Source organism: Hemicordylus capensis, chromosome 3 (genome assembly GCF_027244095.1).
Source record: "Hemicordylus capensis ecotype Gifberg chromosome 3, rHemCap1.1.pri, whole genome shotgun sequence".
NCBI classification, from domain to species: Eukaryota; Metazoa; Chordata; class Lepidosauria; order Squamata; family Cordylidae; genus Hemicordylus; species Hemicordylus capensis.
The window spans coordinates 245,010,916-245,263,754 of record NC_069659.1 but is presented as its reverse complement, the minus strand read 5'-3'; the positions used below and the strand labels follow the sequence as shown (position 1 = coordinate 245,263,754).

Sequence of the window (252,839 nt, the reverse complement as noted above, 5' to 3'; positions counted from 1 at the left end):
TAAACCCATACTGTTTTCACAGCTCCTGATTAGAGACTTGATAATAACTTGTGTTTGTCACAGGCTTCACCCCTTTGGAAGATTATGGACAATTTTCTTGATAACATTTCACCATAGAAGCCTGTTTGTTTCATGAGACACTAGGCCCCGTGAAAGAGATTTCAATCCTATTTCTACAAGGTATACTAATTTTGCCTGGAGGCAAGGACTGTTTCCTTTATATAGGTTGTTATAAGGACATTGCTGACAGAGAGTTGGAACACTACCTAAACGTGGCTTAGGTGGGGACAGTGAAGATCTCAAAAGCCAGGTGTCACTGACGAATCATCCTGTTATGGAGAATGAAGTCAGGTACACTGGAGTACACTGGATGGAGGCTGATTGCCCAAACAGAAGTCTGTAAGTATGCTGGCACAGCGTGGTGTAGTGGTTAGAGTGCTGTACTAGGACCGGGAAAACTCGAGTCCAATTCCTCATTCAACCATGACACTTGCTGGGTGACATTGAGCCAGCTACTTAAATGGCCTGGCCTGCTTTGAAGGGTTGTCGTGAGAGGAAACTTAAGTATTTACATCACTCTGGACATCTTGGAAGAAGAGCTGCAGGAGGCTACAGGAGAACAGGACTTTATCAGCAGTTCTACCCAAAAGGGCCTTTGCGAGATTCAAGTGCTGAAGTTGATGTTGTGGCCTCTCAAGTGACAAGACTATGTTTGACCTGCCAGGTTTTAAAATGTTTCTTCAAAGTCACAAACCCACGAGGGTGGGGTGAACGTGAACATTATCATCATCATTTTTTTTTTTATTTTGACTTTTATTACTTTTGCCTCCTGCTCAGGATTGCTGCTTGCAAGCTGACCCATTGGGTTGAAGCCCTTTCTACAGCCCACAAGCCATAGTGGCTATTGCAGGCCCCAGTGGAGGACATTATCCCCTGTTTTGGACTTTAGGAAGCGGGGAAGTGAGGGAAAGCAAGGAAACAAAAACATTATTGGAAAAAAATAATGATAATATTGCCAAAAGACCAATTTGAAGTGGCCTCAGGTTTTACTTATTGTGTTGCTTGCTTTGAGAACTAGACCTAAGAAATGTTATGACTTTCCTCCTTTGGAAATGTTGGTTGGCCACCCTGATCCCAGGATGCTGTCCCTTGGGGTGGGTGGGTGGAGGAACTGATGTCTTGTATGCCTATCTTTTCTCTTAGTAAGCAGGTTCCTCTCCAGGTTCTGTTGGTGACCCAAACAGTGGTCAATTGTAAGGGAAGAATCTAAAGGGAGTCTCCAGAGGATGTCAACCCTGACCCAGAAGAAGGACCAGCAGTCCACCATCAGCAACAGCTGCAACAAAGGAGAACCCAGAATGCTGGGGAGTTGAACCCCTTGACGGGTTAAAACTTTGTTCTAAAGGGAAAAAGGGAGATTGAACCATGGGGAAATCTGTTAATCATTAACTTTTAGCTTTTGGTGCTCTGATGCTTTTTGGATGTGGTTTCTCTTGCCTATAATTTGTATTCAGGTAGTTGCTTGTTGTTGAATACCATGGGTCCCGTACTGTTTCAACCGGGCGATGACACGTATAAAAAGGGAATCCGTGCCCCGGGTAAGATATGATCGCACCAGAAGGGGCTAAGGAATTAGCTTCCACAAAAGAAAAGGGTGGAATTGATATACTCAGAAAACCAATTTCATACTGAGAGGTTTAAAACACACTATATGATAAGAACTTAATTAAAGGTTATCTCTGGAATTTCCTCTCTAGCCCCAACTGTTATCTCTGAGACTTCCTCTGTAGCTCAACCGTTATCATCGGAATCTCCTCAGCAATTTCTATTGTTATTATTTACCTACAAGTGAGATAATGTAATCATTATGTAATTACTTGCCTACGTGATCTGTAAAGTATAAAAGTCTGTTGTAAATGATGCTCGGGGTTCTGGAATTTAGGCAACAGCCGACCAGAACCTTTGCTTCTGCAGAGCAAATAATAAAGCCTTTTAAACTTCTCCGCTGGTGATGTTCTTTGGCTCGCTGACCCAGTAAAAGAACCATTTGGATGGTATAGCAACAGAATAAAAACCACTAAAAACAATTAACAGAGTGAAACAATTAAAATAATTTCACAGGATAAAAACAAGCAGTTTAAAATTCATTTAAATTGAAAGCCTGAGAAAATAGGTGTGTCTTAAGGATCTTTTAAAAAAGCAATCAGAGATGAAGCTCTTATTTTGACAGGGAGTGTATTCCAAAGCCCTGGGGCAGCCACAGAGAAGGCCCAGCCCCAAGTTGCCTCTAGACGACCGGGCAACAACTGTAACCAGGCTACCCAACATAATCTTAACAGGCAGCAGGTTCCATGACAAAGAAGGGGATCTCTTAAGACCTAAGACCTGGACCTAAGCCGTTTGGGGCTTTACAGGTAATGACAGAGGTATTATTGACCCATTACCTACCCATTATAGGTAATGGGTGCTGCGTAGCAGCCGTGCACGGACTTCTGGGCACTGCAACAGGAAATGCGACGGGGTGGCGGAGGAGCAGGTAAGCACCTGCCAGAGGTGTAGCTATAATTGAGTGGATGGGTTCAATGAACCCAGGCCGCCCAGGTCCTGAGGCTCCCCAGGTCCACCCCTCCCTATTTTCTTCATTATCTCCTTCACTCCAAGGGGCCGCTGGGGAGAGGGGTGAGCATGGGCCCCCTCTCCCCTAGCACCTGCTTTTCTTGAGCTTATAGGTCCCGCCCACTTTGTGCACATCCCTACTTCAGATTGCAAGAAGACAGGGATCTTGTGACTGACTATCCCTCCATATATATATTTTAAAACCCTCCAGATAAAAACCTCAAATTTCAGGGTTAAGGGTTCTAGCCTTGCCTCCTATCTCTAACACACTAGTTTTCCATGTACAGGGTACTTTTTCTTTTCTTTGTGGAGCATTCAGTCATGTGAGCCCTCCCTTGCTGTGCTGCTCCATATTAATACATTCAGACTTGCCCTTATGTTACTTTCTGCTTCTTTGTTGCTCCCAATTTTTAAATTTAATTTAAAAGATATCTGCATATATAACTTAGATGTACATTAATTTTAATTTCAATTATATGTGTGTATATATTTAAATATATGGAAATGCCAAGGGGGCCCCCTCACCCCTCAAGAGACAGCCTTGGGCTGGGACATAAAAGGAAGACCCTGCTGCTAAGGAGCCATGTCAGCAGGAAGTGGAACAACTACACTGAGAATCAAGCTTCCTCCATTCAGAGCTGTGCAAAAAGTTCCTGGGTTTTTCTCAAATTGACATCCTGCAATCAGCAAAGAAATGTCTGCCGTTGGATGTCTTCTGTGGATAAACAGCAAACAGCATATAATATGCTTTCTCCCACGCCTTTATTAGCTAGGATTCCGACTTTCAAAAATTAACCTTAATTGATGCTTCATTCCCTCCTACCCAACTCGTGAAGGCCTTTAGCCGTAGCTTATTTATTTGAAAGCTAGTGAATCACTTCAGCTATTAGCAATCTTGTGTTTATGCACATAACGGGGACACTGAAGTGTTTGTCTATAGATGTTTACTGGAGTGGCACTTGCCCTTTCTTCTGCGGTGTCCTGGCTGGGACCGTGGGTGAATGTATCCAAACTGACATGTTCTTTCTCTGGATTGCTGAATTTGTTGGGCTGGAGCTGAAGCCTGAAATGCACCAAGATAGGCTGACTAGAGAAAGACAAAAGGAGAGGCTCCTTGTATTGATACCAGGCCTGGCTAATCCAGAGCAAATGGTATTTACAAACATCTTTACAAAACAGGAATGCTTTCCACACCTTGCGGCAGAAATTTCAGGACCCTATCTTTATTTCATGGAAGAGCTTTATTTCATGGACAATTTGCATTCTAAGAATTCAGGGGCTGTGATCTACCTTTTTCCATAGCACTCCTTTATAAATTTAACAGATACAATAAACTGCAATATTGATTGAGTGTAACACTATTATCTGAGAGTATTTTGAATGTATATATAGTATACAATACACATACACAAGCAATACAATACACAGATAGTAGCATATACATATTATATTAGAATCTTAATTGTTTTCAGATTTTCAAGGTCTGTCTTATATTTAAAAAGAAAAGAGAACCCCTCCCTCTCTGCATCCAAAAATGTATATTTCAATATCACATTCCTACATACTGAATCAGAATTTGTCTATATCAGTAAAACCCTCATTTCACATTTAAATTGTCAGAAAGTTATAATTTATTTTGACAGTACCAGAGAAATGAGTTTTATCACCCACTTCTGCTATAAAGTGATGATGAGTTATTTGCACAAATTCAGGGAAGGCAGCAGAGAAGACAGCAGCTGCAACATCTTTACTACAAGTCAAACAAAAATTGCATTTGATAAACAGTACATGTTGGGAATCAATATCAAGCTAAAATATGACACAGCTTCAGAATTTACTTAAGACTTTAACAGAATATGTTAAATATTTAGACAATTTCTCTCCCACTAACAGCAGAGACCTTTTTTTTTCCTCTGAGCACATTATTACTCAGAGTAGCTCAAATTTACATAACTTTAAAAGGAACTGTAGAAATGAAGCTGTTTTCTGTCAAAAAAAGGGGGGATTGGATAGCACTGTAAAAATGGAAACGAAAATGGGACAAAGGAGGACAGAATAGGTCACAGTCACTAAACAGGTAAGGGTTTTGAATGTATGTTTCACTATTATACTGTATAAACTACAATATGATAGTGAAACATGAATAAGACTTTCCAACTGAGGCTAGAAAGAAATCTCAGAAAACTAAAAATATTTTGCTAGTGTCTAAAAACAAATATGATGGTAAGGAGACTGCCTTCCTGCACCTATTGTAATTATTGCCGTCAGCTAGGAAGCAGCTGCAGTTACATAAGAAATGCGGTGTTCCAGAGCAATGGTGTTCAAACCTTCTACCAGGGGACCCTTTTTACACTGAGGTGTTTGCTAAAGAACTCTTGAGTACCAAATGTGAAACTCCAGTGTGTTGAAGAGGATCATGGGCATATCTGAGGATATGTAGTCAGCTCACACAGAATGGCTGGCATCCTGATGAACACAGTGTGGACATGCCAGGAAGATGTTTCTATGCTGAGGGGACTTTTCCCACTATTGCAGCACTCAGATGTGCAGTGGAAGGGAGGAATTTCACTTATCTCCTCTGTCTCTAGAAGTATCACCTGGAAATATGTCCCTGAGGGCTGCATGACCTTCAGGAATATATTTTTGGTGGTTCCGGGCACTTATGGAGGCAGGGGAGATAGGTGAAATCCCCTCCACTGCTGCACACCCAGTGTTGTGCAGCTAAGAAAGCTCTCTGCAGCATGGACATGTCTTCCTGCTGTAAACACATTGTGTTAGGATGTCAGTCAGTGCTGCCCAGGCCTTTTGGCCTCCCTATTGGCCTCCATGAACTGCACATACACCATAGAATATACTTCCCTGCATATATACTTCACTGCAATTAGAAGAGAAAGATAGGTAATAGTAGACAAGCTGTCTTTCAGTTTAGCTCATTTGCTAGTACTGATTTTCTCACAGAGAATGCTGGAAAATATAGGTGTCTGCAGGAATTTTTCAAGTGGTGGGGTATATACCTTAAAATTTACACATATAATATGTAAGTAGAAATCCAAATACATAAAATCATAGGACTAGGTCTCCTTCACCACAAACTGGGGAAAACATCATCTGAACACTGAACAAAATTGCCTATAATAGCATTCATGGTGGATAAACCTCCATCTGGAAGTACTCCTAGAAAGATCTATTTCATCAGTAACCTTGGGCTGTGATAGATAAACATATTTTTTTCCAAATTGAATTTGTATTGATTTTAACAGTAATAATATTCATTCATAACAAACATAATAAACAGAAGCGGACTTCCCGCGCATCTCTCTTCGTGAAACGTCAGCTATAAAATTTACCCTTGCTATAATAATAATTCAAAACATAAATTTAAACCCTTACAAACACAATTAGTCTACCCAACCTGCATTTTTCCCCTCTCTCTCTAAATTTCAAATCCAGCTGTAAGGTCCATAGTAGGAAAATAGTTTTTTAGATACACCAAAAATGGTTTCTAATCTTCTTTGAAACATTCTAAATTTTGGTCTCTTATCAGTGTTGTACGTTTTGCCATCTCCGCATATTCCAAAATTTTTATCAGCCAATCTTCTTTTGAAGGCAGTTCATTATTCTGCCATTTTTGTGCGTATATTATTCTGGCCGCCGTAGAAGCATACATGAAGAATGTTAAATTATTTGTAGAAATTAAACCTTGAGTTATTCCCAGTAGGAAGGATTCTGGCTTCTTAGGAAATGTCAGATAAATAAACATATTAAAAAATTTGAATCGTTTAAACATTAAAATCAGTTAAAACCCAACATTAAAAGTATTAAAACTATAAATCTAATTAAAAGCCTGGGTAAATAAATGTCTCTTCAGTGCCTTTTAAAAAGTTGCCAGAGATGGGGAGGCTCTTATTTCAAAAGGGAGAGCATTCCAAAGCCCAGGGGCACCAATGGAGAACGCCCGCCCCAAGTAGCCGGCGGTTGTTTATAACAACCAACTGCTCCCATGTTTTGCTCATGGGAAAGAAATGCTTGATTTTCACCCAAAGTGTGTTTTACCTACACTTCTTGTGTTAAGGGTGTGTGTGTGTGTATAATGTTCTCAAAGTGCTTTACATAGTGAAAGGTATGAGAAAATAGTTCCCTGCCCCCAAAGAACACACAATCTAAAATATACCCCCTGACTCCTGCCCACCACCACAGTAGAAACTAGCAACAGCCTTGGGAGAGACTTAAGCTGGGCTGAATAGGGTCAGTTGCTCTCCTCCTGCTAAGTGTAAGAGAGGTACTGTATTACCTCAGTTGGCATATGGAATGTTATTCATTTGAAAGCAACCCGTGTGTGTGTGTGGGGGGGGGAGACGGAGAGCTTACATACATTGGAAGTAAGAAACCAGGGAGTTTGATTACTCTTTTCTTTGTAGAACTGTTGAGCTAGACATTTTTTTAAAAAAAAAAAACACTCAGAAATATCAGCCAAGTAGAGCACAGCATTTCTGTCCATTTCTGAACCAACTATTGGAACTTCTTGCTGTTCTTACTGAGAAGTATTTGCAGCAAATTCTTGCCGTTTTACTAAGAAGTATCTCTATGATTGAAAGGAGTAAAATTACCCCAATATTTCACTCCAAAGTCTTAATTGTGGTCTGCATCTAGTGATTACAGTAAACAGAGCTTGGTTTTATGCTCGAGAGCATTGGAGATGCTAATGCCCTCTCTACTGGGATTTAGGCTTGGCAAAAGACAAAAAGCAGCTTTCTTGGATAACTGGGAACTTTTCCATGCTGCTAAGTCTTCTGTTCCCTTCTCTAGCATGGTAAAGTGCAGCTGAGTTTATATGCTCCAAGCCATGATAAATTGCTTGATAAATTTGCTGGAATAGTAACAAATTATTCTGCTTTAAAAGACTTGTGAAACTTAAGGTCTGCAGTGGTCCAATTATGAGAGCGAGGGGAAAACTGTTTCCTTGGAAAGAGCAATAATGCACTGTTAGTTCTTTTTAATTCAAGCTGTTACTTTGAAGCAAATGCAGCTGTAAAGATGAAGAGCACAATCCATGGGAACCTCTGGTCCAGTTCCCATTCATTTTGATAGGGCTTAAGCAAGAGAACTTTCCAGAGGAGGAGTCAAGACAGACTTGGAGTAGCTTGGGGTTACAGCAAATAACTTCTAAAAGATTTGGGACTCTGTTTTCATTATGTACATCTTGTCACTTTACCAAAATAAAACCTTTATATCTATTTCTGAAAGAGCTGGACATATTGGGATCCTTATGAACGCATAATTGGAGCTCCTACACATGAGAGAGAGGTACCTGCAGTCTCCTGGTAACCTACAGATACCTAGGTTTCACAAAAATCTGAAGAAAAAACCCTAAGGGGACAACATCCCAACTTCCCCAATGTAATGAATGGAATATTTGTGGACTCAGAGAGCACTTAAGAGACAATCCGGTGTGCTGAGCTAATGGAATTCAGCTGCAAGGAAGCGAGGGGGGGGGAGGGCTTGAACAAAAAGAATGGGAAGTTTCTCAGCTTGAAAAATCCTCCCTCAGGGCAGTCACAACCCCTTCAACTTCTGAAAGGGAAAGCTGCCTAAAACTCTTTACCTTTCTCATTAGCCATTTCACAGCAGGGAGAGAGGTTTGCCATGTTGCAAGGTAGTAGGGGCAGGTAGGAAGAGAGAGAGGAAGGAAGTTAAATCCCTAAGAGTAGCAATCTACATTTCAAAGGGATAGCATCAGAGCAGTGGAGAAGGGATGACCAATGTCTTGGCTCTCTAGCCCTCTGACTTACTAGTCTGTCCTCCACTGTCTGAGGCAAAGAGACAGCGCAAAGTCCTTTAACTTCCAACACCCCCTCTCGATGTCTCGTGACTCAGCTCACAAGATTCATTTTCTCTCTCAGCTTTTCAAAGCGGGGTCTTGGTAGTGGCTTAGTGAGTATGTCTGCAAGCATTTCATTTGTCAGGCAGTAGATCAGCTTGATTAGTCCATCCTTCGGCAGACTTCTCACTACATGGTCCTTCATATCAATATGTTTGGTACGACTCTTTACATCTTCTTGTTTGGAGAGTTGAATGCAGCTTTGGTTGTCTTCATACACTGGTATGGGCTGTGGTACCTCTGTACCTAGGTCCTTCAGTAGTTGACACAGCCATTGTATCTCGTGACTGCCCTGTGCAGCTGATACATATTCCGCTTCAGTGGTTGATGATGCTACTATGTCTTGCTTTGTGCTTGACCAGCTTATGGCTCCATCTCCATAGAAAATTATGTGACCACTGGTGGATTTCCTTTCTGTTAGATCTCCACCCCAGTCTGCATCTACCTATGCTTCTAGTTTTGGTTGACTATTAGCTGGTAGCTTGAGCTAAAAGTGTGCAGTACCCTTTAGGTACCTAACAAGCCTTTTAATTGCATTCCAGTCCTTGACTGTTGGTGATGCAGTCTTTCTGCAAAGTAAGCCAGCTGCTGTGCTAATATCTGGCCTAGTGAGTGTACTAATGTATAGAAGCCTACCCAATGCTTCACGATATCTATGGTTGTCAGATAGTGGCTCAGTTTGATCTTCTTGCTTTATGTAGTTCACTTCCATTGGAGTTGGTGTAGGATTCGCATTTTCCAGCCTGAGCAGGTTTATCAAGTCTTTAATTTTCTGTTCTTGGTTGATGAGGAAACTTCCATCTTTCTCTCTTTGTACTTGAATGCCCAAGTAGTGTGCAATGTTGCCAAGTCGCTTGACTTCCACATCTCTGTTCAGATGATGCATTATTTCCTTGCTGTCATCTGGATTTTCATAGGCAAGAATCAAATCATCAACATACGCTAAAATGTAGGTCCACTTGCCATCTATGCATCTCGTGTATAGACAGGGATCCGCGTTGCTTCTTTTGAAGTTTGCTTGAAGCAGCATATCATTTAGTTTTATGTTCCATGCTCTGGCAGCCTGTTTTAAACTGTAAATGCTCTTTTGCAGTTTGCATACATAGTCCTCTTTGCCTTTCTCTAAGAAACCTGGTGGTTGTTGCGTGTAAATATCCTCTTCTAGTTCTCCATGCAAGAATGCAGTTTTTACGTCTAGGTGTTCAACATGCATTCCTTTTCTAGCAGCAATACTTAACAGAGTCCTTACTGTGGTATGTTTAACCACTGGTGCAAAGGTTTCATCATAATCTTCTGGTTGTGGTAGCTGGGATATTTCCTCCCATGATGAAGGTTCTGGTTGTTCCACCGTTCTTGCGAGGTAGAACAGTCTCGGAGCTGGAACACCTCTGTTTGAGCGTGTTGATTGCCTCACCTCACCCTCTGTGGTCCCTTCCATTACCTCGGGTGCGTCTGGTGGATTGCTGGGGGTCTCTGTGTCGACTGTGGTTGGATCTGGATCTGCTGTCTCCTCCTCCTCAATTCTTCTGAGATCAGGAAGCATAATCCAGTCATCAGGGTGCTTGGTCTGGTTGCTTGCTTCGGTGTAGGCCCCCTCTGAAGGTGTAGCTCTTTCATTCTCATCAAAATACACCGCTCTGCTTATGGTTATCCTGTTGGTGTCAGGATCCAGAATTCTGTAGCCTTTGGATTGTGCTGAGTAGCCTACAAAAATCCCTTTTGTGGCCCTAGCCCCTAACTTAGTCCTTTTTTTCCTTTGGGATGTATGAGTAAGCCGTGCTTCCAAAGACACGCAGATGCGTCATGGATGGCTTATGACCATGCCAAAGTTCATATGGTGTTGTTCCTATAGGCTTTGTGTGCATTCTGTTTTGTATGTATGTAGCAGTCATGATGCCTTCTCCCCAGAATTTCTGTGGGAGGTGTGCGTCAGCAAGCATGCATCTTACCATGTCAAGTAGACTTCTGTTCTTTGACACTTCATTCTGTGATGCGTTGGAAGCTGCCGTGGTTTGATGCACGATTCCATGTTCTCTCAGGAACTGCTGTGTGGCATTGGACATATTTTCTCCTCCATTGTCTGTGCGTAGGATCTTTGGCTTCCAGCCAAATTTGTTGCTTGCCATCACCACATATTCTTTTAATTTCTCAAGCATCTCTGATTTTTCCTTTAGTAGAAATACACACGTGTATTGTGAGAAATCGTCTGTTATAGTTAGAAAATATTTTTGATTACCTATGGTTGCTGGTAGTAGTCCAGATATATCACTGTGGATCAGCTCCAGGGGTCTTCCGGTCTTCCTTTCACTCTGCTTAGGAAATGGCTTGTTAACTGCTTTGGACTCAAGACAACAAACACAGTTAGTTACAATGTCACATGGTACAAAATCAATGCCATTAGCTAATCCCTTTTCCTTCATGTTCTGGATTGACTCATAACTCCTGTGTCCTAGCCATCTATGCCACAGTTGCAAGCAGTTTTCATGCAGGCATGACTGAGCAAGGTTCACTTCATTAGGCTGGTATGCCTCAGGTTTGGACTGGGCTAGTCTTTCTCTGTCTGTAGATTGCTCCTCCACACAATAAAGACCTTTGGATTTAGAGCCTACAAGGCAAACTTCTCCATTCTGGGTAACAACACATTGTCCATTTTTAATATACAGTTCACAGCCTTGTTTCTCTAGCTTGGATATTGAAATCAAGGAGCTTGAGAAGTCAGGGATATACAAAACATCTTTAAGAAAAAATGGTTTAACAGATCCATCCAGCAATTTGCAATACAAAATTCCTTCGCCTTTCTTCTTGGCTTTAATTGTAGTATTATTGCCCAAATAAACAGTCTCTTCAGGAATATCAAACAGTTCAGTATAGAAAGCCAGATTATTCGAAATATGCACAGATGAACCAGAATCCAAATAAATGAACTTTTCATCGCTTTGCATCAAATTAACATTAAAGTTCCTGTTCGAATATCTTTCTGTATTAAAATCCTTTGTCTGATTCTTGGGACAGTTCGCCACCTTGTGGCCAAATTGGTTACATAGAAAACATCTAAAGGCATTAGTCCCAGTTGGTTTCATTTCAGGAGCAGTCTCCCTGCTGGCGGTCATGTGACCTCTCTCTCTGGACTGAGTTTCTTTGGCGGCAACGAAGCCAGATCTCTTCGTATGTAAATGTGGGGGGCCCATGCGATTTCCTCTTGCAGCATTCCCTCCCCACCTCGGGTTTCCTCTGGAATGATCAATTGTTGCTTTAAGAGCAAAGTTACTTGCCAATTCACTTTCATAGCGTGAATTCAAAATTTTCCTTCTGTTTGCTTCAGAGGACAACGTTTCCACTGCTTTATCAAAGCTTAGATTGGTGTGGGTTTCCAATTAGCCGATTAAACTGCTATAGCTGGGGGGCATGCTTAGGAACAGAGCTTCCAGCTTCTGACTCTCTGTAAATTGTTCCCCTGCCTCTCTAAACTGAAAAAAGAAATCTTCCAAAAATCCCACAAAAGTAGAAAACCAGTCCCCATCTTTATACTGAAGATCCTGCATTTTCTTTCTCAAGTTAAAGGTGTATGCTCACCCCTTCTTCATATGCAAGGAATCTAGCTTGCTTAACATTTCCTTTGGGGTTCCAAGATCACATATAGTGTAAAGGAGATTTTTACTCACAGAAGCTGCGATCATCGCTTGAGATTTTGCATCCTTCATGAGCCAATTTTCTTTCACCTTTTTCTCAGCAGCTGTGGTTTCATCTGCAGGGGGGTGGGGTTCTCTTCAGTAACGTTTTGGAATCCTTCTGCTTTCAGTGCAATCCTCAGTCGAGTTTTCCATTCCAAATAGTTGTCTGCATTCAGGATAGTCAGCCTGAGTTTTCCCTCTAGGTATGTAGCCGTCCTCACTGCCTCCAAAAAGCAGTTGCTGTAGATTAGCAATTCAAAGTGTCCATGCTAGATCTCACTGGATATCCTGGAACAAACCTAACTCTCTAGTTGCAGTACACGCAGCTCAAAATACTGGGCTCCCATAACCTGTTGGAAATTCTCTGTGGTGAGAGAATTCCTTTCTCATAGCAGAGTGCACAGAGGCACAACACAGCGGATTTAGTTAAGCATGCGTGTGTTCTGAGAGTAAAGTAACTTGGAGCCAATTCATAGTTTCAAATCAATATAAAAGGCATTTATTAAGGAACTCCATTCTAGATAGCAAAGTGAGGAGTTAGGATCTCTAATCTATCTATCTAGCTGGATGCAGATGGATTCTGCATCCTCTCTGCACATATGGTGCAGGGAGAGAGGCTTGCCATGTTGCAAGGTAGCAGGGCAGGTAGGGAAGAGAGAGAGGAAGGAAGTTAATCCCTAAGAGTAGCAATCTACATTTCAAAGGGATAGCATCAGAGCAGTGGAGAAGGGATGACCAATGTCTTGGCTCTCTAGCCCTCTGACTTACTAGTCTGTCCTCCACTGTCTGAGGCAAAGAGACAGCGCAAAGTCCTTTAACTTCCAACATATATATCAGATCCTGCAGATCCTTATATGTATTAGGGATGTACATGAAATGAATTGTGTGTTCCGTTTTAAGCTCAAAATGCAGAAAAACAAAACAAAAACCCATAGGATTTTGGAGAACTGTTAAAAATTTCTTTAGAATTGCCCTTGCCCATTTCTTTTGTGGGTTGGTTAGTAGATAGCACCCATCATGCTGTACCACCCAACCCACTTTGGTATCCCTAGCAGCTACCCATGGGGAACAATGGGGTGTTTCAAGTTCCCCCATTGTTCCCTATGGCCAGAACAAGCTGCACTCACAGAGTATATGCACACAAGTTTTGCACTGCAATTTGCAACCCTGCCTTGAAAAACACTGCAGAAGCACACAGTAAAAGGGAATCTGTCCCCCCCAACACAGAACACACATTTCAAACACAGTCCCAAAAATGGCCAAAAAAGAATCACTGATGCAGAATCCTCTGCTAGCTACAGTGCCTGTGCTGCAGTAATATCACTGGCACAATTTGCTCTCTCTCACACAAGTATGACTCCTTGAGGCTATTCACATGCATGTGCAAAACCAGGCTAAGGGAGCCCAGCCCAGTTTTGCATGTGCATGTGAACCAACGGGATTGGGCCAATTTAGGCAAAATAGCCACCCTATAAACTGAGATTAAGGGAGCAGGTGCTCCCTTAACCTCATTTTTTTGATTGTGTGGCAGCTGCGGCCGCTTGCAGCTGCCACAATGCAAGGAACCCAGGGAGGGGAGGGGGATCCCCATTATGCACCACACACTTGCACATGGGGTAATCATCTGGACGCGTGGCAACACTGGCTTGATCATCTGCGAGGAAGGTGTTGTGAACTACACCTGGTTTCGCACTCTGTATATGCTCGGAGGGAAAGAGGCAAAGTCACATCATACACAAACTGAATTGGTTCTTGGAGATGGTGACCATGTAGGATCTGGGCACGCAAACAGAGACAGAGAGAGAGAGAGAGACACACACACTCAGAAAGTTCAATGGGCTTTATTATAGAAAGTTGCTCATCAGGATAGAATAATCCACATTAAAAGCATGTTTCCAATTCAAAGTGTAGTGTAATGTGCCTAACTAGCATATGTGTGTGCAATCAGTAATTACAGTTATCTAATAATCTAACAAATCCTAATAAAACATTTAGAGAGAAGCAGAGAAAGAAGGAAGGAGGGAGGGCTTAGGAGAGAGGTGGCAGTAATTAGTAGGGAGGAGGGAAGAGGGATCCAAGGCTTGTGAAGCAGCATATTACCAGAGTCAGAGGCTTGAGAGCGCTGGGGCTTTCTGATGAAGGAGAGAGGCTGTAGCTGGAGACAGGAGCTTGAGAGCAATGGTCAAGCAGGCAGTTTGCTCAGAGCGAGGCAGAGAGTGAGAGCAACATGGCTGGGGAAGTCTTGACTTCTCACTGCGCAGCAGAAGTCACAGACAATTCCTGTCTATGGACAGAGTTCCTGCTTGTTGCCCCGCGGCTTAGCAGCAAACTCTGGGATTGCTCTTGAGCAAGTATGCTTGTTGGGCAAGATTGCTAATCTGCCATGTCCAGAGACTCCTTCTTATAGTGGTTCCATCCTTTGATGTCCATTTGAGTCTCCTGGACCACAAAAGGCGTCCATTCCTGTTATCCTCTGGATATTGTCTTTTAATTATCCAAAATTAGCTCAGGATATTTGGTCAGTCAGGGAACACAGGATCTCAGTTCATCTCCTGTTAGCAGAGCATTGTTCTATAGTCATTTCGAAAGTAAATTTGCCTCTTGGTCCCAAGAATGTTAGAGTTAGTGAAAGAATTAGTTCTATTTGTGTGAGACAGCAATTTAATTACTTCTTGTGTACATCTATGTAGTGTGTAATTATAACAAAAGAATATTTAAAGTAACATCAAAAGGGGTACATGTGTGAGGTGAGTTAAACAATACATTTGACTAAGACAGAAGCATCCTGTCAGTGAGGTAAGGGGATTACTGGAGAGCAAGTTAATTTCAGCAGTGTGAGACTGGCAATCAAGAAAGACCCATTGTGTCTCTTGTGAGTTCCACAAACACTGATAAACAAAGCTAGATTACCCCTGCTTCCACAAATCATTTACCAGGCAGTCATGAGATCTGGGTGTCATGTACTGGTTAGGTCATCTGAACTCAGGCATTAATCAAGCCCTTAATAAAATGGAATCAGACACAGGCCTGAATTCCATATACTTCTGGGTTGGTACCTCTGGGTCTAATGTTGGGGTACGGGTTCCCCCAACAAAGGATAAGTTTAACCTGCCTTCCCCACAGACCAACCTCTAGCCCTTTTCATGGATCGTGAGAAGAGGCTCCTTACAGGATGTTACTTCCTAGCATCGCAACAGCTGCCACAGCAGCACCCTTGCTTAGCAGCAACCATGAGCTCAACAAGAGCAACTTCAGCCACATTTTGACTGAGCACACCTTGCATTACAGATTGCAGAGCAGACCAGAGCAGTGAATGAAGCACAAGTTAGTCTCAAGGCCAGACATGAGAGCAATCACCAAGAAATAAGCCACATACACACAGACCTGCCACTGTCCATTTCTAGCCACAACATTATCTCACAAACAAACAAAATCACAACTAAAGGAAGGAAGGCACCCAAGTTCTGCCTTTGCCAATCCAGCAAAACTAGATAGTTATAACAGCAATAGCACAGCATATTATACTCAGTGCTGAGGGGGTGAAACCCACAGAATCAAGCCTACTTTCCTCCTCTCTTCAAGACAGGTACACTATAAGTGCTCTCTCTGCCTCCCAGTCCCTTTGAATAAATTTTGAAATTCCTTCCTTTTGTGTTCCTCCTTCCCTCCCCCCAGCCAATGGGGGCACAGTTTCCATGATGACATTTGATTTGTATGATAACAAGCCAACAAAGAAACAAGGAGATCACAAGCTACTTGGAAGCCAATGCCAGAAAACCAAGGGAAAAACAGGCCTCCAAAATGGTGCTCAATGGTGCTCAAAACATCAAAATGTTTTGATTGAAATGGGGTGGTTGTGCTCCAAGCTCGAAATAAGTCCTTTATTTAAAGTGTGTTCTGTTTCAAGCTTGAAACACTCCAAATGGCCCGTGTCAAGTTGAAACATTTTGATGTCAAAACTTTCTGCATATCCTTAATACATATGCACGTGTACATGTAACCCCCACCATAACTACTAGTACTATTGGTAGTTTCCTTGTACTGGCAACTAAAGGGTGTATGATCTCCCCTCCTGCTACTTAATGGATTGTGAAGCGTGATCAGAAGGTCCTTAGAATGTTTTCAAGCCCAGCAGAAAGCTCCTGAGCAGAGAAGGAAAGAGAGATTTGGAGATCTTCAATTCTTTTATGAACTTGCTTATATATTACAGGTAAAAAGGAGAGGGTCTTTCATTTCAGAAAGAGATTATGTTAAATGATGTAATTAGATTTAATTATGTTAAATGTATATTGCAATAGTTATATGCATTTGTGTAGTAAATGTAAACATTTAAGCAGAAGGTCCTTAGAATCTTCTAGAGTTTTCAAGCCAGGCAGAAAGCTCTTGAGCAGAGAAGGAAAACGAGATTTGGAGAAGATCTTCTATTCTTTTGAGGTAAAGTGTGCCGTCAAGTCGATTTTGACTCCTGGCGCTCACAAAGCCCTGTGGTTGTCATTGGTAGAATACAGATAGGGTTTACCATTGCCTCCTCCCACACAGTATTAGATGCCTTTCAGCATCTTCCTATATCACTGCTGCCCAATATAGATGTTTCCCATAGTCTGGGAAACACACCAGCGAGGGTTCGAACCGGCAACATTCTGCTTGTTAGTCAAGCATTTCCCTGCTGTGCCATTTAAGGTGGTTATGCTTGCTTATATATTGCAGTTCTTCTTTGAACAAGATTTGCATGCTGGTTTGAGCTTCTGGACAGGCCCACCTGATTTCGTTGCACCAGGTCTTTGTAATTTCGGCTGCTCATCCACGGAACTTTCAATATGGACTGTGCAGGAGTACTGTTGAGATAGTTCCTTTAGAAGAAAGAGACTGGGGTTTGGTTTGGATTTTATTTAGTGGCCCTATGATGATATTGTATATATGTTTTATGATTTTCTACTAATTTGTAATTAGGTATTTTAAGCTTACCTCTATACATGCTTGGCAAATTTGGTTCTCCAAAGGAAGAAAAATGTAAATGTTTATAAATCTATGAGTTTGGCATAAGAAATGGTTTTTTATTTTTTATTTTGGTTCTCTTTCTTGCAACCACTGGGAAATACACTGTCTCAAAGTATATAGATATATATGAGAGAGAGAGAGAGAGAGAGAGAGAGAGAGAGAGAGAGAGAGAGAGAGAGAGAGAGAACGAGCGTGTGTGTTGAACCAAAACCTCCATTTCCTGAGTAAGAGGGGTTCCATACACATAGAGCCGGGTCTCACGATCAGTGAGACCGGGTTTGGGGCAGTAAGCGGGGAGAGAGCCCTGGGCAGCTGGATCAGCCGCTCACATGATTGCCGGCTCCATGATGGAGCCAGCGGGGGCTGGGGGGAGCGGGGGCCAATCAGCTCCCGCAAGCTCCAGCATGCCCTGCACGAGCACACAGGGCATGCTGGTGAGACCCTCGGAGCCGGGAGGCAGCTTTTCGCCTCCCCTCCGGGGGTCTCCTCATGAGTAGCAGCATCACGGAGCTGCACCACGGCTACTCATGATCAGAAAGCCCGGGTTTGCAGAGTGCTTGCTCCGCAAACCCAGGCTTTAGGGAGGGTTACCAAAGCGGGTGACCAGCTTGTAAGCCACTGGGCTAGCCTGCGAGCCCGGTGGTTTACACGATCAACAAAAATCAGGCTAGGCTCTCCTAGCCCAATTTTTGTTGATTGTGAGAATAGCGTCATAGTCACACAATAAACTCACAACGTCCAATAAACTCACAAAAACCACTTTTTCACACCATACCTCTTTGACTCATTTTTAAGTATTGTGCATCCACAGTATTATGAATGTGATACCAGCATCTCATATACCATATCAATTGTACAAGATATGTGATTGTGGAATATAGGCTATTGTGTCATTATAAGGAGTCGCTTTTCATATTGCTACCACAGTGGTGGTTTACCTTTACTTGTTATTGGACTGTTGAGATAAAGAAAAAATGCTGGTCCTGGGTGGGACAATTCTCTGGGTCAGAGGAGGAAGCCCAGAGCAGACATAGTGGTGGAGCCAGGGAACAGATCCAATTTGTAGTAGTAAGTTTTATTTATGGGCTTAGACCAGCAAAACAAAAACAGTAAATACAATAAGCTCAAAACTCTCAGCTGGTACAAATACAGAGCAATTTACCATTGTTAGTATTGCTGCTACATCTACTCACTATGCCCATACCTGAATAATAATTTGCTATACCCACATTTTCAGATGTTACCAAAAATTGAGGTTATGTCACAGCAACTTCTACAAGCTGCTGTACAAAATTTAGCTACATTGTTAAGTCAGGACTGGACTCTCTGGTCAGCCAAAAGATGGCGTATGTAAAATTCATCAGAAGAGAGGACACTGAGCTGTGCCAAAGCAAACGCTGTTTGACTACAGTAAGTGTAGTAAAATAATTGGGTAGCATATTATCATTTGGCTAATAAAATTTGGGGCCAAACTTGAATTATTCTGTCTGTCAGTGTCTAGATTGCACTGCCTGAAGGTCAACCTACCTTGCTCATATTCCAGTGCAATCAAGACACTGGGAAAATCCATATGCTTGGAGTTTATGTACTACAGCCAGTTTCCAGACTATTTGGAATTCACTGACTAAGGTTGGTGTGGCAAGACCAACTGGGGAGAAGATCAGCTTCAACCAGAAATTAAAAACGATAATCCATGCCCTAGTTTCCACCTTCATTAGACTGGACTCTAACTGCAGGACCACATTTGTTACACAGCAGGGCACCTGTAAAATTGTTCCTAGAAATTTCTTCAGTGTGAATTCCATTGAATTAAATTTAGAATATGGCCCCAGCTGAATTCCATACAGAAAATGAGAAAGAGATTTAGTCTCAAATAATTTGATGGCCATGGGAACGCAATGACCTCCTCTGACTGGATTGCTGGAAGCCAAGTAAACAAGTCTCGGCTTCCAAGAATCCCTCAATGCACCATGCAATGAGCGTGGTGCATTGGCAGGTCCCCCGTGAGTCAGGCTGAGCGCACATATGATCCCGAACCTGGGGTTGAAGGTGCACTTTCAACCTCTAACCAGTGCTGGAGGATTGTGGTAAGTGAGAACCACATGGCAGGGGGGTGCCAATGTTGGGAGGGTGCCTGCTGCTCTCTTCCCCACTGCATGTGTGTGTGCGCATCTGCCGGGGATTTGCTGTCGCTGCCCCGCAAGCGAGTCATGGGCGAGGCTGAAGCGGCTGCATGCTGCTGGGTGAGGCACACCAGGTGAGGCATGCCTGAGGCAGGCTGATTGGCTGGCGGCACGTGCCTGGCAGCAGTGGCTCTGCTTTGGTCTGACCCGGGATAGAGGGAGGGAGGAAGGGAGGAGTCTGGCACGCAGGGAGGCAACAGAGCACCTGCCCGTGATAGGTCCTTCCTGGCGTGGCGAAGCAGCGCTGGCTGTGGGCGGAAGCAAGAAAGCTGTGCTGGAGGTGTGTGTGTGGGGCTCTGTGTTGGAAAGGAGGGGATCATCGGGAACAGCTCGGCAGAGTGACCTGCTGCTGCTGCTGCTGGGCAAAGGACCCGGCCTGCTCAGCTCAGTGCAGGGGTGTCTCCAGGCTCACTCTTGGCTGAGGCTGGGTGGGGGGTCCCTCTACAATAGTTCACCTGGTGACAAGAGGGTAGTGTCAGTGCATCCTCCTCCTCCAGAACTAACCAAGTTCACAACACTCTAGATTAGATAATCTCCAGAGCAGGGCCGGCTCTGGGGGATCTGGCGCCCTGATGCAACATTCTGTTGAGCGCCCCCCCCATAGTAAAAAAATAAAAATTCAAAATAATTACAATTAGTGTGTATTCAAAATTTAATACACAAAGATTTTATTTAATTATGTACATAACATTGTATATAATATAATTATGTACATAATATGTATATAATATAGTTATATTACTCCTATACTTAAAGAGCTATTTGGCTACCAATACGCTTCTGGGCAAAATACAAGGTGCTGGTTATAACCTATAAAGCCCTACACAGCTTAGGCCCTGGGTATTTAAGATAATGAAGCAGTCTTGGCTTGAATGAGAGAGAGAAAGAGAGAGAGAGAATGGAGCAGTTTTGGCGAGAAAAAGAGAGAGAGTCAGTTCTCCATTGTTCTGGAGGTCCCTGTCCACATCCTGCCAGAGGCAGCTTCCCCCGCCCCCAGCAGCGCTTTCTCTCCCCACTGGGCTCCCTCCCTCCCTGCCATTTTCGCCCGCCCTTCGCCAGGCTCCCTTATGAGGCCGCCGGCCGCTTCCTTCTCCTCCTCCCTCTTCCATCATCACTGCATCTGGGGCCATTTTCTTCTCACCACCTCCCGCCAATTCGAGCCGCCGCACAGCTGAGGGGATGGCTGAGGGGCTGCGTGTGTGTCCTTCTACCCCCCCCCTCCCGGTGGCAGAAGATATCAGAGCAATGTTGTGGCCTGCTGCTTGGCCCGGCATTGCTTCCCAACTGCGAAGCATGCCTGCTCAGTTAAGAGACTTAACTGCACAGGTGCGCCTTGCAGTTGGGAAGCGACGCCCCGACTCATTGGCTCAATGTCCTCCTGCAGACTGCGCCCCGATGCGGTGCATCATCTGCTTACTGGTAAGAGCCAGCCCTGCTCCAGAGTTTACTCCTCTTGTTAAAAAAAAGTTTGTTGTGCCAGCATATAGAGGAAGCTTCCAATATAGCTGCACGTACATATATGTGCAGATACAATTTTGTTGGATTGTTCTGCTTTGTCTGCTCTTTAGTCAACTTGAACATTTCCAGATCTTTCCTGCAGGTATGATCCAGGCAGCTCCCTTTTCCCCCAGGGGACAGCAGCAGCCAGGGCTCAGCAAGGGAAGCAGAACTGCTTCCCACACTCCTGCACCCCTCACAAGGAAGGAGCAGAGCGTGGGGATGGAGGTTTACCCCTCCGTCAGATTACTAGTAGGAAATAGGAGAGAGGAGAGCCAAATGATTAGATAATCAATAAGTATCAACAATCAAACATATTACATATAGGGACTTTAAGTCCCTACAAATATTTTCTTACTTTGATTAAGTAAATACTGTCTGGAAGGAGCACAAATTGAATAATGTTGTAAAGTTGTATGTCTCACTGAATAAACTTCCAAGTAGGAATCCAACCTCTTTCCAAAAAGAAATCATTCTTTGCAATGTATATGCTCCTTTTTAGGTTTAAATCTTTCTGCTTTGCTTCTGCCTTGCTTTAGATTCTGCCTTGTTTTTATTATACATAAAACGTGAAGTGAAAGAAAGTAAAAATCTGATTATATAAATACAATAGAATTGTAAAATACATTTCTTTCCTTTCATGTCTCTGGAGTGTGTGTGTGTTTGTGTGCACGCACATGTTTTATTATCTGTAGTGGCACATAATAATGCACATGTGCACACACTGCCTTGATACTACCACCCAGAACAAAACTTATTCCGCTCACAGTTTTTTAAAAAATTGAGGGGGGGGGCGCCGATTTATAGGTTGCATCGGGGCACCAGAGCCCTTAGCATGGGCCCTGGTTTTAACCCAGGGTTAAAAGTCGGATTAGCAGGGGCAGAAGTGCCAGGATTGGGAGTGATCCCAGCACTCCACAGGAGCAGCCAAACCTAGGCTGGGCTGCCCTTCACGTCTTCTTCACTATGAGCCCCATCCAGAGGCGTATCTAGCGAAAATAGCACCTAGGGCAAGCACTGAAATTGTGCCTCCTGTCCAAACAGCTGACACCCACCTTTCAGATAACTTTACCATAATATCAGCTCAAAAATACAAGTCAAGCTCGTTAATCTTTTAATATTTCAAAAAGTAATGGCAGGTGAGAGGGCACGCCCTCAACTCCTGTCTGTGGCTTCCAGCGGCATCTGGTGGGCCATTGTGCGAAACAGGATGCTGGACTAGATGGGCCTTGGGCCTGATCCAGCAGGGCTGTTCTTATGTTCTTAACTATTTAGCAGTGGACGTAGCCAGACCAAAAAATGCTGAAAAACTACAAATTTCAGTATGCTGGGGCTCATGAAATACCCAAATACTATGTGGAGGCGTACTTGGAAAACTAAACAGAAGTGCCTGTCTAATTCTCTACTATGCATCGTAGCATCACTATTACATAAGTTTTAAAAATCAACAGAGAATTTGACTTTTCCCAGATACTCCGAAAATAATTAAAGGATATGCAGAGTAAACTGTGTCACTGCTTGGAATATATTCTAGTATTTCAGAAAGACAGTTAAAATGAGAGAAAGAGAGCAAGAAACTCCCAGTGGGCTTTAATACAAAGGATTTCACACTGATTCAAAGACAAACTCACCATTAATAGCCATATTATTAAGACATCACATTTAACTCACTTATCACAAGAAGCAAAGTAAGAGCAAATGAATACAATCAGCTCATAAGCTTCAGCTCAGTATTCACAAGCCCTGATTCTCTGTACATAGTGCCAAACTGAATATGTGTACAGTGACTTAATTTTTTAATTTTTAATTTTTATTTTTTTAATTTTTAATGTGTACAGTGACTTTAATTTTTTTTTTTAAATGTACCTGAAGCCCCTTCAGGGGGCTTCCTAAAGGCTGTGGTGGTGGGGTCTTCAAAGGTTCATCCTCCCCCTGCTGGCCTCTAGGGCCCTGCAGGGACCATTTGAGCATGTGCAGTGGCCATTTTTAAAAAATAATTGTTTTTTTAAAAATTGCTGCTGAAAACAAAATGGCCACTGTGCATGCTCAAATGGTCTCTGTGAGGCCTGGCATGACCTAAGGCCTCACAGAGGCCATTTGAGCATGCGCGGTGGCCATTTTGTTTTTGGCAGCCATTTTTTAATTTTTTTAATTTTAGAAAATGGCTCCTCCCTTCAGTGTGTGTCCGGTGCACCACCCTAGATACTCTCCTGGCCCCATCGCCCTTTGAAATTATCTGGAGAGGTTGCTCTGCAGTTGCCACTAGCTCATCTGTTGGCTACATAGGGATGGGCCTTCTCTGTTGCCGCCCCAAGACTTTGGAATGTGCTCCCTGCTGAAATAAGAGCTTCTCCATCTCTGACAGCTTTTAAGAAGTCTTTAAAGACACATTTACCCACCCAAGCTTTTTAAGTAGTCTTCTGGTTTTAAATTGTTTTAAGGCTTTAATTTCTGTTTTAATTTGTTTTATGTTGCTGTAAACCACCCAGAGACATGGCAGTGTGCAAATAAAACAAACAAAACAACAAACAAATACATCCTTTTTTAGGGCAACAAAAATATCACAAGTAGTCATCAAACTTTCAGGTTCTCCAGAACATCAGGCTGGATAAAGGGAAGGCTGATGAGACAAATTTGGGCATAGATAATAGGAAACTGCCTTATACCGAATCAGGCCATTGTTCCATGTAACTCACTATGGTCTACCCTGTAGGGATGTGCGAACCGGTTCGGATCCAAACCGGTTCGGGTCCGAACCGGTTCCGGTTCGGAGGTTCGGATCGAACCGAACCACCCCCGGTTCGGTTCGAATCCGAACCGAACTGGGGGTGGTTCGTTTCGAACCGGTTCGGACCGGTTCGGAAAGCTGAAAATTGGACAGATGGTAGCTGGCACCCAGGGGTACCTGTCACCCAAACCTCAAAGCAATCGGACACTCGTATGATTTTTTATGAATCATAGAAAAATATTTTTATTTTTTTCTCATAGGATATAATGGGACCCGAACCAGGCCATTATTTCTTATTGTGGAGCACTCATGGGTGCCAACAACCATGCAAACCCTGAAGCAATCAGACACCCCTATGATTTTTTATGAATATTTGAAATATTTTTAATTATTTTTCTCATTGAGTATAATGGGACCCGAACCAGTCCATATACCCTGTTGTGGAGGACTTAGGAGCACAAAAGCAGGGTGGGTGGTAGACAGGCATGGGTGCCTACCACCCAAAAAATCTCAAGGCAATTGGACACTCCTCTGATTATTGGTGAATTGTTAAGTATTTTTGAATTCCTCATAGAGAATAATTAGGATTGCAGCAAATGTATAGCTTCACGTCGGGGGGAAAGGGGTGTCGTAGAGTGCAGTGTGGTGGGTGGTAGTTCCTAGGGTGGGCAAGGAATCTATCAGAATTATTTGAAAGGAATTGGGCAAAGAGGTGATTTTTAAGTGATTTTTGAAGTTTACGCGTCTTTAAGGTTTTTCCTCATAATAAGTTATAATGGAGCTTTCAGCAGCCCTATAAGTGCACATGGGGGTGCTGGGGTGGCCCAGAGCAAGTGGTGGTGTAGTGCACATAGGGTGCCAACCACCCCCATGGGTTTCTAACCCATGGGGTACAGAGATCTCTGGTAGGGGCACCCCCATGGGTGCAGGGTTCTCTTGTTTCTGAGGTATTGAGTAGGGGTGTGCAATTCAGGATTTTGGGTGATTCGGCTCGGACCCGAACCGAATCACCCCTGTTCTGTTTTGTGCCCGAATCTGGGTCACCCGAATCACCCTTGATTCGGTTCGGGTTTGGATTTAATCCGAATCTGAATCGATTCGGGGGGTAAAAAGGGGCCCAGGGGCAAAATTTTGGGGTGGGGTGGTAGTGCCCAATGGGTAGAGTCTATCACCCCAATTTCAGGGGGATTGGGCAAAATCCTGATTTTTGGTGAATTTTTAAAGTTTTAATGACTTTGGGGCAGTTCGGGGGAATAGCATGGGATCTGGGCAAAAGGAGTGGGGTGGGGTGGTAGTGCCTAATGGGTGCAGGCTAGCACCCCAATTTCAGGGGGATTGGGCCAAGGGCTGATTTTTGGTAAATTTCTGAAAATTTCATGTCTTTGGGGCAGATTGGGGCATATTGGGGCAGAAAGTGGGGCCTGGGGCAGAATATTGGGGTGGGGTGGTAGTGCCTAATGGGTGGAGGCTACCACCCCAATTTCAGGGGGTTTGGACAAAGGGCTGATTTTTTGAGAATTTTTGAAGTTTTAGTGACTTTGGGGCAGTTTGGGGGCAGAAAGTGGATCTGCCCCAAAATAGTGGGGTGGGGTGGTAGTGCCTCATGGGTGGAGGCTACCACCCCCATTTCAGGGGGATTGGGCAGAGGGCTGATTTTTTGAGAATTTTTGAAGTTTGGGTGTCTTTGGGGCAGATTGGGGGCAGAAAGTGGATCTGCCCCAAAGGAGTGGGGTGGGCTGGTAGATAGTGCCTAATGGGTGGAGGCTACCACCCATCCCCAATTTAAGAGTGATTGGGCAGAGGGCTGAATTATGGTGAATTTATTTGTATGAGGTTTGTCTTCATAAGGTGAAGTGTGCTAAATTGATTACTTCCTCATATTATTCATAGTAAAGGAAAGTGTGAAAAAGTGAAAGTGGGGTCATGAGACTTGTTTAATTGAAAAATATCTCATTTGCTATGATAGAATGAGAATTCACACCTCAGAAAAAACTGAAATGGGGGTGGTAGCCTCCACCCATGAGGCACTACCACCCCACCCCACTATTTTGGGGCAGATCCACTTTCTGCCCCCAAACTGCCCCAAAGTCACTAAAACTTCAAAAATTCTCAAAAAATCAGCCCTTTGTCCAAACCCCCTGAAATTGGGGTGGTAGCCTCCACCCATTAGGCACTACCACCCCACCCCAATATTCTTCCCCAGGCCCCACTTTCTGCCCCAATATGCCCCAATCTGCCCCAAAGACATGAAATTTTCAGAAATTTACCAAAAATCAGCCCTTGGCCCAATCCCCCTGAAATTGGGGTGCTAGCCTGCACCCATTAGGCACTACCACCCCACCCCACTCCTTTTGCCCAGATCCCATGCTATGCCCCCGAACTGTCCCAAAGTCACTAAAACTTTAAAAATTCACCAAAAATCAACCGTGAACCGAATCACCCGAATTTTTCATGCCCGAAATTCGGGTGATTCGGCTCGTGCCCGAAAAATATCGGGGGACATCGGGGGTGATTCGGTTCGGCCCCGAATCACCCGAAATTGTTCATTTCAGGCACAGATCGTTCTGTGCCCGAAATTTTTTGCACATCCCTAGTATTGAGTGTGGATTCTATGATAGCAAATGAGATTTTCAATGAGACACCATCAATCCACTCTAATATGCTATCATAGAATCCACACTCCGCCTCCTGCTTCTTCTCTGTGTGTGTGCTTAGTGTGCTGCTCCACTGCTGGCAGGCAGCAGCAGCAGTGGCCTTTTTGTTAGATCAGAGAGTTGGTGTGTTGTCTCTCTGAGTGTCATCTTGCTTGGGTAGGTGGTAGGTACTAGGTGTTAAGTGTTAGGGCGCCCAGAGAGAGGGGCAAAAAGGCTGGGGTGGCAATTGATGGGTGCCCCTAGCATTGTTGGTGGATTTCTTGAAAAGAAGAGAAAAAATCCCATTGGCTAGATTGGGGTTTTTTGGGGGGCAGCCCCGGATCCGCCTCTGTGGGGTGGCAGCACCCCCAAAGTGGGTCTGGGGCCATGGCAAAAATGGCCTCAGTCCCTCCCGGCAATCCCCGGAGAGATAGGAGTGATGGTTTTTTTATTAGGATTTCCTAAGGCATTAAATGAATAACTGTCTCTCTATGTGGCTTTTTATCACCTTTCACCCAGTGACACACATTCTATTCTTTCCAATTAGATATTATTTAATGCCTTAGAAAATCTTAATTAAAAAAACCATCACTCCTATCTCTCCGGGGATTGCTGGGAAGGACTGAGGCCATTTTTGCCATGGCCCCGGACCCACTTTGGTGGTGATGCTGCCCCACAGAGCCGGGTCTGGGGCAGCCCCAAACCCCCATTCTAGTCAATGGGAATTTTTTTTTTCAAAAATTCACCAATAATACTAGGAGCAACCAATTGCCTTGGGATTGTTGGGGTGGAGGACACCCATTGGTGGCTACCACCCACCTCAGCTTTTTGCCCCTAAGTGCTCCACATAGGGAGTTATGGGCAAAAATTGAATTTTTTTAAAAAAATTGTAAAAAATCAGAGGAAGGTCCAATCGACTTGAAATTTGGGTGGCAGGTAGAACACAAGGTCCCCTTTCAAACCAGCTATTTTTTGAGATCCGAACCGGTTCGGCAAAACCAAAACCGAACCACCCTGTTCCGGTTCGGACCCGGTTCGGATCCGAACCGAACCGGGAGAACCGGTTTTATGCACATCCCTACTACCCTGACTGGCAGCAGCTCTCTTATGGTTCCAGACAGGAAGCTTTCCGAAGATGCTAGGACTGCTAAAATCTGGGACCTTCTGCATGCAAACCAGCTGCTCTGCCCTGGAGCTACGGACTCATCCCCTTAAGAAAGGGGTACACAGGAAGCTGTCTTACACTCAATCAGAGCATTGTTCCATCCAGTTCAGTATTTGTTCTGACTGGCAGTAGCTCTCAAGAGTTTCAGGCAGAGTCCTTAGTTCTACCTGGAGATGCCAGGGACTGAACCCAGCACTCTCTGCATGCAAGGCATGTGCTCTTCTACTGAGCTACAGCCCCATCTGAAGCATGACGGAAAAGCCTCAAGATCTGTGGTTTATAATAATCCTAAAATGGTGTGCAGGAAATTTCATACTTACATAATTTGATTAGCCTCTGAGAGGCAGACAGTAGACTGCTAGGACAAAGAAACAGAAGGACTGTTTCCGCATACTTTTTTGAAAATATCTAGTTACTCAGATCTGTCTTCAGTGTCTACATTTTGGGCTTTTACTACATTTAAATCATCATTACTTTAACTGTCATTAGTTTAATGAATTAACACAAACAAATGGACAGTGGCCAATGCTTGCTGGCAAGGCTAAAAACATGCACATTAAATCAGTAAGATGATAAAGCTAAAAAAGTTGGTCTTTGTCACTGTTATCTCCTACACAGTAATTCTGATTTGGCTACGTTTGCCAACATCTATTTTTGCCCAGGAAAATGAAAAGGAAGGAAAGAGATTAAAGAAGTGCACCACTGAACCTTTTAGGAAGATCAGTAAAAAATGAATGAAAAGGAAAGAATTCAACAGCAGGTCAAATGTATTAGCCAGTATAATGCTGTGCTAGTAATATTATCAGCAGCTAGCAGCGACACTATAGGCTACAATTTACAGCGACACTACATCTACATCTGTGCTACAATTTACCAAAGCCCCACAAAGGTGCCAGTTCAAGCAGACTCGCCTATCCTTATACAGTAGTGGGCTATCCTATGCTTAAAGGACTGTCACCGCTGACAGCTATTGTTAGTATAGTTTTATTCCCCTCATTCACCTAGAACAGGGGTGTACAACTCATATGCCACAGTGGGCCAGAACCAACCATGATTTGATGTGTGAGGGCTGAGGTCAAATTTCAATGCATTAGCACTGTAAAATAAATTAACAATATTAGTGAAAGCAATTATTTGCTATCTGTGGATCTGCACCCCACCCCCCGCCCCTTCAATCACAGGATCCACGATTTTAATCAAGGAGAGTGGCCAGAAAAAAGGCTCCGGCCTTGCTCAGTTGGTGCATGCCAGCCCCAAACAAATGCCAAATCCTTTCCTCTCCCTAAATCACTTTTGCTTTCAGGCTGCAAACATAGGAATACTTACTTAGGAATAAGCCTTACTGGGTACACCATGCAACATGATATTTCCAAATAAATGTGCATGATGTTAGCCACTTTCCAGAGAGGACAGAGAATGGCCTCCCATGGAGAAAAGGGAACTGACCAAAAGAGTAACCTTCTGCCGTTCTGGGGTGCTCTTTGCCTGCCTGATACTGCTGCCGCCACTGTTCCCGCCCACTTCCTCCAATGTCACTGAGCAACTGGCTAACTTGCTTGTCAGTCCATCGCTGCCACATGCATTGCATTTGGTCTCAAGCAGCCAAGTGCATTGAGCCACTGCTGTTTACCAAGTGGGACAAGCCAAAAGCTCTTCATGGTTCCTGCTGCAGGATATTCCTACTTAGGGCCAGAAAAAAAGGCCCCATTGGCTGGATTTGGCCCCCGGGACTTCTGTGGCTGACCTAGAAGGAGTTTTGCTTATCTGTCACATACACTCATTTGCTCACAGAAGCTGGGTTCACACAATCACAAGGATCCTGGTTAAAAAGGATAAAGAATCAGGACTAGTGAACCCAGTGGAGCTGATTGTGTGAACCCACAACTTTAGAGCAATCCTGGTCAAGCGGTTCTGGTTAACCAGCATTTAACCAGGACAGATCTTGGTTATCTATCCTGGTTAAAAGCTGGTAAACTGGAGTAATTAAACCAGGATAAGAACATAAGAACAGCCCTGCTGGATCAGGCCCAAGGCACATCTAGTCCAGCATCCTGTTTCACACAGTGGCCCACCAGATGCTGCTGGAAGCCACAGGCAGGATTGCCCTGAAATACTGTGTTCACACAATCATGTGTGATTGTCCTGAAATGCTGGGTTCACACAATGGAGGTAAGTCACTGGGCTCACAATTCTGGTTAACCTTTTAACTGGGATCTCTGTGATTGTGTGAACCCAGCCGGAATATATTTTCTAAAATTAATGCTGCAGTCCTAAGTAAAATATATTTTAATAGAAAGCAAGTCTCATTGCAATAGGGCTTACCTCCAAGCAGACCCATTAAAGATTGTGCTGAAAACTGAATTTTTGGATGTCTCAAATACAATTAAAATAATGAAGAAATGCCTAGATACATATTTCCACAATATGGATGCAATATAAATGTTTCACAGTTCTATGCTGTTGATTTGTACAATTGTACAAAGAATAATCATTAACACATACACACGATCCCAATAAAGTAGGTAGAAAATAGATTAGTACATAAATCACTTTTGGGCGGGGGGCAGGCAGAATGGACAAAAGCTGGGTAGTATTTAGGAGGGCTGTAATTACTGCCCATTTCCTTTCCGCAACCACCCCCTTGCACAGATCTCTCCCCACCCTCCCACAAGAGTGTCCCACACTGTGGACAGAACACTCAGTGCAGTCCGCCCGCCCCCAATTGAGGCTACAGCATGGAAAGCCAGAATTGGCTGCCCATCGCCTTCAAAACAATATTATCCTTCTCTTAAACTCTCAGCACAGATTAAGAATGAGAAGTGTTAGATTAAATAAAAACTGGGGGGGGGAATGTTGTCAGAGAAATCGGCCTCATCAAATGCTAGGCAGAACAATTTCTATGAAGAGTTACAAACAGCACTGAAATCTATGGCTCTGTTCAAATCATCAAATGTAGTGCAAGGCTCTTGAGGCTGTGCAATCCCAGGCCTCATCCCAACTGGAGTACCTTATCATCTTACAATGGCAAATAAGTACACTTCATTTAAGTGTCTTCCATCTGCAAAATAATGTAGGAGGCACATCCTGGCTTTCCATATATCCATGTGCTTTCAGCTGTTTATTGTCTTAGATGGCTCCCCACCTCGAGTGCCTAGAAATGCCAAATATAGTGTTCAGAAAGGAACACTCCAGGAATGTGATGTCTTTGACCTGTGCAGTTTCCATATCCTAAAAAGGAAGTATTCAAGTGATGAAGACCCATATCCTACAAAAGGGATGTTTAGGTGAAGGCGTTTTCAGAGCAGTTCTAAGTCTGATCTAGAAGTGTCCTCGATGTTCCTAATAAAAGCGGCTTCTCAATATAAATGCCTTCCAGCAACCCTTCTCAGGGATGTAGCAAAGTTGAAGTGGGCCCTGGGAGAAGAGGTAAACAATGGGCCTATTCACACAACTGTTTGGAGGATGGGTGGGGAGGAAGGCTGCATAACCTTCCTTCCCCTCAGACAATCACCAAGACATTGCTGGGCGTGTGGATCGCGCACCCAGATGGTCCGCTGCTGCTCCAGGCAATGCGGAGGTGCAGGGGAAGGGAAGCATCGGAAGGTGCAGGGCCCACAATGGACTGCATGAGTGCATGGTGCATTGTGGGGGATCCTCCCAGAGCCAGCCAAGAGACTGCAGTGTCTCAGTGCCAGCTGCAAGCAGTCGGTGCTGACACATGAGCAGTTAGACAGGGTTAAGGGCTCGAGTGCAACCTTAACCTCAGCTAACTGGCGGGCTTCTTTGGCGGGTTTGCCGCTGAGGTGCTGCCGGGAGGATCCTGGCACTTCTCACAGGCATACAAGCTCAGTCTTGGCTGCCTTAGCCCAGTCTTGGCTGCTCATGAGAACAGCCTCAAGGGCTCCTGGGATCTCTGCCTTCTTCTCCCCACCCAATGCCTTTGTTGTAGCATGTACTTTGCTCCTATGCAAATAACATTTCACACTCTGATCAGGAAGCAACAGCTTGCTACTGAGTCAGAAAGAGCGGGCTGTTTCCCAGCCAGTGCCCCCCCCCCACTCCCGACCTCCCCCCAACCCATGGCTCCCTGCCCCCATTCAATTATAGCTACACCTTGTCTACTGTGCTATAGGAAATAAGATCATATCTGTAGAATCACCTGGTCATGCTTCTTATGAACATGTGAAACTGCCCTATACTGAATCTCAGCCCCTTAGTCTATACAGGATTATCTACACTGGCTGACATCCAGACGACGTTTCTCAGTAGGACTTCCTCTAGTACATTTAGTCTGGAAGTCAGTCACTGACTGGTAGCGGTTCTCCTGGGTTTCAGACAGAGGTCTTTCCCATTCCCTACTTGGATACACCAGGGATAAAACCTAGAATCTCCTGTATGCAAAGGATGTGCTATGCCACTGAGCAACAACTCCTGCCCCATACAAAACAGCAACACTTGAACTTTGATATTTAAATTGTGTACACTGCTATTGGCAATTTTGTTGGGAAAATGACCTATGTACTTACTGATGTAAGTATATAATATAATTATTTTCTAAAGTGAAAGGTGCTGGGGCCAAGGCCTGCCCTATTTTAATACTAATCTCAGGTATATGAGATGCCTGGTTGTAGTTACTCAGTCATAGGGGGAAGGCTTTATTGCTACACATGCTCAAAGGCATTTTTTCCCTCATCACTTCAGATGTTGCAGGAGGACTAAACTCTTCTTCAAGTTAAATCACTGACAATCTGTGAGTTTTCACATCTGAAGCTAATGTCATTTTGCGATGCAAATGTAAAACCTGCATTGCCTAGAATGTATCTTTTAATTACAATTACTTTCCCACTTTCTATTCCACATTACTAGAAAACGATCATCACAGTAGGGCTTCAGGACAATGTAAAACCCTCACTTGTGAAAATAACCTCCATCTATCCAGCAGATCAGGCTAAAGCCTTCCAGATCCAGCGTCTTGTGTCCACGGTGGCCACCAGATGCTTCTGGGAAGTCCACAAGCAGGAGAAGAAGGCATGCCCCCTCTGCTGCTGTTGCTCCCCTACAAATGGTACTCAGAGGCATTCCGCCTTTGAACCTGGTGGTAACACATAAACATCAGGGGCTCCTTCACATGATCCTCACCCAAGTAGGAGGAGCTTCCAGCCAAGGTAGGAGAACTGGGGTGAGCTCCTGATCAGTAGTCACATGTTTACAAACATTAAGGTAGGAGGAGGGGAGAGTGATTGTGTGGGAGGCAGGAGCTGGGTCAGACGGCTTTTCATCTATCCTCGGTAAAATGCTGGGGAGAGAATCTTGGTAGGGCACATCCACCCAACTCATCTCTATTCAATCACTCCCCGCCTCCTCCTTACTTTTGGAGTTCGCATGACCATGGATTGCAACGGTGGCGCGTGACTACCGGTGGCCCGTGTGCAGCGGCAGCGGCCTGTGTGCAGCCACAGCAGCAGCCTCGCTCACCCTGCCCCCCGTGTCTGACATCAGATGCGGGGCTAGCCACGCCCTCGCATCTGACATCAGACGCGGGCGTATGGTCTGGCTCCCGAACGGAGCCATAAGGCTCCGTTTGGCAGCAGATGGAGTCTAGCTCCTGAAGGGGCTGTGCGGCCCCTTCAGGAGCTAAATGAAGGCTAGCTCTGCATTCACAGCATAGCCAGGAGCGGCTCTCCCCTGCCTTAAATGAGTCTCCTGCCTCGCGAATGCAGCAGCCATTTAGCTCTTGAATGGGGGCCGCATGGCCCCCACTCGAGAGCTAAACCAGCCCCCCCGTGTCTGACATCAGATGCGGGGGGCATGTCAAAGCTGCAGGGAGGGTGGAGGACAAGGGAAAACTTTCCCCTTTCACCCTCTAAAGAAAGCAGCTGCCAGCAGTGGGATGGCATGGTTGTGGCTGCAGGGGTGGGGGGAAGGAGTGGAGAGTTCCCCCCTTTACTTTTGAAAATGCCATTGTGCAGCAGGATGGGGGGGCGACGACGAAATCCTTCCAGCTCCCCTCTTCCCAGGTGACTGCACAGGCCTCTCTGCTTTTCGACCTCTGGAAGGCTGAAAATGGGTTGCACAGCAGAGAGACCTGTGCAGTCACTTGGGAGGAGAGGAGTTGGAAGGAGCTTGCCGCCCCCCCCCCTCCTGCTACGAAGTGGCGTTTTCAAAGGTAAAAGAGGGAACTCTCCCCTCCTCGCCTCCCCTCCCTCCCTGCAGCTGCCGCTGTGCCCCATCCTGCCGCTGGCAGTGGCATTCTTTAGAGGGCAAAAGGGGAAACCTTCCCCTCCCCACCCTCCCCACAGGTAGTGCCACCAATGCCAGTTTGTTTTTAACAGGTGAAAGGGTGGCAGAGGCCCTTTCCCCTATGGGCAGCAAAAAGCTTAATCCACCCTGCTGATGGGTTAGGACACACAAGTAAGGCACACCCTAACCTTAGGTGGTTTGCAGCATCGGCATAACCATAATTTTATTTTTATTACTAGCTGTACTTTAAAAAAAAGAACAAATTGTTATAGTAAGAACTAAACTAATTCATTGTTTCTACAACTAGACTAAATTTGGTTCAAATCGAGATTCACAAGTTAGATATCTTGCACCTCAAATGTTCATGCATCCACCATCTTAGATCAGAGTGGATGACATTATTACAAACTATACCATTGAGGTGTCCCTGTGTGTCACTCCCTACAACTGTATCAAATTTGGTTCAAATGGGTTAGACAGTCCTCATCAAGTTAGTGCACTTGCACCTCAAAAGTTCACACGTCCACCATCTTGGATCAAGGTGGATGACATCATCACAAACTATACCATTGGGACATCTCTGTGTGTCCATACAGCTGTAGCAAATTTGGTTCAAATCAGTTAGACTGTCCACAAGTTAGTGCACTTGTGCATCAAAAGTTTATGTATCCACCATCTTGACGGGTTGGATGACATTGTCACAATCTATGCCCCTGAGGTGTCCCTATATGTCCCTACAGCTGTAGCAAATTTGGTTCAAATTGGCTAAGTGGTTCACAAGTTAGCCCATTTGTGCTTCAAATGTTTATGTGTCCACCAGCTTGAATTGGTTTGGACAACATTGTCACAATCTACGCCATTGAGGTGCCCCTATGTGTTCCTACAGCTGTAGCAAATTTGGTTCAAATCGGTTAAGGGGTTCACAAGTTAGCCCACTTGCACCTCAAATGTTCATGCACCCACCATCTTGGATTGGGGTGGATGACATCATCGCAAACTATGCTATTGAGGTGTCCTTGGGAGTCATTCACTGCAACTGTACCTAATTTGTTTAAATCAGTTAGACAGTCCACAAATTAGCCTGCTTGCACCTCAGATGTTCATGTGGCTGCCATCTTGAATTGGAGTAGATGACATCATCACATACCCTGCCATTTGAGCATCCCTAACTGTCCCTACAGCTGTAGCAAATTTGTTTCAAATTGGTTAAGCGGTTCACAAGTTAGCCCACTTGCACCTCAAGCGTTTACGTGTCTGCCATCTTGAATTGGAGTGGATGACATCATCACACACCATACCATTTGGGCATCCCTCTGTATCCCTACAGCTGTAGCAAATTTGGTTCTAATCAGATAAGCGGTTCACAAGTTAGCCCACTTGCGCCTCCAAAGTTTACGTGTCCGCCATCTTGAAATGGGTTGGATGGCATCATCACAAACTATGTCATTGAGGTGTGCCTGTGTGTCACTCACTGCAACTGTACACAATTTGGTTTAAATCGGTTAGACAGTCCACAAATTAACCTGATTGCACTTCAGATGTTCATGTGGCTGCCATCTTGAACTGGAGTGGATAACATCACCACACACCACATACCACACCATTTGGGCATCCCTCTATGTCCCTACAGCTGTAGCAGATTTGGTTCAAATTGGTTAAGAGGGTCACAAGTTGCGCCATTTGCGCCTCAAAAGTTTACTCGTCCACCATCTTGAATCGGGGTGGGTGACATCATCCCAAATTACGCCATTGAGGTGTCCCTATGTGTCCCTACAACTTTATCTGATTTGGTTCATATTGATCCAGATGTTGCGAAGTTGATGGGGAGGGGGACACACGGACACACACACAGAATGCTGGGTGATCTCATAAGCCTACTGGAAAGTAGGATAAAAAACAGACGGAAAGAGCTTTTTATTGATTTATTTAGGCCATTTTAAAAATCCAGCTTTTCTACAGGGGCGGGGGAGAGCTCAAGACTGCTCACCTTGAATAAAAACAACAAATTATATCAAAATACAACCAGATAAAATCAAACAACAATTCTAATAACCAAAACCAAAGAGCCAGCAGGCAAACAAATCTCAAGAGCCACTAACTGAAGTCCTACCAAAATTACAGGTCTTCAGCATACGTGGAAAGACTGGTAGACTGGAGCCCCATCCACATGTTATGTTCCGTGCACGTACAATCTCTGTACCATGTATGCACTTATAGCAGTACACTTCTATCTGTACCCTGCATTTGAAGGACTTACTCTACCCAGATTCCCTTTTTAAATGAACACATGTACATGCATTCACATAAAAACATGTACATGTGTACAGCATACAACGTCATGTCCGAGTAGAAATCTGATGGATCTCTTAGGGCAGGGAGTTCCACATCCTAGAGGCCAAAAAGTGCAGAGGAAGACAAACAAGAATTACCAGATGCAAAAGAAGATAAGGCAAAACCCTGTTGCTTTCTTTAAAAAAGAGAGAGAGAGAGAGAGAGAGAGAGGGAGGGAGGGAGGGAGGCAGGGAGGGAGGCAGGGAAGGTGGGAAGGGAGACCATGAGAAATAGCAAGAGGCATGGCCTAGGCAATAAGAGGACCTAGTTTGAGGTAATTTATTTTCCATCTTTCTTGAGGATAGCTAGGCTCCCAGCCAATGCTTGCTCACTGATCAAAGTCTCCATCTTTTTTTCTGCCAGGGATTCTGTGCCTTTAAAATGGCATGAGAAGCACAGCATTCATGAAGCATGCAACCCCAACTTTATGGAGCACGTAAACTCCATTGTTGTATCAATCCCCTGGCTTCTGGGCCCAGTTCCAAGAGTAGGTGGATTACCTTTAAAGCCCGAAATGGCTTGGGCCCAGGATACCTGAAGGACTCTCTCCCCAGAGAGAGCCTGTCTCTCTGTCTGATCATCAGAAGAGGGCCTTTTGTATGTCCTGCTGCACTGCCAGAGGTGAGCCTAGTGATGTGAGGTGAGAGAAAAGCACTTGGGATGTGGAACTCCTCCTGCCCCCAAAGGCAGTGCTGTCCTTTGGAGTGGGTGAATAGGACATCCACCTGCTGAAGGGGTACCCCTTTTCAAGTTCGAAGTGGGAGGAGTTTAGTTCAATTTCTACCTTTCTACCTTTAAAATGGTGGCTGTGCACAGCAGCGCGGCGACAAGAGCTCCTGTGTGCACCCGCCTGCCTCCTTAGGATGGTACGTATGGCGGTGGGGTGTCAATGGGTGCAGCCGCGCAGTGGCATTGGTGGCAGTCCGGCAGAGAGGGCAGGCAGCGAGCAATACGTCCTAACACCAGCCCACCGCCTACCTCCCAATTGAAAGAGATTGCCCGATTTTGTGCGCAGAAAGACCTAAAGTCAGGCGATCTCTTTCATTTGGGAGGTAGGCGGGCTTCAGTTAGGAGGATGGTATCACTTGCCACCTGCCGCTGCACGCACCATCCTAAGGAGGCGGGCAGGTGCACATGAGGAGCTCTTGTAGCCACGTTGCTGCTGTGCATGGCGCCAATTTCAAAGGTTTAAATAAAAATTAAAACATTTAACTAAACATTCCCCAAATTTGCTGCTGGGGGAATTTTGCTGCTGTAGGCGGCCACATCTACTGCCTATCCTTTAATCCGCCATTGCTGGCAAGATTTGTGCTCACCAGCGTTGTCCTCATGGACATTTCCCACTGTTGCTGGCCCTGGAGGGATTTCTCGCTGCTTGGCCAGGCCCTGTGATGTGTTCTTCTCAGCAAAGCAGAGCATGCCACAGGGCTGGCTGAATTGGAGGGTGGCTGCTTGTGGTGGCAGGAACCACACTCAACCCGGTGGCCTGGAGTCACGCTCCAGATTGTAGCAGTGCGAACTGGGGAGGGAAGGGGGCATTCCAGGCAGGAATATCTGTGCCTCCATTGCCTCTTCGGGGGGCCCGCCCATACCACCTGCCATTGCCCCAAACTCTGAACCACGACAAGGATAGCCCTGCCGAGAGATCCACTTGATGGCAACGGCTGAAGGCTTGGCTGTTCCAGCAGGCTTTTTTGGGCCTGGGTTGGTTTTTCTGTTTCTGTTTTAAAGCTGCTGTGGTTTGTTGCTGTTGTTTTAAAAAAATATGGTTATCTTATTGCTGCAATTGTTTGATACTTTAAAAGATATACACTACCGAGTGTCTCTTGGAAATGAAATGAAATGGAAAGGCTGGATATACACATCCGCAGGGGCAGATTCCGCTGAAGACCACAGTGCGCTTTTTAAAGGGATTGGAAGGCTGTTTAATGATCTCCGACGGTTCATTCACACACACGCAGCATGTGTGGCAACACTCACTGCGGCCATCAGCGACGGAGGAGTAGGAATTATTTCTTAACCAGTTCGTGGGGATGAAGAAGGACATACTCTTCCGGTGGTGGCATGTCTTGTTCTAACATTACTGCGCATCTTCCGCGGCCGGATTCCGGCGTTGAAAAGAGATTCCTCTTTGTTCGTTGACCACACGGGACGGGAGTGTGTGGACAGCGCACTACGCCTCCAGTCGCTCCGCCGGTGCCCTTCTTCGAGGCAGGCGTGTGAGGGCGGAGGCAGGCGGCGCCCGCGCGGCGGACGCACACCCTCCAAACTTCACTCGGAGCCGACTTGCGGCGGACCTTCTGGAGTCCGGCGGCGCGGTGATGGGGCGGGGGCGCTAGCGCAGCAGGATCCTCGGGACGGCGTGGCTAGGGGGCGGCCGGACAAATGGGCTGGGCTGACTCCGGGCTCACACTGCCCCCTGCGGAGGCGGATCTCCTCGCAGAGCGCAGCCCGCGCTCTTCACCTCGGCCGCTCGCAGCCAGAGAAAGCTACGCGGACTATGCGAGAGTCCTTGATCCCGGGGAATCTGCCCGGTAATTGCAGGATCCAGACTCAGGGGCTCGTGGCTGCCGCAGCAGAGGCGGCAGCAGCAGCAGCTGCTGCCTGCTTGGGCAAGAGGAGCCGGTGGCCGCCGGAGCGCAGCGAACCGCCACCGCTGCGTGGAGAGGCGGGCATGCGGGAGGCTGGCAGCTGGCTTCCTGGGCAGCCCTCCTCAATATGGTCCTCGACTTCAACGGCACCAGCAGCAGCAGCCCCCTCCTCGCCAGCCCCCTGCGCTCCTCCTCCTTCGCGCCGGAGAATCCCCGGCAGCTGGGCAGCGGTGCCGGCGTTAGGATGATTTCCAGCTCTTTGAATACGCCCCGCTTAGGGATAGGCGGGAAGCTCTTGCAAGGGGTCACCGCCAGCCCCGGAGGCGGCGGGAGCAGCAGCAGCAGCCCCAGCACCCTCAACCCCGGCTTCGGCGCGGCGGGCAACGGCAGCAACGACACGCAGTGCGGGGAGCAGATCCTCAGCTACGGCAACGTCGATAAAGTGGTGATCGGGGCCATGCTGTCGCTCATCACCTTGCTGACCATCGCCGGCAACTGCCTGGTGGTGATCTCCGTCTGCTTCGTCAAGAAGCTCCGGCAGCCCTCCAACTATCTCATCGTCTCGCTGGCCCTGGCCGACCTGTCGGTGGCTGTGGCCGTCATGCCCTTTGTCAGCGTCACCGACCTCATCGGCGGCGAGTGGATCTTCGGCAGCGTCTTCTGCAATGTCTTCATCGCCATGGACGTGATGTGCTGCACCGCCTCTATTATGACCCTCTGCGTGATAAGTATCGACAGGTAAGTGCGAATGCCAAACTTCACAGCGCAAGGAGCCTTCACGTTGATTAATTACGGGGCTGCAGGGCAGGCCGAAGCTGGGGTGGTGGTGTGCGAATTGGCGGGCGGTTGTGTTCACATGTGTGGCATCAGACGTTGACCTCCGTCCGTGAATTCCTGGATAAGCTTTCTTTTGTATCAAAACCACGCCACTTCAAACGCTTTACTTTCCGATGAGTGCTATTCCCATGATTGTATTGAAATTCAGCCCTGGCACTCCGCTTTTGCCTAGAGAAAACATTTATGAGAGGTCAGAAAACTTGGCTGGAGAGACCAACAGGGAAACGAGTACTTCATGATTCGGTGTAGGTTCATGATCCGAGGGGTGCAAATATTTAGGATCAGATAGACTGCACTTAGTAGAGCATTTCCTCATTGATCACAGTGGAACTTACTTGCCAACAAATATATGTTTGTTTGGTCTAGGACCGTAAATAAAACTTGACTTGACTATATGTAATGTTTCGAGGGTGAATTAGTTACCTTGTTTCATGATCTTCAGTCATTATATTTTATAATATAATGGTTTTAATGGTTTTAAAACCAGGATGGTTTTAAGCCCTAAGAGAGTAGATTTCCCACCCATCTCCCATGTTTTTATTGCATAGAGTGGTGATTCTAGCCTTTCCTAGTGATTATGGGATACTATGAATAGACGAGTATGTGACAGAAATCTGTTTAAAATGGTTTGAGATGTGCAGCAATCATATTTGCTTACTCAGAAGCAAGTCCCACTGTGTTTGGTGGGATTTACTCCCTCTGTAAGTGTGTGTAGGATAGCTGTCTGTCTTACCCTTTCCCTGTAGTTAAAGGGTGGGCTTTATCTGCTCTTTAAGGGCCTGTTTACCTGCATGGAGAGGTGATTCTAGTCTAGAATCAAACGATGTAGAGTGTTATCTGTCTTTCAACTAGGAATTAGAAAACAGAAGACTAGTCCATTTCCAGAAGCAGGAAATCTTGTATCTAAAGATCTTCATGTGACCATTATATAGAGAGTGGCTCACATCCTGGCACCTAATGGTGCAGCGGGGAAATGCTTGACTAACAAGCAGAAGGTTGCCGGTTATATTGGGCAGCAGCGATATAGGAAGATGCTGAAAGGCCATCATCTCATACTGTGCGGGAGGAGGCAGTGGTAAACACCTCCTGTGTTCTAGCAAAAGAAAACTTCAGGGCTCTGTGGGCGCCAGGAGTAAAAATCGACTTGCAGGCACACTTTACCTTTACTACTCAGGAGTTATTCCAAATGACTATGACATTTCAGTAGGACTTCCGCTAGTAAATTTAGGCAGGATGTCAGACAATGAGGCTGTTCACAAGAGCATCTCTATCCGGGTTTGTACAGCCCTACCCTGCTTGGGCTGCTCATGCGGAGCACCGGGATCGCTTCCGATCCTGGTGCTGCCCCACCAGGGAGCCCGCATTTGTTACCCAGCCTTTTACTGAGGTAGAAGGGCGCAAAGCATACCGTTCCACCCCAGTCCCCAGTTGTAGGGCTGCTCATGCTGCTTTCAGCCTGAGCAGCCACAGAGCTGGGCAGCTAGAGTGCCTGGCAGTGGGGAAAATGCCCCAATGCAGCTGAGCTCCTCACACGGTGTATTGTGGAATCTCTGGGGTCTGTGCTTCATTTTGCCGGCCTCCAGAATCCAGATGGCCACGCCATTCCAAGCAGTGTGGCTCGTGTGGGTGCGTGACTTTGGTTTGAAATGCCTCCTGTGCGTGAAGTCAAGTTTATGTCTTCATTTTCCATTTCGAGATGCCTGCACTGAGGCATTAGAATTAATTACAAGGCATTGAGATGCTCAAAAGAATAGGAAGTTAGGAACCTAGAGTGAAACTAACTGATGCATACATGATAGAGCTAAAGTTTAAATGGAGTAGTAAATTATTTTGTTGGTGTTGAGAAACAGGCTCTGCAACCATTCCAGCAGGGGTCTCTTTTGCTTTGTTTATTTAAATCAGGTTTAAAAAAGGGATCGTTGATGTACAGAAAAGAACACAAATTTCTGCTAACATAAGCCCAACAAATTCCATTTTTTCACTGTAAAGATATGCAAAGTAAACAAGTTCTCTGTATAATGGTGTGCTAGACAGGGTCATTAATAATCTCTTTATTTCGGTCAGGGACCAGCATGAGACAGGGTCATTATTTCTGTGTGGGTGTGACTGTCGTACCAATTCTGGACAGAGCTAGGTGTGTCTTTGAAATCAGTGGATTTACGCATACATAGCTCTGCATAGGATTGCAGCCTGTGTGTTTTATTGTAACTGTTCTTCCTTAGAAACTTCTACTTGTATAGAAGCAAAATATCACCCATATTGAAGGGGTAGCTACTCCAGTAGTGTGGCAGCAGGCCAGCCTTGGGTTGGTGTCTTTGAGTCCTGGTGTAGTGTAGAGCAGTGGTTAAGGGACTGAGTTGTGAATCAGGACTTTCCCAGTTTGAATTTTACATCTGCCATGAATTTACTAGGTGGCCTTAGGTAAGCCACTCCCTCTCCTAGGAGAGGAGAGCTGGTCTTGTGGTAGCAAGCATGATTTGTCCCCATAGCTAAGCAGGGTCTGCCCTGGTTGCATATGAATGGGAGACTTGATGTGTGAGCACTGCAAGATATTCCCCTCAGGGGATGAAGCCGCTCTGGGAAGAGCACAAGTTCCCTCCCTGGCTTCTCCAAGATAGGACAAGATTTTTTTTATAGGACAAGATTTTTTTATTGAACTAACAAACTACCGAAGCATACAGTACGTTGCCAAGATAGGGCTGAGAGAGATTCCTGCCTGCAACTTTGGAGAAGTCGCTGCCAGTCTGTGAAGACAATACTGAGCTAGATAGACCAATGGTCTGACTCAGTATATGGCAGTTTCCTATGTTCCTCTCAGTCCCATCTCCCCATTTGCACTATGGGGATGATAATACTTCTTTATCTTACAGGGTTCTTGTAAGAAGTGTATCAGATAAAGCATGTGAACTGCTTTATCTTGATGTACACAAGTATATCAAGTGCACAAGTATTGGTGTTGTTTGGCACAATCTTGCCCACAAATAACTTTTGCACAGGGGGACACAAAGAATAATAATAATAATAATAATAATAAATTGATTATTTATATAGCCAGTGTGATGTAGTGGTTAGAGTGCTGGACTAGGACCGGGGAGACCCGAGTTCAAATCCCCATTCAGCCAAACTAGCTGGGTGACTCTGGGCCAGTCACATCTCTCTCAGCCTAACCTACTTCACAGGGCTGTTGTGAGGAGAAACCTAAGTATGTAGTACACCGCTCTGGGCTCCTTGGAGAAAGAGCGGGATATAAAAATGTAAATAATTTTTATGTGTGTGTGTGTGTGTGTGTGTGTGTGTGTGTATATATATATATGTGTGTGTGTGTGTATATATATATATATGTATATATGCCTGTGCAGTCATTGTGAGAAATATCTGAAAGGAAAAGTATTTTAAACATTTATTCCCATTATTATTTAGGATCCTATAATGGCTGAGTGTCTTGTCGAAAAAACTGCTATATCTTTTTTCATGCCCCTACTGGGCTTTTTCTAAAGATACAATCAAATTTCCCAGGTATTCTTCTCTTACACTAAGTACTAGGCCCAATCTAGCACTACAAGCATGAGATCAAGTATACACCTCACTGATTGGAGTGGACTGGGAAGCTGTGCTGTGAGGATTAGCTGCCATTGGCTATTATTATTATGTTAATAATGATCCATGTATACTGTGTGTTACTTTATGGTTTCCTAAGCCAAAGAGATGTGGCCCTGTCCCTAAAGTGCTTACAATCTTAAAATTGGACAGTGAAGAAGACAATAAGAGTGTAAAGCAACCAAAGGGCTTTACAAAAAAGATCAGTGGATGTGCTCACCTCAGCCGTGTAAAGAATCTCTGCTCTCTGATGCCAGTGCTAAAGTGCTGACCTGAACTGAATGTAGTAGATTTCACATCCATGTTAATGAGAGAAGAATTTAAGCACCTTCTCTACTGGCTTGGCTTTTTGGAAAAATACGAATACAGCTAATATTTATATACCGCTTTTCAACAAAAGTTCCCAAAGTGGTTTAGATAGATAGATAAAATTGCTACCTGTCCCCGAATGGCTCACAATCTTAAAATATTATGGATACAGGGGTGTCCATTAAGCTTTTTGCTGCCCATAGGCAAAGGCTTTTGTTACCCTTTTACCTTAAAAAAAAAATGCTGCTGCTGTGCAGCAGCGGCTGCAATGGCTGTGGGGATGGAGGGACAAGGGGAAAGTCTTCCCTTTTGCCCTCTAAAGAATGCTGTGGCTGGCGGTGGTGGCTGCAGGAAGGGTGGTGGAGGAAGGCCGAAAATGGGCTTCACAGCAGAGAGACCCGTGTAGTCACTTGGGAGGAGCAGGGGATCTGGAAGGACCTCGCTGTCCCCCCATCAGGCAGTGCAGCAGCATTTTCTTTCTTAATTTTTTTTAATTAAAAGAGTATAAAAAGAGAAAGATACAAAAAAGAAAGAGAGAGAGAAAATAATAATAAAAAATGCAGTACATAACATCTCATACATATTTTATACATCAATCCAGGAATGAAGTCTCTGTCACATCAACATCTATCTAAACCACCACATTTAATTAGATCCCCCGTTCAAAAATATCTAAGTAAAACCTCCAGTTGAATGAATTATTATCATGATTAAACCATGCTAATATTCAGAAATACAAATTCAGTTCAAATACAAATTCATGGGTTTATTAGCAGAGAAAATCCAAATCAGTTGAGTTATCCGACCCTGTGACACATTGCAAGATAAAAGGTTCCCAAGTAATATAGAATAGATCCTTTGATTTATTTTTTAATATCTGAAGTAATCCTGGCCATTGAAGTGCAGTCCCAGAGTTTTTTTTTAATTGTTTTATTTATTTATTATTATTGATATATTTATCATTATTATGGGATGGAGACTGCCTTTGGTCGGCCTGATGGATGATCTCCAACAGGGAATTGACAGAGGAAGTGTGACTCTGTTGGTCCTTTTGGACCTCTCAGCGGCTTTCGATACTATCAACCATTGTATCCTTCTGGAGCATCTGAGGGGGTTGGGGGTGAGAGGTACTGCTCTGCAGTGGTTCCGCTCCTACCCCTCAGGCAGGTTCCAGATAGTGTCCCTTGGAGACTGTTGTTCTTCAAAATCTAAACTTTTATATGCTGTCCCTCAGGGCTCTATATTGTCTCCGATGTTGTTTAACATCTACATGAAACCGCTGGGAGAGATCATCAGGAGATTTGGTGCAGGGTGCTATCAGTATGCTGATGACACCCACATCTATTTCACCATGTCAGCATCATCGGGAGATTGCACAAGCTCCCTAAATGCCTGCCTGGAGTCGGTAATGGGCTGGATGAGGGATAACAAACTGAGACTGAATCCAGATAAGATGGAGGTACTTATTGTGAGGGGTTGAAACTCTGGAGATGATTTTGATCTGCCTGTTCTGGATGGGGGTCACACTTCCCCAGAAGGAACAGGTACGCAGTCTGGGGGTGCTTCTGGATCTGAGTCTCTCTCTGGTGTCCCAGGTTGTGGCAGTGGCCAGAGGTGCCTTCTATCAGCTTCAGCTGATATGCCAGCTGCGTCCGTTTCTTGAGATAGATGACCTTAAACAGTGGTACATCTTCTGGTAACCTCCAGACTGGATTACTATAATGCGCTCTATGTGAGGCTGCCCTTGTATGTAGTCCGGAAACTACAGCTGGTTCAGAATGCGTCAGCCAGGCTGGTCTTTGGGTCATCTAGGAGAGACCATATTACTCCTGTATTGAAGGAGTTGCACTGGATGCCGATACGTTTCCGGTCAAAATACAAGGTGTTGGTCGTAACCTATAAAGCCCTAAGCAGCTTGGGACCTGGGTATTTAAGAGAACGTCTTCTTCGTTATGAACTCCACCGCCCACTGAGATCTTCAGGAGAGGTCTGTCTGCATTTGCCACCAGCCCATCTGGTGGCTACTCAGGGACAGGCCTTCTCCATTGCTGCCCTGAGGCTTTGGAATGCGCTCCCTAGTGAAATAAGAGCCTCTCCATCTCTGACAGCTTTTTAAAAGTCTTTAAAGACACACCTGTTCATCCAGGCTTTTAACTGATACTGTTTTGATTGTTTTTAATGTTGTTTTAGAGCATTGTTTTGATTTTTTTTAAAAATTGTTGTGTCTTAAATTTCTTGTTTTGTTTTTAACTAATGTTTTAATGTTGTTTTTATCTGTTGTAAACCATCCAGAGACACAAGTCTTGGGCAGTATAAAAATATGTAAATAAATAAATAAATAAAATTATTTCTCTGTGTAAACCGCCCTGAGCCATTTTTGGAAGAGCGATATAGAAATCTAATAAAATAATAATAATAATAATAAGAAGAAAAATAAGATACCACTCCTCTAACGTTGGTAAAATATGATTTTCCCAATAGGCAGCATAAAGAATTCTAGCAGCGGCATTTTCAAAGGTAAAAGGGGAGTCTCTCCCCTCCTCACCCCCCCTGCAGCGACTGCTATGCCCCATCCCGCCACCAGCCACGGTATTCTTTAGAGGGCCAAAGGAACTTCCCCTCACCCCCACCACACAGCAATGTTTTTTTTAAAAAAAAGACAAAAGGGGGGACTTTTTTCTCACCCCCCCCTTGCTGCAGCCACCACCGACAGAGAAGGATGGCAGAATATGCCACTCCTCAAATTTTGCCACCGTAGGCAAATGCATACTTTGTCTCTCCGTTAATCTGTAACTGCAAGTATGATGCATGTGTGATACCCTTTGTGGAGATAATACTCGGGTACAAAAATACGTGTCCATCTTCATGCATTAAGGAGGTTACAAGAATTTGTGTTGCCATCTGTAAATGGCAACATAATAAGTACACTGGCTACCAATAGATTTCCAGGCAAATTACAAGGTGCTGCTAATAATAATAATAATAATAATAATAATAATAATAATAATTTTGTTGTTATGCTTTGTTAGGTGCTTGGAAGTAAGAAATTATCAGTGCTTGGAAGTATTAAATTCAATTCCCTGCTAACTTGGCGAGGAGGCACCTTTTAACGTGGTGATTCTCTTTTATTTAGCAGGAGGAGAGTAACTGGCCCTATCCACCCCCAGCACAGTACCCTCCAGTGACTGTTGCTGGTGTCTTGTCTTATGTTTCTTTTTAGATTGTGAGCCCTTTGGGGACAGGGATCCATCTTATTTATTTATTATTTCTCTGTGTAAACTGCTCTGAGCCATTTTTGGAAGGGCGGTATAGACACTGAATGAATGAATGAATGAATGAATGAATAATAAATTGTTCTCTAGGTGGCTTACAACACTAAACATGAGATTAAAACACACAACAAATTAAATCATAACCGACCAAAAAGGAGGGTGGGTGGGAATAAACTACAACATACAATACAAAACAATTTAAGAGACTTAACCCCCTCCCCACAAACTGTGTAGGCCCTAGGAGGTATTTAAGAGAACGTCTTCTCAGATCTGATTGAGATCATCCAGAGAGCTTCGTCTGCTGTTGCCACCATCTTTTCGGGTTGCTATACAAGGACGGATCTTCTTTGTTGCTGCCCCGAGATTCTGGAATGCACTTTCTGCTGAAATAAGAGCCTCCCCATCTCTGACAACTTTTAAAAAGTCCTTAAAGACATCCCCCCCGCCAAGCTATTTAACTTGGCTGTGGTTTTAAATTGTTTTAAGGTTTCATTTTTTTCTTAATTTGTTTTATGTTGTAAACTACCCAGAGACGGAAGTTGGGGGCAGTCTACACAAATGAGAAATAAATAAAATGAATAAAAATAAATGAATTAGGCAGCCATTGCATGCATTATTACCATTTGCCACACACATAATGTAATAAGATTTTGTCCTCCCTGTTTCCTGTATCTAGAGTTGTAAATATTAGAAATGAATGCCTAACAGGCTGATCTGTGTTCAGTAGATTCCCCTCAAGTTTTCCACTTATTGCTAACCTTTTAATTTGGCAAAATCCTTCAGTGATTAAAGGAATTTAAGGGAAACTGGAATTGAAAAATAATGTTATTGTTCTGAAGTGGAGCTTCACCCACACGAAAACATCATCTGTAGCTGGCACTGAAGTCATGGCTGTGACTCTTACTAATAGTGCAAATATTTTTTCATTTGTGTAAATAAAAGTGGATTCTTTGGAAAGGGAGAGATGCTCAAGAAATGGATCACTCTTGGTTTATTTACTCCAGGATACAGGTGGTCACATTTCCCTATACCTCAAGAGTTACATTCCAAATATAGCTGAGGACTGTGGCCCTTCTGCTTCTCTCTCTGAAGGACACGGTGGAGGGACTCTCCCCTAGAGCTAGTCACAGGAAGGGGGGGGGAGGAAAGCAAATTCCACAGACCTAAAGGTCTCAGACTCATTTGATGGACTTTGCAGAATGATGTTCTAAGAACTCCAAGCAAAGCAAGTCAAGATCTTGGAAGGACATGATATACAGTACTCAAGAGCAGGGAAATAAACTGGAAACCAGGCCAGGCATGTTTCCAGGCAGGAAACAAAGAGGGACAAAGAGGACAGCCTGGATAACTAAACCAAAGGTGCTCCAGTTCAGGAGATAGCTTGGGCCTCTGAAACCAGGCTTGCTAGACAGAAATGGTTGCCGTAACCCATCAGGCTGCAGCTGGTTGACAAGTAAATAGGTAGGGCTGAGGGGCTAGAAACAGTCAGAAAAGTCCAGCTTAGAAACTTGATCCTGAGTCTACCTCCCTCAATCCTTCCATAACAGCTCTCCCCACAACTCCTGCTCTCTCTTTCTGATCCTTTCCTCCTCCCCATCAATCCAATCCTTAATTTTTGGAGAACCCTGAACTTTAGCATTTTGTAGGTTATGCTACTGCCATTTCCTGGACCCTTGCCAGTCGGGTTTCAGGCTGCAACACAGCACTGAAACTGCATTGGTTGCCCTGTTGGATGACCTTTATTGTAACCTTGATGTGGGAAGCACACCTCTCTTGGTTCTCCTTGATCTTTAAGAGGCTTTCGATACCATCGACCATGCTATCCTTCTGGAACGCCTAAGTGAGCTGGGCCTTGGGAGCACTGTTCTTCAGTGGTTCTGGACCTATCTCACTAGGTGATTCCAGTCGGTGGCGATTGGGGGGGGGGTGAGTGTTCTGCACCCTGGCCCCTTTCTTGTGGGGTTCTGCAGGGTTCGGTCCTTTCTCCCATTCTCTTTAAACTCTATATGAAGCCACTGGGCCCGGTCATCCGTTGGTTTGGGGTATGTTTTCATCAATATGTTGATGATACTCAATTTTATATCTCTACCCCTGGCCAAACAGGTGATGTCGTTCATGTTGGAAATTCTCTGTGGTGAGATAATCCCTTTCTCATTATAGCAGAGTGCACAGAGGCACAACACAGCGGATTTTGTTAGGCATGCGTGTGTGCTGAGAGTAAAGTAACTTGGAGCCAATTCATAGTTTCAAATCAATATAAAAGGCATTTATTAAGGAACTCCATTCTAGATAGGAAAGTGAGAAGTTATGATCGCTAATCTATCTATCTAGCTGGATGCAGATGGATTCTGCATCCTCTCTGCACATATGGTGCAGGGAGAGAGGCTTGCCATGTTGCAAGGTAGCAGGGCAGGTAGGGAAGAGAGGGAGGAAGTTGAATCCCTAAGAGTAGCAATCTACATTTCAAAGGGATAGCATCAGAGCAGTGGAGAAGGGATGACCAATGTCTTGACTCTCTAGCCCTCTGACTTACTAGTCTGTCCTCCACTGTCTGAGACAAAGAGACAGCGCAAAGTCCTTTAACTTCCAACAGTTCATGTGCTGGCTCAGTGCCTAGAGGCTGTCAAGACCTGGATGAGCCAAAACAAGGTCGGGCTTAATCCCTCCAAGACCAAGTTGCTCTTGTTCAGTTTGTGATCTGGCCAGTTGCCATCTGTGAGTTTATCTCTTGATGGGGTTGCGCTTCCCTTGAGATAGATGTTTTGTGATCTGGGGGTCCTTCTGGACTTGCAGCTCCTGCTTGAATAGCAGGTGGAGACTGTGGCCAGGGGTGTCTTTGGCCAGCTTTGGATGGTTCGCCAGTTACAGCCTTTTCTTGACCGGTAGGCCCTGGCAACAGTAACTCATGCCTTTGTGACCTCTCGTTTGGATTACTGTAATGCACTCTACCTAGGGCTGCCTTTGAAAATGATTCGGAAGCTTCAACTAGTCCAGAATGCAGCGGCCTGCCTCCTCATGGTGGTTGTAGATTTGATAGTGCTACGGTCGCTGAACTGGTTGCCTGTTCACTTCTGGGTCCAATTTAAAGTGCTGGTCCTCACCTACAAAAATTTTATGGGCTTTGCACATGCATATCTCTGGGATCACCTCTCTCAGCCGGTTGTATCTTGTTTTGTGAGGTCCTCTCAGTTGGCCCTCCTTAGTTGGCCCTCCTGGTGTAGTGTGAGGTGTCTGGGCACATAGGAGAGCCTTCTCTGTGGCCACCCCTCTTCTTTGAGCCCCTGGAGAGCCCCTGGTGGCGCAGTGGTAAAACTGCCGCTCTGTAACCAGAAGGTTACAAGTTCGATCCTGACCAGGGGCTCAAGGTTGACTCAGCCTTCCAGCATTCCGAGGTCGGTAAAATGACTACCCAGAATGTTGGGGGCAATATGCTAAATCATTGTAAACCGCTTAGAGAGCTTCCAGCTATAGAGCAGTATATAAATGTAAGTGCTATTGCTATTGCTATTTGCAACACCCTTCCCTGCCAGATTCGTTCAGCCCCCTCATTAGTGGCTTTTAAGGCCCTTCTTAAGACGTACCTTTTTCACCAGGCTTTTGCCCTTTAATTTAATTTAATTTTTTTAAATTTTTGTTGTTGTTGTTGTTGTTCACCACCCAGAGTCTTTGGAGGAGGTGGAATACAAGACATTTTTAATAATAAATTTGCCCCCTTTCCATGTTTTCTTTGATCCTATTGTGTAACTGAGACCTGAAAAGGGCAAGTCTCTGCATGTGCTCCCAGCACGTATGCACATGGTTGTGCTTTAATATTCTATTGTTCAGTCTTGGCAGCCGTGTTTTGGTTGCCCCATAATCATGTATCTCTTGTGAGCTGTAACTTGGCCACTCCTGATATAGCAGGATCAGGTGCTGTACCCACACGTGGCTTTGAGTTCTCTTTATTTTTAGTGCAGTTTGGAGGCTTACCGAATGCACCTGCTGTGCTTTTCTGCCCTGAAAAGCTGGGAAATCTATGTAAGTAAGTTAGTTTATGCAGTCAATAGACCAGAGCTAAAATAAAAACTGACTATCATAGTTGCAACAAAAGATATGACAGCAAAAATCAGATGTACTATATAGTACATAAGGGAAATCTGTGTAATCCTGAAGTTATTTTAAAAGTTGCAGTATTTTGAAGAAATACTATATTTCTTCATTTCTTCAAATGTAGCGGCTGGTGTGGCACCTTTAAGCATTAATTAGTAGGTGTATGGTAAGCACCTACTAATAAAGCCACCCCTGCCCCGGCGGCACTGTACTGATACTGCAGATCTAACATTGCCACTGTCTTTTGGGGGCAGAATTTACCATGTCTTTGTTAGCTTCCTTGTCCTTCTTTGTGGTTTCAGAATGTGAGGTGTGTGCTTGGGCAAACCTCTCTCTTAGGGATCCACAAACAAAGGCTTGGCTTGTTAGCTAATGGACTTGGAAAACAATATACTCCAATGCGTATAATAGAACGGATAGAATAATTCTCTGAAATATTTGAGTCCATCGTCAATCCTCTCCCCTCCCTCAAGTCCTCTGGCATGTACAGAGGGAGAGATTCACTCTGGGCAGGCTCTCATGATCAGAAAGAGCTCAGTTTACTGGGAAATCCCAGTTACTGGGCATGTGGGCCATGTGTGCTCCTGTAGAGTGTGTTGTGAGGATTTCTTCACTGATCCCAGATCTGTTCCACAACTGACCACCATTTAACCAGGGTAATTAATCATAGATCTGACTCAGCCAGTAGATTCTGGATAAATGCCACATATTTGCAGGACGCTGTAGTCTGTTGTAGAAAAATAGCTGCATTTTTTCTTTGTAGGAGTTTGAGATTCTGGGGATCGTTTTCAATACGATCCTGCCAAGCTGAAGCATTTTACCCCATTGCAGCATGTAATCTGGAAAGCGTCCTGCTGATTTGGTCGTTTCCATTGAGGTCTTCTCCCCGATACGGAGAAAGCCACTTCCTCCTCCTAGAGCAGCAACTTCTTTCCTGACACTCAGTCATAGTTTTTTAAAAAGGAATATGCTGCCATTGGGACTTGAAGCAGCAGCATAGGGGTGCTTCTTATATTCCTGCTGCTCTTAAACTTTTTGTGGCCAAAGTTTATCCACAGCTTATGTATGGCGCCCAATTGGGCCCCTTTGGCAACTTTTCAACTGTGGAGGCTATTCAAATGAAATTCCTCAGATCTATACTTCAGGTGCCTAGCTGTGTCTCAAATGTCGCCATTAGGTGGGAAGTAGGAGTCCTTATTCTGGAATCGGGCTACTGGCGATGTATTCTTTTATTTTGATTAAAACTGAAGTTCTCCGAAGTGGGCCTGGCCCCCCTCACACTGGTCGATTCATTCAATTTGAAATGGAAGCGGATGGTCAAAACAAAATCACAACTTTACGGGCTCCCACTGGAAGAACTTAACAGGTTGGGTCTTGATCAAGCTATGAAGGTCATTAAACAGCGTATCCTTGATACCTAATTACAAGCTGAAGCTGCCAAAATACCAAGAGGCCTGTTTATAGGTAATCAGCTTTTTAATTTGAAACTTGCTGATTACTTAAGCAATATAACATTCCCCAAATTTAGACATGCATTATCTCTTGTACATGCATTAAGACTGCTGTACTTGAGGGAAAGTTTAAGGGGATTCCATATTCTTCCCGCCTATGCCCTTGCGGCTCAGGAGCTATCGAGTCCACCGCCAATGTTATTTTACATTGTGACCTTTACAGGGACATTCGATTAAATCTTATTTCACCTTTTCTGAAGTCTTTTCCTGGCCACTCAGATGAATTTTATCTCGATCTATGAGTACTAATTCAGTGGCCGAGTTTTGCTGTATTTTCTGTAAATCTCGTATTGCTTTTTTATGATGTTATTGTGTTCTGGTTGATGACCGAAATAAAGTTATCTATCTGTCTATCTATCTATCTATCTATCTAGGCAGCAGCATGGGTGGGTGGAAGGAATTTCTTAGCCCAAGGCCTTGACAGATTTTCTTTGGATCGAGGAACCAGCCTAAAAATTTAGGAGCCAAACAATGCCCACTTGATAGAATTCTTGGTCTTCGTGATGGACAATGGAGTTCTTTTTATTGCCTTTACAAGTAACATACTTAGAACAGGAACTGAGCTGTCTGGGACAGATACAGTTTTATTAAACAGCTCTACCTCTGAATATCTTAGTCTAGGCCAGTGGTGGCTGACACCAAGCTGACCACACAAATGGCCATGCACAGAGGCTAGGTGAATACCGTAGTTGGGACAGCCGCTGCGTGGGATGCCAGGTGGGGCACTACTGCTCCCCACGACTTCCAGGTGCCAGCAGTATCGCCACTAAAGACTTTTTAAAGGTATCCCACCCCCACCCCCTGGCCAGCACTACCCTCACTGGCTGCCACTGGCCTAGGCGCTATAGCTCCCTGGTGCCTGGGATTTGTCAATCCCTATCTTAACCCTTTCCCTTTTTATCTGCTTGTCTGTTCAGAATCGCTGCCTTCAGGCTGCTTTACATGGGGAGAAAATAATCTTTCCTATGTGGGTGGAAAAGCAGCTGGTGTGTTTGTGTGATTTTGAGAACAACTAACAATCATTCTAAAGAAAAAAAGGATGCATTTTTTTTAAGAATATGGATACATATGTTGCAGCAGGAATTGTCTAAAAACAGGCATTCCCTGTCCTCTTAAAGAGAGAATACCTCTTCAATGATGGCCCAGGCCAACTATGTTTCTGATCTTGCCAAAAGGAGTGCGATTATTGCTGGGCTTTTACAAGAGCAAGTTTTAATGCCCTCCCTTCAGCACTTCTGTAGGGCAGATACTGTAAAATCCCTACTGTACATCGTTTGTGTCCTTATGGTGCGGAAGAAATTGAATCAATAACACATGTGATTTATATTGCAGATTTTATTCCAACTTAGGAACATAGGAAGCTGCCATATACTGATTCTCACCATTGGTCCATCTAGCTCAGTATTGTCTACACAGACTGGCGGTGGCTTCTCCAAAGTTGCAGGGAGGAATCTCTCTCAGCACTATCTTGTAGAAGCCAGGGAGGGAACCTGAAACCTAGATGCTCTTCCCAGAGCGGCTCCATCCCCTGAGGGAAATATCTTCCAGTGCTCACACTTCTAGTTTCCCATTCATATGCAACCAGGGCAGACCCTGCTTAGCTAAGGGGAGAAGTCATGCTTGCTGCCACAAGACCAGCTCTCCTCCCTGTAACTTACATTACAGTCCTTTGCTGGTCGAATGACCATAACAATAAAGATTTGATTTGATTTGACATTACAGTCTGATTTCTTCTTTTTAAATTGGAATTTCTGGGTCACTCTGATGATTTTTATGAATAATTTCTTTCCATAGACCATAAGTTTCAGGTTACTTATAATGTTGCCAAGTTCTGTTTCTTAGCCTCTAGATTGCAGCCGTCAGTGGTCAATGATTTGATTTCAGCTTGATTTATTAGTTACTGTAAAATGTCTTAAGTTTTTTGCTGGCCTCTGGCCATAATAAATAAATTCATGTATTTATTCATTTGCTCTTCAACTGTGGCACATGCTATCTGCAGTTCTTGTATTGAAAATAATTTTAGCATGTTCCTTTCATTGGCTTTTTAAAATCGAAAACCAGCCATGGAGGCTGCCATTAGGAGTGAAAGAGTAGCAGCAAGGCAGTGCTTTCCTTCCGGAAACCCCTCAGAATTTCTCCCAGGCAGCCATGCCACCCGCCCCCCACCAATGGCTGCTTTCCTACCCACAGCAAAAAGGATGTCATTACTCCCAAGGGTTGAAAAGCATCTTGAGGGGAGCCGTGTTGACCCGACAGGCATGAGGTAGGGAATGGGTTAAGCAACCCCTTCTATCCCCACTGCTACTTTTCTAATCTAAATTTCTGGGATTTTTCAGGCCCTCAGTTAATAGCCAGGTTTTAAGTCATTAATGGCAACTAATTTTAAATTGTTTATTAAAAAGATGAAGCCTGTGAATATTTGAGGAGGGTGTGTGTGTGTGTGTGTGTGTGTGTGTGTGTGTGTGTGTGTGTGTGTAAAACAGATGGGGGACTTCTGAGGTTGCTTCTCAGGTTGTCAGTGCATGTTTCTTTCCTTGTGCTTTGGAGAGGCAGGGGAACATCAGAAGTTCTGGACAAAGCGCTACACATCTTAACTACGTAATTCCACTGAGATCCCCTTAACTTCCCCTGCCAGCCTCCAAATCTGTTGGAGGGGCTTTGCAGCTTACAGTAGCTTGAGGTGTGGGGAGCCATGCCCTCACTGTGACTTTTCTCATTCCTCAACTTTCTGTTGGCATAGTTTGTGCTCACTATAACCTGCTTGTCTGCCGGTGTTTTTTTGTTTGCTTCAAGGCTTATCTTCATAACTTCACTCTTGCAGCAGTGCAGCAGTCTTGTGTGGAGGAGCAATGGCCGTAGCTGTCATTTGTCACTGGTTTGTGAATTCAGACGTAGCGAGAGACCACAGTTAGCACAAATTGTGACTTGCCGACTAACTTCTAATCATGGTTTCAGATCCTGGTTTTTTGAGTTGAAACAAACTACTCTTTGTAGGCAGTTTTAGTTCAGATATTAAACCAGTTGTAGAATAGCATTCTGTCTGAAACCAGCTGTTGAGCATTTTGGATGACGGTAGGGGTTGGTTGGAAGTTAACTTAGGGATTGCCTGTCTCAGTCAGCTTTATGAGAGTCCCTCAGCATCACAATGACAGTCCAAAGCAGTCTCTATAAAGTTTGAATAGGGGAAATTTTGCCTTGCTGGTCAGTTGTTGGCAAGATGTGCCTTCCCACTTGCTAACTTGTTAGTCTCAAAAATTTCCTCCCATCATATCTGAAGCCATGGAGTTGAAGAGCAGTGTAATGAACCATTGAAGATGTCAGTAATCTTCTGTCAGTGGATTCCTGAAGTAATCCCTTTGCTGTCCTTCTCCTAGGTATTTTGTAGGCTCAGCAGATCACTATTCCTGCTACATTTCCACCCCAAAACATCCTTTGGCTGTGATGGGTTTTTGCTATAGGTGGTCATCACATGTGGTCATTCTTCTTTCTGTGTGATATCACACACAGAGGTCTCCTTGCATGAGTTATTAGCATATCATCTGCCATATGTCTTGCAAATGATTTCCTTCATTATGGTTTCCTTTGCATTCCTTTGGTTTCCATTGGAAGCTGACACATAAATAAAACTATTATGATCAAAATTCTTTCCACTGTTATTTTTCTGCAAAGCTATATTTTTGAATAAAGGCTTCAGCCCCCTTCTCTGGAATCTGAGGAAGTGGCATCATATTGCTTCCACAATGGATGGAAAGTCCAGTGTACAGATAATTTTAATTATACACAAACTTGAACTTGAATCAAGTTTGGTTTCAAGACTTTAATCATCTGATCAAAGAATAGCTGATAAATTGTATACGATTACATTTGTATATGAGCAAAAAATACTGCTTGGAAGTATTAAATTCAATTTAGAAAACTTTAATCTCCTAACTAATTAATCAAGGCTATTGCAGGGAATAGGAGATTTATACACACACACTTCCCATATCCCTATCCAGTCCTCCTTCTCTGTATAGTGCAAGTTAATCATGTCCTGTAATATGTGTGCCTTACATCATACAAAAACAGAGGTCTAGGTGGGAGCATGGGAAATTGTCATCAGCCTCTCATAACATCATTTTCTGTAATGATTTTCTGTAAAACATTGTGTGGCCTGCACATCTGGGATTTTTTAAAAGGAAAATTCAGAACTGCACAATGATATGTGAGTGTAATTCATGCATGTAACATGTGTGACTACAACACACATCTACACATTTTCTTGTCTTTGCACATATATGTTGCTGCCTAGAGTCATATGACATTTAGAAGCCTGCATAGGGTGGGAGAAAATCCTCATAATTGGGAATTTAACAGCACTGTTGCAGAAGAGTATTAAATTATGTAGAGAGTGTCTTCTTTTTCATGAACCTCTTCATGAACCTATTAAGATAATCAGGGGAGGTCCGGTTAAGAACATTAGAACAGCCCTGCTGGATCAGGCCCAAGGCCCATCTAGTCCAGCATCCTGTTTCATACAGTGGCCCACCAGATGCCGCTGGAAGCCACAGGCAGGAGTTGATGGCATTCCCTCTCTCCTGCTGTTATTCCCCTGCAACTGAGGCATCCTACCTTTGAGGTTGGAGGTGGCCTATATGACTAGTAGCCATTGATATACATCTCCCACATGAAGTTACAGACTCGCTTGGTGGTGATCCAAAGCTGGGCTTTCTCTAGAGTTGCCCTGAGCCTCTGAACACATCCCCAAATGAAATCAGAATCTTCCCATCTCTGGTTGTTTTGAAACGACTTTTGAAAACACCTGTTTTATCAGGCTTTAGTTCATAATGTTTTATTTATGGTAATTTTGATCTGTTTATGATTTTTCATGGTTTTCTTGTTTTTGTTATTTGGATTGTAAACCACATTGAGATTTTTATATCTATATCTATATCTATCTATCTATCTATCTATCTATCTATCTATCTATCTATACAGGGCGGTATATAAATGGAAAAAATAAAATAAATAAATAAAATTAAATAGGTGAAGACTCTGGGAGAAGTAAAGGGATCTATGATAAGTGTTTTTGGCAGAGGAAGGAGAAATGGGTGCACTTGATCAGGAGCCTGGACTACTAATTTTACTTTTCTCACTGTTGTTAATAACCTTTTACATCATCTAACATAATAAAACTTTTCCATGACTTGAATGTTTGAACTTCACCAAAAAAGGAGCAGTTCTAAATAACGTTTGTGCAGTTCAATCATTCAAGTCTTACAGAAGTTGTATTATGTTAGATGATATTAAAAGTGACTGATAACAATTCAAAAAGTAAAACGAGTACTTCAAGCTCCTCTAGAACCCAGAATTTGTTAGTGGGTCGGGGGGGATTGCACATTTTAAAAAAGCCCTTCTGGACATGCATCTGTGTACATGTGCCGAGTGTGGAAGTGGGCTCTATTGGGCATATGGCAATGCTCTACAAACCCTGTTCTTCTCTGAAGACAACTTTTAAAAATATATCAACACACTTTGGCTGGAAACCTATGCATATTTGCATGGGAGCAAGTCCCATTAAATTCTGGAGGACTTGCTTCCAAGTAAATAAAGATGTCTGTGAGCAGTCTATGTTTGATTTGTTTTTGTTTTTTAAAATTATTACACTCTGATTTTAGTTTTCAAACTTTGGATCTTCAAATTGAATTATGTACTAATTGCAGTCATTGAATGTGAACTCATGTTACTCATTTTCGATTAAACCAGAGTTGCTCTGAAATTTAATCCTTTTATGGCGATTAAGTTCTGTCTGACTTTCTTAGGAGAGTCAGTGTATTCTTGTACAAAGAAACCAGTGCTTCATTGTGGTTAACACAGATGCTGGAGAGCAAGAAGCCACTGTTGGCAGGGCAGAAATTGGAGAGTAAAATAAAAAGGTGTCGTGTATCATTATTCGGGTTGTTCTTGCATTGCCAGTTGCAATATGTGAAAAGCAGACACATGCTGTAACTTAAGAAAAGCTTTGGAGGCTCCATTCACAACTTTACTCCCAAAAGTTGCTGGCTGCGCTTTGCGATGACCAGTTTTTGGTTTTTTTAAAAAATTAAAGGTAAGCATACATTTTTTAAAACTGTCTGATTAATTGTGTATACAAATCATTTTAAAAACAACAACAACTAACTGAGAATAAACAGGAATTCCCAGCTGGAGAGAAGAACTTTAAAAAGCATCTAGAATGTGCTCTGTGTGTGCTATGAAATGCAACATTGCAGGGTATTTTAGCCATTTACTGCATGTTTTAAACTTTTTGTTTTTCTTTTAACTAATGTTTTACTTTCTGTTTTTATGTTGTTGTAAACTGCCCAGAGACATAAGTTTTGGGCAGTATTAAAAATATGTCAAATAAATAAATAAATAAATAAATTGCACTTTTATACCGCCCTACACTCGTGTCTCTGGGTGGTTCACAATGGTAATAGCGTGGATACAATTTGATGGGTTTTTTTTTTTTAATGAATTTTAAACTTTTTAAGAGAATTAAATTGTTTTTTAAAGTTTTCCTCATAAAAATAAACTGGTTTAAAAGGAAGAAATTGTGAATGGTGTCTCCAAAGCTTTTCTTAAATTACAGCATATGTCTGCTTTTCACATATTGCAGCTGGCAGCACAAAAACAACCCTAGATGAAAACACACGATACTTTTTTTTAACTTTCCTCTTCCTGCCCTGCTAGCAGCAGCTTCTTGCTCTCCAGCAGCTGTTAACCACAAAGGAGTATCAATTTTTGTGTCCCTGACGTGATTGTGTGTAGGGGCCGCTGTTCATCTGAACTCTCCCGTCATTTCTTAAAACTGAAGGCTTTTAAAAAATGAACCTTCTTATGAAGTTATGAAAGGCTGATTTCCTTTGTAAAGGAAGAACTTTACAACTGGGGAAAACTTCCTTGTCATCCTTCATACACCACAGTAGTTCTTGTTTTTCTAAATTGATTTGATACCAGGGGCCAGGGACTGGCAAGTCACCACAGGTATAATTCACTGATCCATCTTTTACCTTTTACTCTTCTACAGACCTACCTACCACCCATCCACAAATAGCTCAGGGCAGTGCACAGACCAGAAATAAAACCATTTAAAATATGAACATAAAATGTAAAATAAAACCATTTAAAATAGTAACATAAAACTCATTTAAACCCATGTAAACCATTGAACTATTATTAAAAGCCAGGCTGAAGAGAGGGGTCTTTATGAGGATAACCCTCTTATACCCACGGGGAGGGCGTTCCACAACCTAGAGGAAACTACTAAGAAGGCCTGATCCCAAGTCCCTGCTGGACAAACTGGTGGCACCCAAAGCCAGACCTCTCCTGATGATCTTAATGAGCAGTGGGATCTTGCAGAGACAGGCACTCTTTCAGGGAAACCAGGCCGAAGCCGTTCAGAGCTTTAAAGGTAATAACTGGCATTTTATTTATATTTTATGCCTAGTAATTATCTGGTCTCTGAATAGCTCAGAGTCATTATTCTGATTATAAATTTATATTGCTCTACCTTTCAATCAAGTATCACAGATCTTTACCTTCCATTTTACTGATCAGCTCAGTACAAATCTGCCCAGTTATCTGGCCACTAAACTGAATATGTTGATTTACATTAGTGATATAAATCAAACTTCGTGTGTGTGGATGATTTAAACCAATTCACGGTTCTACTGCAAAGCTTGTTTGTTTTATTTTATTCCCTTTTTATCCCATCCTTCTTCCAAGGAGCATACAGGGTCCTTCCCGTATTATCCTCACAACAATACAATCCTGTAAGGTAACTTAGGCTGAGGAAGTGACTGGCTCAAAGTCGCTCACTGAGTTTCATGGCTGAGTTAGGATTTGAACCTGGGATTCTCAAGTCCTCGTCTAACCACTACGCCATGTTGGTTCTTATGAATCACTTAAATCAGGGGTGTCAAATTCAAATCTGATAGGCCAGACTTGCTTCAGATGCACCTCCGGAGGGCTGCACATAGCCTTGTGCTGCCTTCTATCGCCTTGCACCCACCTCGCATCACCTTCTGTCTTCCTCTTCCATGCCCCTATTCCTCTTACTCTCTTCCTTTCTTCCTCCCTCCCTTCCCTTGCCACTTAGATTAGCAGAATGCACTACTTTGAGATCAGAGTATGCTTGGAGGAAATTTAAATTTTTTTGGTAGTTTTAAAAAGAAATTATTAATATTATTATACTTCTTGATAACTTACAGATACCAAATTCTGCATACACAATCCTGCCAATGGAATTAGCTGACTGCACTACTTTTTACACCAGAATATGCTCGGGGAAGATTAAAAAAAATTTTTTTTTGGTATTTTAAAAAGAAATCATATTTTAATTGTTAATGTTCTCAACAGATTTTTAGCACTCAATAATCAAATCAATGATTCCAAAGCCACATCATGGCCCAAGAAAAGCAGAGCACCTCATTCCCCCTCCCTTAACCCCTGCTCATCCTTTCTTCTTCCTCCTCTTCCTCCTCCTTTTTCTCAGTCTCTTCCTTCCCCTCTCCCCTGCCCAATGAAAAAGTGCTCCACACTGTCGTCTGATTTTTTTTTTTTTGGTCATCATTGCCATCTTCCTCTCCCCCCCCCCCCACTTCTGGGCTAGCACTTCGTAGACTGAAAAGCCTGAGAGAAGAGGAGAAGGGGAGGAGAGTGGCAGCAGTGAGGAGGAATGAAGCAATTTGTGGTTTCCACTGCCATACACAGGGGGTGGGGGGAGAAGGAAGCCTGCCTGTCAGAGAGAAATAAGTATAAGTGTCGCCTTTTCTACAGCAGTGGGGGGAAGAAAAGCAGCAGCGGTGGTTGACCTCCACGGGCCTGATCTGGACCATTGGCTGGTGGTTTGATAGCCCAGGCTTAAATAATAACTTTGCACTAGCACCGGTTCGTTCATTTTTAAATTCTAGGGCAGAGAGTAATTCCTGTTGAATCCATTGGGGCTTACTTTTGAGTAAAGTGCAAGATCAGGCTGTGCGTATTTAGACTTTTGGACCCTGTAAAAATGATGAGTTAATCTTTTCAAAGGACTATAATGCTTTAAGTGATACCATTTGCTGATACATAAAATATAAGGCTCCCTATTTACTAGGGAGAGAAGAATGGCTCAGAATATATTTGCATAATATGTACTTGTAGCTTATAGAAGGAAAGCTTCAGTGCCTAGCATGTCTGCAAAGCGAGGGGTGGGGGGAACTGAAAGAAAAGGTGATAGCATAATGTAGCCATATATTTTATTAAAGCAACGATAGGTAATTTGGCTGTCTTCCTAGAGGCTTGTAAGGCATGTATCAAATGCAAGACAGCTTTCAATTTGTCTTTTCCACCTCTGGGGTCCAATGTTCACAATACACGCCCCTCCTTGAATATAGTCACTGCTGGCTACTCAGATCAGTATGTGAATTTCCTGTATTGCTCAGATGTAAGATGTAAGATTCCTGTATCAAAACTTTGTTTCCTGGGGCTACCAAGATTCTGAAAGGAAGCCTATATTTTGTATAGCACCCTTCCAGTGTCTAGCAAATAATTTTGAAAGACCTGTTAGAGTTTGCCCTTTGTGTAGCTGGGATAGATGCACGGCTGGTCCGCTAATGAGTAAGGCAGTCACTTCATGTGGTGGGTCGGCAGAGGTGGTGTGTGGCTAGCCCACTGCCTTCACCAATCTGCCGCCTTCCCCAAACCTCATGCAGTGGTGCTTAGCAGCCGCTGTTGACGCTCTCCTTCCCATGCATCCTGTTCTGCTTTTTCAAACGGCAGAAGATGGCACTGGGCAGGAAGAATTGTCTTTGGATCAATTCCAGCCACTCTGCTTCCTGCCCTCTGGCTTTTGAAAAGGCAGTGTGGGGACCAATTGGAGGAAGAGAAGGTGACAGATGCAGCTGCTACGATCACCAAGGAAGGGGAAATGGGGTGTGGGCAATCAGTAGAAGACAGGGAGGCAGACTGGGCAGGGTGGAGGGAAATGGGCATGCAGCATATTCTGTGCACTCTGGGAGTGGGGAGCTCACTACACTTCCTCAGGTACCAGGAGTCATGCGTCAGGCCTGAATGGATGCACTAATTAATCCTACTAAGGCTGTTCAAGCTGCATGTTTATAGGGCAGTACGGGATATTCATAATTCTTTATTATAGTATCTCAGAGATGCAAATCTTGGGGTTGGTTCACTTATGGCCAAAGCTGCTGCTGATGGTGGTGGTGGGAAAGAGCCCCAGATGCCTACTCTGAGTAAGTGCAGCTGACATGAGACATCAGTTTCAAACCAGAGGTGGGCAGATCATGCTAAAGCATTTAGGCTCTTTAGTTTAGCGAGGGGAAGTAACTAAGAAGGACAGGATAGAGCAGTGATCATCACTGTCATTTTACTATTTGTACCAAAATATCTTGATTGGTCGCTGGGCCTGGTTCACACTGAGGGTCAAACTACATGTGAAATGCAATATTATCTATAACTGGATCTTCTAATTTATTTATTTATATTTTTTTTAAAAAATACCACGAAAACTAAAACAGGCCAAGGGGACTTCACATCTGATTGGAGCAGTTGAGCCTCCCACCTGTCCCATTCCCCTGATCTAAAAATCACCACTATCCACTACAGGGGATAAATTAAAATAGCAGCTTCAGAGGGGTATATTTGGGGTAACAGCAAGGTGGTTGTTGGGGTCAAATACCCCCTTTGCTCTTTCACTCTGCTCAGATTGATGCAGAGCCCCTTTGTCTGTTTTACTTTTTAAAAGAAAAAGCAAGGAGATACAGTCACAGATCTCACATGTCACATGTGATTTGACCCTAAATGTCATATGTGTGCATGGAGCCCGAAGCCTGAGGCTTTCTTTCGCATTCTGTCACATGTTAGAACATGCAGATCAGGACAGTGTAGCTTCATTGAAATGTATAGGGTTCCTCTAGATAAGCATCATGGGTCATACCCCTTGCAGTAGGATGAAACTCTAGGGGCTGATAGTATGATATAATGGTATCGTGCAATGATACAAATGGTATAATGTGATTAGGTTTCAAGGCCACAGTAAAATTTGTATAACATCATAACAAAAGGCTAAAGACAGAAGGTGCTCTAAAGCCTAAGTAGCTGGTGGAAAATGCTTTCATAATGTCTAAATGTGCATATCCAAGTGGGTCTTCAAGCCAGGTGTGTGTGTGTGTGTGTGCACACGCGCGCGCGCGCAGGATGCTTCACTTGCAAAGGGGGACCTCGTTAGCCCATTAGGTCCAGGCTCCAAAATTACCTAGCTGCACCTCTGGGGATAGGACTTGTTTCTTTCCACAAGTACAGACTTCACATCAGTCTTCTAGCCTCAAGAAGCAGCTGTAACTGAAGATTTTTCATCTTAGTTGCCTTTGCCCTATTTTATCTTCATCTCTCATTTGATATTTTTCCAAGGAAGCCCAGAATTCCTGGTAGCTGATAGAAGGGCTGGCAATTGCTGGGCATTAAAAAGAGCTGAATCTGATAAATGAGGTCTAACAATTGTGGTTCACTTTATGGGAATTTCTTACAATAACAAACAGTATGAATTGATAGGACAAAAACTAAATTCCCAAGGGTGGCATGAAAACTGGGCTTTAAAACAAGCCACATTTATTATATAATATAAAAACCTGTGTTCATAATATGACAGGGAACAAAACTTTTAGCCACTGCCTCAACCTGGGAGACCAGAGAGAGGTTAGTGTCCAGAAGCACCCACAGACTGAGTACCTGTTCCTTCTGGCAAAGTGTGACCCCATCCAGAACAGGCAGATCAAATTATCTCTGAAGTTCCAACCCTGCACAATAAGTACCTCCATCTTATCTGGATTCACTCTGTTTTTTCAATCTCTCATCCAGCCCATCACTGCCTCCAGGCAGGCATTTGGGGAGGTTATGCCTTTTCCTGATGATGTTGACATGGAGAAAAAGATTTGAGTCTCATCCACATACTGATAACACCCTACTCCAAATCTCCTGATGATCTCTCCAAGTGGTTTCATTTAGATGTTAAACAACATCGGAGACAATACAGAGTCCTGAGGGACATCATACCGAAGTTCAGATTTTGAAGAATGACAGTCCCCGAGGCACAGCATATTCTGCCCTAGAGATAGGAGTGGAACTATTTCAAAGCAGTGCCTCCCATCTCCAACCCCTTCAGACACACCAGAAGGATACTGTGGTCGATAGTATTGAAAGCCGCCAAGAGGTCCAAAAGGACCAACAGAGTCACACTATCTCTGTTGATTCCCAATTGGAGATGATCCATCAGGCCAACCAAAGCAGTCTCTACCCCATAGCTCATCCGAAAGCATCTGAAATGGGTCTAAATAATCAGTTTCATCCAAGACTGCCTGGAGTTGGGAGGCCACCACACTCTCAATTAACTTGCCCAGCCACAGAAGGTTGGAGACAGGCCTATAGTAGCTCAACTCTGAGGAATCCAGGGCAGGCTTCTTCAGAAGTGGTCTAATAATTGTCTCCTTAAGGCAAAGAGGCATCCTGCCCTCCCTCAGAGAAGCATTTATAATCTCTACGAGGCCTTCTAAAACAACCTCCCTTCCAGATAGTATAAGCCATATCAAGGGTCAAGAGAACAGGTGGTAGGCTGCACCACTCCAAGCAGATTGTCCACATCCTCAGGAGTCAAACCTTGGTCAAATATGCTGGGAATTCTCTCTGGTAAGTGATACCTTTCTATCACATCAGAGTGCACAGAGGCACAACACAACAGAGTCTGCCTAGGCATGCATGCATGCTGAGAGTAAAAGAAACTTGGAGCCAGTTCATCGTTTCAAATCAATATAAGGAGTCTTTATTGGTGAACTCCATTCTAGATAGGAAAGTGGAGAGATAGGATCTCTAATCTAGCTAGCTAGCTGGATGCAGAGGGATGGTTTCTGCATCTCTGCACACATGGTGCAGGGAGAGAGGAGTGTGTGTGTTGCAAGGGAGAAGAAAGGGAAGAAGAAGTGTCAGGCAGGAAGGAAGGAAGTCCCTGAGAGTAGCAATCTACATATGAAAGGGATAGTGTCAGAGCAGTAGAGAAGGGATGACCAATGTCTTGACTCCTCTAGCCCTCTAACTCACTAGTCTATCCCACTCTGTCATTGAGACATGAGACGGTGCAGAGTCCTTCACTTCCAACAAAATATGTGTTGACAAAGGTCGAATTTAAATACAAGAGGGTTAATTGTAGAAGAAAAGGTTATTTTATATATAGGAAGCATATTGGCTAGCACTGGCTATAAATACTTTCTCCTGAAACAGACCTAATACTGCTGATCTTTAGGAAGCAGTTGAAGAATTTGTATTTGGACAGTGGTAGCTGCATTGTTTTTATAGGTGGTCCTTGTTATTCACTAGGGTTCTGTTCTCGCTTATAGGCGAGAATACAGAAACCATGAATAGTGGAAACTTGAGTAAATGGGAATTGGGGGGGTTAGGTTCCTAACCAAAATGTGGGGAGGAGGGAAGCAAGGGGGAAAGAAATAAGAGAAGAAAAGAACAGTACCTTATTCTTTAGCTCTCCAGCAATGCCCCCCCAAAACACAATCAAATATCCCCCCCCCATTTTTTCAAAAGAGCCACAAAATGGCTTTCTGCTGGGAAATGGCAGCTGGAAATGGCACCAGAAGTCATTTCTGGGTCATTTCCAACCTCTCAAAACTGCAGATTGGCACATTTCACCTATTTTTCTATCTGCGGATAATGAAACTGGGTCTTTAAGATTCAGTCGCGGATATGCAAAACTGCGGATACTGAATCCACGGATAACAAGGGCCACTTGTATATTTTGGTCTTAAACTTTGCATTGTTAGCCTACTTTCCAGTAAGCTTGTGAGATCACCCACCATTCTCTCTGTGTGTCCATCTGTGTGTCTCTCCCCCCCCCCCCCCCCGAATCAACTTTGCAACACCTGGACCAATATGAACCAAATCAGGTACAGTTGTAGGGACACATAGGGGTACCTTAATGGCATAGTTTGTGATGATGTCATCCACCCCATTCCAAGATGGTGGATGAGTAGACTTATGAGGCACAAGTGGGCTAACTTATGATCTGCTTAACCTATTTGAACCAAATTTGCTACAGTTATAGGGACACATAGGGGTGCCCAAATTGCATGGTGTGATGATGTCATCCACTCCAATTAAATATGGCAGACGTGTGAACATATGAGGCACAAGCAGGCTAATTTGTGGACTATCCAAACAATTTGTCATGCACGCTAATTCAGTGGACGTGTAAAGCTTTGAGGTGCAAGTGCACTAATTTGAGGACTGTTAGGAGAGCTGGTCTTGTGGTAGCAAGCATGGCTTGTCCCCTTAGCTAAGCAGGGTCCACCCTGCTTGTATTTGAATGAGACACTAGAAGTGTGAGCACTGGAAGATATTCCCCTCAGGGGATAGAGCCGCTCTGGGAAGAGCAGAAGGTTCCCAGTTCCCTCCTTGGCTTCTCCAAGATAGGGCTGAGAGAGATTCCTGCCTGCAACTTTGGAGAAGCTGCTGCCAGTCTGTGAAGACAATACTGAGCTAGATGGACCAATGGTCTGACTCAGTATATGGCAGCTTCCTATGTTCCTATGACTGTCTAACCGATATGGAGCAGCTGTAGTGAGTGACACACAGGGGCACCTCAATGGTGTAGTTTGCAATGATGACATCCACGCCCTCTCTTAAGTGCTTTATGGAAAAAGTGCTGGGAAGGGCTACACTTCCCTGCACTCTGTGATACCTTCCAAGAGAGTACAGGGGCTCAAGAGGTCTGTTTTCCTTAAAGGAGCCCCATGGCGTTGGGCACAGCACTGCACCGTGAGAATGGTCATCTCTGCCTGAGACTTTTCCAGACAGTAGGCGTTACCATGGGTTTACTGCAGGGCTTTACTGCAAACTAGAAGTTGTCCCATAAAACCTGACTCAAAAAGTACATCACATCCCGCACCCCAGACATAAATTGGGTTACATTATAACACTCAATGAAGAACCTGAATTTTGTGTGAAGTTATTCCCTATAGCTCACAGTGACTTTGGGGTAAATCTGCCTGATATGTGAATGCACACCCTCCATTTTGGCGGAGATATGGGCGAAAGGGTTTTTAAAACCCTGTCTGAAAAATGCCCTGGTGCCAGAAGGGTTGTGCAGAGTATTCAGCTTTGGACAAAGCTTTACACAGGCCCATAAACCATTAGTTGGGAGGCCACACTTAGGGTTGATGGGAGGCACCACCAACCCCTGGGCCTTACAATGAAGAACACTGGCCTGCAGAATACTCTTGAGGGCCAGGTGTAGTAAAAGCTATTAAAAATGTACAAGACCTTGGAAGTCATTCAACTGGTTCATTGTCATAATGGAGTTAAATACTTTTTAATCAACAAAGGTAGAAAAAAGTATTTGCTAAATAGCATTTTGGCTTATAAAGAATGTTAACGGGTTCTTAAAAGTTATACAGTTTTATGCATTAAAGTAAATGAATGCAGTTGCTAGATACATATATGTATAAACCTATATATATTTAGAACATATACACAGGAAAAATCTAGGAGATGTATTCATAACACAGTTAAATTAGTTATGATTAATACATGTTGTTGTTCTAACACTCAAGAGTACAGCTGAGGAAGGACACATCTGTGCATGTTTATATGGGACAGAGTTCTTTTCTTAGCTGCTGGTTTCCACTTTAAAAGAGAGATTGAGACATATACAGTAAGAGAAATGCCTCCTCCACAAATAAGCATGAGTTTAAAATATTAGAAACCAGTTTTTGTTTTTGTAAAGAGCAATAAACTCTTTACAGGAAGTCCCCAACACAGAAACAGTTTGCATTTTCAAAAGCTCATTTGTGTGTCACTTTCCAAGAGGGACGACTTGTTTATATGTGTGGGTTGGTAAGTTAGGGACTTCATTACTGTAATACAGTCATCCCTCGCCAACCGCGAGAGCTCTGTGGTCGCCAGGAGGCGACACCGACTCGACGGTACAACTTTACTTTAAGCAAATAGAAGAAACTGAAATTAGGAAGCAAACAGAAAGTGTCTAGCACAGAATAATCCTGTTGGTCAAAGGCAAGAGTTGAAGAATAACCTGAAAATAGACAGTTAATCAGTCTCGGTTCAGCAGTGTGAGGCAAAGCTTTAGACACAAAAATCAAGAGGACAGAGTCCGTCTTAGACCTTTGGATGCAGAGATAAGCATGAGTGGTAGAGCCATGGTAAGGCTGCTTAGAGCTGTTGCTGCAGGCTTGTGACTTGCCAGTGATTATTCCTGCATATCCACATATTTAGCCACACCCACCATATGCATACCTTTGCTGTGCATCTCAGGTAGTGGTTGTCATGCATACAAAGCACTACATAGAGTAAGAACCTTTGAAATGTTTTTCTTACGCTGTGGGCCACTGACATGGGCAGGCGATTCATTTGGTAACATCCCCATATGGCTTTAAAGGATGTGTGTGGGAGACCACAGGAGAAATCTTTGTTCAACTTGGAGCTGTTTAACCAGGTTTGGAGATCAGTAATGCAGCATACAGGTGAACCCCAGAATCCGTGGAGGTTCCGTTCTCCGCTATAGCTGTGGATAATGGAACTGTGGATATTGAAGCATTGAGTCAATGGGATTCAAGGGGTTAGGTTCTTTGGGGGGGGGGGGGGACTGGCTGGAAACATGGCTGGAAACGGTCAAAATAACCATGCTCTGCAAGTCTCCAGTGATGCGCCCCTCCCCCCCGCATAAGGCCCGATTCCCATTTCCACCATATTTTTGCCAAAAAATCATGATTATTTTTTTAAAAAACAAACAAACAAATGAGCTACAAAATGGCTCATCTGTTTAAAATGGCCCTTCTGCACCTCTGCCACCCTGAACCTGCGAATATGTGGAATTAACCCTTTTTTGCCCGGTTTTTTCGTGATATGCTGGGGTTGGGTGCAGAGGTACACTTAGGTAATTTTGGAGCCTGGACCTAAAGGCCTTTGGAGTCCCACTCCTTCCCCAGCTTCAAGTTAAACATCACCCCCCCACACACACACACAGAGTGACACGTGCAGTATTTTTAACAAGTGGGTTATTGAAGGCAATTGAACTCACAAGAATGTAAAAATATAAAACCGGTATATTTATGCAAATATGCAGTCGCAGAAACATTTCAACACACAACACAACATATTCCCATACTATATACTTGGGTTTTGTTTTTGTTTTTTTGTGGTTTGGGGGCCCTCAGGGGATGTGGAGGCCCTAGACTTCAGCCTGGAAGTCCAGGGGTAAGAGCGCTTCTGGTTGGGTGTCAATTAGCCAACCACAGATATGTGAAACCATGGACATTGGATCCGCGAATGGAGAAATTCTCCTGTATAACAAATAAATAGTGGCGTCTGCAGTTTTTGTCTGACTTGTTTGTCAAAATTTTGCTTGTCTGGCAGCCAAGGAAGCCCTGTGCCTCCTTTCCCCACTCTTCTGACCAGATATATGACCAGCAATTTGCTTGAGTAACCTTCTGAGGGGGGAAATGGTGGGGGGAGGATTATTGTGAATGTCAGTGTTTCCCAAATTATTAGTACCACTAATCTAGCTTTAAAAAGTTGCAACATAGAAATGAAAATGTTCTTGGCTGGAGTTGGCAGGATTTGTTAGGGCCTGCTATCCCTGTTCTTTAGCCTTTTGGGGGAATGAGGGGGCAACTTGAAAGACTCTTCTAGTTATCTCTGCTGCTGTTCTGCATGGGATAATATTCACTTGGACCAGCAAGAGGCAGGCTGTACCAAAGCTTTTGCTGAAGATCTCCTTTAGGACTGCTTCCTCCTCTAGCCACCAGATATTTTACTACTTCAGCAGTAGGTGCTGGATTTTTTTCTGATGGTGGTGGTGGTGGTGGTGATTTTAAAGAGAAGTGGTGTTGTGTTAGTTTTATCTGCAGACTTCCTTGGCTGGTCAGAATCTGGTGAGGTGGGGTGGGGGAGAACACCATTGTCCCTAGACATGCCACTGTAAGCAAAATGTTAGTACTTGGAGACATGAGTACAGGTGGACCTTGCTGCACATGGTCCCATCACATGCTGTTTCGTGTTACTGCAGTTGGACAATGGAGACCCAGCCTTGGTATATGCGGGTGCATACATGGCTAAAATCCACGTATCCAGGTTCCTAGGTGCCTGGAAATGACTTCTGAGGTCATTTCTGGCACCATTTTGTTGAAAGGAACCATTTTATGGCTCATTTGTTAAATAAATAAATAAAATTTTAAAACCACACAGTAAATAGCTGAAATTAGGGTTTGGGGGGCATTAATAGACTGCTGGAGACCTGCAGAGTACAGTATGGAACTTTATTTCTATTATTTCTGCCTTTTAAAGCATTTTTAGTCCTCCAGGAACCTAACCCCCCCAATTTCCATTGATTCAATGTCTTGTTATCCACAGTTGTAGCCAAGATTGAAACCCCCTGTGGATAATGAGGTCCACCTGTACATAAAGGTTTTGGAGATCCTGGGAACTGTACACTGTGACTGAGCAAGGCAGCATGCATATTTTATTCTGATCTGCTTTTGTGTGACAGAGTATTTATTTACCAGAATCATTATTGGTGTGGTAGAAAATAGCTATGCTACCTTGTAGTTGTTTTCCTTGTCAGTTATTTTGTGAATACTTTTAGTGAAGTTCATGTTGAGGACAGGAAAAACTGCTGTTCTGAATCATCCTCCGTCTTGTATACATCAGAGAAGCATAAGCTTATCCCCCCCAACCCCACCTCCACATCAGTCACCTTTTTAATATTCAGACAATGCTTTGTTCTCATTAGCACTGAATATGATGTGTTTCTCGGCATACCTTTATTTAACTTTCTTTTTTAAAAATCTCTATCCACAATTGTGGAAATTGGGCTACTCTAAGAAAATGAAGACCCTTGTTAGGAGAGACATGGGTATCCCCCTCCACCCGCCAGTCCTATTTACTCACTTAGGATGGGGAGAAAAGACCTCACATCCCCATGAAGTTTGAGACCAGTCATAGCATAAAACACGGTCAGATCATATTGGTCCCACATGCTATCACAATTCAGCTAGCTATAGGTGCAGACAGGCCTTGACAAATTTTCTATGGATCTAGGAGCCAGTCCAAAAATTTAGAGCCAGACTCTCCACCCCGCCTTCAGGGTTTCAGATGCCTCCTCTTTGACTTATGAGTGACTGGAATTTACTTCACAAACCACATCTTCTGCCGCCACCCATGCCTGTTTTAAGCCAGTGAGCCGCATCATATGACTGGTGTGAAGCGCCGTTAGGTTTAGTGCAGGAAGCTGTCCTTGGGTAGCCAAATCCACCACCCACACGATTGCCGGCTCCGTCATGGAGCCGGCAGGGGTGGCGGGGATTGGGGGGAAGCTGGCCCCGAGAAGATTGATTGTATTGTTAAATTTATATACCGCCTTTCATTAAAACAATCCCAAGGCGGTTTACAGAAAAATTTAAACACAAGATGGTAAGAAAGACACAATTAAAATATTAAACAAATCTGATTAAATCTGATATTAAACAAATCTAAAAATTTAAAGCAAAAGCATAAAAGCAATACAGAGTACAAAGAGCAGCAGCAGAGAATCAAATAAATGCCTGGAAAAAAAGCCAAGATTTTACACTCTTTCTAAAAGCTGTGATGGAGACTGAGGAGCGAATAGCCACCAGGAGAGCATTCCAGAGTCTGGGGGCAGCAACAGAGAAGGCCCTGTCCCGTGTGCACGACAAACGAGCCTCTCTTATTGTCGGCACCCGGAGCAGAGCCCCCTCAGATGACCTTGTCAAGCAGGCAGTAACCCTTGGGAGAAGGCGGTCCCTCAGGTATCCCGGTTCCAAACCGTTTAGGGCTTTAAAGGTCAAAACCAGCACCTTGAATTGGACCCGGAAACAAACTGGTAGCCAGTGCAGCTCTTTCAGAATGGGTGTGATGTACTCCCACCAGGCAGCTCCAGATAACACCCTTGCTGCCGCATTTTGCACTAGCTGCAGTTTCCAGATATTCTTCAAGGGCAGCCGCACGTAGAGCGTGTTACAGTAATCCAGCTGTGACATGACTAAGGCATGGGTAACTATGGCCAGATCTGCCTTCTCAAGAAAAGGACGCAGCTGGCGCACTAGCCGAAGCTGTGCAAAGGTACCCCTGGCCACCGCCTCCACCTGACCTTCCAAAAGCCGAGCTGGGTCCAGTAATACCCCCGAGCTGCATACTTGCTCTTTCAAGGGGAGTGCAACCCCATCCAGTACTGGTAAAATCTCCTCATCCCGATTGGCTCTCCTACTGACCAACGTTACCTCCATCTTGTCTGGATTCAATTTCAGTTTATTAGCCCACATCCAACTCATCACGGCCTCCAGCCCCTGATTCAGAACAGCCACCGCCTCCCTAGGATCAGGTGACAAGGAGAGATAGAGCTGAGTGTCATCCGCATATTGCTGACAACTCAGTCCAAGTCCCCGGATGACTTCTCCCAGCGGTTTCATGTAGATGTTAAACAGCATGGGGGACAAGACTGAACCCTGCGGGACTCCACAGGCCAATGGCCACGGGGCCGAGCATTAGTCCCCCAGCACCACCTTCTGGACCCTCCCCCCAAGAAAGGACTGGAACCACTGCAACTCAGTACCTCTGATTCCCATACTCGAGAGGCAGCCCAGAAGGATACCATGGTTGATGGTATCGAACACTGCCGAGAGGTCCAGCAGAAACAACAGAGACGCACTCCCCCTGTCTAGTTCCCAGCAGCTGTACTTACTGCTGAATGAGTTAGGAGGAAAAGCCCGCTTACTCAGTAGTAGCCTTGGCAGACCATCACTGCCGGCACCACAATAATAAAACGGGAGTACACACAGCTCCCAAATCTGGGTAGGATGCTTGTCCTACCCAGTTTTCAACCATGTGAACGAGTCTACTTTGTTAAGTGGGGGCAGTGGAGATGGGGAAGGAGAGGATGAGAGGAAAGACAAAAATAGAGTGTGTGCAGGGCAAGACACAAGTATTCCTGTGTCACATTACTTGTAAGGCTGGTGAGGGGGTTGAGTATTATTGCTAAGGTGCAAGATTATTGCTAAGGTGCAAGACATATTTATGCACCCAGGCTTTTAATTAGATTTATAGTTTTAATACTTTTAATGATGGGTTTTAAAGAAATTTAAAAACTGAAGCAGAGGGGGAAGATGGAAAGGAGCAATGTGGAAAGCAAGACACACAGACCTATCCTAACGACAAATAAAGATCCAGGAAGGAGAAAGAAAAGATGTTTTCTTGCTCCAGAGCAGGCTGTTGGGGGAAGAAGCACCAGCCAGTAAGTCCCCTCTGTAAGCAGTAAGCAGCAGAGTCAACTCCCTCTGTAGTCTCCTTCTTAAGCCTGGCTCGATTTACCTCATCTCTCATGGCAGTCCTCGGGCACAGTCAAAAGGCACTGAAAAGGCATAATTAAAAAGGCACTGAAGACATATCTATGCACCCAGGCTTTTAATTAGATTTATAGTTTTAATACTTTTAATGATGGGTTTTAAATTATTTTAATGTTTAATGTTTAAATGATTTTAATTTTAAACTGCCCAGAGATGCATGCTTTGGGCAGTATAGAAATATATTCAATCAATCAATCAATCAATCAATAAAATAAAATCAACACACTGCTACAAAAGAATCACCCTTGATGTGGCGCAGAGTGGACACCTGAGGAAGAGGGAGCAAGCAAGGTGGAGGTGGTTTGTTTCCTCCACACCCCGAGCCAAGTGATGGCTTCCCTCCTCTGCTTGGCTTGCCACTTCCTGCTCACATAGCTAAATTTATAGGCTCCATGGTGAGCTGGTGCCCAGGACTGGGTGCAGTACAACAAGGCAGGAAAAAGAGACAGCAGTATTTATGTGTCCCAGTCGGAGTTTATCTGGTAGAAACTTGGGATGGTGCTCAAGGAGGCAGTGATTTGTTGATTCTTCCAAATGGGATGTCTCTAGCAGGAAGAAAACAAGCCCTCTGGAGGTTTTGCCCTTGGCTTAATTGGAAATCTTTTGTTGCTAGGGATGGGAATAAGAGCAGACTCTTACTGAGAAAGAAAAAATAGTTGACCCTATTTTCAAATTGTTCCAAGCAGGATTCAGGATTGGACAGCTGCTACAGCTTTTATGCAGCTGCAGCTGCTGCTGCTCACAGTTTAGCACACATTGCAGCTTTACGCTTGGACTCGGCAGATAAGAGTTCGAGATGAAAAGCTTGTAACTTCTAGGCCAAAATAACTGTAGAAAATGCATAGAGTGTACTTTTTCTTCTGGGTAGGACACCCTAGAAGGGAACATGGCAATCAGCTAGATCCCTTAGGGACTGTGACAAGTATAATTTGTCACCATTTAGCTTTAAAGAAATTTATTATTATTTATTATTTAATACATTTCTATACCGCCCAAAACGCAGGTTTTCTGGGTGGTTTACAAAACAAGTAAAACAGCCAATAAAATATTAAAACATTTCAAAACTATTGAAACACAATTAGAACACTATCTAATTAAAAGCCTGGGTGAACAAATGAGTCTTGACTGCCCTTCTGAAAGTTGTAAGAGATGGGGAGGCTCTTATTTCAGCAGGAAGTGTATTCCAAAGCCTCGGGGCAGCAATGGAGAAGGCCCGCCCTTGAGTAGCCTCCAGATGAGCTGGTGGCAACTGCAGACGAACCTCTCCAGATGATCTCAATGGGCAGTGTGGTTCATAGCGAAAAAGATGTTCTCTTAAATACGCAGGGCTCAAGCTGTTAAGGGCTTTACAGGTTGTAACCAAAACCTTGACTCAGCCTGGAAACTTACCGGCAGCCAATGTAGATGTTGTAAGATAGGAGTGATATGGTCTCTCCGAGATGACCCAGAGACCAATCTGGCTGCCGCATTCTGGACTAACTGCAGTTTCCGGACTACGTACAAAGGCAGCCCCACATAGAGTGCATTGCAGTAGTCAAGTCTGGAGGTGATCAGCAGATGTACTACTGTTCTGAGGTCATTTATCTCAAGAAATGGACACAGTTGGCATATCAGCCGAAGCAGATAAAAGGCACCTCCGGCCACTGCCTCAACCTGGGACACCAGGGAGAGTTTTGTGTCCAGAAGCACCCCCAGACTGCATACCTGTTCCTTCTGGGGAAGAGTGACCCCATCCAGAACAGGCAGATCAAAATCCTCTCCCGAGTTCCGACCCCACACAATAAGTACCTCCTTCTTATCTGTATTTAGTCTCAGCTTGTTACCTCTCATCCAGCCCATCACTGCCTCCAGGAAGGCATTTAGGGAGGTTATGCCTTCTCCTGATGACGTTGATGTGGAGAAATAGATTTGGGTGTCATCAGCATACTGATAACACCCTGCACCAAATCTCCTGATGATCTCTCCCAGAGGTTTCATGTAGATGTTAAATGGAGACAATATGGAGCCCTGTGGGACACCATACAAAAGTTCAGTTTTTGAAGAAAAACAGTCCCTGAGAGACACCATCTGGAATCTGCCTGAGAGATAGGAGTGGAACCACTGCAAAGCAATGCCTCCCACCGCAACCCCCTCAGACACTCCAGAAGGATACAATGGTTGATAGTATCGAAAGCTGCCAAGAGGTCCAAAAGGACCAACAGAGTCACACTTCCTCTGTCAATTGCCAATTGGAGATCATCCATCAGGCTGACCAAGGCAGTCTCCACCCCCATAGCCCACACGAAAGCTGGTCTGAAATGAGTTTAGATAATCAGTTTCATCCAAGACTGCTTGGAGTTGGGAGGCCACCACCCTCTCAATTACCTTGCCCAGCCACAGGAGGTTGGAGACAGGCCTATAGTAGCTCAACTCTGAGGAATCCAGGGCAGGCTTCTTCAGCAGTGGTCTAATAATTGCCTCCTTAAGACAAGGAGGCATCCTGTCCTCCCTCAGAGAAGCATTTATGATCTCTACCAGGTCTTCTATGACAACCTCCCTGCCAGATAGTATTAGCCACATTGGGCAAGGGTCAAGAGAACAGGTGGTAGGCAGCATCACTCCAAGTAGCTTGTCCACATCCTCATGAGTCACAAACTGAAACTGATCCAGCCTAATCACATAAGAGGAGTCGCTAGACACCTCTGATTCAGACACTGCAGTAATTGTGGAGTTTGAATCCAAGTCAGCCCGAATATGAGAGATTTTATCCACAAAGAAATGATTAAACACATCATAGCAGGTAATAGATGGTTCCAAATTCTGATTCAAGGGAGGAGGGGCACTCACTAGCCCTCTGCCGGATGTGAACTTGGGGTTGTAATGTGGGCCAAAAAGAATTGCTTCTTTGCCACCCGTATTGCCAGAACATGGATCTTCAAATGTGCTCTGTGTTGTAATCTGTCAGATTCGAGTCGAGTCTTCCTCCACTTGTGCTCCAGTCGTCTACCTCGCCACTTCAGCCACCGTAGTTCTTCCATATACCAAGGGGCCAATTTTGAAGTGGGAAGGAGAGGACGCTTAGGTGCGATCATGTCTACTGCCCTGTTGAGCTTGCTGTTCCAGTTCTTCACCAGGGCATCAACAGTTCAATTTAGGGGCTATTCCTTTCTTTTGATGACTTGGAAACAGGAAAATACAATGACTGTTCAAACTTGGGTGTGCAGAAATAGTTTTCCCCTGGACTTCCATGCATTTTGTTTCCCCTCCTACCTTTTCATTATATAGGTTCAGGATTGCTATTATAGTTAAGAAAAGGAGTAAAAACAAGCATTCTACCATTATAAGCCTTGAACTTTCTGTTGGTCATAAAATCCAAGCCATTCTTACAACCCCAAGAACTATATGTATGATCAAAATGGGGCCGGGGATGGTGGGTGTGGGGGAGGCAGAGTTGGACCTACTTCCCTCCCCCCACCCAATTTTCAGCTTCCTCTTCAGCACGCTACCATGTGCCCACACGATCTGTGCTGTTCCATGCAGCATGGATCTCTGGAGGCTGGGACTCGTTTTCCCAAACTCCAAGAATCCCACAATGCACGGTGTGACGAGCATGGTGCACTGGGGGATTCCCTGAGAGTCAGGTGCTCTAGGCACCCAAATCTATGTATGCTTGGGCTGTGTGCATGACCCCAGTGCTGGGGTAATGGGCGCCCATGAGCCTTTAACTCTGGTTAAAGGCCATAGTGAAAAGTTGTGTTAGGCAGGGTGGCAGCACCAGGACTGGCCTTGATCCCGGCGCTCCACACAAGCGGCCTAACCCAGGCTGGCTGCACTGGCCTGGGTTAGATTGCTCGTGAGAACAGCCTCTCTAGGTAGCAAATGGCACCAATTTTACAAATTTTGTACCGATTAATTTAGAAATGACTGGGATATAGCAGCTTGAAACTTAACCCTAATAAAACAAATTTCACATGTTTACAATTTTTAAGCACTTTTAAGAAAGGCTGGATATACATTTTTTAAAAATATATTTTTAAAGCAGCCAGATTTGTCTCTGGGGTATCCTGGAGAGACCACATCATGCCTGTTCTTAAACAGTTGTACTAGCTGCAAATCTGTTTCCAGGCAAAGTACAAAGTGCTGATTATTACCTTTAAAGCCCTGAATAGCTTAGGTCTGAGTTATCTGACAGAGTGCCATTCTCTTCAAGATCCTCACTGCTTATTAAGATCATTAGGAGGAGTCTGTCTTTGGGTGCCACTGGTTCATCTGGTGGTGAACTGGGATCGGGCCTTCTCAGTTGTTACCACTAGGTTGTGGAACACACGCCCCATGGACCCGAGAGGATTATCTTCCTTGGAGGCCTTCAGGAGAGCCTTAAAGACCAATCTTTTTAGCCTGGCTTTCAATGATATCTAATTTTTTGCTTCTACTGTAAACCGCCCTGAGCCACTCTAGGAGGGGTGGTATTTAAATACATCAAATAAATGGAATGAATGAAAATAAATAAAATTGAGCAGCATTCTATGTACAGATCTTTAGGATCCATGGGGATCTTTGAGGGACTTCCCCACCGATTGGTCACCACTTTTGTTATCCAATTCAAGGCGGCTTACAGAAAATAATCTAAATCATAAAAAAATTAGGGATGTGCGAAACGTTTCGGATACAAAACGTTTTGTACCCAAAACAGCCTGTTTCGGGTGTTTTGTAGACAAAACAAAACACCCATTTTCCAGATCCAAAAGTTTTGTATACAAAACAAAACGTCCCTGTTTCGGCTACAAAATGTTTTGTTGTTTCGGACCTCCATTTTGTGGTGATCTCTGAGTCAGTCTCCATTTTGTGTTTGACATCTCTTTGAATTTCCCACCCTTCCAGCCTTCTGATCAGTGACCTAAATCATGGGCTGACCTGCTGAAAATTCCCTCCTTGTTCCCCATTGGCTCTTTTGCTTCTTCCCACTCTTTACTGACCCCACATTGGCCAGAGGAAGGGTTGCTAACCCATGGGGTGCTGGGTTCTGCTGTTTCTGTGGTGTTCTGAGTGTAGATTCTCTGGTAGCATATGAGAGTGGATTCTTGTTTTTCACTGAAAATCTCATATGCTACCAGAGAATCTACAATGAACACCTCAGAAACATCAAAACCCAGTACCCCACAGGCTTGTGGGTATGGGGGTGGTTGGCACCCTATGTGCACTACAGAACCCCTCGCTCTGGGCAACCCCAGTGCCACCCAAGTGGAATTATGGGGCTGCTGAAACCTCCACTATTCCCTATGGGAGAAATCTTAAAGACATGTAAACTTCAACAAATCACAAAAGATCAGCCCGTTGCCCAATTCCTTTGAAATAATTATGGAAGTTTCCTTGTCCCCATTGGGCACTACCACCCACCACACTCTGCTCTGGGTCATCCCTTTCCCCTTGATTTGAAGCGATACATTTGCTGGAATCCCGATTATTCCCTATGGGAAAATTCTTAAAGATGTGTAAACTTTAAAAAATTCACACACAAAATCAGCCCTTTGCCTAATTCCTTTGAAATTTGGTTGGTAGCTTCCACCCATTGGACACTACCACCACCACCCATTCTTTTTGCCCTGGGACCCTTTTTAAAAATCCAAATCGATTCGGATTCAGAAAATTTGGCTACAAAACAAAATGGGGATGTTTTGATTCGGATACAAATCGAAACAAGAAAATTCCAAAATGCACACCCCTAAAAAAATCACATTAAAAATCTGGGAGTTATTAACACATGGCTTCATGCCATGGGGTATCTGAAGAGTGAATCTGTTTTGCAGCAGATTCACAGATGTTTAATTCGGGAGATTTATTTAATACATTTAAATAGACAGTTCACATAGGGTCGGCTCTTCTCTGCATTCCCTGCAGATCTTTTTCCTGTGTGTTCCCACAGTTTGCTCTGGGTTTTTTATTCAACCAATCACATCACATAGGAGCAGGCAAGAGAGATTTGTTTGTTTGTTTGACAGCTGTTTACAGAAGACCAGCATGACAAGTTGCCAAGCAGCCGGATCAAACAACAGAACGCTAAACCTGAGCCTGCCGATTCTGACCCAAATTTTTGCTTATTTTTATAATGAATGTTCCTTTGTGTCTACCTTCACCCAGACCATTTAAGAAGCAGGGAGGTTTAAAGTAGAAATCATTGCTTTCTCTGTCATGAAGAAAAAATGCAGCCGGTGGGATCAGTGGAGACACAAAAGGCTCAGGTTACATCTTGCATTTAACTCAGGAATTTCTCCCTCCCCCTCCTCTTTTGGACCCCCTCCACAGAATTGCATCAATCTGCCACCACCCCTCTCCCTGCCCTTAGTGCTTGCAATTGCAAATCACCCAAAGAGCACACCAGACAGAACTGTCAAACTCCCCTTTGCTGACACCTGAGTGGATTTATGGAAACCCACCCACCCAGCAAACAAGAAAGAAAGAAAGAAAAGAAAGAAAGAAAAGAAAGAAAGAAAAGAAAGAAAGAAAAGAAAGAAAGAAAGAAAGAAAAAGAAAGAAAGAAAGAAAGTTTGAGTTTGGCAGTGGCCCCTCCACACATCACAGAAAACTTTGGTGCATAACAGAAGCCTTGGGGTGGTTTTGTGTGGTTTTTTATAAAGCCGCTGAAAATGGAGGATTTTTAAAAGCCAGACATAATTCGGGCTAAGCCAGAATGCACAGCCATGATTTGAGGGAAAACAGAGTCCTGTCTGTACTGGTCCCTGATAGCCTGCAGCAACTTTGGAGTAAATGCAGCGAATATGTGGACTGGCACACACAAATGGCCACTGGGCATATGCAGAGGCCTGATGAGTGCAGTCGGCAGGGCAGCTGCTCCGCGGGTTGCTGGGTGGGCTGCCACTGTTCCCCGCCAGCTTTCAGGTGCTGCCAGTATTGACAGTAATGTCTTTTAAAGGTACCTTTCACTGCCCTCCTAGCACTGTCCTCGCCGGCCACTTCTGATGTCTCCCCATGGTTTTTACACCGATCGATTTATCGTGCACCATAGAGGCCCCCTGGCTGAACTTGGTCCACCAGCTGCAGGGAACCTTGCTATGCTCCTGGTATGGAAGCACACTTAGGAGATCTGTAGTGACACTGTGGTGAGGGTTAATCTGGAAAGTGCCCAGGCGCCGAAATTCTTCGAGCTGCCCCAGTTGGATTGTTTCAGCTGGCAGAGAGTGGGCACTTTAAAAGAAGGAAGGCAGGTCTTACCTGCCCCTCTGTTGCTCCTCCGACATCCCTCACCTCGCCAGAGCAGTGCTGTTTGCATTAAGCAGTGGTCTCTCTGTTTGCCTGGCTGCATTGGCTTAGGAACAGGAAGTTCCCTGTTCCCAGCAGCCTTTGGCAGCGTCAGGCAGGAAATGGCATCTGAGCATATTATTATTATTATTATTATTATTATTATTATTATTATTATTATTACATTTATATTCTGCTCTTCCTCCAAGGAGCCCAGAGCGGTGTACTACATACTTGAGTTTCTCTTTCACAACAACCCTGTGAAGTAGGTTAGGCTGAGAGAGACGTGACTGGCCCAGAGTCACCCCGCTAGTTTTCATGGCTGAATGGGGATTTGAACTCGGGTCTCCCTGGTCCTAGTCCAGCACTCTAACCACTACACCACGGTGGCTTATATGTGGATGTCATCTTGAGTGGTCAGTGTTGCTTGTGTGGTCGTGGTGGATGGGAATGGAGGCAATGTTCCCTCTAATTTTTATAATCAGTGAGTGGAAATAGTTTTGTTCTGGATGGCAGTATCAAGGCAGTGTGCACACACACCCCCTCAGTGTGCACACACACACGGAAATAGGTAATGCGCTGTGCAATGCACAACACACTTTTTTTTTCTACCTTCCCCCTTGCCCCCAGGTATTGCTGTACCTGAAACCATATTGTTTTTCCCTATTCCAACCAAAACAAAGCTGTAGCAAGATTTACTCTTTGATTGGAATATCTAGTTTCATCTTCAGCATCAAAAAGACATTATCAGAATTTAGTGGTTATTTTAATAGAAAAAGAGCACCCCCTCCCCACAAAAGGCTGAAGCCCAAGCACCATTTCTTCTGAAGTAAAATATTATTTCCCACTTGTTTAATATAAGTTTATGTTTGAAACAGGGATTGATCCATGCTAGTAATTTAGAAAATGTAATAAGATGGTGGCAGTTACTATGAATTAATAAGTGGTAAAGAGCTCAATCATGTTAGCATGTGGTGCCAGTGGGGAGGAGAAATGCACTGCTGCACATGGGCAATAGCAATGGTAATCCAGCAATGAGGGAAAATCCTCAGAGACACTTTCCTCTTTCTAATTCAGACATTCCAGGTGCTTTTTCTGGCACTCACTCTGACAAAGTTCAAATGAAGTCCAGGCAGCATGAGGAAGGAAGGGGACAGTTAAGAATAACGCATACTACTCTGCACAGGTCCAGAGGCATTTATAATGATTACTATTTCTTACCCTGCCTTCCCTCCAAGGAAAGCCCACAAAGTTCTCTCTCGCTCTCCCTTTTGATCCTCACAACAACTGAGGCAGTGTCGCCCTCTCCCAGGTGACCCCCAACGCGTCCTCTGGTGCAGGCAGCAAGGCGCCTGAAGGTTTTGCTGTGGTCACTGAGGCGGTGGCGGGTTCAAGACGGAGCCGCGCTCCAGCTCCAAGGAGCAGGGAGGCAGACGTCGAGCCATGGCAATTGCCCGCTGCCTCCCTGCTCCTCCCCCCATCACCCTGATCTGGCTGCGGCAAGAGCCCATGTGATGATGGGGGCAAGGCAGCGGAGGGTGGGACTCAGGAGCAGCTGCAGAGGCAGGGGAGCAGCAGCCAGTGGCAGTGGCAGGGCAGATTCGGGAGCAGCCGCCACGGAGGAAACGGCACTGGGAGAACCGGGCAGAGCAACATTTGCAGCGGCAAAAGAGCAAACAAACAAAAACTTCCCGCCGAAGGTGAGATTGAAGTGACCGGCTGTTTGTGACCACTGGGGTGTGGGTGGGCTTTGTGTGCGAACGCGCAGCTTAGAGGGAAGACTGAATGGTGGGGCAGGTAAGACCTGCCTACCTCCTTTTATAGTTCCCACTCTCCACCCCCACTTTCAGATAATCCTCTGAAAAAGAAATGCTTTGTTCACGTCCCTACTTTTAACAGATACTTCTTTAGATGATGACGGTGATGATGAAAACAGGGCACAGCAGCAGAAGAGAAATCTCATGGGGGAGGGAATTCCATAACCTGGGCCCGGCACTTGAGAAGCCTTTCTCCCACATGCCCACTATGCACTCCTCCAATCACAGTGGGACACCCAGCAGACCCTCCCTAGGCCATAGTGAGCAGGCAGGTGCATACTGAGGTGGTCCTTCAGGTACTTTGGGCCAAAGTTGTTTAGGACTTTAAAGGTAACCTCAAATTGAGCCTGAAACTGGACCGGGAGCCAGTACAATAGCAATAAGACCTGTGTTACACTGTCCTGAGCAATCTGGTTGTTGTATTCTGTGCTAGATGAAGCTTCCAAATGCTCTTCAAGGGCAGCCCCAGGTAGAGTGTGTTACAGTAGCCTAGTCTGGAGTTGACCAAAGCATATTTCTGCTTTTGTACAGATGTGTTAAGAATCAGGGTTCCAAAAGGGGGGAAGATTCATGGGGTTGGTAAAAGTATGAGAAATGAAATGAATACTGGCATGGACTAAAATGGCACGTACTGCAGTGATCTTGTTTAACTCAGTGGCCAGATTCTTACTGTTAAATGAACAGTCTGAAGATCACTATGACGCTTGAAAGCTTGCACATTTGTATCCAAGAACTGGCTAACGAAAATGTCGCCATTTCTACATTCTACCTAATTCTTGTGACCCATTGCAGCAGGAGCACTTGCTATAACAAATTGCTAAATTGCTGCAGGACTTAAAAATAGTCACAAACAATTTATACAATGAAGACAAGGCATTTTGCTCAGCAGGAAAGGCTGCAACCTGTGGTTTCACTGCTCTCTTCAAAAGGTCATGGTATTTCTCAATGATGATTGCTTTATAACAGGTCTCTGCCCTTTGTATCTGTGTTGATACGACAACACCCCAACTCATTTGAAAGTTACATGACAGATAGGAAGGGGCCACAAAACTGACACAGTTGACAACACCTTTTTCTTCTAAGACTGAGATTATCTTTTTGCAGGACACTCCTAAGGAAAGTTTGTTGAATACATCTCACAGTTCACAGTATTTCAAAGTGTGCAGCACAGAAAAAGTTAGCTATAATTGTCAAGTATCAGTGATACTTGGTCTGACGTACTCTTTACAGAATGTTCTAGAACCGATGAGTCACAAACTGGTCCCCCCTGCTAAAGATGGTGCAGATATGGGCCACAGTCCACTATAAGACTTAATAATGCTCAAGTCTACTGAAATATTTAATACACTTAAATCTGTGTGGGATTGTGGCCATGAGATTTTTAAAATAAACTGTATAGCTTCAGTATATGGATGATGAATATGAAAATGCTTTAAATTGGTGAAAAGTTATTATTCAGCGGACCGGGGAGACCAAAGTTCAAATCCCCATTCAGCCAAGAAACTAGCTGGGTGACTCTGGGCCAGTCACTTCTCTCTCAGCCTAACCTACTTCACAGGGTTGTTGTGAAAGAGAAACTCAAGTATGTAGTACACCACTCTGGGCTCCTTGGAGGAAGAGCGGGATATAAATTTAATAAATAAATAAATAAATAAACTCTTGAAAAGAGACAATGACGATTCATACATGTACAGCTCAACTCAAATCTCAGTTCCCCTGCTAACTGAGCAAAGAGGCACCTTTTAAAAGTGGTGATTTTCTGTATTTAGCAAGGGGAGAGCAAATGGCCCTATCCATCCCCAGCACAAAATCCCTCTAGTGGCTGTCGCTGGGGTCTATCTTATGTGGGGATTTTTTAGACAGTGAGCCCTTTGGGGACACGGAAGCAGTTCACAGGGTTGTTGTGAGGAGAAACTTAAGTATGTAGTACACCACTCTGGGCTCCTTGGAGAAAGAGTGGGATATAAAATGTAAAAAATATTTATTTATTTATTTACATACGTAAACCGCTTTGGGAACGAAAAGCGGTGCACTCCAATTGTCCTCAGCCAAAACAAAACACTCACCAGGGCTGTGTATACTTCTTCATAAGGCCCATACCACTTCATTGACATTGCAGTTGAGTCTAATTCTTCAACATAATTGTTGATGAATTAGATTCGATTTGGTGTTTTGCTCTGATCAGGGTGGTGTCCCATGGGTGGGGACTCCTGTCATCTCTCCATTGTCATGGATGGATCTCCATCTGGTTAAGGTAGAACTTACAGCCACAACCCATCTCTGCAGGGGTGGGTTGTAAAGGACCTAGTAGGTTGGTCCGCCCGAGGAGGTTATTGGATCCAATAGGATTCCAAGCAGCCTTGGAAGGGTTCCGGGTTGGCTCTGCTAGTGATTCTGTCGATGCTCTGGTTCAAGCATGGAATGATGAACTCACTAGAGTGGTAGATGCAATTGCTCTTAAGCGTCCTCTCCGACGTGCTTTAAAGACAGCCCTGTGGTACATGAACTATAGGAACTGAAGCCTTGAGCTAGACGACTAGAGCAGAAGTGGAGGAAGGCTCAGCGTGAGTCTGATCGGGCACAACACAGAGCACATTTGAAAATCTAGGCTCTGGCAGTACAGGTGGCAAAGAAGCGGTTCTTTTCTGCGCGCGTTGCTTCTGCAAATTCATGTCCAGCTGAGCTGTCCAGAGTTGTGAGGGGGCTAGTATGTACCCCCTCCCCCATGAATTTAATCTTGGAACCATTGGGCACTCGCTGTGACATTTTAAATGACTTTTTTTGCAGATAAACTCTCTCAGATTTGGGTTGAGCTGGATTCCACAGCTACTGCAGAGTCTACTGTGGAGGTGTCCAGCAACTTTTCTTATGGGGTGTGATTGGATCATTTCAGTTTGTGACTCCTGAGGAAGTGGACAAACTGCTTCGGACTGTGTGTCCTACAGCCTGTTCTCTTGACCCTTGTCCAACTTGGCTTATCTCATCTGGTAATTATATTACCAGAGGGGGTCTGGTAAATATTGTAAATGCTTCTCTGAGGGAGGGCAGGATGCCTCCTTGTCTTAAGGAGGCTATTATTAGACCACCTTTGAAGAAAGCTGCACTGGATCCCTCCGGGTTAGCTAATTACAGACCTGTTTCCAATCTTCCATGGTTGGACAAGGTTACTGAGTGGATGATGGCCTCTTAGTTCCAGGTAGTTTTGGATGATGCAGATTATCTAGATCCATTTCAAACTGGCTTTTGTGTGGGCTATGGGGTTGAGACTGCCTTGGTCGCCTGATGGATGATCTTCAACTGGGTATCAACAGAGGGAGTGAGACTCTGCTGATCCTTTTGGATCTCTCTGTGGCTTTCGATAACATTGACCACGGTGTCCTTCTGGACCACTTGAGGGAAGTAGGATTGGGTGGCACTGTTATACAGTAGTTTTGTTGCTACCTCTCTGGTTGATTCCAGATGGTGTTGTTTGGAGACTGCTGTTCTGCCAAATGAGAACTAAAGTGTGGAGTTCCACAAGGCTCCATAAATGCTTTTTAACATCTACCTGAAACCACTGGGAGAGATCATCAGGAGGTTTGGTGCAGGGTGTTATCAATATGCTGATCACATCCAGATCTATCTCTTCATGACAACTTCATCAGGAAATGGCATAACTTCTCTAAATGCCTGCTTTGAGGCAGTAATGCGCTGGATGAGGGATAACAAACTGAAGTTGAATCCAAATAAGATGGAGGTACTGATGTGGAGGGTCAGGACCCAAAAGATGGTTTAGATCTGCCTGTTCTGAATGGGGTTACACTCCCCCTGAAAGATCAGGTATGTAGCTTAGGAGTGCTCCTGGACCCAAAGGTCTTCCTGGTTTCTCAGATGAGGCGGTGGCCAGGAACGCTTTTTATCAGCTTCAGCTAATATGACAGCTACATCCATTTCTGGAGGTAAATTACCTTAAACCCGTGGTACATAGGCTGGTAACCCCCAGGCTGGACTGCTGTAATGTGCTCTCCATGGGGCTTCCATTGTACATAGTCCGGAAACTGCAAATTGGTACAGAATGTGGCAGCCAGATTGGTCTCTGGTACAACTCGAAGGGACCTCATAACACTAGTTTTAAGGGAACTGCACTAGCTGTCAATATGTTTCTCGGTGAAATACAAAGTGCTGATTATTACCTATAAAACCCTTAACGGCTTGGGTCCAGAGTATTTAAGAGAGTGCCTCCTTTGTCATGAACCCTGCCGCCTGTTCCAGTCTTCTGGAGAGGTCTGGTTATAGATGACACCAGTTCGTGTGGTGGCAACCCAGGACCGGGCTTTCTCTGTGGCTGCCCCGGGGCTTTGGAATATGCCCCCTGCTGAAATAAGAGCATCTCCTTCTCTGTTTGTTTTCAGGAAGCCCCTCAAGACTCACCTTTTCTCACAGGCTTTTAATTAGAATTAATTTTAATAATTTCTGTTTTATGCTACTGTTTTAATTGTGTTGTGTATTTTAATCTGTGCTGATTTTAAAACGTTGTGTTAAATTTTGTACACCACCTAGAGATGTACATATCAGGCAGTATAAAAATATGATAGATAAATAAATAGTGTTTGGGAAGTGATTTTCTTCCTAGTCTGTTGAGTGACTCTGGTTCATTTTGGAGGGCGAGGAGCTAGTCTACCAGGATATGTCCTTGAGTCCTCTAGAAATGTTTATGGACATCTTGGCACCTTGTTCACATTCCTCTTTATGCTACCACTAACACTAATACGAATAGATTAGGACTATTATATACCACTTCTGAATGGTGAATATGAACATGCTTGCAACTGGTGGAAAGTCATCATTCAGCAGATGGTAAATATGAAAAAATACACATATTATGTGTGTATGTGATATCTGAGGGATTTATATGGAGGAGAATCCTGCCTTAGGGGAAAGAACTTGCCTTCTGAGCCTTCTGGCACTTTAATGCTCTTTCTTCTTCAGATCCTTGAATCAGTGCAGTGAAAATGAAACAGCTGTGCCATTATCTTTCTCTTTTTATCAGCTGTAGCACAGAGAATAACCATTAAAGAGAGAGGCCAGAGTTTGTGCCTGTACCCCTGGAAACCTTCTAGTGACCTCTATGAAAACTCCACACATGCACAGCTGAGGGTAGAATTTAGTGCATTGTTTTTTCTTTAAATTTATTTACTAGTGGCCTTTTCCTCTTCTATTGTCTTCTTTTAATTAATTTTCTCACAGGATATCCATGCTGTCTCCTGTTCCGTGCATTTTCACATGCAAAGTCTGTAATAGTTTTACTGCTTTTGAATGTTCCTTTTGTGAAATATCTGTGGAGCTAAAATTGCACATGGATGCAGAAAAGATAGTAATCAGAAACCGAAGAATATTATCGGATCACCCTGTAATCTTGTGTGTTTAGAGTTGTTGAGGTAGATAATGGCTGCCTCATTTGTGTAATGTTTGGAGCCTTTGCAAGGAAAGGACAATCATTAGGTGGCAGCACCACAGTAAGGTCATTCAGATGACCTAATTGCATGGGGCTGGGGGGAGGAAGGGTCGCACCTACCTTCCTCCCAGACAATCTGACTGTCCTTTTCAGCTGTGCTGCTCGTACACCAGCATGAGCTACGCTGTAGCAAGTGGTGTGGCCATCTGGAGGCCAGGGAAATGCACCCTGGCCTCTAGAAATCTCATAATGAGGGATTTCTCCACTGTCGGGCACTCTGTGAACACTCGAGCTGCAGGCTTCCAAACATTCATATGTCCAGGGACTGGGGTAGAAGCCCTTCTGTAAGCCCAGAGAGAGAAAAAACTGGACTACTCCAGTAAGAATACTAGGATCATGACTGATCATAGCACTCCACATGAGCAGCCCTACCCAGGTAAGGCTGTGTGCAAGCCTGGGTAGGGCTGCATGTGTGAACAAATTCACTAGCTGCTCTCTATCGATATTGAAATTGCTACAGAGCAGAAGGAGAGAGGGCTCTTCCAGACAGAGATCTATTCCATCTTCAGCAGAGATTACGATGATAAATAAAAAGAGATTTACACGGAGAACAAACATGTTATGCAAAAATCTTAGCACCATTTGCTGGCAGCGTGCAGCAATCAGTGAATAATCTTTGCCTTTTCAAACTCTTTTTATTCTAACTTGGAAAAAACAGTTTATCCCAGAATTAAAGGGAATGTAAGAACAATGAGAGAAGGTATTTTATACTGATGTGTTGTGGTCTCCTTAAAAGATATTCATGGAAAATAATGTTAAGGCACTTACTACAACTTGCTTTGGCTGGGGAGAAGAGGGGAAGTTGTAAGCAAGTTCCGGCTGTGTCCCCAAATCTTGGCATTTTATAACAGAGAAACAATAGACTTCGTAATGTATACAGAAATTTACATGACTGTGTGCATGACACATTTGCATAGATTAATGATTGGGACTGAAAATGGTTACCATCTGCTTTAACACCTGCCATAACTTGTGTAGCCTCAGATTTTTAATTCCTTTTCAGTGCTGTCTATCCCCATCAGTGGTGCCCAGGATACAGATACTGAACAGCTCATATTTTTATCCCAGGGCATTTTGAGTTTCCTTCACAGAATGCCTGGCCATAAAACATTGATCTGGTGGCAGCACAGTCAGCCTGGCTTGAACCAACCTCCATGTGGTGACCAAGTATCAATGAGACAGCAATATTTGATTAAGTGCCGTCAAATTGGTGCCGACTCTTAGCGACCACATAGATCGATTCTCTCCAGGATGATCTGTTTTCCTCGTGGCCTTCAAGGTCTCACAGTGGTGCATTTATTGCTGTCATGATCGAGACCATCTACCTTGCTGCTGGTCATGCTGCTGGATAGATAGGCAGTATAAGCAGCTGAAAATCTCTTGCAGGTGCTATTGGTCTTTGGTTCAGAAGCCCTGCTGCTCCTCCTCTAACCATGCCTGTACCCTCTCCCAGTTGCGCCTACATCTGTCTTTGTAAGAACAAATAAGGAATTATCAATAAAAATAAGTCATTGCTGAACAGTGGCAGCTGCCTGCTAAAGGTTACTGGCTGACCTCCTGACTAAATTTACTCAAAGAAGTATCATTGAAATTAAAGGACAAGTTATGCATGTGTAAGTTGTCCTTTTAATTTCAATGGGATTTCCTTGAGTTAACTTAGTCAGGAGGTCAGCCACGGTCTTCCTTTCGGAGCCAATAGCACAAAGACCTGAGACATGGCACTTCTCTCTGACTCTCTTTAAAGAAGAAGACCTATGTCTCTGTCACCCATCTCAGCATAGTGTACAGTGGTCCTCTTGTAAATCTTATGCCTGTACTTTGTCCCTGGTTGTATCCACTCACTTTCACCACTGATGTGTGGATTTGAAATATTTGCATCAGTCACAAGGGAGGAGAGCTGGTCTTGTAGTAATAAGCATGATTTGTCCCCTTTGCTAATCAGGGGCTGCCCTGGTTTGAATTTGAATGGGAGACTACATATGTGAGCACTGTAAACGATTCCCCTCAGGGGATGGAGCCGCTCTGGGAAGAGCAGAAGGTTCCAAGTTCCCTCCCTGACAGCATCTCCAAGATAGGGCTGAGAGAGATTCCTGCCTGCAACCTTAGAGAAGCTGCTGCCAGTCTGGGTAAACAATACTGACCTAAATGGACCAAGTGTCTGACTTGATAGAAGGCAGCTTCCTATGTTCCTAAGGCACAGCTTATGACACCTGTCGCAGTTGTCGGGAGATATTTTGAAGGAACCCAACTTCCCTCAGAAATCACTGCATATGGCCAATCCAACCTTACTGCTTGGGTGTTTTAGAATGGGCTTATACTTGCTTCTGGATGCTACCCTTCCTTTACCACCTATAGGCACCTGGTTGTTAACTTTTGCTGAGGCGATAGGTAATGTCAGAGCTTGTGACATGATTATTTCTGTGGAAACTTTGATGTATCTTCCCATTTGTCTAAAGGATGTGTCAGCTCTGCTTTCCCTTATAATGAATTGAACATTTCTTTGGAAAATCCTGGTTTGGAAATGTGGACTTAGGTTAATAGTATCTCTTATTTCCATAAAGGCTGTGTTCTCATGATGAAGGCGAGCACAGCTAAAGACTGCATTCTCTAACTGCATTCACTGAGCCCTCCTGCGGAGCGTGATGTGAGAAAGTGGAATTTCTGGGCAATCCTGGTCAAATTGTTGTGGTTAGACAGCATTTAACCAGAATCTGTTAGAGGTTGTTGATTTTTACCCACAATAGGTAAAACAGCAGAGCACTAAGGAATGAGCACACACTCCAGTTGCAGAGTAAGTACCGTGTTTCCCCGAAAATAAGACAGTGTCTTATATTAATTTTAGCCCCCCAAAATGCACTAGGGCAATTAGTGGTACATCAGAAATTACTGCTAGGTCTTACTTTCGGGGAAACAGGGTAGCTAGCAGAGGATGGTTTGGATATTGCAGTTATCTAGAGAAAACACATGGAGATCCTTGTATAACTAAACACAACATGTTTATTGGTTAAATACACTTAGACAGGAAAGACCTATATCTAATCTAAAGGACTACATAATGGATAGGTAAGGAGAGAGAGAGAGAGATGTTTCCATCTGCTCTCTAGGAGGAAAGGAAGGATTGTGACTCAGCACAGGAAGTGCTCCAGAGTCAGTTCAGGGGTCATAGAGTAGGGACTGATAGGGAGACCCTGACTCACTGTCTCTACTCCCAAGGCCCCTAGTGGTCATTAGGACAGTTGGTGCAAAAGGTCGATGCACTGGAAGTTCATCTCCAACAGAATCGATAACTGGGATCGGGTTACTGAGCACAGAGGACTTGGTAACCATCACTGTGAGAACATGACAAAAACATAAGTTTCATCAACTGTGTTCCTCAGTGTGCTTAAAGAAACGACTTCACAGTGGAAAATCCACAGAGACACTTGGTGTAAGCATCTAAGAACTAAAGGCCTCACAGTTTTGGCCTGGGACTTATCCACTCTCTGGTCAGTTGACATAATGGAGAAAGCATTTTTTTTACAAAATGCAGAGTAGTAAAGAACTTACGATATGTATTATTTTGTAGGAGAACAGAGAGCCAAGTTCCAGTACAAACGACAGAGTTTAGCAGTGCTTCTGTTTCCAATCTGCAATGAATATTTTTAAAATTAAACATGTCAGTGAATTGTCTTAGAAGTAATCTTCTATTTTAAGGAAAAGCCTTGCTGTAATAGTATAACACATTGTGGAGGACAAAAATCATTAAACTCGTTTGTAGGGAAATAGCAATCGGGAAATGGTGTATGCAGAGGTTACTCCCGCCCCCCCCCCCCGCAAATAAAACTATATTAAGAATTATAGCAGCAATAGCTCAGCATCTAAGTAGAGTTGCTACTACTCCTGATCTGGAGATACTATTTGTCCTCTTCAGAGATTAGCTATAGTGGTGATGCCTCCTACCTAGCACTGCCCCCTTTTCAAAAAGGTTTGTACCTTAACAGCTGCATGTAGTTTCTTATCCATGACATCTATGTCAGCCTTTTGAAATATTCCATCATGGAACATATGAGAGAGCATGCATAGGCTTCCAAGGTGGTTTCCCATCTACGCATTGACCCGGCCCAGACTTTTTTAGCTTCAGCAAGATTGCTGTATGCCAAACAGCCAGTGAGGGGTTCTGTGTTTTTTGCAGCCCTGAGGCCCCAAAGTGGTGGGGTACACAAACTGAGAATTCTCTCTCCCTGCCTCTTTGGCATTCCATGTGCCATTGCTACCACTCTTCACAGTCCTCTTTCTGTGGGGTACAACTCAAGTCCTACCAGTCCTACCTCTAAGGCGTGCATGTGTGTGCGTGCACTCACACTTTTTTTTATGTCCGCTCAGTAAATTTTAGATCCCATGATCAGGAAGGCCCCACTCTGAATGCTTGTGTGCACACACTGCCTTGATACTGCCGCCCAGAACAAAACTCACTCTGCATACAGATGAAAAAAATTAGAGAGACCACTGAGTCCTACTTACTACTACTACTACTACTACTACTTATTATTATTTTTATTTTATTTTATTTTATTTTACATTTTATATCCCTCTCTTCCTCCAAAGAACCCAGAGCGGTGTACTACATGCTTAAATTTCTCCTCACAACAACCCTGTGAAGTAGGTTAGGCTGAGATATACATGACTGGCCCAGAGCTCCCCAGTGAGTTTCATGGCTGAATGGGGATTTGTACTCGGGTCTCCCCGGTCCTGGTCCAGCACTCTGATCACTACACCACGCTGGCTCTCTTACTTAGCTGGCTGGAGAAACTTGTGGGCAAAGGGACTTTGAGCAGAGTGAAGGTGCTGTTACTAAAGGGAAAGGGAAAGTGTGTGGTCTAGTAGGTGTGGACTCCTGTTACTTCATACTCTTTTTCTGCATTCAGGCTCTTAAAGTGACAGGCAGAATTTCTGAGCTGGGAACTGACAGCACTGTGGCTTGTTAATTTGGCTCAGCTTTAGGTTGTGAACGTGGGATTACAATGGTCAACGTGATGGTTTGCTTGCGGAGATTAGTTCACACACGTATGTCCTTTGGGCTCAGTGGGAGAGCACATGCTTAGGGTGCAGGTGGTCCCAGGTTCAATGGAAAGACCTCTGTCTCCTATCCTGGAGAGTTGCTGCCAGTCAGTGTAAATGATACTGAGTCAGATGGACTGTGGTCTGACGAGGTACAGGGCAACTTCTTATGTCCATCTTATTTGATTACTTGTGTCCCCTGTTAATTGGGCAAAGAGCAGGGCACACAAATTCCCACCTTTTTAACGTGGTGCTTCTCTTTATTTAGCAGGGAGAGAGCAATTGGCCCTATCCATCCCCAGCACAGCATCCTTCCAGTGGCTGTTGCTGGTGTCTGTCTTATGTTTCTTTTTAGATTGTGAGCCCTTTGGGGACAGGGAGCCATCTTATTTACTTATTTATTATTTCTCTATGTAAAATGTTTTGGAAACCTTTGTTGAAAAGCAGTATATAAATATTTGTTCTTGTTGTTGTGTCATAGCTCTTACCAAAGCCAGAGTAGGAGTGGGTGAGTTCACTGGGGCGAATCACTGATGTTTTAAATGATTTTATTTGTGAACCGTCCAGAGACGCATGTTTTGGACAGTATAGAAATATTTTAAATAAATAAATAAAAGGGATTCGCAGTGGACTTCCACCATCCACTTTATTTTGATGTGGGGAAAACCACTCTCTCCTTACTACAACACCAACAACAAATATTTATATACTACTTTTCAACAAAAGTTTCCAAAGCGGATTATATAGAGAAATAGATAGATAGATAGATAAGATGGACCTGTCCCCAAAGGGCTCACAATCTAAACATAAACATAAGATAGATACTAGCAACAGTGACTGGAGGTACTGTGCTGGGGGTGGACAGGGCCAGTTACTCTCCTCCTGCTAAATAAAGAGAATCACCATGTTAAAAAGGTGCCTCTTTGCCCAGTTAGCCAGGGGTCTAAGGGGTATAAGATTCCTCGGAGGATAAAGTGGCAAAACCCTCCCTAGAAGGGCTGAGCATTCCTAGGCCTCCAGAGGCATGTGGCTAAGGAATACCTAAAATGAAGAGTAGCACACTTCACCAACCAGGGTTTATTTTTAGATTAAAAGAAAAACAATAAGAACAATTGTCTTTTCATAAAGCAGACTGTAAGAGAGAGAAGTTTTTATTAACCAGGCAACTCCAATTCAAGCAATACAATAAAGGAAAACAGCTTCCCTCACATGTCTAACTGAACTGGTCCCTAACTTATTACTAGCAGGCGCAGGGGCCTTCTTGCTACCTCCAGCTTTCTGGCTGTGGCCTTCCATTTCCCCAGCATCTTCTCAGCCAGCTGCTTCCTCCAGGCACTCTTGGGATAGAACAAACAACAAAACAAAGCTTTCTCTTCTTCTGCTGGTGACTTGTGAATGTAGTTCCCGCCCAGTCCTCAGGATTGGTCCTTCTGTTTTGAATTTCCGTTGGGGCTTTTTCCCTTATTAGGAAAGGCCCACCCTCTCACCAGTTGCTCTAAGTGAGGCCTAGTCCTCCCTGAAATCCTTCCCATCACTACAACTTGCCATTTTGACTCAGTACTGAATGTGTGAGCTAACTTGGCTAGTAAAAATTGTTCACTTTATATACATTTTGTATATTTCCTCCTTCCATTGAGCTCAGCTCAGCATAAGTACAGCTCTTTCATTTTAACCTCATGACATCCTCTGCGATTGAGTAAGCTGAGTGATCATTGCTGCCTAAGAGCTTTGTTATGATTATTACATATATTATTACAGCCATCAAGTGAGAAACATGCATACATGAGCAACCTCAAATCCACTTATAAATAAGCCATGGGTTTTAATGTCATTTACTCATCTGTAAACATGAGTTGACGTAAACCCTAACCCTTCAATCAAGGGAAAGGGTTTATGTTATGATACCTATCTATCATGTTTGTACACCAGCCCAAACCCAAACTTCCATTTCTGGACAGTTTACAACAACATAAAACAAATTAAAACAGAAATGAAAATCTGAAAGCCTAATAAAATAGGCTTTTGAGAACTTTGAGTAACTTGTTGTGTTTAAAAATCCCATTGAAACTGCAGTATATTGCATCAGGAGAGATTGGAAGGTGGGAATGAGGGAAAGCAGTCTGTGATAATTTGGAGAGGGATGTAAATTGATACTGGAATTCTCTCTGGCAGATAAGTATCCACACACACACACACACGCACACACACACTTTATCTGAAGATCAGGGGATTCTGTTAGGCACAAAGGGCTTCTACTGGAAAGGAACATTGGTGACCCCCTTCGATTTATATTTGTGTGCATAAGCTTCTTTGTTCTTGATCACTATGTTCTTCTGCCTGTTAGCACAGGTTAACCCTAGTCTCGTTTATTTTAATTGCATTTCTGTGTGCTTCACACCATTCGTTTATCAAACTCACGGTTAGTTTGCATTCTGTTTTGATACAGGTATTTGAAAGCAGCACCATTGCTGAATATCAAGTTCAGATTTCAAGGTGGTTCTTCCCACACACCCCTGCACCCCACAGGGAGTGTGTGTGGAAAATAAACCATGATTGTAATCCTGTATCATTTACTTATGATGTTGCTGGTGTTTTTATTGCCATTTAATGAGAACATACTGCAGTAATTGGCACTTAGAAAAAATGCTGCATACATAGCCATGGGAAACATCCCATCCCAAAATATCATGATATTTGGGTTTATTAAAAACCCTAATGAATTTAAAGACTTTTCCAAATTTCACATAGTAATTATGATTGCAACTATGCATTCTGAATTTGTACAAATGTAGTTTTCAGTTTATTTTGACTTTAAAAAAAATTCTGCAAATAAGCTCAAATGTACTGTGTTATACATACAATGCACATGCAAGTGAATGAATCATGCCCTGGATTCAGCTCTGTCGTGGTAGGGCAGTCAGAATTGTGCCTTTTCCCACTCTGACCAAACATCAGGAGGTTTGGAACAATCATTAATACCTCCACAATGCACACACCTCATATAGAGACTGCAAAGAGCCACATCAGCAAATGACTGGGAGTTTTATGATGTTGTCATGGCAGTTTCTTAGTAATTCTTGTAATGGCTAATTTGCCTGTGAAGCAGACATTTTATAAATGCCATATGAAGTGTTGAGAAACTGGTAAGAAAGATTAGATGGATGTTCTTCACAATTGCGACCCCATCCCTACCCCCAATCTCTAAGGAATTAGAGTTAGAAGCTTGTCTGGCTTTAAGCAACAACCTGGTGAGGTAGCTGAGAGAGAACTTGGCCAAGACCATCCTGTGAGCTACAGCACTAAAAGGGCAGTTTGATCCCAAGGTTCATTGGTCCACAAGCAACACTCCATCTACTCCATCTGCTTACTGGTTGCACATTCTCTTGTATTATGTACCTCTGAGGGTTGGGGGGAGGGGTGCACCAAAATAGCTGGCAATATTGTTGTGACATATTGCTAGCCTTTATAGTGGGCAGAGACCAAGGTGCCATTGTAGCTGCATTGGCATAAACCATTTCCTGTCTTGTCATAACTAATAACCTCTATCTTCAGATTTGGGTATCTGTTACTTTCATTCATTTTAGATTTTACAGTGATATTTGATTAGTTTCAGGTATTGTATATGCAACCCTGTGTGTGTGATGATTTGTGTATTCCTCTGTTTCGGTACTCTTGAATATATCTATGAATCCCTGGGCTGGTTCAAAAGGCATGTCCACTGGTCCTCTGCCCCTCATGTGATTAAGTGATGGTGAGATAGCACACTGGATGAGGAGGACACATATGTGCCTGCACTCTTCCCTCATGTGTTTGGAAGGGCTAGAGCAGGCTTCCCCAACCTGCGGCCCTCCAGATGTTGCTGAACTACAACTCCCAGCATCCCTAGCCACAGTTTATGTAGTTGTAGTTCAGCAACATCTGGAGGGCCGCAGGTTGGGGAAGCCTGGGCTAAAGCATCTGAATCAGCCAGTCTCTTATTAAAAATGCTTCCTGCTCTTGAACTGGTAGTAGTTTGCTTTGTATCCCAGAATGCCTTTTGCCAGAGATGTCAATGAGAGAGTGCAGACTTTATCTGTAAACCTCCTTGAGAACTTGCATCAAAGGGCAGTGTTTAAGTATCTATCTATCTATCTATCTATCTATCTATCTATCTATCTATCTAATACACTAAGGTCGGGTGGCAAGCCTTGCCCACACAGTGCTTTACCTATCAGAGGTAAGAGAACAGAAGCACTGAGTTGATTGGGCAGTGGGGATTCCATATGCAGATAGGGAAGAGGAGTGGGTAGGGGGCGAGCGAGTGAGTAGGGAGGGGATGAGAGAGCAAATGGTGAGGAGGGGGCAAGTGACAGCGAATAAGGAGTGAGAGAGCGAGTAGCAGGGAGTGAGCGAGCGGCGGGGAGGGGGCGAGTGAGTGAGCGAGCAAGCAGCGGGGAGGGGCAGATGAGCAAACGAGCCAGTGGCAGGGAGCAGTGGGGAGGGGGCAGGTGAGCAAGCGAGCGGTGGGGGAGGGGGAGGGGGAGCGAGCGGTGGGGAGCGGTGGCAGGTGAGTGAGCGAACGGCAGTGCAGCAGGGGTGGGTAAGCGAGCGAGTGGGAGAGGGTGGCTGAGAGTGGGTGGCTGACACTGAGCAATAAAGCAGGGGCTGTGGCAGGGGGCAAGGAGAGCAACAAAGTCCTAGCGCACAGATGCTCTGTGCGGGTTCAGCTAGTTTAAAATAAATAAGCTAGCAATCTTTGCCCACTCAGCTGCTTTTCTAACTGCTGAGTTCTTCTGATGGAAGATAATTGATGTCACCATGAACATATGGTATGCATATTCTGTCACCATCAACATATGGTATGCATATTCTGTAAGCACAGAAAAGAATTGATTGCTATTGATTGTGGCTTTTGCACATTCAGTGTTTATGATAAGTGCTACTCTTGTCATGAGATTCATGAATGAAAATGGATTTTAATCTGGGCTTTCCACATCCAAGTGTAACACTCTAGCCATTGCACTACACTGGGTCTCTGATTAGTAAACCCTTAAGTGCCATTCATTAAGTAACCCCTGCTAACTAGGCAAAGAGGCACCTTTTTAACATGGTGTGTCTCTTTATTTAGCAAGGGGAGAGTAACCGGCCCTATCCACCCCCAGCACAGTACCTCCAGTAACTGTTGTTGGTGTCTATCTTATGTTTATGTTTAGACTGTGAGCCCGTTGGGGTCAGGGAGCCATCTTGTTTGTTTGTTTGTTTGTTTTGTTTATTTCACTATGTGAAATTGTAAACCATTTTGGAAACTTTTGTTGAAAAGTGGTAGATAAATAAGTGGTAGATTTATGCAGGTGCAAATGTGAAGTAAAGCCTAATTAATATTTTATCTGAACATGGTGGCTCCTATGGCACATCTGCCATGCCATTTTGGTAATATTTATGTGGTTATGTACAGTGGTCCCTCGACTTACGTAATTAATCCATTCCGAACGCATGTTCGGAGGTCGAAATTTTCGTAAGTCGAAGAGCGCACCACGGAAGTCTGGAAACATTCGTAAGTCGAGGAAACCGCATCTAAAAATTCGTAGGTCGAGTAAGCTGAATCTAAACCGGCAGCTACTTCCGGTCTTTTTTGTCGCTCGTAACTCGAAAACATCAGATGTCGAGTAGTTCGTAGGTCGAGGGATTACTGTAGTTGCTTCCTACACCAGCTTTGCTGCGTGATGCTTAACAAGGAAGCCAGTATAAACAACAAAGAACCTTGTGGCACCTTAAGGGTTAACACATGTATTGTTGCATAATCAACTAATTGACTAGAATTCACTTCATCAGATGCATGAAATGATATCCTCAGTTGGCAACAGTACAGGTTGAGTATCCCTTATCTGAACTGCTTGGGACCAGAAGTGATCCGGATTTCAGACTTTTCCAGATTTTGGAATATTTGCATATTTGTAATGAGCTATCTTGCACATGGCATCCAAGTCTAAACACGAACGGTTACTATACACTCTATTTTATTTTTTTTAGGTTTTATTTAAAGTATAAAAACAAATAAGCATTGAATTTACAATAACTACAGGTAGCTGTAAATGTAATGAAAACTAAGCCTCAACGAGTCGGTGCTGCGGGTGCACGCCATGGTGGTTTCTGGATTTTGGAGCATTCTGGATTTCAGATGTCCGGATTAGTGATACTAAACCTATATTCATAAGTGTATAGAGAAAAAGGGGGGAAAAAACCATTGCTGTGGAAAATTACATGCACAGTAACTCCTGTAGTCTTTATATAATTATTTCATGTACTTAGGAATGTGAGCTTTAGATGTGTACATTTGTATGAAGCTGTGCTGTTATGGATGGTTCTCAAATTATAGGCAGAGTTCATATTAAATGTGTTTGCTCATATTCTCAGGGAAGAACAAAGACAAGTAATGAATAAAACAAGCACATTTAAAATGACTCCACGTTGCAAAAATAAATATTATAACTTTATCATCCAAGCAGTGAGGTCTGATTGATAAAAATACTTTATTGCAGTCATCATTCTTATTCATACTCTAAGGAATTCTTTAAGAAGACTCAGCATTTAAAAACAATACCTTTTAATATACTTAAGATGGGAAATTAGACTGTTCTATGAAAATGGCCAGTGCTCTCTGGAAAAGACTCTTAGGTGGGGCAATGGGTTCATTTTGAAACCCAGATTTGGGGTTCATTTTGAAACTCAGCTCATTCCAGCTACGGTTCCACTGTAAGGATTTATGAAAACAGTAGCATGGGAAATACTGGGATGGTGAGTTCCCCCCCTCCATCTCCTGAAAACTGTTTCAGAGGAGAGAGCTGTGTGAGAGTTATAGTGCCTCCTCCTACCTGACCCAGAGAAAGAGGGAGAGAGAGACCCTTTCACTTTATGCTCCTCATAATTAGCAGCTGTTGCCTTCAAGGCTTTTAACTGAAAATCCATGCCCTCCCTAGTCATCCCTGCATTCAGTCTTTATATGTTCTACCTTAATCGTAACACTCTAGCCATTGCACTACACTGGGTCTCTGAGTTGTAAACCCTTAAGTGCCTCCGATCCTAATCTGAATGTGAAGAGGATACAGTGACTACTATTTGCCCAGGGGCTGGTGGGGGGATGCTCTAATATTTTCCAAAGCAAATAGCGGCTGCAGGTAGTTTGATCCAGAAAGAGACTGCAGAAGGGGAAGAGAGGGTTAACAAAGCAAAACAAAATATCCCACCATGCCATGGTCCGGATTTGCAGGGGCACACAGTCTAGCTGGTATTTACTGAATAAAAACCAGGTGCATTAGAAACAATAATGTGCTCAAAGTAACATGATGGCCACATTAGCATGTAATACGAAGCCGGGTGAAGGGGCCTCTGGTTTCAATTTGTGTACATCTGAATGTGGGCAACTGCAGTTCCGACAGAAAATGGACTCTCATGGTTTCCCATCCCAGAGTCTGATTTGTACCTTCAGTTTGTATTGAGTTTTGCCGCCTGGACCTCCAGTTTAGCAGTGCCAGTGTTTTGTCCACCACAGCCTGGCTGTTTCCCAACCAGAGTTGAGTGAGGAAGCTCCTTCTTCACTTTGACTGGTACTGGCTGCTGGGGCTATCCTTCAGTCGAGAAGGAAGTCCAGGCAGCCAGTTCCCCCTCTTCTTCTTGTGACATCAGTTGACTGCATACATCTGCAGTCTCATTGACTGCAGAGAGGGAGCTCTCTGTGACATCCAAACCATGGCAGGAGAGCAGTGGGCTGCAGGAAGAGTTCCGTGTTGCGTGTGAATGCGGCCATAGTTTGGCCTTCATCTAAATCCTGCCTTCCTCCATCTGCTGTATCCAGCATGGTTGAATTTTGGTTCCGGCCAAGTAGATGTACCAGATACCATACTTGATGATATGGACAGTCCTTAGAAGGTAGAGCACTGGTAGTTTACTTGCCTAAAGAGGTAAAGTTGCAGATATCAATGTATAATTTATTTTCTGCTTGTGGGACCAGGAATGTTCATTCAGCACAAAGTCAACTAACTGCACAATGCTGGTGGAACATGATCCTGGCTGGCCAGTGGCTTCTTCATTATTTTTCTGGCAAAATATGTGTGTGTCCTGTAATCAGTATAGTTATAATCTAGTTAGAGGGGAAAGTGTGCATACATTTCACAATAAATCTTCCTGCATTAAATAAAGGCAGCTGTTTAAACAGCTCAGTACTCTAGGCGTGTAATTTGTAATGTATGTTTCTCTTGGCAACCACATCTGATCTGACTAGGTTTACAATTCATCCAGTTTTCCTGATGAATGTCACAAGGCAAAACCCAGCAATTTCATGTTGTCATCCTCCTTCCTTCCTTTTAACCTAAGGGAAAATATTCTATGTAATTGGTAGTGAAGGGTGGAAGAAAGATGATTGGTGCGTATGTGAAGATATTAGACTTTGCCCAGTAAGGAGTGATAGTGTTAATGAAACTACTCTGGGGTGATTGGTGAACACCCCGAAATCTACCTTTTGGGCTCACATGGGGAAAATAAGCTCAGGAAGGAACAGTTTCAAGTTAGGTTTTAATTCATGCAAAGTTGTGGACACAGGAGATGACTGGTATGAGACAAGATGTAAGTTCCAAAATAAAAAGAATATATTTATTGTAGGAAGGAGTACAAAGGAGAGAAATAAGTGGTTAAAGCAATATTACTATCAAAGATACATTTAACTGCAATGAGTCATTTTAGCTTAGAGTCCTAATTATGTAAGTTCCCAGGCAGGCAAGAGAGAGAAGCTTTTAGAGAAGGAGGGGGTTAGATTTAAGAGAGGTATTTTGGGCCCAAGGAGGGGCAAAGGCTCATATCACCTGATCTGGACGGAAGGCTCCAGGGACCACCAATAAACTTCACTCCTCAGGAACAGGTCAGGCCAAGGTGGGTGCAAGAAGGTTGGGAGGGCTAGTTGTTAGAGGTGATTCCAGGAGGGTGGTTCCTCCTTGGACCCAGCTTCCCAGGTTAGTGAGGAAGACTGGGCAGATAAGGCTAGGCAAGTAAATCAGTCTGGAAAATGGCACAAAATATGGAACGTGATGGCCGGTAGGCAGTAAATCACCCCAAAAGCTGATGGAGTAAGTGATGGAGTCCCCAGTGAAGCATACAAGGGAGAACTCGAATCCCAGGGAGCACACTGGATCATGTAATTGGGGGTCCTTATACTCAAAAACATATCCTGGGGGCAAATTCCAATTGACCATTGTTGTCAAACAGGTATGTTGGGAGAGACCGGCAGGGATCCCATTGTTGCTGATCTTTCTTCCTGCGTGTAACAATGTGGGAATTGCCAAAGTATGCCAAGGGTTTTGTCATGAAAACAGAGTGCATAGACATGAGAAGGGGTATCTGCATAGACGGAAAAGTCCAGTAATCTAATCAGGATTTTTGATGGTTACATCTCTTAGGTTCGTATAGCTTGCTCAACCTGTGTGTGTGTGTGTGTGTGTGTGTGTGTGTGTGTGTGTGTGTGTTGCAGGGGTGGGGGGTCGGGATTTAGCTCCACCAGCCTTATCTGTGGTGTTCTTGTTGAGCTGATTGACACATTAGCTGACTGCTATCCATTTTGTGAAAGGAAGGGAAAGACAAGGTGGTTTAGCCTGAGTGCAGAGTGGCCTTGACAGAGAGTTAGCCTGCTTTTAGTTAACGTCTGGGGATTAGGATTAGGGAGGACATGCATTTGCTGTCCTTCACAATTTGCTTGATAGGAGCCAAATCTAGGGGCAACTGGACCACTATCACTAAGTGAACTGTCTCTATTTGTAGAAACAGAGAACTCATGATGCTGTGAGACTCCTGAGCATGTACAGAGTGAGATCTCCAAGCCTGGAGACTCAGACACGAATGAGGGGCTTCTGAGATCCAACAGAAAAGCTTTGCTAGTAACAATAGAGAAATGAGTAGAGAAGAGAAGGGGGAACTTGTGGGCAGAGATGAAGATACATAGGGATTGCACATCTGTCTTGAGAGTTAAAAAATGAAAATGATTTCAAAACCTCGTGTATGTGAGGAAATAAAGAGCCAAGAGAGAACCTACTATGAAGGCACTTCCATTACCAAATGGAGATTATAAATTGTTTTGGAATGAAAGCAGAATGAAGAAGGCTGCCTGAAGTGATGAGGTGGAAGATCTGATGACAGAGACGAAGGAGATGTATAGTGCAATAAAAGAAGAAAGATAAATTGAAATCCCTGAGCATCGAGACAGTGAAATGAGAATTAGAAGAATGAAAAATGCATTAATGATGTAAATATATGAGCACACACAAGGCTTTTAAAAAGCCATTTAAGAGATAGTGAATGCATAAAAAAGCATTCTAGAATAGTATAGAGATAATTAAGGAAAACAACACAGGAAATATAAAAAAGGGATATACACAAATAATATATTTTTTAAAGAGAAGAAAAAGTGATTACTATATTGAGCATCTCCTCAAACCGAGTCTTTGAGAAAAATATTTATCCATATGCAATATTTGTAAAGGCCTGCTTTGATTTGTGGTGGCTTTAATGTGTCATAATATGGAACAATCTACCCAGCCTCTTTCCACTGACTGGACCAATCTGCACAGCAGTGAAATATCCTAGTAGGCTTCACTTTGTATTTCCAGTTTGTATTGGATCTGTTTCAACAGAACATTTCTGTGCACTGATTCCCTCACTGCATCTTCCTCGGTCCACGAAGCACTTTATTCAGTAGAATCTTCATTAGGATCAGAAGAGATAGGGATCTGTGCTGAAATTCCCTATCCAGACTCAGCACAATAACCCTCCAGTTGCTGCTGCTTGTGTCTACTTTATCTTTCTTTTTATATTGTGAGCCTTTTTGGGGACAGGGAAACTTCTTATTTATTTTTCATTTTTCTGCATAAACTGCTTTGAGCACTTGCCGAAAAGCGATATATATCCATAGTAGTAGGATGCTAGCCAGGTTTGGGAAAAGAAACAGATGGCACACATGCCCAAGGTCAAACTAGTCATGACAATGAACTAGAGCGGCCCCATTCCATAAGGGGAATATCTTACAGTGCTCACACATGTGGTCTCTCATGCAATTGTAAACCAGGGCAGACTCTGCTTAGCAAAAGGGACAATTCATGCTTGCTCTCCTCCCTAAATGGAAGCTCAATTCAGAAGTTTGGACAAGTAAATCTTGCTCCCCCTCCTGGCTCACCTTTAGTACCTCCTAACTGTGTGTGTATGTATGCTTCATCTGAACCATTAAATTGTGTGAGGGTGGATGGGTGGGGTATGCTGTCCAAACCACCTCTCATGTATGAGCTGAATACTAGTAGTATTCTGCATGATGGGAGCAGTGTTCCCTCTAATTGTTATAACAACTGAGTGGAAAGCGTTTAGTCCGGGGCGGCAGCATCAAGGCAGTGTGCGAACATAACTTTCAATCTCTCTCACATACACCCCAATTTAATAAGTATTGTGCCATGCAAAGCATGGCGCACAAAATTTTTCTCACCTTTTTAACCCATGTGGGAGCTGTGGGGGGTGGGGGTGGAGTTGCCTCTGCCTCCTGTCCTTCCCACCCCCTGGGCCCCCAGCTCCAGTTTCTCTGGGCTCTGTCCACTTGGGAGCTGCCGCTGCCTCCTGACCTCCTCTGGCTGGTCCGTCCAGCCGGAAATGGAGGAGGAGGAGGAGATGGCGGCAGCGCGGCCAGTGAGAGAGGTAAAGCACAGCAATGCTTCCCAGCCGGGGGGGGGGAGGGGTGCCGGGCAGTTGGGCAGCAGTGGTGGGTGCAGCAGAGACTGTGCACCCGCCAGAAACTGTTGCGCGGGGGCTTGGAAGTTGGTGCGCATACACGCACCTTCGAGGGATCAGTGGATGGGAGTTGTAGGCCAACATCTGATGGAGGGCCGAAGTTGCTCAGGCCTCTAATGTTCATCCCTGTTGCACTCCTGTGCTGCAGAGGTGGTTAATGCAAACATTCCTTTCACACTCAATGAGGAGAAGGGGAAATGTGAGCCAGGAGGAGAAATGGGATGTGCTTGTGCGCATCTCTACTGTGTGTGTCTTGGATGTATCATTTGAACTGGCCTCATGTTTTTACTAGGAAGGTAAATAGCAGCTTTGATGGGAGAGAGATCTTATTGAAAAAAGGTGTGAAAATGGCCACCTCGATATCAGCAGTGCGACCTGAATTGGTACCGGCTGCAGTGGACGCCTCTGTACCGGCACTGGTGTCGACCTCTTCTATGGCAGAACCGCTGTCTATGCTGCATGTGGTGGCCACGCCCGAACAGGGCCTGGAGAGCCTTCCTGGGCAGTTATCGGACCCTGGTGCAAAATCGGCTTCGCTGAGGCCGAAAAATAAGAAGAGTTTCAAGTCTCAACCTGAACTTCCTGCTGGGCAGCACCTGCCCCCGATCCCAAAAAAGAAGAGATCGTAACTGGGCACCAGTGTGGAACTCACGGCTGCGAAAAAGCCTAAAAAGGCCACTTTGCACCCTGTGTCCTCTACCCCTATTCTGGCACAGGACACCTCTGAGGCACAGGAATGCTCGATACCATCGGATGGGCTGGAAGGTGCCTCGTCGGTAGAAGCAGCATATCCACCCTATCATTCTCTGGCTGATGTGCTGTAGAACTGCTCTCTGGTTCGCGGTGACTGTAGTCAGTTTGCTTTGAGGGATCGCGGACACCATTGGGACTTGGACGATCGTTCATCTGTCTACCGTGCAGGCGGGGACTGTGACCATTGAGTCGTCTCCTCTATGGACTGTTACTGCTCTTTCGAGCACCACTCGCCCCTGCAGGACCTTGCATGTACTTATGGTCTGGATTGCAGGGATTCCTATGATCGATACTGAGAGGATGTCTGGTCTGCATACCCTGACTATGGCCAAGGTTACTGAGACGCTCAGTGCCGTGATGATCTGGTTTTTAACACATATTGGTTGGCCTGGGACTCGCGTGCCCCTCCCTTGCACACGTTGGGATCGTGCTCGATGCCATGACTTATCTCAGGCACGTGTGACCCCGCAGTCCTCTGAATCCGGTGACCCAGGCTTCCATGGTACCGGGCTTGGTACCAGAGGTCCAGCCTGATAAGCCAGACTCCCCATCGCACCTGATGGGAACCAAACATGAACTGGGGCCCATGGAGGAATCGGACTGTGAGAGTGGCTTGAGTTCAGAGGACTCTGAGCCCCCATCTCCCGGGTCTTCCCCTCTAGAGGTCCACTCGGACTCCAAGCCGCCTTCACCCTCATAGGACCTGAAGGTCTATTCTGTGTATGTGGGCCATATGACCTCTGCGTTGGGGGTCAATGTTGGGGCCCAAAGCCAGGAGGAACCGGATCCTCTCTTTGCCCTGATTGACGCTGCTTTGAAGGTGCCCGCGGCTTTGCATCTGAATTCAGCACTGCTGGCGATAATGAAAGGGCACTGGAAGAAACTCTCTATGTTGTTGCAACCAAATCGCTGCTTAGAGTTTCTACGTGGTGACCCCCAGGAGGAAACAGCCTTCTTAAAGCACCACCCGGCTTTCTATCATGGTAGAGGACTCTCTATTGTGGTGGAGGACTCCCTACAGCGATTGAGGGGCCATGGACAATTGACCCCCTCCGATAGAGAAGGGGAAAAGTTGGACTCCTTCAGAAGGAGACTTTATTCTGCCTCAGCACTCCATTTGCACGTGGCAAATTTCCAGGCATATAACGCCAGATACAACCAGTTCCTTTGGGAAAAAGTGGTCCCTTTTCTTGAGCTGCTCCCTTCAGATAAGAACGAAACAGCAAAGACGTTTCTCCGGGAGGTGATCCAGGTAGCCAAGCAGGAGCTTTTCTCTGCCTGTTATCGGCGGAATGTGCGGCCAAAGTCAAGGCCACCTCCGAGGCGCTGCGCTGCCATGCCTGGCTGCGGTCTTCTGGCCTCCACTACACAGCCCGGTCCAGGGTCGAGGTCCTTCCTTTCGAGGGAATGTCCCTGTTCACGGAGCAAACCGATGAGATGCTCCAAAAAGTGCAAAAGCTCCGAAACACGGTGAAGTTGATGTCATTTTCTGTACCTTCTGTTTGATCACAAAAGGCCTCTCGGTGGGTTCCGTACCAGCAATGGCCTGCTTTTCAACAGCCATCCCCATAGGACCGTTCCCTTCAGGGTTTGAAACTGCAGCATTGTTACAAACCCCACACGTTGCCCCACAGGCGGTCCACATACCAGGGGTACTGAATGACCAGGCAGACAGCCTGAGCAGATCCTTGACTGTCTCCCACGAGTGAAGATTGAACAGATAGGTCTTGGAGAAAATCTTTGCCAAGTGGGGCTTTCCGGCCATGGATCTGTTTGCCTCTCAGGATAACTCACAGTGTCCCCTGTATTGCTCGAGAGGCGGGTGGGGCTTGGAGTCTCTGGGGAATACCTTGGCTCGCCCTTGGACGGGGAAACTACTTTACCTGCTGCCCCCGTTTCCCCTGTTGCCCAAGGTCCTAACCAAACTGAGACTGGATCGCTCTCAGGCCATCCTGATAGCGCCGTGGTGGCTGCGGAGGCCTTGGTTCCTGACTCTGAGGAGACTGGCGGAGTCGTGGATGCGACTTCCAACTCTTCCAGACCTGTTGTCTCAGGACAGAGGCCAGACCCTATAACCTGGGGTTTAGTCCCTCCACCTGTCTGCATGGAGGATCAGTCCGTCCTACCACCTGAACTGATGGACATACTGGTGGCAGCCCAAAAGCCCTCCACTAGAAAGTCCTATGGACACAAATGGGCTAGGTTCTGTGCTTTTGCTGACTCTGAGGGTTTTGATGTGGCTAATCCCTCTGTAGCCGATATCTGTGCCTATTTGAGGTCCTTGAAGGAGTCTGGCCTCAGGTTGTCCTCTCTCAGAGTATATCTGGCCGCTATAGTGGCCAAATCCCCTGTGGGTTGACATTCCTGGTTTAAGGTCTCCTTGGTTAAGACTTTCCTTAAAGGTCTCTCCCATGTGTTCCCAGATGACCCCGTAATGGCACCAGCCTGGAATTTGCCATTTGTACTGGCAGGATTGATGCAGCTACCCTTTGGCCTTGGTGGACCCACATCTGCTCTCCTGGAAGATGGCCTTTTTGGTGACAGTAACCTCTGCCAGGAGGATGAGTGAATTGCGGGCCCTCCGAGCTGATCCTCCTTACTAACAATTCCATAAGGATAAAGTGGTCATCCGGCCAGATATCCAATTTCTGCCCAAGGTGGTGTTGGCCTTTCACCGCTCCATGCCCCTTACTCTCCCAGTGTTCTTTCAAAACCCTGCCTCGGATGCAGAGCGTAGGTTAAATCGGCTAGATGTGAGGAGAGCTTTGCCCTTTTATGTTCGGTGGTCAGCTGAGTGGCGGAGGATGCCCTTGCTTTTTGTTCTGTACGATGGGCCCCGTAAAGGGTTACAGGTGTCGGCCCAGGTTACTCACCTGTAACGTTGGTTCTTCTAGTGGTCATCTGTAGTTTTACATGCCCTCCCATCCTCCCCACTGGTTTCCTGAAGGCGGACTCCGTGATTGAGGGGATGAGGAGTGGCGCAGCCGCATATGGGGGTGGGGTTCCCGCCAAAAGCAGGAAAATTGAGCTTGCTAGATTCCGACGTGGACTCTGTGCAGGTGCAAAGCCCATTGGTGTAAAACTACAGATGACCACTAGAAGAACCAGCGTTACAGGTGAGTAACCTGTTGATCTCCAAGTGTGACTATTGCAAGCAGTCTTGGAGATTTTAATGGTACTGATATTGTGAAAATATTGAGGGGGGAAATACATGCAAAAGGACTGGGTGGAAGACAATGGGGTGCAGCAGAGGGAGAGAGGGAAAGAGCTGGATGCAAAGAGCCAAGCCCGAGGCTTCCCAGATCATCTGCAAATTTAGTTTCTCCTCTGCTTGTTAATTCTGCTGCTGTTTCTGCAGTGATTTATTTCCCTCCTCATCTAGTGAGTTCTTGAAGATTTGGCACTTGGCTCCAGGGTAGAGTTGAGTTTTGGTTTGGTTTCTTCCCTCGCTCCGGCTGAGCCTCAGAAGGTGGCCAGATCTGGCTGGGCTATTCCTGGAGATTCCCCACTTCACCCCACAATATTTTTTCACAATACCTAGCCATTAACACATCCAGGATTTATTTGTTATTGGGTGGCTAGCAAAAGGTTGGGGTGGGAGTGGGACGTGCAAAGAGTCTGTAAACCAAGACAGAAGCTTCCTGGCTTCCCTGCAAATTTAGTCTCTTCCCTCCTTGCTGCTGCTGTTTTTGCAGGGATTTCCCCCCCCGCCCCGCCCCATCCCCATTAGAGAAGCATGCTGGGAATGGGACTCCAAGAGGTCTGTTTTCTGGGTGGGTGTGTGCATGCATGTGCAGTACTGAGTTATGTTATGTTGGAATCTTGGGATATATTAACACGTGTTGAAATGTTTCTGCTAATGTATATTTGCATAAAAATATTCTTGTTTTACATCCTTCCATGATTGCAAAAAGTAATGAATTCAGCTAATTTAAGTGGCAGGATTGTCCATGCAAAGTATGGTATCTCTCTGCAAGTCAGTGGGAAGTATCTTACTCAGATTCACTTCTAAAAATAGAGGGAGAGAGAGAAGTAAAGAAAAGAGAAGAATTTCCAGCTTTTTCTGAGCTGTTGTCTTATGTGGTGGGAGCGGGGAGGCCTCCAAAAGGCCTTTAGGTCCACTCTCCAAAATTACCTAGGTGCACCTCTGCTTATAATTGATAGATCCTGCAATAACTTTTGAGGAACATTATTTTGAGAGTGTTGTATGAAAGAGCCCATTTTCTCCTGTATGTAGCTCTGTGTGTTCCTGTTCAGCTATTCAACACACTTCCTACAGAACAGGCCACTTAGTGATTTACATTTGATGTTAAACCGGAATCTAAATTTCCAGGCTTAATGGATTGTATATATTGAGAAGAGCCATGTGAAGGTTGCCAGACTGATGCCTGTTTAATCTTTAGAACTGATCATCTGTAACTGAAATATAAATATTAGAGGGAACAACGTAATGCATTTCTATATAGATTGATGTATTTTAATTTCAAACAACATATTTTATGGAACTGAAATGCTATTGCATTGACATTACTTTCTCAAAATGTAATGCATTTTAATCATATCAGTACTGTATATTGCCTGCATTTTTAAATATTGTTTTATACTTGAATACATTATACTGGGCTGACCTTAACTGGGACTAAATTTAACTCTCAAGCTTTATTCCTTGGCTCACATAAAGCATTTCGTTTTAATCTCAGTGTTGGGAAACAGTTACACAGAATGCTCGTTAATCATAAGTACTTCATTTCCTTTTTTATTTTGCATGGGAGATGATGTTTGGGATGGTGAGTCAGGACAGAGCTATATGGGAAGACCCATGTTTTCAAAGGTGGGTCATTGACAAATGCCTGTAAGCAGGGAGGGTTTTCTGTATGTGGGGCTGGGGTACTTAACCTTTCTTCTGCTGTTGCCCCCTAAACCCTTCCCCATGATCACTTTTCCATCAGCTGGAATAATTTTTGGTCCCATGGCCCAGTTAGTAGGGGGAAAGTTGCTGGGGAAGAGAGTTGTAGTGGAAAAGCAGCTGGGCGCTTTCCAGATTACACCTTGCACAACAAAACTCTGAAGTGTGCTTCCACACTTCCTGTGCTATAACACCACAGACCTTAAGCTGACAGCAGGGTGCCCTTCATATTTCAGCAGGGTGCCCTTCATATTTCCAGTGCCTTGTTTCGAATTTAATCGCTGTGATATAGTGCTATGATGTTATATATCCAGCATTTAAAAGTTGCTGTTTTTTTGGGTTGTTAGTTTTCGTGAGACTGCTCCCCCTGCTGTTTACGTTTTGAAAGCAATTTGCCTGCATGGAAGCATTTTGCTGCTGTTGAGCAGCTAACTTGGAAAGTGCCCTGGTAACGGCAGAGTTTGACACCCATCCCACCCATTAATTTCCCCTTGGAATTGCCCCAACTTGTGTTTCCTGGCAGTGCCCTGTGTTTGAAGACACAGATGTCCCACCCCATTGTATATAGTTCTGCTCTCACATGGGTTCCAGAAGCACTTCCTTTAAGGGCAGCTCTGTATTACAAAAGCAGACCAGTTTCAACCTATTTAACTGTCATAGCTTTCGATCAAGAAACCCTTGGGACTGTGATTCTATGAAATACTAGATCCCATCCCTGTTCTTCCCTTCTACTAAGAGTGAGGAAGGGGAAACAGGACCATGCCTATGACCAGCAAAAACAGGGCTTGAGGTCTGAAGGCGGGGTTAGCACTACCTTGTGAAACCTCTGGAAGCTCTCAAACAGTGCTCTGTCAAAAGAGGGTCACCTAGTTCCCAGCCCCTCTAAAACCAGGTTTAGCAAGCAGGGGAGGTTGCCTACCCCCTTCCAGTACTTGTGTGAAGCCACGTAACACTGCAGAAGGTCCGTTTATACAGAGCTACCATAGAGCCTACGTACCAGGCAGGGAGCTCAAACCCTTCTTCCTATAGCAGCCCCATCCCCTAAGGGGAATAGTTGCACAGACACATATGTCATACTACTCATTCATTTTACATTTTACTAGCTGACCATGCACAGAGCATCTGTCCGGTCTTGCACTGAGCCTGTGACACCCCACCCCCACAACTTTCTCGGTCTCTCTCTCCACCCCCCACAACTCTCTCGCTCTCTCTCTCCACCCCCCACAACTCTCTCAATCACTCTCGCCGCTCCCCCATGCTCTCTCTCTCTCTCACCGCCCTTGCAACGCTCTCGCTCGCTCTCGCCGCCCCCGCAATGCTCTCACTCGCTCTCGTCGCCCCCCCCAACTCTTTCACTTACTCTCGTTGCCCCCCACAATTCTCTTGCTTGCCCTTGCCACCCGCGCAATGCTCTCGCTCACCCTTGCCGCCCCACAACTCTCTCGCTTGCCCTTGCCACCCCCTGCAACACCCTCACCACCCCCGCAAGTCTCTCGTTCTCACCCTCGCCACCCCCCGCAACTCTCTCGCTTGCTCCCGCCGCCCCCCGCAACTCTCTCGCTTGCTCTCGCCGCCCCCGCAACTCTCTCGCTTGCTCTCGCCGCCCCCGCAACTCTCTCGCTTGCTCTCGCCGCCCCCGCAACTCTCTCGCTTGCTCTCGCCGCCCCCGCAACTCTCTCGCTTGCTCCCGCCGCCCCCCGCAACTCTCTCGCTTGCTCCCGCCGCCCCCACAAGTTTCTCGCTCGTGCTCTCTGTCCTCCGTCTTTCTATCTCTGTCTCACAGCCCTTGCTTCCCCCTGCCACTGCCAGGGACTGTCACCCGTTCGCCTGGCAGCCTCTGAACTCCCTGCTGCATCACTGCGCAGCTCAACCAACCGCCTGCTGCCAGCAGCCCCCAGAGCCAACTGTTAAACTGCTTTCCAGCCACCCCGCAAAACTCCCTGCTGCTCTGGAACTCTCTCCCCCTCTGTCAGCCAATCACCTCCTTTCTACCACCTCCCCACACATGGCCTGTCTTGGAGAATTAATAATATAGATATCCTGCTATCCCTCCAAGGAGCCCAGAGCAGTGTACTGCATACTCAAGTTCCTCCTCACAACAACCCTGTGGTGTAGGTCAGGCTCAGAGTAAAGTGACTGGCCCAGAGTCACCCAGCAAGTATCATGGCTGAATGGGGATTTTTGTTCTCCTTCCTGTCCCCTGCAAGTCACTGGACAAAAGCAGGAGTGTACCGGCCCTTGCTTGCAGCTGCCCTTGCCTGCAGCGTGATGTAGTGGTTAGAGTGCTGGACTAGGACTGGGGAGACCTGGGTTCAAATCCCCATTCAGCCATGAGACTTACTGGGTGACTCTGGGCCAGTCACTTCTCTCTCAGCCTAACCTACTTCACAGGGTTGTTGTGAGGAGGAACTTAAGTATGTAGTACACTGCTCTGGGCTCTGTCAGTTCCTCCTTCCATCTGCTGCCTCAGAGGAGATGCTTCCTGAACCACCCACCCCCACCAACCGCCAAAGCAAGGGCAACAGCACCCTTGCCCTTTCCAGGTGGAAACTGCACAGGTGATGGGGCTGCTGCTCTCCCCTTCCTGGTGCCAGTGAGGGCGGGGGAGGGAGTGCTGCTGCTGCTGCTGCTGGGAGCCAGTTCAAAAGGAATCGGGCTAGAGATGTGCTCAGCAAAGGCGCTGATGGAGCAGCCCAAGAATCAAGCCTCTGCCCCACTCAGAATCCAGGGAAAAGCAGGGCAGGGAGCAGCAGCAGTCTTGCCAGCGCTCTCCTCCTTCCCAAGCAGACGGCGGCTGCTCCGGGTGGGTCCGACAAGGTTTCCAACAGGCAGGGAGCGGGTGGGACGGTCGGCCAAAGTTCCCGCAGGCAGGGGAGCCCCTTCCCGAAGTGCCACGGGCCCTGCCATGCATCACACCTCCAGAGGCTCCCAGCAGTTCGGCCCACTGTCATGCTCGTTTCCAGGCTGGGCCGGTAGACCACAGCGGTGGCCGTCCAGGTGCCCAATTTGCCTGGGTGTGACACTGCACCCACCCGCCCACCCTCTGCGCCATCACCAAGATGCAGAGGGTAGCAGTGCCAATGAGGGTGGGCAGGTGTGGGCGACACTTTGCCACTCAGTCTCCCACCCTGCTGGCACTGCAAGAGTGGCAAGTGGCAGCGTCAGGGCAGGTGGGTGATGGGGACACCCTCCCCCAGGTGCCCACCCTCCTATGCCCACTCGCCAGGTAACATGAATGGAGGCCCGAATGGGTTGCAGATTGACTGTCCTGTTATTTGGGAGGCTGGTAAGGGGTGGTAGTGGCGGATTGATGGGGAGGCAGAGTCGCCACTTGGCTACAGCGGCAGGGGGGGGGCAAGGGGAGTTCTCCCTTTTACCTTCTACACACGCTATACAGAGGGGTGGGGTGGGGGGTGCCGCTGAGGCCACAGCCACAGCTGCGGGGAGGGTGAGCGGGCGAGGGGAAGTTTCCCCCTTCTGCCTTCCCAAACCATGCTGCAGTGTACGGAGTGTGCCTTGTGCCTGGGCTAGTTATGGGGGCATCTTGCAATTGCTCTCAGCATCTGGCAATTGCTCCAGGGGACAACTGCTGTGTCCCTCCTGGATCTGGGGAGTGCGTTGGGGTGTGTGTGTGTATGACTCTTCCCTTGGGGCTGGCTGGCAGCCACAGCTGCTCTCTTCTCTCTCCTGTCCCCTGCCTTCTTGTGGGCAGGGAGTTTTGGGCATCAGGATGGAGTTCAGTGCCTTTGACAGTGCTGCAGTTGCCAGGAAAGGGTTAACTGAGGCTACCAATCAGGGAGCAGCAAAGTGGGACTGCAGCTTGGAGCCCTCTAAGTGGTCTCCTTGGGTCATATGTCCACCCTTTCCACTCAGGGGAATGCTTTTGCCAGGGGCAGTGCTACAGGACCAACAATGCTAGCTGTGGCTGGGAAACCTTGAAAAGTTAATTGTCTGGTGCTCACGGCTCCCTGCCAAGTCTGCACCATATGCTCGTCTGTTTGCTATGAGGTAAAAATAGGTTTCTGGCTGCTTTCAGGAGGTCACCCTGTTTTCTGCTCGTGTGAATAGCTCCATTGTGTACTAATCAAACCATGAAATAAATTTGGAGGTTCTAGATAGCTCTTTTGAGAGGCATAACTTTGTAATGGTTCAGATATTTTTATTCATTTAATCAGAATGGAAATATTTAACTGACTTCCAAGTTGATTTTACCGCATTATACACAACTGGGACATAATGAGGTCATTCACATGACCGAGCAGTCTGGGTGGCTGGAGGGCTGGGGGAAAGCTGGCTGAACTCACCTCCCCCCCCCCCCCCCGATGAGTCCTGTTTTGTTGCTGGGAGCATGGACTGCCCTCCCAGATAGTCCACACTGCGTGCTGCAGCATGGCGCTCCGGAGGTCAGGACGACGTGTCCCGGCCACCAGAGACCCCACAATGCACCACGTGACATGCCCGATGCATTGGGACATTTCTCCAGGAGATAGCTACTCTAGGCCCCGGCAAACACACGATCTTGGGTTCCGAGTTAAGGGTTTGCTGCCCTGCCGGGACTGGGCCCACTCCTGCTCCCAGTGGTTCTCACAGGCCACCTAACCCAGGCTGGGCTTCCCTAGCCTGGGTTAGGGTGCTGGTGAGAATAGCCTCATTAAAGGCTAATGTTTATGGCTTCTGTGCATCAAGTATGGTACTTCTGAAGAATGTTTTCCCCTCTAGAGATTTAAAAGGCAAAGTTTGATTTGTTTTCAAGAAATGGACACAGACAGTAGGCAGAGTAATATCAGACCAGACCAAACCTGAACTGAAAATAGGCCCAAATATCTATTTTTCCTCATATCTGAACACAGCCTGAACCATTATGTGAAAGTCTCCGTTAAACCCAACAGACCCTAAAGTGTTCATTTCATTAATTATATAAAATCATTTCATTATACCATTATACTATTCATAGTAATTATACATTCACTTAATTATATTAGATTACTGGTTTGGAATTGGTGCTCTGTTTAAAAAATGGATGTGGTGCTATATTCGTCCCCAATCAGAATGGATAAGTGGCACTTAATACAAGGACAAACGTTATATGTTTTGAGTCTTCAAGGCTTCTGCATTCTGCCATCTTCAAGGGCTGGGAAGCAGCACTTAGAAGGTCTGCTGTTTGTAAGGCTGATAATCCATTTTAGCTATCTGTGAAGATAAACAGCCTGGTGGTGGAAGCAGGAAAGGACTGCATTTCTATACACCGTAGAATTGCTCCTCCTTGCCATAGCTGCTCAGCCAGTCTCTGTAGAAGTTAGATACCTTGATGAAAGCTCTTTCTTTCCAAACATAGACATGGTTGTTTGTTGAATTCCCTGATTTGTGGGGAGCTGACTTGGGAGTGTATCATGGTATAGTGGTTAGAGTGCTGGACTAGGACCGGGGAGACCTGGGTTCAAATCTCCATTCAGCCATGAGACTTGCTGGATGACGCTGGGCCAGTCACTACTCTCTCAGCCTAACCTATTTCACAAGGCTGTTTTGAGGATAAACTTAAGTATGTAGTACACCGCTCTGGGCTCCTTGGAGGAAGAGCAGGATATAAATGTAAATAATAATGATAATGATGATGATGATGATGATAAATTTCCCACTTGACTGTTTGTACTCAAGACTAGCGTTAGTCTTGCATAGCGGGTAGAATGCTAGCTTTGCGCATGAAAGACCTCAGTTCAGAACTCTGCCATTAACCTCATGCTGTCAGACCCAGCTCTTGCTAAGATGGAGGGCAGGGCAAGGCAAAGACAGAGAAGAAAAAGTAAGGTGAAGGCAATCAATAGGCTACAAGGATGAGCAAAAACAGAATCTCTTAACTGCGCAGAATAGCAAACAAGAGTGACCCAGATATCTTTAGAACCAGCAGGGTGCCTGACCAAAAGGCCATTGTGGATAGGAATTGTAGTTCAGTAACATCTGGGAACATTATTAGAGAGTTCGTGGTGGCAGGAGATATCTTTATTTGTTCTAGTTACAGCGAAAGTGCACAGGCAAGGGAGCACTGCTAATTAATATTGTCTGAAGACATGGATTTAAAGTCCAAATAACGTAGTTTATTTGGGAAATTCCATCAGGGAGATAGATAAGACCTACATGCTTAGTTGCTAGCTTCATACAGGAAGAGGAGGAAGGGAGAAGAAGGAAGTCTCTTAGGTGAGAGAATGAAACCTACCTGAGTCTAACAAAGGGGGAGTAGAGTAGAGAAAGCATGGTCAGAGAGGGGATGCCCTTACTGGCTGTCTCTACCCCTTAGTGGTCAATAGGATTGCTGGTAGGGGTGTGCACAAAACCGGGTTGCCCGGTTCGGTTTGAATTCGAACCTGACCAGGCATGTTTGGTTTTGGCACCCCCTGAACACACACACGCCCAGTTCAATATTGTTCAGGGGGTTCATGAGTTTAAAATATATATATTTACTTTAAAAAATTAAATTCTACTTATTGCCACCCAGTCCAGGAACTTAGATTCAGCCACAGGGGGGTCTCCAGAAGTCCCTTCCTTGCCAGCCTCCATTTATGTACAAATCTCCTGGTTCAGGCAGCCTTTGGCCCATTCCAGGCCTGCCCTCCATTTCAGCAGCCATTTTGGAGGTCACCCAGCCATGCAGAGGCCCATTGGGCATGCGTGGCGGCCTCCAAAATGGCCACTACAATGGAGGGCAGGCTCAGAATGGGCCAAAGGTCGTCTGATCTTGATGATTTGTACATAAATGGAGGCTGGCGGGGAAGGGGAGACTCGTTCCCCATGTCTGAATCTAAGCCCCTGGACTGGGTGGCAGTAAGTAGAATTTAATTTTTAAAAACTTAATGAAAAAATTAATCACGAAACACGATTCGGTTCGATATCGGACTGATCTGGTTCAATATCAATCCTGTTCGACATCAAACCTATTGGCACACCCCTAGTTGCTAGTGCTAAGAGTCAATGCCACACAAGAGCTGCATCTCCAACAGACATAAGGTTAGGAACCCCTGGTTTGGGGAGTCACCTGATCTTCTGTGTCTGGTTGGTGTATGAAAAGCTTCTTTGCTGGTGTGGCTGGTATCCCTATAGTTCTCCTACTGAATTTAATTGGTCTCTATCAAAACTTGAAACAGTCAGTTTCAATTGATTTTATCATTATTTTTGAGATGTAAGTTTTAAATTGTTATACTGTTATTACATATTATACAGTTATATATATGGTTTATATTTCCTATTGTTACACCACATTTGGCATTATAGTATCACTATGTTGTACTGCATCTGGTCAAAGACAGTAATAAAGAATTTATCTATAGTTCTCTTTTCTGTGAATTGGGTGGTTGCTAACATTGAATCTCTGTCAGATGTCCCTCCAGCTGCCAGATAAAGGTCCCCCCAAAATTTGGTTAAATAATTCGCTCCTTAGCCATGCACACATCATAGAGTAGTTAACTACAAAGTACCTTGTGTGCTGAAAAATGCTTTAGAAAAATAACAGATGGTCCTGATTCATACAAGAGTTTCATTACTCACAGGGACCCTTCACATGACCTACCGGACCATCTCTGTGTCAGCGTGAACTACAAGCAGCCTGTGCTGACACACGATCCCGGGAGCTGAGTTAAGGGCACAAATGTGACTAAGAGCTGGGCTGTGGTGTTGGGTTTGGCACCAGAATCAGCATGGATCCTGATGAGTCTCACGCGCAACCAAACCCAGGCTTGACTGCCGAAGCCTGGGCTTGGCTGCTCGCACAGTATTCATATGAGGGATAGATGTGCAGTGAACGGTGGCATGCTATGTTGGCGAGTGTCCAGTGTACAGTCTGCTAATCCCACTTAGTAGCAACAACTTCCACTGGGTCTGTGGTTCCATGGCAGAGCATATGCTTTGCATCAGAAGGACCCCGATTCAGTTCCTGGTATCTCCAGGTTGCTGGGGGAGATCTCAAACCTTGTAGCAGCTAGTCAGCACAGTACTGAGCTAGTTGAATCAATGGTCTGACTCAATATAAGGGAGCTCCCTATGCCAAACTTGGTGGAGAAAGTGAGCTCAGCTTGACACTGTAAAGAAATAGGTGGGGCCAAAGTCAGGGCTTCCGTCCGAAGGCAAATGATGCACCAAACTTGCTGAAACTAAGCTGGTTGGTGCCTGATTGAAAGACTATCTGTGAACACTACTAATGGTGCCTTGAGTGCCAACAGGGATGAAATAAGGAATTCCAATAAATAACAAGGATTCCAGGCTTTTAAAAAAAAATGTGTATAGCGGTAAAATATGTGCAGACCCACAAACACCAACAATTGATAGGTCATGCTCATAAACATTTGGTCTGCTTAGAATTAGTCTTCAGTGCTGGATTAGGACCGGGGAGACCCGAGTTCAAATCCCCATTCAGCCATGAAACTAGCTGGGTGACTCTGGGCCAGTCACTTCTCTCTCAGCCTAACCTACTTCACAGGGTTGTTGTGAAGGAGAAACTCAAGTATGTAGTGGGAAACTCAAGTCTGGGCTCCTTGGAGGAAGAGCGGGATATAAATGTAGTAGTAGTAGTACTAGTAATAATAATAATAATAATAATAATAATCCCAGTGACTCTTGTTTTGTATTGGTTGTGCAGCTGGTTTGGCACACATTCACACCCTGCTCCCCCAATACACTGGCCAACTTGGATGTATTGTTTGAACCAGCCCTTTGTATTTTATGAATATTAGGATGAAAGTAAAGCACTGCCTACACTAAGAAGAGCTACAGAACTGAACCCAGAAGTTTCATGAATCAAATATGGTCAAATAGAGCCCTTTATCATGATCAGAGAAAGGGCTCAGACCGGGCAAGGGGAGAAAGCTTTGAAATGCTCACCTCCCTCACAGACAATCCACTTTTTGTTGCTGGGTGGCCAAATTGGCCACCTAGACAATTGCTAGTTTCTGCTGGTAGCTCTGAGGTGTTGGGAATTCTCTCTGGTAAGAGATACCCTTCTATTACAGCAGAATGCACTGAGGCAAAACACAGTGGAGTCTGCCTAGGCATGCGTGTCTCCTAAGAGCCAAAAGAAACTTGGAGCCAGTTCATAGTTTCAAATCAATATAAGGAGTCTTTATTGGTGAACTCCATTCTAGATAGGAAAGTGGAGAGATAGGATCTCTAATCTAGCTAGCTAGCTGGATGCAGAGAGATGGATTCTGCATCTCTGCACACATGGTGCAGGGAGAGAGGAACGTGTGTGTGTTGCAAGGGAGAAGAAAGGAAAGAAGAAGAGAGGAAGTCAGGCAGGCAGCAGGGCCAGACTGGCGGCACTGAGAGGGCGGTGAATGTATGTGGGGAGGGCGCCGGGTTTTGAGCAGGATGGGTACTTAAGGGGGGGAGTATTCACTGCTGCCGAGTGCAGCGGGGCGCAGGGGCACCCCGTGGGTGGGGCACACCGGGAATATGCCCTGTTGCCCTGTGGGCCAGTTCGAGCCTGGCAGGCAGGCAGGAAGTCCCTAAGAATATCAATCTACATATCAAAGGGATAGTGTCAGAGCAGTAGAGAAAGGATGACCAATGTCTTGACCCCTCTAGCCCTCTGACTCACTAGTCTGTCCCCCTCTGTCACTGAAACATGAGACAGCGCAGAGTTCTTCACTTCCAGCATGATGGTCAGGGTGCCGGCCAGTGTTCCCTCCAAGGTGTGCACACGTGCACACGCTCAGAAGTTTTTTGATGTCTGCTCAGTTAATTTTAGATCCCGATCAGGTTGAATCAGGAAGGCCCCACTCTGAATGCATGTGCAGACACACTGCCTTGATACTGCCGCCCAGAACAAAACTCATTCCACACACCAATGAAAAAGATTAGAGAGAACACTGATGCCAGATCACGTCACCCCACCCCTGATGTCCCATTATGCACCACACAAGTGTCTGGTGCATTAGGGGGATTACCCCTCCCCTCCCCAAAGCCAGCCCTGAAGCCATTCCCCTCGTCCTTCCCCGAAGCCAGCCGGGAGCTCCACAATTTGCCAACCCCAGCTGGGGCTCGCAGACAGTAAGTAAAACAGGGTTAGGAGAGTGCTCACTCTCCTAACCTCATTTAAGAGGGTGGCTTTGGAGGCAGGTTTGCCCTGAGGCACTGCTGGGATCGGGCATGATCCCGATGGTACACACACACAAACAGGCAAAACTAGGCTGGACTTCCTTAGCCCGGTTTTGCCTGCATGTGTGAATAGCCTCATAGTCATCTTTTATTTTGCTAGTCTGTCTAGAAAGGCTGTGTTAAAGAACCGTTCTTGCATGAAATATAAACTGTTTGTTTTGCATTTTGTTAGCAAATCAGCTTCCTACAACAGTAGTGACTTTGTCCACAAATGTATAACCGCCATGCGCTAACTCTGCTTTCTTTCCTCCTAGGTATCTTGGTATAACCAGGCCTCTCACCTATCCTGTACGGCAAAATGGGAAGTGCATGGCTAAAATGATCCTTTGTGTGTGGCTACTGTCTGCTTCAATTACTCTGCCGCCTCTCTTTGGGTGGGCGCAAAACATTAATGACAACCGAGTTTGTTTAATCAGCCAAGACTTTGGTTACACGATATACTCAACAGCAGTTGCGTTTTACATCCCCATGTCAGTGATGCTTTTCATGTACTATCAGATCTACAAGGCCGCCAAGAAGAGCGCTGCCAAACACAAGTTTGCCAGCTTCCCGCGGCTAGAAGAAAACGAAGGGGTTGTTTCTGCGAATGGCATTGTGAAGCTGCACAAGGAATCGGAAGAGTGTGCAAACTTTTCACGGCTGCTGAAGCATGAACGGAAGAACATTTCCATCTTCAAAAGGGAGCAGAAAGCTGCCACCACCCTTGGAATTATTGTAGGGGCCTTTACTGTATGCTGGCTGCCATTTTTCATACTTTCTACAGCCAGACCCTTTATCTGTGGAACATCTTGCAGTTGTATCCCATTGTGGGTGGAGAGGACATTTCTGTGGTTGGGTTATGCAAACTCTCTTATTAACCCCTTTATATATGCCTTCTTCAATCGGGACCTGAGGACAACCTATCGCAATCTGTTGCAATGCAGATATAGAAATATCAACCGTAAGCTCTCAGCTGCAGGCATGCACGAGGCCCTGAAGCTTGCTGAAAAGCCAGAGTTTGTTCTGTAAGGTCATTTGACTTTTATTACACTTTATGCACCAGTTTACATGTATAAGCTTTGTCTTCCAGGTAAAACAAAATATAGATGAGGGAAGCTGTATCTTTAACTAAGGACACATTTTTAATTAGCAATTGCTATCGGTTCTATACCCGTTAGTCAGAACTTCCCTTAAAATCCTAGGGGTTGCAGTTGGTGCTGAGAATTCTGTTACAGAGGGGTTTTTTAATCCCCCTTCCATTCCTACCCAAATTACAGTCACCAACATTCTCTGAGGTGAAGGGATGCCTATTAAATCTGTTTTAGCTGTGTAAGATAGATATGCCCTGAGTTCTAAACCTTGATAAGCCATTGGATACTGAAGTATTGGAATCATTAAATTTAAGCAGGATTTTTGTTTTGTTTGTATTCAGTACAGATCTTAAGTTCAGATCTGTGTGTGAAGAGCTATAGACAAATGTGCATGGTAGCGATTTGTAATCTCATCGTGGGAGAACAAGCAACCACATAAGGAAAATGGCTGATTGTAGCATCAGAAACAATGAAAGCGTGGAGCTCAAAGATGCACTGAAGGCATATGTCATTGAGCCCAATGCATTTCGAGTCAGTGACTCTTATTGGGGGCACTTTAAAAATAAAGTTGTATCCAAAGCATTTAAGTGGATTGTCAATAAACTTTAATAAGACATTTTAAAAAAATCATATCTGACTTCAAAATATATAAAACAACTCATCCAATATAACAGGAGAAACGAAAATGAAAAAGTATTACATTCATCTTAAAAGAACATAATTGTAAATAAAGCTGAACCAAAATGTATCCCCCTCCCCCAACACTTTCTTCATCCAGAAGTTGTGAAAATGGGGTGTTTTGAGGGGAGAGTGGGATGAATTGGGGAGCCCAAAATCTATTGCAGGCGATATCAGCTGTTCCCCTCTTAGTAGCCACCAGCTGATGTCTTTACTCCCCACCCCCTCCAGAAGCTTCCTTTGCATAATGCTACATCATAATGTAGTGTTGCTTAGAGGGGATTCAGGGTGGGGGGTGGGGGCGGTGGCTGCCAAGAGAGCTTTTGCTGCCACCACAAAACAGGTGGCGAAGAAGGAATGTTAAAATGAAGCAATGAGTTCCAGGGCCCTTTTCATCCCTGAAACCACCCCATAGTTGAATTGGAAGTTCTTATTTGAGAACTCTTGGTTCAGACCTTATTCATAGACAAGTTAAAATTATTATTCATAGACAAGTCATTAAAGTTGTAATGTAGTATGACATCACAAAGCACGGCTTAGCATGGAGCACCTTATCACAACCCCCCCCCAAAAAAAACACCCACCACTTGAATCACTGTGGCTAAAATCTCAATAAACTCTATCAGTCCTGTATTGTATTTTGTACAGATTAAGTTTGTTCAAGAATAACTTCTTTGGACTTGAATTTAGATGGAAGTTACCTGATCAAACAAAGAAGTGGACTATCTTAGTCATTGTAGAGACTAGACCCAAAGGAAACCTCTCCTGTGCACTTTCTAGATTACACTCTACAACAATTTCATTGTGTATCTGCTAAGTATGCTTCTGTATTGCCTGTATTGTGACACCACAGTGCCTGTGCTGCACATCAAAGTGCTTTTCACATATCTGATACTTTCTTTCGGGTTTTCTCTTTTGTGTTTTGGTGCTACATTGTTGCATGTGCGTTGGGAAAAAAAGCTGCATTTTGCTGTTTTAGGAGGACTATCCCGCTGTTTCCATGGTGTAATGTGGAGGGTTCATTCAGCAATTTCACGTTTCAATATCTTAATCTCCTCTCAGTTTTTGAAATAATCCTTTAAAAAAATAATTCCAAAGTTAAGTTTGCACAAGCTAGAAAAGACTGCTCCCCCTGCTGGTGGCTTTGCACAAAGCTACCAAGAATTTTTTTTAAAAGCCACATCATGTCATCATCCCCCTTCTGTGAAAAAAACCCCATCATCATCTTCTGTGACCCCATTGACCCAAAATGGGTCAGTAGGAGGGCACAGAGAGCACATCTTACAATCAATATGAACAGTCCCTGCCTGGGAAAACACGTCATTATGGGTGGCAATATGAACGGCCACAGCTGTACCATGAACTATGCGGCTAATGGCTTCCACCCTTTATTTACATTTTGAATACGATGCTGCCAAACTGAAGCATTTTACACAACCTCCATCCACTGTAGAACTTGCAGTATGGAACCACCCTGGGCAGTACCTAAAAGGTTCATTGGCCTGTATGGACAAATGAGAAAAGGGACTCAGGAATTATTCTCAAAAGGAGGAAGAGGTGGGTGGGGTGAGCTCTTTAACACAGGAATGGGATGAATTTTATAACTGCATAAAAACTCTAGGCACATAAATCTTTAGTAGTGATTTAAAAGAAATCCTCTTTAAAACAGCAGTTGGATTAAATCAGGCCTTTTCGATTTTTTGGACTACGACTCCCATAATACCCAGACACAGTGGCCTATAGCCAGGGATTATGGGAGTTGTAGGCCAAAATCTGCAGGAGGGCTGAAGCTGAGCAGCCCTGGAATCATTCTATGATCACATTGGCTGACATCCTGACTGACAAAGAGGGTGCATAAGTTACACCTACGGGGCTTCAGCGGAACTACCATGCTGCTCTGTGTGCCTTTCTTAGGCATGCGTTTTGCAGTGAAGTGAGTGGGCATTTCTTCTGGAGTGATCTCCTGCTCCTGAAGCCCTCTGTCACAGTGGAAACAGGTTTCTGCCCGCAAGTTCTAAGTGAGACTGGCTCACCCTCCACACACTCCTCTTTCCCAGTGGAATCTTACACTCTGTTCAGATGCTGAGCAGGGACCTTGCACAATTTTTGCAGCTGCACTTGTTGACCAGCTCGTGCTTTCCAAAAATAGCCCACCCCTTTAAACCCCTTCTGTATTCTACCAAGAAAACCACATGGTTCTGTGGTCACCAGTAGTTGACACTGACTCAACAGCACAACCTTTCCTTTCCTTTTTTCATTACTACTTTTCTGGTGAATGGGGGACAAGTGGTGCTGTGAAAATCACACAAAGTTCTTGCTCAGCATCTGAACAGAGCATGAGATCCCACTGGAAAAGAGGGATGTGTGGAGGGGAGTCAGTTCTCATTTAAAACTTGCACAAACGTTTTTCACATTGCACAGTGTATTGCCATCTGGAAATGGCTGAAGTATATATTGGATTGCAATAAAGTGGAGGGACTGTCTTGGCAACTACAAATTTTGGCTTGGCTACCAAGGCCAACCAAAATTTGTGAAACTTGGCTATAACACAGTATATAGAAACTAGTAGTGACTTACAAAAAGGAGAAAGGAAAATGGAAAGGCAACCAGTTAAAGCCATAGAAGAAAACAAAGTTGTTCATTAAGACTGTAACGTGAACGTTCAATGCATTTCCCTCTTTAAAATGCTTTAACATTATGTTTATTCAAGTTTTCTATTACCCCCAAAGAAGTCATGGATGGTTAATTATGTTTCAAACAAATGTCTCACTGGGGAGGCACTAACTCATTTGTTGGTACATATGGCTGATGTAGCCATCTCTTAAGAGCTCTCATAATTTGACCACTGTATAGGTTCTCAGCTGCATTTGATAGTGTATGCCACACTGCTCCTGTCGGTTCTGTGCAGGTGGTGAATTGTTTCTGCATATATTTCCTTTGGGCAATATGATTTCAAAAATAATTACTACTTGGAGTGAGCTTGCAGCACATGTAATGACCACAAGAACGACATCTGTGAGAAAAAGAAGAAACCTCCAGAATGAATTGTTGGTAATCCAGTTGAATGCCTGTGTCGCTAAGGGCTACCCAGTCCTTGAGGCTTCTAGCTCACTTAGAAGCAACCACAGATTTTTCTTCATATCCAGCTGTGTTCTGCAACAAATGCCAATATTTACATAAACTTCCTTGTGAAGTTTTGCTAGTATAAGCTAAGGTCATATGAGCCTTTTTTGGGGGGAACAATTTTCTATTTATTTTGAAAAGGACTATACTTCTGTTTTTTAACTCAAGACCCTCATTCTGGCTGTTGTTAAAACTTCCTTTAAAAAAATTATTTAAAAAGAAGAAGAACATAAATACATTATCATCTCTTGAACTTCCAGTTTACAGTAGTTATATATAAAGTATTAGAATAACATTCAAGAAAGACTTCTTCCCCCCGGTTACTCACCCTTACCCCATGGTAAAGTTAAGGCAAGTATACGAATGTAAATGGTTTACATCATAACTCATTCTGGCTGATGTTAAGACTTCCTTTGACTATCCTCTGACAAAGAGCTAATCTTGCAGTTGAGAAGCCTCCAGGTTGTAGGCCCTTGAACTAGACCAGTTCTGACTTTTAAAAAATGTCTGCCTTCTTAAATGAATTTTATATAACTTTTTTTTTTTTAGTGTTCCTCTGAAGAGTTACTCACTGATCCAAAATGTGTTGGACTCAATAAAATGCATCTTCAATGCATCTTTGGGGCTATTTTTCTCATTTGCTTCTGCATCAGTGTCCCCACCCCAACCTTTCCTACTGTGGGAAGCTGCCTTATAATAAATCAGATTATTGGTCCAGTTAGCTGGGTATGCCTTCACTGATTGGCATGGCTGCAGAAATCTACTGGTCTGTGACAAGTGAAAAATGATGCCTGACGAGTGAAAAAAGTCCTGATGATGTACCAATATAGCTTGATGAGTAAAATACTTTGTCTGGCTGATAAATGGAGCCAACATTTCTTCACCCCTGCTGACTGGCAGTGACTTTTCATTGTTTTAGACAGGGGTCTTCCCTAACTTTACTTGGAGATCTAGGGCGTGAACCTGGGATCTTCTGCATATGTTCTACTGATGAACTACAGCCTCATTCTCTTCTAGCATCACCACCTCTATGCATTTCCAATAGTTGCTAGTACATGTTTAAAAAAACTGCTCTCAGTGTTTTGGACTGCTATAAATAATTGTATATCTGTACTGTAGTTTTCTGCATTCTCAGAAGTGCACATAATATGGTAAATAACCACCTTCAGTCAAGGAGTATTTTTAAAACATTTCTCAGAAGTTGAACCTTAAATGCTTTCTGAAAACGTGAGCCTTCAAGACAAAGTATATACAGAATGGTTTGTGGATCATCGTTTGTGAATAAAATGGCTGTAGGGACTGCGGAGGCTGACTTGTAAAGGATAGGCATTTGAATTCCTAGAATCGCTCTTAAGATTTTAGCAGAAATCATGCTTGATTATCAGGTATTGCAGAAAGAAAACTAATAGAGCAACAGTGCTGAGTGCTATGCTCAAGTATCCAAAATAATCCGAAATGTGAAAATAGTTCAGGCGACAGCATTAGTTGTATGAGCTGGGATCCTGAAAACTCCTTCAGATTTGAGCAAAGGTTTGAGCACTTGCATGGAGATCCTTTCCCCCACCCCTGTTTGCTCTCTCTTTCTACATCTCATAGTAGGATTTCATGCTGTGTCAGGATTACAGTCAACCTTCACCAACCGTGGTTTTCCCAGTCACGGTTTTGAGTATCTGCAACTGGGAAATTGTGGCAGGTCTCGTCAGCCGCAACCCAAGTATCCATGGTTTGGTGAGATTTTTTTCTCCCAATTGGGGGGTTTTCTTTGCAATTTCCAGGGGTCAGGGGGGTGATTGGGGGGGAGGGTTCCCCTTCACTCCTCTTACTGACTTGGAGGGATTTGGAGAGTTCCCCCCTCCCTCTAATTTTTACTGTATTTTGTGTGGTACTTTCATGACCACAATTCCCCCAACCCCCTGTTTGCCATTGGTTTCAATGGCTTGTCATCTGCAAATTCGCCAACTGTGAGATTTTCCTGGAATGGAACCCTCGCAGTTGGCGAGGGATGACTATTTCTAGTGCTGCCCTGTATTTGGGGGACACCTTTGATGACACAGGTGGTTCCTTACAGAAATTGAGTTTCACACAGACACACGGAGAGCATTGTACAACCCTCTGTATGTGAAGCAAACTCATTTACATTTGTAGCACATGGCTTGGTTTTTTGAATCTTCTGGTGCTGTTGGCTCCAGGCTATCTCACGACATGATCCTCGGAGCTATTGGCAGCAGCTTGTCTGGGCAGGCGATCCGCCCACCCAAGGGAAGAAAACGGATCGCCTGCAGGGAGGTAAGCTCTTCATGACTTCCTCCCCGCAAACCTTATTGCCATTTCTCACTGCCCATGATAAATGGCTCGGTATTGTCTTGCCTTTTGCTATCTGCTAATTTAGTCACCTAATGCTGAGAATCAGGCTTGCTTCACACAGAACGGCAGCAACTAAGTACGGAAAAGCCACCAGCTCCCAGCGGGCATGCACTTCCGCTACTGCAGCAGCTTCCATGATGTCTGAACCTAGATATGTCAGGTGGAGAATATTGGTGACCCATCTCAGCCTGACATTCAGGACCAGACATTTGGAGTCAACAAAGTCAGGCTAGGTGGGCTACTGATGTTCTCCACCAGACATTTCTGAGTTCAGACATCATGGAGGAGACAGCAGTAGCTGGGAGCATGCCTGACGGGAACCAGCGGTTCTTCCATACTTAATTGCCACCATTAAGTACCATACTTAATTGCCACCAGTATGAAGCTGCCCTAAGTTTCATGATACCAGTTCCTGTTTGACTTGAGAAAGTGGGGCTGCTGTATTCTTCATGTTTTTAAGTTTGAAAGGTGGGGTTCAGGCAGGTTTACACAACCTGGAACCCTTGTGGCCTGTCAGTGTTTGCTATCCCAGGCAGACAGCAAAGTCATCAGGTTTATTGAACTTCTAGCAGATAGCACAGTGGGAAAATGCTTGACTAACAAGTTGAAGGTTGCTGGTTTGAATCCCCGCTGGTATGTTTCCCAGACTATGTTTCCCAGATTATGGGAAACACCTATATCAGGGATCAGTGATATAGGAAGATGCTGAAAGGCATCATCTCATTCTGCGCAAAAGAAGGCAATGGTAAACCCATTCTGTATTCTACCAAAAGAAAACCACAGGGCTCTGTGGGTGCCAGGAGTTGAAATTGACTTGATGGCACACTTTACCTTTTAGCAGTCCACCACTGGTGGTAGAGAGGGCTCTAATCTGACATCACCAGTGAAAGTCTACACATATTCAGGTGTTTATTTGGGCATTCTATTGACAGGCCTTTGAAACCATCTGCTACCCACTGAAACTTTGCCCAGTTATAGGCATCTGCTTCTAATTGGGGAAAGAATGGTTCAAGTGTTCTTATGCAGAGCCATTTTTCTTCACAAATGAATTTCTTGTACTTGTCCTTCCTCCCTTAAGGAGGCAGGAAAGAAATAAAATGAAAACAATGCAAGAAGAAGAGTAATGTCAACATCAAACTACTTAAGAGGTGGTAGGTAAAACTTCATTTCAGAATGTTTGTTCCCCCAGGACCTCGGTCTGCTTTTCCTTGGTGGACACTTTAAAACAGTTATCTGATTTAGCTGAACTACAATAGCTGCATTCTGTCATAACTACAAAGCAATAGCCATATTCAGATGTTACATTTGGTGCACATACAATCTGTACAGAACATGCATGTACAGATCACTGTACACGTACAGTCCCTCATATGTTATGCTGAACACATACAGTAGTACTCTTCCTATCTGTACCTGCATTTGAAGGGTCTGTCTCCAGGTTCAGTTTTATAATGAACACCTGCACAATTATTCACACAAAAAACATGTGTACAGAAACCTCAATTCACATACAGTGTAATGTCTGAATAAGCGCTAGTGGTAGTTATGAAAACATCTCATGGCGTACTCCCCCTGCCCCCTGCCCAAACCCAGTGCACAAGGGTAGGAAATTTAAAGCTTCTATTCATGGTTTATAACAAATTTATCCAAATATGGGGGGGGGAAACCATTGCTTGTTAATTAGCTATGGTTTGCACAAACTACAATTTCCTGTATTTGGACAAAACAGGAAATGGAGATTTGTAAAAAGCACAAACGGAAGCTTCATCTTTCCTCTCCTTGCATGCAAATGTGGGGAAGGGAGGGACATAGGAGTGCGAGGTTTGCCCCGGTACATTTTTAATAAAAACAACATAAGGGCTGTTATTAGCAGAGCTGGTTCTGAAGAACTCAGATGGAGTCACAAGCCATCACTGTCACCAAAACTTTACATTAAATGTATATAACTTAATAGATCAAAACATGCTAGGTAAGAGAGCTGAGGTGCATACAGATGGGGTGAGACATCAAGTCCACTGCTGGAATCAGTCATCATACTGAGGTCATTCACACAATCAAAAACTTGTTCTACCTGGGTTTCGGAGCTGTGTATGCTCCCAATTTTTGCTTGTGTGGAAGTAAGGTAAGAGGAAAACCTGGGTAGAAGTGATTGAGCTCTTTTTCACAATCAGTGAAAAAGGGCTTGGGGCACGCAGGGAGGAAGGCTGTAAAAACTTACCACCACCACCCCCCAGATGATTGCCCTGACTGTGCTAGACTCGTGGATACCACATAGCCCACATAGACACCAGCTTTCCCCAGCAGTGTGGAGGAGGATGAGGAGCTGGGATGCATCACCCCAGCCCCTAGACATCCCACAATGCACTGTGTGCCAGCTGGTGCTGGCAGATGATTTTAAAATGGGGCAAAGGGAGCGCTTGCTCACTTCACCCCATTTAAAAGGCTGGTCTCTGGTGGGTTGGCCATGCCCAGCAGTTCTTATATTCAGCCAAGACTGGGCTTGGCTTTCCTAGCCCAGTATTAGCTGATCATAAGGACAGCCTCATTGAGGCTCTCCACACAAGCAGTGTGCTCCCTGCAGATGAGCAGGAGCTGTCCCTGGCCGCCCACACGACTACTGGCTCCTTCACGGAGCCGGTAGGGGCAGCAGGGATTGGGGGCTGCCCTGCCCCTGGAGGTCCCGGGATGCCCTGTGCAAGTGTGCAGGGCATCCTGGGAAGAGGAGTCGGGGGTCTACTCGTGTGTCACTGCAGCGCTGAGCCACGCCACAGCAGCACGCAATCAGTCACATGGGGTTAGCGGAGTTCTCACTCTGCTAACCTCGTTTAAGGGGGGAACTGAAACGGGCTGACTGCCGGAAGCCACGCGGCCCCCGGCGGTTCCCACAACCGCAGGAAAGCGGGCTGGGCTCCCTTAGCCCACTTCCCTGTGGTCGTGAGAAGAGCCTCATTGTGTGGAAGCAAGGTAGGAGCAAAAAGTATCCAGGTTTTCCTCCTACCTTTCTTCCACACAACTGAGAATTGGGAGCACACACAGCAACCAAACCCAGGTAGAACACAGTTTTTGATTGTGTGAATGATCCTTTACTTGTGAAAATAATCCACTGCTGTTGCAGTTCTAATAACAGGGATGAATGCAGCCTCAAACAAATTCAGAGCCTTGAAAACCAGGGTGTCCAATGCTAGGCATTCATTCTTTTACAAGTTACTAAAAAGCTGTCACATGTAAGAGTGGGAAATGCTTGAATGAATCTACCCTTGGATTGTATCCTTGGCTAATAGACTATGTATGAGCCTGTTCTCATGTACAGCCTAACCCAGGCTAGGGACTCCCAGCCTGGGTTAGGCTGTGCATAAGAACCGCCAGGATCGCCTAGCCCTGCTATTTGCCCTGGCTGTTAGCTGAGGTTAAGGAGCAAGCACAGGCTGCTTCCAGCCCAGCCACACACAGAGACAGGTGCGTAAAGAGCCCATCTCTTGGGGGAATCCCCCAGTGCAACGTGCATGTCGTTCTCTTGTGTGAGAGCGTGTCACACTCTCTGTGATTGTGAGAATCGACCCAATGGTTGGTGTAGGTCTGCTGTGCTATCCTCTTGTAACTAGAATGACAAAATCCATATAATTGGCGAGCTGTAATTGGCGATACAATTGCTTATTGTATCAACCAGCGTTGTTTAAAGATGATGCAGTATTATTGTATTTAAAGTATGTCTAGCCTGCTCCTCTGCTGCAGTACTGCTCTTGGTGGCTTACAACACTAACAAAACAATGAAACAGATAAACAGCATAAAGTTAAAAGAGATAAACCACTAAACAGTATAACATGATTAGAAAATCAGCTAAAACAAACCCAATAAAAGCTGGTTTAAAAAAATAAATAAAAACCCTCTCAAATACAAGCTGCTGTAAAACACATTAAAGCCTCTATTTAAGATGCTTATTTTCTTTTTTAGGCTTTTTATTTTTACTTTTCAATCTATTGAAAAAGATTTCAATATAGCTCACCTGTATTGTAATGCAATAAGGGTTTTTATGGTGAAGCCTCTGGCAGTGATTTGCTGAGTGGATTTGATGTTACAGATGTTTCAGCTGCTCAGAGAGCAAAGCTGTCAGTTAATGGTGGTTGTTATTATGTATTTCTATACAGTGAAAAAGTCTTCAAAGCAAGAAATGTAGGGAAATAAGAAAAAGATGTAGGAAATATGTAGGAAATAAATATGTAGGAAATAAAAAAAAATGTAGGAAATAAGAAAAATGTAGGAAATAAGAAAAAGATGCCCCCCTGTCCCCAAAGGATCACAATAAAAATGAAAACAAGGGACACACTAGCTTCATTTACTGGATGGATGCTGTGCTGGAGTTGAATAGGGCCAGTTGCTCTCCCCCTACTAAATATAAAGTGAATCATCACTTTGGTTAGCATTATATTCATAGAGGCTATTCCCACGACCAGCAGAAACTGGGCTAAGGGAGCCTAGCCTGGTATTTCCTGGCCGTGTGCTGCTATGGCAGCAAACCTCCCTAAGTGCTCCTCCCCTTAAATGAGGTTAGTGGAGCACGCACTCTGCTGATCCCAGTTTTTCGATTGTGAGTCACCATGGCGACTCATGAGGGGACCCCCGACGGGGCGGCTGCAACATGCCTCCCAGCGTGGGGGTCTCCCTAGAATTTCCCAAGCGCTAGGGCGGGGCATGCTGGGACTTCCGGGGGCCAGGCGGCCCCCAATCTCCACTGCTCCTACCAGCTCTGTGACAGAGCCAGTAACTATGTGGGCAGCCAATCTGGCCGTCCAGGACTAGCCTCCCAATCGTCTGTGGGGAGAGTGGGCCAAGCCCGCTCTCCCCGCAGAACCCTCGTACACTCTCTACACTGCTCGTGTGGAGAGCCTCATAGTCTAGCTTCACAAAAGGGCTTGTTCAGATTATCATGGCCCTCTAAATGGAATAACATTGGGACCACAACACAGAGAACTTGTGTTTTAGACAGTATAAAAATGTGATAGATAGATAGATATAGAACTGTCAGTGGGTTGAGAATCCTGCAAGCAAATCTTGGGCTAGGCAGCTCCTTGCAAGGTCTCACTGTACAGTGGAAAAGGCAAGCTTTGTAGATGCTGGCAGAGGCACCAGGTTATGCTTCGCCAGTTCTCTGTGGTGGCAGCTGCTGTGCTATTTGAGAGGCTGTGACAACAAAGGGTGACAGCAAAGCAAGGAGAAACATTGGCCAGCCCAGGCCTTGCCACTGAGCAACATGCCACAGATGGGCGGCCTCTAGTTTTTAACCTACTTGTTGTTGGCCCTATTAAAAGTATCATCTCTCAGTTTCTGTGTGTCTTTCTGTGGGACCAAAATTTCCACAGCCCTTTTTGATCGAATGCTAAGTGCTTTGACTTAAACGATATTTCGCTAGGTTTTTTGTGCCAGGGAGATACATTGCAGTGCCTGTAGCATTTGTTCCAAGTCATCATATCTATCCTTTCTTAATGATCTGGAACAACAGCATTCAAAAAAGAATGCCTACTTTCAGGGCAAACTGTATCCACTATAGCCTTTCTATTGCATACAAGAAATATTTGCTATTAATATTTAACACGCATGTCAAATAGCTAGAAATGTGTGCTAGGAATGCTAGTGCATGTCATTGGGAGGACCATGTGAAGGGACCACTCTGGGTGATCATAACCCATCCTTATTTGACACTATTGCAGGAGGAAGATTGCCTGTAAAGGGTGTACCCTGAAATAGTGTTGTTAATGGAGATTTTCATTTTCATTTTTTATCAGCCTGAGGTGAGGTACCAGTCCACCTATTTGTGATACTGCTATTTAGACCACTTAGAAGTATAGCTTTTGATTTTCTCCTCCACAGATGGTGTTTTACGGTTCAATATTTTTCAATGCAAGTGAAGAGCCAAATAAGCTGAAATGAATGTACTGCAGGCAGTCATTAAGCTGAGGATCATGTTGCTTATTAAATGGACGAGGCAATTGCTTATCAGTGCTACCCTTGACATCAGCTCCTTGGCAGGAAAATAGGAAGACTAAAAAATACAGCATGATTACCTTTGCATTTAACATTCCTTGTGGTTAAAGCAGGGTTTGTCAGGTTACTGATACTGTGGCATTCATGCTTTGACTCTTTAAAGGTAATGTATGCCCTCGAGTTGATGTCGACTCCTGGCGATCACAGAGCTCTGTGGTTTTTCTTTGGTAGAATACAGAAGGGGTTTTCCATTGCCTCCTCCCACGCAGTATGAGATGATGCCTTTCAGCATCTTCCTATTTCACTGCTGTCAGATATAGGTGTTTCCCATAGTCTGAGAAACACACCAGCAGAGATTCGAACTGGCAACCTCTGGCTTGCTAGTCAAGACATTTCCCTGCTGCGCCATTAGGTGGCTCTTTAGGTTTGCTTAATCCAAATACATTAATTAAGGGAAATTAAGGAAGCCGAAGTACCTGTACAGCCTGCATGAAGACTATCTTGCCCCAGCCCATGCTGCAGTTCCTAGAATCACCCATCCTGGAAACTGAGACAGTCATGAAATCCTTTCCGACAGAGGGCTTTCTTGCACTTATTTCCATGAGTTTCCATGTGGAACTACACAGAAGCAGAGCGTTTACATGCAGCAGTTCTTGCAGATTTCTCCTTGGTGACCTATGTTGCTATTTTGCACCCATGCTAGAGAGTGGAACATTGTGTTGTATGTACCCGTCCCTCCTATTGGCCCCAAGTCTGGATTTTCCCCTTTCCCTTTTGAAATTAAATTCTGTAGCCTCGTGCTTCAGGTTTATTGGACTTCGGTAGCAATGCACCCCTCTTCTGCTGTGATGCCTGTGGAGCTTGGAAGAAGGGAAGACACAAACAAAAGGGGATTCACATGATTGATGTAGTTTTAAGTGTCTCTCCTTCTCTTTGGACATTGTTACTGATCGTTCGGTAAACACTTCCTGAAAGAGCTTCATTGTTGCAGGAGGTGGAACAAGCCCTGCTGAGCATCTGTGAAACGCATTCCTGGGTACACATGCATAGATTGCACCGGGGAGGTTACTCATTTCCGCTCTCTATTTTCTAAAGTATGTTGAATTGCTCTTCTTGTTCTCTTTTCATTAGTGTGGGTGGTGGGTGGTAATAACAGTTATTTTAATAACTGCTCTTATTTTTGCTTTGGATAGACTATAAAGGGAAATCACTAAAATGCTTATAACTTTTTTGTTACTTGATTAAATGGGATACATGCATAATAGACCCATGTAAGGTCAATCGACCACCCACATTTTAGGCAGATAGATGCATGGTTTTTGTGTACACCCTTTAAAGTTTTAAACATTTCAGATTTTTTAAGGTTTAATGGTTTGCCATTCAAATTGCCACCAGGAATGTGCCTGAAGTGCAGTTCAAACACTTGTAGGGAAATGCAAAAGGAAAACTTTAAGAGAAAGGAGAGCTTACCTGCCCTCCTCCACCCCTTCCAGCTTCCTTCTGGGTGGTGTACATCCCAAAAAGCCCCGCACGCCATCAGCATGCACCCACACATTTTCTTTCTGTTTGACCTTGCTATTTCAGGAAAGTCAGCTCAAGAGAAAAATGCTCCTACAGAAAATACATAAACCATCATTTGACTGATCATTTTTGTAGCCTAGTTTAAATGTTAGGTTATTTTCATGATCTTCAAAAGAATACATACTTCTCATTCATACTTGTTATGTATGAGAAATGATTTTCCCAAGAAGCATGATTATCTGTGGGCGACAGCACTTATCATTTAGCCCTGACTCTGTAGGGTTGAATTGAATAAAGGAAGTACATGGAAGCTCTGAAAAGCATACAGTACACTGAGGTCATTCACACAATCAAAAACTGTGCTCTATCCAGGTTTGGGAGCTGTGTGTGTTTCCAATTATTGGTTGTGTGGAGGCAAAGTGGAAGGAAAACCTGGGTAGCTTTTCCTCCTACCTAGCTTCCACACAATAACTTCTACCCAGGTTTTCCTCCTACCTTACTTCCACACAACCAAAAATTGGGAGCACACACAGCTCCCAAACCCAGGTAGAATACAGGTTTTGATTGTGTGATTGAACTCACTGTTTTGGTGAAAGGGGATACAAATTAGTTATGTTTTTAAAAACTATATCTTTTGTCTGAAGTCTCTTGGATATATGTATAAGAACATACTTTGATTCCTGACAGACAGGTATTATCGTTGCTATTTTATTATTATTTATTGCTATCTTTCCCTCTAAACCTAGTTTTGACCTTGGATAAAACTTTATGGTTAGTTAACCTCATTTCTAATGTCTTTCTTTTGAATTAAAATAAGAACGCTTTTCACTGTACGCCACATCCTGGATGTCTGTTGTAAATTTTTGTCCTCTGTGTCTTTGGTCTCTGGCATATTTCTTTCTTTCATCATTCTGGGGCCAACATCCTAACTTTATTTATTTATTTATTTATCTATCACATTTTTATACTGCCCAAAACGCAAGTTCTAATGCTGTGCTTGTGCAAAGACGTTGTGCTAGTGCACGGTATCATGCTAGTTGCTTGCGCTAAATCTGGAGCTTGTGTTCCAGACTAGTGCTATGCTGGCATGAACATGCATGTGCAACAAGGTGGGCAGCCGGTAGCATGCCTCCTATACTTTGCAGGGAACTTCTGTTCAAGAACGCAGTTGTGCAGTTCTGCGAATCCCTGTGATTTAGTGCAGCTGTGCAGTCTACTTGTGCCAGTGCAAATCTGCTCATTGTGCAAGCACCACATTCATTAGGATATTGGCCTGTATATTTTTAGGGTCCATGAAAAAGGTAACCTTTTGAAGTAAGGTTACCTTTTTCATGGACCCTAAAAAGAGGGCAGTGGTTAGAATGATGAGTATACCAAAGAACACATTAAGGCTGTTCTTGCAGCCATTAATTGGGTAGGAGACGCTTCTTACCCTAACTTGGGAGATGTGCGTGTTCCCATTTCTTTTCATTTTTTATTTAACATATTGGTATACCGCCCCCAACTTATGTCTCTGGGCAGTGTACAGTAAAACAATACAAATTACAACAGAATAAAAAAATTAAAACATTATAACAATTTAAAATTTTAAAACCATGTTAAGAACTATTAAAGCAGTATTTAATTTAAAGCTGGGATGAACAGATGCATCTTTAAGGACTTCTTAAAATTTGCAGAGATGGGGAAGCTCTTATTTTAGCAGGGAGCACATTCCAAAGTGCTCGGGGCAACAGCGGAGAAGGCCCGTCCCTGAGTACCCAACAGATGAGCCGGTGGTAACTTTTCTGCTTGTGTGTGAGTTAAATACAAGTTCAGAGGCACTGGCAGTGATCATATGCTGAGCAGCAGCTGAATCAGAGGGGTGCCTCCCAGAGGTGCTCTTACCCCTGAACTTGGGGGCTGAAGTCCAGGACCTCCACACTCCCTGGGGGCCCCCAAATCCTCTTTAGTCTATTATGGGGTGTGTGGTCACTGCACCGTGCTGCCAGCCTGCACAATGCCAGGTGGCCAAGTGTGATTGTGACCTGTGCCAGGTGCTTTAGAGCCGGATTTGGGGGGGGGGGGATATGTGGGATGGGGATATGTTAAGTTGCATGTTGAAATGTTTCTGCTAATGCATATTTGCATAAATATACCTCTTTTATATTCTTACATTCTTGTGAGTTCAGTTGCTGTTTGTGCCCTCAAGAATCCACATGTTAAAAATACTACATGTGTTACGGCGTGTGTGGTGGGGGGGATGATGCTTAACTTGCAGTGGGGGTGGGGGGAACTTCAAAGGCCTTTAGGTCCATGCTCCAAAATTACCTAGGTGCACTTCTGATCCCTCCTCTGTGGCAGTGGTACCCAAGTCTTTAACGAGGCAGGACAAAAAACCCCTCTAACTCTGTTGCTGCTTATCACACAATCACTGCCAGTGCCTCCAAATTTGTTTTTAACTCACACATGAGCAGAAAATGGAAGCAACACAGCTCCTTAACTTCGGTTGGAGGCCTCTCCTACCCTATTCATAATCATGTGACTCCACCTATTGTGTATATGCTGATGTGCTTGCTTGCTTGTGTTCTTTAGGGTAGGGATACATGCTAAAAAGAATGTGAGAATGCTGCCAAAAACACCATCCTGAGCAGTGTTCCCTCCAACAGGGATTCCCAGATGTTGTTGACTACAACTCCCATAATCCCTAAGCAAAGGCTATTGTAGCTGGGGATGCTGGGAGTTGTAGTCAACAACAACTGGGAATTCCTGATATAGGGAAAACTGATCCTGAGTCTGCCCACTAGAACTTCTATTCAGCTATATCATTGCATCATTAGAATGTGTATTTCCTAATCCATGCTCAACATAACTGGTGAGGATGAGGAAATGCACATCATAATTAGGACATGGTGTAAGTTGAACCTAGATGTCACGGAGAAGAAGGAAAGCCCCACTTTCTTTGTAATGTGTAGTTCAGCCCTTTGGACCAAATCCTGGATCTCAGTGCTTCATCTTGGAGTACAAATCATTGTGTATCTCTGTGTGTGTGTGTGTGAGAGAGAGAGAGAGAGAGAGAGAGAGAGAGAGGGAGCCTCTAATAGGCTCACAAATCCCATGGCACAGGAAATTGTAAATGTGTCCTGGCTCATCTATATTGTTTTACCTTAATTCTGTTTTTCCACAACCATTGGAGAAGGTGGCAGGATTTGGCCTTAATCTTCATTGTTGTGATAATGTTGTAGATGTTGCTTTACCTGGTCAGAGAGCTGAGTGAGAAAAATAGTTTAGATGTTTGCATTAGATATCCAGGCATTTTAAATGTATGTTAAACTCTACCAACAAATGTACTGAAGTTATTTGTGTGCCTTAAATAATTATGTGAGTAAGATTCATTTCCCAGACCAAGACAGGAATTTTGCTGCTTCTTTTCTGATGGAGGGAGAAAACACAATTCTCACATATGTGGATAGAAATAGTTTCTTATGGAAAGTCCATTCTCTGAACACAGCTTTGTGGGAGAATGTGTGTGTTGTTTTTTTAAAAAGCCCCAGGATATATTTTAAGGGGAAATTTGGTAGGTGAGAGGAAGGTTTAAGACACCCCACTTCTGTTTCTGCCCTGAAAATTGCCCTCTCATTAGTATTATGAGGCACATGCATTAGTGGGAACCCTTTGTTTGTGCCATAAAGTGTCATTCTTCCCTTTATAAAAGAACTTTCCAAATAGGTTTGAACTATGCAAAAAAAACCACAAGGCTATATCACAAACCGTTCTAGCAGTTCTGGGTAACAACTCCTTGGCCACTCAACTTTACCTTAGTTCCTAAGACAAGAGGCAGGTTTAGCCTTTTTTCTCTGTCCCAGCCTGCAGTGTGTTTAATTTGGATTGTTTATACAAGTCCCTGGTAACTATTGCTAACTAAGCCCACCCCATCTGGAGAACTCCACCTCTTGATCTTCATAATCCCACCTTGGCTTCTGTTTTCTCGATCACACTAAAGTGAAAAAGAGACCAAAAAGGAGCTCGCTTTCAATAGATACTAATTAATGCAAAGCCTGCAAGACTCCATGGGCAGGTGTTGGTCTGTGGAGGAAGTCTGGCCCTTTCTCCTTCTCTTATCCTTCCCCCACCTTTACACCTTCCCAATTCCTTTGTCTGAACATCCTGAAACCCCTTTGGCCCTACCTTCATCTAGACCATGAGGCTATTCACACAATGGGGTGAAATCAGGCTAGCCCGATTTCACCCCATCGTGTGAACCACCGGGCTCGGCTGCGAGCCTGGTGGTTCCTAGGCAGGTAACCCGCCTAAATACCCCTGCCCTAAAACCAGGTTTGGGGAGCGAGTGCTCCACAAACCTGGTTTTGAAGATCGTGAGTAGCCGTGCGTGGCTCTGCGCCGCGTTTACTCACAAGTAGCCCCTGGAGGGTAGGCGAAAAGCCACCTCCCGACTCCGGGGGTCTCCCCAGTATGCTCTGTGCACTCCCCAGCCCCCGCCGGCTCCGTCACGGAGCCGGCAATCGTGTGAGCTGCCAATCCAGCTGCCCAGGGCTCCCACCCGGATCGTCTGTGGGGAGAGCGGGCTAGCCCACTCTCCCCACTGTGCTTCCCAAACCAGGTCTCACCAATCGTGAGACCTGGCTCCAGGGCTGCTCAACTTTGACCCTCCTGCAGATGTTGGCCTACAACTTCTATAATCCCTGGCTTTTGGCTACTGTGGCTGGGGATTATGGTAGTCCAAAAACAGCCAGGGGGCCTAAGTTGAGCAAGCCTGATCTAGACAAATGATCCTTAGTTGTGCTGTGCTCAGCCTCCCAGAAATCAATCAGGAAGGGGCCCATCCATCAAGTGTTCACCTTGGGAACTTCTGACCATGCCTTGCAGTGATAGATGTCTCCTTCACCCATATATCCATTTGACCTTTAGAGTGGTTCGCAATGTACATTGAACACTTCTTGAATTTTTCCCTGCATGATCCTGCCTGGGCTTGATCATGCTTCATCCTTTGCTCAAACCAACTTCTGTCTGTCTGTGTTCTGAATTCCATCCTGCAAAGACTCTGTAGGGCTAATTCCAAAAGTCCCTTATAAGCAGCAGTATGGTAGAACTTGCTCTGATGTGTGTCAAGCCTGCCTGGTGAGAAAAGTCTTGTGTTGTGTTCTGTAATAGTATGAATTATGCTGTGTTCATTAATACTGAATTTTTGTAAATTCTTTTTCTAAAAAAACAGGAGGAGCTCCGATTACTCAAGAAAAAAGAGCCATGACTTATGACTAAATGCAGATCAAGTAGTCATATATGAACAAGGCACTGCCGAGCAAAGGACTGTGCTGAAGATGCACTCCACAAGGAGAAACGGACGGGTTAATGAAATGTACCAGATCTACTTCAGAAGCAAATATTGTAAAGACAGTCAATCAGCTTGGTATTCTGTATTACATGTACTTCTGCTGATCACAGTGACATCTCTCTCTCTCTCTCTCTCTCTCTTCACCTTTCTTTCTTTAGCAGAACAAATGCCTGCTGAGTACAAATAAACTTTTTGGGGGGTTGTTTGTAAAAGGCAAATTGCATTAGCAATAAGCAGTTTGACACACAATAGAAAAAGCAGAGGAGAAATCTCTCAAGTGTGCCTTATTGTGAGGGGCATTCTGCACTTGTCCCGCCAATCCACTGGCTTTGCAGACTGCTCCTGCTAATTGTTCTCTGCCCCTTTAACATTTCAGCAAGAGGAGGCAACATTTTGCCAGATATGTCAAGGTTCCCCTCACAAAGAGAAACAGTTGAGAGGTATGCCAAACAGAACACTGAGGATCTTTGCACCTTTATCGGTCCATGCAAATGGCAGAGATTGTTTGGTTCTAGTCTTAACAGTCTTGGTTTTGACAAGGAAGAGCAAACAAGCAGTGTAAGAAGAGAGTCTCTTTTATCCACCTTTTCTCACACAGTCCCTTCGTTTTTGCTCCTTTCTTTTTCAGCTTCTTCCTTTTGCTGATCATCATGGGAATATAGTCATTACCAGATGTGTATGAAGTAAATGTGCAAACACAGTCATGGATAAGAAATTGACAGCTTTTTTAATATGACCATTTCCCATACGTTTTAGACAAGATAATGCTATAAATTCTGCTCACAGAATGTATTTTGCGGGGCTGCTAAATGATGTTTTTCATGGCAAAATGCTTGAAATGTGAAGATGCTTTCCAGTAGAAGGTATGAGATATTCTGGCCCCAATCCAGAGAAAGGGATCCATGCACATGATTCATTGAAATGATTGAGAATTAAGTTATTCATTATTAGCTTAACAGCTGAACCTATTCAGCCCCAGCACAGTACCTCCAGTGACTGTGCCTATCTTATGTTTCTTTTAGATTGTGAGCCCTTTGGGGACAGGGATCCATCTTATTTATTTATTATTTCTCTGTGTAAACTGCCCTGAGCTATTTTTAGAAGGGCGGTATAGAAATCAAATTATTATTAATAATAAAAATAATAATAATTAACATGTCCAATTAATTTCAGTAGGGCTTAATTGCAACTAATTCTCTCTGGATTGGGACCAATGGTTGGCTGAAGTAGAAATGGGAGATAAACCATAATAATGTGTCAGAGTTTGCTCAGAAGTAATCATCATATGGCCCTAAAAAAATCCTGGTGAATCATTTGTTGACTTAAAAGGGAAAGGGTGAATCGTATTTTCTTGGAAAACATGAGGCTACCATTGATGCATTACCAATGTTACCACAAGCAAAACCAAGATATATTTGAATATCATTCATTTATATGTCTGCCATCCTATTTTAATGTCATTTTGGGGTGTACTAAAATGTGTTAAATAAATTATATGAATGTGGTAGGATTTCAGCTGCCTTTCATGTTGTGTATGTTTCCCCTGTTTTTTATGTGTGACGGCCCCTTTTCACTTAGCATCATATTTCTTGCATTGAGCTTTGTGAGACAGAGTTATCGTTTGCTCATGTGGTGACAATACATATTATCAGGGAGACTTGCTACCTCTGTTGAAAGTTTGCCAGGACCCTGTCCTATACTTGAGTATCAGCATTAATTACTGTGATTCCTACATATATTGTTGGTTTGATTGATTTCTATAACACCCTTCCAAAAATGGCTCAGGGCATTTTTATATATGATGCCTTTTGTTAATTCAGACTGATTTCCCAAAAGATACGTATTAAAGAACAAACAAATCTGACCATTATGTAAGAGAAAAAATGAGTACCCTTCAGCTTTAATGTTTTTATTTGGGCAGTCATTGAATAGAAGAATCTTAATTCAGTTGAACTGAATGCACTTTAGTCAAGTAAGCTAACAAATCAGCATGCATTTGCATATGGGTAAAAACAATAGTTCAGAAGCTGGAAGCATATTTACTTTGTTTTTAATGATACACATGTCATAGAGGCATCATCTCAGGAGATTTCCCCTCCTATATGAAAGAAAACAGGGAAGTCTCTTTTAAGATGGTGCGTGCTATCAGCAGTCTTTGTTAAGTACTTCTATTGAAAATAATGGTTGACATGATGCACAGTCTAATGGAGCCATAAGGCTCTGTACTGGGCTGCAGCAAAGCTGAAAGATAAGCAGCTTTTAAAACCGGGTGGCTATGGAAGCAGCATTACTGCATTTATTAGGGCTGTGCATTTGGGTTGGATGCAACAGGCACGTCAGACCTGATGTACATACCCTATGTCAGGCTTTATTGGAATGAATTCCTCAATGACAGGAGGAGACTCTGACAGTCAGAACTCCAACAAATTCCCTACTCTCACAGAGTTCCAACATACCCCTTTGAATTCCCCTCTTCTCCCCATTCCCCTCTTTTACATGGGACCCATATGGGTATAGGAAACAGGAAGCACACTATCATCTTCACTAAAGAACTTGAACCAGCCATGGTTTCTGTTTTTAAACCAGAGTCTGCAGCAAAAGGCAAGCTTCGCTGGCCAATGGCAGCTTCCCTCCCACAGCAAATAGCAGCCAGTGGGGAGGAGGGGGCATTTTTGGTCAGGATCGGAGTGTGGTATAAAGGTTTAAAAACAGCCTCCCCTTGTCACAATCCCAATTCTTATCACACCCCTTTCACAGCTATTTCCACTTGGAAAAATACACAAAGGCCAATGATGTGCTCAATGGTGTGTCTCTTTCGCTAACCTAACCCTAACCCTAAAGGGATATGTATACTACAGACTTTAACTGATTTAGTAGTCAATCTTTAACCCTAAGGAACCATGATCCTGTGCAGCTGGCTAGAGATTGCTAGTAGCTTTACTATACTGCAATCCCCAGGATTTAGGGGGGGAGTCCATTAAACTTACACAAAACCAATTACAATGAGTAATATAGGTGTATCCTAATGTCTGCTTGACAGATAATAGCAAAAGAAGAGTCCCTACATTTCTCACTGGATCAGTCATGAATTTTCTGTAACTGATGTTATAGTATGTTGATATAGCAATTTTAAATAAAATTCAAAGTTCCAAGATGAAACACCATTTTATTTCTAAATATCCTAAGAAATAATATTTTATTATTGAAGAGACTAACAAATTTTGCTGAAATTTGTTAAATCTGTTTGCAAATGGGGAACTGAGATGCTAAGCCACATTTAGAGTACTGTGTATAGTTCTGGTCACCATACCTCAGAAAGGACATTATAGAACTGGAGAAAGTGCAGAAGAGGGCAACCAAGATGACCACGGGCCCGGAGCAGCTTCCTAATGAGGCAAGGCTACAGCATCTGCGGGTTTTTAGCTGGGAAAAGAGTCAACTACAGGGAGACATGATAGAGATGTATAAAAATGCATGGAGTAGGGAGAGTGGACTGAGAGAAATTTTTCTCCCTCTCTCAGTAGAACCAGAGGTCATCCCATGAAACTGAAGGCCAGGAAATTTAGGACCAACAGAAGGAAGTACTTTTCCACACAACACATAATTAATCTATGGAATTCTCTGCCATGTGATACGGTGATGGCCACTAGCTTGGATGGCTTTAAAAAGCCCTTAGACAAATTCATGGAGGACAGGTCTACCAATGGCTACTAGTCTAGTAGCTATAGACCACATCCAGGCTCAGAGACAAGATGCCTCTAAATACCAGTTGCAGGGGAGCAACAGCAGGAGAGAGGGCATGCCCTGAGCTCTTGCCTGTGGGCTTTCCAGAGGCATCTGGTGGGCCACTGTGTAAAAGAGGATGCTGGACTAGATAGGCCTTGGGCCTGATGCAGCAGAGCTGTTCGTAAGTTTCCCCATTGCCCCGAATGAGGAAATCTGCAGAAGCACTGCTTGTGTGGCCTGCTTGTGCAACCACCTACTTTGTGTGGTCCCAATGTTGCCTTTGAAGGGTGCAGCAGCCCTGCAGCACAGCATTATGGACACATAACATCAATGCTGGATTACCGCAGAGGCAATGGAGGCAATTGCCTATGGCGGCGAATCCTGGAGGAGTGGCAGACCTTGGGAAGGGGGAGAGATTTTTGTTTTAAACTTTTGTTTTGTTTTGTTTTTACTTTTAAAACTGCTGCTGCTGGCGGTGATGACAAGAGAGTAAGCCTCTTGCTGGCGCTACAAGGAGGGTAGGGGTGGCGAGGATGAAACCCCCTTTTTTACTTCTAAATGCCGCTGCAAATGAAGGCTGCACAGCGGCTGCTCCAGGGAGTGCCGGGGGACGAGAGGCTAGTTCCCTCTTCACATTAAAATGCCCCTGAGCAGAATGGGGCAACTTGGAAAGATGTGGTGGTGGGAGAGGAAGTTTCCCCATTTTACCTTAAGGAAGGCAGTTTCCGCTGCGTGTAGGCACTGGAACAAGGGAGAGCTCCTTCCAGATCCCCTCTCAAATGAGTGGCATGCCCCAAAACAGCCTGTCCAAAAAGGGGCTCATTTGAGAGGGAAGGGGGGGAGCTGGAAGGAGCTCCCCCCTTCCCTCTCAAATGAGTGGCATACCTCAAAGCAGCCCAGTTTGGGATAGATGAAGCGGAAAGGAATGGCCCTTCATGAAGTGCAAGATTGCACCTTACATAGCTTTTCTCTTCTTTTTAAAAATGCAAACCTATATGAAGAGAGTGATACCAATTGTACAGAGATTTTCCACACCAGGAAAACATGACAAGAATAACTTGTTAGATGAAGAAGATGGAGATGGAGATATTGTCAGGGTCCAGATTAAGAATAAAGGAAGTGCTGGATCAGGCCATGGACCATCTAGACCATCATCCTGCTTCTCATAATGCCAATCAGATGCCTCTGAGAAGCCCACAGGCAGAAGACAAAGGCATTAGACTTGGCCATGAATTCAGTGATACCTGCTCAATTATTTTGACACCCTTACTCACTGCTGGACCATTCTAACATGGACATACCTCTGCATCACAAGAAGACTGGCACTCTTCCCTTGATTAGAGATCCTAAAGTGCAAAAAAGAGGGACTCTTCAGTTAATGGGAACATGGCAGAAATATGATCCCTGTGTGATGGTTGGACAGGAGAGAATTGTTCTCACTGAGGTGTAGGTAGATTCTAAACTAGCTAATTTTGAAGGATTGCAATAAGAACCTTTAGCAATGACAGCAGACAGATTAAATGATCTGAAACATTTGTGTGTGCAAAATATCCATGACATGGGCATCATTGGATATACCATTGAGTACCCAGAATGTTGGGGGCAATATGCTAAATCATTGTAAACCGCTTAGAGAGCTCCGGCTATAGAGCGGTATATAAATGTAAGTGCTATTGCTATTGCTATATAATTCAGGAAATATAATATTTGAGGTTCAGTGTGGTGCAGCCACAGAAGACTGTAATCTAGTGCTTTGTAAATTGATGAGTATTACATACCAAAATGAAACTTTTTATATTTTCATGGCATGTGAAGAATAGTACTCAAAGAATACTACTTAATTTTGGATAGAATGGGCAGATGTAAACCTGTTTGACACTGTGACCGCTCTTAATCACCTGATCTGAATCTATATCTCGAAAGAGTGAGTAGCCTTTTTCACTTGTTCCCCATTCATGGATACAGCAAACACAAGGAAGCCAAAGTGAGAATGTGCCCACCAACCCATCCCCAACCACTACCCCTGCTCCCCAACATCCATACATTCAGTGGAACATCTGAAAAGGGTGCCCACACATGTGGCCTATTCATGCAGTTAGGAACTCTGATTGTGCAGGGCTCCCAATCAGGTGGGGAGCTTCCTCACAAAAGGTCCTATGTATATAGGTTCCTCTTTCAGATGTCGCACCAAATGTGTGGACGTTAGGTGATGAAGATGAGAGAGAGAGAGAGAGAGAGATTCTGTGTCAAATATAATCAGGATATCACACTAGACTAAGAGTGGCCAACCTGAGGCAATCCAGCTGTTGGACTACAGCTCCCATCATTCCCAACTGCAATTTTGCAGCTGGGGAGCCTCAGGATGGCACCCCTGCACTAGGCAGTGAAGTGGTGCTGCTCACATCACACAAGTAATAACAGTAATTGGTGGCACTGGTGATGATACTCTGTCTGGCCTCTTGCTCTTAAATTATGTCGTTTCTCCAGACAAGGCCCAGCATTGTGATTCTCCCATGAATGATGCCAATAACAGTTTCTGTCAATGTATGCATGACCATGGCAGTGTAACTCTGGAAACGATAGGCACTCATCATGCTAGAGAAGTGGCAGAAGGAGATAGTTAATAGTTGAGAGCCAGTCCACACAGGGCATTTTCTATTTCATATGAGCAGCAGAGGTGTGCATTAATTTTCAGGGCATATGGAACATGAACCTATTGAAGTCAATTTGGTTCAGTTTCCATTCATTCTAAATTAACAGTTGAGGGGTTCAACTGCAGGGTCTGTTTTCAGAACCCATATTTATTGCCCACTCATTTTCATTTTAAAACTTATTTATTAAATCTCCTTAAATCACAGTTTTTGCTGCCACCTTTGTTGGTAGCCACAGGAGCTCCAATGTCACTTATGAATAAAAAATAAAAATAAAAAGGTCCTGCCAAGAGGCACCTGAATACTGGTGCTCCTGTTGCCAATATAGGTGGCAGCAAAAACAATAAAGTAAGAGAAGTTTAAAAACAAATGGGGGTGGGGGGGAAGAACAAATTAGGACCTTCCAAGTGGGTCCAGAAAAGATGGGCAACAATCAAAGTGCCCTGAAAACAAAAGGAGCTCCTAAATGAATTTTTTTTAATGCACACCCAATGAGAAGTCACAATTTCCTGGGCTACATATTTGTGTTAGTACATAATGCACAAACTGGCAGATCCTGGATACAGCTGGCAGCAATTCCTGTGATTGCAGTGCTGGGGAAAATGTTACTGTGATTATGCAAATTATGACCAGCTGTATTCATGATCACCTAATTCACACTTTATGTTGTTCATATGAGAGCCTGTCAGAAGATTGCTCAAGTGGAGAAGAAAATGCCTTTGTGAGCCAGTCCTTAGATTGCTATTAAAGGTAGATTATTTTCTATGGCATCCTGTTCCTTCTTTTCCATTCCAACTCTCTCCAGCCACAATTCTTCCTTGAGTTTCCTAAGAGATCAGTTTCATTTGTAATGAAAATGAAATGGAAAACTGCATTTTAGACATGGTTGCAATCCAATCCAATCTCATATATATGTATAATCTATTATAGATTATATATAATCTAGCTAATATTTAAATATGATTTTAATGAATAAGACCTTGGGGTTGGTATGAGCTTTATTGCATATTATGCACTCTGTATTATGCACACACACATTCATTTGCAATCTCCCTTGATGCCAGGGCCATTTCTCTTATGTTCAGAGCTGAAGAGAAATAAAGTACTGTTTGAGAAAGGGATTATTTTTTTATTTTTTTATACTGTTTGCATCAAAGAAAGGCAACAGAGTTAGAAATAATTTGATTTGCATAGGACTTTGTCTACTCACTCATGTAATATAAGAGTTCTACAACTTAGGCCTCATATGTTGTTGGATTACAACTCCCATCATCCCTTCCCTTTGGCCACAGTGACTGGGAATGATAGAAGCTGCAGTCCAACAATATATGGGGACCCAAGTCTGAGAACCCCTGATGTAATGGAATTCATGAGCCATCATCTCTGGGAGTTAAGTATTAGGCAACAAGCAAAACCAGTGAAACCCTTTTCATATTTCTGACATTTGTGATATTTTGTCCTACTGAAATAAAATGAAACATTTGTTTTAACCATACTTAGTGAAAAGGTTTATCAAAGTTCACACACAACAAAAAGAAACTGCATTAGTAGTTCCCAAGGTAAATGGAATGAAATATCCCAGTGTCCATGATGAGAATATGTGAGCCCTCATTAAAAGCAGGAGCTACAAGTGTGGATCACAATACATCACAAAGAGGGAGAAGGACAAGGCAAAGAGGGGGACTCCCCCGCTTTTACTCTCCCACTTCAACTTTCCCCATGTTTCCCAGACACATGGAGTCAACATGGAGGAGAGTCATGTCTCAGCTGCCCCTCCATTTGAGCTAAGAAACACCTGGATCCAGCCAAAGGGTTACAGCCCTCGTAATAGTTTTGGGGCAAATATTATGTATATCAGTTCTCTCACTCCATAATGTTGGGTGGGGCAGGGGCGTCATCACTGGGATGATGGCTGGGACTCAGGGAATGAACTTGTCAAGATGTGTTTACCCCTTCAACATCATACACTTGAAGGCATGTATGGGGGAGAGAACTTGCTCCATCTTCCCTTCAGCCCCTGAAGCTATCCTGAGGGAGGAGGAAACTGGTTTCAGATAACCTGAAGTTTCTGAGCCCAGTCACCACAACGGTCCTTTAACTTGAGAAGGGGCAGCTCTCCCAGGTTAAAATCATTTGGGGAGTCAAACTGGGCATCCTCTACTTCTTATCCAGCTCACTCCAACCACCTTCTGTATTACCCTCTCTTGCTTTATGGCTCTGGTTACTTTCTTTTGCCCACCCACAGTCACTGTCCTTCTTCCCTCCTCCAACTGTCCCCCATTCTGGTTACTTATTTTCCCTACAATCAATATTCAAGATCTTCTCCATTCTCCCATTGCCCACCTAGCCACCTTATCACCTCAGCCAGTCCTTCCTTCCTTCCTTCTTTAAAATATTTATACCCCACCCCTCCAGTACAATACTGCTCGGAGTGGCTCACAACATTTGTAAAACAGTTACAATGTAAAATCAGACTAATAAAATTAACCAAATTAAGTTAAACAAGTTAAAAATCCAAGCTAAAACAACAATCAGAATTACAGTTTAAGTTTCAAATTTAAAGTTATTAAAAAAGCTAAAAACTAAGAATTATAAAAACTAAGGAACCTATCAAATATGAACAACAGGTGAAACATTAAAAAGCCTTTTTAAAAATATGTCTTTTTAGTTGTTGTTGTTGTTGTTGTTTTAAAAAATCCTTTCTACCCTCTCTCCTCACCCAATCACTAGCCAAACCATCTCCTTTCCTTCCCTAGCTCTGTCCCCATTAATCTATGAGGCTCTCCACACAAGCAGTGTGGAGAGCCTGCAGGGCTACTGCAGGGAGAGTGGGCTTGACCTGATCTCCCGGCAGAGGAGCACGGAGCCCGCCTTGGGCGACCAGATTGGCCACCCACACAATTACCGGCGCCATCATGGGGCCGGTAGGGGCAGCAGGGTTTGGGGGCCGCCTGGCCCCTGGAAGTCCCAGGACTTCTGGAGAGACTCCTGAGGTCAAGAGGCTTGCTGCAGCCTCCCGGTCGGGGGTCTGTTCACAGGCCACTGCGGTGCAGAGCTGCGCCACACCAATTCATGATCACAAAAATGGGGTTAGCGGTCATGAGAACAACCTCTACGTGCCCTCTACCCCACCAGTTAAATGCCTGTGCAGCAAACCTAGCGTTGTCTTTTAATGGAAGAGAATTAGTTTTGGACGAGGCAGGGTATTAGGAGTTCTCCCCTTGAACCCAATTGACCACCTCAGGAATCTTCAAGCTGCAAGGGGGATTGCCTCTTTGCAACCTGAAAGATCTTTTGTGGGGAAATTTCGATTGGAGAAAGCACATCCTTGCTGCATTTCCTTCACTTTCAGTTCACCATTTGTGGTTTTTTAAAGCTGCAAAAGGAGTGGTTTCCTTCATAACCTAAAGCACTCTCTCTGGAGGGAAGCAAGCATTGACTACTTGCCTATAGGCCTACTGTCCACCATGTCCACAAGCTAGGGGCCCAATTTTCTAATGACGGACTGATTTAAATGTGACTTTGAGTGTTATAAAGGATGCAATTACCTGTGGTAAAGCACATGCTTTGTTTTTACAAAGGCCTGAGCTCAGGAGCACATGGAAGCTGGCAGCAACCCCAGTTCAGCTTACTGCTGGTGCCCCCCCAGTCACCCCCCCCATGTCTGATGTCAGATGTAGGGGGCATGGCTGGGGCATGAGCCACGGCCCCTGAGTGTGGCGGCCCAGGTTCTTTGAACCTGTTTGTGCAATGGAGGTTCCGCCCCTGCCTGAGCTCTATTTCTGGCATATCCAATGAACAGAGTTTCAGAAACTTTTAGGTGGCAGGTCTGGGAAAGACCTCTCCCTGACATTTTAGAAAGCTGCTGTCATTCACAGAAGACAGTACTAGGTTAGGAAGAGGTCCAAGCAGATAGTACTAGGTTAGGAAGAGGACCAGTTGTCTGAATTGATAATGCAACTTCATATTATGGCTAATATGTGAACTGGAACTATGGCTAATGCTGCAAGGCGCTGTGCATTTCCTTACAAGGTCTGAGCCTATGGAAAGGCCAAATGTTAATTAGAAACTGTGTGAAAGGTAATGACTTTTGTGTGTTATCATGGTTGCTTATTATCTGATAATGCTCTCCTTTTGGATGACACATGACTTAGAAGTGTGAGGATGTTGGCTTCCTGATTTTCAATTTAGATGAATAAAGAAGCCTTCTAATCTACAAGACATTCTGAATTTTAAGAATTGGTAGCTATCTTTATGCATGTCCTCAAAACTCATATACTGTCAAAATCCTAGATACGGGAGATTATTGAAAGAGAGTGGCTGTATTTGAACATCTGAAAATAGCTTATTTTACTGCAGTTTGTACGCTGATACAGCTACCTGAGTTCAAAATACATATATACCACTTCAGTTGTGAAGTGTGTATGTTCTGTTATTTGCAGTTTCTTTCTTTCAAATGCATGGAAATTATGACCAGGGAAAGGCCAGGCTCTGTTTGCTGTAGTTTGAAGAGACAAGTGATGAGTCATACCAGAGGTGAAGTCTGTATGCTTTACAGCTTAGTATCTGAACCCTGTGAGAAGCTGTTCCGGGAGGGGGCAAGAACTAGAGATTTGTAACTAATACCCTGTGTGTGGGAGGAGGCAATGGTAAACTCCTCCTGTATTTTACCAAAGACAACCACACTGCTCTGTGGTTGCCAGGAGTCGACACCAACTCCGTGACACACTTTACTTTTTTTTACGCTGAAGGGGAGAGTTTTTTATATGCTCAGCTAATCCTTCTGCAGAGGAACCCTATGGTCCATCTCTGGAGTATCCCCTAGATCAGGGATTCTCAGCATTGGGCCCCCAGATGTTATTGGACTTCAACTCCCATAATCCCCAGCCCCAGTGGCCTTTGGATGGGGATTATGGGAGTTGAAGTCCAATAACATCTAGGATCCAATGTTGAGAATCCCTGCCCTAGATAGCCCTCTCCTGAAAGTGCCCCTTTCTCTCTCTTGCCGAGGAGATCAGTGGTAAAAGTGAATGCTTATGGTCAGGTATGGCATATTAGCATTGAATTTAGCTCTGGTTCAGAAGCATGATTATAAACTGCAAGCTTCCCTCCTATTTTTGTTGCTCTCACAAACACAAAACTAAATTACTGTTTCCTGGGTTGGGGAAGCAGCTTGGAAACAATTGCAACATAAAAGCAGTGTCTGGGTAAGGATTAAGTATCCCCTCCCCAACCTCTTTTCCACTCCAGATTGCTGCCTCCCAAGTCTACATTTCCTTAGAAGCTGTCATTGGGGTCTTAATGCTTTTTCATAGAAGGTGTTGTTTGGCCCACAGAGAGGAATCTCAAGGATAAGAGGGAGAGACCATGGGAGATTAATTTGTGGAAAATTAAGATCCTAGGATTTAGAATAGCTGAAAAATAGGATCCAGATTAAAAAAATTAGGATTCAGCCAACTTTAAAATTAGGATTCAGCCAATAAAGCCAACTTTATATTTTAGTGACTGATGGAAACTGCTTAGCAACAAATGAATAACTGCCTGTTGTGTTGGTTAGCAGAAAAATAGGCTGTGAGCAAGCAGGCATTTCAAACACATTTGTATTTTATTGCTAGAAGAGATGTCTGGAATATAACAGCACCAATCAGCCTGCTTCAAGAACAACTCCAGGAGGCCAATAGGCTGAAAAAGCACTGACCTTGAACCACAGTGCCCCCTGGCTTACATAACACTGCCAGATGTTAATAACAAATCTGGAGCTTGCCATTACCATTAAAGTTAGGCTGATATTTTGAAGATGAACTAGACAAGCAATTCAATCTAATGCTTCTTCATTAACATTAACAGAATTGGATACACTTGTTATTTAGAGCCAATATTTATGCTACCGTTCATGGCTGATATACTGTGCAACATTATGGGCAGCTTTTGGCCGTTGCGCAAGAGTGCTATTGAGCTAATCACAAGAATTGTGCAAATATGATTGCGCAGTTGATAGCCATTAGTTCCAGTGGCCATCAATTGTGCAGCTGTGTTTGCAAGATGATTGCAATCAGCACCACAGCATGCATGTGCAATTGCATGAATGTTATGTTGCAAGGCACAGTATGTCAGCCAATATGTCATTCCAAGGCTTTGGAATGTGCTTCCTGGAGGTTTTACACACAGGGCTTCTACCCCGAATCTACTTCAGGGGAGAGTGTGTGCGTTCACACATCAGCCAAACTTACCCAGAAGTCCCTTTGAGATTCTTGGACCCACTCCACACAATTTGGGCTTTGTGATGCGAATTCTAGCTTCTCTCGATGTATTTCCAGATTTTTTTGATGCTGGTTTTAAGCTACTTTTTCTGAAAATCATGAGCATGATAAGAGGGATATTCTCTTTAGAAATGCAGATATCGCTCTTTAGGAAGATCTCTCCGGAGCATGCCATGTGAACTTGTTTCAAAACAAAATCCGAGAGCAAAGGGGAGGGGCTACTTCCCGCAATGCCGCAAGTGTTGTTCAAAGTGGCTTCGCTCAACATTTATCCCGAAGCAGGAAGCCATGTGCGAATAAGTCCCAGCCAAAATAAGAACTGCCCCTTCTCTGGCAGCTTATAAAAAGACTTTTAAGACACATTTATTCACCCAAACCTTTTAACTAGGGTTGTGGTTTTAAACTGTTATAATGTTTTGATTTCTCTTTTAATTTGTTTTGTTTGTTGTAAGCTGCCCAGAGACATGAGTTTGGGGTGCTGTACAAATATACTTACTTACTTACTTACTTACTAAATAAATAAAATATCCAGTAATGTCGGGAGATCTGTGGTGGGGGTCACATCTGGGATTTTGCTATTTATTACATATTACAACCTAAACCACATGTACCCTCTTCCTTTTTACACCTGGATTGGTTGGAATGGATCTAGGAATTGGGGCTACAACTGCTGCCAACGTTAGGTCTGATTGTTCAGTTAATCTTACATTGCATTGCACTTGTGGAAGGGAAGCATCCCTGCAAACGTCTTCCACTAGGGAGCATAGGGTCACGTTGTGCAGCTGCCAGTTATGGGGAGAGGGTTTTGGCCACAAGTTCTTCTCCTAGCAGTGTGTTGCTATGGGACCCCTGCTGCTTGCCTAGGACTAAACAGAGACAGCACTCAGGGTAGCTCAGTGACAAAGCATCTGTTCTGCATGTAGAAGGTCCTAGGTTAAGTCTTCCCTGTCATTTCCAGGTAGGACTGGGAAAGATGCTTGTCTGAAACCCTGGAGGGCTGCTACTAATCAGTATAGACTAAACTAAGCAAATGAAGGAATGGTCATGCATGAATGTCGTTACCCTACAGGGAGAGGCAACCAGCAAGACCAGAATCTAGTGCTGGACTAACTTCCACAAGCAGCCTGTTTCCTGCCACGGACCCTGGCCAGTTCCTTTCCAGTGCTCCTGTCCTCCTGCAGACATGTTTGTGCTGAAGCATAAGAGGTAGGAAGGAAGGCTAATCATTTGTGACAACAACTGTGAATCATAAGGAATGAGGGGGAAACCTGAGGGGAAATTGACCCAGAGCAAGTGAATCAGAAGAGAAGAGGATGATGAGCTACAGAGTCCTTGGGCAGAAAGGAAACCTCAGGTAAGCCAAGCTTTCAAACAGGTGAACCAGGCTCATAAGAACAGCCCTGCTGGATCAGGCCCAAGGCATATCTAGTCCAGCATCCTGTTTCACACAGTGGCCCACCAGGTACCGCTGGGAAGCCCACAGGCAAGAGCTGAGGGCATGCCCTCTCTCCTGCTCTTACTCCTCTGCAACTGGTATCTAGAGGCATCTTGCCTCTGAGACTGGAGGTGGCCAATAGCCACCAGACTAGTAGCTGTTGATAGACCTCTCCTCCATGAATTTATCCAATCCCCTCTTAAAGCCACCCAGGTTGTTGGCTGTCACCACATCTTGTGGCAGAGAATTCCAAAGAGGACCCATCCCCTAAGAAAGGAAATACCAGAGGAGCAAAGGAATGCAGGAGGACATCCAGAGGGGCCAGACATTTACCTGAAGTAACTGTCTCCACCTCCCTGACTAGTGCTCACTTCTCCATGTGTGCATGTCCTGTTGGGAGTTTTGAACAGGCTGCATTCCACACGCATTTGAGTTTGCCACCCACATCTCTAGTTCAGGCTGCAGGTCTCTAGTTAGTTTTGGATCTGAAATGTATTGTGTTTTTTTTTGCATCCTCATCAATATCATCAATGTTGCTTTACAGGGTATAGTTAAGCAAAAAGGACCATACCTGTCCAGAGGCTCTTATGGTCTACATTCCACTAAATTAAGAGATAGCATTGAAAATGTTGTTCCTCTTTATCGCACCAGCACCTTATCAGCTGCAACTGAACATAGTTTACCCTTCAAATAGGAATGTCTGTGTGGAATTATCCCCAAATGTGAAAATCATCCCATGTGTTGGAAATAATATTGATTTCATTCCTAGGATCAAGGGTTCATTTGTTTTTCATATTTACATGATTTGAACTTTTCTGCTGATTGACCACAAGTAGTAAGGAGGGGGGGGGAATCCAATTTTTTCAAAACTAGAACATTGTCCTTGCACAAATGTTCTTCTTTCTGCAGGATGTTTTCTTGTGAACAGTCCATTCAAATTAAACCACTGAAGCAATTTTTTCAGTATTTCTTCTGAACTCTTATGTCATTGTGAATTAACAGTGTGACTGACAAATGGCTGAGGCACATCCACCAGTTCCCAATGAAAGCTCTCCAGTTATTGGCAGGATGCAAGAAGGCTACTTAGCTTTTAAAATTATTATTTTATGAGGGGCACTAAACTAAAATTACTGAATTGTGCCTTGATTCAATGACTCACCTTAGCTATTCATCTGATTAATATTAACACAGCAGTCTGCCAAATCCGTACCAAGGGGTGGGGGTGGGGACTCTCCAAGGATTCTTTTGCCTTTCATATCATAACTCACTGACAAGTTGGAGGGAAATTTACACACAGAAGGTGGGGCAGGTGTTCTCAAACTTGGGGTCCCCAGATGTTGTTGATGACAGGAGTTGTAATCTAACAAAAACCTGGAGATTCAAATGTAATAATGTATGGGGTAGGGTATTCCTTTGGGGTCACCTAAGCATGGAAAACAGCTATGCAGTTCTAGAGTGTCTGGCCTAAAATGTGAGATATAGGACAGTATAGAGCCCAGATGTTGAACAGGAGTCATGTCCTCATTTAAACTTTCCATACATTTTTGTATGCCTAACGGCCAAACTACTCATTATGAACAGTTCTACAATTTTTCCTCTCAGTGATTTGTGTTTGCTTTTCATGAAAGGAAAAAAAAAAGAGGCTAACAATGGGAACAATGGACCTGTGCAATATGAGACTGCATAACTCTGTTGCTGCATAACTCTAGAAGCCAAGAAGAGGAAAGGAAGAGACCATCTATCTCCAATGAAGTACTGCCCAGGGTGAGAGCCTGTATGTGTGTGCTGTTTGCTCCTTCTGCTGCTACCTGCCTGCTCCTTGCTTCCCCTGTGCTCTTACCTGCCCACTCCCCCTGTGTTTTCCCTGCTGCTACCTACCTTGCTTCCCGGCCTGCTGCCTTTGCTGAACATCTGTGGGGAGTGATTGCAGGACTGGGGCCAGGAGTGAGCGGCTCAGCAGTTCCTGGTAGCACCTGCCCCGGACATGATCTCTCTTAAGCTTCCTCTATGATCCACTTTGATACTGGCCCCATGGTATATGGAAGAACTATGCAGGCTGAAGTGTCGACGTAAATGACAAGAGCACAAGTGGAGAAAGATTCAACTCAAATCCGACAGATTATTACATAGAGTGCATTTGAAGATCTATGATTCTTCAAATGAATGATGAAGTGATTCTTTTCTGCCTCTATCGCATCCACAAGTTCACATCCAGTGGAGTTGTTCAGGGTTCTGTGGGGGCTAGTGCATGCCCTTTCCCCCTTGGATCAATACTTGGAACCAACAATTACTCACTGCAATGTTTTTAATGAGTCTTTTGTGAACAAAATCTCTTGTATCTGGGCTGACTTAGATTCAAACTCCATAATTGTTACAGTGTCTAATGCCAAGGTGTTCAGCAGCTCCTTTTATGTGGTGACCCTGGATCAGTTTCAGTTTGTGACTCCTGAGGATGTGGACAAGTTGCTTGGAATGGTGCGGCCTACCTCCTGCCCTCTTGATCCTTGACCAACATGGCTTATTCTATCAGGTAGGGAGTCTGTTGTAGAGGGCCTGGTAGAGATTATAAATGCTTCTCTGAGGGAGGGCAGGATGCCTTCTAGTCTCAAGGAGGCAATTATTAGACCGCTTCTGAAGAAGCCTTCCTTGGATCCCTCAGAGTTAGGCAATTATAGGCCTGTCTCCAATCTTTCGTGGCTGTGCAAGGTGCTTGAGAGGGTGGTGGCCTCCCAGCTCCAGGCAGTCTTGGAGGAAGCTAATTATCTAGACCCATTTCAAACTGGCTTTGGGGTAGGCTATAGATGGAGACTGCTTTGGTTGTATGGTTTCTAACCGGGAATTGACAAAATGAGTGTGATTCTGTTGGTCCTTTTTGATTCCTCGAGGGCCTTCAGTACTATTGACCATAGTATCCTTCTGGAAAGTCTGAGGGGATAGGGCAGGCATCCCCAAACTGCGGCCCTCCAGATGTTGCTGAACTACAACTTCCAGCATACCCAGCCACAAAAAATTGTGTCTAGGGATGCTGGGAGTTGTAGTTCAGCAACATCTGGAGGGCCGCAGTTTGGGGATGCCTGGGATAGGGGGTGGGAGGCACTGCCTTGCAGTGGTTCACACTCCTACCTCATGGGCAGATTCCAGATGGTGTCTCTTGGAGACTGTTCACAATCTGAACTTCCATATGGTGTCCCTCAGGGCTCCATACTGTCTCCGATGTTGTTTAACATCTACATGAAGCCACTGATAGATATCATCAGAAGATTTGATGCAGGGTGTTATCAATATGCTGATGATGCCCAGATCTATTTCTCCATGTCAAGCTCGTCGGGAGAAGGCATAACCTCCCTATATGGCTGCCTGGAGGCGGTGATGGGCTGGATGAGGGATAACAAACTGAGGCTGAATCCAGATGTCAGAGGTACTTATTGGGTGGGTCGGAACTCAGGAGACAAGTTTGATCTGCCAGTTCTGGATGGGGTCACACTCCCCCGAAAATAACAGATACGCAGACCAGGGGTGCTTCTGGATCTGAACCTCTCTCCTTGGTGTCCCAGGTTAAGGCAGTGGCCAGAAGTGCTTTCTATCAGCTTCAGTTGATACACCAGCTGTGTCTATTTCTTGACATGATGTCTTTTAACATCCAGACTGGACTTCTGCAATGCACTCTGTGTGGAGCTGCCTTTGTATGGAAACTGCAGTTGGTACAGAATGTGGCAGCCAAGTTGGTCTCTGGGTCATCTCAGAGAGACCATATTACTCCTGTGTTGAAAGAGCTACACTGGGCAAAATTTTCTGGGCAAAATACAAGGTGCTGGTAGTTATCTATAGAGCTCTAAACAGCTTAAGCCCTGGGTTTTAAAGAGAATTTCTTATTCGCCATGAGCCCCATCACCCGTTGAGATCTGGTGGTAACTGGTACATCTACAGTTGCCACCAGCTTGTCTGGTGGCTACTTGGGGATGGGCTGTTGCTGCCCCTGGACTTTGGAATGTGCTCCCTGTTGAGATAAGAGCCTCCTCATCTCTGGCAACTTTTAAAAAGGCACTGAAGTCAAGTTTGTTCACCCAGGCTTTTAATTAGATTTATAGTTTTAATACCTTTAATGTTGAGTTTTAAATGATTTTAATGTTTGTTTATAGGATTTTAACTGTAAACCACGCAGATACGCAAGTTTTGGGTGGTACAGAAATATGTTAAATAAAATAAATAAATAAATTTATCCACTCAGATCTGCTGTCTCCAAATTGGTTTCAAGATTGCGGGGTGAGGGAGATGATCCCTGTATCTTTTCTTTTGCAATGGGAAGTAGCTGTGGGGGGACATTTTGAGTGGACAAATGGCAGTCATTTAAAAAAGAAAACACTGGGAGGAAGAATCATAGATCTGTCCATCGTGCAAATGTTGACTCTCAGCTAACAGAACAATTTTGCTCCTGAATGATCCACAAGATCATTACAGGGATGGATTAGATTCTGGACATGGTGCGAGGATTATTATTTACCTTGTCAACTTTCAGTAGTTTCATAAGAACACAGGAATATAAGAAGCTGCCTTATAACAAGTCATATCATTGACCTATCCAGCTCAATATTATCTACTCTGATTGGGAATGGCTCTCCAAGGTTTCAGGCAAGTTCACCAGACTCACTTCAGGCTCTGCTACTGAGCTATGGTCCCACCCCCAAACCTTATCCAATGTTTGGATGTCATCAAGGGGAACTGCTTTTAGTAACAAAAGAAACATAAGAAACATAAGAACAGCCCTGCTGGATCAGGCCCAAGGCCCATTTAGTCCAGCATCCTGTTTTGCACAGGGGCCCACCAGATGCCACTGGAAGCCACAGGCAGGAGTTGAGGGCTTGCCCTTTCTCCTGCTGTTACTCCCCTGCAACTGGTACTCAGAGGAATCCTGCCTTTGAGGCTGGAGGTGGCCCACAGCCCTCAGAATAGTAGCCATTGAATTACCTCTCCTCCATGAAGTCATCCAAACCCCTCTTAAAGCCATCCAGGTTGTTGGCTGTCACCACATCTAATCACAGAGAGTTCCACAAGTGGATCATGTGTTGTATGAAAAAGTACTTCCGTTTGTTTGTCCTAGACCTCCTGGCAATCAATTTCATGGAGTGATCCCTGGTTCTAGTGTTGTGTGAGAGGGAAAAGAATCTCTCTCTCTCCAATTTCTCCACACCATGCATGATTTTATAGACCTCTGTCATGTCTCCCCAAAGTCGTCTTTTTTCTAAACTAAAAAGCCCCAGGTGTTGTAGTCTTGCCTCATAAGAAAGGTGCTCTAGGCCCCTGATCATCTTGGTTGCCCTCTTCTGTACCTTCTCCAGTTCAACAATATCCCTTTTAAGATGTGGTGACCAGAATTGTACGCAGTACTCCAAGTGTGGTCGCACCATAGTTTTGTATAAGGGCATTATAATGTTAGCCGTTTTATTTTCAATCCCCTTTCTAATGATCCCTAGCATGGAATTGGCCTTTTTCACAGCTGCCGCACATTGAGTCGACACTTTCAACGAGCTGTCCACCACAACCCCAAGATCCCTCTCCTGGTCCGTCACCAACAGCTCAGATCCCATCAGCATATACTTGAAGTTGGGGTTTTTCGTCCCAATGTGCATCACTTTACACTTGCTAACATTGAACCGCATTTGCCATTTTGTCACCCACTCCCCCAGTTTGGAGAGATCCTTTTGGAGCTGCTCACAATCCGTTTTGGATTTCACTACCCGGAAGAGTTTGGTATCATCTGCAAATTTGGCCATATCGCTGCTTACCCCTGCTTCTAGATCATTTATGAATAAATTAAAAAGCACCGGTCCCAGTACAGATCCCTGGGGGACCCCACTTCTTACTTCCCTCCATTGTGAAAACTCTCCATTTATACCTACCCTCTGTTTCCTGTCTTTCAACCAGTTAGCAATCCACACATGTACTTGTCCCCTTATCCCATGACCACTAAGTTTCCTCAAGAGTCTTTGATGAGGAACTTTGTCAAAAGCTTTTTGGAAGTCCAGGTAGACTATGTCAACTGGATCACCTTGATCCACATACTTGTTGACACTCTCAAAGAAGTCCAAAAGGTTGGAGAGGCAAGATTTACCTTTGCGGAAGCCATGCTGGCTCACTCCCAGCAGGGCCTGTTCTTCTAGGTGCTTTACAATTTTATCCTTGAGGATGTTTTCCATCAATTTGCGTGGAACGGACATTAGGCTAACTGGCCTGTAATTTCCCAGATCGCCCCTGGATCCCTTCTTGATAATCGGTGTTACATTTGCTACTCTCCAGTCCTCTGGTACAGAGCCCGATTTCAGGGATAAGTTAAATATTTTAACAAGGAGGTTGGCAATTTCACATTTGAGTTCTTGGAGGACTCTTGGATGGATGCCATCAGGCCCTGGTGATTTGTTAGCTTTCAGTTTTTCCAGACAGTTTAGAACATCATCCCTTGTCACTTCTATCTGACTCAGCTCTCTAGCCTCCATCCCTAAAAAACCTGGTTCAGGAACTGCTATATGCTCAGTATCCTCTGCCGTGAAGACAGATGCAAAGAACTCATTCAGCTTCTCTGCAACCTCCATATCCTCCTTAATAATCCCTTTCACTCCCTCATTGTCTAATGGTCCAACTGCCTCCCTGGCAGGTTTCCTGCTTCTGATGTACTTAAAGAAGTTTTTGTTATTCCCCTTGATACTTTTGGCTAAATGTTCCTCAAACTCTCTTTTTGCCTCCCTTATTGTCACCTTGCATTTCTTTTGCCAGAGTTTGTGTTCCTTTCTGTTCTCTTCATTTGGACAGGCCTTCCAGTTTTGGAAGGAAGTCTTCTTCCCTTTTATGGCTTCTTTGATGGTACCCGTTAGCCATGCTGGCATCCTCCTGGACTTAGTGGTACCTTTCCTCCTTTGGGGTATACAATCTAACTGGGCTTCTAGTATTGTGGTTTTGAGTAAACTCCATGCACTCTGGAGTGAAGTGACTCTCCTGATTTCCCCCCTCAGCTTTCTTTTCACCATACTCCTCATTTTGGAGAAGTTTCCTCTTCTGAAATTCAAAATGTCTGTGTTAGACATCCTTGGTGATTCTCTCCCCGCATGTATGCTGAATTTGATGGCACTGTGGTCACTGTTCCCTAAAGGGTCAATGACACTGACATAATGCACCAGGTCCTGGGTGTCACTCAGAATTAGATCCAAGGTCGCCTTCTCTCTGGTTGGTTCCATGACCAACTGTTCTAGGGCACAGTCATTTAGCGTATCTAGAAATTTGACCTCTTTGTCCTGATTTGAATGTGAATTTACCCAGTCTATGTGTGGGTAATTGAAATCACCCATAATTACAGCCCTGCCTCTCCTTGACACCTCCCTGATTTCCTCCTGCAACTCCCAGTCACTGTCAGCATTATGATCCGGAGGGCAATAGCACATCCCCAGTAGCACGTTCCCTTTCAGGCCTTGTATAGTCACCCACAGGGTTTCTGTGGAGGACTCCAGTCCACCTAGGTTTTCTAGCTTGTTAGATTCTATCCATTCTTTAACATGCAGTGCTACCCCTCCTCCAAGACACCCCTCCCTGTCCTTTCTATAGAGTTTATACCCAGGGATAACAGTGTCCCACTGGTTCTCACTGTTCCACCATGTTTCTGTTATGCCCACTGTATCTATTTCTGCGTTAGCAACCAAGCACTCCAGCTCACCCATCTTGGCTCGGAGGCTTCTGGCATTGGCATATAAGCACCTATATGCTGAATCTCTCCCCTGATGTATGCTATTCTTTTGACTCTTTGACCTGCTGGCACAGGCTCCCGTCTGCTCTTTATGCGGTTCTGCTCTGTCCCCCTCTGTTTTATCTGAATTCTTTGCAGCCTCACACTTCAAAGGATGGCTTTTGCCAAACGGGATACTGCCCAGCTCCCATCGGCTGTTCCGGCGGTTCCATCTTGGTCCAAGTGCAGCCCGTCCCTTTTGTACAGGCCTTGCTTGCCCCAAAATGTGTTCCAGTGCCTAACAAATCTAAACCCCTCCTCCTGGTACCAATGTCTCATCCACACATTGAAACTCCTCAGCTCTGCCTGTCTCACTGTACTTGCATGTGGAACAGGTAGCATTTCTGAGAATGCTACCTTGTGGGGTCCTGGACTTCAAAAGGCTACCTATCAGCCTAAATTTGGCTTCCAGGACCTCCCAACTGCATTTCCCCACATCGTTGGTGCCGACGTGCACCACGACAGCTGTCTCCTACCCAGCACTGCCTAGGAGCCTGTCTAGACGCTGCGTAATGTCCGCAACCTTCGCACCAGCGCAGGCAAATGACCGTGCGGTCAACACGCGGGTCACAAACCCATCTGTCTATCCCTCTAATGATCGAATCACCAACTACAAAGAGGCCCCCGCCCCCCAGAGGAGTATCCCCTGTGCGAGAGGATATGGGCTCATCATCCACGGAAGGGGTCCCTTCTAAAGGAGCATTTCCCTCTTCCTCAGACCGATGTCCTCCTTGCCCAAGATCTTCATTCTCCCTGACAGCAGAGGAGCTACCAGCCCTGAAGTGGGACGCCTCTATCACATCCCTGAAGGTCTCGTCCACATGCCTCTCTGTCTCTCTGAGCTTCTCCGGATCCGCCACCTTGGTCTCAAGGGAATGAACTTGTTCCCTGAGAGCCAGGAGCTCCTTGCACCGAGCACACACCCATGACTTCTGTACATGGGGCATATAGTCATACATGTGGCACTCTGTGCAATACACTGGGTACTTATATGTCTTTTCAGTATGGGCCTACAGGCAGGTCTCTCAAAGGTCCAGAGGAGCTCAGGCCACTTCCAGCATAGTCCCCTAGCCATTAAAAATAAAATAAAATGATTACATATAAAAACAAGTTGTGAAACTTATCAAATGCCAAAAAATGTTTCTAAACTTGAAGCCCCCTTGAAGTTTGAGGCCCAAGACAAATGGCACACACACACACACACACACACACACACACACACACACACCACTGTCTGATTGGCCCTGCCTACAGAATGATCATACTGAACATCCTTAGCAGTCTACCATGATTTTTTTGTTAACCATTTCTTTCTTGTTGAGATAATTTCAGAAGGTGAGGCCAGGGAGCTTTGCTCTCTGGCAAATGTGCTATAGTGTGTCAATGGACTGTATTTTCTCCTCCATGCCATTTAACATTTACATTAAACCATTGGCTGAGACCATCTGGAGATTTAGCACAAGGTGTCATCATTGTTACAGTTACACCCAGCACTGTTCTCCTTTTTATCCAATCCATATGGGACAGTGGACCTTCTAGACAGGTGCCTGAAGTCAATGATGGGCTAGATGAGGGCTAATAAACCAAAGCACAGTTCAGACAAGATGGAGGCACTGTGGTGGGTGGTGTAACTGACTGTGGAGGTGTGTTTGGCTTGTTCTGGGTGTGATTTCATCCCCTCTAAGAATCAGGCCTACAGCTGGAATGAGTATTGATTCATACCTCACTATGGCTCCCAGAGTGGGATCTATGCTACAGAATAGCAATTTCACCCATTTAAAATGGTGCACCAGCTGCATCCTCAGTTGTAAAAGCATAACCTTGCCTCAGTTATCCATGCTTTGGTAACATCAAGGCTGGACTACTGAAATACCTCTACAAAGGATTTGGAAACTTCATCTGGTTCAGAATATATGTCTTTGCCAGTGATTAGAGATCTGCTCTGGCTTCCAGTTCCAATGTGTTTTGGGGTGCAATTCAAAGGGCTGGTATTGATCTCTGAAGCCCACACAGTACAGAACTAGATTGCTGGAGGGCAAAACTACATGTGATGTTGTATTTTATCCTAAACAGAAGCTGCAAGAGGGGTAATCTGGGTTAGGAATATGGCATGGGGAGCTTGAATCCTTTAACCCTGCCATGGTTTCAATCCTGTCAGCTCCCTCAACTGCAGCTGCTATTTATGAAGAAAAAACCTCAAGCACATCAGGCTTGACATAATGTTTAGCATGGCCTGGCCTTCTTCTATAACCCTACTCTAGATACCCCCACCTTTGGAGCACAGTCAAGTGGCAATGGGAGTGCAGCCTTTTGAATGGTGGCACCTCAATTGAGAAATCTTTCCCCAGAGACATTCACTTGGCATATACTCTTCTGTATTTTAGGAGTCAAGCAAAAACTTCTTTTGGTGAATAATAACAATGGCTGACATGATGTGTGGCAGTATGGAGATGATGTGCGATGGAGATGATGTGTGGCAGTATAAGCTGCGGGACATGTTGGGGCCGCTGCAGACTCCTAAAGCAGCCCCGGTGATGCACTGAATGACTGGTTATGCAATCAATTCTACTGTAGTTTCTCCCATGGTCATGAATGGGAGAAAGTGTGGTAGCACTGATTGCACATCTTGTTCCATAGGAGCAGAGAAACTATCTTATACCAAGTCAGACCACTGGTCTATCTAGCTCAGTATTGTCTACACTGACCAGCAGTGGCTCTCCAAAGTTTCAGGCAGGAATCTTTCCTAGTTCTACCTGGAGATGCCAGGGACTGGACCTGCTGCATGCAGACCAGATGCTCTACCACTGAGCTATGGCCCTGCTATATCGGGATGGCTTTACGAGTGCACAGCAGCTCTGTACCACTGCATATCGTGTAAGCCAATATCTTCTGGCTATTCTTGTCATACACCGAAGGGCAGGGTACCAATGTGCAAAATAAATTGATAAATATTTTTGTTATTTGTTATTAGGCGCTTCACACAATCCGTGTGAAGGCGGGAAGAGTGGGTTTGTTTGTTTGTTTGTTTGTTTGTTTGTTTATCCGGTTTCTTTACCACCCTTCAAAAAATGGCTCAGGCAAAAATGGCTTAGCCTGCTCTCCCCACAGATGAGCAGTTGCTCATTGCTGGGTGGCCAAATCAGGCACCCAGACATGTGGCTGCTCCGGACAGGAGCTCCTGCGCCCAGTCGCAGTTCCTTCGGGAGCTCCGGGGGTCGGGGAAGGGGAGTGCCGTTGTGCGGCGCCCCAGCCCTTGAACCCCAGGAAAGCACCACGCAAGTGTGTGGTGCCTTCCTGGGGTCCCCCTCCCCTCTCCCCCCACCCTGAGTGTGCCAGCCATGGCTGACACACGATCCAAAAACAAGGTTAATGGAGCACTCACTCCGTTGACCTCATTTAAGGGAAGGGGTTTTTAGGCGGGCTAGCCACCAAATTGATCACCCACAATGGATCAAAACCGGGCTGGGCTCTGTTAGCCTGGTTTTGATCAATTGTGAGAATAGCCTCAACATTGGCCTTGAAAACCTTATGTGGAATGTCATGGTATAAATGCTTTAGATAAACAGATAGAATTATCTTTCACCATTTTTCAATAAGTATTTTTCCTTTTCACGCTAGGTCCTAAAACTAGTTATCACTTCAGAATATTTTCCTTTTATTCTTTTAGGAATGCACTTTAGTAACTTTGTAGTAGGTAAGTTGGGGTGGGGAACCAAACCAACCTGAAGGCTTCACAAGCTAATAAAAGGGTATTAATTTTTAAAACCCTATAATTGTGGAGTGCCTGGCTCACAGTGTTTGAATGCCTGTGGATAGCAGAGTTGTTAATCCCCTCTCTCCCTACTTTCCTTCCCGTAATGCCTAAGAGCTAATGAAGGAGAGTCAGTTTAATTCCTCTGTATGCTGCCGTAGGAAAAGAAGGGACTTAATGAACCAATGGATCTTTGCAACAATGTGAATATGTGCTGCTTTAGCCTGCCTTACATAGTTCATTAGATAGAACTTTTTTTTAATGAAGTAGAAAAATAAGCCACTCCACAAACCAGTCACACTGGCCCAGTTCAGATGTGACTACAAACCATGGTTTATTGCTTTGAGCATGAACCTTGGGGGTGTGAAGTCTTTCTATTATGTGAAGGCAGAGGATTTAAATCTATTTTCCTTAAAATTAAAAAAAAGCAAATCACAGTTCCCTATTTTGTTTAAACTTGGGAAACTGTGGTTGTTAAAAACAACAACAGTGGTTGGCTTTGGATGATACTTGGATCAGGTCTTTTAAATGTGTGGAGAAGGAACATTGGTACACAACTTCCCGACCTGTCCTGACATCCTGCTATTATCTAATCACATGGGGGATGGTCCTAATATGTGGTTTCAATACTAATCACATGTTGAGGAGTAAGGATGTGCACAAACTGAGGTTTGAGCACTGGTTCGGCACCATGAGGAAGGGAGTGGCGAGTGGGAGCTTTAAGAAAGAGGACCTGCTCTCCATCACCCCATGCAGTTTTCTGTTGGGGCAGTGCTCGTCCCAAGAAACCACACACTTACCTACATGGCATTGGTGCTTACGCAGATGCCATTTGCATGGTGAGCAACAAATGGTGCCCAAATATGCATAGATGCCATGTGCATGCTGGTGCTACACACTTGGGACAAACACTGCCCCAGCAGAAAGCTGCATGGGGCAGCAGAGAGCAGTTTAGAACTTGGTCTCCTCTTTCTTAAGCCATTCCCCTCCCCACAGCCCCCATCTATTGAGGAGCGATTTGGACAAACTGTTCCCTTGTGCAATTATATTACTGTGTGATGCTTTGGAAGCATAGGTATGTGCACCTATGCTCTTTCCCCACATATGTAAAAGGGCCGTTTGGAGTACAGTCATCCTTCACCAACTGCGGGTTTCCCAATCACTAATTTTGAGTTTAGGGTTTCCTAATACTAATTTTGAGTATCCGCGACTGGGAAATTGTGGCACGTCTTGTCAACCATGACCCAAGTATCTGCAGTTTGGTGAGATCTTTTTTTATTTGTTGGCAATTTGGGGGTTTTGTGATTTGGGGGGTCGGGGTGATTTGGGGGGTCAGGGTGTGATTTTGAGGGGTTCCCCTTCACTCCTCCTCCTGACTTGTGGTGATTTGGGGGTGGATTTGGAGGGATTCCCCCCCCCTATTTTTTACTGTAGAGTCATCCCTCGTCAACCACTAGTTTCCCAATCATGGTTTTGAATATCCACGGCCGGGAAATTGTTGCAGATCTCACCAACCACAACCTGAGTATCTGCAGTTTGGTGAGATTTTGTTTCAGTTTGGGGTGTGTTTTTCACAATTTACAGGGGGGTCAGGGGGCCATTTCCAGGGGTCGGTGGTCATTTGGGGGGGTCCCCTTCACTCCCTTTACTGACTTCTGGTGATTTGGGGGGACCCCCCCCGGGTTTTACTGTATTTTTCAGTCTTTTTGCAACCATAATTCCACTAACCCCCTGTTTGCCATTGATTTCAATGGCTTGTTGACCGTGAATTTGCCAACTGCAAGGTTTTCCCAGAATGGAGCCCTTGCAGTTGGCAAGGGATGACTGTATTGTCCAAAGTAGCCCACAGTTAGTTAACAAGCTAGGATATCTGACCAAGATCATATCCTGTAATCTGTGAGCCAACCATAATTCTTTGGCATGATCAACCATGCTTTCAGACTACTTGATAATGTGTCCATGCAGTAGCTCATTTGGAAGGACTCTAAAGCTCTTTGCAATGCTCCAGCTCTTCTCGCATGTGCTCAGCATGACTGTTTAAAAAGAATAATTGGAAGGATGCTGCTTTGATAGTTTTGCTGGATGTTGCTCCTCAGTTTGTGATTTGCTTCATTCTATATTTCTTCTTCTTCTTGTTCTGTGATGCAGAGTTTTAATTTGTTTCATGGAGGTTAAAAAATAGAAGCGCCAGAACTGCTGTGCGAAATTGCTGACTTCAGATCAGATTGTTTGATTTAACTTGGCAGGGATCACAAGACAAATTCCTGTAAGGTTTGTCTGTCTTTCTCAAAGCAGACAAGAAAAAGTAGAGAGTTACAGTTGTGGGCTGGTTTTTATTATCTTGTAGGGATGTGCATGGATCTGGCTGGCCTGGTTCGGTTCGAGTCCGGACTGGACACGAACCCGACCGGGTCAGTTCAGTCTGGCACCCCCTCAACGCCCCCTCCCCCTGGCTCAGTTCAGTCTGGGAGGAGTGTTCGCAGATGTTTTTGTTTTTCTTTTGTTTTTTAAAGAGGTTTTTTTACCTTATACCCCTTGGGGGAGTTCCTGGAGGCAGCAGGGGGGGTCTACGGAGGTTCCCCCTCCCCCCACTGGCCTTCCTTATGCTCCCCTCCAGCCGGTTTGGCCGGCTCTTCAGCCGGTTTTTGGCCTTTTCCCAGCAGCCCGGCGGCCATTTTGGAGGCCATGCACCTGCACAATTGGCCTCTGCGTGGCAAGCTCTAGCCCTTCTGGAAGTTGAGTTATGGAGCAAAGTGTGAGGTCACTATTTTTAAAGTGTTTGGATTCTTTGGTGTATAATAACTTTCCCTCAATGAATTCCTATGAGGATTCATTACACACCTTCATTTATTCTATTCATTTTGACTGTCTTTTCGACAGTGCCAACTGTCAACTGCCATGTGCCAACTACACCCCACTCCCACCAGCAAGGCAGTGGGGTACTACTCAGTTTATGTTCTAGGTTTCCCCCCCAAGTGTTTAGGCTCTTTAGTGTCTAATAACCTTTCCTCATAATGGATCCCTATGAGGATTCATTACACACCAAAGAGTCTAAACACCTGAACAATTCCTAAAATATAAATGGAGTACCCATGGCTTGTGGGTTGCGGAGCAGTTGGAACATGGGATGCCACTAATTCCCCACCGCCACCTACAAAGCAGTGGGGTCAAAATGAAGGTGTGTAATGAAGACACCAAAGAATCTAAACATTTCAAAAATACCTAAAAAATAAACTGAGTACCCCAGTGTGAGTGTGTGTGTGTGTGTGTGTGTGTGTGTGTGCACATGTGTAGGGGTGTAGGTGACACATGGCAGTTGACAGTTGGCACTGTCCAATGATAGTCAAAATGAACAGAAGAAACAAAGGTGTATAATGAATCCTCATAGGGATTCATTATGAGGAAACGTTATTAGACACCAAAGAATCTAAACATTTCAATGTTCCTAAAAATTAAAATGAGTACCCCACTGCCTCTCTCTCTCTCTCTCATCACATTTATATACTGCCCAAACTTTCGTCTCTGGACGTCTACTTTCATCACCTTGCGGGTGGGGGAGGTGTAGTTGGCACATGGCAGTTGACAGTTGGCACTGTCCAGTGACAGACAAAAAGAACAGAAGAAATGAAGGTGTGCAATGAATCCTCATAGGGATTCATTATGAGGAAATGTTATTAGACACCAAAGAATTCAAACACTTGAAAAATAATGATTGCACATTTTGCTCCATAACTCCACTTCTACAAGGGCTAGAGCTTAGCTCCTTTTTAAAAATGAAAGCTGGGGATCTGGTTTAGTGTTAGGATATGGCAACTTCAAATCCCCTTTGTTTCCTATTGTGGAAATGTTCAAAATCATAAAAAAACCTTTTTAAAAAACCATTAAAAATCAAACAAGTGTCCCACTGCCTTGAAATTTAGGTGGTAGGTGGCACCCATGGGGACCTACCCACCACCTAAATTTGGTGGCCCTAAGACCTTGTTAAGTGGTCCAAAATCGGTCTGAATAAAAAATAAATCAAAGCAAATACAAATTGAATCTGGGGTGATTTGGGGGGGCACAAATCAAATCAAAAAAATCAATTTGTGCACATCCCTACTTTGTTCACTTTGCTACTTCTGTTGATGTCAATATTGACTGTGTTGCTACTGAAATCAGTTTGTGTAAGACCTCTATTCATGATAATACAGTACCTATTACTTCTGTTTATGAGACATCTCATGTTGTGAAACAGGCAGAAGAAGGGGAGAGTGCTCAAGTCTGAGTATCATGTTTGTAACAATAAATCACGGTTTGTTGTTACATCTGAGGGCCATTGAGCTACCAAAATCCAAGATCTTAAATTACTTGATTCCACAGGCAACATTATGATTAAATCAGTATGGGATATTTCCCATAGTTTTCTTGATGACTTCCAACAGAAAATTGCCAGAAGATGTGGCACACTATCCGCTGCCTTGGTTTGTTTGCCTTCCAAAGGGCTTTTGTGTGTGCTCATGTACACAGAACCCCTTCAGTATTCTCAGTTGAAATACATTTCTTTCCACGATGTCACATTCATCTCGACTGTGAATAAATACATTCCAGTTCTTATAGTGGAACATCTTGTTCTTATTTAAAATACTGCAAATGATGGGAACATACCATCAGATCAAAGGACTACCTAGCCCAACATTCTGTCACCAGCAGTGACCACCCATGCTTGAAACATAGCAAACTAGAGAAAGTAATTCCTACAGTTATTTGCTTCTAGAAATTGGCAATCAGATACTCTTCCTCTGAGCATGGAAGCTAATGCCATTTAAGCTAGTAGCTATAACCACATCTTGTGGCAATGAACAACAGGCTTTTGGTAAATGCCTAGCAGGGGTGTAACTATAATCGGGCAAGGGGAGACAGTTGTCTGGGGGCCCACTGCCTTGGGGGGCCCCCAGAGGCAAGTCACATGACTGACTCCCCCAGCCGCACACCCGCCCGGGATTCCTTCAGTTGTATTCATCCTCCGAAATGGATGTGAGTGTGAAGACCTGGAGCTACCAGAACAGCATGTCTTTCTCTATACTATTAAATGACTTGCATTGTCCATAAGTTACAAAACCTTTTTAAAAATAATTTGGGATGATGTTCTATTGTGGCACATAGGTTTTATAAATTTTACTATGCTTTTTGTTACCACTATTCAGCCTCATTTAAGATTTCTTTACTTCATGAGCTGAGCTTCAGTGAGGGGGGGGCATTTTAAAAGCTTGTCTCTGGGCCCACTCCAACCTTGCTACACCCCTGATGCCTAGTGCAATAAATTATTAGTAGATTAATGATAGATTATTAGATCCAACATGAATAGAGCTTTTAAAATTCTTTATGAAAATCTGGAAAGCAAGATCCTTTGATAAATGTAAAAATAGGTTTTTAAGCTACAGTTATATCAATTGTTCTGGAGTACTAGCCATGGCCTTAAAATTTTTTTTTTAGCATCATGCAAAAGTAGAAAATTATAAAACAGTTTAAAAGAAGAGTACAAAATCACACAATATATGAAAAACATATAATAGAAACTTGATAATTATATCAATCAAATACAGAGATGAAAGAACTATATTTAAACAGAATTAAGGACAGTTATCTCTAGTTTGTGAAAACTGAGCCCTCCTCCTCCTCCCTTTTATTTTCTGAGATGAATTTAGTTTGAGATTTTTGATGGACACTTTAACAGTGAATTTCTGCAAAACCTTTACAGCCATTCTTATTCTGAGGGAGTAATAAAGCTTCCATTGTCTGCCACATATTAATCTGGCAGTGACTAAAAGATTGAATAACAACATTTGTAATGTTACAGGTAGTTCATGTTATATAGTACATTACTAGGCAGACAGAAGTTGAATTAAAAGGCACATATAGTTTGTGTTATTTTCCAATAATCCAGAGTTTTATTACACATCCAATACAATATGGAAGGTGTCAAATTGCAGAAGTTGGTCTTTATAACAAAACCAACCTCTGCCATTTGCCAATTTATACTTTGTTGCAGAATGTCATTAGCCAGACATTAAGGCTATTCACACGACCAGGCGGGTAGGTGGGAAGGCAGGGTACAACTCACCTTCCCCGCAGACGATCAAGAAAATGTTGTGTGGATCCAAGCAGCATGGATCTCTGAAGACCAGGACAATGTCCCATGGCCTCCAGATATCCCACAATGCACTGTGTGATGAGCACGGTGCATTGAGGGATATCTCCGTGAGATGGGTGCTTTAGGCACCCGTCTCTGAGTCTGCTTGGGCTGCCTGCCGCCCAAACAAACACAATCTCGACCACAGGGTTAAGGGCATGCTCACGCCCTTCACCATGGCTAACGGCCAGGTTTAAAAATAGGATTAGACGCTACAGTCGTGCAGGGATCACACTCGATCCTGGCGCTGTACACAAGCAGCCTAACGCAGGCTAGGCTCCCCTAGCCTGGGTTAGGCTGCTTGTTAGAATAGGTTCATTATGTTGTGCATGCATTCAGAAATACATATACATGGTTTTTTAAAACTGTAAATACATTGTAAAATTGAACAAGGATACAACCCCTTCAAGTACAGGGTAAAGACAGAAAGTTTATGGCTGTATGAACATTGAATATAATTTGTGAATAACTGAATGTGTGTACAGATCTCTACATGCATACACTGAACACAGAAGCCCTATTCATACGTAATGTTCAGCTCATAACAATCTGTGTACAGTGTATGCATGTTTAGCTCTGTACACAAGCAGGGATCTTCACATGTTATGTTGAACACAAGCAGCACATTTCCTATCTATGCCATGCATTTGACGCCCCTGTACTCACGTTCACTATTAATGAATGCACATTCAGTCATTCACACAAACACACACATGTGCATACAGTGGTCCCTCTACTTACGAAATTAATCCGTTCCGAATGCACATTTGTAAGTCGAAAAATTTGTAAGTCGAAAAGCGGTTTCGCATAGGAATGCATTGGGAACGGATTAATGCGTTCCGGAGCCTAGAAAAAAGACCCAGACCCCCAGTAAGGCTTGCAAACTGCACAGGAACATTTCTTTTCAAGAATAAACAGGCAGTAAACAGGCAGGCAAGTCAAGGAAACTGCATGTAAAATTCGTAAGTCGAGGAAACCCCATCTAAAAATTTGTAAGTCGAAAAAACCCCATCTAAAACCGGATCTAAAACTGCCGTTTGTAACTCGAAAAATACTTATGTCGAGTAGTTTGTAAGTCGAGGGACCACTGTATATATAGATAGCGGAGTGCATGCACAGCTTAATGTCTGCAAAGGGCTACATTGTACATGCACTGAATGTAATGTTTGAAAAGGATTACTGTACAGTCATCTTGTAGCAGTTTCCCCCCATAAGTTTATTCACAATAAATGGAGATTCTCTTAAACAGAAAAGCCCAGACATCTGAAAAAATATGCAGGTCTTTTTCCTATTTCTTTAAGGCTCATCTAGAATGAAATCTATGCTTAGCAATATTTAATATATTTTTGAGCAGTTCTTTAGCTTAAAACTGAAAATTAAGTTTTCAAATTCAGGCAGTTCCCCCAAGAGATCAAATGTTATCTATAATTGAAGGAAATTTCTAATTTGTATGGAATAAAATAAAGGTAGATGATTTTTTGTTAACTGAGCATTACATTACTGCTTCGAAATAAAATAATTTTTTGAAGGAAGATTTCATGCTTTCTCCACAGATATAAGTGGCAAATATATCCATGTAAGTCAAAATCTATATCTCTCAATACAGATGCAAAAGATTAGAACTCGAGTGTTATTTTACCACTGCTCTTAGCCCATGTGTTTAACAGTGCCAATGACTTTGCTTTGATCACAAAAAACCAGGTGCTTTTTTCTCTTAGTCCATGCTAGCACATAGAAAAGTATGTTACAAAAGGTTTGTTCAGTATTTGCTTGAACAAGTATGTAAAACTTTTGTTCAGTATTAGCATTGTTCAGTATTTGTTTGTTCACATATAGTGCTTTGAATTAGAGGGTAGCCAGAGAGGTTCCCACCCCTTAAATTTTTTAATGGCCCATATAGGTATTCTTTTTCTGGGGTGTGTGTGTGGCATGATTGTGTGAGCTAGGGGGTGCAGCATGGGTATTTCATTAACTTTCCCCATCATTCAAGCATCACACCTTCACTGAGTCCAAATACCCAAGTGATTCTGGCAGCAGGGTAATGCAGAGAAAGATTAAGCACTTCACAACTTCCACATTTCCAGTGTGGCCCAGCCGAGTTCTAAAATTCATTCTGAGGCCCAAGTAAATCTGTAGAGTTTATTCTGCATCATGACAATAATATAGTATTGACATATTAATTTTATTCTTTCACCAAAAGGAAATGTTAGAGTGGACTGGGTCATCATAGCTTTGTCTATTTTCTCTCAGAGCTTTAAAATACACCTTATATAAATTGATATTATTTACTTTTAAAGATAGCCTGATGGATATAGAAAACATCCTGGTTCCCCCTCCCCCAATACTGATGCAAATTACTACTGATTTTTTTTAAAAATGTAATTGTTTCCAGTGAAGTTGCTTATTTGAGAATGTGAGCAATCCTCAGGCAGCTCCTATTCAATGTTAACGTGGGCCTTATTCAGTGTTAATGGGGCTGATTAATGTTCCACTTACTCCTCAGAATCCTGTTTCTGTTAACACTGACACAGATAGTTGGATTCTAAAGTGTAAAGTGTGCCGTTAAGCTATGGCAGATTAACGTAGTAGCAAATGTAGCATTTGCTACAGTCCCACATTTTCGAGGGCCCCGCATGCCCGGCTTCCAACTGGGAATTAGTTAAAACTTTACCTGTTTTATTTGGCTCATGTTAGATAAAATATCCCTTTATTCGTGTCACCTCCTAACAGAATGGGGAACAAGGTTCATCCAAAGTGCCCTTAAACATGCAAATTTAATTTTACATTAATGAACCACTCCAGTACAGTTAGAAGGCAGCATGCTGGTATGGGGGACATGTATCCCATGTTCCCAAATGCCCTTAGGGTGGGCCATTTGAAGTATCATACTCCCTGGCCCTCAGACTTACATCTGAATTCCTATTCACAGGGCCAATACAAGACATTTTGGCACTTGAAGACCAAGGCTGCCTCCCATCCCCATCCCGCACATGGACATTCATCCCCTGCTCCTTCACTTGGCTGTTCCTGCCACATCACTCTTGCTCTTCGCTGCTAGGTTGGATGAGAGGGTGAAGTGGAAGAAGAGACATTCCCTTGACAAAAGCAATAGGGTTGTGCACGAATCAGATTCTGAGATTCAATTCAAGCTCGAATCGAATCACAGAATCATCAAATTGATTTGTCTCGACTAATCACCCTTGAATCATCCAAATTGATTCGAGTGATTCAAGTGCCATTTTGAGGCCTGTTTTGCTGGAAAGACAGACTTTAAAATGGTGCTTTTTCCTGAGGAGAGCTGATCTACCAATTGGGTTTGGTGGGTAGACCAGCCTCCACTCTGGACTTTGTGTTCAAATCACCCAAATCAATTTGGGTTGAATCAGGGGTGATTCTCTTCTACCCCAAATCAGGCCCTCTATTTTGAGGGCGATTTGATTCAAGGTCAAATCAGTGAATTGCCCCTGATGTGACTCAAATCGATTCAAAGTTGAATCGAATTGCACATCCCTAAAAAGCAGCATTTATTATATTCATTTCTCACAGTAATTAAGCTTGGTGCACAGACCTGTCTTAGAAAGTGGGTTTTAAAGTATTTACTTTAGTGCTTAAATTAGAATTTAGTCATAAAGGACATAAATCATAACCAGGGCAGCAATCTGCCCAGAATCAAATCAAATGATACTGAATGGTATGTCAGATTTTAACTTGTTAATAGTATTTGGTTCACACCAGGATAATAAACCCAAGCATCTCTGGCTAGCTTAGTTAAAAGAAATGGAAATGGAAACAGGCCAGCCAGAGTGCTGATGTGGCATTTATTGCATTCTGTGCATGCTCAGAGGTAATTTTCTTTAGTATAGTATTATACTATATAATATAGTATTAATTATACTATATAATACTATATAATATTATAAATTATAATATAATATTATACTATATAATATAGTATTAATTCTTACTGGTAAGTGGCATTGCCACAGATAGGAGAGGAAAATGCCAAAAGGTGGTGGTTGAAGGAGGAGGGGTGAGACCACAGCACTCTTAACATCTTTTTTCTACTTATGCAACTAAATTTCTGACACCACTGTGAGTTGCATAGAATCGGGTAATCAACTTTGAATCGATTTGAGCAGCACAATACTCCTCCCTTCCTCTGCTAGTGGAAAGGGAGTACCTTTTTCCTACCTTGTTCCAACAGTGGAGGGAAGCATTTTTCTCCCACCATGCTGCTGCTTTCCTGTCACCAGGAAAGAGGGGGCACTAAGGTTACAGACACATGAGGAGGTGGCTGGTGGAGATGGCAGCTAGTAGGCACAGGTTGTTCTCTTCTGACTCTGTCAGTCTACCAACTGAGATGGTCGACTCACCACTAGGGATGTGCACAAAACTGCTTTGCCCAGTTCAGTTCGAATCCAAACCAATTCGAACTGGACCAGATATGTTTGGTTTTGGCACCCCCTAGAGCTGGGCCCAGTTCAGTTTGAATTCAGTTTGAAATTGGGGTGCCAGTTGTGGGGCTATTTCAGCCCTCTATGCACATGTAGTGACCATTTTTGGGGCCTCCGCGCATGCACACTGGCCATTTGTATTACCCCCAAAAACAGTGGGGGGAGGGGGAGATGCCAGAGACCCAACCCACGGCCTTTGCAGCACCACCTGATGCCACTGCAGCCCTCAGCGGTGGTAAGTCATTACTTTTTAAACCCCACCCTCAAACCAGGCCTGAACTGGCTTGGCCAGTTCGGCTCAACATGAAACCTAACCAGGCCTGATTCAGCTTGAGGTTGAGCCTTCAAGCCAAGTCAGTTTGAGCTTGAGCCAGCTCGATTTTGAGCCGGCTCACACAGCCTTACTCACCACATTTCATTAGCAGGCCAGCCCTGAGAACATCACTTGAAGGACAGAGTCAGATTCAGGAAAGGCAATAGCTCAATGGCAGATCATGTTCTTTGCATGCAGAAGCCCCCAGTTCAGTCCCTGGCACCTCCAATTAAAGGATATTGGGTAGCACAGCTGGAGAAGGCCCTTGTCTGAGACACTGGAGAGCTGCTGAAAGTCAGAGTAGGTCCAGCCTTGGGCTAGATGAACCAATGGTCTGACTCAGAGTAAGGAAGCTTCAAGTGACAGCTGTAAGAAATGCTTGCACAACCCATACCAATGGATTAGACAAAATGCAGCAAGATATAAAAACACCACAATTTTCTCTGGACTTCTAAATATACTGAGGGAAATAAACTTTTGGGTTGCATTGTGGAAAGGCAAGCTTAAGGACATAGCCACCTATAATCAGAGTTTTCTGGAACTGAGATGGCTCTGAAGGACATGTAGGAAACATGTCATTCAGAGGAACATGTAGGAAAAAACACAATAGCCAGTCACACAACCATCAACATCAGGGTAGGAGGTCTTGTACCCTGGTTTGCATAGTTGTGTGAACTCATGAAAATATCTCCAACCGAGGTTGCTCAAATTGTAGTAGCCCAACGTTTGTACCCTGCTCTTAACCAAGGTAGGAGGAAAAGAGAGCTCTCCTACCTTACCTTTCTGGCTGTGTGGATCCACTCAACATTTCATTCTGTTAGGGGGTTATCACTGGACACATATATGTTTGAGGTATGGATTCGTTTTTGGAATGAATAGAAACTGAACCAAATGGGGCTCATTTGGTCCATTTCTTATGTGTTCCAAAATTAGCTCTGTGGCAAACAAATGGATTCATTATCCATTAGTCTTCATTTTGAAGCTGCAAATAGCCATCTCTCTGTGACTAGAGTCACCTCAGGGTCAGTTTTTAAGTGGCCACCATGCATTAAGTAATTGCATGGTTCCACCCTCAATACTTCACTACACAGTTTTAATCATACAGTTCAGAAAATGTAAAATGTGTTGACTTTTTGATACCAGAACAATCCAAATTACTTCAGGAAATGAAATTAATTTTATCTCCAATTATTATTCCCTAAAAGCCTGTTTTGAAAATTGAAAATATGATCTACATGGTGAAAGAAAGAAAAAAGAGTCAAGTGTTTTGAGGAATCAGTAATGTTCTTCAGAGTTAGACTTCAGATAATTATTATGATTTTATAAGAGTCTTTCATTTAAATGTGTTGGAAAAATGTGGATTCAGCCCTTTTAAATATAATTTCCCTCCACCCTCTGGCATTGCCACTAGAAGATATCCAATAATACAGAAGTATACGAAATAGTATGTTCTCTGTGCATTTATAAATGCTTCTGTCTGGCAGTGACTTCAAGCCACAAGCCAACCCTGAGCTGGACAAATTATTTCAAAGAGATGTTGGCAGAAAAACAGATGATGTAATTCTTGCAGAGACAGCATTATGGCTTAGTGTTCCATCCAAACTATTTTGTGATGTATTGCACTTTAATTTTTATTTTATGATAGGATTTATGGGGACTTATTTGGTTAGTCATGGTGATAGCTACTCCCCCACTCAGAAACATAATATAAAATTCTATATTAGGAAAGCATACTTGATGGCTGACATCTAGACAAACATTGTGTATGGACAAAAAGATTCCGCATATGCAATAGGGGAATTGTTTTGCCAGTTTCTCCTTTCCTCTGCATCTGCCTCCAGAAAATATGTTCCTCTGCATCTGCCTCCAGAAAATATGTTCCTGAGGGTTCTGCAACCCTCAGGGACATACGTTTTGGAGGCAGAGGTGGCTGCATAGGGAAGGGGAGACTGGCAAAAATTGACTCTCACCCATTGTGCGCAGGGAACATATTTTGGTGCATGTAATGGCAGTCTAGATGTCAGACAATGACTATACTTGTGACTATGAAGTGAAATTTTGGCCGTCTCATCTTTTCATAATTTGCACTTAGAGGCTGCTCATTGTCTGTCATTATTTGTGGCAACTTGCAATGCACTATGTCCAACCTGCCATGGGCAGTCCTGTGCCCTGGGAAAGCCGAGTGTTGACTTCACCCTGACCCTGCCTTGCTGGCCCCATCCCAGCCACCCAAACCATCACACCACCCCATGGGGCTGTGAGCAAGAGCGGGGATAAAGCCTTCCTCATCTTTGTGGTATGGATCTTGATTTAGCTTAGAAAAACCAAGCATGTTGGGACCATTATTAACTTGAAGTTTGCCCCGACAGCTGAGCAATAGAAATCAGAAACACCAAAGACTGTTCTTCATCAAATGCCTGTGGAAAAAATTGCTAGCAATTCAGCTGGTATTTTATCCTGAACCATTTGCTCAACAATAACCCACTAATCTCCCCCCCCCATTTGTTTCTAGCACACACCTGCCACTCTATCACAGTTTCAAGAAGCTGGCCTGTGGGAAGTGTAAGATACAGTTGGCAAAGCTGATTGGAGCCAGAGTCAGTTCTGGGTCAGGTTAACATGAACTTACAAGCTTTTATTAGACTCCTTTCCAAATGATCAAATGGATAGCCAATAGTAATCAAGTATTATTCGAGTACTATTCGTTCTATCACAGAATGGTTGCAAAAAAAAGGCATGTGGCAAAATTAGAGAAAGTAATAACACTTCTTAGGCTGAGAGAAAGCAAGCAGAAAAAGACAACATATTAAATGTGTGGTCTATATACTATTCTGGATGGATGCATCACTTAATAATTTGGAAATGCATCTGATGTAATCTGAAGGATTTTGATACTTTGATCACTTAAATAATTTGGAAATGCATCTGATGTAATGTGAAGGATTTGATACTGTGTATTATTTTGTTTCTGTATTATATTTGTGTATTATATGTTTCTGACATCAGAAATGCATGAAAGGATTAAAAAGAGAAAAGGGATACGTGATTATTTTTAATGTGCTAGTCTTTATAATCTTTTTAGAGAAAACAAACAAGCAATGCACTTATTTCTAATGTGTAAGGTGTCTGTGTCTCTTGGGGGGTGTTCATATATTAGTTAGAAAATCAGGGTTTTGAAGCAAAACCATCTAGTAGAAAGCACAGAAGGATAAGCTGTGGCTGATTTTCCCCAGATATATAATAGTTGGAAGGGGCCACAATTCAGTGGCAGACATGTTTGATAACACCTGCTTTGCATGCAAAAGATCTGATTCTCAATCCCTGACATCTCCAGATAGGGCTGAGAAAGACCTGTGTTTGAAACTGTGGAGAGCTGCTACAGAGAGACAGTCAGCAAAGACAATGAGGAGATTCTCACGATCAGCCTAAAGCAGGCTGAGGGAGCCTAGCCCTTAGGGTGAGTGTGAGATCCACCAGGCTCACAGGTGAGCCCAGTTTCCTCAAAGCAAGCAACCCACTTAGGTAGCCCTGCCCTTAGACGATGTTAGTGGAGTGAGCGTTCCACTAACCCTGTCTATTGGATCGTGTGTTGCTGCGGCACGGCTCCACACCAGGGCAACACATGAGAAGACCCTTGCTGGGAGGCTGAAATAAGCCTCCTGGCCCTGGGGGTCTCTCCAGGATGCCCCGCACGCTCACGTGATGGAGCCAGCAGTCGTGTGGGTGGCCAATCCGGCCGCCCAGGGATGCAGGCTTGATAGTCTGTGGGGAGAGCGGGCTGAGCCCCCTCCGGTGGGTCTCACAGATCATGAGACTTGCCTCAATAGAGACATTTATCAGCAGCTACTAGTTGGACGACTATAGGCCACCTCCAGCCTCAGAGGGAGTATGCCTCTGAATACCAGTTGCAGGGGAGTAAAAGCAAGAGAGAGAGCCTGCCCTCAACTCCTGCTTGTAGGCTTCCTGTGGCATCTGGTGGGCCACTGTGTGAAACAGGATGCTGGACTGGATGGGCTTTGGACCTGATCCAGCAGGGCTATTCTTCTGTTCTCATGAGAGCCAGTCAGCATAGACAATGACCTAGATGGACCAATAGTTTGTCTCAGTGGACGCCTTCATTCCCCTCCTCCCACTCTTTTCTCCAAATTTGGACATACTGGAGAGCAGTCAGCGAGAAGACTGCAGAGAGGTGTGGGAGCTGGCTGTATGGGCTTCCTTCTTTACTGAAGGACAGCCTGCACAGCCAATCACACCAGAGTAGAAGGAGGAGCTTCCTCCCTCAACTCCAGTTGAAGGGAATGCAGCCTGCGGTTCTAATTGTGGACGTACCACAGGTTGCCTAGAACCTCGGACTGTAGCAATAAAACTCACTACAATACGAGGGTTCAGACTGGCGTTCCAAATCTGAACCCTCGGTTTTGTCACGGCACATAACCCGTGTTTCCACATTCACTTGTAACATCCGCTGAACCACAGGCCCATTCAACTGTGGTTCCATGTTACGTGTGAATGCGGCCAGTGTAAGGCAGCTTCATGTGTGGAATTCTACTACAGCAGAATAGTTCCAGAAAGAAGACTGGATTGGTTACAACAGTTTAGGCTAAATTACGTGCAGACCAGGTACAGTGATTCATGCTGCATGGGTAGTAATTCACAGCTATGAATTGCAAGCCCTTGTCTTTTTGCTAGACTAACAGCCTAGTTTGTTTGGGTCCACCTGAATATAGTAACCAAAGTTCTATCCAGACAATCATGGGCACTGTACCCCTGTATGTACATACACCACAAAGCCCCAGTGACATTCTCTGAAACTTTGCCCCTAGACAATCACTGTACTGAGGGAGTGATTCTCCCTGGGATTTGGAATGCTGGAATGCCAGACTTGGAAAAGAATACTCACCAATGCATCTGGATGCATTGGTGAATATTCTGTCCAATGGATTGGACAGAATAATTCTCTGAAATATTATCTTCAATTATAATTAATGCATTGGCAAATATTATTTTCCAACCACGGGGAGAATTTCTCCCTGAATACAGCATTTATCTCTATAGACAGATGTGTCTTCTTGGTAAGTGGGAGAGAGGGGAGTCCAAAGCAAGGGAGATGGAGGTTCAGTATTGGGGCACAGCTTACAGGCACACTCTCATGGGTGCTGTATTAGTGTACAGCATCCATGATTCTCATATGCCTGCATAGAAATAGATTCATATTGTATTCTAAGCTGAACGGTCCACTGCCACACAACAGTGCAGCAGTGCCACTGGACAGCTGTTGTATGTGATCAATCAATCATCTTTATTACAGTCCAAGACCAGCATAACATAGAGCAGTAGAACATGATTTAAAATAATAAGATAATAAAAACATATTATGGAACTATAGAACTATATTACTTTAAGTGATCCTTTCGCAGACCTGGGTTGATCTTAACAGAGCCTTGGGGGCCTTGGCTCTCCATTGCCAGGATGAGCATTTGGTTATCAATTACTCCAAAACTAAAATTGTCCGTTCTAACAACAGAGTTAAGAATTTCATTTGGTCTGGAGATAGTCATAGAATTGAGCAAGTGAAACATATTAAATATCCCAGAGTGGTTTTTCAGTACAATGGTAGGAAATCTGCACATGTCAGACTGGTCTCTGACATGGCACAAAGAAGTGCAGCAGCTATACTGCGGTTCCACCGTACTCAGGGTAGTAGCTATGTCCCTGCCGCTATTAAACTATATCTAGCCAAATCTATGACACAACTTTTCTATGGTGCCAATTAGGCCCCTATACCAGTTTTGTCACTCTAGAAGGATTCCTGAGAGCTCTTTTTTCTGCACCTAGGTGCACTGCTAATGTGGTGATTTGCCAGGAGGCTGGTTTATTAAAGGTAGAAACTAGGGCAGTATTGAGCTAGAGCTGTCAGTGCTCTTCTGAGACCTTCAGGTCCTAGAGAGGATTGCAGCATTGACAGCATATAGCAGGGAGGAAATGCATCTATCTGCCAGCTTGGGAGGGTGAAAGTCTAGGCTACTAAGGTGTCTCACCATGTCACTAATGGAAAATTTGAAAAGGAGTAGGGCTAGGATCCAACCTTGTTTGACTCCCTTCTGTGTTGGGGCAGGGTTCGTAAGGTGCACTTGTGGGTTGCACCTTACCTTGAGGGTCATATATTATCTACATGCAGAATGCGTATCAGATAGAGCAGATGATGGTTGATTGAGGTGGCTTCCAACTTCTCCTGTAGCTTGACTCAGGAGATGGAATCAATGATGAGCCATTTTTGGAAGGGCAGTATAGAAATCAAATAAATAAATAAATAAATAAATAAATAAATAAATAAATAAATAAATAAATAAATAAATGCAGCCTTAAGATCAATGAAGGCAGTGTAAAGGGAGGCTGAGTTGCTGGAATAATATTTTTCAATGAGGTGCTGAATAGGGTTGCACGTTTTGTATTTTTTCTGTTTCGATTTGTACCAAATCTGAATCAACCCCATTTTGTATTTTGTCCGAAATGAAGCCTTCCAAATCACCCCAGATTTGTTTTGTATCTGAATTAATCCAAATCTGAATTAATTCAGATTTAAAATGGGTCACATGGACAAAAGAGTGGGTGGGAGTTATAGTGCCCAATGAGTGGAAGCTACCGCAAAAATTTCAAAGGAATTGGGCAAACTGCTGATTTTTGGTGAATTTTTGAAGTTTGTGGGTCTTTCAGATTTTCCCCATAGGATATTATGGAGGTTTCAGGAAAAGTTTAGCTTCATGCAGGGTTGGGGGGAGGGGTGGCCCAGAGTGGAGTGTGGTTGGTGGTAGTGCCCAGTTGGTACAAGGAAGCTACCACAATTTTTTCAGAGGAATTTGGCAAAGGGCTGATTTTTAAAGAATTAATGAAGTTACGTGTCTTTCAGATTTTCCTTGTAGGGTATAATGAAGGTTTCTGCAGTCCCATAACTCCACTTGAGGGGCACTGGGGTTGCCCAGAGCAAGTGGTGGTGTAGTGCACATAGGATCCCACCAACCCACATGGGTTGCCAACCCATGAAGTACAGGGTTTTGTTGTTCTAGAGGTGTTCTGAGAGTAGATTCTCTAGCATATGAGAGTTTTTCATTAAAAATCTCGTTTGCTACCAGAGAATCTAAACTCAACACCTCAGAAACAACAAAGCCCAGTACCCCAATGGCTTAGCAATTCAGGGGCATGGTTGGCAACCTCTGTGCACTACACCACCACTCGCTTTGGGCCATCCCAGTGCCCCCAGGTGGAATTATGGGGCTGCTGAAACCTCCAATATTCCCTATGGGGGAAAAATCTGAAAGATACGTAAACCTCAAAAATTCCTAAGAAATCAGCCCATTGCCCTATTTGGAATCTGGGTGCACCACCCTTGGGGCACCGCCAGCCAACCCACTGTTTTGCCCCTGAAGCCCCACATAAACAAGTTGAAAGAGTGAAGAGAATGATGAACAACAATGACACTTAATTTTTTGACACAGTTATTTGAGAATTTTGCAGCGTGTGGGAGCCTGTCCCTGTGGCACTAGCACAGCAGCACAACCCATTTGTGGATTCAAACAATCTTTTTAAAAAAACACTCCCTCCCCATGGAACAGTGACCACAGGTCATTTGAGAGAGCAAGATAGACCAATGAGCCAGCATGGTGTAGTGGTTAAAGTGCTGGACTAGGACCGGGGAGACCCGAGTTCAAATCCCTTTTCAGCCATGATACTAGCTGGGTGACTCTGGGCCAGTCACTTCTCTCAGCCTAACCTACTGCACAGGGTTGTTGTGAGGAGAAACCTAAGTATGTAGTAGCTCTGGGCTCCTTGGAGGAGTAAAAAGTAAAAATAAATAAAAATAAAATAAAACTGCCTTGGTACTATGGAACAGCTTCAAATGTTCATTTAACTGAAGTGGAGTGAGCCGTAGCCCAAACAAATCAGCCTACTATTCAGAATTGTTGAGATTTATCATCACTGCATTTAAGAAAGTGCAAAACCATGGATCATGGTTACAAGAAAGAGAGAAGCAACTAAGATTCCTGGAGATGTCAATAGATTGACAGTGGTATTTCACCCCCCCCCTCTCCTTTTGTCTCCTGTAGTCCCATGTGGATGACCTGTCCCTGCAATGGCAAAAGTTGTGAACCACTGGCTTAGACTTCATGTCCCACCAAATTACATTATGGCCTAAATTACATTAGACTGCTCAACTTGGGCAACAAAACTTAGACACCACTATAAGTCATAAAAATCAGAAGAAAAACAAAATAGCTCTTTAAAAACCCCTGAACAAGTCAAGAGATTCTTTCTAAACCTTTGGAAAGAAAAATCTGTGTAATTTCAGAACTTTCCTAACCAGCTTCTCGAAAAGCTTCTCCACACAATTTAGAACTGCATTGAACTCCCAAAGATATTTGGGTATTTCTGTCTCAAAATGCTGTATTCCAAATCCCTTTGCAAGGTCAGTTTGCATTTCAGTCACACTGAATAGAACACATACTTAACTAAACTATTCCTGCTCAACAGCTTTTTGCATATCTTATCTTCTGCTAATCATGCAGTGCCTCAGCTGGAGTGGAGAGAGTCAGAGAAGTCAATTTGAACTGCAATGCTTTTCCTGAAGCATTCTGTCCAAAACACAGTCATTTTGATTTGGAAACAAAAATCTCTGTTTTTTAATTCTTGATTTTGTTTTGGTTACAAAACCTCCGAAATTGCCATTTTCGGGTACAAAACATTTTGTACCCGAATCAAAATGCACAAGCCTAGTGCTGAAGCACCAGGTAATGATCAGTTGTGGATCTACCTTCCTTACAGCCAGCTTGTTCCTCTGCAAGCAGCTTTTCTTGATCTAGCCAGTCCTTAGGTTTCCCATGAAGATGTCTAGCATAGAGCTTGCTGATGGTGTTGAGCAGGCCTACAGTTGGTGGGGTCATCCTTACTTCCCTTTTTGAACATGAGGACGATAATCACCAGCTCCCAGTCCTTGGGAATTCAGCCATGAGAGTCAATGTAAGTAAAAGCTGAGGCCAAGACTGGAGCCCAACACACTCTATATTTTCTATAAGTGCCAGAGGAATAAAGTCTTCCCTGGGGGCCTTCCCTGCTCTGGACTGGGAAATAAGAGACAATCTCAGCCATAGAGACCAGTGGCCACCTGGGCAAGTCCTCTAAATCTGGTAGGAGCAGGGCATCTTCCCCAGTAGGGTCTTCATTCAGCTTCTGAAAGTGTGTTTTCCAGATCTCTGATGGAATAATGGGTGCCTAACCAAGCCAAGCCATTGCCAGTGGTTGTGATGCACCAGAAGCTGAGTCCTTTGCTCTGACTGCCTGGATGAGTCGTGACATAGTGGCCTTCATTGCCTCTCTTTTCTTGCGTGCCTGTAGGTAATGCCTCTTAAGGTTGAGGACATTTGGGAAGACCATTGCAGCATTGGTTCCTGAACACTGGTTCCTGAACTGTATCTGTGGATCTGGTAGGCGGAAACAAAAGCTTTCCTGGCGTCAACACAGTCCTTGTCAAACCATGGTTTGGATGGACACACAGGCAGCTTGAGCGGGGGGCAGTCAGCCTTATGGATTAGGTGCTTTTGAAGTGCGTGGACTAAGGTTTCGTAGCTCACCAGGGGGCACGAGTGAGATCCTTTGGAGTTAAGTCTAGCTGGTAGCTCTGTAGAGTTTCCTTAGCAAGCAGCGCATTAATTGTTTGTTCTAACTAGGCGGGGGGGGGGGCATTTGGCATGACATCTGGCTTGTCCTGCAGGCTGCAGGTAAGATTGTGGGGGAATCAGGCCTCTAAGTGGAACTGCTGGGAAGGAAACAATAACTGAAGGCAGATCGGGAAATTATCGCTGTCAAGGTGAGGTACTACCTTAAAATTCTGGGCAAAGGGTAGCAGGTTCCCGAAGATAGCAATGTAATCAATGGTGCTTGTTTTGGAGCCAGATAAATAAGTAAATTATCCTGGATGGTCGTCTGCGAAAGAACCATTTCATATATGGAGGTTGAGCCTGGCGGTCGATTTTGCTAGGCAGAGGCCCACATAATTTGATCTCTGGTCCTTAGAGAGGCAGGTGAGGGGAGGTGCTCGGACTCTAAGCAGGGAGGTAGAAGCTGGTATTAGGAGAATAGGGTGTGGTTATCAGGCCCCAGGCTGGCATTGAAGTCTCCCCCCAGTATCACCAGTGCTTCAGGATTGGCCAGCACAAGGTTGCCTGTATAATCTTAGAGTTCCACCTATGCAGAGCTGATTTTGAGTTTCGATGCTGTGGCAGGAGGTACATATTGATGATCAGTAGTGTACTGGGCCCCAGGTGAAATAAAATAACCATAGCAGTTTGTTTAAGCAGGGTGCAGGGTGATGTTGTTGCACACAGGGTAGTGGAGACTAATATCCCCAGGCCACCTTTAAGACTCCCTTGGCCTGCCCCAGGAACCTGCCCCAAGTGTAAAGTTATCCGCTGTCCAGGTTTCCTGCACCAAGATAATATTGAATTGGGAGAGGAAGACATCTCACAGACCACTTCAGTCTGCATCTCTGAAGCGGATCCACCCAGCCACATTCCATGACAGGACCGTGATCTTGCTGGTCTGTGATATGTCACAGGGTTGAACTCCGTATAGGAATCAGCAAATCTTCAGCAGCCAAGTTTGGGGACTGGGGCTCTTGCTGAAATGGGGAGGGTGGAGGCATCTGGTAGTACCTGTCCTTTTGGCCCAGGGTGCACTGGTAAGGTACTTGGTTGGTCCAACACTTCTTTCACAGGAGTCTCCCGTCTTGGGTCCAGTCCAGGGAGGTCAGCAGGATAGACCTGAGTGCTCACTGGCTTGGGTAGGCTGCCTTGGGCGCACAGCTTGCCATTGTTCTCTAGATGTGTTTCTGTCCAAAGATACTCCAGTTTCCAGATCCTTCAAGGAGGTGGGGGCTGCTGTATGTGATACATTCCTCAGAGTTTTCCATATCAACTTAAGGACCGGGACAGTTTGCAGGGGTGTGCAGAAAACCAGTTTCCCTGGCACAGTTCAAATTCAAACTGGTTCAGTCCCAATTGGAAGCCCCTACTTTTAACCCTTTTAAAAAGGGTTAAAAAGGGTTACTCACAGTGGCTGAGGAGGTGGCGGCGACTCCTCCGATCCCCACCAGCCTTTCCACGATTTTTGAGGGCTGGTGGGGGCTTTCTTTGGCCCATTTTGGCTTTCTTCAGCCTGTTCATGCAAATAGCACATGTGCATGCACAGAGGTCAAACAAATGGCCTCCACGCATACACGGAGGCTCCAAATGGGCCGAAGAAGGCTGAAATGGAGTGAAGAAGGCCTGGCCCTGGCCTGGCCCTTGAGACTCATGGGGAGGCCGGCGGGGGTCAGTGGAGCCACCACTACCCCTTGTGGCTGCTGCTGCAAGTAACCCTTTTTACTGTGCAATAGGGGCTTCGAACCAGGTCCAAGCTGGTTTGGTTAGTTTGGCTTGACCTAGATCCGAGGTTGAGCCTTTGTATTCAGCTGGTTCTAGTGCAGTTTCAAGCTGGTTTGCACAGCCCTAACAGTTTGACTTGAGCTGTTGCATGGACATATAGAAGCAGCAATGAATACAGGCAAATGTATTTTCTTTTTATGCTATCTATGCAGGGATTAGAAATGAGGCGGCTGAAAAATCTAATTTTCAGCAGATTTTCTTTCCTAGTGAAGTAGGCCACCATGAAGTGACTAGGGCTAACTTTACCAGATGAAAAACTAGTTGCAAGAATAATCAGGTCAGTGATTAGTGCTGAACTCTATTCCATTAGTCTGCTTCTGGGAATTTCAGATAACAGTTTATCACTTAAGCCTCTGCAGTTTCAATTACATTTAAAGATGCAAAGTTTATTGGGTTTTTCCCTTCCTAATTTTGTTATCAACAATGTACTACAAGACCCTGCTCTTATAATAGGATTGTATTGGAATTATAAAATTTTCCAGTCTTTTATCCACCTTTTCTTCTACATGTGTAGATGTGAATATCTACAGAAACAATTTATTTGGAATGTAATGCCCACAACAATCCTTTCCTTTTATCTAAATTATTCTGATTTAAACAGCATGTTTACCCCCACACAAGAGCGGTTTACCCCCACACAAGAGTGGTGGTAAAAGCAATGCGTGACTTAGCATCAAATGACACGTTATGTGAAGTTCCATACCCGCCATATTTTCCCTCAACCCAAAGTAGCTTGGACAGCCTGAGAGTTAGCATGGAGGAAAGGAATGAGGGAAAAGTTGGTTAACCCTTTCCTCTGCAGTCCTACTACAGCATAAGAATTCTCCCTTCCCAAGCTACTTTTTCACCCACAGGGCAAAAATACAGGGTCCTAATGGCTTCCTCTTATCTCCTTGTGTGTGAAAAAGCAGCTTGGGGCAATTTTGGACAGAATCATGCTTAAAAAGAGCTAAAGAGCTAAATAAGTCTTGCCAGCTTTTCTGTCTGGAAGTTAGATATAGCTTGCTCACAGATGTTTTGGGCTGGAAAAACCACATGGAAGAAAGAATAAGACAACTCCACATAGCATGCAGTTTGGGCCTAAAAGAAAAGAGGAAGGTAATAGAGCTGTGACAGACTCTGGCAATGGGAAATTCTGTGAAGGCTCCTAGAATCCTCCTACAAACAGGGCCAGATGAAGGGACTTTGGGGCAAACTGCAAAATAAGGTTTGTGGGGTGGCCTCTTTTTTTGGCAGCACCACAGGAATCGCCAAAATTTGGGGGAAACCCTTTTCTATAACACCTCTCACCCCAATGACAGCAAGCAGTTCCCACAGCCATACTCCATAGACATGCCCACCAAAACAGCCACAACTAAGTGTCTTAGTGGAAGAGCTGAACATAAGCCAGAAATATGATACAGCTGCTAAAAAAGCTAATGTAATCTTAGAAGAAGCATAGTGTCCATAGAGAGGAGAGCTGGTCTTGTGGTAGCAAGCATGACTTGTCCCCTTAGCTAAGCAGGTCTACTCAGGCTGCATATGCACGGGAGACTAGAAGTGTGAGCACTGTAAGATATTCCCCTTAGGGAATGGGGCCGCTCTGGGAAGAACAGAAGGTTCCAAGTTCCCTCCCTGGCTTCTCCAAGATAGGGCAGAGAAAGATTCCTGCCTGCAACCTTGGAGAAGCCACAGCCAGTCTGTGTAGACAATACTGAGCTAGATAGACCAATGGTTGGACTCAGTATATGGCAGCTTCATATGTCCCTATGTCCAGATCACGAGAAGCAATCGTTCCATTCTGTGTTGGACAGACTTCATTTGGAATACTGTATCCATTTATAGACCGCACATTTTAAGAAGGAGCATGGGTGGCCATTTCCAGTGGGGTTCGGAGGGGTGCTGGCCCAAACAGGTCCGGTCAGGTTCAAGTCCGGTCCAGACTCGACCTGAACCAGGCCCGCCGGTTTTATGCACACCCCTAATATAAATATTCATCATATATAAATATTTGTCATACCGGACATTGTAATATAAGCAATGGACTTCAAAAGTCTCAACTAAAATGTGGTTCTCCCAATGCTCTTAATCCAGCCCTGAAGTGCCCCGCAACGATGCCCCACTGCTGCAGTTGCAGTACCTGCAAGAGGCTTAAACTGGCCCTGCCTAAAAATTATCTGGAAGATGGCAGAAAATCATTCTTCAACAAGCTTGTAAAGGCTCTGCCCTGAGACAATCCCTTTCTTCCCAAGCACACACTGGCAGGTGACAGAGGGAGGTGGCAGCACTCCATTCTTCAAGGAAAGGGGCAGGCATGTATGGAAAACAGGGAAATGGTGATATTTAGAGGTGTCTTTAGCTCTTTAGAATTCTAGTCAACCCCATGCCCTACAGAGGATATTCTATCTATCTATCTATCTATCTATCATAGTACATTTATATACTGCCCCAAACAAAAGTGTCCCTGGGAGGTTCACAACATAAAACCATTAAAACATTAACATAATTAAAATAATTTAAAATACAATAAAAACTCTAAAACCAAAGCTATAAACTGAAAGCCTGACTAAACAGGTATGTTTTTCGGTCCTTCTTAAAAATATTTAGAGGGGGAAACTCTAATTTTGTTAGGAAGCATGTTCCAGAGTCCCAGGGCAACTCTGGAAAAGGCCTGGTTTCTAGTCGCCACCAACCAAGCCAGTGGCAACTGCAACCGGACCTCCCTGGATGATCATAACAGGCAGTGAGGTTGAAGAAGAAGAAGGTGCTTTCTTAAATACCTTGGACCCAAGCCGTTTAGGGCTTTATAGGTAATAACCAGTACTTTGTATTTTCTCCAGAAATTTTTTGGTAGTTAGTGTAGTTCTTTTAAATTGGGTGTTAATATGATCTCTTTGGGCAACCCTGGAGACGAACCTGGCTGCTGCATCTGTACTAACTGCAGTTTCTGAACTGCTTTCAAAGCCAGCCCAATGTAGAGCGCATTGCAGTAGGCAAGTCTGCATATTACCAGCATATGCACCACTGTTATAAGGTTGTTTATCTCCAGAAATGGACACGCTGGCGAATCAGCCAAAGCTGATAGCACTCCTGGCCACGGCCTCAACCTGAGAAATGTATTATTATTATTTCTTGTTTACACAGTCAGACAGGTGTTATTGACTGGTTTGTTTTATCCAGACATCAAGTCCTTCCCAAGGACCTGGGATGGCTGAATTTTATCATCAGTACCGTTGGTTATTATAGATATCGTCGCAAAATATAGGCTGTTCCCATTAAAGTTGCTTTTTGTAATTGGCTGATGGTGATTTCTGTGGCCCCTATGGTATTATTATTATTACTATTATTACTATTATTAATTTGATTTGTATACCGCCCTTCAAAAATGGCTTCAGGTGGTTTACACAGAGAAATAAATAAATAAATAAATAAATAAACAAACAAACAAACAAATAAATAAATAAATAAGATGGATTCCTGTCCTTGGTTTGGGTCTAGAAGTACTCCCAGACTACGTAACTGCTTTTTCTGGGGGAGTGCAACGCTGTCCAGAACAGAAAGATCTAAACCACTTCTTAAGTCTTGACCTCCCACAATGAGTATCACTGGCTTGCTTGGATTCAGCCTCAGTTTGTTCTCCCTCATCCAGCCCATCACTGCCTCCAGGCAGGCATTTAGGGAAATTAGGCCATTTCCTCATGAAGTTGACATGGAGAAATAGATTTGGGCATATTGATAACACCCTGCACCAAATCCCCTGATGATCTTCCCCAGGGTTTTATGTATATGTTAAAGGGCATTGGAGACAGTATGAAGCCTTGCGGGACTCCATACTGGAGCTCTTGTTTTAAAGAGCAACAGTCTCCAAGTGACACCATCTGGAACCTACCTGAGAGGTAGGAGAGGAACCACTGCAAAACCATGCCTCCCACTCCCAACCCCTTCAGGTGCACCAGAAGGATACCATGGATGGTTTTAAAAGCCACTGAGAGATTGAAAAGGATCAACAGAGTCACACTTGCCCTGTTAATTCCTAATTGGAGATCATCCAACAGGACAACCAAAGCCATCTCAACCTCATAGCCTGCCCGAAAGCCAGTTTGAAATGGGTCCAGATAATTTGCTTCCTCCAAGACAGCCTGGAGCTGAGACACCTCCACCCTCTTAATTACTTTGCCCAACCATGGGAGGTTGGAGACAGGTCTATAATTGCCAGATTCTGAGGGATCCAATGCAGACCTCTTTAAGAGTGGTCTAATAATTGCCTCCTTGAGACAAGGAGGCATCCTGCTCTTTCTCAGAGCAGCATTAATGATCTTAACAAGGCCCTCTCCAATAACCTTATTGCTAGATCACATAAGCCATGTTGGGCAAGGGTTGAGAGAACAGGTGGTAAGGCACAGTGTCCCAATCTTGTCCACATCCTCGGAGATGGACAGTGTCCCAATCTTGTCCACAAACTGAAATTGATCCAATTTAACCACACAAGAGAAGCTGCTGGACACCTCCACAATAGACTCTGCAGTAACTGTAGAGTCTAGTTCAGCTCCAATACGAGAGATTTTATCTGCAATAAAACATTAAAAATGTCACAACAGATAACTGATAGATGCAAATGCTCATTCAGGGGAGGAGGGGCATGTACTAGCCTTCTCACAACCCTAGACAACTCTGCTGGACATGAGCTTAAAGAAGCAGTGTGGGCAGAAAAGAACTGTTTCTTTGCTGCATGCATTGCCAGAACATAGATCTCCAAATGTACTCTGTGCTGTAATCTGTCAGATTTAAGCTGAGTCTTCTCCACTTGTGCTCAAGCCGTCTACCTTGCCCATTCAGCCCCTGTAGTTCTTCCATATGATTGATTGATTGATTGATTGATTGATTGATTAAGTGCCATCAAGTCGGTGTCGGCTCTTAAGTGACCACAAGATAGGTTCTCTGCTATCTGCCTGATCTATCTTCAACTTGGCCTTTAAGGTCTCTCAGAGGTGTATTCATTGCTGTCATAATGGAGTCCATCCACCATGCTGCTGGTCACCCTCTTCTTCGCTTTCCTTCAACTTTCCCCAGCATTATGGACTTCTCAAGGGAGCTAGGGTTTCACATAATATTTCTGAAATATGATAGTTTGAGCCTGGTCACTTATGCCTCGAGTGAAAATTCTGGATTGATTTGTTCTATGATCCATTTGTTTGTTTTCCTGGCTGTCCGTGGGATCCTCAAAAGTCTTCTCCAGCACCAACGCTCAAAAGCATCAATGCTTTTTCTATCTTGCTTCTTCGAAGTCCAGCTTTTGCATCCATAGAATGTCACAGGCAAAACCACTGTCTGAATGATTCTAATCTTTGTAGGTATAGACACATCATGGCATCTAAATATCCTTTCCAAGGCCTTCATTGCAACCCTACCAAGTGCTAGTCTGTGGCATATTTCTTGACTGCTGGATCCTTTACTGTTGATGGTTGATCCTTTGGTATACCAAGGGGCTAATTTATAGAGCAATCATGTCTATTGCCCTAGTGAGTTCATTATTCCAAGAATGAACCAGGGCATCAACAGAATCGCTGGCAGAACCAACTTTAAAGCCTTCTAAGGCTTCTTGGAATCCTATGGGATCCAATAGCATTTTGGGGTGGATCACCCTAATAGGTCCTTTACCCCTGCACAGGAGGGTTGAAGCTGTGAATCCAACTTTAACCAGATGGTGGTCCATCCATGAAAATGGGGAAATCACAGGAGTTCCCACCCATGGAACACCTTCTTGATAATAGCATAAAACCATATCGAGAGTGTGACCTGCAATATGCACTGGTCCCAAGACCACCTGGGAGTGGCCCATAGTTGTCATGGCTGCTATGAACTCTTGAGCCAATCCTGATGAATTGGTTCCAAAGTGAACATTAAAGTCCCCCAGAACTACCAGTCTAGGAGACTCAAACACCAGCTCTGCAACCAAGTCAGCCAGCTCAGTTAGGGATACTGTTGGGCAGCTGGGTGAATGGTACACCAACATAAGTCCCAGTCTATCCTTGGTCTCCAGTCATAGGTACACATATTCAGTATAGGCCAATTCCCTGACAGGAACCCTGGTAAGAGATATATTAGTCTTATGTACCACAGCCACTCCTCCCCCCCTCCCATGACCTCTCACCTGCTCTACAACAGAGTATCCTGCTGAGAGAAGCTGGGCCCAAACTGGACCACTAGCCTTCCCCATCCAAGTCTCTGTAATACATACCAGGTCAGCTCCATTATCCACAACCAACTCATGGATGATTTCTGGTGTGTGTTTTTTTAACCTACCTGGCATTGCAGAGAAGCAAGGTGAAGTTCTGTGGGGGTTTGGTACTACTCCCCAAGGTCAAAGAGCTGGCAGGGAAGCCAAGAAAGTGGTAACAGTTATTAAGTTTCTGATCTCCCTTCCCCGTAACAGCCTGCTACCCTGCCAACACTGCATCTTCCTTTATTCCCCCCCACCACTGGAATCACCCCAGGGACAGTGAACACGCTCCCCCCAACTCTAGGTTCACCAAAACACATACCTGCATCTTAGAGGCTAGCAAATAAACAGAGAAGTTCTTAAAGCAGCAGCATAACTTGCCTCAGCCCTCTGCCCCACCCCCAAAGCCTTCCCCAAAGGCCAGCCCCCTTTGGCAGCCAACTTGGGTGGCCATCTACAGGTGGCCAGCCCAACAGCCCACCGTTGGCTGTACCCCTGGCATAGCCCCTGGTTTTATATATATAGTGGCAACCAACTCCTCCTCCTGACAGTAAATCCAGGTGAAAAGTATGTTACAATTAGCCAGAAGGGAGGAGGCAGCCCAAAGAGCAATGGTGCAAACACATAACAGGCCCAGTTAAATTCTTTTGCCGGCAGATCTCACAAGTATCCTTGGCTGTCTGCAGCTGAAAAACAAACAGATAAAGTAAGAAAGGGGGGCAGGATTGAATCTCAAACGCTGCAGCCTGTTACCAGTTCTTCTCCCACAAATAGCATCCCTGAAATATACTGTTCACTCTATCAGATTATAGTATGTTGCAAGAAAAAAGCAGGAATGGGGAAAGTCCACTACATAGGATTTGTCAGTCGGACATTATAAGCAACAACAAGAAGAAAAAGAAGAATCGTTTGGACACTCTGGATCATTAACCATTGTAAAAAATCACTCCCCTTTCTCAATATGGCAATCCAGAGGTGAGAGACAGGAAGCTGCCTTCTGCTGAGTCAGGCTACTGGTCCATCTAGCTTAAAGCTTTAGTGCAAATCTGTCCCAATCAGCTCTGGCCCTTTCAGTTGCTTCTTAGTGTGAGTTTATAGGTGAATAATTTCTTTTACTTTAATTTAGTTAATGCTTCCTCATGTCAAAGGGCCCTTTGGTGACAAATTAGGCTGATATCAGACACAAAGGGTCCATTCAGACATCATGGCAAACCATGATTTGCCATTATAATCATAAGCAGGCCCAGAGCTGATCCTAGTTTTTGTGGAGCCTAGCATGAAAATAGTCCCCTTGCCACTCAATGATTTAATCAGTGTTGTTCTGGCCCTGGCAGAACTATGAGAGTCTCTGTTGCTGTATTAGAGTGTGCCCTTCCATAGGTGTGGGGCCCTGGGTGACTCCCATGGCCACCCTTCAGACAGACTTGAGTAGGTGTGCCTTTCCTTCACACACAAGAGAAAAAGATCGTTCTTTGTGGGCAAATGTGTGGATGTACCATAATAGCAAACTAAGATGTGCTCCCTAACCAGAAGCAGAAGCTTCTAACCTCTTCCTCCCATGCATGGAGGAAGGAGAGAAAGAAGTGTTTAAATTTAAGATTCATTACAGGTCATTCTCATAATGACAAACCATAGTGAGCTACTATGTCTGATTTAAGCTGAGGCGTAAGTTAATGTTTCTAGTTTGTGGCATTATACCCCCTCCACACACGGAGCATGTGGTCAAATTTCTCCAGACTTAGACCTAGTTGCTATTTCTGGCACATTTACTGTCCTTGCAGAATGGTTGTCATTGAATTGTCTTTTGTAAATCATGACGGTATTAATGGTTTAAATACTCCACAATGATCTAGGACATGAAATTAAAGCTATTTGAGCAATAAATAACTCTGTTCATACATTATTCTTGACATAATTATCATTATTCCAATAAAATGCCTTGTTCTACAGCATTTTAGTATCTGAAATGTTTTCTGAAGAAGCAACAGTTAAGTTACATTAATTATAATTTATCTATATTACAAATTGCTTGACTTTGTAAAGACTCTTTGTCCATATCTGTAATAGCATACATCTGATTCAACCTTAACTTCCCACCAGATAGAAGCACAGAACAATCAAATTGAGGCCTTCTGGTGACACATGAATCACACTGTTCTTGCAGTATACCTGTACCTCATTATCTATGGGGGTTCTGTTCCTGCATATTACTGCAGGTAACAAAACCATGGATAATGAGATGATTCTATGGGATCACGGGGGTTAGGTTTCCAGACTTTAACAAACAAACAGAAAACAGCCCCAAACCCACACAAAAACAGGCCAAATAAAGTGCTGTACCGTGCTCCATGGGCCTCCAGGACACCCCCCCTCCCAAGCCTGATGAACACCCCCCACCCCAAAGTCCCGAAAATTATCCAGAAAATTTTGTTTTTGTTTTGTTTTTTGTTTTAACTAATGCGCCACAAAATGGCTCTCTTCCACAAAATGGCAGCCAGAAATTACCTCCGCGGTCATTTCTGTACACCCTGACAGATACACATAATTAACCCCTTTTCTGACACCCCCCCCCCCCCGCATAAGCCAAGGTCGGGTGTTAATTATCCAACTGTAAATATGCAAAACCGTGCATGTTAGGTCTGCGTATAGGGAGATCCACCTGTATTCTTTCATCTGGGGCAAAAGTGACCTCTGCTTCTATTCTCACAATCACTAACGCACATTAAAAACACAAGTATACTAGAGAGCATTCACAGGACCATTCAGTGTGAATTGGCTTCTCTACCATGTTTTAACCACCCCTCAGCCGGCACAATCAGAATGGTTAAAATGATGACTTTCTCCATTCTCTCAGATGTTCTCCCATCCACATAGCTGCTACAGAAGGTGCTGTGATTAGCTCCTGTGTGGCTGGGAGATTTAAATGTCACAGTTATGTAAGTAGAGCTCAGTTGAATAGATCTTCCCCTCTGAACTGGTAATATTCCACCCACATCTAGTAGGATGACCCAACACTCTTGTCAGAACCTGAACAAACTGGTCTTTCCCATGGAATACATGCCTCCTTCCCAATGCAGTGCTGATTCTATGGGGAAGTTGGTGTTGTGTGTAACTTTTCTCCCTCTCTGCTTATGTTGATCTCTTTTCCCTCCCTCCCTCCCTCCCTCCCTCCCTCCTTTCTTTCTTTCTTTCTTTCTTTCTTTCTTTCTTTCTTTCTTTCTTTCTTTCTTTCTTTCTTTCTTTCTTTCTTTCTTTCCTTTCCTTTCCTTTCCTTTCCTTTTCTCTTTCTTTCTTTCTTTCTTTCTTTCTTTCTTTCTTTCTTTCTTTCTTTCTTTCTTTCTTTCTTGTGCCTGGAGTCCTCTCCTCCTCCTCCACATCCTGCCCCCGGCCCATCACTTTTCTATTCTTCTTTCTTTCCTTCCACTCCATATTTCCCAGAACTTTTTTCTTCCTGACATATCCTTTGGCTATTGGTGATAGTTTTTGGTGTTATATTAGAGATGTGCAAATGGATTCACCACAAATCTATTCGGGTCAAATCTGGGGTGATGCAATGATTCTACTCCGGATTTTTTTGAATGTGAGCCCTTTGGGGACAGGGAGCCATCTTATTTTTTTTTATTTCTCTTTGTAAACCGCCCTGAGCCATTTTTGGAAGGGCGGTATAGAAATCAAATTAATAATAATAATAATTATTATTATTATTAAGTTACTAATAAGTTATTAAGTTATTAATAACTTATTAGTAGTTATTATTATTAGTTACTTATTAGTAGTTATTATTATTAGTTACTTAAGTTATTATTATTAGTTACCTTAGAGAGCGCCTTCTTCTGCACGATTCCCACCGCACATTAAGGTCATCTGGGGAGGTTTGTCTCCAGTTGCCACCGGCTCGTCTGGTGGCGACTCGGAGGCGGGCCTTCTCTGTGGCTGCTCCAGGGCTGTGGAATGCACTCCCTGCGGAAATCTGTAATTCGAGTTCTCTGTTGGCCTTCAGGAGGGCCCTTAAAACGTATTTGTTTGGCCTGGCCTTTCAGGGCTTAAAAAAAAATTTTTTTTTAATTTTTAATTTTTAATTTGATTTAGGGTTTTTAATTACTTAACACCGCCCCCCCCCCCCCGGCCTTGTGCAGATGGGAGGGAGTTTGTCCCAGCCTGTCCTGCACGAAGACCAGGAAGGGTTCCGTTTGACCCTTTTGGTCAAGGGGCGGGGTTTCGGCCAGGATTGACCGATCCCCGCCCCATTCTCCATTCTCTCTTCAGTTGGGACCAGGCAATCACAGGAGAAGGAGCTCGACCCTCCCCCCCCCCGGTACAGAGCGGGTCTAGCGACTGGCCGCCTGAAGGGGCCGAGTAGGAATTTTTTGCTCCCAACACATTGGCCACTGTTGGGGTTTTTTTCGCCTACTCCGTTCTGTGTCCTGGGTGCATAGTTAGAGTTAGGTCAGCCACAATGGCAGGAACAGTGCGGGTGGGGTGGTGATTTGAGGGTTAGAACATCGGTGAGCACCCTTGGATATGTAAAAGGGGTGATTGGTTAATCGCTCCTTTGTAGCCTGTGTGGCACGGGTAGAATGATTGCCATGAACCCTGCTTCAGGACTTCTCCAACCTTTGGGCTGTGCGGTCCGGGGTGGACGAATGCCTAGAAGTATCCAGATCCTCTCTTACAGAAGGGGGGGTCAGCTTTGAAGGAATTGGGTGGAGTGTACCTGCCCATTCCCAGGCCAGGGTGTGTCGCCCAGTAGGGCGCTGGGTAGGATTTCAGAGTTCTGACCTGCTTCTATTGGCCCGCACTGTTCTCTAAGGGTGATTAATCACCTGGTGTTCCAGTCTGCCATGCCTTGTGTAATAGTTAACAAAGTTGTGGCCCTTTTCTTCCATACTAAGTCTACGTGTTTTCTTGAGCTGGGGTCTGGGGACAATGTTTAATTTTTGTTTTAAAATGTTTTTAAATTCTTAGTTGTTGTTTTATTGTTTTTAATTTGTTTTAGCTTTTCATTGTTTTATAAGTTGTTTTAATTGTAAACCGCCCTGAGCCATTTTTGGAAGCCATTAAATCAAATAAATAAATAAATAGATAGATAGATAGATAGATAGATAGATAGATAGATAGATAGATAAATAGATAAAATTATTAGTATTATTATTATTATTATCCCAAATTGAATCACCCTGGGGAAAAAGGGGCCAGTTTTGGGATAGAATAGAATCACCCTCAATTAAACTGAAATCGATTTGGGTCATTTGGGTGCCATTTTGAGGCTTGTTTTGTTGGAAAAACTGGCCTCAAAATGGTGCTTCTTTCTGGGGAGAGCTGGTCTACTAAATGCGATCAGTGGATAGAAACACTTTCAGAGGTGGGCTGATGTGATAAAACGGAGTGGTGGGTTGGTCTCCCTGCTGATCCCAATTGGTAGACCAGCTCTCCTAGTTTTCTGGGGAGAGCTGGTCTACCAATTGGGATCAGTGGGTAGACCAACCCTCTGCTCTGGACATCATGTGTCAGCCCGCCTTGGTGAGCTGGCCTAAACACTGATTCCAATGTTGGGAATTCTCTCTGGTTAGAGATACCCTTCTATTACAGCAGAGTGCACAGAGGCAAAACACAGCGGAGTCTGACCAGGCATGCGTGTCTGCTAAGAGCCAAAAGAAACTTGGAGCCAGTTCATACTTTCAAATCAATATAAGGAGTCTTTATTGGAGAACTCCATTCTAGATCAGAAAGTGGAGAAATAGTATCTCTAATCTATCTATCTAGCTGGATGCAGAGAGAGGCAAGCATGTGTGATAGGGAGAAGAAGGAAGGAAGGAACGGAGGCAGGCAGGAAGTCAGTCCCTGGAAGTAGCAATCTACATATCAAAGGGATAGTGTCAGAGCAGTAGAGAGGAGGAATGACCAATGTCTTGACCCCTCTAGCCCTCTGACTCACTAGTCTGTCCCTCTCTGCTGTTGAGGCATGAGGAAGCGCAGAGTCCTTCACTTCCAACACCCAATAGGTAGGCCAGCTCTTTGTGGAAAGAAGTGCCATTTTGAGGCCTGTTTTACCATCAAAATGGGCTTCCAAATAGTGCCCGATTTGCCAGAATCAATTCGGGACAAATCGGGGTGATTCATTGAGGCAGGTGGCTAAGCTAGCTGCTTCCAATGACTAAATTAGGAGCATATGCAATTCAATTTGACATCAAATCACAGATATTGATTCGTGTACACCCCTATTTTATGTCTTTTTGTTTGTTTTTTGCCCCCATTGTGGGCAGATTTGTTTTAAACTCTGGTTTGGAGATTGCATTCACAAGTAATGTGAAACCAGAGGTTGCTGAATCCATGGTTAATTGTGGTGCACTATTTGCCTGTTACTCAGGAAAGGAAAGGGAACATAATGGCTTCCTGGGAGAGGATATGTATATGAGGGAGGGCAAAGGATCCTGGAGTCTGGCCCACTGTGACCAAGCATGTTCTTGCGATGGTTAATCCCAACAAAGTAGTCCATGGAGACCAAACCATACTCCTGCCCCTGTAGAGGCTTGCCACCAGGGGAATAGCACTCTCATGAGAGGGCCAGTCTATTGGGGAGGACCTTAGGCTGGAAAACCTTTGATTTTCCATTTGGCTGCATGCTCATGAGTTGAGCCAACCCCCCCAAAGGGGCCCCAACTTGCATGGGGTTCCCGTTATCTCTGGTTAATGATAGAACTTTTATCATTAGTTCTATCATTATCATTTATCAGATATCATTTATCATTCTATCATTATCATTTATCAGATTGAGCGAACCTGTTGCAAGCAGGCTGCAACGCCCTCCCTGCAAGGGAGAGAGGGAGCACACAGCCAATTTAACCAACAGAGGCTACCCCTGGTTCAGCTCTGAGGTCATGGAGCAATCGGGAGTGAGGAGGAGAAGAGACGTCACACACAACTGTAGTTTTATAAGTTTTATTAAGGCAAATGATTACATCTAAGCAATTAAGCAAGCAAGCAAAATCAATCAATTGGTTTTCTTCCCCAACATAGTGTAGTGTTTTCAATAGCAGTTAAAATCAATTTCCCTCACTAGAAATTAATAGCAGTTGAAATCATTTTATCTCTCACTGACAATAAATCCTGTGTGTTTGTTTTCTCGCAGCTGTTCTTTAGCTAAGACACAACATTTACAGTTTCGATTTTAAGAAGAGAGAGGGAGAAAAGAGAGCGAATATCCAGGCGTGAGAAAAAAGAGGGGTGGGTGGGTGAGAGGGAAAGGGCAAAAAAGGGAGGAGGTGCCCATTCTGGCCTTGGGCTGGCAGTCCAGAGTGAATGAGATGAGAACAGAGAAAGGGGAGGAGGGACAGGGGAGAGTGGGCTGAAGAGAGTAAGCTGACCTATTGAAAGCTGACAGGCAAAGGAAGAGACAGAGACTTTTCTGGGAAGCAGACGTGGAAGAGAGAGAGATCCATGGGACAAAAGGGGTTGGGCAGGGATGTTCGTTTAGAAGGTGCTGGGCTGAATGCAATGTCTGAAAGTATAATTTCCAGCTCCTGTAGGCCTGCATCGGATGTGGGACTCGGGAATGGAGATCTCAAGTGTGCCGAGAGGCATCCACCTGTCCAGGTGTCTTGGCAGAGTACTCGAGTATGCAGGAATTGTGGTTCCTCCGATCTTAGAGACCAGAACAATTCCAGCAATTTGTTGGGTGCCAGCTACCTTCACAGGAGAGGGGTTACATGCTAGTCCTCCCATGGAGTGAGAGCATGCCTTCCCTTCCCCTTTGTGTGTGTGTATCCCTTCTTTATACCTTCTTCCTGGTCTGTTATTCATATTTCGTATCAGAAACAGTCATATCATGTCCCTCTGTGTCAGCAACAGGGACATGTCCTGTTTCTGGACATGATATGAGGGACATATTATGTCCCTCTGTATCAGCAACTCCGGTTCCCCCTCCCAGACTCTCTTACCATATTTGGAAGAAGGTCTTCCATTGAAGGAGTCTATTCTTGGGGTTCGTATCTGGCACATGTTTACTGACTCAGATGGAGATGTTTCCCTTTTGATGTTCTCAAAACAATCCTGTTTCAGTCCATATGGACAGGTTTGTGGTAATCTCAAAGCAGACCTCGCACCTTTCAGTTCCAAGAAATGTGTTAAGAGATAGCATGCAAAGAGGTTCAGCAGCTTACTGTGTGAATATAATGTACCCCTAAAATATATAGGTACTGATATCTATGTGTTGCTTCCTAAGACCTTCTAAATATGATTACTCTTAGCAAATTTCAAGCTGGGTCCCATGATTACCCTTGGCATAGTACAATGCACAAACAAGCTTCAGAGCAGGGAGGGGCGAGTCTTCCTCTCTTGTCGCGCCTTGACTATAGAATAAACCATTTCATTCAGTTACTTTGGCTCTGCAGAGCCAAAGTTCACACTCCAGTTTCTTGAGAAACAGCAATCCCAGATACAGGCCTACACTTCACCCTTTGGGCTCTCAGTGCTGGTCCCAATCCAACCAGTGTGTTCACCACAATGCCTCCCTGGGAAGCCTTTCTCCCACCCAAAGGAGATGTTGGCACTCCATGTGTCCTTGCATAGCCAGATGAGCAGACTCATCTGCTCATCTGAGGAAACACAGGGACTGGGGCAGTTCTTTACTCACATTCAAATTTCCCAGGTTCAGACTGACATTGTGCTGTATGCAGCTCTGTCACCACAGGGAATCATGAGAGAGGAGGTCTCCAATTTTCAATGTCCCCAGGAGAGTGGGGTCACCATTGCAGGCAGGGGCGTAGCAAGGTTGGAGTGGGCCCAGAGAAAAGACTTTAAAATGGGCCCCTCCCTCACTGAAACTCAGCTCATGAAGTAAAGAAATCTTAAATGAGGCTGTATAGTGGTAACAAATACACACACACACACACACACACACCTATGTGCCACAATAGAACATCATCCTAAATTTTTTTTTAAGGTTTTGTAAATTATGGATGATGCAAGTACTAGATGGTACTAGAGAAAGATATGCTGTTCTGGTAGCTCCAGGTCTTAACACTCACGTCAATTTTGGAGGATGAATACAACTGAAGGAAGCCCAGGTGGGTGCCCAGCTGGGGGAGTCAGTCATGTGACTTGCTTCGGGGGGGGCGCCCAAGGCAGTGGGCCCCCAGACAACTCTCTCCCCTTGCCCTATTATAGTTACGCCCCTGGTTGTGGGCAAAAACATAGATGGACAAGTTCAAATGGGCAGATGGGCTGGCAGAGGGCACACTTTGACAGCTTCTTTGTGGCAGTTGCCAAGATAGGGAGAGGTGTTGCTGGGGTACTCATCCCCATGGCTTGCTTGTATAGAACAAACTGGCTGGGTGGCATCTGCAGCCGGCCCCCATGGCCTGACACTCTTGTGAGAGAGTGGTCTGTGGGAGAAGGGGATGTTGTCACACATATTAGCGATTCTGCCTGACACATAGGTTCCCACAGATGGTTCTTCTCATGAGTTGTGAAGGGGTATCCCCATGACTTTACACTTTCATGCGTGAGTGATCTACTCAGGAACATCATCTGTCACCATTACATATGTGGAATCTCCTCTCTCAGTCTTGGCAATGCTGATACTTCTGCCTGCCCCTTCTCATGAATAAGCCCAGGGAGGACAGCTGTTCCACCAAGAGGAACACCCCCAACATCATTGTACAAAAAATAAACCGTAGCCATGAAAGAATTCCTGGTTGGGCCTGCCTTTTAAACCCGACCCCGGGTATCGCTGCCCTGCTATATGTTGCCAGCATTCTAATATGGTTGCCCTGTTTATGTTTCCACTTTGAGTGCATGTGCTTATGAACATACACCTTTGTTGCTTTATTATCAGAGAGCAAAGCACATAGTGCCCGTTTTGCCATCCCATCATTTTCTGTCCTGATTGCCAGGAGGAGGGAGCCAAGGACAGAGTGGGAAGAGGGCATGCCCCCATGTAACTTTGCCATTTGACAGGCTGACCAGTGGGATGTGGCAGCATCCCTGTTGCTAGGCAACTGCTTTGTTTGATCAGAGACAGGGGCAAGTGCTTGGAGAGGCGGCCAGCAAGAAGCGCCATGGGCATGGAGTGGGTGCGATCCTGAGTGTGTCTGCACCGCTGGTTCAATGATTACAGTTCCACAAAGTGAACAAAACTGCAATTATGGTGCCATCTACATTTGGACGTAATGCTGTCACCAAAAAACTGTCAGGTCATGGTGGTGAAACTCACTACAACCAAAGGTTCAAACTGGAGTTTGGCAAGGCAAACCTCAGGTCACTTTTGCCTCAAAACTGCAGTTGCACGCATTCAGACGTAACCAAATTCCAACCTCTGTCCCATTTAACTGCGGTTTTGCATTAAGTGCAAATGTGGCCTGAGTTTCTTAGAGAGCCAGAAGATGTCGCTGGTTGACATGAGCATTGTGAAAAGGAAAGCAGGCACTGATGTAGAAATCAGAAAAGTCATATAACGTTCTTTCCTGCTTGCCTATCCAGAGGCCCAGCCATCCACTAGGACTTAATTTAAGTAAAATTAAAGGTAATTATGCTTCTATGGTGGCTGTCAATACACCTTAAGCATGGGAGAGGGACATGAATAGAACTAATGCTTGATTCACTGGTATATAGATCTGTAATTTCAGTTGCAAAACCAGGAAGAAACTGGGTTCATAAAACTGGTATTTGCTTAAATATTACATGTATCTTTCAGCCTAACCTACCTCATAGGGTTTTTGTGAGGATAAACATAACCATATATACCACTCTGGGTTCTTTGGAGGAAGAGCAGGATATGAATATAAAAATAAAAAATTAAATTAAATTAAATTAAATGTGTCCTCACCTTTAGCCTACAAATCTCCTTAAAGTGTGGTGCCCAGAACTGGACACAGTACTCAGATAAGATTTGACTTATGCAGAATAAAGTAGAACTATTACTTTTTGTGACTTGGAATGCAGTCTAAAATCATTTTAGCCATTTTTGCAGCAGCATCACATAGCTGGCTCATGTTCAGCTTGTGATTGACTGCAATTCTGAGATACTTCTCACATGTACTAGCGCAAAGTCAGGCATTCCCTATTTGATTTTTGTTTTTTGCTCAGGTGCAGAACTTTATGTTTGACTTTGTTGAATTTCATTTTGTTAGTTTCAGCCCAGTTCTTCCTTCTGTGAAATATCCAGCCTTTGAAGAAATTGAATGACCAGAGCCTATACACAGGAGCAGAAAGATATGATTGGTACGTTTGAGACCTTTAGCTACTAGCTATTACTTGACATCAAAGAGTGATGTTGACATTTGCTGAGTGACAAGGTGTGGTAATCTTCCAGATAGCAGAACTTGTGAGATAACCTGATGCACCTAGAGGGCAGTGCACAATTCTACTTGAGTTATATTCAGTCCAAAATAAATGGCAGTAGCCCATCACCCACAGTACATCTGACAGGCAATAAATAATCAAAGTTAGTTTTAATGTACACAAATAACTTTTTTAAAATCTTGCTTATTCTGTTATTTTACTCAGTGAATCACCAAAGTTGAGTAAGCCCTTTCTTTCTCTTCCATAGCAATTTAATTGAAGCACCCATTTAATTACATACACCATTTTAAAAACGCTTCTGAAAGATCTGCATTGGCTATCAATTTGTTTCTGGGTCCAATTTGACCCCGAATCCATCGAGCTGAGCTGGCTCAATTTTGAGCCCAGCTCAAACCGAGCCTGCACACACACCCCTAGTGTGACTGCAGAGATTATTTCATAGTATAACTCTGTCCAAACGAAAAAGTATATTTTCATCATTCTTAAATATTTGCTTTTAGTGCTAGACAACATTTTAATCAAGACTGGACTGTCCATGGACTGGAACTAAGAGCCAAACACAAACGTTCTGCATTTATAACAGCCTTCTAAACAAATTTTGTATTTTAGTTTAGCCCTTGCAAGTTTATGATGTTTCAGCCAATGAATAAAAAAGTATTCCATGGCAAATAAGTTGAGAAAAGTGAAAGCAAGTGTGAGTATGAATAGCAAATGTTGTCAGCATTTCTGTTAGCTCTGTCTATGGTGGAATTGCTCTGAACTGGACAGAGACCCACTAGAATTTTGAATGTTCTTGATCTCATTCTGGAAGGATTCTCAGATCTTGTAGGGCATGTAGGTTTATAGATATCTTCTGCCATTGTATACTGATGTGTCGTGATGATCAGTCATAATCAGTGGTGGTGGGGTGACAGAGAGTAGGGCAACTAATGGTAGGAGTAGCCAGGGGTTAAAAAAAAAAAGGTGGATCCATAGCTGAGAACTCAGAAACAAACACAGTCTCATGCTTCTTTACTTGGAAGTAAATTCCATTGAGCTCAATGAGTCTGAATCTCAAAAAAGCATGCATAGGATTGCAGCCTTAGACCTCTTTTACAGAAATGGCACAGAAAACATACAAACAGACAGGCCCCATTGGGACATGGCATGAAACCTCAGGTAGATTAAGCTGTGGATTAAGCTGTAGGTTAAGCACAGACGATTGACTAATTGCAGTTTGGCAACCTCTGGCTTCTGGGTAGAGGAACCCCTCCGTCTTCCTAATCCTCCCAGGCTGCATCCCAGCAAGCTTCATTCTGCACACATTGCCCACATTTTGGGCAAGGCATCGGCATGCTAGTGAAGCTGCAACTATTGGCTCTGATGTTAGAGGGGGCGTGCTCAGTGCAATTGTGCTTTTGGGGCAGTGCAAATACATTTAGCAGGGCAGAGACATTTTGACCCTTTCTGCACACCACTTGCACCACTGTCTTCCACAGTTGGGGAGGAACAGTATTGTCCCCCCCCCCCATTTTCCTCTCCTGGTAAAAGAGGATTGGGCCCCTCTCTATGGTTATAGACTAGCATACAATACAGGGGGTGATTACATAGTGCAACGTATAATGCATAACGATACATTAAAAGGCCTAAGGAAACATTAAAAAGCATTTACATGCATAAAAGGGCATAAAATAACTTTAAAAGGCATACAAGACATAAAGGTACAAAAGGTACAAAAGGCATAAACAGGATAAAAAGGGATAAAAGGCAAAGAAAGGCATAATTCCAAAAACGAGTTTGTTACCAGCAATGGCCATTTGTGACACACCCACACCAGCCCATTCTCCAGAAGATATGTCAGGAGATGCATACCCCCCTTCCATTTCTCTGGGGACTTGTATTTCCCCCTCCCCCAGTCCCCCATCCCTGTCCTCTGTATGAGTCCTTACAGTATGTATGTATGTATCTATGGATAGGAATAGGTCGGGATTACTTAGGATTTACCCCTTTCGGTTTTTGGTAGTATTTTGACTTTTTGTGCAAGTTGGTAGGGGAAGGGGGGGGGGCTCTTCCCCTGGGTACAAGGATGACTGGTCTCACCCAAACTTCATAAGAAGAACTGTCCATCTAGAGCAGGATTAAATCACACAAGTGATCCTTGTGTGATGAAGATGAATCTCGCTCCTGTGTGACCACTCTCTCATGAAACTGTTAGGTCATACAGGCATGGATACGGGATGGAGGGCTTTTATTGCCCGGCCCAATTGACAGTCTGCCTTAATATACATATCCCCTCCTAGGAAGTCAATAAAATCTGTTCCTGGAAAAACCAGATGACCAGCCCCAGCCCTTCCATGATCCAGCAACTGATGTCTAGAGGTGTGCACAAAACCAGCTGCCCTGGTTCAGTTCGACTCCAAACCAGACCCAAACTGGCCCAGGCCAGTTCAGTTCTGTATGCCCTTCAACCATGCCCCCACTGGGTTGTGTCGGTTCAAGGGGCTTTAGCAATCTTTAAAAATATATATAGTATAATTTGGTGGGGTACTCATCCCCTCCGGCCACCTTCTCTGGGACTGCCCTCTAGAGATTCCCGCTCCCACCACCAGCCTCTATTATGTGGCAAATTGCCCTGTTCGGGCAGTCTTGGGCCCGTTCTGGGCCTCACCCCTGTCGTGTGGCCATTTGGGAGGCCGCCGTGCATGCCCAATGGGCCTTTGTGTGGCTGGGCCATGATTCAAGCCATTCAGAGGCTCATTGGGCATGCACAGCAGCCTGCAAAATGGCCACAGCAATGGGGATGAGGCCCAGAATGGCCCAAAGATGCCCAAACAGGGCAATTTGTCACATAATGGAGGCTGGGGGGGAGGGGTAAACCTCCAGAGACCTCCCCCTGTGGCCTTGGAGAAGTATCCCAGAGGGAGTTAGTACAATTTTTTTTAAAGAAAATATTGTGAAACACCCCCCCACCCCACCCCCCCCACACACAATGGCTGGGGAGGTTTGGTCTGATACCGAACCGGGAGGCTTCAGTTCGATATCAGACCACCGAACAAAACAGGTTCAATGTCGAACCTGTTTGACATCGAATCTAGTTGCTCATCCGTACTGATGTCTTCCCCTAGGATTCTCAGGTATGTTCTTTGGTCTGGTTACCCCCTCCCCCGACACCTTTGTGTACATTAAGACCAAAGAAACCACACTTGATTGATAAGACCTGAGAGCCCCTGGAATGGGCCGAGATTGGGTGTTAGGTCAATGAAATGTGCAACACTCCTTGCACATGCATCTATAATCTTTTTATTTAAAACATGCTTTCCCCAATGCCATTCCATCCCTTTAAATGCAAGAACTGCAAGGATGTGACATACTTGTTGCGAAGCAGAAGACGTCCTAGAATGGAGTCATTTATGGGCTGCTCTGAGCAGGCTTCTCTATGGTGCCAGGAGGATCTTGTGCACAACTCAAACCTCTGGCACGTTTACCTCTGATTTAGCATTATGTCAGAACGGGGTCATAGAGACCATTCTTATTTGTATGTACGCAGACCCATTGCCTCATTTACACACACAGACAGGACATAGCTGCCACCGCCACCCTAAAGGAAGGAAGGGGACTCATAAGGGTATCAAAGGTATCCATTCCCATCCTTTTGAGAAGGAGGAAAAGATTATCAAGTCAAGAGAGGGAGGGAGGAAAAAAGGGACAGTTCTCCCTCCAATTGCTCACCATCTGCAATCAAATGGCAGGCAGAGCAGATGTTTGAATACAAAACTTGCCAAATTCATGAGTCTTAGATGTACCCTGAATGTCTTTCTCTTACTAGTAAGTAAGTTGCAGCAGGTTTCCTTTCCCCAACTTAAAGGAAGTTCTGAGGGCAGCAGCAAAAACTATCAGGAGTAGGGAGGGTTAAGGAAGAGCCACGAGGACAGACAAATTCTGTGAGAGGCATCCCAAGCCTATGTATGTTTACAAAAGAGTAAATCATATCCATTTAAATTAGATTACTCCCATTCTAAGTATGCATAGGGTTGCAGCCTTTCCCTCTCCTAAAACAAAATTGACTGTGGGTATTTATGGAAGATGCCCGACTAGAAATGAATATGATAGATATTTATATACCACTTTTCAACAAAAGTCCCCACAGTGGTTTATAAATAAATAAATAAATAAATAAATAAATAAATAAATAAATAAATACCCCAAAGGGCTCACAATCTAAAAAAGAAACATAAGATAGACACCAGCAACTAGGGATGTGCATGAACTGGTTTTTTAAATTCAATTTGTGCCCAAATTGAATCACCTCTGATTTGTTCTGTGTCCGAAGATGTCCCCCCGAATCACCCCAATTTGATTTGGATTTGATTTAAATTGATTTGGATTCAGATCAATTTGTACCACTTATAAAGGTCCTGGGGGCACCACATTTTAGTGGTAGGTAGGTCCCCATGGGTGCCACCTACCACCCAAATTTCAAGGCAGCGGGGCACTTGGTTGAATTTTAATGATTTTTTAAGGTTTTTATTGATTTTGTAAATTTCCACCATAGGAAATAATGGGGATTTGAAGTCACCCTATCCTAACCCTAACATGGGTCCCCAGCTTTAATTAAAAAAAAAAAAAAGCTAGGCTCTAACCCTTGTAGAAGTGGAGTTATGGAGCAAAAATGTGTGGTCACTATTTTTCAAGTGTTTGGATTCTTGGTGTCTAATAACGTTTCCTCATAATGAATCCCTATGAGGATTCATTGCACACCTTCATTTCTTCTGCTCATTTTGATTGTCATTGGACAGTGCCAACTGTCATGTGCCAACTACACACACACACACACACACACACACACACACACACACACACACACACTGGGGTACTAAGTTTATTTTTTAGGAATTTTTGAAGTGTTTAGATTCTTTGGTGTCTTCATTACACACCTTGATTTCTTCTGTTCATTTCAACCCCACTGCTTTGTGGGTGGAGTGGGGAATTAGTGGCATCCCATGTGCCAACTACCCCCCAAACTGCAAGCCACTGGGTACTCAGTTTATATTTTAGGAATTTTTGAGGTGTTTAGACTCTTTGGTATGTGATGAATCCTCATAGGGATTCATTATGAGGAAAGGTTATTAGATACCAAAGAGTCTAAACACTTGGAAAAAAATCCAAGAACATAAACTGAGTAGTACCCCACTGCCTTGTGGGTGTAGTCGGCACATGGCAGTTGACACAGCCCAAAGACAATCATAATGAATAGAAGAAATGAAGATGTGTAATGAATCCTCATAGGGATTCACTGAGGAAAAGTTATTATACACCAAAGAATCCAAACAATTGAAAAATAGTAACAACAAATTTTGCTCCATACCTCCACTTCTACAATGGCTAGGGCTTAGAGAGGGAGAGGGGGCCAGGGAAACATCTTAGCCCAGCAGCCATCTCATGAGCAGCCAATTTTTTGGGTCGTGCCAGATTGGCTGGGGCACGGCCTTTTTTCGCCTACTTCTCACTGAGGCTTAGGAGCTGGGCCATTGGTCGCCCTCGTTACCTATGGGCACTGGGTGGCAGGTAGACATTGAGAATTAATTGGTCACTTTGCAGGAGAGTGCAGGTGTTGAGTAGGTAGATTCAGGGATCGGTGTTTGGCTGGAGGGCCAGTTTGGGGGGGGGGTGTCAAGGAACAGACTTTCAGGGCTTCGACGGCCCATAAGGTTGGGAATGGCCCCCACTCAGAGGGTGGGCACGACTCACCGGCTCAGAGCTTTGACGGCTTGGGTTGGAGGTGTGTCGGACCACCACCACCCTCAGCAGGGTGGAGTCTTGCGGTAAGAGGAGGCCAGGACTTGGAGCCTGACCAAATCAGGAACCAGCCCTTTGCCCTGGTGTGGGGTGCCCTTCACTAGGAAGGGCCACCACGCGAGAGGAGTACCCGCACTCTAGTTAATTGGGACCCCGTTGCAAGTGTCGTTACCTCTGTACAATAATAAAAGTGGCCCTTATTTACTCCAACTAAGTGTGTCCTGTCTTCACTGAGGGTCTGGGGGTACAAATGAGAGAATGGGAGACATTATATCACTCTTCAAATAACTGAAGGGCTGCCACATAGAAGAGGCAAAAATTTGTCCTTTGAAGGTCCAGAGACCAAGACTAGATCTAATGGATTTCAGTTACAAGTAAGTACATTCTGGCTGAACATCAGCTTTTGGTGATGGATATTAGACAACAAGGGAGTGAAAGGGATTATTAAGGAGGATATGGAGGTTGCAGAGAAGCTAAATGAGTTCTTTGCATCAATCTTAATGGCAGAAGATACTGAGCATATACCTGTTCCTGAAACAGATTTTTGAGGATGGAGGCTAAAGAACTGAGTCAGATAGAAGTGACAAGAGATGATATTCTAAACTGTCTGTAAAAACTGAAAACTAGCAAATCTGCAGGGCTGGATGGCATCCATCCAAGAGTTCTCAAAGAACTCAAATGAGAAATTGCTGACCTCCTTGCTACAATATATAACTTATCCCTGCAATCAGGCTCTGTACCGGAGGACTGGAAAGTAGCAAATGTAACACTGATTTTCAAAAAGGGATCCAGGGGCGATCCAGGAAATTACAGGCCGGTTAGCTTAACGTCCGTTCCAGGCAAATTGATGGAAAGCATCCTCAAGGATAAAATTGTAAAGCACATAGAACAACAGGCCCTGCTGGGAGAGAACCAGCATGGCTTCCGCAAAGGTAAATCTTTCTTCACAAACCTTTCGGAGTTCATTGAGAGCGCCAACAAGTGTGTGGATCAAGGTGATCCAGTTGACATAGTCTACCTGGACTTCCAAAAAGCTTTCAACAAAGTTCCTCATCAAAGACTCCTGAGAAAACTTAACAGTCATGGGATAAGGGGACAAGTACATGTGTGGACTGCTAACTGGTTGAAGGACAGGAAACAGAGGGTAGGAATATAAGGAGAGTTTTCACAATGCAGGGAAATGAGAAGTGGGGTCCCTCAGGGATCTGTACTGGGACTGGTGCTTTCTGATTTATTCATAAATGATCTAGAAGTAGGGGTAAGCAGCAAGGTGGCCAAATTTGCAGATAATGCCAAACTCTTTCGGGTAGTGAAATCCAAAATGGATTGTGAGGAGCTCCATAGGATCTCTCCAAATTGGGTGAGTGGGTGACAAAATGGCAAATGCAGTTCAGTGTTGGCAAGTGTAAAGTGATGCACATTGGGATGAAAAACCCCAACCTCAAATATACACTGATGGGATCTGAGCTGTCGGTGATTGACCAGGAGAGGGATCTTGGGGTCATGGTGGACAGCTTGTTGAAAGAGTCAACTCAGTGTGAGGCAGCTGTGAATAAGGCCAATGATCCCAATGCTAGGGATCATTAGGAAGGAGATTGAAAATAAAACTGCTAATATCATAATGCTCTTATACAAAACTATGGTGCGGCCACACCAGGAGTACCCTGTACAATTCTGGTCACCACATCTGAAAAAGGACATTGTAGAACTGGAAAGGGTGCAGAAGAGGGCAACGAAGATGATCGGGGCCTAGAGCACCTTTTATATGAGTCAAAGCTACAACACCTGGGGCTATTTAGTTTAGAAAAAAGACGACTGTGGGGAGACATGATAGAGGTCTATAAAATCATGCATGGGGTGGAGAAAGTGGAGAGAGAGAAATTCTTCTCCCTCTCCCATAACACTAGAACTAGGGGTCATCCCATGAAATTGATTGCCAGGAAATTTAGGACCAGCAAACGGAGGTACTTTTTCACACAACGCATAATCCACTTGTGGAATTCTCTGAGATTAGATGTGGTGACAGCCAACAACCTGGATGGCTTTAAGAGGGGTTTGGATAACTTCATGGAGGAGAGGTCTATTCATGGCTACTAGTCGGAAGGCTATAGGCCCCCTCCAGCCTCAAAGGCAGGATGCCTCTGAGTACCAGTTGCAGGGGAATAACAGCAGGAGAGAGGGCATGCCATCAACTCCTGCCTGTGGCTTCCAGCGGCATCTGGTGGGCCACGGTATGAAACAGGATGCTGGACTAGATGGGCCTTGGGCCTGATCTAGCAGGGCTGTTCTTATGTTCTTATATCCAGTTCCTGAAAGATTAGGCATAGGCTGAGCAAGGTTGAAAAGGCACAGGCAAAATTAGATATGTACATTCATTTTGGGAACCCATTCATACTGCATTGTGTTAATTCCAAAACATGCCTCAAAACTAATGGAATGAATAACAATGAACAGGGGTCCATTTTTGGTCTCAACATTCATTGCCAATAATTCTCATGTTTAATCTTTTTGTAGAATGTACCTTAATTGTATTGCAGCTGTGAGTAGAAATCCCAACATGCAGCAGTTTCCTTGCATCACAGAACCTCTGCAATACAGTTTTTTGTGGTTTTTTTTGCTGTCATGCTAGTTGCTTACAGTGGCTGGGTAGGTGGTTTTTTTGATAAATGCAAGCCATGGATGCACTATGCCCTGAAGAGCAGCAATCACCTACATGTATGACAAGGGCAGTATGTTTGGGGAGATTAATAAAGAGATATTTATGAGACCTGTGTACTCCCAGGTTGCTAGTTCAACTGTGGAACAAGTGTAAATTAACAGTAAATCATTTATACTGTGGGAGATTTCCAGAATGGTAATTAGGATGCCTATGACACTGAGACATAAATTGAAAAATTACCCTATCATGACAATTTAAGTGCGATGTAGGGAATAGCTGGTCAGGCAGCAGCATTTTCAGGACCAACTGAAGGCCATGGTTTTCAGTCTGCAATCCAGAGACCTGTAGAGTTTGGTGAAAGATGATCAGAGATTTCTCAGTGAGAAAATTAATAAGGGCAAACAAGCGATCTTTCCTGAAAGGCAGGAAAGTGAGGAGTGAAGAAACATTACCTTTCAGTTGGCCCTGCTCCTCCTAGCCTTTAACAGCAGCTTCACACTTGCATTAAGCAGTTAGTTTTTTCCAACCAGTTTGCCCCCATGCTAGGAAAAGACTTCATCTGCTAAGGTACTGCTAAAGGTGTAGGAGCCGAGTCAGTTAAAAAAACCAAAACAAACAGAACAGAAGAACAGCCCTTCTGGATCAGGCCCAAGGCCTGTCTAGTCCAGCATCCTGTTTCATACAGTAGCCCACCAGATGCCTCTGGGGAGCCCATAGACAAGTGGTGAGGGCATGCTCGCTCTCCTCCTCTTGCTCCCCTGCAACTGGTATTGAGAGGCATCGTGCCTCTGAGGCTGGAGGTGGCCCACAGCCACCAGATTAGTAGCCTTTGATAGACCTGTCCTCCATGAATTTGTCTAAGTCCCTTTTAAAGCCATCGAGGTTGGTGGCCATCACCACATCCCACGGCAAAGAATTCCATAGATTAATTCTGTGCTGTGTGAAAAAGTACTTCCTCTTGTTGGTCCTACATTTCCAAACCTTCTGTTTCATGGGATGATCCCTGGTTCTGGTGTTGTGAGAGAGGGAAGAATGTTTCTCTCTGCCCATTCTCTCCACTCCATGAATAATTTTATACACCTTGATCATGTCTTCCTTTAGTTGCCTCTTTTCCAAGGTAAAGAGCCACAGATGCTGCAGCCTAGCCTCATAAGGAAGCTGCTCCAGGCCCCTGATCATTTTGGTTGCCCTGTTCTGTACCTTTTCCAGTTCTCCAATATGCTTCTTAAAATACGGTGACCAAAACGGAATGCAGTACTCCAGATGTGGCCACACCATCGATTTGTACAAGGGCATTATAATATTAGCATTTTAATTTTAAATCCCCTTCCTAATGACCCCTAGCATGGAATTGGCCTTTTTCACAGCTGCCGCACACTGAGTCAACACTTCCAATGAGCTGTCCACCATGACCCCAAGATCTCTCTCCTGGTCAGTCACTGACAGCTCAGATCCCACCAGCGTATATGTAAAATGGGGTTGGGGGTTGGGTTGGGTTGTCCCAATATGCATTGGGGCATATTGGATGAATGCATGCTTTTCCTACTAGATTAAACAGCATATTTTCATTGGTTAATCCACACCCCATGTGCCACAGTCTTGAGCCAGTTCAAAGTTCCACTGAGGCTGCAGTTTACAAGATTTGATTTCATATCTCTGCAATCATGTCGACTTTGGCCCACAAATCAAGTTTCCATACCCTCTTTACCCAGGACATGTGCAAGCTACTGATGCAGGTGCAGTTTGTGCATCTCCCAGGTGGCGGTGGGAAGGCAAAAATCCTATATTGGATGAGATGGAGATTTAGAGGAAGTACAAAGCACTTGTGCAGCATGTGGGCATCCGCAGGACTTTCCCCAGGGGACAGGGGCGATGGCTGCAATCCTATAATCACATACCTGAGAGAAAGGCCCAATGAATTCAATGGGGCTGGCTCAATTTGGGAGGGGTGCCCCCTTTTACAGATGCCCATGGTTGTGCTTCCTGTACTATAATACAAGGGTGGCTAACCTGAGGCTGTCCAGCTGTTGGACTACAATTTCCACAACTACAGCTGGGATGATGGGAGTTGTAGTTGCTGGAGAGCCTCAGGTTAGCTACCCCCTGCTATAATACTTGTGGTCAAAACAACTCCCTTTGCATTTGAAACAGACTTGCATTTCCATCCACAAGGAATTCTACTTAAACGGTGAGCATCTTACATTCAGAGATGAAAATGGCTGCTGATCTGGGTTTCTTTTTTATACTTAGTGGCTGACATACTGAACAAGGGGACACATGTGGCTGAAGCACTACCCACACTCATGGTGTCAGGGACCTGTGGGAGACCACTGTGGCACGCCCGGCTGTGCCACCCCCTCTGAGCCACCCATTTGTTTGGGGGCACTCCTGCCTACTTTTCTGGCCGACTGCTCTGCCAGCGCAGCCAAAAACATGGAATTTGTCTGGCCACCTTGGCCAGATGGCCTTTTCCATCAGGAGATCTTGTGAGTCTTTGGAGTCTTGCGAGAGTTTCGGCGAGACCGGGAACTCTTTCAAGAACACGCATGAGACTTCCCTGCTATATAAAGGCAGGCAGGCTGGCCCATGATGAAGGCCAGATGGGCAAGGGCTGCCTTCATAGGAACATAGGAAACTGCCATATACTGAGTCAGACCATTGGTCTATCTAGCTCAGTATTGTCTTCACAGACTGGCAGCGGCTTCTCCAAGGTTGCAGGCAGGAATCTCTCTCAGCCCTATCTTGGAGAAGCCAGGGAGGGAACTTCTGCTTTTCCCAGAGCGGCTCCATGCCCTGAGGGGAATATCTTGTAGTGCTCACACATCAAGTCTCCCATTCATATGTAACCAGGGCAGACTCTGCTTAGCTATGGGGACAAGTCATGCTTGCTACCACAAGACCAGCTCTCCTCCTTGAGGAGGGAGCCTAAGGAGCACCCCACCGCAGCCAGGCCCGCCGCCGCCTCACCACCACACATCTGGTAGACTGTCCTCCTCCTCAGGGCAGCGGGACTTTGCCCACCGCCCATCTTCCTTTTCAGGGCGACGGGGCTTCGCCCACCATCTGTCCTCCTTCTCAGGGCAGCGGGGCTTCATCCACTGCCTGTCCTCCTCCCGCCACCTGTCCTCCTCCTCAGGTGGTGGGGCTTTGCCCGCCGCCCATCCTTCTAAGGTTGCTGGTTGCTGGTTGCCAGTACGTGGCTGGAACTCTTGCATGTGTTTCCCCCGTCAGCCAATCGCCTCCTCCCCCTCTGTCAGCCAATTGCCTCTTTTCTGCCACGTTCCTACGCATCCTGTCTATGAGAATTAATTATATAGATGTACAGAGAGCCAAGTGCAGACTGCTTTTCAGTGCTCATGCTGTTGGTTAGCCCCGCCTCTGCTCCAGGACTGGAAGAAAAGTAACTAAAGCCCCATTCAAAAGCTGGCCTGGATCAAGGAATCGATTAACCTAAAACACCACATGCTCCAACTGCCCATGTCCCCTTGTGCAGTATGTCAGCCAGTGTTCTCCAGAATGGTTTCTCTGACAACTATTCAGCTTAAGGGAGATTTTGCTTCCTACTTTGAGTCACTGGCTTACATCCAGCGCAGTGTCCTGCAGCCATTTTGGGCACTGTGGGAACTGCTGTGTGCTCCTAACACAACATGCATGCAGTTGCACAAGAACACTCTTGCGCAGCTGAATGTCTGCTGTGTTCGGGGTATGCAACAGTTCCAGTGCTGCCCATAATGCCTGCCGGATGCTGTGAAGGATGTGAGCCACTATCATTACCACATCCCAAGGTATTCAAAGTATCCTAAAGAGATACAACCTGCAATGGATGCAAATACTTCTGAGGTTCTGCTGTATATTGGCATTGTACAAATGATACATTGATGTCATGGTTTCTCTTCAGGAGTCAGAAGCATGTGCGGAATGAGTTCTTTTATGTAGGCATCATTTCTCAGCCAATGAACCAGAAGGCTGGCAGAGGAAAGAAACCAACCAGCTTCTTATTCCTTTGCAAGTCTGGATTTGGTCACTTTAATGTATACAGTAGCATTTACTCTGAGCTAGTTACAGCAATTTTGCGTCTCCAGATGCTTAGCCTGGCACCAAACACGATAAAAAAGCTCCCAATTTAAATATTAAAAAGAAGCATAATACGACTGTCTCAACTAACCCCTTTGAGAGCAATATATGTAAATTATGGATGAATATGTGAGAGAATCATGATTTTGGCTTTAAAATCAAAGCTCATTCTAAAATCACAGTCAGGAGCAAGGGTTTTGTAGGAAAAGAGCAAAGCTTGTATTACTTTATGCAGATATCTTGAGGCAACTTCACAGAACAGAATTTCTTCCATCAACATCAACATGTGTGGGGGAAACCATCACATGCAAAGTGCAGTCCAAGGAGATGAGCTGAGCAACAGCTCTTCAGTTTGACTGCCCATCTGACATAGTCACAGCGGGGAAAGAAAATACTCATGCTTTATTGTTATGCTTGAGCACGTTTACTACACAGGAGTGATCATGATGTCGGGGACTGTAATGCCTGCATTAATATACTATGTTGGCCTTAGAAAGATGAGCACAAAAGATGGGAAGGTGTAATGTGGCTATGTCACAACTTCCTTTCCTTTACCCCCTACTTTCCCCGGGCTGTCTTAGAGTCCCTACAGCCTCCTTCACTTGGCTCCCTGTCTCTGTCCACTGCCGCCACCTCTTTCTAATGACCCCCCCCCCATTTCTTTTCAGGCTTCCTAACTCGTCCTACTGGCTTCCCTTGCCCTGCATTCTCATACCCTTCAGACTTGCTTTCCTGGGCTGCCTACTTCATCCATCTCTCTTTTCCTTTGACTATTGCTTTCTCTTCCTTCATTTTTGAGACCTATACTTTCTTCCCTTGTTTGTTTATATTGAATTAAAGCCCATCCACAGGGATGTGCAAACAGTTTTGAATTCAAACCAGTTTGAATTCAAACCAGTTCAGTTCAAAGGTTCAAACTCGAACCAAGTAGGACAATGACTTGGCAATGCCAGTCTGAGTTCAAACCAAACAGAGCCTGGTTCTATTTGAACTGGTTCAAACTGGTTCAGAGGTTTGAGCTTCCAAAACTGGGGTGGGGTGGTAGGCACCCAGGGGTGCCAACTACCACCCAAACTCCAAAGCAATCAGACACTCCTGTGATATTTAATGATTTTTTTTTGGGGGGGGGTTGTTGCATTTTCCCTAGAGGGTATAATGGTGATTCAAACTGGCTCATTATTCCCTATGCAGAGCACCTAGGGGCACAAACCCAGGTTGTGTGGTAGGCATGCAGGGTTGCCTACTATCCAACAAACCCCATTGGACACTCCTGCAATTTTAGATTATTATTTTTTGGAAGATTTTTCAAAATTTTTTTGCATTTTCCCCATGGGGTATAATGGGGACTCGAACTAGCCCATTATTCCCTATGCATAGCACCTAGTGTCACAAACCCAGGGTGGGTGGTAGGCACCCAGGGTTGCCTACCATCCAACAAACCCCAAAGCAATTGGACACTCATGAGATTTGAGATTTTTTGGGGGAAGATTTTTCAATTTTTTGCATTTCCCCCATAGGGTATAATGGGGATTTGAGGATGCTGCAACTGCCCCCCTAGGGGGTGCCTGGGCACCAAAGTGGGTTTGGGTGTAAGGCAGGTATTGCCACAACTCCCCCCGGGAGCCCCAAGCCAATGGGGTTCATGGTTTATTATATATATATATTAGAGATTTTAGCCTGTTTCAATGCAATGAATAGGAGTCCCTCCCCCATTCATAAGTAGAACAGTGTGAAACAGAGTTCACAGCAGTTATGGACACACACTGTTCATTGTTTTATGCTCCTAGGTGCTCTGCATAGGGAATAATGGGCTGGTTTGAGTGCCCATTATACCCTATGTAGAACCTTTTAGAACCAGTTTGAGTTGGATTTGAATTCAAACCGAACCGGGCGGGGGGCGGTTGAGCAAAACCAAACCAAACCTATCCACCCTGGTTTGAATTGGGTTCAAATTTGAACCAAACAGTCCAAACCGGTTTTGTGCACATCCCTACCCATCCATAGTGGCTTTTACTCATTAGCTGTGGAGAGACAGTAGTGAGGAGTAGTGAAGAGGAAGTCAACGTATGAAAGGAAGCACAATTTCTAGGCTAAGATCTGTCCCAATTTCACACTTTGGTTTAAATTGACACTTCACATGTCTTAGCCACCTAATGGCTCAGCGGGGAAATGACTCGACTAGCAAGCCATAGGTTGCTGGTTTGAATCCCCGCTGGTATGTTTCCCAAATATCTATATCAGGCAGCAGTGATATAGGAAGATGCTGAAAGGCATCATCTCATACTGTGCGGAAGGAGGCAATGGTAAACCCCTCCTGTATTCTACCAAAGACAACCAAAGGGCTCTGTAGCCGTCAGGAGTCGACACCGACTCAACAGTACTACTTTAACTTTTCACACGTCTTGGCACATTAAATAAGTGATCTTCTGCAACCACGTGAAGTGGAGGGGTGGGAGGGATATTTATTTGATAAAGGCCAGAAGTGTGCTTGTTTTACAAGATGCAAGGTTTCATTCTCTGAAACAACTGCATGCATGTTGTGTTAGGAGTGCACAGCAATTCCCATAGTGCCCAAAATGCCTGCAGGACACTGTGAGACAGTGACTCAAAGTAGAAAGCAAAGTGTCCTTTATGCTGAATACTTGTAAGAGATACTGTTCTGGAGAACACTGCCTGACATTCTCTGGTGGACAGATACAAGCCAGAGAGTAGATTGTACACTGTGGGTGTGGGGCAACAGTTTAGTACTGTTTGTACAGATTGGGATAGCACTGACAATATATTTAGGTCTTTTAGTAGGCATTGAAGAGCAGTAATATAGTCGCAAATTCAGAAGTGCAGGCGCTTTCATGACAGCCCCCATAGCCACACCCACCCCACCATCACACCCCCATGGCCACACCCTCCCCTACGATCACATCCCTCACTTAGGTAAAAGCAATAATTGTGGTGGGGTGGGGTTGGGGTAGATTCTGTTACAAGAAGTTAAGCATCATGTCAATTCCAGGGAATGTACTAGAACGAATGACAGAGAATGCCCATTGAAATGCACTGGTTCCTTCCAAATGGCCATAGGAATGCATGGAATAGCAAGAGCAGCGTATTATTTCTATGTAGAAAGCCCAGGGCTCTGTGTCCCTGCTGAGGCCCTGGAGGGGAAAAGGTACCAGGACTGCGTCCCTGCACTACACCACTGTTGAAGAGTGTCTGCTTATGTTTCCTCTTGCCGAATAAATGGCCAGAACTGGCCCTTGGGGAGGCGTTGTTGCGTGTGGGTAAAACATCTACTTTTCAGGCTGAAGATCCCAGGTTCAATCCTTGGCATCTCCTGGTCAGGCCAGAAGAACTCCTGACCAAAGTTCTGGAGAGCCACTGTCACTGTCGCTGACTGAGCTAGATGGACCGATGGTGTGACTCCATGTAAGGCACTTTCATATACTGAGATATACTTCCGTTCAGTGATGATCAGCCTTTTTGGTAAGTGTGCCACGAGTCAAGTTCAAAGGATGTATGATAGTGCCACTCTAGTGCATGCCTTGGGACAAGACTGGCACCAGGTTGCACTAGGCCCTGGGGCAAGGCTGGGCCCTGGTGTTGGTGCGTTCTGTGGCTTATCAGTTGAACAGGCGAAGAAGAGGGGCTGTAGTGACCTTCAGCAGCAACTCTCCCTGCTTCTTCTCTGCATGGCATAGAAGCAAAAAGGAGGTGCTACCTAAGGGCTTGTCAGAGTCTGGGAGTACAACAAGGTTCTCCACTGCCACCCCACTTGTCCTGGTCAACATGCTTTCTCCCAGGCCAATGTGATGATGAAGGGGGCTGAGAGAAAGCCCATTGTCTGTCTGATGGGGGTTGCTCAGCAGCAAAGACAGTGGTGGCACAAATCAGCTGACTCTGGCCAGTCCGGGCTTCTGTATACCGTCATACTTCTACCCCACTTGACCATTCTGTGATCCTGGCCCAGCCTTGAGGAGCAGACAACAGCACAGCACTCTAGAGACAGGCAAGAGGGCAGATCTGACTCTGTGCCTTAGCTTGGCCTAAGAAGCCCTCCTCTTCCTGCCAAGAGTACCACAGACTCCGGCTGTCTGAGTGTGCCACTCAAGGTGCCACAGGTTGGCCTCTCCTTCTTTAATCATTTGGTAAATAGCTATGTTTGTGTCCTAGCTGGCTCCTGCCCACATTAATTAAGATAGCTAGGAAGCTTTTCCATGGTTTCCTTTTAAGGCTTCAAAAACCCTGGAGCAGGGCAATCTTAAACTGACTCATTTGATTATCCTTTTTGATCCCTAGACTGCAAAGGAACTCGTAGGAATGTCATGTAAAATATTCCTGAAAGCCTTCTCAGCTTTCTCCAGCTGAAAACAGTGGGACCTGGTTTGAGAACTGATAAAATGAGAGGTGGTAGTGCTTTAGCCTGAGGGCTCTGAGCTATTATTAACTTCAGCTAGGTAATTTCAAGTTTGCTTGCTAAAGGGGCTTGCATTCAATGGCATTATACTCAAGCCAATTTCATCCCGAAAAAGTTTTATGAGTAATAGCTACAGGAGCCTGGGACCCTGAGGCTTCAGAGGATCTTACACATTTCTCATTTATTTAGAAGATTATGCTCCTACTATGCCAAACATTTAACTGGATCATTCAATTTTTACCCCTGATAATGTCACTGAGTCACTATTTAAATGCTGCTAAATGTCTTTCTCTTCTCTTTTGATGGTCCTGTTTTGACTCATCCACATCAGTTATAGCAGTATCTCAATTAATATCTTTCTCACGCAATCTAATTAATCTGCATCTCAGTGTTGTTCCAAAAGAGGGCTCATTCCACTTCCCCCCAGGGGTGGGGGTGCATTTTAGCATGGCCTTTTAACAGGGTTGCTTTGTTGCCTTCAAATAAAAACATACTGGAGAATTATGATGCCTTTTGCAATATTTCCTTGCCAATTTATTTAAAACATTTTAAACCATTGCCCAGATCGTTCAAAGCAGTTCCCAACATCAAATAATACTCATTAAAACATAATGGTGACTATAAGTCATAGAGCCTCTTCTCAAGAGTAGGTTGCGGGTAAGGCCGGTTATACTTACCTTCCCCATAGACAACTGCTCCTCCTGTGCTGGGCATGCTCCCTGTGTGCCCAAGCAACAGGGAGGGCCAGCAACCGGGATGTGTCGTCCTGGTCCCTGGAAATAGTACAAGTGCATGGTGCATCATGGGGCTCCCCCCTTTGCTCCCCAGGCTGCCCACAGTCTGGCAGCAACAGCTGTAAGCAGCCATGGCTGACAGATGATCATAAACATGGGGTGAGGAGAGTGCTCACTCCCAGCCGTTCACACGTACATGCAAAATAGGGCTGGGTTCCCTTAGCCCAGTTTTGCACACATGTGAATAACCTCATAATCTTACAGCAAGTCTATAAATTAGTCAGTGACTTCTTATGACAAGGACATAAGATGTTCATATCATAAACACCAACTACCCACTGGAGAAGACTGGTTGAGCTTTCCACATTTTCAAGCTTATCATTGGGCATTTATTCTATCTTCAGTCTTAGGGTAGAACAATGAGTCCCAGGTTTCAGTCAGGGCTTGGGCACAGCTCAAAAGTTATTAGTTGACCCCACTCAAATCGTGGCAGGTGCTGGGTTCATCAGAAAGTCTCCGAAATACCTGTCCCTGATACGCAGCATCCCATTCACCTGCCCCACCTCTTGCTGCACCACATGCCCCGCTCCCACAGCTCAGCTGGCCGATGTGCATGAGTGGTGGCCATTTGAGGGGTCACATCAGTGGCGTAACTATAGGGGGGCATGGGGGCACTCCCCCTGGCGCCACCCCGGTGGGTCACGTGGGGTGCGCCAAAAAGTGGCCTCCCCCCCGCCGCCCCCCCCGGATCGCCCTGAGTGGCGGCGGGGCCAGGCGTGCAGCGATGTGGCGGTGGTGAGTGGTGGACGGCGGTGGGTCGCCCGCCGAGTGCGGCGGTGGCTGGCTGCGGCGATGGCCACTGTAGCGCGGCCCGAGCGGCGGCGGATCGCCCGCCGAGGAGGAGTTCAATCAGAGGAGGAGTTCAATCAGAGCGGCGCCGAGCCTGCCTTCTGGCCCTGCATCACTTCCCAACTGTGCAGGCGCGCCTGGCGCGCCTGCGCAGTTGGGAAGCGATGCCAGGCCAGAAGGCAGGCTCGGCGCCGCTCTGATTGAACTCCTCCTCTGATTGAACTCCTCCTGATTGAACTCCTCCTCGGCTCTGATTGAACTTCTCCTCCACGCTCTGATTGAACTCCTCCTCGGCGGGTGATCTGCCGCCGCTCGGGCCACGCTACAGCGGCCCTCGCCGCAGCCAGCCACCGCCGCACTCGGCGGGCAACCCGCTGCCGCCCACACCACCGCCACATCGCCGTGCCGCACGCACGCCGCACTCGGCGGGCGACGCACCGCCGAATCGCCGGGCGACCTGCTGCCGCTGCAATATGTCACCTGGGCCCTCACAGGTATGTGGGGGCCGCCGGGGGGGGCGCCATTTCAGGCCCGGCCAGAGCTTGCCCTGGGCGCCGTTTCCCCCCGATACGCCTCTGGGTCGCATAGCCCTTTTTTTGCTATATTGACCCCTTAAATGACTGCTGCTCATGTGCATCGGCCAGCTGAGTGGTGGGGGTGGGGGTGCAGAGCAGGAGGTGGGGCATAGGATGGCAGGCAGTGGGAATTTCTGTTATTTTTAAAGTGGGGATTTCTGTGCCTTCCTTGCTGCCACTCCCTCGCAGTGAACACTGGCCACCACTGCTAATGATGTTGGAGATGAACTTCCAGTGCATTGACCTTTTGCACCAATTATCCTAATGACCACTAGGGGCACTGGGAGTAGAGACAGTGAGTAAGGGTCTCCCTATCTGTCCCTACTCTATGACCCCTGAACTGACTCTGCAGCACTTCCTGTGCTGAGTCATAATCCTTCCTTTCCTCCTAGAGAGCAGATGGAAACATCTCTCTCTCTCCCTCTCTCTCTCTCTCCTTACCTATCCATTATGTAGTCCTTCAGATTAGATATAGGTCTTTCCTATCCAAGTGTATTTAACCAATAAATATTTAGTGTTTAGTCATACAAGGATCTCCATGTGTTTTCTCTAAATAGCTGCAATATCCAAACCATCCTCTGCTACCTACTCTGTAACTGGAGTGTGTGCTCATTCCTTAGTGCTCTGCTGTTTTACCTATTGTGGGTAAAAATCAACAATCTCTAACAAATTACCACTCCTAACTGGGCAAAGAGGCACTTTTCATAGTGGTGATTCTCTTATATTTGGCAGGAGGAGAGCAACTGGCCCTATCCAACCCCAACACAGCATCTCTCAAGTGGCTGTTGCTAGGGATGTGCACGGAACCACGGAGCTGTGGTTCGATGCCGGGAGGGTGGCTCTTTAAGGGTGGGGGAGGATGCACTTACCCCTCCTGCCGCTTCCCCCCTGCTAGGGCTCTGTTATTTACCAAAATCCATGGAGCGGCAGTGAACCTCCTTGCCACCCCTTCACCGATTGTTGCCGGAAAGGTGGAAGTATCATCTGTGCGTGTGCCCGCTCGCCCCGCACGTCACACGTCACACATGCGTGATGTATGACATGTATGGTGGGCAGGGTCGGCAGTGGGCACATGCACAGATGATACTTCTGCCTTTCCGGCCAACAACGGGGGAAGAGGCGACAGGGAGGTACCCTGCCACGCCATTGATTTCAGTAAATAATGGAGCACCAGCGGGGAAAAAGCAGCGGAAGCGATAAGTGCACCCCCCAGCGACGGACTGCTGGAACCTCCACTGGGCCTCCAGACCAGTTCCATGCACATCCCTAGCTATTGCAGGTGTCTTACCTGTGTTTCTTTTTAGACTGTGAGCCTTTTGAGGACAGGAACTGCTTTAAACACTTTGACATTGGAAACTGGCATATAAATAATAGTAACTAGCTGGGCTGGGCACAGAGCATCTGTGCCTGTAGTTCTTCCCCCATTGCTGCTGCTGTTTTCTCCCTTGCCCACCCACTGCTGCTGCCATTCCCCCCTGCCCGCCTGCTAGTGCTGTTTTCTCCCCCGCCTGCCATTGCCATCATTTTCTCTGCCTGCCCGCCGCCATTTTCTCCCCCCCCCCACAAACCTGCCCAGGTCCGCTGCTTTCCTCTCCCCCTGGTGGCAGCTCGCTCGCGAACTCTTGTGAGAGTTGCCACACATGGGATAGGAACATAGGAACATAGGAAGCTGCTATATACTGAGTCAGACCATAGGTCCATTTAGCTCAGAATTGTCTACACAGACTGGCAGCGGCTTCTCCAAGGTTGCAGGCAGGACTCTCTCTCAGCCCTATCTTGGAGATGCTGCCAGGGAGGGAACATGGAACATTCTGCTCTTCCCAGAGCGGTGGCTCCATCTCCTGAGGGGAATATCTTACAGTGCTCACACATCAAGTCTCCCATTCATATGCAACCAGGGTTGACCCTGCTTAGCTAAGGGGACAAGTCATGCTTGCTACCACAAGACCAGCTCTCCTCTCCTTAGTGACAGCATTATATATATATATATATATATATATATATATATATATATATATGCAAGATGCCCAAGCATGTTGTTGTCTGCTTCTATGAAGTGCTATGGTTACAAGCTTTAGTAAGATATACCTGTATAAGCAACAACAAAAAATAAAATAGTACAACAGTTAGGAAAGTCAACATAACATAATAGATACACAATTTGCTCTCGCTACTTTTCCTTGACTTCAGCGTTGATATTAATATATTCTGACATTCTTAGTTTCCACCTTTTCCTCTTCCAAACAATCTAGGATACTAAAACAAAAACTTAGAAGAAACTAAGATTCATCATTCACAAAAATATATAAAGTTATGACTATCCAATTGTCATGTGACTCACTCAGATGTAGAAACCCTAAAGTCATTTCCTTCCAAAATGACATTATTTTCCTTTCTGCAGGTTTCAGTCTCCAACAGCCTCAGAAACTGTATAAAGGTCTATTCTTTTCATTTGGAGATGCACACTTTCCTCTTCCTTAATATCTATCCTATTGGGGTTATAAGGCATATATAGCTGGAATCTTCACATGTTTTATTTTAGTTTTAACAATATATAGGTTCAGCTGAGATGCTCAAAAAGGGGAACCTTATATCAGAAGGTCAAGATTTATGAGCCACCACTATGTGGAGGCTGTTTTAAATAAGCCCCTTGGTGCTTCTATTCAGCAAACTGTTACTCTGGAGTAACTCACCAAACAGTACTTCTGCCCCTGGAACTTCTCACTGCTTGGGGAAATGGGGTATGTACAAGAATATGAAGACATTTGTATTCTTAACACATTCTAATTGGCACTGTTCCCTAAGATCCCAGGCAGGGGTGATTGCTAGCCCTGTAACTGAACTTGTGCTCTGTTTTTCACCAGTGGCACCCACTTCATGCCATTAGGAAGATGTCATTAGAGCAGCTTCATTTTAGAGCGATTGTTCCCACACTTCCCTCAATGTAACTCAATAATGTACTTCAAATATGAGAACCATCTTCAAATACAACCATGTAGTAGACCTAAAAATAAATGCAAGATTTTGTTTCCGTGGAATTGAAGCTTGAACCTCACAGGAATTTACAAGAGTTTATCATGAAATATTTCAGCTAAACAAGTGAACCTGCAAACAAGTGGTTGGGTTGCCTAGTTCCAAATCCATGTCCCCGGGATTACATCAGAGGTTCTTCAGGCCAGGCTTGAGACAAAGATATTTAACTTGCCCTCCATGGCCAAGATCACATAAAGCATAGCTGAGATTAAAACACCAAAATAATACCATCCAAGATCTCTTTATTGCCATGCAAAACTGTTTTGTAATGTTCATCTAATGACAGTATAAAAAGAACAAGCTTTAGAGAACAAAGAAGTTTACCCTTGTGGAAACCAAGACAGCATTCACAACACACAGCCCAATGATTCCCAGCAATTTCTTGTTTAATAACTTATCATAATGGCTGTTTTGGCTTGAGCTTTCCATTATTAAATCATATATTCACTAGATCCTAGATTTCCCCTGTTGTTAGATGCAACGTAAATGACATCTTTCTTTCCAGACTCCTGAGACTGGAATGTTCTATTAAACGTGCCTATTTACACTTTAAAGAAAATATATAGCTGTCGCATGAGGGGTTTTCATGAAGCTTGCCAGACATTTTTAAAAATATATCAGAATTCAGTCTGGTCATATTTTAAATGCAAACTAGAGAAATCCATATTTTCATGACGTACAAGTCTTGGCAAAATTGGAAATTATAATGTCTATATTTGTGGGAATAAGATCGAAGGGAGGTTTTGTTTTGTTTTGAAGTATTGTTATCAATGTTCACAAATGCTACATGCATACACATTGGTTTCTTCACCAAGAAGTGCTCTTCATTTTATGTTTTCAGTAGGTTGGGACAGCAACAGAAGGAGCTGGATACGGTTATTAAAGTGTATTCAGGGGAAGGATTGTCCCAACCCCTAGCATATCCCTAATGCACTGCACTGCTTGTGTGGTGCATTATGGGATATCCAAAGGTTAGGTGTACTTTCCACAGCCTGAAAATTGACATGCCACTCATTACAGAACCGATCGTGTGGGCACGAGAGTGGTGGTACCTGCAGGCAACCGCCCATCCTACCATAGAGGCCAGGGGAAGGAGTGTCCCAGCCCCTCGCATATCCCTAATGCATTGCACTGCATGCATGGTGCATTATGGGATATCCAGAGGCTGGATGTCCTTCCCACATCCTGAGAATTGGTGCACCACTCGCTACAGTGTCGATTGTGTGGGTGTGAGAGTGTTGGTGCCTGCAGGCAACTGCCGGCCATGTGGGGGTAAGTTGTCAGATATTTATGCTTTTAGAAAGCAATGCCAGGCCCCCCCAAATCCAATGTGGTGGCTAAAAATCCAATATGGTGGATATATATATATATATAGTGCAATACGAAAAGTTAGAAGTCATCAGAATCATTCAGACATTGATGCAGACCTCAGATTCAGCAGAAGTGTTTATTGTCAGATGTTTATTGTTTTAAAAGTAGCCTTAAAGGAAAGGAAAGGTTGTGCTGTCGAGTCGGCGTCGACTCTTGGTAGAATACAGGAGTGGTTTACCATTGCCTTCCTCCCTTGCAGTATGAGGTGATGCCTTTGCCGTTGTCACTGAAGTGAGCATCCGCCTCCAGCACCTTCCTATATCGCTGCTGCCCGATATAGGTGACTACAAATGTATATGTACTAGGCACAGTCTGGAAAGCACACCAGTGGGGATTCAAACTAACAGCCTCTTGCTCCCTAGGCAAGCTGCTTCCCCGCTGCACACCCCAAAAATCCAATATGATAGATAACTTTCTAATATGGTGGCTAAACAGAAATAATGGGTCATAATCTTAAAATTCTTCAATCATTTGAATAGTGATATAAAATGGAAAAAATATTGTTAATATTGTATTGAATATATTTTATTTTATGGAATTGAGTAGCAGCCACCTAATGGCACAGTGGGGAAATGGCTTGACTAACAAGCCAGAGGTTGCCGGTTCAAATCCCCGCTGGTATTTTTGTTTCCCAGACTATGGGAAACACCTATATCGGGCGGTGGCGCTATAGAAAGATACTGAAAGGCATCATCTCATACTGCATGGGAGTTGGCAATGGTAAACCCCTCCTGTATTCTACCAAAGACAACCTCAGGGCTCTGTGGTCACCAGGAGTTGACACCGACTCAACAGCACACTTTACTTTATTTATAACAAGGCATGTTTCTTCAGAAATTGAGACAAAAAAATCTTACTTATAATTAGCAATACTTGCATTACTATACAGTTATACTGAGTGTTTGTATACACTTTGTGAGTGTATACACTTGTATACACTTTGTGAGTGTCCATGAATTCCCTTACTTATTAAGGCCGTAAAAAAAAATAGTGGACTACCCTTCTTCCATGCATTCACTGGGTGTGATACCACATATTTCATGGCAAAGGCAAGAAGTCTGTGTGGAGTGCATGGAATGTGTTTGATGATGTTTCAAGTGTCTTTACAAAACTGAGCCAGTATCCAGCAGTGATTGAAGACCAAGATATCAACATCTTAAAGAAGTTTGTGGTAACCATGCACATTGACTCAGGTGCTAAATGCAACCTGATTAGAGAAAGGGAGAGATTTATAAACCTAGGTACAATCTGTACAATCCATATATATTTGGCAGATAGAAAACTGATGTATGCAGTAGGGATGTGCGAAACGTTTTGGATACAAAATGTTTTGTATCCAAAACAGCCTGTTTGGGGTGTTTTGTAGACAAAACAAAACACCCATTTTCCAGATCCAAAAGTTTTGTATACAAAACAAAACGTCCCTGTTTTGGCTACAAAACGTTTTGTTGTTTCGGACCTCCATTTTGTGGTGATCTCTGAGTCAGTCTCCATTTTGTGTTTGACATCTCTTTGAATTTCCCACCCTTCCAGCCTTCTGATCGGTGACCTAAATCATGGGCTGACCTGCTGACAATTCCCTCCTTGTTCCCCATTAGGGATGGGCCCGGACCGGTCTGGAGGCCATTGAAAAAGCCTCTGGACCGGTCCAGACCTGGGCGGTTCGGTTCAGGTGGGGGGTAGCTTTAAGAGTGGCGGGAGGGTTTACTTACCCCTTCCGCCACTTTCCCGCTCTGGCGCCGTAATTCTAGGAGTAATTGGGGCGCAGGATACCTCCCTGCCGCCCCTTCCCCGCTGTTGCTGGAAACAACTCCCAGGAGTCCTTTGTGCATGCGCACGTCACACAAACATGAAGCGCGCGGACGATGTCTCTGTGACGTGCGCATGCGCAAAGGACTCCTGGGAGTTTTTCCCAGCAACAGCAGGGAAGGGGCGGCAGGGAGGTATCCTGCCACCCCAATTACTCCTAGAATTATGGCGCCAGAGCGGGAAAGCGGCGGGAGGGGTAAGTAAACCCTCCCGCCGCTCTTAAAGCTACCCCCCACCCCAGTGCCAGACCGCAGTTGGAGGTTCCATGCACACCCCTATTCCCCATTGGCTCTTTTGCGTCTTGCCACTCTTTACTGACCCCACATTGTCCAGGGGAAGGGTTGCTAACCCATGGGGTGCTGGGTTCTGTTGTTTCAGTGGTGTTCTGAGTGTATATTCTCTGGTAGCATATGAGAATGGATTCTTGTTTTTCACTGAAAATCTCATATGCTACCAGAGAATCTACAATGAACACCTCAGAAACACAAAACCTAGTACCCCAAGGGCTTGTGGGTATGGAGGTGGTTGGCATCCTATGTGCACTACACAACCCCTCGCTCTGGGAAACCCCAGTGCCCCCCAAGTGGAATTATGGGGCTGCTGAAACCTCCATTATTCCCTATGGGAGAAATCTTAAAAGACACGTAAACTTCAACAATTCACAAAAGATCAGCCCTTTGCCCAATGGAGAGGAGAACTGGTCTTGTGGCTGAGCATGACTTGTCTCCATAGTTAAGCAGGATCTGTCCTGGTTGCATATGAATGGAAGACTTGATGTGTGAACACTGCAAGATATTCCCCTCAGGGGATGAAGCCACTCTGGGAAGAGCAGAAGGTTTCAAGTTCCCTCCCTGGCTTCTCCAAGATAGGGCTGAGAGAGATTCCTGCCTGCAACCTTGGAGAAGCCGCTGCCAGTCTGTGAAGACAATACTGAGCTAGATAGACCAATGGTCTGACTCAGTATATGGCAGTTTCCTATGTTCCTAATTCTTTTGAGATAATTCTGGAAGTTTCCTTGCCCCCATTGGGCACTACCACCCACCACACTCCGCTCTGGGTCATCCCTTTCCCCTTGATTTGAAGCGATACATTTGCTGGAATCCCCATTATCCCCTATGGGAAAATTCTTAAAGATGTGTAAACTTTAAAAAATTCACAAAATATCAGCCCTTTGCCTAATTCCTTTGAAATTTGGGTGGTAGCTTCCACCCATTGGACACTACCACCACCCACTCTTTTTGCCCTGGGACCCCTTTTAAAAATCCAAATCGTTTCGGATTTGGAAAATTCAGCTACAAAACAAAACAGGGCTGATTCGGATTCAGAAAATTCAGCTACAAAACAAAACAGGGCTGATTCGGATTCAGAAAATTTGGGTACAAAACAAAACGGGGGAGTTTTGATTCGGATACAAATCGGAACAAGAGAATTCCAAAACGCACACCCCTAGTATGCAGAAGGGAAAGAATCTGCATAGTTGCTCTGCAAACTGGAGAAAGGAGAAACCATTAGATTAACAACTGAAGAAGTTTTGTATGTGCCCATTCTAGAAACAAGTCTGATGTCTTGCTACAGAAAGGGGCTACAAAGTAAAATTTAAAGGAAGGCACTGTTTAATTATTCATAAACAGGAATTGCTTATGAAAGCAGTTTTACAAGAAGATGGAAGCTATTTGCTTAACCAAAAACAGAAAATGAATGATTTGCTAGAGTATTTGGGATTTACAGAGGCCAAAGAAATGAGTGCACCTATGGAAACAGGTTACTTAAAACAGAAGGAGGAGAGTGAACTTCTGCTAGACAACAGTGAGTACAGGACAGCGATTGGAAACTTTTATATGCAGCTATGATAAGAAGACTGGATATAGCTGCATCAGTGGGAATCTTAAGGAGATTCTAAAGGAAAGTGAGCACATCCAGCAAAGATGACTGGATTGCAGTAAAGAGACTAGGCAAGAACCTAAAAGGGAAATTCCATCTAAAATTAAAGTTGCCTGCTAGTAGTGGACCCCAATTAGTAGGTTATATGGATGCAGAAAGGGCTGAGGATCAAAAAGACCGAAAGTCAACCAGTGGTTATGTTAGAAGTTGTTGATTTTTACCCACAATAGGAAAAACAGCAGAGCACTAAGGAATGAACACACACTCCAGTTACAGAGTAGGTAGCAGAGGATGGTTTGGATATTGCAGCTATTTAGAGAAAACACATGGAGATCCTTGTGTGACTAAACACTAAACATTTATTGGTTAAATACACTTAGATAGGAAAGACCTATATCTAATCTGAAGGACTACATAATGGATAGGAAAGGAGAGAGAGAGAGAGAGAGAGAGAGAGATGTTTCCATCTGCTCTCTAGGAGAAAAGGAAAGATTGTGACTCAGCACAGGAAGTGCTGCAGAGTCAGTTCAGGGGTCATAGAGCAGGGACAGATAGGGAGACCCTGACTCACTGTCTCTACTCCCAATGCCCCTAGTGGTCATTAGGACAGTTAGTGCAAAAGGTCGATGTACTGGAAGTTCATCTCCAACAGGTTAAGTATTCATTTATGGTGTTTGAGCAGTCAGTTGCTGCAAGCAATCAAGAGTTACTCTCTCATCTACTGAGGCAGAGTATGTATCGGCCACTCAAGCATCAAGAGGTGGTGTGGCTGCACAAGCTCAGATTTCAACATAAACCAAAACCCACTGAGATGTTTGAGGATAATCAAATCTGCATCTAGATCTCACAAATGGAGAAAATTAAAATTAGAATAAAATACATTGGAACCAAATATCATTGTGTCAGATGCACAAGAAAAGGGATTTGTAAATTTGATGTATTGTCCAAGTGAACAAATGGTAGCAGATGTGCTAACTACGCCATTGCCGAGGGATCATTTCAAAACCTTGAGAAAGAAGTTGGGACTGCTAGACAGCAGGATGAGCTGATGAGGAGTGTTGGAGCTAGGACACTGGCAGCATCAGCTCTCAGCTGCAATGTCTCATAGTGACCACTGGGGGATTTTAGGGTCATTGATAAATATGCTGGACTCACCCCCTCTTAGTTCTTCCTGTGTTAGTCTCCATTTTGCTGCTCCAGAGATGGCTGTTTTGGTCTCTCTCTTCAGCCATGATCTACAGCTGAAATTAAGCTGCAGGCTCTTTCACCTTCATTTGAAACCTTTTCTTTAAATTAATTCTTGTATTTCTTCAATACTAAAGAACTGTCTCAAGGCCTCTTGCTTTGGTGCTTTCTTACCAAACTGGTTTTGCTTTGCTATTTGGGTACTTAACTGCCATTCTTCTCCTACACACCAGAGGTAGTATAGATGTGCAAACATACCAAGTTCTGCTGAGTGGGGGTGAAAAAACGAGGAGGAACATGGAAGTATGTCGGGCTGCCTTTGGACATAGTTCGGAAACTGCAGTTAGTACAGAATGCAGCAGCCAGCTTGGTCTCCAGGGTTACCCAGAGAGATCACATTACACTGCCAATAAATTTTTGGGTGAAATACAAGTGCTGACTATTACCTATAAAGCTCTAAACAGCTTGGGTCCAAAGTGTTTAAGAGAAGCCCTTCTTTTTCATGAACCCCTATTACGATAATCTGTGGAGGTTTGGTTGCAGTTGCCACCAGCTCAGTTGATGGTGACTTGAAACCAGGCCTTTTCTAGAGTTGCCCCAGGACTCTGGAATGCGCTTCCTAATGAAATTCGAGTTTCCCCTTCTCTGAATGTTTTCAAGAAAGACCTGAAAACATTTAGCCAGGCTTTCAGTTTATAGTTTTAAAGTTTTGGGTTTGGGATTTTTATTTTTATTTTAAATTGTATTAATGTTGTAATGGTTATTTTTAGATTGTGAACCACCCAGGGACTTCTTTGTATGGGGTGGTATAGAAATGCACTAAACAAACAAACAAACAAACAAATCTTTTGGACAAAGGTCGCAGAATGCTACAAGGAACTGGCAAAATGTGACTGCAAAGCAAAATGCAAATGTTTCAAAAATGGCCTCAGCTGCACTGGATTGTGTAACTGTACATGCTTGGCTTAGAAAGCTATCATTTGTCTTTGTTTTATTTCATTAATCCATTGTTAGCTTTGCCATTTAAGTACTTTGGTGTATTTGAATTCTTTTGCTCATAACATATTTATAAATGATCTATAAGTTGGGGTAAGCAGTGAAGATTTGCAGATGACACTAAACTACTTAGGGTAGTGAAATCCAAAGCAGAATTTGAGGAGCTCAAAAGGATCTCTCCAAACTGAAGGAGTGGGCAACAAAATGGCAAATGCAGTTCATTGTAAGCAAGTGTAAAGTGACTCATATTGGGGCAAAAAAACCCAGCTTCCTATATACACTGATGGGGTCTGAGCTGTTGGTGATTGACTAGGAGAGGGATCTTGGGGTCATGGTGGACAGCTCATTGAAAGTATTGACTCCGTGTGCAGCAGCTGTGAAAAAGGCAAATTCCATGCCTAGGAACATTAGGAAGGGGATGGAAAATAAAATTGCTAATATAATAATTAGGGAATAACCTGAAGCGTTCCGGCGCCTCTTTGGAGAGGCACTGAAATACTTCGGCTCCCTGGTGCCGAAATGTTTCGGCACGGGGGCAAGGGGTTCCCTTAAGGGGAGGCAGGCAGGTCCTACTGCCTGTCCTTCAAGCCCCCGCAAGCCCACCGCAGCACGGTTGAAGCAGAAATACTTCCATGCACATGGCAACTTGTGCTGCTTGCCCCTTTAAAATGCCACACTGCAGCGATGGGATGCGTCCCCCACCACCCCTTGTGCGTCATTGGCATGTAAATAGCATTGGCACATGCGTCAACACCATTTGCAGGGCCAGCACACTGTTGCTGGCCCTGCAAATGGTGTCGATGCATGCACCAACACCATTTATGTGCCAATGCTGCGTGAGGGATGCCAGGGGTGTGTGTGTGTGTGTGTGCATTCCATTGCTGTAGTGTTTTAAAGGGGCAAGCAACACAAGCTGCCACTTGCATGGAAATATTGCTGCTTCAACAGTGCCATGGCAGGTCAGTGGGGCTTGGAGGATGGGCAGGTAGGACCTGCCCCCCTCCCATTAAGGGGCCTGGAGCACCTTCCATATGAGACAAGGCTGCAGCATCATGGAGTGGAGAGAAAATTTTCTCCCTCTCTCACAACACTGTACCAGGAGTCATCTCATAAAACTGATTGCCAGGAAATTTAGGACCACCAAAAAGAAGTAGTTTTCCACATAGCGCATAATTAATCTACGGAATTATCTGCCATGGGACATGGTGTTAGCTACTAGCTTCAATGGCTTTAAAAGGGGCTTAGATAAATTCATGGGGGACAGGTCTATCAATGGCTACTAGTCTGATGGCTAAAGGCCACCTTCAGCCTCAGATGCAAGATGCCTCCAAATACCAGTGACCAGGGAATAACAGCAGGAAAGAGGGCATGCTCTCACAGATGCTGGAATAGATAGGGCTTGGGCCTGATCCAGCAGGGTTGTTCTTATGTTCTTATAAACAATAGAACTGTATAGTTAATTATGTGTAAGATTTTTAGATTATGTGTAAGGGTCTTATAAACACTCAATAGAACTGTATTGTTAATTATGTGTAACTGTATTGTTAATTAGGCTCAATTTCTGAAGAAACGTTTCTTGATACGAATACTGATACTCTATTCCATAAAATAAAATACATTCCATACAATTTAATGATATTTTTCCACTATTAAAATAACATTAAAGAATTTTAAGATAGTGACAGATTATTTCTGTTTAGCCACCATATTGGAATTTTATTCATCATATTGGATTTTTTCAGTGCCTAACATTGCTTTCTAAAAGCATAAACACCTGACAACCTTTCTGCCAAATTCAAGGTCAGTATCATTCAGATGATTTATAACGTTCAACATCTCAACGTCATATTTATGTTTAGTCACCATCTTGGATTTTTAGCCACCATCTAGAAATTTTTGCATGCTTAGCATTACTTTCTAAAACCAGAAAGATCTGACAACTTTGTGCTAAATTCCAGGTCTTTGCTACTATTTGAATGATTCTTATGATTTTTGACAGTTTGTACCGTAACACCATATTTGTTTTCAGCCACCATATTGGATTTCTTGGTGTGTCCAATTTTACTTTCTTAAACCATACATACCTGACAACATTTCTGCAATATTTCATGTAAAATTAAACTGAATCGTGTACTTTGACTCAATTTTCAGTTTAGCTGCTCCTCTCAGAGGGTTTTGGATCTGATGAGGCAACCATCAGACTTAATGTTTGCAAGAAACAAACTAAATAAAGGCAATACTTGTCAAATAAAAAGCTGTTTGGATGAGTGTTCTGATCACGTAGTTCTCAGCAACTAAAGAGAGTTGTATTGGAAGTAGGGGTTAACAATGAGAGTAAAGGGTTGTCACTAAAGAACTTCCGTGGATATGTTTACAAAGCAGCTGGCTTTGGGATTCATTTAGTTTCCCAATAATCAATGAAATTTTCATTGAGAGAAAGGGATTGACATTTGCACATGTATCTACAACGCAGCTGGTTAGGGTCTGCTGAGTGTTTACTTTATCTGTGCAAATAATGTTTTTATCTTGAGAAGTCTAGGAGAAATGGGGCCAAATTCATAATATGGTTGGGGCATTATGAGCTGGATTAATGTGTGTCCCAAACTAAGTAATTAAGAACTTTGGTGACATAATTACAGACAGTCTAGTAGAGCATTAGGTGTGCTTAAGCCCACACTGAAATCTGGACTTTGGTGAGGGCATATGGCTGATAAGCTCAAATAACTGAATCCGGAATGTGGTCAGTAATGCAAAGGGGACTACTTATGAGCAAATGATTTAAAGAATGCAAAGTCACTGAGGAAGATACTTGTAAAAAATTAATTGAAATGGATAAGGATTGTGCAGGAACAGTGTGTCACTGACGGAATCTTGGTCTGTGTTGAACATTCTTTAATTTTGAAGTCTGAAACAAAAAGAAAAAGCCACTTCAAAGGGTAAGAAATGTATTCCACAAATACTTCATGAAAATCATTTTAAAAATCCTGTTTGGGGTCATTGTTTTCACTAGCTGTCAGCTCCATTTTTCCCTAGCCAGTATTTGTTTCTGGATTATATGGATGATCCCAGCCAATCGGGGATCACATTGTAGATGAGGTAACATCAGTCAGGCGTGACTAACTATGTGTCCCTGAAGACAAATGAAATCAGTTGAGAGTGAAGGCAATGCTTCCTTTCAGGGGCGTAACGAGGCTAGAGTGGGCCCAGAGACAAAATTTTAAAATGGGCCACTCTCTGATACATACACACTCACTTCACATGTGACTTGCCTCTGGGGGGTCCCTCGAGGTGTGGGGGGCCCCAGGCAGCCGCCTCCCCTTGCCTAATGGTAGTTACGCCCCTGCTTCCTTTATTAGTAACATAGATGGCCCCAGGCAATCAAGCATCACACAGCCATGGGTGTCCTTAGGACCTTTTTCTGATGCGGGCAAAGCCAGCAGCTGCCCTCATCACCACAGAGCAGCCCCAGTCCCCCCAGCGGCACCCTGCAGTGCCCACAAACAACCACCATCTCTTTCTTCCCTCCACCACCACTGCCTGTAACCTCTACCTCCTCCGCCACGGCCTCCAGTTCTCTCAGCACCGGCAGCAGCAGAACTAAACAGTGTGCAAAACCTAAGTCAGGAAATGACGTATGTGCAGCTGCCACCATTTCCCAACTGGCTTTTCACACCTGGGCACACTGTTTAGTTCCTCTGCCACTAGCACTGCAATGGCCCGTGACAGGGGTTGGTGGCAGTGGCAGCAGCCCCACTGAATTCCAGGCAGATGAGAAGAGATGATACTGTCACAGCAAAGTTCTATTATGTTGTTTGGGAAGCATAAACCATCTTCATGTTGAATCTAGCTGAAAAACCAGAAGGAAACCTTTTAGTTTATCTCAAGCTTCCCTAGCACAGTTTGGTGCTGTTCAGTTTTAAATGCTATTCTTTAAAAAAAAAAAAAAAGTATCTACAAGTATCCCTTCATTAGTTGCTTGCATGGAGTTCCATTGACTTACAGTAGAACAATTTATAAGTATTTCAGAATTATACCTGAAGAATTTTTATTTAAAAACTAAGTGAAAAACTTTATTCTACTGAAGTCAAGGCTGCATTTCTACTGAGCTCTGGTGTAGCATTTAGTCTTTTTGTTTGGGGAACTATCAGTTCTCAACAGAATTAAAGGCAACCTCATCTGGATTCTAGCCTGAATGATCAGATGTAATGACTTGATGTGTTTTTGAATCGGTATTAGTTGAGTTATTTGGTGGATTCATTTAAGTGTTTACATATTGACTCATCACAATGCTTCATGATGTTCTCCTTCTGTTTCAGTAAACAACCTGTGTATTAATGCAATCAAGCATAGCTAGCAATTACATCCCAGAGGTAGCCATTTTTACTCAAGGTGTGAGACATATTGGTCTCAATCAGGGCTGGTTTCAGAAGGAAAACAAGAGTTATAACTTGCTTTTCATCAATTAATTGGTGATCAAGCTATCTTGAAATTTTGAGGTGGTTATAATGGCACTGTCAGATATTTTAAAGAGACTGAAAACTCTCTAAACCAGGATTTCTTAACCTTGGGCCCCCAGATGTTGTTGGACTACAACTCCCATCATCATCCTCAGCCACAAAGGCCATGTTTGGGGATGATGGGAGTTGTAGTCCAAAATCTGGGCACCCAAGGTTGAGAAACCCTGCTTTAAACTTTATTTGCTGTCATTGCAAAAATGGTCATGCTGTTAGCCACAAATGTGTCCCTGCCTTTCACCAGATAGTTGATCTTATTCTCAGTACTCTAGGTCATCAGTTTATTAGGGATATGGGAAATCTGTCCTTGTATTGCTACAGTGCAGGGGCAGAGCCACCATTGGGCCAAAAGGTTCAAAGAAACTGGGCCGCGCCCAATCAGGGGCCGCGCCCCGCGGCCCCGACACGCCCCCCACGTCTGATGTCAGACACAGGGATGCTGGTTTAGCTCCTGAGTGAGAGCCACACGGCCCCCATTCGGGAGTTAAATGGCCACTGTGTCAGACGTGGGGTGCGTGGTCTGGCTCCCAAACAGAGCCGCAGGGCTCAATTAGGAAGCTAGACCACACCCCCTGCATCTGACGTCAGATGTGGAGGCGTGGCTAGCCTCCGCGTATGACATCAGATGCGGGGGTGGGGTTAATGGGGCCGCCGCACACGGGCTACTGGCGGTCAGGCTTCGCACCTGCTGCAGTGCTTCCCACTTTGCTTTCCTACCCTCATGCCCACCAAGTAAATACAGAATATTTTGAAATTCTTCACTTTTCCAAATATATAAACGTAGAAAGCTGCCTTATACGGAGTTACACAATCTAGCTCAGGATTGTCTACTCCACAGCTGCTCAACTTCAGCCCTCCTGCAGATGTTGGCCTGCAAATCCCATATTCCCTGGCTATGGGCCATTGTGGTTGGGGATTATGGGAGCTGTAGTCCAAAAACAGCTGGAGGGCCAAAGTTGAGCAGCCCTGGTCTACTCCAAGGCTGCACAACTTCAGTACCCCAGCTGTTGTTGGACTACAGCTCCTATCATCCCTGATTATTGGCCACTGAGGCTGGAGGTGATGGTAATGGTAGTCCAACAACAGCTGGTGGGCCAAGTTGTGAATCCCTAGTCTAGAGATGTGGATAAATGGCTCATATAGACATGGGTGGGGCAGGGAGCAGTTCCTTTTAGAAGTAGGAAAGCAGATCTAGGTGTGGCCTTCGTTAGCATGAGCGCTGCACCAGGAAAAGCTTGCTTGTATGCTTCTCGGACTATGGAAAACACCTATATAGGGCAGCAGCAGTATAGGAAGATGCTGAAAGGCATCATCTCACACTACGTGGGAGGAGACAATGGTAAACCCCTCCTGTATTCTACCAAAGACAACCACAGGGCTCTGTGGTCGCCAGGAGTAGAAACTGACTCGACGGCACACTTTACCTTTACCTTTACAATTCCATCTCAAAGGAGAGCATTTGCACTTGCAAGATTTGATGTACTTCCCTCAGCAGCTTTGGAGGAAAGATATGCCAGAATTCTCTATGAAGAGTGGAAGTGCCCTTGTGGGGCTGAAGTCGTTGCATCCATTGATCATATGCTCCTATACTGTCAAATGTATCAGGATTTTTGGAGAGAATTAATAACCCCATTAACTGAAAGGTTACCTGGTCTATCTGATGCCTTTTATATTTCCTGGCTTTTGTCTGATCAGAACACTGAAATAACAACAACTCACAAACACAAAACACAATGCTCCAGTGACAGTAGACAGCATATAGACTCTTCTGGGCTCGAGCACTGCTGAGTTTTTTCAGAAGCTCCTCCTTAGCACTTCTTGCCTAACCCCCTTTTCCCCAAGTCCCCTTTCTTCCACCTCCCCTTCTCTCTGATTCCTCTTTCTCAATCTATTGCAACCTTCTTTCAGTCCTCTTGCCCCTGGAGCTTCCTGTTTCTTCCTTTCTCCCCTCTTAGAACCTCTTCACAGACCTCCATGGAGCTACTCTATTCTCAAGAGCCTGCATGAAGTTTCAGTCCCAACCAAACTGACAACTTGCCCTTCCCTTGCAGAAACTGAAAGCTTTGTTTTTTGAGTGTTCTGCGATCATGCCATGCTTCTTTTGGTTTCACTACCATGAGCAAAATACAGAACAGATAATGATAGTACAAAAATTTCAGAATCTGTCTCAGATCCAGCTTAGGCATGTAGGAAGCTGCTGTCGGCCTGGGTGCAATCCGCTAGTAGTGGAACCCTAGCATGCTCCCTGCAACTGATGTCAGACTGCTCTCTCATACAGTGCATTTTAGGAGTTCTAGGGGCTGGGGAGACGCATCCCAGCCCCCAACCCGCCACGCGGCCAGCAGTAGCTGGCTGTTGTCTGGGTGCGTGATCCACCGCCCAGCAACAAAAAAGAAGATCGTCTGTGGGGGAGGTAAGCATTTCAAGCCTTCCTCCCCTCTAAGCTCTTTCTGCTGATTGTGAGAAAGGGCTCAATTAATCTTTGGAAGCTGGCTTAAGGTCTCTCTTTTATAGCTGCTTGCCTCACAAACACAAAGTAATCTTATATAGATTTAACAAAGTTTATTTATGTATTGTTCAATTTTTATACTGCCTTTTATAATGCATCTCAAGATGGTTTACAAAAGATAAAATACAACAAAATTCCATAAAAGTTACATTTAAAACCTTAAAATCAACATTAAAAACTATAAACACACCACAAATCACAATTAAAAATAAACAGAAGCAAGAAAGCTAAGAAAACCTGAGGGCCTCTAAGAGGTAAAAGCATGAGTAAATAAAACAGTCCTGAGTTGTTTTTTTAAAAGCAGCCACAAAGAGAGAACATTAACTGGGAGAGCATTCAGAAACATTTATTCAGAAACAACTCCATTTTCTCCTCCTCCTCCTTTCCCTCCCTTTTCCTTTCTGACTCTACCCCCTAAAGGATACCCACTGGGGCTAACTTCTAAACAAAAAAACATAAAATATACTTGATAGACTACAACAGCCTCTTAGCACATTTGTTATAGAGCTTTAAAATATTTGGAATCAATTTCCAAGCTCTGTCTTACAACAGTAATTTATGGACATGAAGCTGGTAACAACTACCCTGTCAACTCTGTATATAATTGGATTACATTATCTTTGAGACAAGGATAAACTCTATTTATGTAGCACAGAACAAAATGGAATTCTGCCACCAGGCACTGTAGTGACAAAACAATCCTGTTTTTATGAGCTAGAGGAAAGAGTAAATTGATTATTTTGTTTAAAATTGAATTTAAAGTACACTTTCAGACCACCAAGTCTGATATCTAAGGCAAATCATTGCCTTAGATATCAGTTTCACATTTTTCCTAAAGCTCTCTTAAAGCTTTATAGAGAGAAAAGGAGCTGCCTTGTACTTGAAGATACATGGGCAACTACCTGTTTTTCAACAGAAAAATAGTATCCAGATTGCAACCTTGTGTAGTGATCATTTGCAAACTCAAATTATAAAATTCACTGGATAATCATAGGATGTGCATCCCTAAAAGGGATGAAAAAGTTCACGTTTTTACCTCGGGGTAGCCACTCCAGAGGCGGAGCCACTATTGGACAAATGAGTGCAAAGAACCTGGGCTGCCACCAATCAGGGTATGAGTGCTGATGGTGTGTGAAATCTGTAGGAAAGATTTTACTAATAGTGTAGACCTGTGGCTTTGAGGAATGGATTTATGTGTTAGATCTATCCACTATTCTGAATTTAGATCTGCACTAATTCACAGAAAAACCTGCTAATTTCTTTTATGTTGGAGCCCTGGAATATTTTGTGCATGCATGTTTCCCTAGCATTTGCTCAGCATAGTGGGTTTTGTAGCCCTACATCTGTAGAAACAGGAGCTCATTTAGTGGTGTGCATCAACAGATTACAGAAGGTAGTTTGAAATAAAAGGCTTAAACCTGCTCTGGCTCATACATTTATCATGATGTGAGGTTAGAGTCACATTCTATGTAAGAAGACATAACGCTTGCAAACAGGTCAGCTTATGTGTATCTGTATCAGTTATAGAGATTTGTTATTGCCAGACATGACTTTTAAATATAAGTTATTGTGTGGGCAGGAAGATGGAAGCAGAACGGCACTTCAGCAAATACTTGCCTCACTTGTCATCTTGACAAACGGCTCCTAGTCCTCTCAGAGCACTGCCTATGAAGCAAATCACACATTGCCGTCACCACAGGGATGCTGCCACAAGCAGCCTCCTCATAATAATTGGGCCTTTTTCAGAAGCGACATTTGCAAGTGACTCATTGGGTTGTGAGGCTGCATGCTGCCCCCCACCCCCTGCACCTCTGGGGACACAAAGTGGAGCATGAAGCCTCAGGTGTGCTGAAGTGAGTTACTGGGTGGGGAATTCCTGCCAATGTTACTGTTCAGACAGAGGTCAGATGACCATGGTGAGTCCAATATAATAGCAAGCACATCATGCATTCTGGCCCTTTCTTGAAGAATCTAGCAACAAATGTTGAAGTAACATAATTCATGTTTATGTACATGTAATATACAGCTTGATCCGGAGGAACCAGCTGCTCTAGAATTCCAAAGTTTTCCATTAAAGATCATCCAAGGTTTATTGCAGCAAGCTGAGCCTTTCTTGCTTGAGCATCTAATTTAATGTTTGACAATGTTCATTTCTGGGTAGCTTAAAAAAAAAAAAAACCAACCCAAAAAACAAGCCACTTTTATTTCATTGCTAATTGATGCCTTGCTTGCCTATTAGAGAATTACTGTGTCATTTCTCCTAAGCCATATTCATACATTGTGCACACGTTTTGGAGATCATTCCCAATAACCTGATACTCTGTGGATTTTAATTATCTCATCCTCTGTATTGTATCACTATTACAATCTTTTCAATTAAAGTATAGCATTTTGGCTTCCAGCCAGTAGGTTGGCTAAATTTACATCTCAAGCTAGTTATATCTGATAAACTTAACTGCAACCTCTTCCAAGAAACAATGACTCAAATGACAGGTTTGGAGACTTGCTGACTTCTGTGTAATTACAACTGTGATTTGATGGAAACCGAATCCTTTCAAAGTTAGACATTTTATTGTTCAGGAAGAATTCATGTAGCAGAAATAACAGCTGGCAGGACTTGTTGACTTTTCCTTTCAACCTTCTTTAATCTGATGGTCGAACTTCAAGTCCTCTGGATTTGGTGGTAGCCCCTTGCACTCCTAGAGGGCCAATTTAGACAAGCTGATCAAAACATGTGATCAGAACAGGGTTGTGCTGAGAGCATGCCCAGCTTGACATCACTGGAGGATGTCCTGACATGCTATTAGGGCATCCCTTAATCGCATGCAGGAGGTGATTAATCGTAGAGGAGGTGACCCCTCTACACACTCTCCAAAGCTCAGGGAATGCATGTAGAGAGGGGAATTCAGAAGAATGCCCCCCTCATGCAATTAAAGAATGCCCTGACAGCAAATCAAGATGGCATCCACTGATAGTAGGGTGGGCATGCTCTTGGCATGTCCCTGACATGATCATATCATGCAGTCAGTGTTTGTCTGAATCAGCCCAGATACGATCCCCTGAGGGTTCTTTCCTAGATATATGAAATGAACCAAAGGATCCAAAATGAGTTTTAAACTATGAAGGAGGGTTTGGGGTGTTTGTGTGAGGTGGTGGTAAATTTATACTCTTCAACATGTTTTAAGTATTTGGCACAATGTAACAAAAGTTGGGAACTACATTCATACCCAGCTCCCTTTCCACTGACAAAAACTGCCCTGTGTGTACGGTCTGTGCTTCCCAAACCAATTATGTCATCTATAGTGATAAGCTCACAGCAGGAATGTACCCAGCTGACAACACACAAACGTTGTTGCGACTTCCCTTGCAACTCATACAGTAACCCTAGCAGAAATCCACACTGTCACTTTCTGATCTGGCTCCGCTTGTACCTGAGGAGAACATGATGCAAATTTCAGGAGCTACATTACAGCAACAAGTACCTCCATTCAGGTGAAAGCCAACACGTGTCTGGTGGGCAATCACTGCCACTTCAGGAATTGCTGCCTCCTCCTCCACACATGCTTTGTATTTATAAATATGAAGCCAGACAAGGGGATGGCTTTGACAAATACGATGAACACGGAAGGAAAGGGAATGTGCCCTTTCCCCAGTCCTACAATTCCCAAGCAACACTGTGAAGACATGCATGCATTCAGAAAGGAAGGCTGCAGGCACAATAATTTATAGCCATTTTAGAACTTTTGAAAGAATTATCTTTTTTAAAATGTTCTCTAATACCACTTATAAATCCTGAACAGTCTTTGAACTGAGGGGGTCTCTCCCTCTCCCTCTCCCCCCGCCCCACGTTTTTGTCTCAGCTAGTAAGAGGAGCCTTTTTCTAAAGCACTCTTTGTACTTTCATCAAAATCCAATTCAGACTTTAGATGCAAAGTCCTTTGTAGAGTGGACCCCTTCAGACAGCTCGGTTCCACATGATGACTGCGCCAGGATCAGGACCAATGATACATTCAGTCAGCATCCTGTTTCCCTCTGTGGCCAGCCAGAAGTTTCTGGTAACCCCACAAGCAAAGTAAAAAGGCAGGAGGCCTTCCTCACTGCTGCCTCCCAAGTAGCATACTGCCTTGGCACTTAGAGGTCCCATTCAGATAATATGGTTAATAGTGGTTGATAGAACTATCCTCATTGAATTTTTCTCATTCCCCCTTTAAGCCATCTTAGATGGTGGCCATCACCACAACTTATGCCAGTGAATTCCATAGATTAGTCATGTGCTATAGTCATGCACTTTCACTTTCTGTCCTCCCTTTACTGCCCATTGATTTCATTGTATGGCTCTGAGTTCTAATATTATGATAGGAAACAAACTTCTCTTTTGCAGTTCTCCACACCACATATAATTTTATAAACCTTTATCTTGGTTTCCCCTACTAGGGGCATTGGGGGTAGAGGCAGCTAGTGAGGATCTCCTTTACCTGTCCCTGCTTTCCTCTAGTCTATCACCCCTGTTTTGACTCCTTACGTACTTCCTGTAGTGAGTCAGTCCTCTTCCTTTCTTTCTAGAGGGAAGATGGAAACCTCTCCCTCCCTCCCTATTTATTATGTAGCTGATAGATAGGTTATGTCTTTCCTAGCTCAAATGTGCTTCACCAATAAATCAATTTAGTTTAGACTTTACAGTGATCTCCATGTGTGTTACTGAAATATCTGCAACAACTAAACTCTGCATTCTGTAACTGGAGTGGTAGCTTCCTTGGTGCTTTGCTAAATAATTACGAACCCCAACATAAACTAAAAGTCCCTGGGTCTATTCTCATGATCAACAAAAATCGGGCTAGGAGAGCCTAGCCCGATTTTTGTTGATTGTGTAAACCACCGGGCTCACAGGCGAGCCTAGTGGTTTACGAGCGGGTAACGCGCTCAAGTAGTCCTCCCTAAAGCCCGGGTTTGCTAAGCGAGCGCTCCGCAAACCCAGGCTTTCTGATCATGAGTAGCCACGGCGTGGCTCCGTGGTACAGCTACTCATGAGGAGACCCCAGAAAGGAGGCAAAAAGCCGCCTCCTGGCTCTGGGGGTCTTGCCAGCATGCCCTGCACGCTTGCGCAGGGCATGCTGGAGCTTGCGGGGGCCAATTGGCTCCCGCCAGCTCTGTCATGGAGCTGGCAATCGTGTGGGCAGCCGATCTGGCCGCCCAGGGCTCCCTCCCCACTCGTGTGCGGGGAGAGCGGGCTTAGTCTGCTCTCCCCACTCACTGCCCCAAACTGGGTCATGCTGATCATGAGACCCAGTCCCCCAAATGCTTTGGCTTTCCCAGAAGGGCTCCAACCAATGTGATTATTTTGATTGGTGTTTTCTGCACCTTTCCCAGCTCTAAGCTCTGCTTGTTAAAATGGGGCAAACAGCATTCCAAATGCAGTGACACCATAAATTCATATCAGATGGTGGCTGAGGATGATGGGGGTTGCAATCCAACTATTGGAGATGCAGCTCTTGCATGGCATCAACTCTTAGCTTCCAGCAGCCCTATTAACTACTAGGGGCATTAGAGGTAGAGATAGCCAGTAAGGGCATTCCCCCTCTGAGCATGCTTTCTCTACTCCACTTCCTTTTAAAAAGACTGATAGTGTCAGGTTTCATTCTCTCACCTGGGAGTTGTTCGCACTTGGCTTCAGGCTTAGAGGTAAACGCTGAGCGAAGCCACTTCGAAGTACACTTGTGGCATTGAGGGAAGCAGCCCCTCTCCCCTGCTTTCGGTTTTGTTTTGAAACAAGTCCACATGGCATGCTCTGTGTTTTCTTTCTAACCAATGGGAGGGTGGGTGAGAGAGATAGCTCCTGCAGAGATAGATCTGCATTTCTGAAGAGAGTATGCTTCTTATCATGCTAATGATTCTACCTTAGTGCCTCTCTCATTTGCTCTGGTGTTTTCAGAAAAAGTAGCTTAAAATGTAGCTTAAAATGTATCTATTTGGCCTGGCTTTCCAGGGTTTTTAAATCGGTTTTAACATTTTAACCCGGTTTCAGGGTTTTTAATTACTGTGACTGTTTAATTGCTGTTTTAAAATGTTTTTAAATTGTTAATCGTTGTTATATTGTTATCAATTTTTGTTTTAGCTCTTTACTGTTTTAATGGTTTGTTTTAATTGGAAACCGCCCTGAGTCATTTTGGAAGGGTGGTATAAAAATCAAACAAACAAACAAACAAACAAATAATAAAGCCAGCATTTTAAAAACCCAGACATATATAGAGATAAGCTAGAATTTGCATTACAAAGCCCGGTTTGTGTGTGGAGTGGGTCCAAAAATCTTGAAGGGACTTCAAGGTCCGTTTGGCTGGTGTGTGAATGCACACATTCTCTTCTGAAGGAGATTTGGGGCAGAAGCCCTGTGTGTAAAGGCTCCTGGAGAGAGAGACATCCTTCTTCTCCCTTCCCTTCTCCCTGTATGTAGCTAGCAACCAAGCATGTCAGTCTCAGTCTATCTCCCTGACTGATTTCTTAAATAAACTGCTTTATTTGGAACTTTAACTTCATTTCTCTCCAGACAATATTAATTAGCAGTGCTCCCCTTCCTGTGCACTTTTGCTATAGCTGGGGCAGATAAATATACCTCCCCTCCTGAGCTCTCTAACACCAACAACATCTGGAGACCCAAGTTTGAGAACACCTGGTCTAGTGCATGAACTGCTGTCCTTTCCCTTCACCCAAGTTCTTCACTGAGCTGGAAAGTAAATAATTGATGGTCAGAAAGAGATGCTAAATATCACATATCAGGCAACTGACAAGAATCCAGGCTACAAAAATGACTGAATCTATGTTAAGTTGCTGAGGACTGTTATAAATCCCCCTTGACTAGAGATCAGATCAGATCAGATTAGAGGCTGATGTGGGATCAGCAATATAGGTGTGACCCATTCACCTCTGCAAAGTGTTCTAGAGTCACTTTTCTCACAGTATGTAATCATGCTCATCTTATATTTCCACAGATATTTCCATGCTAATTTTAATGCTGTCCATAGATATAGCTAAATGTTCCCTTTCACTGACAGTACAGACAATGCCTGTAGTATATGTGTTTTCATCAAATCATAATAGCTGTTGTTCACTACTCCAAAGTACAACCATCATTTGGGTTTTCTTATGTCAATCATCATTGTGAGGGGCACAAAGAGAGTGAGTGGAGGGTACTTGATTGGCAGCTGAACAATGGCATGATTAATCCTGTATTTAGTTTTGTGTGGGGAGGAAAGAGAAAAAAGAGAAAGTGGCATACATGTGCTGGAATTAAAAACTTTTCAAATCAAACATACCATTTTACTTCCAAGATGTAGAAGGCTCATGTGAAATCTAGTTCTCATTTCCTCTTCCCCAAGAAACAATGCACATGTTTCTGGGCTGGGTACCTAACAAGTGGGATCCTCTAGCCAACAAAAAGATTTGGTTCAAAAGAGGCTTACCAAATGGATCATTCTCTAGCTCTGGAGATCTAAGCATTGGCATACCTGTGAGCAGTGGAAAGAGGGACTGCTAGAGCAAGCAGCACAAGAACCTTCTAGCCTGAACCTCTACTATGAAGTTTCTAGAGCAGCCAAGGGAAGGAGCGCTCATTCAGAGAACAAATGGAGAGAAATCTGAGAGGTTCCAGATGTAACAGCTTTCTTGAGTTATATGCTTCTTGACCACTGGTGCTCTTACCCCTGGACCTTGGGGCCGAAGTCCAGGCCTCCAAACACCCTAGGGCCCCCTCAAGCCTCTTTAGACCACCCTGGGTGGTGTGGTTGCTGCTGGCCTGCACTGTGTCAGGAGGCTGAGTCTAATTATGACCTGTGCTGGGTGTTTCAGAGATAGAGAGGGTTGTGGAGAAAGCAATATATGGGATAGGAATATGTTAAAGTTGTAAGTTGTGTGTTGAAATGTTTCTGCTACAGCATATTTGCATAAATATACCCCATGTGTTAAACAAAAATACTGTGTTTGTCATGGTGTGTGTGTGTGTGTGTGTGTGTGTGTGTGCGCGCATGTAGGGGGATGATGCTTAACTTGCAGTGGGAGCGGGGCCTTCAGCTGCAGGGGTGGGGCCTCCAAAGGTCTTTAGGTCCAGGCTGCAAAATTACCTAAATGCACCTCTGTGCTTGACTGGGAATGCTCCAGATGTATGATATGATGCCTTTCAGCATTTTCCTATATCGACTATTTGCTCAGAATTGAGTAATGGAGTGCAACTTTACTAAAACGAGTAACTGGTTATATACATTATAATGAAAGGCATGGAATCCAGACTTGATAGTACTACTCCACAGGCATGAAATTTTAAAACTGCCCTGATAAGAAGAAAATATTTAAAGAAGCTGAAAACAAATGGACTGCTTGTACTCAAGTTCTTACCAACAGGAGAGCTACAGGGATTGGCAAAATAAAACACCATTATCAGATGAGCCAGACCTAGTACTTCAAAAAAGGGGCCATTCAAAATTGTATAATAGACAATTCTGCAATGGATCATTGATCAAATATGTTTACATACAAAGGGACCAGATTCAAATGCTGCCTCAGTCACAAAGCTCATTGAGTAGTATTAGAGAAGTCAAATTGTGGAAACAAGCTCTCAGTCTGACCAGCTGAAGTCATTTCCCTCTTTTTCTCCCCCCCACCTGTTTTTAAGCAGATTTTGCTTGTATTTTAAAGTTATAAGTTTAGCTTGCTCAGGCTCTTTGGAGCTTGAGGCCACGCCCCCTTTGATATCACATGCAAAGGGGCGTGGCCTTGAGCTCCTAAGGTTGAGGCCACACCCCCTTTGACATCACATGCAAAGGGGTGTGGCCTCGAGCTCTGAAGAGCCTGAGCAAGCTCTTTGGAGTCATTTCAGGCAGGGCTTCCTGCCTGAAAGCTTCTATTCTTCCTTTCTCTCCCAGGAGGGAGAGAAAAGGGAATAGAAGCTTTCAGGCAGCAAATGGCAGGCACTTTGAACCCCCTTGCAATGGCATCTGGGGCACGTGCCCTGTCTGCCCCACCCTCATTACGCCCCTGGCCAGGAGAGCATTCCAAAGCCTGGGAGCAATGACTGAGAAGTCCCATCCCCACGTGCTCAACAGCTGAGCCTCTCTCACCATTGGAACAGAGCCCCCTCTAATGATCTTGTCAAGCAGGCAGAAACCCTTGAGAGCAGGTGATGCTTCAGATATCCAGTGCCCAAACCACTAAGGGCTTTAAAGGTCAAAAACAGCACCTTGAATTGGACCTGGAAACAAATTGGTAGCCAGTACAGTTCTTTCAGATTGGGTGCAATATGATTCAAGTGCTCAGCTCCAGATAAGATCCTAGCTGCCACATTTTGCACTAGCTGCACTTTCAGGATATTCTTCTAGGCCAGCCCCATGTACAACACTTTACAGTAATCCAACCATGATATAACTAAGGTGTGGGTAACTGTGGCCAGATCTGCCTTCTTGAGAAAAGGACACAGCTGGTGCACTACTCAAAGCGGTGCAAAAGCACATCTGACTACTTCCTCCACATGAGTATCCAAAAGTAGAGCCGGGTCCAGCAGTACTTCCAAACTGCACATTTGCTCTTTGAAGGGGAGTGCAACCCCATCCAGAACCAGTCAAATCCTTTCATCCCAATTGGTTCTCCTATTGACCAACAGCACCTCTGTCTTTCCTGGATTTAATCTCAGTTTACTAGCCCACATACAGCCCATCATAGCCACCAGCCCCTGATTCATGTCATCCACTGCCTCCCTAGGTTAGGGGTGTGCATGGAACCGGCTGGTCTGGTTTGAGTCCAGACTGGACCCGAACTGGACCAGGCCAGTTCGGCCTGGCATAACCTTGAAACCCCCCCCCCCCGGTTTGGTCTGTTCTGGGGGGGGTTCCACAAACCTTTTTTTACTTACCCCCTTCAGGGGAGGTGTTGGAGGTGGTTGAAGGGGTCCACAGAGGTTCCCCCTCCCTCTGCTGGCCTCCATTCATGCCTCTACTGGCCATTTGGCTGGCTCTTTGACCCATTTCGGCCTTCCCCCTCTGGCACGGTGGCCATTTTGGAGGCTCTGTGTGGCCTGAAAAGAGCTGGCTGAATGGCCAGTGGAGGCATGAAGGGAGGCCACTGAGGGAAGGGGAACCTCCGCAGACCCTCCA

The 252,839-nt window shown here is 44.5% G+C and overlaps 1 protein-coding gene across 3 annotated transcripts; it reads left to right on the top strand.

The window, feature by feature from the left end:
• Positions 1–38,643: 38,643 nt before the first annotated feature.
• On the top strand, positions 38,644–142,343 carry HTR7 (5-hydroxytryptamine receptor 7). Of its 3 annotated transcripts, XM_053312242.1 has the most exons (4): positions 38,644–39,269; positions 121,023–121,772; positions 136,251–136,275; positions 140,714–142,343. In XM_053312242.1, the coding sequence occupies exons 1-3, from the start codon at positions 38,659–38,661 to the stop codon at positions 136,264–136,266; spliced, it is 1,377 nt and encodes a 458-aa protein (XP_053168217.1). In that variant the 5' UTR covers positions 38,644–38,658; the 3' UTR covers positions 136,267–136,275; positions 140,714–142,343. The 3 variants fall into 3 exon arrangements, with proteins under 3 accessions (XP_053168217.1, XP_053168216.1, XP_053168218.1); XM_053312241.1 differs by lacking the exon at positions 136,251–136,275; XM_053312243.1 differs by lacking the exon at positions 136,251–136,275 and having other exon boundaries at positions 121,023–121,777.
• The last annotated feature ends 110,496 nt before the right edge of the window (positions 142,344–252,839 follow it).

Coding starts and splice junctions, on each gene's coding strand:
- HTR7 (XM_053312241.1), top strand. CDS start 38,659: ATGGTCCTCGACTTCAACGGCACCAGCAGCAGCAGCCCCCTCCTCGCC. Junction 39,270..121,022: donor TGCGTGATAAGTATCGACAG/GTAAGTGCGAAT, acceptor CTTTCCTCCTAG/GTATCTTGGTATAACCAGGC. Junction 121,773..140,713: donor GAAAAGCCAGAGTTTGTTCT/GTAAGGTCATTT, acceptor CTAAAAAAACAG/GAGGAGCTCCGATTACTCAA.